Raw genomic sequence first — 288,358 nt, forward strand, 5'->3', positions numbered from 1 at the left:
ACATGAACATTATCCAGGGTTGTCACAAGTTCTGAAAATCAGGAAATTTGATACATGTCAGGTAAATCAGGGAAATATCAGTGAAATTTGAAGGAAAAAAAGAAAGCTAGAAAAATCTCACTTTTGTGTCAGTAGATGAAATGGTTTGTTTACTGAGATGTCATGCATTGTCACTGACTGTGCGCAGCAGAGTACTGCTTCCCTGCTCCCTCATTCTTACTGCTTCTCCCCTTGCTACCATTCCCCTCAGCTTGTAGTCAGCACTGTCACTGCTTCTTGAGTGGTTTGTTTGGATCTGATTCTCAGAGACTATTGACGAAGTGGGCAGCAACAGCAATCATGTGTGCATGAGTTGTGTCTGAGTGATTATGTGAAAGTGTGTGCGGTCTAGTTTTCTGGCAAAGACTACAGCAGAAAATTTAGTTGTGAGAGTGTGATATTCTTTTCTACGTGCCTCTCTGTGGTTCATCGATCATCTTCATGGTGAGTTGCTACCTATCCTCATTAGCATTGATTCTCAGAGTATTTGTGCAAGTTATCTGTTGCTTGGATTGATCATTGCAGTCTCATTTCATCAACATGGTATCTGTGATATGTGAATAGCTGGCCACATGAGTGGACTTCCACAATGGACCAAAACCACAGGCCATTTCTGTGGGTATCTCTGATGGATTGGGCCTACCAATCTGAAGTCTTTCATTTCCCACTAATTTGCAGGCCCTGCCCATCAGATCTAGTAGCACCAATCTGCCTGGAGGCTGGGTCTGTTTGTGTATGGCAGATTTTCGTCATATACCCTGTACTCTGGTGTTCCTCGGCAGGACAGAGGCCATGGGTGACAGATTTCAAGAACTGCGACTGTCTTACCGCACGTACATTGTAAAAATTTCTCAAAAGAAAAATCACACAGTGCCTGTAAAGTGAAATGATTGTGTGGCATTTATAGCCGGGATGCCCTATCCAGGGAAGTTTGGCCACCGGCTTGCAAGTCTTCATTCACGTGACACCACATTGGCGACTTGCATGTCGGTGATCGTGAACTAAGGATGAGGACAAAACAACACCCAGTCCATGAGAGGAGAAAATCTCCAACCCGACGGGAATTGAATCAGGGCCCGCTGCATGGTAGGCAAACAAGTTACCACTCAGCTAAGTAGGTGGATACACAAGACCACAAAAATAATAGACATAACACAATATGTAATAAATGAAGATAATGAACGTAGTAGGACCAACATTTTATTGGCGACCACCTATACTGTTGGTTTACACAACTGTTCCTCGCCTTATACTCTTCTTTATTCACCCTTCAGATCTCAAAGTTTGTCAGGGAAAAATGCTAAAACTTATCTGTAAATCAGTGAATTTCACTTGAGGAAACTTGTGGCAAACCTGTTATCGTTAAGTAAATTTACCTCCTTCAGTCCAGATATTCAGATAAATTACTGAAGGAATGACTATAAAGACATTCTTTTTCTTTTTAATTTATGAGAATTTCCAACTGTCTGCCTTATGTCTACTGACGATCAAAGATATTTGCACTAGAATATAAAATTATCTTCCTGAGCACAATAGTCCTTAGTCCGTGATTGTTCTAAGTGGGCTTGATGCAGCTGCTTCATGCCTATGCCACACCCATCACATAACACAATTTTGTTTGTTTCTTCAGTAAAAACTCGTTGTTACCAAATCAGTAGGCAGCTGTTGCCCACTAACTGAAGACCTGGTCAGAGTGCCGGCATTGTCTTATCTAAAAGTGAGAAATGAAGAGGATGCAGTAAGTGCACACTCCATTATTCCTGCACGTCGATTAAAATAACTCTTGATCGACAACGTATGAAAAGGATAGATTGCTGCTCACCATGTAGAGGAGGCACTGAGTTGCAGCCAGGCACAATGAAAAGACTGCTTTCAGAAAAAAGTCCTAGATATCTGTGGTGGTGAGTGGAGTTGCCAGCTCAAACACAGTATGCCATATGGTCAAGCAATCAGTCATTGTGCATACACAAAATAGTACATTGTTTCTATATGGCATGCTTTGTCTGGCAAGATTCTGTTGCTTACGCCAGCAGACAGGCAACCTATTGAGCACATGGAACCCAAGAAACATCTGCCATTGGCTGATGCCCAGCCTGTATCACTGACTTGCAAAAACATCAATCATAAAGTTATTTTAATTGAAGATATAAATGCAGCACTGCCGTACACTATGTGTCTGTCTGCTGACGCCCTACATATATCGCAATTAAAAACTGATTGGCTTAGCTTGTTTCTTTTTGCACATTTTAAAAGCAAATTCCATAGACAGAAGAATGTTTTTCTATTGCTTTGCTGAACTTGAAACCCAGTCCCATCCAACAGAAGCTGCTAAGTTTTCACAAGTTAGCATTTCCTTTTGTTGTTCATAATATCTCAGAAATTGCTGCCAAATTACATGCAAGTATCTATCCATATCACCATGAGATTTTTATCATGTGCAATTCAATGCTTTTTCTTTGTGATAGATACATTAATTCCACTATCTCAGAATCTTGTCTGTCTTAGTGTAATTTGCACACCACAGACGTACTCAGCTTTTAACATTATACTTACACAATTTGTTGGTTTTTCCATCAGTAAGGGTTGTTGTTCTCCCTTGTCACCACCATGACATTAACAGCAAGTTGTTGCAGCTGACTCAGACATTATACATTATGGCTTTCTCTGTGTGTGCTGCAAGGTAACAACACACATTAGTTTGAACTGGAACTTGGCTGTAGTGGATCATCTTTCGCCTTATGAAATACATGCTGGTATTCATTGTCTGGAAATTTACTTCTATTATTTTGTTTATGAATTTCACAGTTTACTATTAACTGCCTCATATTACGCAGCACAAATATTATTATAAAAATGTGCTGGCTTTTAAGTGTAAGAATATCTGTCCCAGAAAGGTCTTTGGTCAGTTGTTTGCTTCTCAGCTTTATGTAATATTCTTACTGCATTCCTGTACTAATGTCTAGAACGTGGTTTTGTGGTCTACAACTTGGATCCACTAATGTGCTTGAAAATGCTGGAGTCATTACACCATGGAATCATCAGACTGGCCACAGGAGCCTACAGGAGAAGCTCTATACTGAGCTTACATGTAGTGGCAGGTGAGGCCACCATTATGCAGTTGATGGAGGTTATAGTGGCTAAATAAGAATTTAAGCTTTAGTTGTTTTCAATATTACTGGCTTTTCCTGTAACAACTAATATCTGCCTCACCTCGGAATAACTTTACAGAAATAGCCCACAATTATACAATCAAAATAGCACTTAACAGATCTTCTTATTGTTTTTCTTCTTAGTGTGCCTGTCCTCTTCGGACATTGGCAATCATCATGGCTATTCTGTCTTTATCAGTTGCAATGCAGAACAGTTCTTCAGAGCTAATATTAAACCAAGATCTGAGGTTGCCAAGCCAGGAAATTCTTCTTCGCCCCAGAGGTCTCTTTCCCTTGATTTTTCCTTGTAGGATACATTGAAGCAACACTTGATTATGTTGATCAGCTCTGGGCTTTTGTTAACTCGGCATAGAACCTTGACGTTTGTCATTTTTTGAGTCCACAACATTCTCAACATTATTCTGTATAGTCAGAGTTCAAAGGCTTGTAGTCTGGCAGTGGTTGCCTTTGTAAGGATCCATGTTTCCACACTGTATAAGAGAACTGAGAACACCCAGCACCTGAGGAGCCACATTTTTGTGTTCATGGTAAGATCATGACTCTTGAAGGCTGAGCTCATAGAGTTGAAAACACGTCTCGCCTTTCTGATGTGACACTTTATCTCCTGCGAGTTGTCCCATGCTTCGTTAATGATGGTGCCCAGATATGGGTACTGTGAAACTCACTCTGTGCTGGTGCCATTGATATACAGATTCACACCTCGAATGTTCTTCCTGCTGATGATCATAAATTTTGTTTTGTTTGTGTTGATGTCCAAGTTGTATTTCGTGCTTGTCTCAGAAAATTTGTCCCCATTCGCTGAGATTCCTTCTTCCACATCAAGTAAGGCTTCTTTGAATATGTGTTCTGAATACAGGTTAAAGAGTATCGGTGATATTATACAGCCCTGCCTGACGCCAAGTCTTATTCACACTTGTTGTGATTGGTCTTGATCTATTCTCATGTCTGCAGATTGGTTCCAGTATAAATTGGCTATTATTCTTAGATCTTTCCCATCAGTTCCTCTTTCCTTTAGTACTTCTATCATTTGTTCATGCTTCACATGATCAAATGCCTTCTGATAACCAATGAGGCAAGCAAATACATCACAATTGATGTCCCTACATCTTTGGAACAATACTTTTACACTAAATACTGCTTCTCTTGTGCCAACTGCGTGTAGAAACTCGAACTGGTTGGGTGCTATTTGGTCTTCACAAATCTTGTATATCCGCTTGATGATCACTTTAAGAAACAGTTTTAGCAGCTGACTCATTAAACTGATGGTATGGTAGTCCCCACATACTTTGGCATTCGGTTTCTTAGGTAGAGTAATGAACTCTGATGTAAGCCATTTTGGAGGGATTTTGCCTGATGAGTAAATGTGGTTGAATATTTCTGTGATCATTTTTACTTTTTCTTTATTGAGTAGTTTGAGGAATTCTGCTTGTATCCCATCTGGCCCAGTTGCTTTCCCTTCCTTCATTTGATGTACGGCCGCTTCCACTTCACTTACTAGGATATTTGGTCCCTCTGTGTCTAATATCTCTAGTTCTTGCCTCCTCTGGTTATCTTTGAATAACTGTTCTCGATATTTCTCCCACTCTATCTTTTTTTCCTTCCTTATTGATTATGAGGTTGCCACTGTCATCTACTAGCTTCCCACTGTCTGATTTGAGATTTTCCTGTTGCATCTCTGACCGTCTGATGCACATTAAAATAATCATACCTACTCTGATAAAGCTCAATTCCTGTACATAATTCAGTTTTTCCTTCTCTTTGGCTTCTCCGATTTTCTTTCTGATTGTATTCTGTATCGCTTTGTATTCCACCAAATTACCTTTTTTCTTCCTCCGTTCTTCCATGAGGTCCAGAATCTCACTTGTCATCCAAGTTTCCTTCTTCCTAAGGTCCAGTCTCAAATACTCTTCTTTAACTTCTTGTACTTCTTCTGTGTGTGTGTTTTTCATTAGTGTCATCCCCACTGTCTCTCCATTTGTTGTTTAGGGCTGTCTTGACTGTCTGCTCTAAGGTAGCATCTTTCAACTTTCTCAGGTCATATTTTAGTGATATTTTGGAGACAACCTGTTTCATTCTGATTTTGAAATTTCCTATGAGTGGCATATGGTCTGATTGTATGTCTGCTCCCGGATACATTCTGACATCTGTGCAACTATTTCTGTATCTCTTGTTCACTAGCATGAAATCGGTCTGATTCCTCACAATTTGTCCTGGTTTGTCCAATAGTGATTTCCATGTGTATAACTTACGTGGTGGAAATTTAAACCATGTATTCATCACCACTAGTTGATTTGTTTCTGCAGATACTTCCAAGTCATCTCATCGGGTGTTCCTATCCCCTAGACCAAAGGGTCCAACAGAGCTTGATGTTTTTCCTGATCCAAGTTTTGCGTTAAAGTCACCCATGACTATACTCAGGTCTTCTCTTTTTAGCTTGTTCAGAATATGGTCTATGTTATCTCATTTGTCTGCTGTAGGTGCATAGACTTGAATAATGTTAAGTTAACTGGTCTAGCTTTGATTTGAACTAACATAACACATTCTGAGACTGGGATAACGCTGTCAACACATTTTGCGATTCTTTTGTTCAGTATGATTCCAACTCCAAGTTGATGCAATTCATTGTCTGCACCTGAGTGGTAAACTTGGTGATCATCTATGTTGATGTTTCCAGTTCCTGGCCATTGCATTTCACTTATTCCCAATATATCTGTTTTCATTCTTGTCATCTCCTTTATTGCATTGTGAATCTTTCCTCCCTGGCTCATCATCCTGCTATTCCATGTTCCAATTTTGATTTTATCTTGATATTTCAATCTTCCTATTTCTGCACTTGTAACGGCCCCTCCCAGAGATCCAATTGAGTAGCTTACGCTGGATGCTAATTCAGCTGCAAGCGTAGTCATAGTGATTAGTAGGACGTATCCATTCTGGATCTTTAATGAGGTGTGTCCAGTCTGCTTCCTCATTCTTATGCCATTGACCATATTCTGTAGTCCATCCGCCTTCAGAGCCAGTTTCCTGATGTCAGGGCAAAAGAATGCCCTTCTCTTTTTGGTGCATCCATCCGAAGCTGTTGGCCAGCAAGAGTTTTTTGTTCTCTGTTAATTAAACCCCAGCAGAGAGAGTTGGTGTCTCCTCCGCCTCCTTGACTGTTGAGGAGTATTTCCTTTTTTCACTCCTGGAGCCGTTGGACATCTGACGCAGTCACAGCCGCCTCTCTCCTGTCGCTGCTCTCCCGCATTGTGGACTATACTTGGCTTCCCCTCACCTCTTAACAGCCAGCAAGCAAGCTTTCCCGGTTGATTGATTCATTGGGTACTGAGCCCTCCCACCACGTCAAGGTGATAGTTCCAGGGAGATGTAGGTGTGTTTAAGATAAACATACAGAGACAGTTTTGGAGCAAAGCATCACCCTGGTTGTTGATGAATTGTAGGATATTTAGACTTAGCAGAGAGGAATAAACCATTACTCAAGATGATGATTTTGAAGAGAAATTTTGTACCATTGTAAATGATCACAATGATGTTAATGAAGTATGTACTAATGGCTCCAGACATGGAGACACAACTGTCTGTTCAACATCTACATGACTGCTCTGCAATTCACAACTAAGCAACGGTGATAATTCTGAAGTGTTGGCAGAAGAGCCAACACCGTGTTGCTAGAGGAGGCCGAAATGCACGCTTTTAAGATCACGCAGACTGGCGTGAGGTCTGGAACAATTAAAGGAGTTGAGTCTAATAAATAAAGTACGAAGCTCTTTGAATACTTAACTTTAATCCATAATTGGAGAACATCGCTCTTGATGATACATAAATATAATCTCAATATAACTGGTAATGGCGCCTTGCTAGGTCGTAGCAAATGACGTAGCTGAAAGCTATGCTAACTATCGTCTCGGCAAATGAGAGCGTATTTGTCAGTGTAGCATCGCTAGCAAAGTCGGCTGTACAACCGGGGCGAGTGCTAGGAAGTCTCTCTAGACCTGCCGTGTGGCGGCGCTCGGTCTGCAATCACTGACAGTGGCGACACGTGGGTCCGACGTATACTAATGGACTGCGGCCGATTTAAAGGCTACCACCTAGCAAGTGTGGTGTCTGGCGGTGATACCACATTCCTCCCCCGCAAATCGGCGTACGGTTGTGTTATAAGGCTTCCGCCCGCCGTGGGGAGGACCCCATGGTGACGTATGCGACGAGTTGGGGAGCCTAACAACAGGCGAGGCTGTGCCACCTGCACCCTGCCATTCGGTCTGAGGGGATCTAGGAAACGCCTGAAAACCTAGTCCAGGGTGCACGTCAACATGCGGTGCATGCGCCCGTAGAGAGACAGGAGGGGCCGAAGAGTCGACCTCCATCGGGGCGGTGCACCCGACGGGCGAAGACGACATCTGGTCTGGAGCGGGCAAGAGTTCCATGTCGGAGGACAGCTGGTCACGGGAAGCGATCGGCGGCGCGTGACCCAGGGAGGCGCGTGGCGGCTGCAGCAAAGTGTCCACTGCGGGCGTCGCCGGCGGGAGAACAGGCGGCAGCGCATCACCATGGGGCAAAATGGAAGGCAGCGTCGGTAACACTTGGGGATGAGGCGAGCCAGTAGATGGGTCCCCAGGGCGCTGACCAGACGGCACTGTCGCTGAAAGCAGACGGGGAGTGGCAGATCCCGTGCGACTACAGAGGCGCAGCTGATTGAGATGCCGACGCACCTCACCAGAGGCCCCCAAAACCAGATACATAGCGCGGCCGAGGCAGCGAAGAATGCGCCCTGCGAGCCAACGCCGCGAACCTCTATAGTTGCGATAGTATACAACGTCGCCTGGAGCAAAAGCAGATGGCTGCCGCTGCACAGGAACCTGATGCGGCGGATGTAGCAAAGACATCAAGGTTCGATGAGGACGACCGTGGAGCAACTCAGCCGGAGAGGGACCATCTCGGGGCTGAGAGCGATACAAGGACAAAAAGAGCAATAACGCGTCCTCCCGAGAATGCGACTCTTTCAACTTCAACATCTGTGACTTGAAAGTCCGGACCAAACGTTCAGCGGCACCGTTTGACTGAGGCGAAAACGGCGCGGATGTCAGATGTTGAATACCATTAGCCTTGCAGAATGACTGAAATTCTGCGGACATGAATTGTGGGCCATTGTCGGGAACAATAGTCTGTGGAAGACCTTCAATGCAAAACATAGCAGATAACGCTTGGATGGTGGCAGATGACGTCGTGGAAGACATCCGGACAACAAAAGGAAAATGACTGAAAGAATCGACCACAACTAACCATCGAGCATTCCAGACTGGACCGGCAAATCGATGTGCAAGCGTTGCCAAGGGGAAGTGGTTTTTGGCCATGCAAAGAATTTCCGCGGCGGTGCGGATTGTTGTTCGGCACACGCCATGCAAGAAGAGCACATATTCGTAATCGCAGCATTGATTCCGAACCAAGGACAGTGCTGACGAGCAAGTTGTTTCGTTCTCACTATACCCCAATGTCCTTGGTGGAGAAGCCGTAAGACAGAGGACTGTAACGAACGTGGGACCACGACCCTGGACTGATCATTATCAGAACGCAACAACAAAACCACACGTCGAACAAAAAGTCTCTCCTTGTGAGCAAAAAATTGGCAAACCAACGGATCCTCGATCCGTGACTTTGACAAGGGCCATTGAGTTGCAACAAAACGCAGAACGGTAGCAAGGACAGGGTCAGCAGCTGTGGCTGTAGCTACACGACGAAAATCAATCGGAAACGATTCAACCACATCATCGGTTTCCGCATCAATGAACATGCAAGCAAGTTCAGAAGAATCGAATGCTCTGTCCTCAGCAACAGGCAAACGGGACAACGCATCGGCATTGCCGTGCTTAGCAGTGGACCGATACAAGATATCGTAGCGGTACTGCGAGAGGAAAATAGACCAGCGAATGAATTTCTGCGCTGTACGTGGAGGTACAGGCTTGTTCGGATGAAAAAGCGACGTCAAGGGTTTGTGGTCGGTGATGATGGTAAAGTGACGACCATACAAGAAATCATGAAACTTTGTAACACCAAATACGAGAGCCAAAGCTTCTTTCTCGATCTGTGAATAATTTCTTTGCGCAGACGAGAGCAATTTGGACGCAAAGGCAATAGGGCGATCATGTGAACCATCTTCGTGCGCAAGCACAGCACCGATCCCGAAATCCGATGCATCTACCATCAACAAAAGGGGTTTCTGGGGATCGAATGGCGTAAGGCAAGTATTAGAAAGCAACGCCGATTTCAACTGGCGAAAGGCGCATTCGCATTCCGCCGTCCAGACGAACGGAACACCTTTACGGCGTAAGCGATGAAGCGGAGCTGAAATGGAAGAGGCGTGACGCAGATATTTGTTATAGTAATTGATGTTTCCCAGCACACTCTGTAGCTGCTTCAAATTCTGCGGCGAAGGCAAGTCCTGTATGGCACGGAGGTGCTCTGGACTCGGATGTATGCCTTGGGTATTGAGAACATGGCCCAGGTAGGGTAAGTCCCGAGCAAAAAACACACATTTGTCCTTCCGCAAGCGAAGACCAGTTTGTCGCAAGACCTGAAACAATGTTCTGAGATTGGCTAAATGTTCTTCTTCTGTCTTTCTGGAGATCACAATATCGTCCAGATAGTTTGCTGCAGTAGGGACGATGCACAAACAGTTTGCAGATATTGCTGAAACAATGCAGGGGCGGATGCACACCCGAATGGCAGTCTTTTGAACCGATACAAACCAAGATGCGTGTTAACCACCAAGACGCGCTGGGATTCGTCGTCCACCGGTATTTGCAAGTACGCATCTGCTAGGTCCAACTTCGAAAAATATTTACCCGGGTACAGTTTGTCAAAACGATCCAGGCGGGGTAAAGGAAAAGTTGCAATCCCTAGTTGTGGATTAACTGTAGCTTTGAAGTCCACACAAAGTCTCAATCTTCCGGAAGGTTTTGGCAAAATTACTAAGGGTGAGGCCCAGAGAGAAGCCTGCACACGTTCAATTACACCTTGTGATTCCAAATTGTGTAATGTTCTTGCGACCTCATCACGCAATGCGTGGGGAACATTGCGCACCCTGAAAAATTTCGGTTGCGCGTTTACTTTCAGTTCCAAATGTGCTTTATAGTTCTTAGCGCAACCAAGGCCCGGTGCAAAAACGTCTGCAAATTCTTCACATAGGCGAGAAACACTGGCTGAAGGCACAGTTTGGTTCACTGATAGGACCTGATTGACGATAGACAAGTTAAACAACTGAAATAAATCTAAACCAAACAAGTTCACTGCAGAAGAAGAACGAAGTATGTAAAATGACACAAGTTTTGTTTGTCCCTTGTATGTTGCAAGAAGGCTGCACTGTCCTAACACAGGGATATTCTGACCAGAATAACTATTTAACTTAACATTTGCGGCACAAAACGGAGGTGTGCCCAGTTGTTTGTACGTGTCTTTATTGATCAATGAAACTGCAGCTCCGGTATCGAGCTGGAATGGGACCTCGTTGCCATTAATGTCCAAGTCTACAACAAGTTTATTGTCCTGCTGATGACAAGAGCGACTGTATGTGGATGATTTCTGCATTTGGGTTAGTTCCTCCTCGATGGCATCTGCAGAACGGCAGCTCCAGGTGGCTATACGGCGTGCCTCTGCATGGACCCACTCACACGGGTTTCAATTCTCTCCTTTAAAATCGCGGGTGGTCCACTTCTGTCGCCGTACTACGGTCCACCCTGATCCAGAGCTCTATCTCACTGCACAACGATTGCCTGTGGTTCCACAGTTTCGTTTCCTGGGTCTTCTTTTCGACAACAATCTCACTTGGCTGCCCCATATCAGACTCCTGAAGGTAGGATGTTTCCGTAAACTAAATGTCCTTCGCTTCCTTGCCCACTCCTCTTGGGGTGCGGACCGTTCCCTCCTCCTCCGTCTTTATCGTGCTCTAGTTCTGTCTCGTTTGGACTATGGTTGTCAAGTTTATGGTTCAGCTGCTCCTTCCACACTGCACGTGCTGGATCCAGTCCACCATCGTGGTACCTGTTTGGCCACCGGTGCCTTCCCTACTAGCCCTGTTGATAGTCTCCTGTTTGAAGCTGGGATCCCCCCCCTTTCTGTTTGGCGGTTCCAGCTTCTGGTGTCTTATGCCCTCACTATCCGTTCTTATCCCACTTATCCTTCCTATTCTATCCTGTTCCCAGACCATGGACGTCGTCCACCCGACTCCCACCCTCGGGCGGGTTTACCGGTTGGGCTGCACCTTGCGTCTCTTTGCCGTGATTTTCAGCTTCCTTCTTTGTCCTGTCTTCCTCGCTCCCTCCCCTCCACCCCTCCTTGGTTAGTTCCTCGGCCTCGAATTCGGATGGATCTCCGCCGCGGTCCGAAAGATTCCATCCCCCCCGGTGGTGTTCCGTTCCTTTTTCCGCCAAATTTTATGGGAGTTTCGGGATGCTGTTGTTTTTTACACTGATGGCTCTAAATCTGCTGATCATGTTGGGTATGCCTTCACGTCCTCTGTTGGAACGGAAAATCATCTGCTGCCACCTACATGTGGGGTGTTTACTGCAGAATTGATGGCAATTTCCCGGGCCATTACCTTTATTAAACAATCCCAACACAACCGCGTTTTGTTATGTACGGACTCGATGAGTGGCCTTCTTACTATTGACTGGTGTTTTTCGCGCCATCCCTTGGTCTCTGCCATCCATGACCATCTTGCTGATATTCACCGTGCTGCTTGTTCCATTGACTTCCTTTGGGTCCCTGGCCATGTGGGTATCCCGGGTAATGAGCTCGCTGATCGTTTGGCTGGGGGAGCAGTTACTTACCCCCCGTTTTCTGTAACCCCTCCTGCAGCGGATTTACGGCTTCACATCAAATCCCACTTCGCATAGTCATGGGCCAATTCTTGGGAGGCTACTCCACTGTCTAATAAACTTCGTGCAATTAAGGTGACACCAGGCCCATGGCGTTCTTCCTTTCGCCTCTCCCGAAAGGACTCGACCACACTGTGTCGTCGCCGCATTGGCCATACCAGGCTGACCCATGGTTTTCTTTTGCGTGATGAACCACCCCCGCTATGTGGTTGTGGAGCCTTCCAGTCAGTGGCCCACATTTTGGTTGAATGCCCCCTTCTTTTGGCTCTGCGTGTTAAGTACAGACACCCCCACACTTAACCTTTGATGTTGGCTGACGATTCCCGGATGGTCTCTCTGGTTCTCGGTTTCCTCCGGTTTTTAATCTCTCTCTGGTGTTGGGGCAGGGCGGTGAGTGTTTAGGTGTCTCCCACTGTAGGCAGTGTTCAGAGATTCCCGATTCACCTCCCTGACCGGAATTTATTTTTTCTTCCCCTTTTACTCTGTTTTTACCCCCCCTTTTTTTAAAGGCTTGGTTAGTCTTTCTATTCCCATACGTACTTTGTGCATTATAGCAGTTGTACCTTTTAAGTCACAGGTGGTCTTGCCTATGCTACTTCAGCATAGTGTTGGGTTCGTTTCTCTTGCCAACTTCCCTCATTTGTTTTTTACCAATGACAACGTGACTGCCCTTTTACGTTTTTCCCTTTTTCCGTTTTATTATTCTGACTTTTCTGAGATGTCCCGTTAGCAGAATGGAGTATATTTGAAACAAGGGACTGATGACCTTGCTGTTTGGTCCCTTACACCTCAAACAACCAACCAACCAACTTCCTACTGCTTCTGAGGTTTTGGCTCCAGTGCCACCTCAGACCAAAAAACCTAAGCCAAAGCCAAAGGTAAAGACTCGCCTGCTGAAGGAGACTGAGGTTATACAGTCTGCTGATGTCGATCTTATTCTCTCTGACGTCTCTCTTGACTCCTCTTCAGAGGCGATGGAGGTTGATGTCAGACTGAGGCAATCTTCTCGCCCCAAAACTGAGCCTCCACCTGTTGTGGGCTCTCCTCCCCAACAGAAAGTGAGAATGAAGGTACTCGCACTCTGATAGATGGCTCCCATTATACAGTGGAATATGAATGGATTCCGGGCACATGTGGAGGAACTGAACCTCCTAGCACAGCAACGCCCCCTGTGCTTGTGTTTACAGGAAACGCATTTCAAACCATCTGATGCTCCTGTACTAAAGGGCTATACGTTATATCGCAAAGATGACCTGACTGGAGAAAGGGCCAAAGGCGGAGTTGCCGTGTTTGTCAATAATGACGACCACCACCCCTCTGCTCTCCCCCTGGATACTGATCTGCAAGCAGTTGCAGTTGAAATTCATTCACGTCAGCGACTTACCATTTGCTCCCTTTATTTACCTCCTCTGGATGCAGTGAACTTAGAGGCTCTCACAGATCTTATCGCACAACTCCCCCGTCCATTTCTCCTCCTGGGCGACTTCAATGCCCATCATGTCCTGTGGGGCTCCATTTCTCTTTGCGCTCGAGGTCGAGTTTTGGAGAGCCTCCTAACGTCTCAAGTGTTGTGCATCCTCAACACTGGTACTCCGACTCATTTCTCTGCTGCTACTGGGTCATTCTCAGCCATTGACCTATCTTTCTGCTCTCCAACCCTCACCGACTCTGTTCACTGGGAGGTCATTGACGACCTTCATTCCAGCGATCACTTCCCCATCCGCATTCATCTCATGGATGGTGTATTGCTGGAGCAGAGGCCGCCATCTTGGATGATTGGTAGGGCTAACTGGCCACTGTTCAGTCAGTTGGCTGTGTTTGAATGCCACAACAGCGTACAGGAATGGGTGGATCACATCACACTTGTGATCCATCATGCTGCTGTCCTGTCCATGCCACAGTCTTCTGGCCCTCTTAAGCGGCGCCTTGTGCCTTGGTGGACAGAAGAGTGCCATTCAGCCATCCGGGACAGGCGTGCGGCTCTTCGACGATTTAAATGCCGCCCAAAAGCAGTCAATCTTACCGCCTTTCGAATCGCGAGAGCCAGGGCACGCCGTGTCATTAAGGAGAGCAAGAAAAGGTCATGGCAGGAGTTCCTGGACTCCATCAACCGTTCCACTTGTTCCACAAAAGCATGGGAAGCCATCCGGAGGATTTCCGGTCAACGCAGTCGTTTACCAATAGCTGCAGTCCTGAACCAGGGATGCCTCCAAACGACACCCAGAGCCATTGCTCAGATGCTGGCAGAGCATTTTGCACAAAGTACTGCCACTGCAAATCAGGATCCAGCGTTTCGTCGCTACCGTGCGACTGTCGAGAGATTAAACTTGGACTTTCGGTCGAACAGTTCTGAGGCCTACAACTCCCCTTTTCCCCTGTGGGAACTTGAATCGGCTGTTACTGAGACTTCTGATACTGCACCAGGTCACGACCACATCCGGTACTCCATGCTTTGTCATCTGCCAGCGGCGTCAAAGGAAATCCTCCTTGAATGTTTTAATCTCATATGACAGACAGGAGTGTTCCCCACCTCATGGAGGGAGGCAATCCTCATCCGTCTCCTCAAACCAAGAAAGGACCGCACATGTCCCAGTAGTTATCGTGGTATCGCCTTGACGAGCTGTGTCGGAAAGACCCTGGAACGGATGGTTAACCAACGTCTGGTCTGGCTGTTAGAAACCAGGCAACTCCTTAGCCGCTCTCAGTTTGGATTCCGAAAATTTCGGTCCACGGTCGACAACCTGACCCTCCTAGAGGCGGCTATTCAGCAGGCTTTCCTCCGTCAGCATCACTGTACCGGTATCTTCTTTGATATCAGTAAGGCATATGATACTGCTTGGAGACACTGTATTCTTGCACAACTGCATCAGTGGGGCTTTCGTGGCCGCCTCCCCATTTTCATTCGGTCTTTACTGTCTCAGCGTTTTTTTGGGACCTGACTGTCTGATCGCTTTGAGCAAGAGAACGGTGTCCCCCAGGGCAGTGTTTTAAGCATTACCCTCTTTGCCATAGCCATCAACACCATAACGTCTACAGTGAGGAGTCCAGTACAGTGCTCCTTATTTGTGGACGACTTTGCTGTTTTCTGTTCCTCCTCCAGTGTTGCAACCGTGAGCTGTCAGTTGCAGCTAACAGTGCGGCGGTTATCGGAGTGGGCTGCAAAGACGGGTTTTCAGTTTTCTGCCGATAAGTGTGTTTGTGTTCATTTTAATCGTTCTCGTCGTCTTTTTACTTTGCCTGCTTTGCATATGGGGGATACTGTCCTACATTTTAGAGACACAGTGCGGTTTCTGGGCCTAATTTTTGACTCCAGGTTGTCATGGCTGCCACACCTACGCGACTTGAAAGCCAGAACCCTGAAGGCACTGAACATCCTCAAGTGCCTCAGCCACAGGTCTTGGGGAGCGGACAGGGTGCGTCTCCTTCAGTTTTATCGAGCTTTTGTACGTTCACGCCTGGACTATGGGTGCACAGTGTATGGGTCAGCGAGGCCGTCTTATTTGCAGATCCTTGACACTGTCCACCATGCTGGGATTCGACTGGCCACGGGTGCTTTTCGGACGAGCCCCATACCCAGCCTCTGTGCTGAGGCTGGGGAACTGCCACTTACCATCCGGCGGCAGCTCCTGTTGGTGCGCCAGGCTTGTAAGTTTCTTGCAGCTCCCACCTCGCCTGCTCACCATCTTGTTGCTCATCCACCCCTGGACCGCCTTTTTTCCCACCGTTCCCAGGCTACGTTGCCGTTTGGGATCCGAGTGCAACGTGTGCTAAAGTCCCTTGGTGTGGAGTCTGTTCAACCCCAAATCCTGGGTTTTAACTGCCTGCCACCCTGGTTACTGAAGAGGCCCGGAGTGATTTTAAATTTATTGCAGTACAAGAGAGATTGCACTCTGCCATCGTTTTTAATGCAGCATTTTTTGCCATTTTATCTGAGCACCACGACTATGTAGCCGTTTTTACGGATGGGTCGAAACAAGGGGATTCCGTTGGTTGCTCTGTTGTTTTTCCGGAGCGTGTCCTCAAGGTCCGACTGCCTAAGACTTTTACTGTCTTTGATGCAGAATTGTCTGCGATCTTGCGGGCACTGGAGCAGATGAGACATTCTTCCTGCCTTAAATCTCTTGTCTGTTCTGATTCACTAAGTGCCCTTCACTCATTGCAACGTTTGTATCCAGCAGATAAAATAGTCCAGACCATCCAGGATGCCCTCCTCCAACTACAGCGATTGGGGAAAGTGGTAGCTTTCTGCTGGGTTCCGGAGTATGTCGGCATTGCTGGGAATGAAAGGGCAGATCTCGCAGCCATGGAGGCGTGTCTCGATCCACAAGTATCTCAGTGTGCAATACCCCTGCACGCACTTACCTCGCTGTTGAGCTCACGAGTCATGCGTGAGTGGGAGGATGAGTGGCTGGAAGTGACTGACAATAAGCTCCGTATAGTCAAGCCCACAACCTGTGTGTGGTGTACTTCCTATCAGCTCCGTTGACGGGACGAGGTTTTCCTCACTCGGCTTCGGATAGGCCACAGCCCTAAGAGGCATGGCTTCCTGCTCCGGCGGGAGGACCCTCCAATGTGTGGTGCTTGTGGCGTTCAGGTCACTGTGCGCCACGTTTTATTGGATTGCGTTTTATTTTCTGACCAGCGGGCCACGGCTGACTTGCCAGCAGACCTGCCATCTCTTTTAGGCAACACTCAGATGAATGTGGTTAAAGTTTTCAAGTTCTGTGCCATGTCAAATGTTTTTACAAAGATTTTAGGGAGAGGATCTTAATTTGCTGTGTGACAAGCCCGCCCATATTTTATGTAAGTGGCCAGCCAATGACAATTTCCTGTGGCATTCTTGTTGCTATGTTTTCCCTTTCCTTACGTTTTACTTTCTTATGTAGCATTTACCTTCTTTTCCTGCTTTCTTTGCGTGTGTGCTTCAGTTTTATTAGGTCTGTCCACATTCGTTCCTTTTAATGTGTGTCAGGGCACTGATGACCTCGACGTTGAATGCCCATAAGCCCCAACACACACACACACACACACACACACACACACACACACAGTGGTGTGTGTGTGTGCCATCTATTTTTTTTGACAAAGGCCTTACTGGCCAAAAGCTTTATTTGTGACAGTCTTTTGTTGTGCCTATCTGCAACTCAGCATCTCCGCTATATGGTGAGTAGCAACTTTCCTTTTCATAATATTGTTACATTCCATCCCGGATTTTCCATTTTTTTTATTTAAGGATTATGATGAGGTACTCAATAAAATATAGCCCATCCCCCACACCACGAATGCGAATGACATACAAATGTTTCTGGGTAAGGTCAAACCTAGTAGAACTTTCTTACTCTCTGAACCAGTTGCAGCACCTAGGTGCACATTTTGAATGGTCACTTGGATGTCAACATGCTTTCAAGGCTTTAAAAGATTGCCTTAAGTGGGCACCATGTTTAATTATGTATACACCTGGCTTAAAAGACTGCCTTAAGTGGGCACCATGTTTAATTACGTATACCCCTGGTTTGCCTCTGGTAGTAGCAACCGAAGTATCCACCCCTGATGCTAGTGCAGTACTATCCCATTATTATTATTATTATTTCTTTCCTTTCTCAGACGTTATGTCTGGTTAAAAATGGAAAGTGACGCGGACCTTGATCAAGCGTGACTTCATTTTAACTGTACGGTATATGTTACATTGCATTTAGGAACTTTCGGGTAATTGAACATGTATCAATAATTACAGATTTCTGTAGTTGTATATATAAGTTTGGATGTAGCTGTATTGCACTGATGTACTAGTGGATATTGTGTGGTATGTCTCCTGTAGTTGATAGTACAATTGGTATATTGTCAACTTTATCCTCATGCCACATGTCCTTGACTTCCTCAGCCAGTTGGATGTATTTTTCAACTTTTTCTCCTGTTTTCTTCTGTATATTTGTTGTATTGGGTATGGATATTTCGATTAGTTGTGTTAATTTCTTCTTTTTGTTGGTGAGTATGATGTCAGGTTTGTTATGTAGTGGTGTTTTATCTGTTATAATGGTTCTGTTCCAATATAATTTGTATTCATCATTCTCCAGTACATTTTGTGGTGCATACTTGTATGTGGGAACATGTTGTTTTATTAGTTTATGTTGTATGGCAAGTTGTTGATGTATTATTTTTGCTACATTGTCATGTCTTCTGGTGTATTCTGTATTTGCTAGTATTGTACATACGCTTTTGATGTGGTCTACAGTTTCTATTTGTTGTTTGCAAAGTCTGCATTTATCTGTTGTGGTATTGGGATCTTTAATAATATGCTTCCTGTAATATCTGGTGTTTATTGTTTGATCCTGTATTGCAATCATGAATCCTTCCGTCTCACTGTATATATTGCCTTTTCTTAGCCATGTGTTGGATGCGTCTTGATCGATGTGTGGCCGTGTTAGATGATACGGGTACTTGCCATGTAGCGTTTTCTTTTTCCAATTTACTTTCTTCATATCTGTTGATGTTATGTGATCTAAAGGGTTGCAGAAGTGGTTATGAAATTGCAATGGTGTAGCCGGTGTATTTATATGAGTGATTGCTTTGTGTATTTTGCTAGTTTTTGCTCGTTCTATAAGGAATTTTCTTAAATTGTCTACCTGCCCTTAATGTAGGTTTTTTTATGTCGATAAATCCCCTTCCTCCTTCCTTTCTGCTTAATGTGAATCTTTCTGTTGCTGAATGTATGTGATGTATTCTATATTTGTGGCATTGTGATCGTGTAAGTGTATTGAGTGCTTCTAGGTCTGTGTTACTCCATTTCACTACTCCAAATGAGTAGGTCAATATTGGTATAGCATAAGTATTTATATCTTTTGTCTTGTTTCTTGCTGTCAATTCTGTTTTCAGTATTTTTGTTAGTCTTTGTCCATATTTTTCTTTTAGTTCTTCCTTAATATTTGTATTATCTATTCCTATTTTTTGTCTGTATCCTAGATATTTATAGGCATCTGTTTTTCACATCGCTTCTATGTAGTCGCTGTGGTTATCCAATATGTAATCTTCTTGTTTAGTGTGTTTTCCCTTGACTATGCTATTTTTCTTACATTTGTCTGTTCCAAAAGCCATATTTATATCATTGCTTAATACTTCTGTTATCTTTAGTAATTGGTTGAGTTGTTGATTTGTTGCTGCCAGTAGTTTTAGATCATCCATGTATAGCAAATGTGTGATTTTGTGTTGGTATGTTCCAGTAATATTGTATCCATAATTTGTATTATTTAGCATGTTGGATAGTGGGTTCAGAGCAAGGCAGAACCAGAAAGGACTTAATGAGTCTCCTTGGTATATTCCACGCTTAATGTGTACTGGCTGTGGTGTGATATTATTTGAATTTGTTTGGATATTAAGTGTGGTTTTCCAATTTTCCATTACTATGTTTAGGAACTGTATCAATTTAGGATCTACTTTGTATATTTCCAATATTTGTAGTTACCATGAGTGGGGTACACTATCAAAAGTTTTTTGGTAATCATTGTATGCGTAGTGCAGCAACCTTTGTTTAGTTTTAGCTTGATATGTCACCTCTGCATCTATTATCAGTTGCTCTTTACATCCTCGTGCTCCTTTGCGACAGCCTTTTTGTTCTTCATTTATAATTTTGTTCTGTATTGTATGTGTCATTAATTTCTGTGTAATGACTGAAGTTAATATTTTGTATATTGTTGGTAGGCATGTTATGGGGTGAGATTATTATTATTGTTGTTGTTGTTGTTGTTGTTGTTGTTGTTGTTACCATTACCATTATTATTATTATTATTATTATTATTATTACATCCATTGTAGAGCAGCAATATAACATGCAAACACAGACTTGCTGTCCCGATTCCCCATGGACTCTGACCTGGCCTTCGACCAACATGAATCAGTGTGCTTCCAGCTAGAATTAGATCTGTATTTGGACACTTCTACTTTCCCTTAACATCACACCATGTAGTGGCTGCCACTTATTCACTTTATACAAAGCAGGTGGTCTGACTCGCCTCCCGGGTGCAAATTTTGTCTCTATTGGCTACAACGGCATTAACCATACCTAAATCAATTGCTTCAGCAGTGAGTGCTGCACCTCCTGCACGTTCCCCATTAGAGCATGTTCTGCATGATAAGTTTGATACGACATAATGTGTTCTGGCCAAATACTGGCTCTGACATCATGACCTGGGCCACCAATGTTCCGCCTGTTAGGTACATCAACACTGCATCTCTCCAGCAGTACTCTCCCTGGCGAGATGATGCAGAACCATTCAAGCATATCCACTTAGATTTCACTGGCTCAGTTTTGATCTCCATGTGGTTGGTCATGATTTATTACTTTCCTTACTCCCTCCTTATGGTTCGCATGTCCAGGTCACTACTGCCACTATCACTGTGGTCTTGGAACAAGTGTTTGCCCTTGAAGACAATCCATGCACTTTGGATTCTCATAATGGGGCAGTGTTTATCTACATCTACATACGTAATCCACAAGCCATGGTATGGTATATGGCAAAGGGTATCTTGTACTACTAATAGTCATTTCCTTTCCTGTTCCACTCGCAAATGGAGTGAGGGGAAAATGATTGCCTAAGTGCCTCTGAACAAGTACTAACTTCTCTTATCTTCGTAGTACCTTAAAAAAATTTGTGTTCTGCCGTACGGCAGGTCTTGTCATGGGTGAAGCCTCATCAGAGAGGTCCACTGCATGAGCGTCTTGGGAAGTGATTCCAGTGGTGGTTTCCCGTTGCCTTCCATTGATGATGAAATGATAATGAGAACAACACAACATCCAGTCCCTGGGTGGAGAAATCTCTGACCCAGCTGGGAATCGAACCCGGGACCCTTGGCGTGACAGACTACCACGCTGACCACTCACTTATCGGGGACTTGTACAAAAAGTATGTTGTCAGCAATAGACTCTTTCTGCAGTCTTATCTTCATGGTACTTATATGAAAACTGTTTGCACCAGCAGAATCTTTGTGCAGTCAGCTTCAAATGCTGGTCCTCTAAATTTTCTCAGTAGTGTTTCAAGGAAAAAATATTGCCTTCCCTCCAGGGATTCCTGTGTGATTTCATGAAGAATATTTGCATGTCTCTGAATTGCTTTGATGTCTTTCTTTAACCCAATGTGGTGGGGATGCCAAACATTTGAGCAGTACTCATGAATGGGTTGCACTAGTGATCTGTATGTGGTCTCATTTGTAAATGATCTTAACTTTCATAAAATACTCACAATAAACTGAAGTCAAGCTTTTGACTTCCTTACTTTTGTCCTTAGGTGCTCATTCCTTTTCATATCACTTCGCAATGTTATGTCAACATATTTGATCCAAGCGACTGTGTCAAGTAGCAAACTAATAACGCGGTATTTGTATATTATAGAATTGCTTTTCTTTTCATCTGCATTCATTAACACTTTTCTACATTTAGATTAAGCTGTCATTCATCACACCAAATAGAAATTTAGTCCAAGTCATCCTGCATCCTCCTACATTCACTAAACAATGGCACCTTGCCGTGCACCACAAACAAGAAAAAAACCCTGGATATTGCTGCCCAGTGTTTGTCAAATCATTTAAATAGGTAGAGAACAAGAAAGATCCTATCACACTTCCTTTGTCTCAGATAAACACTTGTTATCAAGTGCAAAGCATTGGGTTCCATTATATAAGAAGTCTTCGAGCAACTCATACCTGGGAACCTAATCTGTACACTCACACCTTTGTTAACTGTCTGCAGCAGGGCACTGTGTTTCCCCAAGTCTATAAATATGTAATCTGTCTGTTGCCCTTCATTCATGGCTCACATGATTTTGTGTGAGAAAATGGGAAGGTGAATTTCACATGAGTGATGCTTTCTAAATCTGCGCTGATTTGTGAACAGAAGTGCAGCTGAACTGAACAGATTTTACTAAGTGCTCTGTTCAGGAAAGAACTTATTCATTCGCATAAAAATTCTAAGAACTTTGTCGGTGGGATCTTTACTCCATTTCCTATGTGTCTGCAGATCTAGTAAGTCATTAATCTACTACGATAATCGGTTGCATTCAGAACTACCATTGCATTTTCCTTGTCAGCGGGAAGAATGATAGTAATATTGTCATCATTCAAGTGTTTTATGGCATTCCTCTCATCGACAGTTAAATAACTTTTCATGAACAGTTAAACAACTTTTTGGAGGCTTTGTTCAAGCTGATACTCTTACAGCTTCTACACAGGATTCTTTGGCTTTAACCCTGTCCGCACTGGATGTCTGCTTCTACACTGGCTACTTTTCCACCCCTGGCAAGCACAAATCTCTTGCCATCAGATGGTGAAGTTTGAATAATTTGATAACCATGCTGGAAGTGGCTAAGTGGTAGTTCATCAGATTGGGTTGCAACTTATCAAATTTAAGAAGCAGGCATTTGTAGTATGGACACAGTTACAGCTAAAGAAATCCATGTAGAAGCTATAAGAATATTGTTGCATGCAAAGCGTCCAGAAATTAATTTAACTATGAGTAAGAGGAATGCCATATAACATCTGTATGGTGGTGATGGTATTGTCGTACTCCCCGCTAACAAGGGAAATGCAGTAGTGGTTTGAATCTTACCAATTATAATAGTAATATTAACAACTTATTAGATCTGCAGACATGTAGGAAACAGAGTAGAGACCCAGCTGACAAAATTCTTAGAACTGTTACATGATTGATAAAAAATCTGACTTTCACTAAGGATGTTACTGACTGCATACGAAAAAATCTTGAAAAAATGAAACAGCAGATGATAGCAGCCAACAACAGCCACTTGCACTCGGGTATTCAAAGCATGTGATTTCATATCACTGCAGGGGAACATGCATGTACGGAATTTTGCTGCAGTCAGTAGCACGCCAGGGTGTGAATCAGACACTCAAAGTTGTGATATCCCCTGAAAATGTTCTTCGCAGGTGGCGACGAAATTTGGGTTTTTAATGTGAAACCCATTCAACCATGACATAATAGTGTGGGATATTTTATTAATTGTTACATTTCCAGACCATGAAAGTTTACATTTATCCATACACACTGTATGCACCTGAAGTTCCTCCCCATCCTTTGCTGCCATTTCACTGTAGGGTAAATTTATTCACTGTACGTTTGACCTGCCAATGATTAATAGACCCCTACCCTTTTCCGTTTCCCTCCCATTGACACAGGACATGTATGTTTCCCAGCAGATGAAGTGAGACTCACTGACTCAGCTTCAGTGGAAGCCACCGCCTCAAACTTATTGTGCACAGAGGCATTTAAGCAGTCATTCTTTCCACTCCCTGCACATAAAAGAAATGGGAAGAAACTGTAAGGCGCAGCGTGATGGGACATACCTACTGACATACACCTCATAGTGGTTTTCCGGTGTAATGTAACACATGTTGTTCATTTTTAGAAATGGATTTTGCAGAAACTTCATCAGTTGAAGTGATTATTGACTGACTAAACATTACTCTGGTAATGTTGGCTTGTGTGTTAATCAATATTCAACAAGGTGAAAGATACTTAACTTTTAAGAACTGAGAACTAAAATTCATCCTACGTGCCAGTGCAAACCATTATTGTGTGTACAATAATTATCTGGTTATGTGCATATAGTATTGCTTTATTTCTGTGTACAGGGTGGTATTCTACGTATTTATTGTTTTTCTTTACTGCTTATAGAAATTAGATGAAGCAACGAGTTTACTGGGAGCAACTTGTGATACGTTCATCAGAACGCTAGAAGACTGCATGAAACTCTCGAATGCAAATTTTACATATGAGCTTCCACATCAGCATTTGACTGACACTGCTCTTCCTCCTGTCTCCAACCAGACAAAAAGCAAGGTGTGTATGCTGTACTACTGTGTTTTAGAGCATTGTTTTTTTCTTCCATTTCTGAAACTGGGTAACTCCACTATATTCAAAATTGATCAGCATATTATCAGTGTGTGGACAAGGATTTTGGTAGTCTGATATAGATAAAGTATGTTCTGCATCAGAAAAGAAAAGCTTCTCTCCAGAAACTTCCATAGACTCAGGATGCTTCCTTCATGTTAACCACAGCACCATCAATATATCATAGTTTACATCATAGGTGCAAGTGATCAGATCAACTCAAATCGCTCCCTCTCTGAATTTACATTGAAGAATTCTCAACAGATTGACACTAATAACTTATCTTGGATGGTGAGTCGTCATTAGAAAAAAATGTTATGTCAGCTATCTCCCAACCTCCTCCCCAACAACACTAATTATGATGCAGTTCCTTAGGTATGTGCATAAGTAGGAGAACAAAAGTGTTGAAATCGAACAATGGAAATTGTTTTTGAAAATATAGGGATGTTACTGACCACATAGGAAAAAATCTGAATCGCAGTAATCTACAAATCCCTCTGAAGATAGAGGATCACCTTATATTTATTGAATAAAGTAAATTGTTTGGCTTTTATTAAAACATTAATCGCAGACCTGGCCAGTGGACTCAGAATAAACTAAATGCATAATTGGAATAGTTCTGGAAAGGTACTGCCTTTCATGTAGTAAGTACCATGTAACTTTATTGTGACCTGTTAGTGACAGTGTCATTTGGTATCCTATCAATTAACACAAAGAAATTAGGCACGGTAGTAATGAATGAATCCAGATACATAATATTAGTATTTTTAATCTGTTTTGAAATGTATAATTGAAGACATTGCATCTTTGGGAAACCACGGCCACTGTTAGTATAATGAAACGAAGAATGTCTAGGTTACACACCCGTTTTTGATATTGTGCACACATCATCTTCAGATCTAAAACTAGTGCTGCAACATGCAGTTTCTCTGGCAGGGTGAGGATGTCACAGTAGACCATTCACCATAATGTCCTTGCTCTGTTGGACAGCTTTTTACTGTAGGGTTTTGAAACTGCTAACTGAGGAAAGAGTTACTTACTTAAAAGTACATGCAAAGTAGCTTATTTTCGTTGTATAATGCCTTTCTTGGAATATACAGAAGCATTAACCTGTTCCAGATCATAAAACCAGCCATGCCTGTCATTCGATCAAACTCCAGTGACAAGTAAGTCACCATTGCTTTGATCATATATTGTTTCAACCATTTACATTCACGCAGAAACTAACATATTTTTTTGTTGCAGAAAAGTGTAGCTGTTTGTCTACCAATATTTAGAGAATACTGTGGCTTTGAAAAAGACGTCCTAATCTTTTGAATGTATTTACTCAGGACTTTAAAAAATTTAAATATCAATTTATATGAAAATGTGTAACTGAAATGTCTTTCAGTGATGTAAATAAAGTTATGTTGTTATGTATAAGTTAGTTAAGGAACAATTTATATATTTTCATGTTGACAAATAGTTTACTGCAGCCTGTGTTTTCTTCAGTTCATGCAGTTTACATATTTTAATATATATAAAAAAATAATTTATTTTCACATTGTAAGAAAGTGTTTTCCAAACTGAGATGCCAAAGTAGTCTACATTTTGGAATCTATTTACTGAATGGATCGCACTTATGTTTTTAATAAGAAATTTTACAATAAAGGCATTAAATTTGATTAGTGTGTGTGTTTAGATTCATGTACCCTATTTATACTCCTTAGTTTTGGTGTTTTTGTATATTCATAACCAGAAAAAGTAAATTTGACAACCATAAATTTCTACAGACTTATCATTAATTGGTAATAATTCAGTACTTTTCTTCTTTTAAACTGGCACTTATATTGGAAGCATCACTATTCACGTATTTGGTAAGTAAAGGGGAGTGTTTAGCAGTTGTGGCAATTGTGTATTAGCAGAATCCTTTTATACAGTTTTCATAATATGCTTTGAAATTCCATTAACTTCTGTGTCGGTGGGACATTAAAGTGAACTGTAAAGAAATGTATGGAAAGTTCTGGTTGAAAATTAATTTATTTAAGGATAAAGGAGACGACTCACTGAAATGCAGAAGCGTTGCCTCGACAATAGACACACAAACATGAGATATGGAGCTTGCCTAGGTTTTGGAATGCACTCTTTTTTTTTAAAAAAAAAAAAAAAGGAAAAATATGCACACACACGCTTGCCTCCCTACATTGTGCTCAGTCGACTGCCAGGTCTTTATTCAAAGAGTAAAGAGCAGGCATTTGACTGAGCACAATGTAGGGAGACAGGCATGTGGATGTGAGTGAGGGTGTGTGCATATTTTTGCTACAGCTAGCCGAAAGCTAGCCAAGCTCCATACCTTTTGTTTCTGTGCCTATCAACAATGCAATGCTTCTGACTTTCAGTGAGTCGTCTCCTTTATTCCTACACAATTAATAAAGAAATACCATTGTTTTGTGCTAATGTGAAATGAAAAATAAATGCCTCTAAATGATTGTTAGAAGTACACCAACAGTTCTAGGAACAATTATAGTATTAGATGACACCATTGCTTCTGCGGTTTTTCTCTAAGTTTAAAGCTTAATCGTGAAAAACATATAAAAACTCTACATCACTGGCCAATAATTTCTATTGTCTTTTGGGCAGCATATGAATCCTCCAGCTGAAGAACTGAGCATATTTTGAAGAGACCACTGAATCACTTCACTTATAGCGCTTGTTCATATGACTGGAGGCGCTGGTCAGCCAGGACATGTGCCATTGATAAAAAAAGGTGGTAGTCAGACAGAGCAATGTCTCGAAGATGGCAGGTGGGGTAGAACTTCCCAATTCAACATTTCCAATTATCTTTTGACGGGTTTTGTGATATGGATTGATGACTGTCATGCTGCAAAATAATCTTTTCTTGTCTATCGTTGTACTGTGGCTGCTTCTCCTGTGACTGTTTCCGTCAGTTTTAGTAGCTTCAAAAATCTTCTCTTCCTCCACCATAATGTTCTTCGACATCAAAATCACCATTCTTGGAGCACTGAAGTTATTCTCTCCACATTCTGTCCTCACTGTTGGTCTTACACAGAATTTTATGAGCCTCAGGTGCAGATTTCTTGATATTAAAATGGAAAATTAAAACTCCCACAACTGACGAGAAATGGGCTTGTAAGTTGACATATTCATTCAAGAATAACTTTATGATGCAATCACAAATTGACTAATACTTTGATGGTATTATGTTTACAGATGCTTAAGTTTCTAGTAAGACGCTAACAACCATCCACCCGCATCACCAATTGCCATATATTGCAAAATGGTGGAAACAAAGTTTTAGACATAATAATGTTTATGATTCATACATCTAACAGAATTATAATGAGGTTGTGTTATGAATTGCTGCATTGGATGTGGGGTGTCAACTACCGGTATGTGTTATTACCAGCAGTTCAGGAATGATGTATATGTTCAGTATTTTGGTTGCGAGCAGCAGTGGCATATAGATTCATGCCTGTACTGCAGTATCGCAGAAGTAGTCGGTGTTGGTTAGCTGGCAACCACAGCACAAATTAGATCAAACATTGTACCCAGTATAATGACAACCTAATTCTGTTGTATGTTGAACAGTACTGTATGCATTCAGTCCACTCTGCTATTGAGCCTACTATGTCAGGGAGATGTGCTCCTTCAGTAGGACAATTCTTGTGTACACACAGTTCACACTAGCTAACATACTGTTCAACATATTCAATTTAGTCGATGTTGTAACATCGCATAAGGGTGTTCATTGTGTTCTTGCACCAAGTGTACTAACAAAATTATCCTCAAATGAAAACTATGAGATACTGAAAAACAAAATTTTAAAGTGTTAGTTGCTTAAATTGTCAATTGTAATTCTTTATTAGTATTATTTAAGGGGAGAGTTTATGACTGCCTGCATACAATGCATAGATGGCATTTGATAAACTTAGAGGTTTTCTACTCAGAAATTTGAGAAATGGTAATGACATGGTTTCTAATTATATTTTGTTTTCGGTTTACATGCTACAAGAACAAGGCAGAAAGATTGATTTGTGGGATATAACTGACTTTCTTAGGCATACTTTATGATTTTTGAAAATCAGTTTTGAACACATTGCAAAAGTTCTCTCTCTGCCAAGTTGTTCCTCAGTAACTACTGACGTTTCACACAAGAGGTATTTTATTATGTCAACAATGTAGGAAATGACACAGAAGCAAGCACATCTTGTGCACACACGGCCGCCAACTTCAGCATCTCGACCCGAGGTGCTGGAGTTGACTGTTGTGTGCATGAGATGTGCTTGCTTGTGTGTATGAATGGTGTGTGTTTCTGTTTTCCTAATGTAGGTTGTGGAATCCAGGAGAGAACTCTATAAGTTTTTGTAAGGAGAAATGAGTCAAAATCACACTAATCACTATATCCCTTGGAATAGTTGTTGGAGCATGTTTTGGTAAACTGCATTTGTTCACATTAATACCACATGCACATTGTTTCAAACAATGGAAAATCCAGGATGGAGTGTAACAATATTATGAAAAGGAAAGTTGCTACCCACTATACAGGGTGCCCATGAAATAAGTATCCATTTTGTGGAAAATGTACACATGGATTATTTCTGTTACAGGTACCGTGAAGAGACATCACAGTGTTAACAATTGCCGAAAGAATCACAATTCTGCAACATTGTTTACATGGCAAAACTTATGCTGAGAAAGTATCGGAAGGATGCCCCTAGAAGACTTTCCATTCGGAAGCTTGTCAACAAATTCCCGTGTACAGGATCTGTAACTGAATAGAGACGCACTGGGCGACCACCGGTCAGCCCACAATCTGTACAATTTGTGAGGGAAGCTATCAAAAGAAGTCCAAAGGCATCTACCCACCGGCTGAGTCATGAACTATCTATGCCAAAATCGAGTGTGGAAAGTGCTTCACTATACCCTTAAGAAGGAGGCATATCATATCCAGGTGCTTCACCAGGTAGAGGATGAAGACCATGCGGCACGAGCAGCTATGTGTCGTGGCCTGTTGGAGGCTGTAGCCAAGGAGGACCTGATGAATTATGTTATATTCAGCAATGAGGTGACATTTTGTGTCTGCTGCATTGTCAACAAACACAATTGCCAGATCTGGGCAGAGGAGGAACCCCATGAATGCACTGGGTGGCAAAGGGACTCTCCCAAAGTCAGTGTTTGGCTCCCAAACTCAGTGTGTGGCTTGGTCTCATGAACGATGTTTACTGAAAAGACAATTGCTGGAGCAACCTACTTGGACTTGCTGCAGTTGTTCTTGGAGCCACAGTTGCAACAGGGTGATATCCTGTTGCCACATTTGAATGAACTGAAACGGCGAATACGAGAGGCATGCTTGTTAATAACCCCTCATATGTTTAAGCGCGTGTTCCACGCAACCACAGGGCGATGGGAACAGTGTGTAGCCAATGAAGGTGGACATGTTGAACAGTATTAGCAACTCTCTCTAAATATAATATTTATTTTGCTGTAGCACATCTGGAAAATGAAAATGGATACTTACTTTATGAGCACTCTGTATGTCTGAGATGCTGAGTCACAGATAGGCATAACAAAAAACTGTCACAATATAAGCTTTCAGCCAACAAGGCCTTTGTCGAAAATAGATTACAGATACCCAGACACAGACGCACGCACGCACACACACACACACACACACACACACAGATGTTCCGCACACACAGGACTGCAGCCGCTGAAGCCAAAATCTGTACATTTTTTGTTGTATATCACATTAAAAGTGTACAGTATTAGCATGTTTTGCTGCAGCATGGAACAGATTTTACCTCTAAAAGTGCAAAATAAAAACCTTTTTTACATGAACATTATCCAGGGTTGTCACAAGTTCTGAAAATCAGGAAATTTGATACATGTCAGGTAAATCAGGGAAATATCAGTGAAATTTGAAGGAAAAAAAGAAAGCTAGAAAAATCTCACTTTTGTGTCAGTAGATGAAATGGTTTGTTTACTGAGATGTCATGCATTGTCACTGACTGTGCGCAGCAGAGTACTGCTTCCCTGCTCCCTCATTCTTACTGCTTCTCCCCTTGCTACCATTCCCCTCAGCTTGTAGTCAGCACTGTCACTGCTTCTTGAGTGGTTTGTTTGGATCTGATTCTCAGAGACTATTGACGAAGTGGGCAGCAACAGCAATCATGTGTGCATGAGTTGTGTCTGAGTGATTATGTGAAAGTGTGTGCGGTCTAGTTTTCTGGCAAAGACTACAGCAGAAAATTTAGTTGTGAGAGTGTGATATTCTTTTCTACGTGCCTCTCTGTGGTTCATCGATCATCTTCATGGTGAGTTGCTACCTATCCTCATTAGCATTGATTCTCAGAGTATTTGTGCAAGTTATCTGTTGCTTGGATTGATCATTGCAGTCTCATTTCATCAACATGGTATCTGTGATATGTGAATAGCTGGCCACATGAGTGGACTTCCACAATGGACCAAAACCACAGGCCATTTCTGTGGGTATCTCTGATGGATTGGGCCTACCAATCTGAAGTCTTTCATTTCCCACTAATTTGCAGGCCCTGCCCATCAGATCTAGTAGCACCAATCTGCCTGGAGGCTGGGTCTGTTTGTGTATGGCAGATTTTCGTCATATACCCTGTACTCTGGTGTTCCTCGGCAGGACAGAGGCCATGGGTGACAGATTTCAAGAACTGCGACTGTCTTACCGCACGTACATTGTAAAAATTTCTCAAAAGAAAAATCACACAGTGCCTGTAAAGTGAAATGATTGTGTGGCATTTATAGCCGGGATGCCCTATCCAGGGAAGTTTGGCCACCGGCTTGCAAGTCTTCATTCACGTGACACCACATTGGCGACTTGCATGTCGGTGATCGTGAACTAAGGATGAGGACAAAACAACACCCAGTCCATGAGAGGAGAAAATCTCCAACCCGACGGGAATTGAATCAGGGCCCGCTGCATGGTAGGCAAACAAGTTACCACTCAGCTAAGTAGGTGGATACACAAGACCACAAAAATAATAGACATAACACAATATGTAATAAATGAAGATAATGAACGTAGTAGGACCAACATTTTATTGGCGACCACCTATACTGTTGGTTTACACAACTGTTCCTCGCCTTATACTCTTCTTTATTCACCCTTCAGATCTCAAAGTTTGTCAGGGAAAAATGCTAAAACTTATCTGTAAATCAGTGAATTTCACTTGAGGAAACTTGTGGCAAACCTGTTATCGTTAAGTAAATTTACCTCCTTCAGTCCAGATATTCAGATAAATTACTGAAGGAATGACTATAAAGACATTCTTTTTCTTTTTAATTTATGAGAATTTCCAACTGTCTGCCTTATGTCTACTGACGATCAAAGATATTTGCACTAGAATATAAAATTATCTTCCTGAGCACAATAGTCCTTAGTCCGTGATTGTTCTAAGTGGGCTTGATGCAGCTGCTTCATGCCTATGCCACACCCATCACATAACACAATTTTGTTTGTTTCTTCAGTAAAAACTCGTTGTTACCAAATCAGTAGGCAGCTGTTGCCCACTAACTGAAGACCTGGTCAGAGTGCCGGCATTGTCTTATCTAAAAGTGAGAAATGAAGAGGATGCAGTAAGTGCACACTCCATTATTCCTGCACGTCGATTAAAATAACTCTTGATCGACAACGTATGAAAAGGATAGATTGCTGCTCACCATGTAGAGGAGGCACTGAGTTGCAGCCAGGCACAATGAAAAGACTGCTTTCAGAAAAAAGTCCTAGATATCTGTGGTGGTGAGTGGAGTTGCCAGCTCAAACACAGTATGCCATATGGTCAAGCAATCAGTCATTGTGCATACACAAAATAGTACATTGTTTCTATATGGCATGCTTTGTCTGGCAAGATTCTGTTGCTTACGCCAGCAGACAGGCAACCTATTGAGCACATGGAACCCAAGAAACATCTGCCATTGGCTGATGCCCAGCCTGTATCACTGACTTGCAAAAACATCAATCATAAAGTTATTTTAATTGAAGATATAAATGCAGCACTGCCGTACACTATGTGTCTGTCTGCTGACGCCCTACATATATCGCAATTAAAAACTGATTGGCTTAGCTTGTTTCTTTTTGCACATTTTAAAAGCAAATTCCATAGACAGAAGAATGTTTTTCTATTGCTTTGCTGAACTTGAAACCCAGTCCCATCCAACAGAAGCTGCTAAGTTTTCACAAGTTAGCATTTCCTTTTGTTGTTCATAATATCTCAGAAATTGCTGCCAAATTACATGCAAGTATCTATCCATATCACCATGAGATTTTTATCATGTGCAATTCAATGCTTTTTCTTTGTGATAGATACATTAATTCCACTATCTCAGAATCTTGTCTGTCTTAGTGTAATTTGCACACCACAGACGTACTCAGCTTTTAACATTATACTTACACAATTTGTTGGTTTTTCCATCAGTAAGGGTTGTTGTTCTCCCTTGTCACCACCATGACATTAACAGCAAGTTGTTGCAGCTGACTCAGACATTATACATTATGGCTTTCTCTGTGTGTGCTGCAAGGTAACAACACACATTAGTTTGAACTGGAACTTGGCTGTAGTGGATCATCTTTCGCCTTATGAAATACATGCTGGTATTCATTGTCTGGAAATTTACTTCTATTATTTTGTTTATGAATTTCACAGTTTACTATTAACTGCCTCATATTACGCAGCACAAATATTATTATAAAAATGTGCTGGCTTTTAAGTGTAAGAATATCTGTCCCAGAAAGGTCTTTGGTCAGTTGTTTGCTTCTCAGCTTTATGTAATATTCTTACTGCATTCCTGTACTAATGTCTAGAACGTGGTTTTGTGGTCTACAACTTGGATCCACTAATGTGCTTGAAAATGCTGGAGTCATTACACCATGGAATCATCAGACTGGCCACAGGAGCCTACAGGAGAAGCTCTATACTGAGCTTACATGTAGTGGCAGGTGAGGCCACCATTATGCAGTTGATGGAGGTTATAGTGGCTAAATAAGAATTTAAGCTTTAGTTGTTTTCAATATTACTGGCTTTTCCTGTAACAACTAATATCTGCCTCACCTCGGAATAACTTTACAGAAATAGCCCACAATTATACAATCAAAATAGCACTTAACAGATCTTCTTATTGTTTTTCTTCTTAGTGTGCCTGTCCTCTTCGGACATTGGCAATCATCATGGCTATTCTGTCTTTATCAGTTGCAATGCAGAACAGTTCTTCAGAGCTAATATTAAACCAAGATCTGAGGTTGCCAAGCCAGGAAATTCTTCTTCGCCCCAGACGTCTCTTTCCCTTGATTTTTCCTTGTAGGATACATTGAAGCAACACTTGATTATGTTGATCAGCTCTGGGCTTTTGTTAACTCGGCATAGAACCTTGACGTTTGTCATTTTTTGAGTCCACAACATTCTCAACATTATTCTGTATAGTCAGAGTTCAAAGGCTTGTAGTCTGGCAGTGGTTGCCTTTGTAAGGATCCATGTTTCCACACTGTATAAGAGAACTGAGAACACCCAGCACCTGAGGAGCCGCATTTTTGTGTTCATGGTAAGATCATGACTCTTGAAGGCTGAGCTCATAGAGTTGAAAACACGTCTCGCCTTTCTGATGTGACACTTTATCTCCTGCGAGTTGTCCCATGCTTCGTTAATGATGGTGCCCAGATATGGGTACTGTGAAACTCACTCTGTGCTGGTGCCATTGATATACAGATTCACACCTCGAATGTTCTTCCTGCTGATGATCATAAATTTTGTTTTGTTTGTGTTGATGTCCAAGTTGTATTTCGTGCTTGTCTCAGAAAATTTGTCCCCATTCGCTGAGATTCCTTCTTCCACATCAAGTAAGGCTTCTTTGAATATGTGTTCTGAATACAGGTTAAAGAGTATCGGTGATATTATACAGCCCTGCCTGACGCCAAGTCTTATTCACACTTGTTGTGATTGGTCTTGATCTATTCTCATGTCTGCAGATTGGTTCCAGTATAAATTGGCTATTATTCTTAGATCTTTCCCATCAGTTCCTCTTTCCTTTAGTACTTCTATCATTTGTTCATGCTTCACATGATCAAATGCCTTCTGATAACCAATGAGGCAAGCAAATACATCACAATTGATGTCCCTACATCTTTGGAACAATACTTTTACACTAAATACTGCTTCTCTTGTGCCAACTGCGTGTAGAAACTCGAACTGGTTGGGTGCTATTTGGTCTTCACAAATCTTGTATATCCGCTTGATGATCACTTTAAGAAACAGTTTTAGCAGCTGACTCATTAAACTGATGGTATGGTAGTCCCCACATACTTTGGCATTCGGTTTCTTAGGTAGAGTAATGAACTCTGATGTAAGCCATTTTGGAGGGATTTTGCCTGATGAGTAAATGTGGTTGAATATTTCTGTGATCATTTTTACTTTTTCTTTATTGAGTAGTTTGAGGAATTCTGCTTGTATCCCATCTGGCCCAGTTGCTTTCCCTTCCTTCATTTGATGTACGGCCGCTTCCACTTCACTTACTAGGATATTTGGTCCCTCTGTGTCTAATATCTCTAGTTCTTGCCTCCTCTGGTTATCTTTGAATAACTGTTCTCGATATTTCTCCCACTCTATCTTTTTTTCCTTCCTTATTGATTATGAGGTTGCCACTGTCATCTACTAGCTTCCCACTGTCTGATTTGAGATTTTCCTGTTGCATCTCTGACCGTCTGATGCACATTAAAATAATCATACCTACTCTGATAAAGCTCAATTCCTGTACATAATTCAGTTTTTCCTTCTCTTTGGCTTCTCCGATTTTCTTTCTGATTGTATTCTGTATCGCTTTGTATTCCACCAAATTACCTTTTTTCTTCCTCCGTTCTTCCATGAGGTCCAGAATCTCACTTGTCATCCAAGTTTCCTTCTTCCTAAGGTCCAGTCTCAAATACTCTTCTTTAACTTCTTGTACTTCTTCTGTGTGTGTGTTTTTCATTAGTGTCATCCCCACTGTCTCTCCATTTGTTGTTTAGGGCTGTCTTGACTGTCTGCTCTAAGGTAGCATCTTTCAACTTTCTCAGGTCATATTTTAGTGATATTTTGGAGACAACCTGTTTCATTCTGATTTTGAAATTTCCTATGAGTGGCATATGGTCTGATTGTATGTCTGCTCCCGGATACATTCTGACATCTGTGCAACTATTTCTGTATCTCTTGTTCACTAGCATGAAATCGGTCTGATTCCTCACAATTTGTCCTGGTTTGTCCAATAGTGATTTCCATGTGTATAACTTACGTGGTGGAAATTTAAACCATGTATTCATCACCACTAGTTGATTTGTTTCTGCAGATACTTCCAAGTCATCTCATCGGGTGTTCCTATCCCCTAGACCAAAGGGTCCAACAGAGCTTGATGTTTTTCCTGATCCAAGTTTTGCGTTAAAGTCACCCATGACTATACTCAGGTCTTCTCTTTTTAGCTTGTTCAGAATATGGTCTATGTTATCTCATTTGTCTGCTGTAGGTGCATAGACTTGAATAATGTTAAGTTAACTGGTCTAGCTTTGATTTGAACTAACATAACACATTCTGAGACTGGGATAACGCTGTCAACACATTTTGCGATTCTTTTGTTCAGTATGATTCCAACTCCAAGTTGATGCAATTCATTGTCTGCACCTGAGTGGTAAACTTGGTGATCATCTATGTTGATGTTTCCAGTTCCTGGCCATTGCATTTCACTTATTCCCAATATATCTGTTTTCATTCTTGTCATCTCCTTTATTGCATTGTGAATCTTTCCTCCCTGGCTCATCATCCTGCTATTCCATGTTCCAATTTTGATTTTATCTTGATATTTCAATCTTCCTATTTCTGCACTTGTAACGGCCCCTCCCAGAGATCCAATTGAGTAGCTTACGCTGGATGCTAATTCAGCTGCAAGCGTAGTCATAGTGATTAGTAGGACGTATCCATTCTGGATCTTTAATGAGGTGTGTCCAGTCTGCTTCCTCATTCTTATGCCATTGACCATATTCTGTAGTCCATCCGCCTTCAGAGCCAGTTTCCTGATGTCAGGGCAAAAGAATGCCCTTCTCTTTTTGGTGCATCCATCCGAAGCTGTTGGCCAGCAAGAGTTTTTTGTTCTCTGTTAATTAAACCCCAGCAGAGAGAGTTGGTGTCTCCTCCGCCTCCTTGACTGTTGAGGAGTATTTCCTTTTTTCACTCCTGGAGCCGTTGGACATCTGACGCAGTCACAGCCGCCTCTCTCCTGTCGCTGCTCTCCCGCATTGTGGACTATACTTGGCTTCCCCTCACCTCTTAACAGCCAGCAAGCAAGCTTTCCCGGTTGATTGATTCATTGGGTACTGAGCCCTCCCACCACGTCAAGGTGATAGTTCCAGGGAGATGTAGGTGTGTTTAAGATAAACATACAGAGACAGTTTTGGAGCAAAGCATCACCCTGGTTGTTGATGAATTGTAGGATATTTAGACTTAGCAGAGAGGAATAAACCATTACTCAAGATGATGATTTTGAAGAGAAATTTTGTACCATTGTAAATGATCACAATGATGTTAATGAAGTATGTACTAATGGCTCCAGACATGGAGACACAACTGTCTGTTCAACATCTACATGACTGCTCTGCAATTCACAACTAAGCAACGGTGATAATTCTGAAGTGTTGGCAGAAGAGCCAACACCGTGTTGCTAGAGGAGGCCGAAATGCACGCTTTTAAGATCACGCAGACTGGCGTGAGGTCTGGAACAATTAAAGGAGTTGAGTCTAATAAATAAAGTACGAAGCTCTTTGAATACTTAACTTTAATCCATAATTGGAGAACATCGCTCTTGATGATACATAAATATAATCTCAATATAACTGGTAATGGCGCCTTGCTAGGTCGTAGCAAATGACGTAGCTGAAAGCTATGCTAACTATCGTCTCGGCAAATGAGAGCGTATTTGTCAGTGTAGCATCGCTAGCAAAGTCGGCTGTACAACCGGGGCGAGTGCTAGGAAGTCTCTCTAGACCTGCCGTGTGGCGGCGCTCGGTCTGCAATCACTGACAGTGGCGACACGTGGGTCCGACGTATACTAATGGACTGCGGCCGATTTAAAGGCTACCACCTAGCAAGTGTGGTGTCTGGCGGTGATACCACATTCCTCCCCCGCAAATCGGCGTACGGTTGTGTTATAAGGCTTCCGCCCGCCGTGGGGAGGACCCCATGGTGACGTATGCGACGAGTTGGGGAGCCTAACAACAGGCGAGGCTGTGCCACCTGCACCCTGCCATTCGGTCTGAGGGGATCTAGGAAACGCCTGAAAACCTAGTCCAGGGTGCACGTCAACATGCGGTGTATGCGCCCGTAGAGAGACAGGAGGGGCCGAAGAGTCGACCTCCATCGGGGCGGTGCACCCGACGGGCGAAGACGACATCTGGTCTGGAGCGGGCAAGAGTTCCATGTCGGAGGACAGCTGGTCACGGGAAGCGATCGGCGGCGCGTGACCCAGGGAGGCGCGTGGCGGCTGCAGCAAAGTGTCCACTGCGGGCGTCGCCGGCGGGAGAACAGGCGGCAGCGCATCACCATGGGGCAAAATGGAAGGCAGCGTCGGTAACACTTGGGGATGAGGCGAGCCAGTAGATGGGTCCCCAGGGCGCTGACCAGACGGCACTGTCGCTGAAAGCAGACGGGGAGTGGCAGATCCCGTGCGACTACAGAGGCGCAGCTGATTGAGATGCCGACGCACCTCACCAGAGGCCCCCAAAACCAGATACATAGCGCGGCCGAGGCAGCGAAGAATGCGCCCTGCGAGCCAACGCCGCGAACCTCTATAGTTGCGATAGTATACAACGTCGCCTGGAGCAAAAGCAGATGGCTGCCGCTGCACAGGAACCTGATGCGGCGGATGTAGCAAAGACATCAAGGTTCGATGAGGACGACCGTGGAGCAACTCAGCCGGAGAGGGACCATCTCGGGGCTGAGAGCGATACAAGGACAAAAAGAGCAATAACGCGTCCTCCCGAGAATGCGACTCTTTCAACTTCAACATCTGTGACTTGAAAGTCCGGACCAAACGTTCAGCGGCACCGTTTGACTGAGGCGAAAACGGCGCGGATGTCAGATGTTGAATACCATTAGCCTTGCAGAATGACTGAAATTCTGCGGACATGAATTGTGGGCCATTGTCGGGAACAATAGTCTGTGGAAGACCTTCAATGCAAAACATAGCAGATAACGCTTGGATGGTGGCAGATGACGTCGTGGAAGACATCCGGACAACAAAAGGAAAATGACTGAAAGAATCGACCACAACTAACCATCGAGCATTCCAGACTGGACCGGCAAATCGATGTGCAAGCGTTGCCAAGGGGAAGTGGCTTTTGGCCATGCAAAGAATTTCCGCGGCGGTGCGGATTGTTGTTCGGCACACGCCATGCAAGAAGAGCACATATTCGTAATCGCAGCATTGATTCCGAACCAAGGACAGTGCTGACGAGCAAGTTGTTTCGTTCTCACTATACCCCAATGTCCTTGGTGGAGAAGCCGTAAGACAGAGGACTGTAACGAACGTGGGACCACGACCCTGGACTGATCATTATCAGAACGCAACAACAAAACCACACGTCGAACAAAAAGTCTCTCCTTGTGAGCAAAAAATTGGCAAACCAACGGATCCTCGATCCGTGACTTTGACAAGGGCCATTGAGTTGCAACAAAACGCAGAACGGTAGCAAGGACAGGGTCAGCAGCTGTGGCTGTAGCTACACGACGAAAATCAATCGGAAACGATTCAACCACATCATCGGTTTCCGCATCAATGAACATGCAAGCAAGTTCAGAAGAATCGAATGCTCTGTCCTCAGCAACAGGCAAACGGGACAACGCATCGGCATTGCCGTGCTTAGCAGTGGACCGATACAAGATATCGTAGCGGTACTGCGAGAGGAAAATAGACCAGCGAATGAATTTCTGCGCTGTACGTGGAGGTACAGGCTTGTTCGGATGAAAAAGCGACGTCAAGGGTTTGTGGTCGGTGATGATGGTAAAGTGACGACCATACAAGAAATCATGAAACTTTGTAACACCAAATACGAGAGCCAAAGCTTCTTTCTCGATCTGTGAATAATTTCTTTGCGCAGACGAGAGCAATTTGGACGCAAAGGCAATAGGGCGATCATGTGAACCATCTTCGTGCGCAAGCACAGCACCGATCCCGAAATCCGATGCATCTACCATCAACAAAAGGGGTTTCTGGGGATCGAATGGCGTAAGGCAAGTATTAGAAAGCAACGCCGATTTCAACTGGCGAAAGGCGCATTCGCATTCCGCCGTCCAGACGAACGGAACACCTTTACGGCGTAAGCGATGAAGCGGAGCTGAAATGGAAGAGGCGTGACGCAGATATTTGTTATAGTAATTGATGTTTCCCAGCACACTCTGTAGCTGCTTCAAATTCTGCGGCGAAGGCAAGTCCTGTATGGCACGGAGGTGCTCTGGACTCGGATGTATGCCTTGGGTATTGAGTACATGGCCCAGGTAGGGTAAGTCCCGAGCAAAAAACACACATTTGTCCTTCCGCAAGCGAAGACCAGTTTGTCGCAAGACCTGAAACAATGTTCTGAGATTGGCTAAATGTTCTTCTTCTGTCTTTCTGGAGATCACAATATCGTCCAGATAGTTTGCTGCAGTAGGGACGATGCACAAACAGTTTGCAGATATTGCTGAAACAATGCAGGGGCGGATGCACACCCGAATGGCAGTCTTTTGAACCGATACAAACCAAGATGCGTGTTAACCACCAAGACGCGCTGGGATTCGTCGTCCACCGGTATTTGCAAGTACGCATCTGCTAGGTCCAACTTCGAAAAATATTTACCCGGGTACAGTTTGTCAAAACGATCCAGGCGGGGTAAAGGAAAAGTTGCAATCCCTAGTTGTGGATTAACTGTAGCTTTGAAGTCCACACAAAGTCTCAATCTTCCGGAAGGTTTTGGCAAAATTACTAAGGGTGAGGCCCAGAGAGAAGCCTGCACACGTTCAATTACACCTTGTGATTCCAAATTGTGTAATGTTCTTGCGACCTCATCACGCAATGCGTGGGGAACATTGCGCACCCTGAAAAATTTCGGTTGCGCGTTTACTTTCAGTTCCAAATGTGCTTTATAGTTCTTAGCGCAACCAAGGCCCGGTGCAAAAACGTCTGCAAATTCTTCACATAGGCGAGAAACACTGGCTGAAGGCACAGTTTGGTTCACTGATAGGACCTGATTGACGATAGACAAGTTAAACAACTGAAATAAATCTAAACCAAACAAGTTCACTGCAGAAGAAGAACGAAGTATGTAAAATGACACAAGTTTTGTTTGTCCCTTGTATGTTGCAAGAAGGCTGCACTGTCCTAACACAGGGATATTCTGACCAGAATAACTATTTAACTTAACATTTGCGGCACAAAACGGAGGTGTGCCCAGTTGTTTGTACGTGTCTTTATTGATCAATGAAACTGCAGCTCCGGTATCGAGCTGGAATGGGACCTCGTTGCCATTAATGTCCAAGTCTACAACAAGTTTATTGTCCTGCTGATGACAAGAGCGACTGCCTCGTGCAACATGAACAGACACTGGTACAGAAGCACTTGCGACTTGACGGGATTTCCTGCGATGTCGACGCACACTATTTGTGGGACGAACACAGTCACTGTTAGAAAGAGTGGCTCTGGGCGGAGTGGAATTAACTACATGAATTTCCATGGGCGAAGGTTCACGAGCCTGAGTATTCTTGGTTCGATTCCGGCGCGAAGCAAAGGGCCTGGAATGGTTGTGAGTGTCTGATCTAAGCTTTTTCTGGCAAACACTCTGAACATGTCCTTTTTTATTACGGAAAAAGAAAATAGCTTGGCATGACGGGCAATTGTCACGCGAATGTCTAGTTGCACACCGCGGGCATGACTTTAGCACTGCATTTGCTTGCTTGCGCGGCACACGTAGCGGAGAGCTTGGCGGCAGCGCGGACGGGCGCAAGGGCTGTTTACTGTTCCGTGCCGCTCGCCCGGCGGGCCGGTTAACATGACACACGGCTGGTGAAGGTGCAAATGATTCCTGAGCAAAGTCAAGTGTGTCCTGCCTATCCAATATGTCCATCACTTGTTGAAGGGAGGTATTGACTAGTTTCAAAATCTGTTCCCTTATACGAACATCAGAAATGTTCTATGCAATTGCATCACGTACCATAGTATCTGAATAAGGGAGAGCTATAATGCTTCCTTGGGGAACACTAGATATCACACTCAAAAGCACAATCCCTAGTAAGGCCTTGCAAAGTTGCAACCCAGTCCCTATTAGTTTGACCGGCTGTACGTTTTGTACGAAAGAACGTATACCTTTTTGCAACGACATTGACTGATTCTTTGAAATATGCATCTAAGGCCGACAAAATTTCGTCGTAGGACAGAGTTGCTACGTCGCGTCGGGGAAATAATTTCACTATCACACGGTACGTGGACACTCTGACGCATGCCAACAAAAAGGCTGCCGCTCGTTACCTTGAATTCTGTAGGCGGTGAGATGGAATCCAAATTGGCGTGACCACTCTGTGCAGCTTTCCAGTGCCGCATCAAAAGGACAAAAAGGTGGTGCAACTGCGTGTTGTGGCTGCGGTAGCGGTGGAGCGACGGCTGCTGCATCGGTTTGCATCGCACGTTGACCCTGGACGAGCTGGCCAAGGGCTTCCAATAAGGCCTGCGTCTGCTGATTCTGCAAGCGATAAAATTCGGACAGTACATCTGGAGATTGTGGCGAAGCCATGACACAAGTAAATTAGTGCAATATAAAGAAGAAGACCGTTTTTATCCCATCCTCGTCGCCATATGAAGTGTTGGCAGAAGAGCCAACACCGTGTTGCTAGAGGAGGCCGAAATGCACGCTTTTAAGCTCACGCAGACTGGCGTGAGGTCTGGAACAATTAAAGAAGTTGAGTCTAATAAATAAAGTACGAAGCTCTTTGAATACTTAACTTTAATCCATAATTGGAGAACATCGCTCTTGATGATACATAAATATAATCTCAATATAACTGGTAATGGCGCCTTGCTAGGTCGTAGCAAATGACGTAGCTGAAGGCTATGCTGACTATCGTCTCGGCAAATGAGAGCGTATTTGTCAGTGTAGCATCGCTAGCAAAGTCGGCTGTACAACTGGGACGAGTGCTAGGAAGTCTCTCTAGACCTGCCGTGTGGCGGCGCTCGGTCTGCAATCACTGACAGTGGCGACATGCGGGTCCGACGTATACTAATGGACCGCGGCCGATTTAAAGGCTACCACCTAGCAAGTGTGGTGTCTGGCGGTGACACCACAAATTCCAATTTAAGTTGTTCATGATTGTTATCCCTCTGAATTTAATTTAATTGACAGGTTTTATGTTTGTGTGCTCTTATTTTGTAACCAAAATTTAGCTGACTGATTTTAGAACTCATGTGGATGACCTCACACTTTTCATTATTTAGAGTTAACTGCCACATTTTGCACCATACAGATATCTTGTTTAAATCATTTTGCAATTGGTTTTGATCTTCTGATGACTGTGCTAGATTGTAAATGATGCCATCACCTGCAAACACTCTATGAGGACTCCTCACATTGTCTCCTAAATCATTTGTATAGAGCAGGAACAGCAGAGAGCTATAATGCTTCCTTGGGGAACACTAGATATCACTTCCATTTTACTCAATGACTTTTTGTCAGTTGCTACAAACTATGACCTTTCTGACAGGGAATCAGAAATCCAGTCACACAGTTCAGATGGTAATCCATAGACGCAGTTTGATTAGTATCCTCTTGTAGGGAACAGAATCAAAACCCTTATGGAAATCTAGAAATACTGAATTAGTTTGAGAACACCTGTCAATAGCACCCAGTACTAAATGAGAATAAAGAGCTAGTTGTGTTGCAAAAGAACAATATTTTCTGATCCCGTGCTGTGCTGAGTGCGTGTCAGTAGTTTTCTTCCAGATAGTTCATAATGTTCAAACATAGTCCATGTTCAAAAATTCAGCTGTAAATTGATGTCAGTGATGTGGGTCTACAATTAAGTGGATTACTTCTATTTTCTTTCTTGAGTGTTGGTGTGACTAGTGCAACTTTCCAGTCTGTAGATATGGGTCTTTCGTTAAGTGAGTGGTTGTATATAACTGTTAGGTATGGAACTATTACGAGGTATGGAACTTAAATAGTGGCAACTATTTATTCACAACCAACACAAAATAGTTACATGCTTGCACCTGTTACTGTCCTTCAAAGTAGTCACCAGCGTTGTGTAGAATCCGTTGCAAGCAATGTGGAAGATATAGTATACCATTAACAGAGCCTGTTCTGTTGATGGTGTGAATGGAGCGATTTGTTGCCTGTCGAATCTCTGGAACAGTTCTGCAGTGAATGCCACGGAGTGGTTCCATCATCTTCAGAATCAAACCAAAGTCACAAGGACTTAAGTGTTGTCATTGTTCTGTGGCAGGTATCTCTTCCAGGTCTTCATGAAGAAAAACCTGAAAAGTGCAGTATACTTATACAAAAGCTCACAGACTCTAAAACCAGATATTTTCTTAGCATGGAGCCGTATGCAGGGAAGAAAAATGATAGTCTACAACAATCAAATTCAGCTGCAGCTATAGTGAAATGCCTGGTTGTTGTTGTTGTTGTTGTTGTTGTTATCTTCAGTCCTGAGACTGGTTTGATGCAGCTCTCCATGCTACTCTATCCTGTGCAAGCTTCTTCATCTCCCAGTACCTACTGCAACCTACATCCTTCTGAATCTGCTTAGTGTATTCATCTCTTGGTCTCCCTCTATGATTTTTACCCTCCACACTGCCCTCCAATGCTAAATTTGTGATCCCTTGATGCCTCAGGACATGTCCTACCAACCGGTCCCTTCTTCTTGTCAAGTTGTGCCACAAACTCCTCTTCTCCCCAATTCTATTCAATACCTCCTCATTAGTTATGTGATCTACCCATCTAATCTTCAGCATTCTTCTGTAGCACCACATTTCAAAAGCTTCTATTCTCTTCTTGTCCAAACTATTTATCGTCCATGTTTCACTTCCATACATGGCTACACTCCATACAAATACTTTCAGAAACGACTTCTTGACACTTAAATCTATACTCGATGTTAACAAATTTCTCTTCTTCAGAAACGCTTTCCTTGCCATTGCCAGTCTACATTTTATATCCTCTCTACTTCGAACATCATCAGTTATTTTGCCCCCCCCCCCCCCCCCCAATAGCAAAACTCCTTTACTACTTTAAGTGTCTCATTTCCTAATCTATTCCCTCAGCATCACCCGACTTAATTCGACTACATTCCATTATCCTCGCTTTGCTTTTGTTGATGTTCATCTTATATCCTCCTTTCAAGACACTGTCCATTCCGTTCAACTGCTCTTCCAAGTCCTTTGCTGTCTCTGACAGAATTACAATGTCATCGGCAAACCTCAACGTTTTTATTTCTTCTCCATGGACTTTAATACCTACTCCGAATTTTTCTTTTGTTTCCTTTACTGCTTGCTCAATATAGAGATTGAATAACATTGGGGACAGGCTACAACCCTGTCTCACTCCCTTCCCAACCGCTGCTTCCCTTTCATGCCCCTCGACTCTTATAACTGCCATCTGGTTTCTGTACAAATTGTAAATAGCCTTTCGCTCCCTGTATTTTACCCCTTCCACCTTTAGAATTTGAAAGAGAGTATTCCAGTCAACATTGTCAAAAGCTTTCTCTAAGTCCACAAATGCTAGAAATGTAGGTTTGCCTTTCCTTAATCTATTTTCTAAGATAAGTCGTAGGGTCAGTATTGCCTCACGTGTTCCAACATTTCTGCGGAATCCAAACTGATCTTCGCCGAGGTCGGCTTCTACTAGTTTTTCCATTCGTCTGTAAAGAATTCGCGTTAGTATTTTGCAGCTGTGACTTACTAAACTGATAGTTCGGTAATTTTCACATCTGTCAACACCTGCTTTCTTTGGGATTGGAATTATTATATTCTTCTTTAAGTCTGAGGGTGTTTCACCTGCCTCATACATCTTGCTCACCAGATGGTAGAGTTTTGTCAGGACTGTCTGTCCCAAGCCCGTCAGTAGTTCCAATGGAATGTTGTCTACTCCCGGGGCCTTGTTTCGACTTAGGTCTTTCAGTGCTCTGTCAAACTCTTCACACAGTATCGTATCTCCCTTTTCATCTTTGTCTACATCCTCTTCCATTTCCATAATATTGTCCTCAAGTACATCACCCTTGTATAGACCCTCTATATACTCCTTCCACCTTTCTGCTTTCCCTTCTTTGCTTAGAACTGGGTTTCCATCTGAGCTCTTGATATTCATACAAGTGGCTCTCTTTTCTCCAAAGGTCTCTTTAATTTTCCTGTAGGCAGTATCTATCTTACCCCTAGTGAGATAAGCCTCTACATCCTTACATTTGTCCTCTAGCCATCCCTGCTGTCGATCTCATTTTTGAGACGTTTGTATTCCTTTTTTCCTGCTTCATTTACTGCGTTTTTATATTTCCTCCTTTCATCAATTAAATTCAATATTTCTTCTGTTACCCAAGGATTTCTACTAGCCCTCGTCTTTTTACCTACTTGATCCTCTGCTGCCTTCACTACTTCATCCCTCAGAGCTACCCATTCTTCTTCTACTGTATTTCTTTTCCCCATTCCTGTCAATTGTTCCCTTATGCTCTCCCTGAAACTCTGTACAACCTCTGGATTAGTCAGTTTATCCAGGTCCCATCTCCTTAAATTCCCACCTTTTTGCAGTTTCTTCAGTTTTAATCTACAGTTCATAACCAATAGATTGTGGTCAGAGTCCACATCTGCCCCTGGAAATATCTTACGATTTAAAACCTGGTTCCTAAATCTCTGTCTTACCATTATGTAATCTATCTGATACCTTCTAGTATTTCCAGGATTCTTCCATGTAGACAACCTTCTTTTATGATTCTTGAACCAAGTGTTAGCTATGATTGTTGTTGTTGTTGTGGTCTTCAGTCCTGAGACTGGTTTGATGCAGCTCTCCATGCTACTCTATCCTGTGCAAGCTTTTTCATCTCCCAGTACCTACTGCAACCTACATCCTTCTGAATCTGCTTAGTGTATTCATCTCTTGGTCTCCCTCTACGATTTTTACCCTCCACGCTGCCCTCCAATACTAAATTGGTGATCCCTTGATGCCTCAGAACATGTCCTACCAACCGATCCCTTCTTCTGGTCAAGTTGTGCCACAAACTTCTCTTCTCCCCAATCCTATTCAATACTTCCTCATTAGTTATGTGATCTACCCATCTAATCTTCAGCATTCTTCTGTAGCACCACATTTCGAAAGCTTCTATTCTCTTCTTGTCCAAACGATTTATCGTCAATGTTTCACTTCCATACATGGCTACACTCCATACGAATACTTTCAGAAATGACTTCCTGACACTTAAATCAATACTCGATGTTAACAAATTTCTCTTCTTCAGAAACGCTTTCCTTGCCATTGCCAGCCTACATTTTATATCCTCTCTACTTCGACCATCATCAGTTATTTTGCTCCCCAAATAGCAAAACTCCTTTACTACTTTAAGTGCCTCATTTCCTAATCTAATTCCCTCAGCATCACCCGACTTAAATAGACTACATTCCATTATCCTTGTTTTGCTTTTGTTGATGTTCATCTTATATCCTCCTTTCAAGACACTGTCCATTCCATTCAACTGCTCTTCCAAGTCCTTTGCTGTCTCTGACAGAATTACAATGTCATCGGCGAACCTCAAAGTTTTTATTTCTTCTCCATGAATTTTAATACCTACTCCGAATTTTTCTTTTGTTTCCTTTACTGCTTGCTCAATATACAGATTGAACAACATCGGGGAGAGGCTACAACCCTGTCTTACTCCCTTCCCAACCACTGCTTCCCTTTCATGTCCCTCGACTCTTATAACTGCCATCTGGTTTCTGTACAAATTGTAAATAGCCTTTCGCTCCCTGTATTTTACCCCTGCCACCTTTACAATTTGAAAGAGAGTATTCCAGTCAACATTGTCAAAAGCTTTCTCTAAGTCTATAAATGCTAGAAACGTAGGTTTGCCTTTCCTTAATCTTTCTTCTAAGATAAGTCGTAAGGTCAGTATTGCCTCACGTGTTCCAGTGTTTCTACGGAATCCAAACTGATCTTCCCCGAGGTTGGCTTCTACTAGTTTTTCCATTCGTCTGTAAAGAATTCGTGTTAGTATTTTGCAGCTGTGACTTATTAAGCTGATAGTTCGGTAATTTTCACATCTGTCAACAACTGCTTTCTTTGGGATTGGAATTATTATATTCTTCTTGAAGTCTGAGGGTATTTCGCCTGTTTCATACATCTTGCTCACCAGATGGTAGAGTTTTGTCAGGACTGGCTCTCCCACGGCCGTCAGTAGTTCCAATGGAATATTGTCTACTCCGGGGGCCTTGTTTCGACTCAGGTCTTTCAGTGCTCTGTCAAACTCTTCACGCAGTATCATATCTCCCATTTCATCTTCATCTACATCCTCTTCCATTTCCATAATATTGTCCTCAAGTACATCACCCTTGTATAGACCCTCTATATACTCCTTCCACCTTTCTGCTTTCCCTTCTTTGTTTAGAACTATGATTAAGTTATGCTTTGTGTAAAATTCTAGCAGACGGCTTCCTCTTTCAATTCTCTCCCCCAATCCATATTCACCCACTATGTTTCCTTCTCTCCCTTTTCCTACTCTCGAATTCCAGGCACCCATGACTATTAAATTTTCGTCTCCCTTCACTACCTGAATAATTTCTTTTATCTCATCATACATTTCATCAATTTCTTCATCATCTGCAGAGCTAGTTGGCATATAAACTTGTACTACTGTAGAAGGCATGGGCTTTGTGTCTATCTTGGCCACAATAATGCGTTCACTATGCTGTTGCTAGTAGCTTAACCGCACTCCTATTTTTTTATTCATTATTAAACCTACGCCTGCGTTACCCCTATTGGATTTTGTATTTATAACCCTGTATTCACCTGACCAAAAGTCTTGTTCCTCCTGTCACCGAACTTCACTAATTCCCACTATATCTAACTTCAACCTATCCATTTCCCTTTTTAAATTTTCTAACCTACCTGCCCGATTAAGGGATCTGACATTCCACGTTCCGATCCGTAGAACGCCAGTTTTCTTTCTCCTGATAACGACATCCTCCTGAGTAGTCCCCGCCCAGAGATCTGAGTGGGGGACTATATTACCCTCGTAAAATTTTACCCAAGAGGACGCCATCATCATTTAACCATACAGTAAAGCTGCATGCCCTCGGGAAAAATTACGGCTGTAGTTTCCCCTTGCTTTCAGCCGTTCGCAGTACCAGCACAGCAAGGCCGTTTTGGTTAGTGTTGCAAGGCCAGATCAGTCAATCATCCAGGCTGTTGCCCCTGCAACTACTGAAAAGGCTGCTGCCCCTCTTTAGGAACCACACGTTTGTCTGGCCTCTCAACAGAGACCCCTCCGTTGTGGTTGCACCTACGGTACGGCCATCTGTATTGCTGAGGCATGCAAGCCTCCCCACCAATGGCAAGGTCCATGGTTCTGGTTGTTACCATATGCAATTCAGGTTGCAATGTCACCAAAGATAAATATTAAACTTCAGTTGATTTGGCAAAAGATTTGTGGAGGAATCACAAGCTAACTTTTGTGGGAACATTACAAGCTAATAGGAAGCATATACCTCAAGAACTGAAAGACATCTCCAGAAGAGAATTATATTTCAGTAAATTTGCTTTCAGTGATTCTAAAGCTGGAAATATCCCAGTCACAATTGTTTCTTATAACCCCCATGACCCCCCCCCCCAATCCAATAAAAAAACAACAACAACAACAACAACAACTTCTGTTGCTGTCAACTCAACATTATGATGCTGCAATTGGTTCACCTACTCACACTAAGAAAAAACAGTCATAAATTTGTATTATAATGCGGCAAAAAGTGGCATTGACAAAGTGATCAAATGGTGAGGAAATTTTCAACTAAGATGGCTACAAGAAGTTGTCCACTATCTATTTTGTGTACTCATGTGAACGTAGCAGTGTTAAATGGTTGTACATTGTTTCTGCTCAGCTTCCCAGAGTGGAATAAGATAAAATGTAATAGCAACGGCTTTACTTCAAGAGTTGGGACTACAGCCCACGAAACCATACACTGAAAAAAGAATCAAGAATATTGCAGCGCTCCAGAAATATGTGGTTTCAGTCATTGGAGGTATTCTCACAAGGAATATCAAACAGAAGTTCACTGCAAAGGAAGCTGAAGGAGGAAGGGGAAGATGTCATTTGTGCTGTCATGAGAGGCAGTCAAAAGCAGTGAAGCACAATAAAGTGAACAAAACAACAGTGATCCATAACAACTGTAAGAGATACACATGCAGTAAACACAGCAAGAAAACTGTTATATGTTCCAAGTGTGAAGACGTTTCCAAAGAAAGTGATCCCAGAAACTATGTAATATATATGTCTGTATTTAATGTGTTCTTCAATAACTCTGTAATAACTTTTACTATCAATGTAAAGACACATTGCTCAAGAAAAATAATACTTTCTTTCTTTCTTTCTTTCGCTTTCGCTTTCGCCTTGTCCCACAGCTTTCACAGGGTCAGCATTGTTACAACGGATTTGGCATGGTTAATGGAAATGGGTGACCGGATGCCCTTTCTGCCGCCACCCCATACCCCCCCATATGGAATCGGTGTACCCCTGCTGTCTGCGTCTAGTGTAAGTCAGGAAAGAGTGCAAACATTTGCAAATGTCTGTGAGTCATGTAATTGAGGTGGAACTTCGGGACCAGAGCGATATTCACCTATCAGGATGTGGAAAACCACCTAAAAACCACATCCAGGCTGGCCGACATACCAGCCCTCGTCGTTAATCCACCGGGCGGATTCGATCCGGGTCCGGCGCGCCTACCCAAGTCCAGGAAGCAGCGCATTAGTGCTCTCGGCTACCCTGGCGGGTCCTCAAGAGAAATAAGACTAAATAAACTTAAGTGATGAAACAAGTGAAAAATACTAAATGCATTTTTGTAGAGTGCTAGAAGAAATTTGCAGTTTCTGGACCTTTATTACACATCATTAGCTCTTCATACAATATTTTGTTAATATAGATCAATAAAAATTAAAGAAATTTGAATAACAGAATTTTTTTTGTGGTGGGCACAAAGTAACCCTCCCCCCTCCTCTCCCTTCTTGCTACTGCGCGTTATGAAAAATACTTTGGTACTTTAATGGTTAAAGCCTTAAACCAATATTGTGTGTTTAGACGACATAATTGTTTCTTCAACAGATATACCAGAGCATCTGGGAAAGCTGGAGGATGTGATTAGGATATTACAGTCAGCACATTTTACATTGAGCATGGACAAGTGCCATTTTGCTCAAACTTGAGTTAACTGTCTGAGACATATAATTAGTGAATGTGGTGTGCAGACTGATCCTTGTTTTACACAAGCAATTTAAAATTTTCCGGCATCACGAACAACCAAACAGATACGTAAGTAACTGTGCAAAAATAGGCGAACCTTTGAAAAAATTTCTCAAAAAGAATATAAAGTTTCAATGGGCACAGGGGTGTCAGCTAGCATTTGAGAAACTGAAGGAGATATTGATTTTGAAAAAGAGTTCATCCTCTCATTTGTTGCTTCTAGTGAAGCAGTTGGCTAGATTTTGGGTCAGATGGTTAATAACAGGAACATCCAGTAAGATATGCTTTGAGGAAATTGAGAAAAGCAGAGAGTAACTACTTGACAACTGAGAAGGAAATGTTAGCAGTCATATATGGTATTATGTATTTCCAGTGTTACTTATATGGAAGAAGATTTATGGTTGTGACTGATCACATATCATTGAAACGGTTGCTTAGTCTAAAAGACCCCCTTAGTCATCTGACATATTGGGTTCTCATGCTTAGTGAATTTTATTGTGAGGTCATCCATAAGCCAGGTAGAAAATACATGAATACAGACATATTAAGTGGTAAAGTTGCCATATCGAGTAATTTGGGCAAGAGTGTGTTGGAAAAGCAGCAAGCACAGGCTGAGTGTTTTAAGTCATAACTGCACTTTATCATACATGAAGATTTTTTGTGCAGTCATGAAATGTGGACCATGTGTCATGGTCCCGGCAGTTTTTCAAAAGGATGTGTTACAACAGGCTCTTGACCATGTGGTTTCAGTTCTTGGTGAGTGACAAGCAACAGTTAGGCATGTTGCAGAATGGTTTTGGTGTAAGAATGTGGAGCACAACATGGAGCAGTATGTCATAGATTGTGTACCATGCATGCAAAAAGTGGATATTTCATATCAGATAATCGCTTTGCAGAGGTTATCAGGGGTGTCAAAGCCATTTCAAATACTTGGGCCTGACATTTATGGACCATACAATAAAACACCTGCACGGAATAGGTATGTGCTTATGATCACTGACCATCTTTTGTGGTTTCTAGAAATGGTAGCAATTCCAGACCGATAGGCCAGTACTGTGACAAAGGCATTAGTTAACAGTTGGATATTGAAGTTTGTAGTGTCTGATACCTTAGTCGTGGATCAGAATATGAGCATTGTTTCAGAAATTATGAAACAAGTATCCCATGTGTTACATATTTGGATGTTACGAACATGCCTGTTCCACCCTTAAACCAACTATAGGATGGAGCTTATCCATAAAACCATATTGAAGACTCTAAGCTTCTCTGTGAATGCTAGACACAATTATTGGGATATCAATCTTCTATGTGTGATTTATGCATACAACTCATATGGGAACAGATGTAACGCCATTTGAGGTGGTGAACAGGATGAAGATGACATCCTCCTTTAATGAAAATCCTAAATTGGGACCAGATTGTGAATCAGTAAAGAAGTTTGCAAGAAGAATGTGGGAAATAAGGAGAGATATATAAAAGGCAAACACAAAGGCTTTGGAATGCCAAGAACAGCCAAACAGGCAGATGGGTAAACTACCAAACTATCATTTAGGGCTGTGAGTATTGGTCAATGATACCTATACACTGAAGGGAAAGACAAAGGAGATCTTGACCAAATATCATGGATGTTATCAGGTCATGGAGATAACCTCACATGTTAAAGTAAGGATACAGTTTCCTACCAAAATATCTATTGCTCATTCAGTAGGGGTAAAATAGTTTAACAGAATGATGGATGGGACGCCACAGTTATCTGCAACTGACCTGGCATGTAAAGGTACAGCAGGTAGAAAGAAGGAATATTTAGCAGTTAGTGCTAGGCAGATGACATGCATTTTACTTGGAGGTAACATAATTAGTTATTTGATTCTTTGCAATGTTTTGGTGTTGTTAAATATATTCTTGATATTTTAGTTTATGGATATATTTTACATTGTTTGTGTCTGGATAGATTTAGTGTTTTCATGTCATTGCCACATGTATTTTTCTTTAATTGTAGTAGGATAGTTTTCTGGTTTCTTTGGTGTTGTTTCTTGTTTTCTACTTGTTGATAGTTATTTGTTTCAAAAGGAGGAGGGTACGATGTACCTTTCCTCAGGTGGTGATTTCGTGAGGACATCCTGGGTGCTAGGAAAATAGATACATATAAGGATGGAGGAGGGGCTGTTGATTTCAAATAGTAGGGAAGCTTGTGTAGCTATGTTGTTAGCAGATTTGGAGAAGTGCACTCAAGGGAGTATTGTTGTCTGCCCAAATGGACTGATACAGACTGATATGTAGGCATGTGAGGCACATATGTTTTTGGTGAAACTGAATGAGACAAGTTGCTTAAAGGGAATCTTGCCCACATCGTCCTACTTCCAAATGATGTGGATGCACTGGCTGTACTTGATCTTCTTGCCAGAAACTGTGTTGACTAGTCGCTATGAAAAAAGCAAATCTGTGGGGTTGAGGGAATTAGAGATGCAGGGAAGCACTAGGGCTTGTGAGGTGGTTGGGAAGGATTTCCAACTCCCAGCTACACTCACTGGTATGACTGTCATGGCACTGACGCAGAATCATTGTATTGGCATGAAGGGTCACTAAGGGTATTATTAACCCAAAATTTAACTTACCTTAATGCCATGCTCCGCTCTGAACTTGTGTATTGACTATACAAATCTATCGTGTCACAGCAGGGGAAAATTTCAGTGGAGCAAATGTTACAACATGTTCAAAATTTTAAAGAAAATCATCAGTACAAGAGTACATGAATAAGCATTTCACCTACCAGTTGTGACATGTTTCTACTAGGTATTTACATATTTTATTTCTGTAATAAATGCAGATGTGCACAGTCTATGGATCCACTGACGCATCAGTTGCCACTCGAGTGGTTAGCCGGCATGGTCTGAGGGAACAGTTTGTAATATTACCCTTCCACACATCACTATTAAAATTCTCTTGGTCTCCTCACTATTTTCAAAAGCTTTGAGAGGCATAAGATACACAAAAGAAAAACTTTTCACTTATCTTCATTATCTCATTGTTGTTGGCTCCAAGTCTTGTGTCTACGAGTAGGGTGACCAGATGCAATTGTTTAAAAAAGAGGACAAACAGCTTCAAAAAGGAGAACAAAGGAATAAAAAAGAGGACACATCAAACAGGTCAACTGCAGATGAGGATACCACCCGTCAGCTTCGGACAAGTCACATGACTGCCGGGAATTACTGGTAAAACTAGTAGTTAATTGTTACTGGTGGTCAGGTGGTGATTCCCAGAGCAATATTTTTTTTATTTTAAATTAAAAACATTGATTGTGGTGGCAGTGTGGCATCAGTTGTTTTTATATTTACGCGTAGTTTTAAGATTTAACAAAGACGACTGCTTAAACGCCACTCCACATTGGCTACTTTCACGTGACTTGTCCAAAGCTGACGGGTGGTATCCTCATCTGCAGTATTCCCTATCAAACATACGTCCAGTTTTAATAAATGAGTTTATTATTTATAGACATAACATACATACATTCCTTAACAATTATTGACACTTTAAGAAAAGAGCAATAGAACGAGACAAATTGTAAATTTAACTGTTCAAATTTGCGAAAAAGCCGGACACTGTAAAAATCCGCCCGGACCCTGGACGAAGAGCTAAAAAGGAGGACATGTCCAGATTAATCCGGACGTCTGGTCACCCTATCTAGGGGTACATTCTTGTGGCAGAAATTTCGGCTTAGTGGGTTCCTAATAATTGAATAACTGATGAAGATTTGCCTATTGCTATGAATATCTTTTTATTTAATCCCATTCTTCTAAATCACACCAACTTTACAATTTTCACTTCTGTCACACAACCAATTACATTGTTGTTGACAACCTTAGAAAACCGTCTACTTCCATCTGAGGCATGCCCACCACTCCTACATTTAGTGGTCCTCACAATGTTCCAAAAAGTTTACAAAACAAGCGAGCTTACAAACTTTCTGGTCAAAAGAAGAATCACCACCAAGATATAACATTATTTTACAAATGAATCTAGAAATAAATTTGATAATTATCATCAGATTGTGCAATTAATGAAAGGAATTTTTAAGTATACCAGAAATTTTGTAATTTCACATATTTTTAAAAGAAGAGTAATTTTAACTGTACATACAAAGTACTACCAAATTAATTTCTTTTTATACATTGTAGCCTGAAATATAATACATTGTATACAAAAACAAAGATGAGGTGACTTACCGAACGAAAGCGCTGGCAGGTCGATAGACACACAAACAAACACAAACATACACACAAAATTCAAGCTTTCGCAACAAACTGTTGCCTCATCAGGAAAGAGGGAAGGAGAGGGGAAGACGAAAGGAAGTGGGTTTTAAGGGAGAGGGTACGGAGTCATTCCAATCCCGGGAGCGGAAAGACTTACCTTAGGGGGAAAAAAGGACAGGTATACACTCGCACACACGCACATATCCATCCACACATACAGACACAAGCAGACGTCTTTGTCTTTAAATATGTCTGCTTGTGTCTGTATGTGTGGATGGATATGTGCGTGTGTGCGAGTGTATACCTGTCCTTTTTTCCCCCTAAGGTAAGTCTTTTCGCTCCCGGGATTGGAATGACTCCTTACCCTCTCCCTTAAAACCCACTTCCTTTCGTCTTCCCCTCTCCTTCCCTCTTTCCTGATGAGGCAACAGTTTGTTGCGAAAGCTTGAATTTTGTGTGTATGTTTGTGTTTGTTTGTGTGTCTATCGACCTGCCAGCGCTTTCGTTCGGTAAGTCACCTCATCTTTGTTTTTATATATAATTTTTCCCACGTGGAATGTTTCCTTCTATTATATTGATACATTGTATACAAAATCATATGAAGTTCATTCAGTTAAACAGCTGATATAACGTTCACCTATACAAGAATCGATAGTATACATGGTATCAGTTATTTCTATAAAAAAATAGTAATGTTAGAAAACGGTGTCTCATTACAAGTTGTTGGAAGTAAAACCACTGTATTTAAGTAGTGTAATCACTACATTAAGGGTTATTGTAATAAGATTCTGGAAATGGCACTTTAAAAGTAAGCTCATTTGGTAGAGAATACAAGAGAAACCCATGTGGGACTGATAATGGCTGAAGCTGGACATTGCCATCAGCATGGTACAAAGTTCTCTTGGTTAAGAGTAATTTTAAGGGAATATTAATTGTGGATGATTTGAGATGACACTTTCAAAAGAGGGTAGGCAGGATATGCCCCAAAAACGTTCAGTGCAGACTATGTACCAAAAAACTTCAGTGCATGAGTTCTAAATCTAATTCCAGCCATGGCAAGGCATTAGAAGGCAGCTAAGGTGATGTGCTAATCAAGTAAGCCACTGGGCAGTATTGTTGTCGTTATGTCAAAACATTCCAGCCAGACAAGTGCTGCAACACAGTGTGACTATGAGTGTAGTAATACTTTGTAGATCAGAGCACTTGCATCCTACTGAGAAACTTACATATTGCAGATATAACGAGGCCCAGTGACCCATACTGGGGGCAGAGTGAGCAGGGAAAACTCATCGGGTTCCAGCATGGGTCACCATACTGTGGTATGGCAGCTGTGGGGCTTGGAGAAATTTCACCAATGTGGGGAGCTGGTGTTGGACCAGCTTTCACCGTTCGAGGGATATTGGCCAATGGTCTGCAGGCTGTCTATGATCTGAGTGGGGAAAGCATGTGCAGCCTCCTAGCCACCAAGATGTCATCAGCCACCTTCCTAGTTTAGACCTGTAGCCCTAGGGTCCTAGCTGGTACATCTCAGGAGGGCCTGGGTGGGCCATGCTAATTGTCACCTGCTGGTGACCCATACAGCACAATGGCAACTGCCACCCATGGCCCAGGACAATGGACATCATCAGTGTAATTGGGGCATTCTGCAATCAGGTGCCAGAGTGCTGTATGAGGCTGCTTGAATAAACACCTGCCAATACTACCACTATTTGGCTGCATGCACTGGCGTGACTCTGCCTCTCCCTCAGTATTTTTCTCACCCATCCTGATACATAGTGACCTGGAATAGGCCATATCATTGCAATACTTGTAAGAAGCGTACAATATGTGGTATTCCTCACACACTGTGCTAAGTATCTTTTTCTTCGCAGCTTGCTGATGGATTTCTATGAAGACTTCATCCAGCCTCGAAACCTCATTTCTTAATGCTCACTCAATGTATATTATCTTTATTGGAATGCAACATCTGCAATGCTGGCAGCAGCCAACTGGAATGGCCTTGCATAGCTCTGTTGCAGAAATAGGGAGCAGCAAGTGCTGTCAGCAGTTCTGGAGGCACCAAACAAGATTCAGCATGGCCCGAGTCAAACCTAGGATATCCATAGAAGATGGAGTGCTAGGTTCTGGCATGCACTGAACGACCCCCCCCCTCCCCCCACGGAGTGGACAAGTTCATTGCCAAAGAGCATCATGGTGGCAGGTGCTAGCAGGTTCATGACTGCATCTAGAAGCCAGTGCCAACTGAAGAGACAGCTGGCTGGTGCTGAGACAGCATCACTGGTGAGCCTGGAGCTGAAGCCAGGACTGAATCTGAAGCACAGCACAGCATCAATGGTAGTCCCATCAGAAGTCCAGCCTGACAGGCCTAATGTCCTAATGTGGGACAGGACAGGCCTAAAGCCGGGTCATGAGAGACATGCCCAGAGTGCAAGTGACCTTCAGCTGGGCTGCAGGTCTAGGTATACTCCTCTGATTGGCATTCAGCTGGGCTGCAGGTCTAGGTATACTCCTCTGATTGGCATTGTTGTGACAAGAAGCCCAGCTTGTGACACATACCTGAAAAGTGCTGCCCCATGTGTTGGTGTGAAGCATTGTGGCCCATTGTAAGGCAACTTGTGGATTACGGGAAGCTGAGGTGCAACATTACGGTACCTGCCATTGGAATTTTATAATTGGTGGCCTACTTGCCTGCGTATCATGTCCAGCTTGAGCCAATGCCAAAAGAATTACCAAGAACTATTCAATCCTGTTACTTATTTGGTTTGATATTTTTAAGCATGTTTTTTTCTATTGATCAGTTGGCAATGTGGAACTGTGTTGAACATTTTCCGCAAGTCAAGGAACTGACACCAACTGGGACTCCTTTCCTCTACACCTTTCTGAGCCTCATAAACCAAAACCATGATGAACCACCATTACATTTACAGAACTGTCTGATCTACCAAAATGTCACCATATGTGAGCCCATGTCATGTCCCATAGCTTTGCAACATGTTAGTGCTTTAGGTCTGTAATTTTGCGCATCTCTCCCATGACTATCCTCAAAAACCTGGGATGACGTAGGTGTTCTTCTGATCACGTGGAAAACTCCTTGGCTTCAAAGATCTACAATAAACTGCTATTAGAAAATAGCCATTTCTTATGTATGCTCAATGTGAATTCTAACACGTCATGTAAAATGGTCTTCCCTCTATAGAGCAACTTCCATTAGTTCCCAATTTTGATATTTTCCCACTATATCTGTCATCACTGTGTACATGAAATTGTCCATATTATCACCAGTAGCTTCCTTGTCATGCCCATTAAGTACAAAAATATTCTTAGATTTCTTTCTACTACAGGAATCCGCGATGCTACAACAGTATCATGGTCACTTGTTTCTTCCTTTACATTTGATTTATCAAAAATTCACACCCTGTTTATTGTCAGCGATATCTCTCACTGCCACCCATGCTGAAAAATCTGTGCCTCCCAGTTTATTTCTGCCAGATTGAAATCTCCTTCTATTACTATACCTATACGGAGGGAATTAATGCACAGGTCATTTTGTTCGAGATAACACATCATGTTAGATCCCTGAATGTATCCTAACATTAATCAGCAAATGGATGTAAAAGATATTGTCTGGTAGTTTTGTGCATCACCTACAGCATTCGTCTTATAAAGTAGTTGATATGCACTTTCTTCCAACCACTCGGCACAGTTTTTTATTTCAAGGTATCTGCAAGGTATGACAGTTAGGAGAGTGGGTTAACTCAGTGGCAAATTCTGTATAGGAATTGAAAGGGATTACATTGGACTTCCCGGTCAGCCATAACAATTTCTACTGTGTCTCACTGTCATTGACAATAATCTCTATATCATTCATCTTCATGGTGGTATGAGAATTAAATTGGGGCAGCATTTGTGCATCTTCCTTCGCAAACGAACATTTAAAAATCAAGTTCACTGTTTTTGCATTTGCCTTCCTGCCCTCATACCCTCACTTGTGGTTACTGTGTAATCCATGAGAGTATTGGCACTACTTTTGATGCCACTGACAACTGTTACACATTAACACAATTTCTTTGGATTTTGTCAGACTTCTTTTGATAATATTCTGATGTGCTAGCTACTGAAGGCTTCACATATAGCCCTTTTGACAGCCAAATGCATTTCATTTAGCATCTATCTACAGCCCTATTCTTTGCACTAGTCTCTTTTTCTTTAGAAATTTCTTTACAGAGACTGTGTACCATGGATCCACTATCACTTACTGTTGTAATAGGTACGTACCATAATCCCAATGTCGATATATTCAAAGAGGTCAGATGTATTTGTTGTCATTAGATGTTACATATTTCTGTCATGACTGAGCTTCCAAACATCAGTTCTGGGTGGTATTCAGAGAAGGCATTTAGTAATGCCACTTCGACAGCTGCCACCCGTTCCATACCAAGAAGTCCCTTCCATACAGCCTAGCCACCCGTGGTCATCACATATGCAGTGATGAGCAGTCCCTCTGGAAATATACCGAGGGTCTCACTGAAGCCTTCATTGACCATAATTATCCTCCCGACCTTGTACAAAAACAAATCTCCCATGCCTTATCTTTCCAGTCTCCCACCACCTCCCAAAGCCCCACCGTCCAGCCACAGAGAAGCGTTCCCTTCATAACTGAGTACCACCCGGGACTGGAATAACTGAATTACATTCTCTGTCAGGGTTTTGATTACCTATCATCATGCCCTGAAATGAGAAATGTCCTGCTCACTATCCTTCCCACCCCTCCCACAGTGGTATTCCGCTGTCCACTGTACCTACACAACACACTCGTCCATCCTTACACAACACTGCTCCCAATCACTTACCTCATGGCTCATGCCCCTGTAATGGACCTAGATGCGAGACCTGTCCCATACATCCTCCCACCACCACCTGCTCCTGTATGGTCACTAACATCATCTATCCCATCAAAGGCAGGGCTACCTGTGAAACCAGTCATGTGGTCTACAAGCTAAGCTGCAACCACTGTGCTGCATTCTATGTAGGCATGACAATCAACAAGCTGTCTGTCCGCATTAATGGCCACTGACAAACTGTGGCCAAGAAACAAGTGGACCACCTGTTGCTGAACACGCTGCCAAACGTGATATCCTTATTTCAATGACTGCTTCACAGCCTGTGCCATATGGATCCTTACCACCAACACCAGCTTTTCTGAATTGTGTAGGTGGAAACTTTCCCTGCAATACATCCTTCATTCCCATAACCGTCCTGGCCTCAACACTCGTTAGTCGCTGTCTTCACTCCTCATCCAGCCCCTTTCCTATTCCCATTCCAGCACTACACAGCTGTCATTCCACCACCACTCCCAGTCTTTTTATTTCTCTCCTATTCCACTACTCCCCCCCTCCCTCCCCACCTCTCCCCTGCCCTCTGTCTAAGCTGCAGCACTTCAATGACTGCCACCCCCACCATACTATCCCTCCCCCTTCCCGTCACAGCCTCCTCCTTACCTGCACCCAGTCACCACTCCCATCATGCACTAGTGCTGCTGCTCACAGTATGGTTCCAGTTGCCCTGAGACTGCAGTCGTGTGTGTGTGTGTGTGTGTGTGTGTGTGTGTGTGTGTGTGTGTCTCCACTATATGGTGATTAGCAACTTTCCTTCTCATAATATTTTTACATTTAGTAATGTAGTCATTTAGTAATGTTTGAACATGCTACTGGCAATAAAATTCCGGAAACAGTGAAAACCATATGATACCAATGAGTAATCCACTGGAACCAGAGTAGTGCAGAGCGGCCCTCTGCCCAGCACTCTGAGACCGCAGACTTCTCTGTCCCAGTCCACTATATCCAACATGACCACCTGCCAGCTCGTGACTCTCGGTTGCCAGGGCAACACTAAGTGGAAGTACCGCACTAGTGAGTATCCCCATGAGACTCGCAACATGCCAGGTGTTACTTTGCAGCATGCACACTGTCACCTGCCCTTACTGGAAGATTTTTTCATTGCAGATGTCTTGCTTGAATTTGTTAAGATGTCTGGAAATGCATCATTCCAATGTTAGATGGTGATGACAAATGGAAGTTCATCTGACCAAATGCCATGTGTCCCTTGTGTGTTTTGTGGGCTGTGTGATTGATGCAGCATACTGTAAGCAGCAGAACGGTGCAGTATTCATGTCAGGAGCAAGCTGAGATGGTGTTTGTGTGTGGCCAAACACATGGATATGGTCAAGAGGCAGCTTGGTTATATCAAAATAAGTACCATCACAGACATCAACCGCATCACACAACATTTCGAACGCTTTTTGGGCATTTGGATGATCGCGGTTCCTTTCAGACAGACGAACTTATATGGAGGCAGTGGTTTTCTCTAAAATGGTATATTTTTTTAAATACTAAATTTTAAAAATGATATGTTGAGGCTTAAATAAAGCTGCACAATGATAATTTGGAAATAAACTGAACTTTATTTCATTTCAAAAATTCACCGAGCGAGGTGGCGCAGTGGTTAGCACACTGGACTCGCATTCGGAAGGACGACGGTTCAATCCCGTCTCCCGCCATCCTGATTTAGGTTTTCCGTGATTTCCCTAAATTGTTTCAGGCAAATGCCAGGATGGTTCCTTTGAAAGGGCACGGCCGATTTCCTTCCCAATCCTTCCCTAACCCGAGCTTGCGCTCCGTCTCTAATGACCTCGTTGTCGACGGGACGTTAAACAATAACCACCACCACCATCATTTCAAAAATTCAAAACTGATTTAAATAGCAGTGTATGTAAATCACACATAAGCAACAAAATGTGCAAGGAACAAAAATTTTCCACCACTACAAATGGCATAAAACAAAACTTAATGTCCAAAAAGAGTTTCAGCATTATTTTTTATTTGGAGAGATACTGTCAATGAAAAGAAGAGCATCAACATGCTCTGGGTGTAAAAGTGACACAATTAAAATTTTGTTTCAGAAGCTGAGCTAGATGCTGGTGTGCACAATATTTTTCTGCGATCTTCTGAAGAGTCAGAAAATTTTGCCTGCTCGTTTTCCAATAAGAAGCCAAATTTTCTCCCAATTTGCAACTTTGATTTTAATATCTCTCCAACTTACTTATCAAAGTGTATCTACCCACAAAGTAAACTTCCTTGCTTTCTCTGGCAGAGGAGTTTTATGGAATTTGATGAAAGAATTTTCTCTTTGTGGCTCACATGTGCCTCTTTCAACATAATGTTTTTTCCCTGAATGGCGAAATACAAAAGTTCTTTAATACCTAGATTTGCAAATCTGTGACAGTGTGGATCCAACTCTGAATATGAAAGTATATTGAAAACAAAAGTATTCACATATATTCATTTCTCTTTGGACCTGGCCACTTAGGAGCTATTAACATAACAATAAACAGATTGTACATTTTACTTCTGTCATGACTTTGTGCCTCTTATCTTCAAATCTCATTTTTAAATGATGAAATGGTGGCAAAAGGGAAGTTGCTACATCTGGACAATTAACTTTTTTCCAAGTATAATTTGACGCATTCACATAAAAACTCTATTTTAGAGGCTTCTCTGTCCTCAGGTGCCTGACTCAAATATTGTTGACTGTCAGAAGGTGCAGTGGATGTGATTTCTCTAGCTCTCATTTGTTGGAAGCCTCCTTCAAGAGCTGCAAAAACTTTGTGTTTTAAAAATATAAAATAAACTGTAGTGCTTAACAATTACAGTAATACAATAGCATACATACCGTGAGAAAAGAAATTAGTTTGTTCATCATCATGATGTTAATTCCTTCAATTTGAGCTATTTCTCCCTTCTCTGAGAGCTTTCCACACAAAGCTCAGTTATGACTTTCTTCTGATTCTAACAACACCAACTGTGTACCCAACGAGTATTGCTGGACTGTTCCAGTGACCTGTCAAGAGCATTAAGAAGACCACTTTTCTTTGTGAGACTGATGAGTTCTTTCACAGTCAAAAGACCATGAATTTGTTGACAGATAACACATATATACTCTGCATTAAAAGTATTTTGTAGCACTGTACAAGGTCTGTTCATAAAATTCCAGAACATTCGTAATTTTGCACCAGTAGTGTGTTGGAGTGAAATGTGGTTGGTACCCTGCGCACGCCTGTGTTTTTGTAACTGCCAGAAGATTCGCTGTCGTATGTCTGTTAGTTATTGTTCAGTGCTGCACTGAATAGAATGTTGTCACACAGTTTGCAAATTTTGAGATGGCAGAGTTAGAGGAGCAATGCATCTGCATTAAATTTTGCGTGAAATCCAAGAAAACATGTACACGGACACACCATATGATGCAGGAAATCTACAGCGATGAGTGCTTAAGAATGATTCATATGGTTTAAAAATGGCTGGATAGAGGTTAAAGATGACCCTCATTCAGGACGCTCATGTCAGGAACGTTAACGAATTGTGCATGCCAATCGAAGAATGCCAGTCCGAGTGACTGCAGAAGACTGTGACATTTCAGTTGGATCATGTCATGAAATCCTTAAACAGCATCTTGGAATGCATCATGTTGCCACCAAGTTTGTCCCACGGCTCATGAGTCAAGACCAGGAAGACCTTTGCCTCGCAGTCAGTGAAGAGCTTTTGGATCGAGCAAATGAGAATGAGATGTTCCTTAAGAGAATCATAACTGGTGACAAGACATAGATCTATGGTTATGATCTCGAAACCAAGGTTCAGTCTCCACAATGGGTCAGGAAAACTTCTCAAAGACCAAAAACAAGCTCGACAGGTCAGGTCAAATGTCACAGCTATGCTGATAGTTTTATTTGACTTTGAAGGATTAATTCATCATGAACTCATGCCACAGAGACAAATTCTTAATCAATGGATATGTTGTGATGCCTGCACGAAAATGTGAGAAGGAAATGGCCTGGAATGTGTTGAAACAATTCACGGCTCTTGAATCACAATATCACTCCTGCACCTTTATCCCTGTTGGTGCATGACAATTGCCAGAAAACAAGATCACTGTGGCTGCTTCATCCTCTGTACTCTCCAGTCCTGCCCCCTGCAGACTATTTTTATTACCACAGTTGAAAACTCCATTGAAAGGATGAAGATTTGCAATGATAGAAGAAATAAAAGAAAATTCGCAGGCAGCACTTCGTATGATCCAGCTAGAGGTATACCAAGATTGCTTCCAGAAGTCAAAAAGGCACTGGGAGCATTGTATCAATTATAGAGGTGAGTATTTCGGAGGGGACCATTCACAATAAGTAAAAGATAAGTGTAGAAAAAAAAGTGTGGACAAAGTTTTGGAATTCTTTGAACAGACCTCTTATTTATTATATGGCAGGAACAATTCAATACTAAATAATAGTGCAGTGCAGTGACGATGTTGGCACCTCGATCAGTAGTAAAGCGCACATCTTTCAAAGCAGTCATTGATGCCAAAAGAAATAAATCTTCTCAACAAACATTACCCCTTGTTTTTGGTTCATCTAGAAACTGGGTTGTAAACAAAACATGAGACCTGAGAGTCCAGTCAACAAACACACACAGTAAATGTCATATAATAGTTTCTCCTCGTGCTACATGTCTGCAGTTGCTGAGCATTCTCATCCACACAATACCCTTGTTCATTAAACATGCACAGATGGCGAAAAATGTGTGAAGTGCCAGTTGACTCTTTAGCATGAGCATAAATTTTACTGCACAGCGAACAGCAAAGAAAATTAATGTCTTTCCCATTGCCATCCACTATAGGCTTAAGTACCATCCAAACTGAATTTTTAAGATTTATATGAGGCTGTACTGACCACGGATTAGTTTTTCTTTTATTTCCCTTTTTCTTGAGATGCTCTCCTTCGTCTGCTGACCAAGTTTTGTTTCTGCACTCATTTTATGTGTTCAGAAAAAATAGAACAGAGAAGTTGCACTGCTCGCGGACCTTGTCTGCATTCACAGTATACAACAGTCATCAGACGCTGTCACCAAAGGCAGCCCAATAGCATCAGCCGACAGCTTGGTCATTGTGCGTCCGATCTCATTTGTCGGTTTTAGATAGGGTCAAGGCAGTTAGCTTAGGTTAGAACCTATTCTATGTATAGTGTAGGTTAGATTTTAACCTCAAAGGACAGAATGGATACCATGATGCCTCTGTACTTGGAGACAAGTGCTGCCTGCAGAGAGGCATTTGGTATTAAAAAGATACCTAATGCATGTAAATAACCTATATCTATCTCAAAAAGAACTTGGTGAGTACCATACACTCTGTCACCAGTTACTGGAATTACACAAGTTTTATGAATATGAGATGAAGGGAGAAACGCCATGCTACAAAAGTTGAAAATGCTTTAACTTTGAGACGTTTTCCTTTGCCCACCAAAGATTAGCGTGAGGAGGATCCGCTACCTTTGAATCTAAAACACCGTTCTTCATGCATTACTGAGCGAGGTGGCGCAGTGGTCAGCACATTGGACTCACATTCAGGAGGACGACGGTTCAAACCCATCCTGATTTAGGTTTTCCGTGATTTCTCTAAATCACGTCGGGCACATGCCAGGATGGTTCCTTTGAAAGGGTACGGCCAACTTCCTTGCCCATCCTCCCCTAATCTGACAGGACCAATGACCTCACTGTTTGGTACCCTCCCCCAAACCAACCAACCAACCAACAAATCTTCATGTGTTCCACATTTGCATGTGCATACTAAGAGAATATGTAGTTTCAATGATACACCGCATTAAGGCTCTCTCTCAAACAGAGGCGGCTCATGGGTATACATTCCGAGTATTCACAAATTTTTAAAATCAGATAAATATCAGAGTGTGAAATTAATAGCATATGCTGTATAACAATTATCCTTATCAACATATCTATACAACTTCAGCTGCTGTCAGTAATAATAATAATAATAATAATAATAATAATAATAATAATGGTAATAATAATAATAATAAACCCGGTGGAGGCCCGGGAAAAGAATAGGCCTCCGGTACGTTCTGCCAGTCGTAAAAGGCGACGAAAAGAACAAACGACTAATAGGGCTAACCCCCCTTTTAGTGTGATTAGTTGGTTCAGGACAGAACTAATGAAGCCTTGACAAGTGCTGTCATGGTCGGGGACGATGCTTGAACCCTATGCCCGTCCACAATGGTAACGGCACTGCTACCCACACGGAAAATGATTTAAATCCAAATAGAGGTGTTTTGCAGGATATGCTTCCTGCAACCACTCTAGAAGGAAAACAAAGACAGAGGATGAGATGGTCAGATGAAGTTAACTGACACCTCATGTTCTGTTATTACCAAGCAACAAACTTAGGAACCAACACAACTGGATACAGATCACAAGTATACACAACATTTATTATCAGATACCCAGAATTAAACTTTTTAACAGAACGACGACTAACTAATCAGATCCGTGTAATAATCAAAAATAATAGGATACCCCAGTCAGAATTAGAAAACATCAAACAATAAGTACAACAAATACTGGAACAAAATAATATGCAATCAGAAGAAGAAGAAAATACAGTAACGGACTCAAACATCCCAGAGCAAACAAACAAAGAACACCACGCATCATTTAAACAATCAGAGGAAAACGAAATATTAAGACAGCCACCAGAACAAGCACAAATAGAACACGAAGTGACACACATGTTAGATATAGAAGAAAAATTTCAGCTGACATATGTAGAATACAAAGACACAAATACAGACATTAGACCATTATTGCATAGACCCCCAAATAACCCACAAGTTGAAACAACAATAACAACTATCAACACAATCATACACAACAAAATAAATGAAAATACAACTATGGAAGAGTTACAACTACTGGTTTATATAGGAGCACTCACTACACTAAATATACACACTAGGCAGAGATCAGAACCAACCAACACACAGAAGAAACCCACAAAACCAGCATGGCAACACAGGCTACAGATCAGAACAGAAAAACTGAGAAAAGACATCAGACAGCTAACACAATTTATAAGAAATGAAATATCAGACAAAAAATGAAAAAGGTTAGGTAAAATATCACATCAAGAAGCGATAGAGCAATTAGATGAAAAGAAGCAGAAATTACAAGCATTGGCCAAACGACTTAGAAGATACAAAAAAAGTGAAAATAGAAGGAAACAAAACCAAACATTCAATACAAACCAAAAGAAATTTTATCAGACAGTAGATAACACACACATTAAAATAGACAATCCACCAAACATAACAGACATGGAACACTTCTGGAGCAACACATGGTCAAACCCGGTACAACGTAACAGGCATGCACGGTGGATACAAGCAGAAACAGACACATACAAGATGATACCACAAATGCCTGAAGTGATAATTTTGCAACATGAAGTCACCCGAGCAATTAATAATGCGCACAATTGGAAAGCCCCTGGAAAAGATAAAATAGCAAATTTCTGGCTAAAGAAGTGCACCTCAACACATTCACATCTAACTAAATTATTTAACATTAATATAATAGAGGGTGTAATGTATTAAAAGGAGTATTTAACAGTTACATTGCAGACCCATACACAGTCCCTGATACACTTACACAAGGAATAACTTATCTGAAACCTAAAGACCAAGCAGACACTGCAAACCCAGCAAAATATCGCCCCATAACATGCCTACCAACAATATACAAAATATTGACGTCAGTCATTACACAGAAATTAATGACACATACAACACAGAACAAAATTATAAATGAAGAACAGAAAGGCTGCTGCAAAGGAGCACGAGGATGTAAAGAGCAACTGATAATAGATACAGAGGTGACATATCAAGCTAAAACTAAACAAAGGTCGCTACACTACGCATACATTGATTACCAAAAAGCTTTTGATAGTGTACCCCACTCATGGTTACTACAGATATTGGAAATATACAAAGTAGATCCTAAATTGATACAGTTCCTAAACATAGCAATGGAAAATTTGAAAACCACACTTAATATCCAAATAAATTCAAATAATATCACATCACAGCCAATACACATTAAGCGTGGAATATACCAAGGAGACTCATTAAGTCCTTTCTGGTTCTGCCTTGCTCTGAACCCACTATCCAACATGCTAAATAATACAAATTATGGATATAATATTACTGGAACATACCGACACAAAATCACACATTTGCTATACATGGATGATCTAACTACTGGCAGCAACAAATCAACAACTCAACCAATTACTAAAGATAACAGAAGTATTCAGCAATGATATAAATATGGCTTTTGGTACAGACAAATGTAAGAAAAATAGCATGGTCAAGGGAAAACACACTAAACAAGAAGATTACTTATTGGATAACCACAGTGACTGCATAGAAGCGATGGAAAAAACAGATGCCTATAAATATTTAGGATACAGGCAAAAATAGGAATAGATAATACAAATATTAAAGAAGAACTAAAAGAAAAATATAGACAAAGACTAGCAAAAATACTGAAAACAGAATTGACAGCAAGAAACAAGACAAAAGCTATAAATACTTATGCTATACCAATATTGACCTATTCATTTGGAGTAGTGAAATGGAGTAACACAGAAGTAGAAGCACTCAATACACTTACACGATCACAATGCCACAAATATAGAATACATCACATACATTCAGCAACAGAAAGATTCACATTAAGCAGAAAGGAAAGACGAAGGGAATTTATCGACATAAAAAACCTACATTATGGACAGGTAGATAATTTAAGAAAATTCTTTATAGAACGAGCAGAAACTAGCAAAATACACAAAGCAATCACTCATATAAATACATCGGCTACACCATTGCAATTTCATAACCACTTCTACAGCCCATTAGATCACATAACATCAACAGATACAAAGAAAGTAAATTGGAAAAAGAAAACACTACATGGCAAGCACCCATATCATCTAACACAGCCACACATCGATCAAGACGCATCCAACACGTGGCTAAGAAAAGGCAATATATACAGTGAGGCGGAACGAGTCATGATTGCAATACAGGATCAAAAAATAAACACCAGATATTACAGCAAGCATATTATTAAAGATTCCAATACCACAACAGATAAATGCAGACTTTGCAAACAACAAATAGAAACAGTAGATGTACAATACTAGCAAATACAGAATACACCAGAAGACATGACAATGTAGCAAAAATAATACATCAACAACTTGCCATACAACATAAACTAATAAAACAACATGTTCCCACATGCAAGTATGCACCACAAAATGTACTGGAGAATGATTAATACAAATTATACTGGAACAGAACCACTATAACAGATAAAACACCACCACATAACAAACCTGACATCATACTCACCAATAAAAAGAAGAAATTAACACAACTAATCAAAATATCCATACCCAATACAACAAATATACAGAAGAAAACAGGAGAAACAACTGAAAAATACATCCAACTGGCTGAGGAAGTCAAAGACATGTGACATCAGGATAAAGTTGACATTATACCAATTATACTATCAACTACTGGAGTCATACCACACAATATCCACCAGTACATCAATGCAATACAGCTACATCCAAACGTATATATACAACTACAGAAATCTGTAATTATTGATAGAATAGAATAGAATAGAATATTTTTATTAGCCTTTCAGTATTTTTCATACAATTGGCTTCGTCAAAGTTTACAGACGGTTTTAGTTTCAGTACGATATTCAAATAGTTACAGAAAGGGGAGAAAAGGAACTAAAGACCTTTTCTTCAGCAATATGTAAAACAATATTTTATACAGTAATTAAATACACACATAAGAAAAGAATCACAGTAAATAACTAGCTTATATAATATCAAAACATTTTCTTCATAACTTAGGTAAAACATATATTTTGATGATTAGTTTCTAAGAATTCTTCAGTTGTATAGAATTCGTTGTTTTTTAGCCAGGTTTGCAATGTATTCTTATATTTATTTAGTGGTACTGTACGAGCTGAGAATGGTAACTTACTGAAAAATTTTATGCTTAAGTACTTATAGTTATTATGAACTACAGCAAGTCTTGTGCATGCACATCACATCTCATGTTCAATTTTTTCAGATTTTCTCTGGCATATATTAAACAGTTATATATGTACATGCTTGGCACTGTCATTATGCCAAGAGATTGAAAATAATTTCTGCAGGACATCCTTGGGTGCTAACCCTTCCATGCACCTGATTGCTTTCTTCTGCCATCTGAAAATACATTCAGCCCCTGGGGAGTTACCCCCAACATGTAAATGAATATCAGAGAAACGAGTGAGACAGCTTTTCGCGAATGTTCATATATAGTACAATGTGGGCCTACAGTTCAGGTAAACCTGACCCACCATAAGATCAACAGATGTTAGAAGCATGAATCAATGCTACAGTCTCACAATGTGCTTTATGGTTCTCAACACATCAATTGGATTACCATATGATAAAATCCAAAACTTAATGTACTACATCTCATGCAGAACCCCTCAAAACAGGTTTTTCTATCAGTATAACTATAACATACACTGATGACCAATCTGATTTTACTATATAGTGAGTGAATTGGCATGTCTGTGAAGTGTGCTACCGCCTAGTGGGATTTGTGCCAAGTGAACGTGGATAAAAGTTTGCTACAGTGTGCTACCACCTGGTGGCATTGATGTTAACTTGTAGTTGAGTGGTAAGGGTTAGTAGTGCTCACCATAAACTGTGCACATTCTTTATCAAATCTGTATGTATTTGGCCCATAAGGCAGTTATGTAATGCCAGTTGCCCATGTGCAGAAGCTCCTTAAAATGGGCATGGAGGTATGCTCACGACCCTGATGCCAAGTTTCATCAAGTCTAGAGGAGCAATGTAGCACAGAACAGTAGACTTAGTGCTGTATATTTCAGATTACTGCATCTACATTACGTTTAGCAGCATTCAAAGAAAAATAACCAATAAACCTGTAAGGTGTCAAAAGTTAGGGTGTTCAAAGCTCTTGCTCTCTTACACAACAGCTGCCACTGCTCCCAAACACATTGTTCTTAGTATAGTTTATTATGCAACAGTGGTAGGATGTGTGACTTCTGTGTAGACAGGTTTTGCCAATCACGTTATGAGCACATGATGGTTAAGTTATGTGATGAAAGCAGGTGCAGTTTCTATTATGTGATACACGGACAAAATTTGTGTGAGACTAAGGAAGAATTATATAATTAATGAAAGATAGATTTGTGGTTTCACAGCAGCTCACCTTATTCCAAAAATGGTGGAAATTAATGCAAAGTTGGTACAGTATTCACCCGCTTGCTCAGTGGATCTGAGAAAGGAAGTAACAAGGGCAGTATTATTTCAGATTGAGTGTAGCTTTTAATAAAGAAAATCATCTATAACTTACCACTGTGTCTTTTTAGTGCATTTGCACAAAGCACAGCTTCAAAATTTGTTATAGAGTAAATTTAACATTTTGTAGTATTTTGGGTTCAAGAGTGAAGACATTAGATTTTAAATTTGTCTTTAGGACATTTTAAATAGCATCCAACACATCAAACAAAAACTTTGAAATTGTACTTTACAGAACGTGGTATAGGCTTGAATGTTGAAGAGATGTAATTGCCAGATATCAAATACTGAAGTGTCATGACTTTGCTTGTGCCAGAGCTGCATCTTTAATGTATCGGATTTTTTAACAGAGCTCGAATCACGCCTCTACAAGTACTCGAAATTAGCTTTTGTTATCCAAAAGTGTTTCACGTACGAATCTTCAGCTTTACATACTCAAGACGATTAGTGATGATCTTGAAAAGCAAGATTACAAACACTATGTTTTGCTGAATTTATTTTAAGTTGAACAGGGATACATTAATTAATGTTTAATGACTATCATTTAACATACCTGTGAAAGATAAACAAAGCTTAGAATAAGATACTCCCAACACCTAAAGCACTGAAAAGTGGACGCACGTAACACCACATTTGCAAACCACTTTATGTAACAGACTCACACCCCATGGCATAAAAACGTCAGTAAGCAGTAATAATAATTTGTAGACAGCTAATGTACCTCTACCACAACTCAAAAAAGATCCACTACAGTTAAGCATAAGATATGCCATCCTTCTACTTTGAACAAATTATTTTTTTAGGTTATAATTCACATCTAAAATTTGTGATACGATTTTGCCTACGTGTGGTTTCCAATAAACCTGTGATATCAATAGACAGACTCCGAACTATATTCCAATTATGATATTTTTATCCTCAAGATGCCACAAACTCATTCTTTCTTGGATTAACCATCAGTTTCTCACAGCTCATATGTGAGAACATCAGTCAATATGACCAAAGAAAACAAACTGTTTTTTTTAATTTCACCGATTGTCTTCCAATGTCTATACATTCGGGCCATGAGATCGACTACAGTGTGACTGCACTCATAGTGGTGTAATGACTTGAAAAGATCGACTGCCTTCAGCCGATGTTGGTCATCAGTGGAATTCACCAAAATCGGTACCGCTATGACCGCAGCCTATCTCGCAACTGCACTCAGTGCTGTCACTGACCCATAGGCCACAGCACACGAGAGCTTGCTCATGGCACTGGCCGGCCCATTGAGGCTCATGGTCAGCCACGCGACCCATGCAGTGATGTCATGGGCTCTCTCAGTGCAGTTGTGGCCCACAGGTTGCACCTCTACACGTAACTCTGCTGAGCCCTGTGCTTGCTGACAGCACTGGTCGGCCCATACGGTGGCATCACAGGCACGCTTCATCCGAGACTGTTGTAGTGCAGTGTAACCTGCAAGTGGGGCCTCTGTGCACAGCTGTGAGTGGAACCACCAAAAGTGGAATGACTACTTAAAATTAATGTTTGGAAAAGATGAGGATAGGCGGAGATTCATTGAAAGAATGTTACAGAAACAGTTCACTCACAAAATAAGTGTCTTACAAAACATTCCTGACACCAATTTATTAATATTGCTCATCAGTGCACAGAGTGAGGAGCAATGATGGCACTTGAAAAAGGCGATAAAATATTTTAGAAAAGTGATTATATGGTGACAAATTATTTCAATAAACAGTTACGGCAAAATGAATTGTTTTCATTTTTGAGAATCCCCTAGCAAAAAGGCCAGTTTAAGACCATAATAAATTTCTCTATTATGGTCCTGGATGAGGCATTGCCATCTTCTCTTCATATAAATTTATTAATATACACATCAATATAATGGAAGGAAACATTCCACGTGGGAAAAATTATATATAAAAACAAAGATGAGGTGACTTACCGAACAAAAGCGCTGGCAGGTCGATAGACACACAAACAAACACAAACATACACACAAAATTCAAGCTTTCGCAACAAAATGTTGCCTCATCAGGAAAGAGGGAAGGAGAGGGGAAGACGAAAGGAAGTGGGTTTTAAGGGAGAGGGTAAGGAGTCATTCCAATCCCGGGAGCGAAAAGACTTACCTTAGGGGGAAAAAAGGACAGGTATACACTCGCACACACGCACATATCCATCCACACATACAGACACAAGCAGACATATTTAAAGACAAAGACGTCTGCTTGTGTCTGTATGTGTGGATGGATATGTGCGTGTGTGCGAGTGTATACCTGTCCTTTTTTCCCCCTAAGGTAAGTCTTTCCGCTCCCGGGATTGGAATGACTCCTTACCCTCTCCCTTAAAACCCACTTCCTTTCGTCTTCCCCTCTCCTTCCCTCTTTCCTGATGAGGCAACAGTTTGTTGCGAAAGCTTGAATTTTGTGTGTATGTTTGTGTTTGTTTGTGTGTCTATCGACCTGCCAGCGCTTTTGTTCGGTAAGTCACCTCATCTTTGTTTTTATATATAATATTAATATACACACGTACATTGGTAATTTGGTACTGGTTTTCGTAACTCACAAATAAAATCTAGATCACATTTTTAAAACTAATGTCATTCTACACTACAGTACTGGAAAAATGATCAACAAAATATTTTTGGATTACTGTTTCTTGAGAACCACAGCAAAATCTGAAGTAAACCCACTGGATTTTCTTTACTTCAGATTTTTCTGAATGTTTTCCACCTCTCTTTCTTCTACTTTCATGATTTGTGCACCTTCCAGCATGCCCTGGGCCAACTTAGCTGCCTTTAAACATTTTTTTCAAAGTGCTTTTTTCAGTTTAGCTAGCTTGAGAGAGAAGTTTTTATCGTGCCTCCTTCAATAGTTGCTCTTTTTTCTTTTCTTTCAGAGCAGCTCTTTCACAGTCAATTGATTTTTTTTTTTTTTTTCATGTTATTCACTTTTTTTGTCTCCTCTTCAAGATGCTTTTGTTCCTCTTTTTGCTTTTCTTCTAATTCATGTTTTTTTTCCTTTCATGTTCTTAATTATAAGCAGTATAATTTGAATGTGCTTGTGCCATACCTAATGAGCTGCGAGTCAATGGACAATGGGGTTATGTCCCAAAGACACCTCACAGTCAAAGCATTGTTTAAAAGCCTTTCGGTCATTGAAGCTTTGTCTTCTCCCAGTATCTGTGTCGAAATGGAATGTCTTCTCTCTTTGTCCACATTTCCAAGGGGCAATGTAAGAGAAGCCTTAATGAGCTTTGAAATAGTTGGGTATTTTAACTCTGTGGCTGATAAGTCTCTTTTTGAGCTGTGCTGCTGCCAGTAATTGTCAAAAACTTTGTTATGTAAAGCTGGGTCATCTTTTTCAAGCAGTAGAACCTCCCACTCATCTAATAAGCAATATTGTTGGACATCAAACAGCGTCATTTTTGCAACTTTTGAGATGTCACTGAATCTTCTGCTCTTTATTCTTTCATTGGGGCCTAAAAATCTAAAACTCTTCAGCAGTGTATAACCAATTCTTTTCCATCACATTTCCAAGCTGTGATGTAACGTTTTTGGACATTCTTTAGAAACCACAACTTGTGACATTCTGCCAGTTTACTAAGTTCTTCAGTTACTTGCCCACTAAAAAGGGGAAGCAGATTATCCATTTTAAAGAGTTCATAATGACGAACTTCATAAATACCGGTACTCTCAATTTTTCTCAAAGCAGAAACTTCCAAAACACGAGCCAATAAGATTTAAAGCATGTTTCCTATTTCTGTATGCAACTTGAGGATCAAAGGGGTTTGGTTTTGAAAGTGTTAAGTGGACTTACTCAATAGTTCTGTAGATGAAATTATGGAAGGAAGATCTGCTTCCATATAAGGGACCTTCTTTTTTTATTACTATGAAAGAATTCGTAGTGGCATTGTAGGATTTGGACTGAATAGTACCAGAATTATTTTTTTTGAGGTACATGCTTAAGACAGTAATACTGAATAGCATCCCACTGTTCCAAAATCCTTTTGGCTGAAAGTTCTAAAGTAAGCCACCTTGTGGTTGCATGTCTCATAAACTTGTGATATGGAATCTTTAACTTAGACTGAATTTTGTTACATTCTTCCCAGCAAAAAAGCCAACCATCAAAATAATGGTAAATATTGACCAGGAATTTGGAGCCTTCTTCACCTAAACACACCAAAGCCTTTACAAAGGCATTATGCATCGTATGACTGTTGCAAGCTTCAATGTTTATATGTTGTCTGCCTTGGGTCTCCTGGACATCACTGTCTAAAAGTGTAAAGCCTTAACACATTTTTATTAGTGTTCTCATCCCAGAACAAGTTACCTTCAGAAAGTGCTTCATGTAATGTCAAAAGTACTGTTTCGCCATCTGCTTTGCCAATGAAGAAAGGTCTTAGGTGGTTTGTTGTTATGCAACACTTGCTCTGTGACCAAAATATATTGGATGTTTGTAATTCCTTTTTAACATTGTATTGTATTGTATGTTAACCGGGGCCCTAGAAACGACGGAGATGCTCCATCCCCGCCGAAGCCGCAATGGTCCACACCCCACGACGACTATCACAGTCCACTTCACCCCTCCGCCGCCCCACACCGAACCCAGGGTTATTGTGCGGTTCGGCCCCCCAGGGAACGTCTCACACCAGACGAGTGCAACCCCTATGTTTGCGTGGTAGAGTAATGGTGGTGTACGTGTACGTGGAGAACTTGTTTATGCAGCAATCGCCGACATAGTGTAACTGAGGCAGAATAAGGGGAAACAGCTCGCTTTCGCCGAGGCAGGTGGAAAACCGCCTAAAAACCATCCACAGACTGGCCGGTTTGCTGAACCTCAACACAAATCCGCCAGGCGGATTCATGCCGGGGACCAGGCGCTCCTTCCTGCCCGGGAAGCCATGCGTTAGACCGCACAGCCAACTGGGTGGGCTTTTTAACATTAGTAGTCTCATCGAAACTCTGTGTGTTATGCTTCTTCTAATATATGTTCACAGAAATACTGTGCCAGTCAATTAGTTATTTCATTTTCTTGCAAAAAAGTGTTCAGGAACACTATCGGGGATCATCATCTTAAAAAAGTTATATCATCATTTGATGAATCCATAGAGTAATTGGAAATCAATGACATCATCATGCAAATCAATTCAGCTGCAATGGCAGTGTCCTTTGTACTTAACAACTGTATTGTTGGCACGGATAACGAACTTTAAGGTTGCATCTGATCTGAAAGTTCTAACTTTAACTGATGTGGTCCACATTTAATTTCGAAGTTGCACTTATGTTTTGTTGAAAGTGAGTGGTTAAAAAGCTGCCTGAAAACTTTTGTTTCAAAATTAATAGAACAAGAACATATTGCAAAATAGTTCGCTTTCACTAACTTTTTCCTCCCATGCAGAGACTCTACGTTTCAAACTGTCTGTCTTTTCAACCCAGTAATTACAGAATCTGCAGTTTCTCATTTGAAAATTGAATAGAGTATCACAGCTGCAGTTCTGTTACTACACCAAAATTAGAGCCCCGAACAAAAGTAGATGCAATTGTAACAAAGGAACATTTGATTCTAATAACAGTTGCACAATATATAAAAACCGTAGAAGTGCGAGTAGGGCCCGTGCTTTCAGGATTTGGTACAAACTTAATAACGTTTATACATAAAGTCACCTGTAGGTTTTGATGAGTGATTTTGCAATTATCAAAATACGTGTCATCAATTACCATAGCTTTTGATTGCATTGACTTAGAAGCTTAACTGTATTTTTACACCACCAAGGGAATGAAGACCTTAGTATTTGACATAAATTTCAACTTGATATCTCTAACCATTCTTCAGAAAAAAGATATCTTAACAGACAGACTAAAAAGTTATTCTGTAAAGGTTCCATTTTTGCAAGTTAAGATACAGAACCATAAAAAACACAAAAAAATCAAAATTGATCAAACTATCTCATATTTCAGAACTTTTCAAGTTCTATTTTTCTACTTTCATCACTGGAATATTTCAAAAGCACTTTTTTTGTCATCAGTCTACTGACTGGTTTGATGTGGCCTACCACAAATTCCTCTCCTGTGCCAATCACATCATCTCAGAATAGCAGTTGCAACCTATGTTCTAAATTACTTTCTGGATGTATTCAAATCTCTGTCTTCCTCTACAGTTTTTGTCCTCCACAGCTCCCTCTAGTACCATGGAAGTCATTCCCCAATGTCTTTAACAGATGTCCTATCATCCTGTCCCTTCTCCTTCTCAATGTTTTCCGATTATTCCTTTCCTCTCCGATTCTGTGCAGAACCTCCTCTTTCCTTACTTTATCGGTCCACCCAATTTTCAACATTCATCTGGAGCACCACATCTCAAATGCTTCGATTCTCTTTGTTCCAATTTTCCCACAGACCATGTTTTACTACCATACAATGCGCGTGCTCCAAATGTACATTCTCAGGAATTTCTTCCTCAAATTTAGGCCTAAGCTACCAGTAGCCAGGAATGCCTTTTTTTGCCAGTGCTAGTCTGCTTTTTATGTCCTCCTTGCTGCATCTGTCATTGGTTATTTTGCTGCCTAGGTAGCAGAATTCCTGAAATTCATATACTTCATGACCATCAATCCTGAAGTTAAGTTTCTCACTGTTCTCATTTCTGATACTTCTCATTACTTTCACCTTTCTTCAATTTACTCTCAGTCCATATTCCACACTCATTAGACTGTTCATTCCATTGAGCAGATCATGCAATTCTCCTTCACTTTCACTCAGGATAGCAATGTCATTACGAACCGTATCCCCGATATACTTTCACCTTTAATTTTAATTCCACTCCCAAATATTTCTTTTATTTCTACCATTGCTTCTTTGATGTACAGATTGAACAGTAGGCACAAAGACTACACCCCTGTCTTATACCCCTTTTAAGCTGAGCGCTTTGTTCCTGGTCAACCACTTATTATTACTTCTTGGTGCTTGTACATATTGTATATTACCCATCACTACTAATAGCTTACCCCTATTTTTCTCAGAATTTCGAACTCTTTAAGGCATACAAAAATATATGCAAAATCATGTTTCTTAACTCATTAAAACCAGCTCTCCTACAGAGCTAAACTTCTACAGCAGTTTCATCTGCAGCATTCTTTTAAGAACTGAAAACCAAGAGCAACTTGTGTGTCTTGGTTTTGTTATCTAGAACACCAACTATCCCCTCTTTTAACCTTCAGTGCAAACAGAGAGGTGTTATAGGTTTAATGTGTGTATCTGTCTGTGGCATCGTAGCTCTCAAACAAAAGGTCCGATTATACTGCTTAAAAAAAAAAAAAAAAAATAAATCAGGATGGTTCTTAGCTATGTTCCTTAAAGTCTGTTCAGCTGTTTAAATTTCACCAGCTACATTAATTAAACAAAGTTTTTTGCAGCCACGCTCTTTTTATATACACTACATAATACGCAAAGAGCTACGTCAAGTTACTTAGTACTAAATAAAAGTCCACAAGGACAAATGTTTATCTTTTATAGTTTATGAACAATGATGATTTCTGTCTTTTGAAGTCACAAGTTTCATTACCTACAAAGCAGAAAAAGGGTGATGGTGACTCAACTGTAAAAGAAACATATGCTCTCAAAGATTTTTTTGTAGTTCTTTATGAAATCTACAATTCAATATTAAATCAAATGATTTTGCCCTAATAGTGCAATGGCAGCACACTTTTTTCTAACTTTATTTGGAATTATCACCCCTGCTTATTGTTTATGTTGCCTAAATTAGCTAATTGTATACTAAAACATAGTCAATAAATATATGTGTGAACTAAAAAAAAGAAAAGCATGAATTGCATAAGTGACAGTGATAATATACAATCATAACCTCTTCCACTTTACGTGTTATGGACGAACCCATTCTTGAATTAACCACTGTTATTGACAACGATAGTTGTATTCAATTGCAAGTTCATCAGCTGTGTAGAAAAATTATCCAGCTGTACAAATTATGTGGAAAGATGAGCAGAAGACTTGTCTTGGTTTCAAGTGTTCCTTCATGGCAGAAATGGATCACAGGAAAATCGGTCTCATCTGTTTACACTATTAGATTGTCGATCATATAGTGTCCACAAATAAAATATAAACTTTAAAAAGCATGAAACAAAGCTTAAATTAAAGAAAATAAAACAAAGAAATCTTCTAAAAGGTAAAAAATAGTATGTACTGCCCCTTTAAGCTCAAGACAAGTGTAGTATCTTGATGCAGGTGTCGTTGCATCAGGGCCCACCAAGTATATAAAATAAAAATGGAATACATCTAAAAATGATGAACTATGAATTTTAAATGCAGGTAAACTACCTAGGCAACATAGGTAAATATCAAAACAACATCTAATCACTGAGTCTAAGTCTTAATTAATTTACTCCAAAAAATTCGCAATATAGACAACAGTCAATGACACCTGCCCTCATGCGACTGCTCAATCAGGTCACCGCACTTGATCACGCCCCGCACGCTGTGTACGACACACTGCACGACTCGCAGTTTTAACGAGGCATGATTTGGTATGCTATCATCAAACCACTGCAGGAGATAGGCCTCATAAGATAGATCAACTAAGTTCGTATGTAATTATGTAGAATATAAAATAAATTGGTAATTAAAGATGGATTGGTTTTTATACTTTAGATAAATAGTTATAACTTAACTAGCTATTTTGAGGTGTGGCTGCAGGACTGGAAGATATGACGCCAAACAGAAGAGGTTTATAATAATTAAAGTATACTGTTATACAAAGGATAGCTGTTGTTAACTTCTTTTTATTTACTTGACGGTCCCACGATGTTATGATGGTTGGATCAGAATATTACTACTTATGTTAAACTGAAAGAGTCAATACGACACTTCTACAATAAGTAAATCTGAACACTTTTTTGATGGACTGGAATAACCAGGAATGTGAATAAAGTTCCTGTGTATATTTTGTGGCAAAGTTGACAATGGTGTGTAAAATAAAACACCTAGAATGCTTTTCTTATATTTATTTTGAGAAGTTATCACAAAGTGGGTAGTACACAATACAAAAGACACATGTGCTTCCAAATACAGCTACAATATGGCATCAAAATGCATAACAATCACATAAAAGTATAGTATTACAAAATAATGTAGTAAGTACATTCATTCATGTAATTTTTTGTGAATTAAATTTTTAAAAAGTAACAGAAGGATTTATTTAATGATACCACTGGAACAAGGCAAAGTTTTCAGATGTCATATCTAAGCAAACTAACGAGTACCCTGTAAAGATGAATCTTTGATTAAATTGTCAGAATGGCACACAGTCAGCAATTAAAATTGGCTATTTATGACACAATAATGTTCCATGTCATGATGACCATGGAATGTCTAACAGGAAAATATATATAAAAATTTAAAAAAAAAAGAATAAGGCCATTATAAATGCAATGACTGCAGAGAAATACTGTGTTCTGCACTGAAATTAACTAAAGCCAGATCAGTGACATTCAGTCTTTAATATACTATAACAATGCCCACTTACTGGAACAATATATTATGTAAACATCTACACTGCAACCGATTGTATTGTTACCTTCTTTACCAATTTCACTTATCTGCTCAGGCCTTTCATAAACTATGTGGTTAACATCACCAATACTTCCCACAGACTAAAATTTACTGTAGCAATTAGCCTGTACAGATCATCTTTTTAAAAAATTATATTTCAGTAGACATCATTGGAAAAAACTCAACAAGTCTCTTCAAATTTTGATTAAGTTATTAGACAATATTCTCGAAAAATGAAAGCAGAACAGAACTGGCAAGAGTTATACATTTATAAATAAAGCTTATCTGAAACAAAGTAAATTTAAAATTATTTTGTATACGAAAATGCATAAAAGAGAGCTTTTTAATTTGGGCACATTCCATCACAGACTGAATGCTACAATAAGAATACAAGTGTGAATCTCTTCAATCGCTTCAAATATATTTAGATGTCTATTTAAGAACAAGTTTATATATTATGTTGAATATTTCAACGACTCCTTTATAAACTTTTAACACTTAGTCAAATTCCTTTCAACATGTTATAAACTGCATCATACAAGCAAACATTATAAACAACACAAAAGACAACACACACTGCCAAAGCAAAAATAGCTATCCATGTAAGGATATATAACAGTTCAAATGAGGACAAATGTATTTTAATCAGATAACTAACTTGGCATACATATATTTTCATGCAATAACACAAGTTTCCATTAATGCAGAGATATCACTGATATAGTACACAAAAATACATCAAAGGAATTTCACAATATTACAGAGGTAATGGCAAAAGACACAATATAAAACAGTCACCTGTATTTAGACATCTGGAATTGAATGGTCCATTGAGCCCTTCAGCAAACTTGTTGACATCCTGGAAAACAAAAACAGGAAACTCAAAAATGTTCATTTGAAAATGAGAGACCTCACTGCCTTCAATATACTTTCACTACACCATGTAGACAGAAAACACTGATACAACAAAATGACTTTTCATCACAAAAATGATTAAAATGATATTATACTAGCTGTCTCCATACAAGACAACCATATGCAGAACAATGTGCGAATATGATGTACAGCATAAGCCAAAGGCTGTAGGGAAAATATACACAGAACATTATCCACAAAGAACAATAAATTTGATATACAAATTTGTGATTATTCATTTAATAATAAGATTTATCAGATTCTCCCACAGTATTTCATGACAAAATAGTTCAAAGGTAAATGGCTGGATGTCAGTGTCCAATGGGCACAATATTTCAGGAATCACGTTGCCACCATCAGGTGTGTTGATGTACTGACCAATGGCCAGTGCAACACTTTTATCTCCTCCCCCGTCCTTCAGCATACAACATCTCCTCTCCCACTCCTCCTGCCAATACAGTCCTCCGTTCCAGATTTGTACCCAGGTATACATTCTGCCAACACCTCTGCTGTTCCTCCACCTGCCCCCAAAGTCAGTTCCTTGTGGGGTATCTCCATCTTCTTCTTAATCATAGTAACTGCAGCCTCACAGATATTAATATGGATTTAGCCACTGTCATGACTTATCAGTGTTTCCCTCACTCGAATCTCAATAAATTCTTTAATAACACAGTCCTAAAACTTTGAGGCCTGTATCAGAACCTTAGTATGGTTGTAATTCATGACCGCTGATCTGTGACGACTGCTGCAGTCGGTATATTGCTGGTGTTCTTGACAGCGATCTTCGAGGACACGCACCATCTGACATATATGTCTTGCTGCATTGGCATGGTATCTGAAGGACCCAGTTTTCCATAGTCAGACGTCGTCTTTTGACACAACAAAGCAGTATCCATGTGCTTGTTGATAGATGGAAAACATCTTCACTTTATGTTTCTAGAGTTCATCATATCTTTCCAGGTAGTATATCACAAAAAGGAATAAATGCAATGGCTACATCCTCCAGAGATTCCTGTTATGTTTCCATTACTTGTAAAACAGGTGTGGGACACACGGCTCTCCGAATCTGCCAAACCTTGCAGCCATTCTTCCGGACACCATACTCAGTTCTTGGTTGAGACTTTCATTGTCAGTGAGGGCGCAAGCCCTATGTACCAATGTTTTGAGCACACCATTCCTCTGCAATGGGTGGTGGCAGTTGTCCTCATGTAAGTATATGTTGATGTGCGTGTCTTCTTACGGAAGGGGGACCACTACATCTACTTTTGACTTCCATGCTAAAACTGATGTTCTGATGTATGGAACAGAGATGAATGAGAAAGTCATTCAGGTTGTATCATTCATTTTGCTATCTGACAAAGACACCCTGTACTTAGTGCAAGAAACTTGTACATTTCCAGTGTGCTGATTCCAGGGCTTCTTCCTCAAAATGTTCGACATACATGCTGGCGATAAATGGTGAAAGTCGACTCCCCGTTGCTACTACTCCTGTCTGGTCACAACAGCCACCATCAAAAAGAAAGTACGTTGACATCAATACATGCCCAAAAAGGTTTGTCACCTCTATATCAAATTTCTGGCCAATAAGTTCTAATTATCGTCGTAAAGGTAGTCTACAGAAAAAGAGAGACACCATCTGAGCTTGCATGGATACTGATATCCTTCAGCTTAAAAGCATCCCACAGAGTTGCGAGTGTGACGTGAATGCTTCCCACATATGGACTAAGCAAATACTTCAGGCAAGTGAGTATCTCAAGGCACCAGAGTTCTAACAATGGGGCTTAGGCAGCCCATCTTTGTGAACTTTGTGCAGTCCATAAAGTCTCAGTGGAACTGGTGTTTTCTGTTGCAGTTTCTTAACAACCTCGGTGGCAAGCCGGCTTCTTTAAGAACCCACTAAGCATTTTCTCAATGTAATCCTGGTGAGACAGGATGACAGTTTTTTGCCATTGATTGACTGACTGATTAATTGAGGGAGGTTATTGGACTAAAAAATGAGGTCATCAGTCCCATGATTCCAAAGATACATGCGGAAGAGAATGTGTCTGCTAAAAGTGGATGGGTCCAGTCAGAGGAGTCAAACTATAAAACGAGGATGTTAAAACACCCACAGTAGAAGGTATATAAGTTGTTGTTGTTGTTGTGGTCTTCAGTCCTGAGACTGGTTTGATGCAGCTCTCCATGCTACTCTATCCTGTGCAAGCTTTTTCATCTCCCAGTACCTACTGCAACCTACATCCTTCTGAATCTGCTTAGTGTATTCATCTCTTGGTCTCCCTCTACGATTTTTACCCTCCACGCTGCCCTCCAATACTAAATTGGTGATCCCTTGATGCCTCAGAACATGTCCTACCAACCGATCCCTTCTTCTGGTCAAGTTGTGCCACAAACTTCTCTTCTCCCCAATCCTATTCAATACTTCCTCATTAGTTATGTGATCTACCCATCTAATCTTCAGCATTCTTCTGTAGCACCACATTTCGAAAGCTTCTATTCTCTTCTTGTCCAAACTATTTATCGTCCATGTTTCACTTCCATACATGGCTACACTCCATACGAATACTTTCAGAAATGACTTCCTGACACTTAAATCAATACTCGATGTTAACAAATTTCTCTTCTTCAGAAACGCTTTCCTTGCCATTGCCAGCCTACATTTTATATCCTCTCTACTTCGACCATCATCAGTTATTTTGCTCCCCAAATAGCAAAACTCCTTTACTACTTTAAGTGTCTCATTTCCTAATCTAATTCCCTCAGCATCACCTGACTTAATTAGACTACATTCCATTATCCTTGTTTTGCTTTTGTTGATGTTCATCTTATATCCTCCTTTCAAGACACTGTCCATTCCATTCAACTGCTCTTCCAAGTCCTTTGCTGTCTCTGACAGAATTACAATGTTATCGGCGAACCTCAAAGTTATTATTTCTTCTCCATGAATTTTAATACCTACTCCGAATTTTTCTTTTGTTTCCTTTACTGCTTGCTCAATATACAGATTGAACAACATCGGGGAGAGGCTACAACCCTGTCTTACTCCCCTCCCAACCACTGCTTCCCTTTCATGTCCCTCGACTCTTATAACTGCCATCTGGTTTCTGTACAAACTGTAAATAGCCTTTCGCTCCCTGTATTTTACCCCTGCCACCTTTACAATTTGAAAGAGAGTATTCCAGTCAACATTGTCAAAAGCTTTCTCTAAGTCTATAAATGCTAGAAACGTAGGTTTGCCTTTCCTTAATCTTTCTTCTAAGATAAGTCGTAAGGTCAGTATTGCCTCACGTGTTCCAGTGTTTCTACGGAATCCAAACTGATCTTCCCCGAGGTTGGCTTCTACTAGTTTTTCCATTCGTCTGTAAAGAATTCGTGTTAGTATTTTGCAGCTGTGACTTATTAAACTGATAGTTCGGTAATTTTCACATCTGTCAACACCTGTTTTCTTTGGGATTGGAATTATTATATTCTTCTTGAAGTCTGAGGGTATTTCACCTGTTTCATACATCTTGCTCACCAGATGGTAGAGTTTTGTCAGGACTGGCTCTCCTAAGGCCGTCAGTAGTTCCAATGGAATGTTGTCTACTCCGGGGGCCTTGTTTCGACTCAGGTCTTTCAGTGCTCTGTCAAACTCTTCACCCAGTATCATATCTCCCATTTCATCTTCATCTACATCCTCTTCCATTTCCATAATATTGTCCTCAAGTACATCGCCCTTGTATAGACCCTCTATATACTCCTTCCACCTTTCTGCTTTCCCTTCTTTGCTTAGAACTGGGTTTCCATCTGAGCTCTTGATATTCATGAAAGTCGTTCTCTTATCTCCAAAGGTCTCTCTAATTTTCCTGTAGGCAGTATCTATCTTACCCCTAGTGAGATAGGCCTCGACATCCTTACATTTGTCCTCTAGCCATCCCTGCTTAGCCATTTTGCACTTCCTGTCGATCTCATTTTTGAGACGTTTGTATTCCTTTTGGCATGTTTCACTTACTGCATTTTTATATTTTCTCCTTTCATCAATTAAATTCAATATTTCTTCTGTTACCCAAGGATTTCTACTAGCCCTCGTCTTTTTACCTACTTGATCCTCTGCTGCCTTCGCTACTTCATCCCTCAAAGCTACCCATTCTTCTTCTACTGTATTTCTTTCCCCCATTCCTGTCAATTGTTCCCTTATGCTCTCCCTGAAACTCTGTACAACCTCTGGTTCTTTCAGTTTATCCAGGTCCCATCTCCTTAAATTCCCACCTTTTTGCAGTTTCTTCAGTTTTAATCTACAGGTCATAACCAATAGATTGTGGTCAGAGTCCACATCTGCCCCTGGAAATGTCTTACAATTTAAAACCTGGTTCCTAAATCTCTGTCTTACCATTATATAATCTATCTGATACCTTTTAGTATCTCCAGGGTTCTTCCATGTATACAACCTTCTTTCATGATTCTTAAACCACGTGTTAGTTATTATGTTGTGCTCTGTGCAAAATTCTACCAGGCGGCTTCCTCTTTCATTTCTTAGCCCCAATCCATATTCACCTACTATGTTTCCTTCTCTCCCTTTTCCTACACTCGAATTCCAGTCACCCACGACTATTAAATTTTCGTGTCCCTTCACAATCTGAATAATTTCTTTTATTTCATCATACATTTCTTCAATTTCTTCGTCATCTGCAGAGCTAGTTGGCATATAAACTTGTACTACTGTAGTAGGTGTGGGCTTCGTATCTATCTTGGCCACAATAATGCGTTCACTATGCTGTTTGTAGTAGCTTACCCCCATTCCTATTTTCCTATTCATTATTAAACCTACTCCTGCATTACCCCTATTTGATTTTGTGTTTATAACCCTGTAGTCACCTGACCAGAAGTCTTGTTCCTCCTGCCACCGAACTTCACTAATTCCCACTATATCTAACTTCAACCTATCCATTTCCCTTTTTAAATTTTCTAACCTACCTGCCCGATTAAGGGATCTGACATTCCATGCTCCGATCCGTAGAACGCCAGGTATATAAGGGTAGTCCAAATCTAAAAACAGGGAAAACCGAGGGATAAAATAGTGGTCTTTGCAAAGGGGAGTGGTCATGGGACTTTTTTTGCCTTTGTTGATTGATAAGACCATGATATATTAGTTCCTGTATGACTGTCGTCTCCCAGCCAGAGGAGTTCAGTTTCACAGGTTTTGTTCGCATAAGAGCAAGACAGGTTTTGTGATGAACTACTTCAGCGGACACCGCTGTCTTACTTCTGGGACTGTGTCATTAAAGAATCAATCTAGATTGAGCAAGGGAAGCATTTATCAATCGTGGTAGTGGCTATATCATTGCGAAGGCCTTGGAACCTGTAATTACATGTTCCAGTCACATTAACTTGACCACCGCCTATTTTTAGGTTGACATATAATAGTTACTCACAGATGACATGTGGCAGCACTAGCAATGGAGGGTATATAATGTGTGTCGTGGGACATGGAAAACAGTGAAGTCCTCATCATAATGCAGAAAAGGAGAGATTCATCCGATGTCCAAAAGGATATGATGATAAGCTTTCCGGTCAAGGGTGGAAGCATTACCACGGGCCATTCATGACAGGGGAGAGCAATGGCTGTGGAGATGTGTACAGGGGAACAGATTTGCAACTTTCAAACAACTGACCACCCAGATGAACCAAGGGGCAACCAACTGTGTCTCCTACACGACTGTTCAGCAAATGTTGCTGTGTATGGGCCTCTGTAGCAGGCGCCTTGTTCATGCGTGCTTGCTGACTGCTATTCATAAAGGATGAAGTCTGGATGTCCACTGAATGGCAACAAGTGGCCTTTTCAGATGAAGCACATTTTATACTGCATCAAACAGGTGGCTGTTAGCATGCATGGTGCGAAACATTAAGGCAAACCTCCTGCAACCAAGAGGGAGCGTTATGGTCTGGGGAATGTTTTTTTGTGGCATCCCTTGGTGATCCCACAATTCTGAAAGGCACAATGAATCAACAGAAGTATTGTACATTCTTGGGTAAAATGTAGTGGCCTAATGCCTCCTTTGAAACTCTGCAGTAAGTAGTTCTTATCAATTTATAATCTGCTTACGGCTTGTTTTCTGTAATTAACTTGTGTAAAGTGCCGCAGAAGCAAAATCAATGAAAAATAAGTTGCAAAAGAAAATATGAAGAGAAGATTCTCACACTAGTCAAAGAAAATGACTTAAGCGAGTTTGTCTGCATGGTCATCTTCCACAGCAAGCACAGAAATATTTGTTTTGTAAATAAAAACCATTTCTCCCAGATGCATTATGCCTTTGTTTACTTTAAGGCGTCTTCAGTGGGTTTTGACACGTGTTATTTATAAATTACAAAATGTTCACGTCTTGTTTTTTTATGTAAATAAGTAATTACTTACAGTTCTTCTCATTTTTCTTTGGTATCTGTGTTTCCTCTTGTCTGGTCACAAGCTGGACATTGCACTACAACTTCTTTTGTGAAACAAATGTATGTTTTCAAGTTACGAACTTTTTTCTTCAAAATGTTCATATTCTTTGCCCTTGTTGTTATGGCGCAATATTAGTCTTTGTAACTAGTGGTAGATATTTGATCAAAAATTGTGATTTAATGACATAACTACTGTGAGTTCACTATAGGTCTCATCCCATTTGGTTTGTTTACATACATGTTGCCAACCTACCAAAGTATAAGCTAAAAACTACTATTCATTTCTGTTATGTTTACAGCTGTGTGTGTGTGTGTGTGTGTGTGTGTGTGTGTGTGTGTGTGTGTGTGTGGGGAGGGGGGGGGGGAGGGGGATGTTAGTAGTCATTCAATGTGCGTTTTAGAATGCTGAATATGAATGTAATAGTTGTCAGAGGGGGGTTGAAAGCTAATACCACACAACCTCTTACCACTCATTTGTCCATGAATCCCACCACAAGACATTTAAACCAAAACTCAAATCAGCTGAACATCAAAACTTTCAAACACTCTCTGACAGGTATAACATTCATATTCAACATTCTACAGCTCGCACTAAATACTCCCCCTCCCCCCCCCTAAAAGCACACAAAACATATATACTCTCTCTCTCTCTCTCTCTCTCTCTCTCTCTCTCTCTCTCTCTCTCTCTCTCACACACACACACACACACACACACACACACACACACACAAATGAATGAATGGACAGTAGTTTTAAGCATATATTTTCTTTATTTCCATTAGGTTGGCAACATGTCCATATAAAAACCAAACAGGATGGTAAAAATAGTGAACTCAACAGTAATTACGTCTTTAAATCACAGTTTTCAATCAAATACCTCTGGCTAGTGACAGAAGACCAATAGAGTGCCACAACAACCAGGGCTAACAATACGAAAGTCACGAAGAAAGAAGTTTGAAACCTTAACGCCTATGTATCTTTCATAAATGAAGTGGTAGTGCGACCTCCAGCTTGTGACCAGAAGAGAGGAAACATAGATGACAACTAAAAATGGGAAGAACAGTAGATAATGAAAAACGAGGCATGAACTGTTTCATAATCTACAAATAATCATATCAAAACGAAACTGTAACATTCTAGATCCCACTGAAGATTAAGACCACCACCAACAACAATTTACAGTGTTTCTTTAAATTTTCTTGTTGACAAAGACCCAACAGTAACTAACTAAAGGAGGACACCCTCTTATGTGTTATTTTCCAAGTTCAAGGAGAGCCTGGAAATTGAAGTCGGAAAAAATTAAACGTCAACCTGTCAAAAAGTGCTGGGCAAACACATCAGATTTCCTACACACGAGACGAAGTGAATCTTCATATTGTAAAATTGCCTTTCTAAACTATTTTTGTTCTTCGATGAGAATTTCATGGGTGAAAAATGCACATTTCATTCAGTCAATAAAATTTTATTGACTATGTTGTATTCAATGACAGAAAGCTGGGGGGGGGGGGGGGGGGGGGGGAGAGAGAGAGAGAGAGAGAGAGAGAGAGAGAGAGACTGTCAAACAAGGAATTTCATAAAATAATTATGCTGTAGGAGCGGACTATTTAATTCACAAAGCAACTGGGCATCTGGAAAACAGGTTTTATGTAGTGGGCCTCATACAAGCAGCATGCTCCTGAGGACGGACAAGTGAAAAGGTTAACACTGAGGCATAAAATTATGAGACCACCACTGTTACAGGAGGTTGACTGGGAGGGGCACAGAACAAAATAACTTTTACCAATGGTGGCCTTTTAGGTCAACAGGCCTTAAACCATGTTATTTTTACCTATGGGTAGGAAGTAAAACTACTTTGTTTGTCCCACTAGAGCCTGTTGCTCTTCAAGAGCAAAGACTTCAAGCTGTTGAGACTGTGAATTCAATAACTAGGGATAAGCAAAGTTGTGTGAGGTGAGAAACAAGTTCCACGTGGAGCTCATCTTAAGTGCATGGTTCTTTGAACCTACTGCAATTTAGTAACAATGGAAATATGTTTCTATCTACATCACTATAAAAGAATAATAATAATAATAATAATAATAATAATAATAATAATAATAACAACAACAATAATGTAATGAATATAATAGAGGGAAACATTCCCAACAATTACGTTTGTTATTGTCACTGTTGCATTTCGAAATCTTTTCTGTCGTCTTATTTTCTCTTTCTGTTTTTGCCAGTAGTTTCACATTGTATTCACCTTCTCCTTTTTACCGTAATCTACTATACAATTTTATCCCGCCTATATATACTCAATAATACGTAACCCACTTCCAAACCATAACAAAAAAAAAAAAATTCCGCTTTCAACACTACCGCTGCTATAAAATCCACCGTTTCTAGTTCACAAACAGTTCCTTTCACCTATTAAACAACCATTTCGGCTAGTTCTAATAACTTTCGCTTTATTTCCATTTCCGTTTTTCCCACATCACTGATAATTTTTAGCCGCTTCCCACAGGTTTTAACGTCATTATTTCTTCGTCAGACAATTGTTAGCCTCATTTTCATAATCTGCCACCACAAAACCCCTCCTTTTAATACATTTACACGCAGTTTTTTTCGAAATTTTCCTGAATTTCTTCACCCTTTAACGTGTTTTGGCGGCAACACAACCACCTAACCTTTGTGCACATCGTTGTCTACCAACCCAAGTTCACCACAGGATCAACATAGCCCAGCTTTAACCAACACTTTTTCGCCTTTTTCACACCAGATCTCCAGTTGCTTTCTAGTTCACCTTTATCTCTCCCCATATATATTTTTATTTTCATTTTCATTTCAGCCTCATGTTACACTTTCCACCTTCTAATACCATGTCACCCTCACAACACCCCCACAACGACCCCATTAAGTTTTATTTACATTCCCTCCACAAACATGCCTTCGCCCTAGCCAGATTACGCTCCCATATTTTATTTTCTCAGGCTTGTCTGACATTTGGCATTACCCCCAAATGCCTCACACTTAAAGTTCCCATCTCTGGCTGCAACTCTTCTTTCCATCAGTCCCTATACCAGTTCCAAACTGAACACTCCATTGCCCTCACCCACCTAATCCTTCACCTACACATCAACTCAGCCAATGAACACACCTGTCAACTCCTATCCTTAATAAAAGTCCTCAATCTTCCCTCTCCCACATCCACACTGGCTGTTCAGAGCATCCTCCTAGAGGCCAACCGCAAATTAGAACAGCATGCCACCCTCCACCTCAAAAAACTATCCAATCTCCTGGTTTCCCATCTCCGGAAAGGCAACTCACTCACCCTTCACAACCTTTCCAGCAAACCTCAACCTCCTCTCATTGCACACAAACCCAGTCTCTCCCATCTACTCAAATCTCCCGCTTCCAGCTCCACTCCCTCCAAAACCTCAAAATTCCAATCAACACAATCTGGAACCACAACACCCTAATTCAGTAGTTAACCTTTCCTCCAAACCTCTCTCCCAATCCGAAACCTCTGTTCTATCCAAAGGCCTCACCTTCAGCCCCACTCTCAGATTCAACCAAACAGCCCTCGTCAAAGACTTACTGTCCTACACTCGTACTCTCTGCTGGAAATATCACTTTGCCACAAAGAAAAATGATCCTAATCCTACTCCTAATGATCCAATTCCCCAAGACACTATCCAAATTGAACCCTGCCTGGAACAGTTCCGTCCTCCTTCACAGCGGGACCCACCTCCTCTTCCTCAAAATCACCCTCTCCAAACCTTCCAGGAATTTCTGACTTCCAGTCTTGCCTCTCAATCCTCCTTAAAAAACCTTAATCCTACTCCCAACATCACCACTGCTGAAGCCCAGGCTATCCGTGATCTGAAGGCTGACCGATCCATCGTCATTCTTCCAGCGGACAAGGGTTCCACGACCGTGGTACTTGATCGTCTGGAGTATGTGGCTGAGGGACTGCGTCAGCTTTCAGACAACACCACATACACAGTTTGCCAAGGTAATCCCATTCCTGATGTCCAGGCAGAGCTTCAAGGAATCCTCAGAACCTTAGGCCCCCTACAAAACCTTTCACCTGACTCCATCAACCTCCTGACCCCACCGACACCCCGCACCCCTACCTTCTACCTTCTTCCTAAAATTCACAAACCCAATCATCCCGGCCGCCCCATTGTAGCTGGTTACCAAGCCCCCACAGAACGTATCTCTGCCTACGTAGATCAACACCTTCAACCCATTACATGCAGTGTCCCATCCTTCATCGAAGACACCAACCACTTTCTCGAACGCCTGGAATTCTTACCCAATCTGTTACCCCCGGAAACCATACTTGTAACCATTGATGCCACTTCCTTATACACAAATATTCCGCACGTCCAGGGCCTCGCTGTGATGGAGCACTTCCTTTCACGCCGATCACCTGCCACCCTACCTAAAACCTCTTTCCTCATTACCTTAGCCAGCTTCATCCTGACCCACAACTTCTTCACTTTTGAAGGCCAGACATACAAACAATTAAAGGGAACAGCCATGGGTACCAGGATGGCCCCCCTCGTACGCCAACCTATTCATGGGTCGCTCAGCGGAAGCCTTCTTGGTTACCCAGGCCTGCCAACCCAAAGTTTGGTACAGATTTATTGATGATATCTTCATGATCTGGACTCACAGTGAAGAAGAACTCCAGAATTTCCTCTCCAACCTCAACTCCTTTGGTTCCATCAGATTCACCTGGTCCTACTCCAAATCCCATGCCACTTTCCTTGATGTTGACCTCCATCTGTCCAATGGCCAACTTCACACGTCTGTCCATCAAACCCACCAACAAGCAACAGTATCTCCATTATGACAGCTGCCACCCATCCCACATCAAACGGCCCCTTCCCTACAGCCTAGCTCTTCATGGCAAATGAATCTGTTCCAGTCCGGAATCCCTGAACCATTACACCAACAACCTCATAACAGCTTTCGCATCCCGCAACTACCCTCCCGATGTGGTACAGAAGCAAATAACCAGAACCACTTCCTCATCCCCTCAAACCCAGAACCTCCCACAGAAGAAACACAAAAGTGCCCCACTTGTGACAGGATACTTTCCGGGACTGGATCAGACTATGAATGTGGCTCTCCAGCAGGGATACGACTTCCTCAAATTCTGCCCTGAAATGAGATCCATCCTTCATCAAATCCTCCCCACTCCACCAAGAGTGCCTTTCCGCCGTCCACCTAACCTTCGTAACCTCTTAGATCATCCCTATGAAATCCCCAAACCACCTTCCCTACCCTCTGGCTCCTACCCTTGTAACCACCACCGGTGTAAAACCTGTCCCATGCACCCTCCCACCACCACCTACTCCAGTCCTGTAACCCGGAAGGTGTACACGATCAAAGGCAGAGCCACGTGTGAAAGCACCCACGTGATTTACCAAATGACCTGCCTACAATGTGACGCATTCTATGTGGGAATGACCAGCAACAAACTGTCCATTCGCATGAGTGGACACAGGCAGACAGTAATGAGGATCACCCTGTGGCTAAACATGCCTTGGTGCACGGCCAGCACATCTTGGCACAGTGTTACACCGTCCGGGTTATCTGGATACTTCCCACTAACACCAACCTATCCGAACTCCGGAGATGGGAACTTGCCCTTCAATATATCCTCTCTTCCCGTTATCCATCAGGCCTCAATCTCCGCTAATTTCAAGTTGCCACCACTCATACCTCACCTGTCATTCAACAACATCTTTGCCTCTGCACTTCCGCCTCGACTGACATCTCTGCCCAAACTCTTTGCCTTTGAATATGTCTGCTTGTGTCTGTATATATATATATATACAGAGAGAGAGTGTATACCCGTCCTTTTTTCCCCCAAGGTAAGTCTTTCCGCTCCCGGGACTGGAATGACTCCTTAACCTCTCCCTTAAAACCCACATCCTTTCGTCTTTCCCTCTCCTTCCCTCTTTCCTGACGAAGCAACCGTTGGTTGCGAAAGCTTGAATTTTGTGTGTATGTTTGTGTGTCTATCGACCTGCCAGCACTTTCATTTGGTAAGTCACATAATCTTTGTTTTTAGATATAACAATAATGTAAATATGACATCAAAACAACAAATAGTAAATGCAGAAAAGTTACTCTTTAACATACTCACTTCTTCACCATGTGCTCATATACAAAGGCTGGCATTATTGTAACAGTAACAACTTGGCCACCTTCTTCAATTAAGTTAGTTATTTCTTTATCTTTTAGCCCAACAACGTTCTGTCCATTGACTTCCAGTAGATAATGTTCTATAAGCAGTCCATTGCGTGCAGCAGATGAATCTTTCACAATGGCGATGATCTTTCCATTTTTAAACTGAAATCCAATTCGACCAACACTGTCCTTGTGCAAAGTAACTGTTCGCTCAAATGGCCTGTAAACAATATTATTACAATACATTATTTTTTTATGCAGGCAGTACACTGGAAGGACAGAAGACTAATAAAGTAACTGTACATAACAATGCGTATGTTCCAAAATTCTTTTACCAAAAAAAGATGAAGTACATATTCCAGAACTTGAATCAAGAACAACTGCCAACAAGAGTAACAGGTGCCGATATCCTCGGTATAGCAAAGCAGATTAAATGACGTAATAGAGGAAAGACCACCAGCCCAGATTGTATACAAGATAGGTTCCTTTCAGAGTATATGATACAACAGCTCCATACTTTGCAGCCATATACAACCACTTGCTCATTGAAACATCTGTACCTAAATACTGGAAAGTCGCACAGGTACCACCAGTGATCAAGAAAGGAAATAGGCATAATCCTCTAAATTACAGCCTCATGTCACAAATCACTGACAACTATCAGCAATAGGATTTTGAAACATATTGTGTGGAAGCAAGCAAGAGCTAAGAGGCATGTGAAGTATTCATTTTCCTCATTGCTAGGCCAACATTAAGACAACATATGTCTTGAGCAGCTAACAAAGAGACTGTGCCATACACTTATATAAAATTAGAGGTTTAAATACTGTTTCAAAACTTTTTCAGATAATGTTTGCATTTTTTTTTAAATTTTAAAATTGCATAATATTAAGTACAGATACTTCTCCTTCTGCAATTAGGTTCAGTTTATCATAAAATGTATGGTAGAAGTATTCATGAAGCTACTTCTTTTACTTTGTACTTAAATTTTGTAGAATGAATTTGATTAATTGATCTTTATTATTAAGCTACAAAGCCAAGATACTAGCACAATATTGATTACATGTAGTAATTAAGCTTGGAGTATGGCACTCAATTTATTAAAATCTCACCGACCATCACATCCGTCCTCAGAGTTGGAAAATGCTGACGGAATTTGCATTTTACAGTGTCGGTGAAGCAAAAGACCATCAAAGGGCACCATGGATGTCGGGAATCGAACTCTGCTGTAACTAGGGGGTGTGATACCAGCAACATCTCATAGTCTGATTGGAATCCAGTCAGCAAGTACACACAATACCAGAAGTCACAGCACATGAAGTTGGCTGGGTTGGTCATCAAAATATAGTGCAGAAAATGGAAACTACAACTATACTGAACACATGGAAGCTCACTTTTAAGTGGCACCAAGTTTGAAGATAATATGGTAATTTTACGAAGGTACAGAAATTAAAAAGAGATGGTTCAGAGGTAACAACTACCCTCGGTTCAAAATTTGAGAGTTACCTGGTTAAGGATTTTATACAACATAATGAAGTTAGCCCTCAACAACTAACAATGAAATAAATAATAGTGTAGACATAAAGGGTGCCGGCTGAGTGTTGCTGCTGACGGTGGAAGGAGTTTTGGAGTAAATGTTTCCTTCACTGTTCACATCAAGCATATATAAAGAACAAAGTGTCTGCACCTGGGAGATTATTCTATTATATTTTGACTAAAGTTCAGTTTTGATCACACCATTTATGTTTCAATGATATAGGTAATCTGTTTCGGTTATTTTTACATAACCATAATCAGACCCAGACGAAGTTAACTTCGTAGCAGCTGAGGAGAGCTCTGCCTACCATCCTAAGGGAGCCATGGGTCTGATGATGGTTATGTAAAAATAACTGAAACCGGTTACCTATATCATTGAAACATAAATGGTGTGATCAAGACTGAACTTTAGTAAAAATATAATAATCTATTGATCACCGTTTTCCAAAAATGTTTACTAAGATTATTCTATTGTTTTCAGTCACACGGAAATATGCCAAGTTCCCCTACAGATTTTGCTGTGATTTTGTATGCCACTTAAGCCCCAAATTCTGTTAAAGATGACTTGCATTTTTGTGTTTCGGTCAAATGCTATAGTGCTTCTAGCTTCTGAAATTGTGTAAAAGTAAACTTAATTCAATTAATAATTTATTTGGAAAGCCCAAGTTTCATTCTTTGTGTATTGATTTGTGTGCTACCTGCTGTAATATAGAAAACCACGTGACAGGCATCTGAGATTATTCTCTACTTTTAAGGTGAGCAATTACCTTTACGTAATTACTGACACAGCACAGAAATCATCTCTAAAATGTGTCAAGTGCTCTGGGTGACAAGAAATTATTCAAAACGGATACTTGTGAATGTGAAATTTAGACACAAATATACTGATCTGACACAAATATATTTATCAGTTAAACGGCAGCACATTTTTATTTATTGTCAAAGTTCCAGACTTCTTTGCATTATTCAGAGTTAGAACATTTTATCTCAGTTTCAGTGAGCTTAGTAGTGGACCTTCAGGAACAGCACCTTCTCCATCACTATCTGGCTGTTCACAAGAAAAGTTTTTCAGCCCTTGTAAAAGGCTGTGGTATCCAAAAACTGCATAAGACTAACAACCAATAACTACATTTCAACTTAAAAACTAAATAACCGAACTGAATAATTCCTACCCGCCACTGCACAATATACTGTGTTCGAACATTATGAATTACCTTAATGAAAACGATTTATTGGCAAATAGCCAACGTGGATTCAGGAAAAATCATTCTTGTGAAACACAACTAACTATTTAATCTCATGAAGAAATGAGTGCCATGAACAGGGTATGTCAAATTGATTCCACATTTTTAAATTTCCAGAAGACTTCTAACACCATTCCTGACAAGCGACTTATAATCAAATTGTGTGCCTATGTATCGTCTCAGTCTGAGACTGGATTTGCGAGTTCCCATCAGAAACGTCACAGCAGTAAATGATGGAAAGTCACCGAGTAAAACAGAAGTAATATCTGACATTCACCAAGGAAGTGTTATGGGCCTCTGCATTCCTGATCTACATAAACAATTTAGGAGATAATCTGAGCAGCCTTCTTCGACTGTTTGCAGGTGATGCTGTCATTTATCATCTTATAAAGTTACCAGATAATTAAAACCAATTGCAAAATGATTTAGACAAGTTATCCGAATGGTGTGAAAAGAGGCAACTGACTCTAAATAACAAAAATTGTGAAGTTATCCACATGAATACTAAAAGAAATCCGCTACATTTCTGTTACAAGATAGATCACACAATTCTGAAGGACGTGAATTCAACTAAATACTTAGGGATTGCAATTATGAGTAACTTAACTTGGAATGGTAACATAAATAATATTATGGACAAAGAGAACCAAAGACTGATTTATTGTCAGAACACTTGGAAAATGCAATAAGTCTACTAAAGGGACTGCCTACGCTATGCTTATCCAGGGTGTATAGGTGAACAAGGAAAAAAAAATTTCCGGGTCTCCCGGTTAAAAATACACTTTCTCCCAGGCGAAAATACACTTTTTCCGTGTTAAGTGACAGTATACTTTCCCTCAGAACTGCAAAATCTGTCAATCACTTGAATGGTTATGGTTTTATACATCGGCTTATAATTTCCCGGCACTTTAGAAAACACAACATAGGTGAAGAAAAAAAAAAAAAGTTTTGGAATGTTCTTTGATATGCAGCAACATGTACGCTGCATATTTTCAAATTACAAAAGTATAAATTCGCATTCCACCGAACTCCGCATGTTACTTTCCGAAGCATTGAAATCAAGACTGCGATCCGCTTTTGAAAGCCAGTCATAGCTCATGTCACGATATCTCGCCAGCCGGTAACAGCAGATATTCAGAGCATAGGACAAGTGATGTAGTCAGTCAATAGCAACTGTTGAGTAGCACAAACATACAAATAGGAAAAGTCCATGGTTTAAATTAACATACATAGTGTTGCTACAAGAAAGCAAAGCTTTCATATATAATATTTGTCTCTAAGATTAATAAGCTACAAGAGAAGCTAAGCTTTCACATATAATGTTGAGCTTTTTTGCGTGTTTTACACTTTAAGATACATCACACAAATGTGCCAGTAAAATATTTAATACTGACATAAATCTCTGATCTTCTGGGTTCGAAATTCTTCTGAATGGTTTGTCATCAAAGAGTTGGCTTTTAAATGAGAGTAAAATGCTCTGCAATTTAAGAAATTCATCGTACATTCTCGCATATAGTTCATCTCATGTAAAAGGAAATTTACTTCAAAAATAACACTTTTCAAACCACAATTTGCAATATTTTCCCACAATCTGTTAGAAATAGATTTGTTCCATCAGTTGCCAGAGAGCGCAAGATAATAGGCACCACCGTGCTTGCGCAGCTACAATGACGTAGGAAGCCCATATGTTCCTATGTGTAAAATATTAAAATATCTCAAGTTATGTCATAAAAGAAATAAGACATCAGAGGATACTCCAAGAGCATAGGAATTTCATGACCCATACTGAAATAAATAATTCGCCTTTAAGTGCATATTCGTGTATCCAGATCCCCAACGAAGTAGACCTTGACAGATATTAAGCTTTTCAGTGTGGTTCTCAGGATGTAAATTTTCTTGGAGTACCAGTTCTGTATTATCTCATGTTTGGTTCTTTATTATGGCATAATTCCATATGTGCTAAAAGATGAAAACGTGCACTTTAAATGCACTGAACAGTTGAGACTAGCCAATAGTGTGGAATTAAACACTTCATTTCAAATAAAGTGGCTGCCTCAGCAGAAAAGATAAATAAAAGTCGAATTCCTTTAGCAAAGGGACAAAAATAACTTCATTGTTCTGCAAGGTGATTAATGCTTGATTGTCAGAAAGGTGTAAATAAAATAAAATCTGAAACTAATAACATATTTTAGCCATCTGTAATTATGTGAATGTATTTTAATTCATCTCAATAGCTCCCAGTCACAGAAATCACTTTTTTTTTTTCAATTGACATGAGCAGTAAACGAAGAGGGAACAGAAAAATCAATAATGTAAACACGGATCATGTGGAGACTATCCCCTCCCCCCCCACTATAACTCAGACCACTCTGCGCAACAGTCCCTGATCTATTTCAACCAGGGCAATACTAGATGAAGGGCGTCCGACCCCTCCGTCCGCGTCCCTAGAGCGTTTAGGATAGGAGGTCAAAAATTATAAAAGAAGAAAAAACGACTTTTCAAAAATATGTTCATTTTGTAGCACATATCTTTCTGAAGAGTCTGATGCATAAAACATATAACTGAGGATGTGTAAGAAGTTTTATTTGGTCTTAAGTGTGCCAAAGTGCAGTGCCACGCCTCTTCACACAGCATTCTTCTACCACGTCACTGTATTTCGCACTGTGGAACTCAAATGTGTATATTTTCTAATGGATACCATCAAACTATATTCAGGATAGCGGAAATTAAAAAGCCCTGTGGCGTCTCTCCTGCTCCCAGTTGGCCGGTTTGACATCCTACCCCTCTTATTTTTTAGAAAATCCCTTGCAATTAATACCGGATGGGGTTATTTGTAACCAGAAGAGCAAGAACGCTTCAGAAAATTTGGACTCTTTATTGCCTATTAGCTAATAACTTCCTGTTTTGTGTGACATAAAATTAAACATAAAACCAGACAATGGAAAATCCAGCATGGAATGTAACAATACGATAGAAGGAAAGTTGCTACTCAACATATAGCGGAGATGCTGAGTCGCAATAGGCACTATAAAAAGATTCACACAATCATAGCTTTCGGCCATTAAGGCCACACACACACACACACACACACACACACACACACACACACGTGCAACTTGCACACACGTCTGCAGTCTCTGAGAGCTGCAACTACACTGCAAGCAGCAGCACCAGTGCATGATGGGAGTGGCGACCGGGTGGGGGTAAGGTGGAGGCTGGAGAGGGGAGGGGGGAGGGATAGTATGGTGGGAGTGGCGGACAGTGAAGTGTTGCAGTTTACACGGAGGGCAGGAGAGAAGGTGTGGAGCGGGGAGGGGGTAAGTAGCAGAAAGGAGAGAAATAAAAATAAAAAGAAATTAAAAGATTGGGTGTGGCAGTGAAATGACGGCTGTGTAGTGATGGAATGGGAACAGGGAGGGGGCTGGATGGGTGAGGACAGTGACTAACGAAGGTTGAGGCCAGAAGGGTTACAGGAATGTAGGATATATTGCAGGGAAAGTTCCCACCTGCGCATTTCAGAAAAGCTGGTGTTGGTGGGAAGGATCCATATGGCACAGGCTGTGAAGCAATCATTGAGATGAGGGGTATCATGTCTGGCAGCGTGTTCAGCAACAGGGTGGTCCACTTGTTTTTTGGCCACAGTTTGTCGGTGGCCATTCATGCGGACAGAGAGCTTGTTGGTTGTCATGCCTACATAGAATGCAGCACAGTGGTTGTAGCTCAGCTTGTAAATCACATGGCTGGTTTCAGAGGTAGCCCTACCTTTGATGGGATAAATGATGTTAGTGACCGGACTGGAGTGGGTGGTGGTAGGAGGATGTATGGGACAGGTCTTGCATCTATGTCTATTACAGGGGTATGAACCATGAGGTAAGGGATTGGGAGCAGGGGTTGTGTAAGAATGGACGAGTATATTGTGTAGGTTCGGTGGACGGTGGAATACCACAGTAGGAGGGGTGGGAAGGATAGTGGGTAGGATATTTCTCATTTTAGGGCACGACGAGAGGTAATCAAAACCCTGGCGGAGAATGTAATTCAGTTGCTCCAGTCCCTGATGGTACTGAGTTACAAGGGGAATGCTCCTCTGTGGTCAGACTGTGGAACTTTGGCAGGTGGTGGGAAACTGGAAAGATAAAGCATGGGAGATTTGTTTTTGTATATGGATGGGAGGATAATTACGGTCAGTGAAGGCTTCAGTGAGACCCTCGGTATATTTAGAGAAGGACTGCTCATCACTGCAGATGCGATGACCATGGGTGACTAGGCTGTATGGACGGGACTTCTTGGTATGGAACGGGTGGCAGCTGTCGAAGTGGAGGTATTGCTGGTAGTTAGTAGGTTTGATATGGACGGAGGTATTTATGTAGCCTTCTCTGAGGTGGAGGTCAACATCTAGGAAGGTGGCTTGTTGGGTTGAGTAGGACCAGGTGAAGCAAATGGAGGAGAAGTTGTTGAGGTTCTGGAGGAATGTGAATAACATGTCCTCACCTTCAATCCAGATAGCAAAGATGTCATCAATGAATCTGAACCAGGTGAGGGGTTTAGGATCCTGGGTTTTTAGGAAGGATTGCTCTAGATGGCCCATGAATAGGTTAGCATTGGATGGTGCCATGCAGGTGCCCACAGCTGTACCAAGGATTTGTTTGTAGGTAATGCCTTCAAAGGAGAAGTAATTGTGGGTGAGGATATAGTTGGTCATGGGGACTAGGAAGGAGGTTGTTGGTCTGGAATACATAGGGCGTCTGGAAAGGTAGAGTTCGATAGCAGTAAGGCCATGGGCATTAGGAATGTTAGTTTACAGGGAGGTGCCATAAATAGTGACGAGCAGGGCACCGTGTGCTAAAGGGAAAGGAACTGTGGAGAGTCAGTCGAGGAAATGGTTGGTATCTTTTATATAGGAGGATAGGTTCCGGGTAATAGGTCAAAGGTGTTGGTCTACGAGAGCAGAGATTCTCTCAGTGGGGGCACAGTAACCAGCCACAATGGGGCATCCTGGGTGGTTGGGTTTATGGACTTCAGGAAGCAAGTAGAAGGTGGGAGTGAGGGGAGTGGTAGGGGTAAGTAGAGAGATGGACTCTGGGGAGAGGTTCTGGGACGGGCCTAAGGATTTGAGTAGTGACTGGAGATCCTGCTGGATTGCTGGAATGGGATCACTGTGGCATGGTTTGCAGGTGGAAGTTTCTGACAGCTGACGGAGTCGTCCTGCCACGTAATCCTTGCGGTTCCAAACAACAGTGGTGGAGCCTTTGTCTGTAGGTAGGATTATAAGATGGGGATCAGTTTTTAGATGGTGGACTGCGGTTTTTCTGGGGATGTAAGGTTAGTATGCATGTTGAGGGATTTGGGAAATCATGGTGAGGTAAGGTTCAAGAATAAGAAATTCTGGAAAGTTAATAGGGGTTGGTTTGGAGGCAGTGGGAGTGGATCACGGTTGGATGGAGGAGTGAACTGATTTAGGCAAGGTTCAATATTGGTCTTTGGTTGAGTCTGATTGGTAGGATTGGTCACGAAAAAGTGTTTCCACCATAGGGACCTGGAGAAGGAGAGAAGGTCTTTAACTAGTCCTGCATGGTTGAATTTGGGAGTTGCTGACAGCTGACACCCGTTCCATCCAAGATGACCCTTCCATACAGCCTAGACACCCATGGTCATCACATCTGCAGTGACGAGCAGTCTTCTAAATATGCACTGGTGCTGCTGCTCGCAGTGTAGTTGCAGCTCTCTGAGACTGCAGACGTGTGTGCAAGTTGCGTTTGCGTGAGCGTGTGTGTGTGTGTGTGTGTGTGTGTGTGTGTGTGTGTGTGTGTGTGTGTGTGTGTGTTTGTGTGTGTGTGTACTGCTGACAAAGGTCTTAATGGCCGAAAGCTATGATTGTGTGAATCTTTTTATTGTGCCTACTGCGACTCAGCATCTCCGCTATATGGTGACTAGCAACTTTCCTTCTCTCGTATTGATACATAAAACCAGTATAGACAAAAGACAAGCAACACATTTATTCAGTCCTTAGCTCCTGGCATTTTTTCTGATCTTGCTATCGCTTTACATGGCGTGCTTTCCATGCTACGAAAGAATCTATTACCTCATCAAAATTCATCTAATGTTTTGCTACACGAAAAATCGAAATGTCGTTCACTAATACTGTAAAAGCTGTTAATACAAGTAGTACCCAAGACTGGTGTGGTTTCTCAATTTGATTACGTCTATTTTGTCACTGTCTACTAGATAAAAGAAAATAGGCCTTTCTAATATTGCAGCAATTGTAACCCACACCAAATAAGTGAGACTGCTTTGGTAATAATGGTCATTTTTATAATACGATAGGATATAATTCGCGAAGTACCAATATGAAATGCCTATTTGGCCTATTACAAGCAAAAAGGTTTATGTTAGGAAATAGTTTCACATTTCATTCATATGCTCCAGTTTCTCAAGCATGAGATTGAAAAGTAGTAGTATGAAATTTTTGTATAAATGTGGAATCGTCATATTCTTCCATAATTTGAGTGATATCCCCGTTTCTTCTCCTTCCTTGTTCTAACAAACCATCTTCTCATCACTAATTCTGTAACTATTCCTATCACAGACAAAACTCATTCTCAGGTTAACTCTACTAACCCTGACAGAATGGGACCAATGACTGTCGCAGTCTGGTCCCTTCAATCCCACAAACCAACCAACCTGACAGAATCACCGATTTAGTTATCCAGCAATTATTCTCCAGTTAGAAGTTGTTATGTGTTCATACTACGCGTTTTCCGTGCTACTCCCAGAATAGAACTTAAGTGGCTGCTAGCCAGGGACTGTACAACTTGCCCTTTCTCGATAGCGATCTGGTCAAAAATTTTCTGTCAAAATTTCATTTTCTTCCATACACCGGGAAGATAATACGTGATCTTTCTTCCCCGTTATTCCTGTTGTCGTTTATTTCCACTCTGGTAGTCTGAATCTATGGACTTAGCTATTAATTATAACAACACTGACCATTCGTATACCCAATCAATCACATAAACAAACAGCAGTTGGCATTCACCCATTCGGCTTTCTTCCGCTCTGGTTGTATAGCCCCGCCCCCTTTTGTCTGCAGGAAAGTTTGTTTCTAGACGCATTTCTCTGGCAGAGACATCACGTACACTATGCTCGCATTCAAATATCAATTTATAATTCATTCAGAAATCAACTTGGAATGTGTTCAAAAACCAATAGGGATGCATTTCGAAACCATCTAAATAATCGAAAGACCAACATGCACTAGATGCTAGGCACTATATTTTTCCTCAAGTATATGAATTGCCCCCCCCCCCCCCCCCCCTCGAAATTGCCGCCCAGTTCAGATTCAGATACCTGGTTTGCTGCTTACACAGTCAACAGAGGCATTTCTGTAGCCAGAAGCGGGAGAAGGTACTACTCATATGCGACTCAACTGCACATGCGCATGAGCCCGCTCGTAACGGCTGAAATGAATCACTCGTAACTGCTCAAATGAATCTAATGCAAACAGTTGTGTGACATCACGCTCATCAGAGGTAATTTGTTGTTAAGGAGCATTGCATAGTCTTCCTAAAGCCTTTCACACATTTTGCTGTTGGCGGATGCTTGTATGAGCTCTGTGTGTATTTATGTGGCGCACTTACTTTGCAAATTAAGTTTTATTCTCTCATTCATCTTTTGTTGCTGCAGTATTATTCTGCAGTAGCGGGATACAGAAATAGACATTGTTAGAGTATTCGTTCTTACCAGTCAAATTTATAAAAAATTAACTGAAAACTAAAACAATGAAAAATTCCCAGAATTCTAAAAAATTACCATGTTTCTCCCGGTTTTCTCCCAGATGAAAAAATTCCCAGGTCTTTCCTGTATCTCCCAGTTGTCCCGGGTCATATACACCCTATTATCCAATCTCTAATGGAATACTCTTGCATGGTGCGGCATCCGCATCAGATAGGATTGACAGGGCAAGTCAAAAAAGTTCTGAGAAGGGCAGCTCATTTTTTGTATTGCAAAATGGGGGAGAGAGTGCCACAGATATTATACTTGAATTGGGGTGGAAATCATTAAAACATTGGCATTTTTCATTGTGGTATGCTCTTCTCATGAAATTTCAATTTTCAACTTTCTCCTCCAAATGTGAAAATATTTTGTTGGCAGCCACCTACATACACAGAAATAATAATCATAACAAAGAGAAATCAGAGCACACAGGCAAAAATTTAAGTGTTTGTTTTTCCCGCACACTATTCGAGAGGGGTGGTTGTTGTTGTGGTCTTCAGTCCCGAGACTGGTTTGATGCAGCTCTCCATGCTACTCTATCCTGCGCAAGCTTCTTCATCTCCCAGTACCTACTGCAACCTACATCCTTCTGAATCTGCTTAGTGTATTCATCTCTTGGTCTCCCTCTACGATTTTTACCCTCCACGCTGCCCTCCAATACTAAATTGGTGATCCCTTGATGCCTCAGAACATGTCCTACCAACTGATCCCTTCTTCTGGTCAAGTTGTGCCACAAACTTCTCTTCTCCCCAATCCTATTCAATACTTCCTCATTAGTTATGTGGTCTACCCATCTAATCTTCAGCATTCTTCTGTAGCACCACATTTCAAAAGCTTCTATTCTCTTCTTGTCCAAACTATTTATTGTCCATGTTTCACTTCCATACATGGCTACACTCCATACAAATACTTTCAGAAATGACTTCCTCACTCTTAAATCTATACTCGATGTTAACAAATTTCTCTTCTTCACAAACACTTTCCTTGCAATTGCCAGTCTACATTTTATATCCTCTCTACTTCGACCATCATCAGTTATTTTGCTCCCCAAACAGCAAAACTCCTTTACTACTTTAAGTGTCTCATTTCCTAATCTAATTCCCTCAGCATCACCCAAGTTAACTCGACTACATTCCATTATCCACGTTTTGCTTTTGTTGATGTTCATCTTATATCCTCCTTTCAAGACACTGTCCATTCCAATCAACTGCTCTTCCAAGTCCTTTGCTGTCAATGTCAGAATTACAATATCATCGGCGAACCTCAACGTTTTTATTTCTTCTCCATGGATTTTAATACCTACTCCAAATTTTTCTTTTGTTTCCTTTACTGCTTGCTCAATATACAGATTGAATAACATCGGGGAGAGACTACAACCCTGTCTTACTCCCTTCCCAACCACAGCTTCCCTTTCATGTTCCTCGACTCTTATAACTGCCATCTGGTTTCTGTACAAATTGTAAATAGCCTTTTGCTCCCTGTACTTTACCCCTGCCGCCTTCAGAATTTGAAAGAGCGTATTCCAGTCAACATTGTCAAAAGCTTTCTCTAAGTCTACAAATGCTAGAAATGTAGGTTTGCCTTTCCTTAATCTTTCTTCTAAGATAAGTCGTAAGGTCAGTATTGCCTCACGTGTTCCAGTGTTTCTACGGAATCCAAACTGATGCTCCCCGAGGTTGGCTTCTACTAGTTTTTCCATTCGTCTGTAAAGAATTCGTGTTAGTATTTTGCAGCTGTGGCTTATTAAACTGATTGTTCAGTAATTTTCACATCTGTCAACACCTGCTTTCTTTGGGATTGGAATTATTATATTCTTCTTGAAGTCTGAGGGTATTTCGCCTGTTTCATACATCTTGCTCACCAGATGGTAGAGTTTTGTCAGGACTGGCTCTCCCAAGGCCGTCAGTAGTTCCAACGGAATGTTGTCTACTCCCGGGGCCTTGTTTCGACTCATGTCTTTCAGAGCTCTGTCAAACTCTTCACGCAGTATCGTATCTCCCATTTCATCTTCATCTACATCCTGTTCCATTTCAATAATATTGTCCTCAAGTACATCGCCCTTGTATAGACCCTCTATATACTCCTTCCACCTTTCTGCTTTCCCTTCTTTGCTTAGAACTGGGTTTCCATCTGAGCTTTTGATATTCATACATGTGGTTCTCTTTTCTCTGAAGGTCTCTTTAATTTTCCTGTAGGCAGTATCTATCTTACCCCTAGTGAAATAAGTCTCTACATCCTTACATTTGTCTGCTAGCCATTTTGCACTTCCTGTCGATCTCATTTTTGAGACGTTTGTATTCCTTTTTGCCTGCTTCATTTACTGCATTTTTATATTTTCTCCTTTCATCAATTAAATTCAATATTTCTTCTGTTACCCAAGGATTTCTACTAGGCCTCGTCTTTTTACCTACTTGATCCTCTGCTGCCTTCACTACTTCATCCCTCAAAGCTACCCATTCTTCTTCTACTGTATTTCTTTCCCCCATTCCTGTCAATTGTTCCCTTATACTCTCCCTGAAACTCTGTACAACCTCTGGTTCTTTCAGTTTATCCAGGTCCCATCTCCTTAAATACCCACCTTTTTTCAGTTTCTTCAGTTTTAATCTACAGGTCATAACCAATAGATTGTGGTCAGAGTCCACATCTGCCCCTGGAAATGTCTTACAATTTAAAACCTGGTTCCTAAATCTCTGTCTTACCATTATATAATCTATCTGATACCTTTTAGTATCTCCAGGGTTCTTCCATGTATACAACCTTCTTTCATGGTTCTTAAACTACGTGTTAGCTATGATTATGTTGTGCTCTGTGCAAAATTCTACCAGGCGGCTTCCTCTTTCATTTCTTAGCCCCAATCCATATTCACCTACTACGTTTCCTTCTCTCCCTTTTCCTACACTCTAATTCCAGTCACCCATGACTATTAAATTTTCATCTCCCTTCACTATCTGAATAATTTCTTTTATTTCATCATACATTTCTTCAATGTCTTCGTCATCTGCAGAGTTAGTTGGCATATAAACTTGTACTACTGTAGTAGGTGTGGGCTTCGTATCTATCTTGGCCACAATAATGCGTTCACTATGCTGTTTTTAGTAGCTTACCTGCATTCCTATTTTCCTATTCATTATTAAACCTACTCCTGCATTACCCCTATTTGATTTTGTGTTTATAACCCTGTAGTCACCTGACCAGAAGTCTTGTTCCTCCTGTCACCGAACTTCACTAATTCCCACTATATCTAACTTTAACCTATCCATTTCCCTTTTTAAATTTTCTAACCTACCTGCCCGATTAAGGGATCTGACATTCCACGCTCCAATCCGTAGAAAGCCAGTTTTCTTTCTCCTGATAACGACATCCTCTTGAGTAGTCCCCGCCCGGAGATCCGAATGGGGGACTATTTTACCTCCGGAATATTTTACCCAAGAGGACGCCATCATCATTTAATCATACAGTAAAGCTGCATGCCCTCGGGAAAAATTATGGCTGTAGTTTCCCCTTGCTTTCAGCCGTTCGCAGTACCAGCACAGCAAGGCCGTTTTGGTTATTGTTACAAGGCCAGATCAGTCAATCATCCAGACTGTTGCCCTTGCAACTACTGAAAAGGCTGCTGAGAGGGGAATGGTAGAGAAATAGCTTTCAGGTTGTGCAATGAACCCTCTGCTAGACACTTAATTGTGAATTGCAAAGAAATCGTACAAATGTGGATGTAAGTGCAACAGTTCTGTACACTTATCACAAGGAAAGGAGACCGCAAGAAATAGTGTGCAAATAGGATTGACGGAGGCATGACAGTAAAAGGAGGAAGGATAAAGATAATTAAGCATGCAGACGATCAAGCAATATTGGCTAAAAGCAAGAAATACAATTTATGATGGAGAGGATCATAAAAATGGGAAAAAAGGAGTGTGGAATGAGGACAAGTGTAGAACAGCCGGCAGCAAACAGAATTCTGAGGGAATTAAGGGATAAACTTCATCCCATGTTTTGCTTGGAGTGTAGTATTCTATAGCAGCAAACTAAAAAATAAAAAGGAAAAAATGTGAATGGTTTTGATATGTGGTCTTACACAAAAAATTCTAAAACTTGAATGGAGTGACAATGACAAATTAAGGACTTCTAATAATAAGAGAGAAACAAAAACCAGTGAAAATTATTAGACTGAGGAAATCTAGACTGGTAAGAAATTGTCAGCAAGAGGATAAGTTTGTACAGGAGAGAGGAGCAGGAAGAAGATGAGTTGTAATGCTGCACAACATGAAAATGGAAAAGGATTAATGGAGATGCTCAGAACACACTAAAGTGGAGACAGTCCTGCTGATACATGTCAAAAGACAGTATACATTAAAGAAGAATACTTTTTGTAAAATAACGCATTACACACTTACCTATCTCTTACAACAACAGATATGCCATTAACTGGGCTTTTGCGGAACAGATCATGGACTTGATCCATTGAAAATCCTGCAACAATTGTACCATTTATCTGCAAAATCTGATCACCAAATCTAAGTCCAGCAAGTGCTGCAGGAGAGCCTTTTGTTACTAGGCACACAAAAACTCCTTTATCAATTGCTTTGACACGGACTCCCACTTTTCCTGCTGAATCCTTGCACAATGTAAGCTGTAGGATAGAAAAAGAAAATCTAGAATCTGCTGCACAAAATAAAATTAAAGCTAGACACAATGAGATTAAGTATTGCACTTTACATTTTGGAATCTTATTTAATCAAACAATGGAAAATCCAGGATGGAATGTAACAATATAATGAAAAGAATAGTTGTTACTCGCCATATTGTGGAGATGCTGAGTTGCAGAAAGGCAGAACAAAAAGACTGTTGGAACATTAGCTTTTGGCCAAGTACGCCTTTGTCAAAAATAGACACACACACACACACACACACACACACACACACACACACACACACACACACACACACACACACACGAGCTGCCAGAGACTGTGGTCATGTGTGTACGGAGTGAGTGAGAGAGAGAGAGAGAGAGAGAGAGAGAGAGAGAGAGCGGGGGGGGGGGGGGGGGTAGTCTATTTTTGAAAAAAGGCCTTGTTGGCCGAAAGCTAACATTCTGACAGTATTTTTGTTGTGCCTTTCTGCGACTCAGCATCTCCACTATCTGGTGAGTAGGAATCTTACTTAAAGGTCTCATATTAAAAGGATGCAATTAATAGTGACTGGTGACACTCATTGTATGTTTTAATACAGTTTACAATGCACAGAACGACATTCATCTTAAACTTGAAAGTCTGAAAAACAAAGCTTTATGTCTGGTTTGAGAAAAATGAAGTTTTATATTCTTGAAATATAATCAATGCCGCTTATAGCTGCACGTAATGACAGAAAAAATTATTAAAATACAATTAGAAATTACAAGAACATAGACTGCCTGGCACTAATCACCTTCAGAAAGCATCATTTCTAATATGTACTATCAACAGAAACCAAGTATGAAATACCCATCCCAGTTTTTGGAATCTATTACGTTCATTCTTCAGGGGAAAAAGAAGTTTTGGTTGGGTGTTGAGGGTGTTATAGGAGAATTCACTCAGATTCTAGGTTTCGGGGAACAACAAGGAGAGGCTAAGATGATGGGTAAGATGCCAGAGTGAGGTAGTAGGGAACACTAATAAGCACTGTGCTAGCTTTAGTTCAAGATGAGAGAAGCGACAGAATGAATACAAAAATAAATAAATAATTGAATAAATAACGAAATTCTGCCAGGGGGATTGTTTAATGAAGGTTTAGTCAAGGAGAGTATCAAGACAGGAGGATATGTTAGAGAGCAAGATTCTGTCTCTGGTGTTTAGGGAAACTAACCAGTGCTTGGTGGCAGAATCCAAATTGGACTACAAAGTATAGCAGACATTCAAGTTTCTTAATGCAAGATGTAAAGCATACTCAGCTAACATATTCTAGGTGTCCTCGAGGTGGACAGTTCTGTTTGATTGTTCATGTGTTCAGATCCCATTTAAACTCAAAATTAGTCAAGACAATATCAAACATTTACACATATATTTGAGGACAATATGTTGGTCTGAGGTAATGTTCAACAACTGTGTGTTCTGGAGCTTAAAATAAATGCAATATCTGAATAATTACCACTTCCTCCGATTCAGTGACACCAACATATTACAGTCACAATAAAAGTTCTCTTTTCTTCACATGCTATCCTTTACTAGCAGCTCAAATAATTACAATCCAAAATTTAAACGACAATCCAATATGGGACAAGAATATTCAAAAAGCTGTTAATGATTTAAGGCAACTGAAGAAGAAAACGATCATTTATACATTGTGTGCCTCATGTTGTACACAAGCATACATATTACAATCAGAAAAGATAAAAATTGTTGTTACATACCTCCCTAACTCCATGGGTGACCTGTGCTCTTTTTAAACCCAACGACTGACCTGACAGTGGTGCAATCATACCAGAAAGAGGACCTCCTGTTGCAGATGGAACAGCTACTTCTCTCTTTAAAAAAAAAAGGGGGGGGGGGGGGGGGGGGGGTAAATAAGCACATAATATTCCGAGTGGTCACATATTATGTGTTACAGTCAATACAACAAGATAAATTTTAATTACCGGTGGAGGTACAGCAATAGCATATTCAGGCATATTTTGTGCAATTACTTCTTGAGACAATTCCAATCCCATGAATTCATTTAGTGTTGGATACAGTGTGGTGCCGAAAGAAGCAGGTGCAGATGGGGACACACTGTATGGCAAGGGCATAGTGGTAGCTGGTGGCGGTGGAGCGTATTCTGTTACGGCTTGATACTGGGCCTGAAACAAACCGTTTGAAGCAAAAATAAATACATTTAACACTTCTGTCTGTACAAGTATGTACTAGCTAAACTGCTAATATTAACATATTTTCAGTGTCACTCACCCTTGCCATCTGATCGACTTTCATATCCTCAAGTGATGGATACAAAGACATTTTGGGCACCCTGGAAAAGTGAGAGTCATGTTGATTACTCTTATATCATAGAACTAGTTTCACAAAATGCAAAAATATCCATCAGACATCATGGGCATCACATACTACAGTGGTCTAATGAACCCTTATACTGACATAAAAATAGATAAAGCTGTCCTCACTCTGAAGGTTGGTTTAAATGCCACTGTGCTTTACAAGGCAAAGGCCTATTGTAGGCAGTATGCCTTTCCCTTCCTTGAAATTCTGAACTGATTTCTCAATGCAGTTGTAAGGGAACCTACAGTTAAACATGCACTCTGTAATACAATGCATTGTAGCATTCCTCACACTAACAAATCATTGTTTGTTTGTTTTGTTTTAGGGCACAAAAACAACTGGGGTCATATGCACCCACGTCAAAGCTATAGAACACAAAAACAGAGAGGAGTTAAAAAAATTACTAAACATCAATCCCAATTGACATAAGAGAAGACAGCTAAAAACAGGGATATGGAGAAAGGGTTACTAAAGGCACCATACAGAAACAGAGGTCCAAAACCAAAAATTAAATCGTCTTCACCTTTGCCATATTGCTTTGACGGTTAAAGTAAAATGTGGTCAACAGCCCGCGCTTCATTTGCTAAAACGGCCGGTAACTCAGCCGGCAAACCCAAGCGGGAGAGGCAAAGATGATGGGTAAGATGCCAATTAACGGTAAAAAAAAAGAAATGGACGTTCCATCAGGAAGCGGCGGCCAGTTAAAACTTGGGCACAATGTGTACAAAGTGGTGGGGGAGCGCCACTTATCAAACGTAGATGGCTAAAAGGGCAGTGCCCAATACGCAACCGAGTTAAAACGACTTCTTCCCGGCAGGAGGGTCGAGAGGAAGTTGTCCTAGATGCTGGGAGAGGCTTAATAATCCTGAACTCTTTCCCTTGAAGAAAGGACCAATGGTGATGCCAATGGGATACCACCTCCTGACAGACAGCAACACAGAGATCATTGGAGGGAATTTTTAAACTAGTTGGCTGAGGTACGAGGGCTGCAGCTTTGTTTCCTGGCACAGTGGCTCCACCAAGAGTGAGCAAGTGACAGTTTTCCTGGACCCATTGCACTAAGCGATGGACAGTGTACAGTGCACATGGAATTTGAAGGGTGCTGAGAGAGTCTGATTAGAGGACACAATTGAAAAGTGTGTGTTGCCAAACGTACTCCGTGGCCTGATACAGGGCAAAGAGCTCGGCTGTGAATACTGAGCACTGAGACGAAAGCCAATATCTAAAGACATGGGTGCCAATGACGAAGGCACACCAGACACCACGGTCAGTCCAAGAACCATCAGTGTACAAAAAGGTACTTCCGCAAAATTCCGTGTGAAGGTCGTGAAACTGAAGGCAGCTACAGTAGTGTCCTTAGGACGTGAATGAAGGCCAAGGGTAACACGGGCCACTTCACGAAGCCAAGGCGGTGAAGTTTCAGGTAGTGTGAAGTTAAACTGCCGTAGCAAGGGCTGAAAGTGGACTCCAGGAGGTAACAGAGAAGAGGGCGCCCCCATACTAGCGCTCAAAGTAATCATTGAAGCAGGAGGCATAGGATGGGTGGCAACACGTGTCAGACAAACGGCATGCATACCTGCTGAGGAGAAAGTCATGGAGGAGGGTAGTGGTAGTTCAGCAGTTGCAGCATACAGACTGTCAACTGGGCTAGTGTAAAAGACACCAGTGGCCAAACAGATGCCACGATGGTGGATAGTATTGTGATGACTTAAGAGATATGGATGTGCAGACGCATAAAGAGAGCACCCATAGTCGAGTTTTGAACCGACAATAGACCAACACAAATGGAGGAGGGTGGTTCGATCGGCACCCCAGGAAGTACCACTGAGGGTACAGGACATTGAGGGACTGCGTACAGTGGGCTGCCAGTTAAGACACATGGGAGGACCAAGAGTGTTTCCTATTAAGCATGAGCCCCAGGAACTTCATAGTTTTAACAAATGGAAGGGCAACAGGCCCAAGATGTAAAGATGCTCGGAGGAACCATTTGCGCCACCAGAAATTCATAGAGACGGATTTGGCAGTGGAAAAACGAATGCCACTGTTGATGCTCCAGGAGTAAAGACAATCAAGACATCGCTGAAGATGCCGCTCAGTGAGACATGTCCATGTAGAACAGCAATAAATGGCAAAATCGTCAACAAAAAGGGAGCCGGAGATGCCCGGCAGGAGACAGGCCATTATAGGGCTAATGGCGACAGCAAAGAGAATGACGCTCAGGATGGAACCCTGAGGCACATAGTTATCCTGGATACAGGTGTCCGACAAGGCAGGACCCATACACATATTGAAAGCTCGTGTCTTTTAAAATTTCCTGAAGGAAAAAGGGCAGGCGGCCATGGAAGCCCCGCGTGTAAGTCGCACGTAAGGTGTCGTAGGCCCTTTCCAAATTGAAAAACACAGCCACAGTCTGGGATTTCCATAGAAAACCATTCAAGGCACGGATGGACAAAGTAACGAGATGGTCAACTGCAGAACACTGCACTCTAAATCCACACTATGTAGTCGTCGTTAGTAACTTGCAAGACTCGAGCCACCATACCAGCTGGGCACGAATCATAGGTTCCATCACCTCACAAATGCAACTGGTGAGAGAGATGGGGTGGTAGCTAGAAGGAAGGTTTTTGTACTTACCGGGCTTAGGTATGGGCATGACGGTGGCTTCACACCAACATCCGGGAAATGTGCCCTCTGCCCAGATGCGGTTGTATGTGTTAAGTAGAAAGTGCTTGCCCACAAGAGAGAGGTGCTGCAACATCTGAATGTGGATGGCGTCTGGCCCTGGGGCGGAGGATTAGGATGAACTGAGAGAATGATCTAGCTCCCTCATAGTAAAGGTGCCATTGTAGCACTCACGATTCTGAGAAAAGGGTATCACCCGAGCCTCCTCCACTCGCTTCTGATGGAGGAAGGCAGGGTGATAGTGGGAAGAGCTCGAACTCTCCACAAATCGGTGGCCCAAAGTGTTGGAGATAGCAATAGCATCCACGATAATATCACCTGCTACTTTCAGGCCGGAAATTGGCGAATGGATCTTGGTCCCAGACAGCTGTCAGAAGTTGGTCCACACGACAGAGAAAGGGGATGAACTGTTAAAAGGACTAGTGAATGAAATCCAGCAAGCTTTTTTGCTTTCCCAAAGAACATGACGACATTTCGCATGCATCTGTTTACAATGAATGCAGTCTGCCGCCATAGGATGATGGTTAAAGTTGCAGAGAGCATGCCTCCGTACGCGAACTGCATCACGGCATGCCTCAGTCTACCAAGGAACTGGGACAAAGTGTGGTATAAAGACAAAGTGCGAGGAATGGAATGTTCTGCAGCATAAGGATAACATTTGTGAGGTATTCCACATGGTCGTCATAACTGGGGAAATCCTGTTCTTTGAAGGTTGTCAAGAGGGAGTAAAGCCGCCAGTCAGCCTTAGTAAGCTGCCATTTGGGTGTGCATGCAGGTGGGGTAGGAGTCAGCAAATGGATAGCACATGGGAAATGGTCGCTCGAGTATGTGTCAGAAAGAACAGACCACTCAAGACAATGGGCAAGCTTGGCAGTGCAGAAGGATAGATCCAAATGGGAATAGGTGTGTGAAGAGTCAGAAAGGAATATGGGTGCTCCAGTGTTAAGGCAGAAGAGGTTGAGTTAATTAAGAATATCAGCCAAGAGGGCACCTCTCTGATAGGTTCTGGGAGAACCCCAAAGGGGATGATGCACATTAAAGTCACCGAGTAGCAGAAATGGGGGAAGTAGCTGCCCAATAAGCTGAAGGAAGTCTGCCCTGGTAACATCAAATGACGGAAGGACATAAATGGTACAGAGGGAAGAAGTCAGGTGAGGAAGAAAATGGGGAACTGCAAAAGCTTGAAGATGGGTAGTCTGGGAGATGGGTTGACTATGAACGTCATCCCGTATCAGCTGCATGATGACCCCATAAGATGGAATGCTGACCTCAAGGGGAAGGTCAAAATGAACCGGGAAGAAATGTGAAAGCTCAAAGCAGTCGTGAGGTGGCAATTTTGTTTGCTCAAGGCAGAGTACAAGAGAACACTGCCATGCTAAAAGCAACCATAAATCCTCTTTGTGGGATCGAAGGCCATGAACGGTCCATTGGAGGAGAGTCACGATCAGGAAGAGATGAAGGGGTGTCACCTCAGCAGCTGCTAAAGGGCACAGAAGCAGGAGGATCCTGCTTCATGGGGTCCACAGAAGCATCGGCTTGCTTGTGCTGTCGGTCTGTGGAGTCCAATGCAGAAAAACGGTTGGAGGTGTGCACCAGCAACACAGAGGCTGGCCAGGCTAAGGTATTACGTGGCAACACCATCTTTGAGCCTTTCCTGTTAGAGGAAGACTTCAGGTGGTTTTTGGCTGAAGGGACACATGAAGTCTTCATGGGAGCACTCCTTCTGTCCTTTCCGGCAGGGTTTGCGACCAGACAATAACTTGTGAGCGACTGGGTAAAGCACTTTTTCTTTTACCCAGATCTCCTCGACAGCCCACTCATCAAGATACATGGGACAATCCCGAGAGGAGGCGGCGTGGCCGCCATTGCAGTTGATACAGCGGGGAGGAGGCGGCGAACAATTGCCCTCGTGTGCATCCCTACCAGAGGTTACACATTTGGCTGGGTGTCAACAAGAGATCCTATTGTGGTTGAATCGATGACACTGGTAGCAGCACACTGGGTTCAGAATGTATGTCGGACTGTGATAATTTCATAGCCTGCTTTCATCTTGGACGGAAGCACCACTGTATCAAAGGTAAGAAAAAGAGTGCGGGTGGGCACTAAGGAGGGATCTACCTTTCTCATCATCCGATGTATGGCAATGACACTCTGATCAGAGAGGTAAGACTGGATTTCGGCCCCAGTCAGACCGTTGAGCAGCCTAATGTAAATAACACCATGGGAAGAATTCAGAGTTCTATGGCCCCAGATACGAACAGGATAGCCATGGAGAAGCAAGGTGGCAAGCAGTTGTGCTTGAGAATCAGAAGTAGTCTTCAAAAGCAAAGTGCCATGCCATACATGAGAGCAGGATTTCACAGGCCCGGCAACTGCATCAACACCTTTCTGAATAATAAATGGATTTACTGTGGCGAAGGACTGACTGTCTTCAGTACGTGACACCAGAAGTAAACATGGTGCAGCTGGAAGTGTCTTTGAATTGTTAGCCTCATTCTGTTTATGTTTCGTAGACGCTGATTGTGAAGATGATTGGCTCATTGCAAGAAAATCCCCATAATTGCTAGTATCTCTGATGGCACGCTCTGTCCAACTGGGAGGCTCTCTTCACAAGGGGGCACACCCGCCTTAGGTGATTGTTCACACCTCCTGAACACCTGACAAGAGGGACCGATCGGCAATTTGGGAAGGTTGTAGCTAAGGCAATCACCCCTCCCTGGGCCTGGCCTGTACCAGGAGATACGTGCGAACACTACCTGTTGACCAGGGGCTGGGAATTACGCGTTACCCAGTCATCCATTACGTGTCAGACGTGTGGGCCGGCCTTCAAGAGTGCACAGGAAGGAAGAAGAAGAAGAAGAAAAAGAGGAACCTCAAATGCCAAAGTGGAGGTCTGAACAAATCATTGCCAGGAGTGAAAGAAAGTACGGTATGTGAATCCTAACTAAGGATAAAAGCAAATTCAGATCAGAGTTACATTTTGAGTGAGACTCCAGACTGTGGAAGCTGCTGTGCAGGAAAAATCTGGGTAAGTGCGATAGGCTCACAATAACTATTTTGGCAGAAAGCAAGATGTCCAATGCATGCCTACACGCAAGGCTTTTGATTGGTCATGGCTTGAAATCTGTAATGCTGTGGGACATATTTTCTGCCTTCTTTCCCATGCCACATCATTATCGTTTAACCATGACAAAATCTCTAAGAGTATGAAATTGTGTATAAAAATTATTATTAATCAGAATGTGCAATGTCTGTTGCAGTTACCCAGTGAGATTCTGATGCTGGTAGAACCAGCTAAGTGTCATAGAGGAATGTCAGAGAAAATTTGTTGCACGGACATTGAAGGAGACACTTGTGGCAGAGATATCGAAGAATAGACTTGCTTCAGGCACGCGGTCGACAATGCCCTTCACTTTAAGCAGCCTTAGAAGATATCTGCAGAGATAGGTGTCTCCAACTTAGAGACAAGTACAGAGGCCAAGCTGGACTAAGAAATTCCATCTGCTACTACTGCAGCTGTCAATGCGGCCACCAAGGCGAGTGGGAAGCAAAGCTACTTAATTTTCATCAGAGTTTCAATGCCCAAATTTTACATTCACAGCCAGCTAGTTGCACTCATCAAGCACTTAAGCAAAAGAAATGGTGTTCATTCTTGCTTTTCCAGGGATACTTCTGTAAATCAATAGCCTTTTCGCAGTCACTGGCTGTATATGTAATATAGTTTCATTGAGTCCACCCACCTGTGCCAAAGCAATAATTCGTATTTGCTATCCATTGTCCACTTTTTAAATGTTTATATGCTTGATATTAGTATGTAAATCATTTTGTTTGATGTCTTACTGGCAATGAACCAAAGTGTTGTTATGACTGGTAGTTTCCTTTTGTTAGTTTGAAGAATCCCTTCCTTGGGCCACCCCTAGTAAGTTTCGTTTAATAAGATGTTATCCATTGGTGTACTGTTGCACTCAACTCATTTGGAAGGCAGAGAAATGGTGAAACTGAAGTGTGTCGAACTGACACACACACACACACACACACACACACACACACACACACACACACACACACACACGAAGAGAGAGAGAGAACATGTATGGTCTACTTGGCTGAAGTCTAGACCCAAGCCAGCAGCAGTCATAGTGGTGTTTCTCTACTGCTCATAGGTCACAACGCATCAGTTTTGCGTAGCCACTAGTATGATATATTCATCTAGCCAATGAGAAGTGAGGAAAGAAGCAATGGATATCCAGCCTGAAAGAGACACCATTCTCTTTTTCACCGTTGTCACAAATATTTGACCTTTTCTGAATATGTCATCAATTACGAATGTGTGGTTACCTTGGGACTTAAAAGCAGCGCATGTGAAATGATCAAAATTTATATTCATAATTTGCATTGTTACAAATATTTGATTTTTTTCTGAGTGCATCATGAATTACTAGGTTGTGGTTAGGGTGGAATATGACAGCTTGGTCGTGAGTACCTGGTTGTGGTGATATACTGATATGTAGCTTAACCCACGGCTTGGGTCAGGTTGCATTACAACAGTTGTAGTCACATGTGCTTCTTCCGAATAGGTCACAATGAGGTCGTGGGTAGGATGGGACCCTACAGCACAGCTCAAAATTACATTAATAATCTTGGTTGTCAAAATACTCTTATTTGCTTATGTTTTCTGAATGTGTTAAGATTTATGAGATTGTGATATATTGACATGGGGACATGACAGTATTCCTTCGAAACACTGTCTGTCCGCTGCCATTGTCTGTCCGCTGCTTTCACAATGGCGGCATAGGCTCCTTCCCTTTATACCTCATGGCTAGTGCTGGCAATAATGCAGCATGAAACATGTAAGTACGCCACTGGCCACGATCTAGACTTTTACCTGTCTACTCTATTCTATGGAGTTAAAGCCTCAACATTAAAAGAAGAGTTTGTAAAATTTCTGAGGGCTGATTTCATAGATAAATTCTTAGACTTTCATGAACAAAACATGCTAGCCAATTAGAAGCATTGTTACAGGTATACCGCACAAGCTAGCTGCTCAATATTAAATAAAAGAATGCACACTAATCGTGGATTGAAAAATTCTAACTTCTACGCCCTATTTTGAAGCATAAAATAGGAAAATCATCATAACAATATCTAAGACTGGGCTATCACCTAAAACAACAAATGATTCTACCAGGCTGGAAAGTGATGAGTACTGAACACACAAACGAAACAACAAGGAATATCATTACTTCACAATAAAGGAAACAGAATATGTACAGATCTGTACACTATAATAACAAAGTTCCCAGGATTAACATAAACGTGGTGGCGGTGGTGATCACTAATGTAAATAAATAGGCCTAGTGAATTTCTTGGGTTGGCCATGTACCTTATGGTGGTTTGCAGAGTATAAATGTAGATGCATATGTTGGCATCAGTATCACAGAAGGTGTGCTGTTTCTGGGGAGTACCATACATCTTAGTCAAGTATACAGTGAACATCTAATGTTAATTAGCATCTACTGAACAAAGTGTGACTACTTGACTGTATTAACGACATCATCATCATCATCTTCTCATAATTTGTATATTGATAAAAACTTGTGGAAACAGAACAATGAAAAACATTACAAGCACTTAAATGACAGACTTATCATTGCCTCAACACTGCTGTCACACAGTTTAATTTCAACAGCTCCCCTAATTATAAGGTCACAGCAGTTTGAAGTGAGAGTCACAATCCTTGTCTGTTCAAACACTATCTTGGGTTTGAAGCCAAAGCAGAGTCTTATGAATAAACATATCCCTAAAATTGGACACAAAACAACTGACTGATATGCGGTTTATTCATTTAATTTGGTACAATTTTGAAATCATTTGATTTGTTATATAAGGGACATGTCGAGATTTACAGTAGAAAATTTTGAGAGAAATACAAAAATGTTATACTATTTTATACACATTACTGTGATACAACAGCTGTACAATACTTACTACTGATAAATAAAAATAAACTTTCGTTGTTCATAGATCGTGTGTTGTGTATTGATGGTGGCAATTCTGACTTTGGTTATAGCCAATTCAATGATAGTATATGGTAGCCAGTGATCTCTTTCAGAATAAGATGCAAATTGATTACACTTGTTTTTAACACAAACGAGAAAAAAACCTAGTTGTTTTGTCAGACTGACTTGTAGCAAAGCCCAAGGCCTAGGTTAGGTTGGTATGTGACAATCTCGCTGTAAGTTAAAGAGGCCAGCGAATGTGAATGGAAGGAAGCTGGACATACTGACCTGAAGCATAGCTCGAGATCTAGGCTAGGTTAGAATGTGACAATTTGCTAGTAAGCTGACAAAAGTCATAGAATCTCAACAGGAAAATATGGCTGCTGTAATAGACTGACGTGTAGCGTAGCCCGAGATATATGTTCACCATTGCAGTAACCTACTTGTATGTCTTATTTCAGATTTTACCGAAAATTCCAATGAAGTGGTTAAATTCTAACCTAATAGAACAAAGTACCAGTAAACTTTATTTACTATCCACAGAAAATTATGAATGAGCATTCTAACTGGCTACCAACAACTGACTTATGATTCAAACTATGGAAAATCCTTTACAGAATAATAGCAATATTATGAAAATGAGAGACTGCTACTCACCATATAGCAGAAATGCTGAGTCGCAGACAGGCACAACAAAAAGTTTAGCATTCTTTTTACAGTGTCTGTCAGTGACTCAACATTTCCACTAAATGATGAGTAGCAAAAATCTCCCTTTTCGTAACACTGACTTGTGATTCAGCAAATTCTGCTACCACTTTTTATTACACAAGTAGATTAGATTAGATTAGATTAATACTTGTTCCATAGATCATGAATACAACACTTTGTAATGATGTGGAACGTGTCAGGTTAATAAAAGATGTCTGCACAAGATATTACATTACACAAAATATTGCATGACACTAATGTTTAAGTTGTTTTTTTTTCCCCTCCCTTAATTTATATCTAAAAATTCAGCCAATGAGTAGAAGGAGTTGTCATCTAGAAATTCTTTTAATTTATTTTTAAATGTTGGTTGGCTATCTGTCCGGCTTTTGATGCTGTTTGGTAGGTGACCAAAGACTTTTGTGGCAGCATAATTTACCCCTTTCTGTGCCAAAGTCAGATTTAACCCTGCATAGGTATTTCCAATACCGGCATGCAATGCAACAAGGGCACTTCTGCAAGTAATCTCTTCGGTGAACCAAGACTTGTTTAACAACAAGATACCTGTTGGCAATGCACATGTTTGTAACTATTTTCTTTGGAATTCTAGGAGCCTCACAACATTTATGAATTCCTCCAGAACATTATAGCAAAAATCCAATTCAAAGTAACAGGTCGGATAAATTATTTTTCTTGTGTACATGTTTGTGGCATCTGATAAAATTTACTTTACAAATGCTATGCTATTTAATTTACTTTCTAAGCAGTCTAAATGTAACTTCAAATTTAAATTTTTGTCAAGATTTAGACTTAAGATCTTGACATTTCCTGAGCTTTGAAATTTACTTTTGATTTAATTTCAAATTGCATTACCTAGTTACATTCAGTTTTTGTCCATTTTGATGGAACCAGGAATCGAGATTTTCGAAAGTATATTCATCACTTCTCCTCATTTTTTCAGACATTTGCTGTATGACATCTCTCCTTACGCACTGGCAATTAATGCCTAGAAATTAAGTTAGTCAGTACAACATTACTAGAAATGAACATCCATTCCATTCCATTCAACTGGACCTGATTTTGAGTAAGGATAAAAATTGCCAGGACAATTTCTGCAAATTAAGAGGACCTGGTAGAAATTGACAGTCTCAGACATTTTGGTAAAAAGTTTGTCAGACACTTTGGTAAAAAGTTTGTCATACAGTTTAAAAAAACTGTAGATGCACTGGCAAAAAAGTGTGAATGCATAAGAGGAGTAATATGCAAGATAGGTATTTTATAATGCTGCAATAAAAATGCCATCAATGAATCTGAACTTGGTGAGGTGTTTGGGATTCTGGGAGGCTACATAGGGTTGCTCTAGACGGCCCAGAAAAAAGTTGGAAAGAATGATGCCATGCAGGTGCCCCAGCTGTGCTGCACATTTGGTTGTAGGTGATGTCTTGAAAGGAGAAGTAATTGTGGGTGAGGATATAGTTAGTCATGGTGATCAGGAAGGTTGTTACAGGTATGGTGTGAGCGAAGAGTTGGGAAATATAGTGTCCAGTGGTGGCAAGGCCATTGGTATTGGGGATGCTTGTGTAGAATGAGGTGGCTTTGACAGAAACAAGCAGCATGGTGGCTGGTAAAAGAGTTGTGACTGTTGAGTGTTGGTGGAGAATATTTGATTTGTGTGAGACAGTGTTTTGTTTGTGTCAAGCATAATAAAAATTAAACTTTTGGAATCTACGAAAAAACGAAACCTGACTCAACTCCTCTGGAGTTGCGAAGCAAGGTGGCTCTGTGGTTTTTTTGAGAAAGAGGGTTCAAATTCTCTTCCAGATTTAGGTTTCCCATGGTGTCATTTGTTAAGACTCTGACAGATTCCTTTCAGTGAAATATGGCAATTTCCTTTCCTACTGTGTCCAATCCGAACTTGTGCGCTGTCTCTGATGATCCTCATTGATGGGATGTTAAAAACAATTATTTCTAATGATTAATACTGTTATTCTCTCTTTCTTCCTTCCATTTTTTGTAGAATGTAAATCCAGGGCCTTATGTAATGCACCATTTCACTTAATTTTAAGTGGGACTGTACAAAATAAAACTCACAGAAAGGAAGGGAACACCCATATATTAGAGCATTTTTGCTATGAGTTAACATTAGTTATTCCTGTGTTAAAACTGTCCATATAGTAAAGGTAGGGGTCAACAGAATGGTATAGAGTGAAGTACATATTCGTCTACAAAACAAGTCAGACATATTATGTGATGTTCATCTACCTGACTTTGATGAAATTTAGATGGTTAGAACATAATTAGTTGGAGCAAATTTATTTTAACGCTGTTGTTGTTGTTGTCTTCAGTCCTGAGACTGGTTTGCTGCAGCTCTCCATGCTACTCTATCCTGTGCAAGCTTCTTCATCTCCCAGTACCTACTGCAGCCTACATCCTTCTGAATCTGCTTAGTGTATTCATCTCTTGGTCTCCCTCAACGATTTTTACCCTCCACGCTGCCCTCCAATACTAAATTGGTGATCCCTTGATGCCTCAGGACATGTCCTACCAACCGATCCCTTCTTCTAGTCAAGTTGTGCCACAAACTTCTCTTCTCCCCAATCCAATTCAATACTTCCTCATTAGTTATGTGATCTACCCGTCTAATCTACAGCATTCTTCTGTAGCACCACATTTCAAAAGCTTCTATTCTCTTCTTGTCCAAACTATTTATCGTCCATGTTTCACTTCCATACATGGCTACACTCCATACAAATACTTTCAGAAATGATTTCCTGACACTTAAATCTATACTCGATGTTAACAAATTTCTCTTCTTCGACCATCATCAGTTATTTTGCTCCCCAAATAGCAAAATTCCTTTACTACTTTAAGTGTCTCATTTCCTAATCTATTCCCTCAGCATCACCCGACTTAATTCGACTACATTCCATTATCCTCTCTTTGCTTTTGTTGATGTTCATCTTATATCCTCCTTTCAAGACACTGTCCATTCCAATCAACTGCTCTTCCAAGTCCTTTGCTGTCTCTGGCAGAATTACAATGTCATCGGCGAACCTCAAAGTTTTTATTTCTTCTCCATGGATTTTAATACCTACTCCAAATTTTTCTTTTGTTTCCTTCACGGCTTGCTCAATATACAGATTGAATAACATCGGGGAGAGATTACAATGCTGTCTCGCTCCCTTCCCAACCACTGCCTCCCCTTCATGCCCCTTGACTCCTATAACTGCCATCTGGTTTCTGTACAAATTGTAAATAGCCTTTTGCTCCCTGTATTTTACCCCTGCCACCTTCAGAATTTGAAAGAGCGTATTCCAGTCAACATTGTCAAAAGCTTTATCTAAGTCCGCAAATGCTAGAAACGTAGGTTTGCCTTTCCTTAATCTAGCTTCTAAGATAAGTTGTAGGGTCAGTATTGCCTCACGTGTCCCAACATTTCTATGGAATCCAAACTGATCTTCCCCGAGGTCGGCTTCTACTAGTTTTTCCATTCATCTGTAAAGAGTCCGCGTTAGTATTTTGCAGTCGTAACTTATTAAACTGATAGTTCGGTAATTTTCACATTTGTCAACACCTGCTTTCTTTGGGATTGGAATTATTATATTCTTCTTGAAGTCTGAGGGTATTTCGCCTGTTTCATACATCTTGCTCACCAGATGGTAGAGTTTTGTCAGGACTGGCTCTCCCAAGGCTGTCAGTAGTTCTAATGGAATGTGGTCTACTCCCGGGGCCTTGTTTCGACTCAGGTCTTTCAGTGCTCTGTCAAACTCTTCACGCAGTATTATATCTCCCATTTCATCTACATCCTCTTCCATTTCCATAATATTGTCCTCAAGTACATCGCCCTTGTATAGACCCTCTATATACTCCTTCCACCTTTCTGCTTTCCCTTCTTTGCTTAGAACTGGGTTTCCATCTGAGCTTTTGATATTCATACATGTGGTTCTCTTTTCTCTGAAGGTCTCTTTAATTTTCCTGTAGGCAGTATCTATCTTACCCCTAGTGAGATAAGTCTCTACATCCTTACATTTGTCTGCTAGCCATTTTGCACTTCCTGTCGATCTCATTTTTGAGACGTTTGTATTCCTTTTTGCCTGCTTCATTTACTGCGTTTTTATATTTCCTCCTTTCATCAATTAAATTCAATACTTCTTCTGTTACCCAAGGATTTCTACTGGCCCTCGTCTTTTTACCTACTTGATCCTCTGCTGCCTTCACTACTTCATCCCTCAGAGCTACCCATTCTTCTTCTACTGTATTTCTTTTCCCCATTCCTGTCAATTGTTCCCTTATGCTCTCCCTGAAACTCTGTACAACTTCTGGTTTAGTCAGTTTATCCGGGTCCCATCTCCTTAAATTCCCACCTTTTTGCAGTTTCTTCAGTTTTAATCTACAGGTCATAACCAATAAATTGTGGTCCGAATCCACATCTGCCCCTGGAAATGTCTTACAATTTAAAACCTGGTTCCTAAATCTCTGTTTTACCATTATATAATCTATCTGAAACCTGTCAGTATCTCCAGGCTTCTTCCATGTATACAACCTTCTTTCATGATTCTTGAACCACGTGTTAGCTATGATTTTAACGCTAACACATATAAAACATGAAGCCTCCTTTCTAACATTAAACATGTATGTTGTTCTTTGATGACATGGCTTTTCTGTTGTGATGATCCACTGTTCATTCTACTAAACTCAAGATTGCATTGTGCTCAGAGATTGAATGAACATGTAAGTAACTGTGTAACTCCAATGCTACAGATATTAATCATAAAATGGAATCTAATTTCCAAAATGGCAAAGTTCCAATCAAGACTTGCTAAGTTTGCTCAGGGAGCATTTTAAAAATAATTGTGAGAATTGAAACATGGGGTCTAGTGTAGCAGGGGATACAACCCGTCGGCTTTGGACAATGACGTCACAAGTCGCCCGAGAGCAGTTTACCATTTTCGCTTTTGCTGTTATGTTTCAGTTTTGTTTTTTTACTGATTGCTTAATAAAGTGGATCTGTTTATTCTGTCTCGTGAGATTTTTTTTTAAAAAGCCAAAAAACACTTATCAGCTACTGAAGGGAGCTACAACACTAAGAAGAATCGCTTCTCGTTTGGCGACTTGTGACGTCATTGTCCAAAGCCGACGGGTAGTATCCCCTGCTACACTAGTCCCGAAACATGTGATGTGGACAGCACAATCACCCAACTTTAACATTATTCAGCAGCTCATATCCTTTTCTGACCAAATGATCCAGTGCAAATTTCCTCCCTCGGAGCTATTCATGAAAAAATGCTGCATTGCCTATAGCATTAGCTTGTAAGGAATTAACAAGTGCCAAACCCCTACTCTTCAATGAAATGCAGCTCTAAGATGGCTTAAATGATACAGTGCCTTAATCTCATTCATTTAGATGTTCCTTTCACAGAGCAAATTAATGTTTGTCAGATTGTGTACTCATGGAAGGGCAGTGCTTCTACCTGGTATACGAACCTAAATATTTTCTATTTGCATTTGGTTACACTTACATCAGATTGATAGGAACAGTAAGAAATTTCATAAAATGCGATCAGTACTTTACGTATGATGGTTACCTATTTACAACCAAGTAGCAACATTGTCCATCTCAACATGACACACACATTGTTTATAGTTGTAATGAGATCTCACAGGACAGCTAGACATTAACATGGAGGGCCAACAGGAAGAGTGTGTGCAATATATGAACAATTTGGCACAATATATATTTCATTTCATACATAAGTTACATCTACTTTCTTAAAATTCAATTGTCAGCCCAAGCAGGGCATCAATATTAAGGGACATCCAAAACACAAAACTGACAACACCAACAACTCATTTTGATTGCTTGAAGCTGAAAAACGGAAGAGATTTCAATAATCTGGCAATTTTTCCATCACCATCCATAGCAAAAGAATTTACAACTAATCAAATATGACAAACTTAACATTGCTAATTGTTTTGTATTTAGTGTATTGACGATGCAACTGTGGACAGTGACATATTTAGCTCCATTCTTAGTTAGGGTACTCTGAAATAAGTCTTAAGGATAGGAGAATGCCTGATCAATGACACCTACCAGACAGCAAGTGGCTCTGCTTCCATGCATAGTGTTTTGTTTTCTTTTATTTATTTCATGTTCTGATGATCCATAGTATGAACATATCATAGAATGTGGAACATGTCAGTTTTACCAGTTTGTTGTATATTGTATGGTATTATGCAAATAGTAAAACTATTTTATACTAGGATAACTACAAGCTAGGTTATATTACACAAAAATATAAGCCTATTTAAATGTGTTTACACTTATGAAAGTAACATGTACACAAATAAGGATCTGGGAATGTATCCATGTGTTTGTACTACAGACATTGTGGCTCACGGAACCGTACACTAGTGTAAAATGACCCTAAAGAGCTCATCATCCACTAAACAATTTGAGGTGAAAGGGCATTAATACTCTTACAGCCACTGAAACTGACCTCATCCTGTGCCATACCCATGTCTGTATTCCCATAGTGTATAATCCTTTCTCCTAATATTGTGATTATGATGTGCACTATCTGATTTCAAATGAGCCTTTTTTCTTGTGAAAAACATCATGAAGAATATAAATTGTGCAGTGAATGCAAGGCTTTTGTGTTCCTTAATAAGACTTCTGCATAAGACTTTGGAGTGGACTCTGCTCATAATTCTTATGCCTCTTTTCTGTGCATAAAGCACTTCTTCAACCAGGAGCTAATTTCTTCAAAACATGATTTCATATGTCATAATCGTATGAAAATAACCACAACAAGCTAATTTGATATTTTCCAGGGTGTGGTTTCACTGTTTTAGATTGCTATCCACATTTCAGCACAGGAGTTTTGAAATATCAATCCTAGATGTCTGCTCCTGTTTCCTTCATCTTTAGAGGTCACAGACCTATAAAACTAAATCAAACATGTTTTACTATACTTAACAGAAAGAGCATTTATGTTAAACATGTTCACAATTTCCCTCTAAAAACTTTATTAACTTACAGCTCAGGTTTGTCTAATGAATTATAAATATGTACCGTCGTGTCAAGAGCAAAGACAGCGAATTTACAATATTCTGTACAAAGACGTATGTCGTTAACAAAAATAAGAGGTACGGGGTCCAGAACTGATCCATGGGGCACTCCTGTGTGAAGGCGCTCTACTCTGATGATGCTGAGCTTAGTGACAGTTTTCTGCAAATTTCACTGTGCTATTAAAAGTACACTCTACTACTACACATCAGATCAGAAATAAGAACTGTCTGTAACCAGCAACAGACATTCATAACGCACAATCAATGGGAGATGATTTCACAACAATGCAACAATAATAGCCTGATCAATGTATTGATACGCTTTTTTTTTCTCTAGCGAACTTCGAACCGGATCGCTTCCATTAACATTTCTAATCTCTCTTATTGTATCTCTATATACGAGTGGGTAGTGATTTACCAGGGAATGTCCCACCAAGTATCGCAAGCCCGTAAAACACGACAGAATCTGGTGGAACTACAAGCTGGTATCCAGAACAACTTCAAATATTTCAAGAGACTTTTCCGACAATAATTCGAGTATCTCCTACTTGACAATGACCTTCCTCATTCTTGCTAATTATAGTCTAATTAAAAGACTAATTTCCTCATGTCACGCCTAGGCACTTATTGGTGAGACGATACAACGGTAAACAACAGCCACGATATAAAACTCAATCTTGACGTACAATGATCTGGAATGACCCAAAACTGTAGACCATACACTTATGTAACATACGCAATAAATTAATATTACTACGAACAAAAGTCCTAGTTACACTCAAGATTCAAAGAAAGAGTGGTGACACAGCGACTTTCGCTATTCCCTTCATTATCGAGAAATAAACACAAATCTCCGATGTCAATTCAGAAATTGTATTCTATAGGCGAGTGCAATTAACAACAAAGTGATAAGTAACGAACAACGACAACTTTTTCTGATCTTGAATAACAATAAAGGATGAATACTCATAAGCATAACTTACCTTAATCCTAATTAGAGATGTAAGAATGTACTTTCCACGACAGTTTATTTAAAGCTTAACTTCGTTGAGCTCTTGACAGCTATTCAGCAGCACTCAACACAATATTCGCTGTTTGCTGCCAACAGCAGGAAGTAGCTCCAAACGCGTGACGCACCGTCATATGATAACAAGGAAGGATGTACTATGAATCACAAAAAGAGCAAGAATTTTTACTGAGAAATACATAGCTGCTTGTACAACATAATATTCACACGTAATTTAAGTGATGGGCTAAATAGAAACATGCAGAGTTTTATTAATACTCTGTGACCAATCGTGAACTGTTCGCTGAACTCTAATACAGATATTCTGCCATGCGCAATTTGGCAATTTACATATTTATGGAGAGTTCTTCACTCTGTTGTGTTAGCTGGTTTAATAATTACAGAGCATTATGATTACTACGATGCATTTCCGCACTACTCATATAACGAGTGGTTTAGGTGTTGGCGACAATGTTGAAAAACCGAAGTTATGGAGGTAGTTAAAGTAAGTCGCCTCTGAGAGTGTTGTAATTCATCTTGTAAGTTATTAACATGTTTGTCTGTTGACGCTCTACGCAGGGAGATCCATTCCTCGATTTTTCCTGTAGAAGTGCCTGCTTTGGAATTGAAGTTAGTGGTTTCCTGTTTTAACTGATTGATTTGTTTACTTCGTTTTACCTGTTGGGGGTGCAAGGAAGTGTTTACGAGTTCTAGAGCAGCCACTACTTTCATAAAGTTTTGCAATTACATAGTGTCACGTTTTCCGCCACAGTAAACTCATATCAATAGTTGCCACGGGACAATTGCTTGTCACGTCCAAGCAAATCTTGCGTGATGCATGAAACTACTACCTGTAAATTATGAGTTTAATGTGACTGGTTTATTTATGCATGTTATTACTTGGAAGGACTGGTAACACGACATATCTTGTCATTATATTCTGAGATCGCAGTCCATATTACTAAAGTAACGAAATCAGTCTTTAATGACGGGAATGTACATTAATTGCAAGTTCTACTGTATCCCTGTCAGAATAATTTAGGCCTAGCCCTAATCACAAACAAAATTAACATTTCTGTGTTTATTTATTTATTTTTTTTAATTTTATACTGAATTCACGGGATGTCCATTAGTATAACAATGGAACTGAAGCAAGCAGTAGTATACCTTAAACACAGTCAAATATGTTAACAAACTGCAAGAATTTCTATATAACCACATTATTATAGGTACCGGTGCAAGTTTAACAACTGATGAAGCTGACTGTCAAAAGATCCAATGAATTATGTATTTAAGAACAGTCACGTCTAGGTTTTGTAGAATTCACAAGTGTCATTTATGTGAGGTGATTCAAATATTATGATAATCATAAAAAATCTCATCATGCTTATGTAAACAACTGAACTATAGGATTCCATGGAAACATTTTCTGTCGCACAGGTTTGTTATCAGACTGTAAAATGCTGTATGCGAATGATGAGCCAAATGTACAGTCCGGCAATAACATCGTTTCCTCCTTTCCTGGAGTTCTTCAACTATTTTTATATGTGTATGTAGTTTGTAAATACCATGTTTTTAGTATGGATGCTATGTTAGTATAGTATTTGACATTGCAGTTGCCTGACGGGTACATATTGTGCATCAATCTTGCTGTAGTATCTGCCCATTCTCAGAACAACTACTAACTTATCCAATTATGCCGAGAACCCATGGTGAAGTGCCTGCTGTAGGCCTAAGTAATTGTTGTGTGCCCCATCCTCAACTTTTTGTTTCATAATTAACCACATCTTCCAATCCAAACGATAGTCCAGGTACAAACAATACTTCCCTGCATTATTTCTACTCGGGTATATCTTGTTTACTACTCCTCAGAAATGAAATGACTTCATAAAATTTAAATTAGTCACACTAACTCTACATATAATTTCATAATCTGCAAACCACTGTGAAGTGTGTGGCGAAGGGTTCTTCAAACAGAAGCATCTGTTAGAGTTCCCACCTGTTTGATTTGTGATGGAAGCACATGTAGAATGACTGCTTAGATGGGTGTGTGCAGAGTGTAAGTAATCTAGTCTTGTCTTTGTAGCTCCATGTCAGGGCGGCATCTGCCAAGGCCGCTCTACCACTGATAATCTTGTGTCCCTCAAGTCTGCCATTTGAACAGCCTTTTCCAGATGCCAACATCTGGTTGCTGTCTTTTGCTTTGCATACGACATGAACTGGCGACATCATATCCTTGCCACATTGTCTGTGGGGCCTGCTCCCAATTTTTATCCGAAACTTCCTGTTGCTCCATACTTTCCGTGTCCAAGTTGGTGCCTCCCATAGTACCCCCCCCCCCCCCCTCGTATTCAGGAGAATGACATTCTGCAGTGTTCTGTATTGAGTGTATCTCTATTTTTAGTGTCCATCTACGGCCTAGTAGCAGCTGTAGGGCCGTTGATCTCCCCTTCTCTGTATGCAGGTGACTTATGCATTTCGTATTGCTCCTCCAGTACTGGTGCTGCCAAACTGCGCCTACGGGGAGCCATTCACAAGGCACAATCATGAGCTCGAGCCCACATATTCCAGTTTTCAGCCACAAAGTCGTGTGTCGTGCACTTATGTTGGCATCATACTGTTCATCTGGAACCTGAACTTTATCTTAATGACAATCCACTCACTGTAGTGGGGACGTTTTGATTCTTAGGACTGGTTTTCGATGCCTGATTGACTTGGCTGCCTCACCTTCATCAGCTTACGCGAGAATGCTGGCAGCACTGCAATGCTCTCTGCTGTATGAACAACACCAACTAGGGTGCAGATTGCTGTACACTGCTGCCGCTGTACAGAGCCCTTGTTCATTCCCACCTTGTCCCCCTGCGGGTTCGGGGGTTAGAATAGGCCCGCGGTATTCCTGCCTGTCGTAAGAGGCGACTAAAAGGAGTCTCAAACGTTTCGGCCTTCTGTGATGGTCCCCTCTTGGGTTTGACCTCCTTTTATTTCCAAATTTCCGTTGTTAGTGCGTGCCATTTGGGGAAGGACACCTTACGTGGTGTTTTTCTATTGGTCCCTCATGCTCCACCATCTTGCATGTTACCTATTGTCGTGTGTGTGGGGGGGGGGGGGGGGGGGGGACTACGCCCAACATCTTCTGGGTTGTCTCCTTCTCGCCTTGTGCGCACTCTTCTTCTTAGCGCCTACGACAACTGTGGACCCTTTCAACACCTAAAATCCAGCACGGTAGCCAGTCCGTTGTGGTGGGGTCGTCATGTACCCTCTTGGTGGTAGCCCCCTGACCACGCAGGGATCGCACTACAGATGCCAGAGCTGTTTCCTCCCCATGCATGCCAAGGAGTATGTGCCCATCTTGTCTGGGGCACGGGGACTCCGGGCAACGGGATATCGGCCAGGTACCCGTTGCTTTGGCTGGGTGGCGCCCTTGGGGAGAGCCCTCGTTCAGAGTAGGTGGCATCTGGGCGGATGCGGCGCAATGAAGCGCAATAAATCACACCAAGCTGGTGGTCGCTCGGCCACCAGCGTCTCTAAGCGTGGTAGAGTCGACTTTGATGCTGCACAATATGACCCTCAGTCGTTCCCCTCGTTGGCTGCGCCATGGGAGGGACGCCGATCTAGTGCCAAGCGGGAGCCTTATGTACCGCAATACCTTGTCTGCAGCAGGACTGATGGTGACTCCTTTCTTATGACAAAGCCTCTGTTTTTTGTGGAACACCTGGAGGATAAGTTTGGGGAAGTGGCGGGGTTGTCTAAAATGAGGAATGGGTCCATCCTCCTCAAGACGTCCTCCCCAGCCCAGTCACGAGCGTTGCTCTTGTGCGATAAGCTGGGTGACGTCCCTGTTACCGTCACTCCCCACAGTAGCTTAAATATGGTCCAGGGGATTATTTACCATCGTGACCTCTTGTTACAATCCGATGACGAGCTGAGAGCCGACTTGGAACGACGTGGCGTCCATTTTGTCCGTCGTGTGCATAGAGGGCCCAAGGCTAACAGGGTGGCCACCGGTGCCTTTATCTTGGCCTTCGAGGGTGATGTCTTGCCCGAGAAGGTCAAGGTAATGGTTTACCGTTGCGACGTGAAGCCATACGTCCCTCCCCCGATGCGGTGCTTCCAGTGCTGGAAGTTTGGGCATATGTCCTCCCATTGCCCATCCAGCGCTACATGTCGAGATTGCGGACGCCCCTCTCATCCCGATTCTCCATGTGCGCCTCCGCCTGTATGTGTCAACTGTGGGGAGCACCACTCTCCATGCTCGCCAGATTGCCCCGTTCTTCATAAGGAGTGGAAGATCATGGAATTTAAGACCCTGGACCGGCTTACTTATCGAGAGGCAAAACTGAAATATGAAAGGTTGTATCCTGCTTCCCTTCGACCATCTTATGCTGCAGCCACGTTTTCGTCGCCCACGCGAGCGACGGTTGTCGCCTCATCTGTGCCGCCTTCAGTGGGCCCTCAGGGCCGTGTATCTCTGTCTGCCCCCCTCGTGTCTGGGGGCAAGCCTTCCTCTGTTGCCCCCTTAGCAGTTGGGGGCAAACCCTCTTCTGTCGCTCCCCCCAAGCTTACTTCGGGAGTGACATCTGCTCCACAACTGGGAGGCTCGATTCCTCCCCCTCCTTCTCCGCCGGCGTTGCCTCCGCCGGTTCCTCTCTCACGGAAGGGGTCCCTCGGGGCTCTCCCTTCCTCCGTTTCTTCTCCTTCCCAGCCAGATGTCAGCCAGTGGCTGAAGGTTCCGCCACCTGTTGGTCGTAGGGCTTCTGCGTCGTCGTCAGCCTCTGACGCTCCTTCAGAGAAGCTCTCCCAGCCCTCTCACCCTAAGGGCCGACGTGAGAAGAAGGAACGACATGTGTCCAAGAAGGACGTTCCGGCGGTTTCAGCACCGCCTGCAGTACATAGTCCTGGCTCCGGGGATGAGGTGGAGATCCTCGCCTCTGCCACGGATCTCGCCCTCACGGAACCCTTGGGGGCCTCTCCTATGGACTCAGCTGACTCTCCCCCAGTGGCGGCAGTTGGCTCTGAAGCGCTGTCTGCCTCTTAGTCGCATTCACACCCTCCCAGTCCCTTCTTGCTTCCATTCTCCAATGGAACTGCGGCAGTTATTTCCGCCACCTGCCTGAGCTCCGGATGCTTCTGAGTGATTCCCCTGTTCTCTGCATTGCTCTGCAGGAAACTTGGTTTCCTGCACTGCGGACCCCCGCCCTTCGCGGTTATCGGGGATACTATAAGAACCGTGCTGCCTGTCAACGAGCGTCAGGTGGGGTTTGCCTCTTTGTTCACCACTCTGTCTGTAGTTTGCCAGTACCCCTTCAGACGCCTTTAGAGGCAGTTGCTGCCAGGGTTGAGCTCTCGCCGGCTATTACTATTTGCTCTGTTTACATTCCTCCGGATGGGGAGCTCCCCCGACATGTCTTGGCTGCGCTGCTGGCTCAACTCCCGCCACCATTGCTGCTTCTGGGCGATTTCAATGCCCACAACCCTCTATGGGGTGGGACTGTCTCTGATGACCGCGGTCGGGCCGTGGAGCATTTGTTGGCTCAGCTCGACCTTAGCCTCTTGAACACCGGTACTCCCACGCATTTCAGTGTTGCCCATGGCTCGTTCTCGGCCATCGATCTCTCTCTTTGCAGCCCCGGACTTGTCCCATCCCTCCACTGGAGGGTGCACCCTGACCTGCGCTGTAGTGACCATTTTCCCATCTGTTTGTCACTACCCCAGAGTCGTTCTTCTGGGCGCCTGCCCCACTGGGCTCTCCACAGGGCAGACTGGCCGGCTTTTACTTTTGCTGCAGCCATTGAGTCTCCCCCACAGGGTGACATTGACGAGGTGGTCCGTGTTCTAACCACGTCCATCATTTCAGCGGCCGAGGCTGCTATCCCCCGATCTTCTGGCCTCCCTCGGAGGAAGGCTGTACCCTGGTGGTCGCCGGAGATTGCTGAGGCTATTCGCGACCGTCGGCGGGCTCTCCAGCATCATAGGCGGCACCCGTCTCTCGAGACCCTCATCGCCTTTAAGAGGCTCCGTGCCTTCGCCCGTCGTCTTATTGCACGGCGTAAGCAGGAGTGCTGGGAGAGGTATGTCTCATCCTTGGGCTCCCATGTCTCCCCCTCACTCGTGTGGTCCCGTATCCGGCGGATTTATGGATACCAGACCCCTATGGGTGTCCCTGGGCTCTCCTTGGATGGCGCTGTCTGCACGGACGCTGCCGCCATTGCTGAACGGCTTGCCGCGCACTTTGCTCAGAGCTCTGCGACTGCATCCTATCCCCGCGCCTTTCGCTCTCTAAAGGAGCGAGCCGAGCGGACGCCGTTCTCATTCCACACGCGTCGTTCTGAAACATACAATGCTCCTTTCAGCGAGAGGGAATTCCTCGCTGCCCTCGCCGATTGCCCTGATACAGCACCAGGCCCAGACTGCATCCACGCGCAGATGCTGAAGCATCTCTCCAGGGACTGCCAGAGACACATTCTCGCGATATTTAATCGCATTTGGAGCGAAGACGTGTTCCCGTCGCAATGGCGAGAGGGTGTTATTGTCCCCATCTTGAAGCCCGGTGCGGACCCACTGGCGGTGGACAGCTATCGTCCCATTACCCTCACCAACGTTTTGTGCAAATTGCTCGAACGTATGGTGGGGCGGCGTTTGTGTTGGGTCCTTGAGTCGCGCGGTCTCCTCGCTCCATCCCAGGGTGGCTTCCGTCGGGGCCGGTCTGCAGTGGACAATTTGGTGCGGCTGGAATCTGCTGTCCGTACGGCTTTTGCCCGACGTCAGCATCTCGTTGCTGTATTTTTCGATCTGCGGAAGGCGTATGACACCACATGGAGGCATCACATCCTCGCCACGTTGTATGAGTGGGGTCTTCGTGGTCGGCTCCCGGCTTTTCTTCAAAGCTTTTTATTGCGCCGCTCTTTCCGGGTGCAAGTCGGTGCCACCTCTAGTTCCTCTTATACACAGGAAAATGGGGTCCCGCAGGGCTCGGTGTTGAGCGTCTCCTTATTTTTAGTGGCCATTAATGGTCTGGCTGCAGCTGTGGGGTCGTCGGTGTCTCCTTCTTTGTATGCCGACGACTTCTGCATCTCATTTAGCTCCACGACTACGGGAGTCGCCGAACGCAGGCTGCAAGTCGCCGTTCGCAAGGCAGCATCATGGGCTCTGACTCATGGTTTTCAGTTCTCTGCTGCCAAGACTCGAGTTATGCACTTCTGCAGGCGTCGTATGGTCCACCCTCATCCTGCACTTTACCTCGACGGCCACCTGCTTGAAGTGGTGGACACTTGCCGCTTTTTGGGACTCGTGTTTGATGCCCAGCTCACATGGGTTCCCCATGTTACTCAGCTGAAGCAAAAATGCTGGCGGCACCTCAACGCCCTCCGCTGCCTTAGCCACACGTCTTGGGGTGCCAGTCGCTGCACGCTGCTGCGGTTGTACAGAGCCCTTGTGCAGTCCCGGCTTGATTATGGGAGCCTGGCCTATGGGTCTGCGTCCCCCTCAGTGTTGAAGTTGTTAGACCCCATACACCACTGTGGGGTTCGGCTTGCAACTGGCGCTTTTCGCACCAGCCCCGTGGATAGTCTACTGGTGGAGGCCGGGGTTCCCCCGCTGCGGATTCGCCGCCATCGTCTGCTCGCCGACTATGCTGTCCACGTTCATTGCTCGCCCGACCATCCCAATCGTCGCCTGCTTTTCCCTGCTATGGTCCTCCATCTGCCCGAACGGCGACCTCGGTCTGGGCTTTCCATAGCTGTCCGTGTCCAGTCCCTGCTGTCAGAACTGGGGTCATTCCCTCTTCTGCCTCCCTTCCGGGTCCATACACCTACGCCTCCCTGGTGTTTTTCCTGGCCGTCCGTCCGTCTGGATTTGGCACAGGGACCTAAGGACTCGGTTCCGCCTGTGGCCCTCCGTCGCCATTTTCTTGCGCTCCTCGCCTCATTTCCGGGCTGTGAGCCTGTCTACACTGATGGTTCCCTGGTTGATGGTCGCACTGCCTACGCTTTTGCTCACGCTGCCCATGTTGAACAGCGCTCCTTGCCAGCTGGCTGTAGTGTTTTTACTGCAGAGCTGGTGGCCATCTTGCGCGCTCTTGAGCATATGCGTTCCTGCTCAGGTGCGTCCATCGTCATCTGCAGTGACTCCCTGAGCAGCATCCAGGCCATCGACTGCTGCTATCCCTCTTCTCCTCTGGTGTCCTCTATTCGGGAGTCTGTTTCCACCATTACCCACTCTGGTCATTCGGTGGTTTTTGTTTGGACGCCAGGTCACGTTGGCATCCCGGGGAACGAACGTGTTTACAGGCTGGCCAAAGGGGCGATAGACGCCCCAGCTTTGGAGATCGGCCTTACGGCTCGCGACCAGCAGCTGGTGTTACGCCGTAAGGTGCTTGGGATGTGGGCAGCTGAGTGGCGTGGCATGACAGCCTCGAATAAACTGCGGGCTGTCAAGGAGACGACCGCTGTGTGGCATTCCTCCCTGCGGGCTTCTCGCAGGGACTCAGTGGTCCTGTGTCGGCTGCGCATCGGCCATACGTACCTGACGCACGGCCATCTGTTGCGTCAGGAGGATCCCCCCCTGTGTCAGCGTGGGTCCCGGCTGACGGTCGGCCACATTTTGCTGGAGTGTCCTTGACTGCGCACACTCCGGCAATCTCTTAATCTCCCGGGCACTTTGGCTTTGGTTTTATCCGACGATGCCTCCATGGCTGACAATGTTTTACATTTTATCCGTAGTAGTCCTTTTTATGGTTCGATTTAGGGAAGTCCTGCGCCTTTCCCTTTCTGTGTCTTTTGTCCTTGTGTCTGTTGCTGTTCTGGTGTGCCGTCAGATGGTTGACTCTTTCCCTTTTTTTTTTTTTCGTGGTCAGTCAACCAGTCTCCGGCCATCCTCCTTTCGTCTGTTTCTTTCTGTCTGGTGTTCCTCTGTCCTGTTCTTGTCTGTAGTGTTTGTTGCTGCATTTGTGTTCTTTTAGCGCCTGGGGGGACGTCTCCTCCCCCTTTGGTTTTTACCTGCTCCGTAGATTTTTCGGCTCGCCTGATTTTGGAATGGGGGACTGATGACCTTCGCTGTTTAGTCCCCCTTAAACATCCCAACAACCACCACCATTCCCACCTTGACTATTGGAGTCTGGTTTACGATTCTGCGGCGCCCTCAGCATTGTGTTTCCTCGACCCAGTACACCTCTGTCACGTTCGCCTAGCCACGGGAGCTTTTAGAACAAGTCCGGTGACCAGTGTCCTGATGGAGGCCGGAGTCCCTCCACTGCAGATCTGACATGCACAACTGCTCGCCAGTTACATTGCACACATTCGTAGTTCTCCTGAGCATGCAAATTACTGTCTCCTTTTCCCACCTGCAGCAGTTCAACTCCTGCATCGGCAGCTCAGGTCAGGGCTCACGATTGTGGTTGGTGTGCAATCCCTTCTCTCCAAACTGGAGTCCTTCCCTTTACCACCCATACTTGAGATCCATACACGTACACAGCCGTGGTGTACACCTAGGCCGAAGCTTTGCCTGGACCTTTCACATGGTCCTAAGGACTCAGTTAACCCCGCGGCTGTCTGCTGTCACTTTTTGACATGTACCGGGACCATGAAGTGGTTTACACTGATGGCTCGATGGCTGATGGTCATGTTGGCTTCATGTATGTTCGTGGAGGACATATTGAACAGCACTCCTTGCCAGATGGCTGCAGTGTTTTCATTGCAGAGCTGGTGACCATTTCTCGTGCTCTTGAGTGCATCCGCTCATGCCCTGGTGAGTCGTTTCTCCTCTGTACTGACTCCTTAAGCAGCCTACAAGCTACCAACCATTGCTACCCCCGCCATCCTTTGGTAGCAACCATCCAGGAGTCCATCTATGCCCAGGAATGGTCCAGTTGTTCCGTGGTGTTTGTGTGGACCCCAGGCCACATCGGAATCCCAGGAAATGAACTTGCCGACAGGCTGGCCAAACAGGCTATATGGAAACCTCTTCTGGAGATCGGCATCCCTGTAACTGACCTGCGATAGTTATTATGCTACAAGGTTTTTCAGCTTTGGGAGACAGAATGGCATAATCTCAGTACAAACAACAAACTGCGTGCCCTTAAGGAGACTACGAATGTGTGGAAGACTTCCATGCAGGCCTCTCGCAGGGACTCTGTGGTTCTCTGCCATCTCCACACTGGCCATACGTGGCTAACACATGGCTACCTCCTCCTTCATGAGGACCCACCTCAGTGTCACTGTGGCTCACATATGACTGTCGTCCACTTTGTACTGGATTGCCCACTTTTAGCCGCTCTGCGGCGGACTTTTAACCTTCCCTGCACCCTACCATCAGTGTTGGTTGACAATGCCTCAACAGCAGATTTAGTTTGAATATGTTTTTTTACATACCATCTAAGGGTGGGCATTTAGTCTTCTCTCCGAGGCCATCAACCTCTCTACATTTTAACTCTGTCGCACTTTCTTTGCATTTGTTTGTCTTGGTGGTCATCTTTTCCCTACTTGTGTTCACCTCACCTTGTCTTTTTGGGGTGGATATTTTAATGAGTTGCAGAGTGGCTGGCTCGTCCTCTTTTATTATTGTGATCAGCCAGCCCAGACCATCTGCTCTATGGTTTTAATACCTTCTCCTACTTTTCCTTGTAGAGTATGTTTTCCCCATTTTTGTTCATTCCATTCGTTTTCTTTTTTGGTGTGGTGTTGGGTGTTTTTGTACCTTGAGCCTTGCTTTTGTCAGGAAAAAGGGACTGATGACCCTGTAGTTTGGGCCCTTTATACCACAAACCAACCAAACAACCTACTTATCGTAGTTCAGGAGATAAGACCTCATAAACTATTAGATGTGTGAAAAACTGTCACATCACACTTGGAAGTTTTAATACATGTATTCTGTACTACTAAGACACTCGTACAGTCAGTTCAACTTAAGGAAATCCCTGATGCCTGTCAGCGTTTTTGACAGCTTTCAACTGGGAAGTGCAAACAGGTGCAGGGGAAAACAATAGCTTTGTTTAAAGGTATGAAAAGGCATTGCCATAGAGACGTTTACAAAATTGAATTGTAGACATGCAAAACGGCTGTAGTTATACATTTGTACATTATTTATATTTCTTTGTACAACTATTTTACAATTTGAAAGATGTTTTCTTGAATACATGGAAATGGAAATTTTTTGGGTATTACAGTACAAACACAGTTTATTTCTTGTTCTAATAGAAAACTGGTAAAATTAATACCTGGGCAATAGCAGGTTTGTCAGATATTTCACTTATACAAGTTAATGTTGCTTACTCGTGCTTCCTGTCATCTACCCATCTGCTCTTAGGTTGTGTTCTTGCTCTTTACTTATTTCTTGACACCTAGCAAAGAAATTCCTTAGTGTATCTACCATACTTTCCACCCACTTCCATTTCATTTTATTTATAATCTATTATGTCATTCAACTATGTTGTTATCAGAACCATTAAATTACAGTTCTGTAAGAGGTAAGTGTGACAAGACCTCTGGCGAAGTAGTTCAGAAGCCTACTCATGATGGAAATAAACTAAATCAAATGGCAACAAATAGTCCTGATCTCTTTGAAGATATTCACTTTGAAAGCGGTATCATTTACCTCGGAACAGCTGTAGCAACAGTGATAACCAGCCTACAAAGGGAAACTAAAACAAGTAATTGTGTTGTATCTCAATGAAGAATGGAAAAATGTAGATGCTTTATTATTCAGAAGAATAATTGATCTATCATTGGATAGATAAAAAAAGGCATAAAGACACACTGAATTGTGTACAAGAGATGTAAAACAAAACATAGGATTGTAGATAGAGAGATGTTAAGGAAAATGTATTTGGCTGTCAAAAGGGCACTGCATGAAGCTTTCAGTGCCAACTGTAGCAGTATCTTATCAAAACATCTCTCATAAAACCCAAAGAAATTTGTGACAGGAGGGGTTGGGGGGTGGGGGAGATCTGTGGAGGAGACCAAACTGCAAGGTCATCGGTCTCATCGGATTAGGGAAGGAAATCGGCCGCGCCCTTTCAAAGGAACCATACCGGCATTTGCCTGAAGCGATTTAGGGAAATCACAGAAAACCTAAATCAGGATTGCTGGACGCAAGATTGAACCTTCGTCCTCCCGAACGTGAATCCGGATTGCTAACCACTGCACCACCTCGCTCAGTAAGATATTCTGGTGATGTGTAAAGGTTATCAATGGCAGCAAAGTTAGTGTCCTGACACTCGTAGAAAATACATGAGCTGGAATTGACTGTAACAAAGAAAAAGCAGAAATTCTGCACTCAGTTTTCAAATGTTCCTTTACAAAGGAAACTCCCGGAGTACTGTCCAGTTCTTGTACTATTGCAAGGATGAATGATATAGATATTAGTTAACGTCAGTGGCATTAAGGAAGAGCTGAAATCACTAAAACTGAACAAAATCCCAGGACCCATTGAATCCCTATTATATTCTATACAGAATTTTCATCTGAGTTAGCTACTCTTCTAATGAGAATATACTTCAGAGATCTTGAACAAAGAACTTGGCTCAGTAGTTGAAAGGAAGCACATGTCACCTCCTATCTACGAGACGTGTGGAAGAAGTAAGGTACAATGTGTTTGGTGGAAATCTGTTGTAGACTCATGTAACATACTCTGTGGTCAGATGTAATGAGATGTCTCGAACAGAGTGACCACCTCCGTGCCAACCACCAAGTTTCAGCCATGTGAAACCAATCTCTTGCTTTCCTCATATAATATCCTAAAAGTGATGGATCAAGGCTGTCAGATGGAGGCAGTATTTCTTAAATTCTGAAAAGCTCTTGATTCAGCCCCACACCTATGCATATTAATGAAACAACAAACTTTGTGATTGGATTGAGAATTTCCTGTTATTGATGACACAGCTAGTTGTTATCTGACAGATGTAGTAGCAATAACAGGCTTGACCTGGAGAAGTGTGTTGGGATTATTGCTCTTCATGTGGTGTCTTAATGACTCGGCAGGCAGTGTTAGTAGTAACCTGATACTATTCACAAATGAAGCAGTTATCTATAATGATGTACAATCTGAAAAAGGCTGCTCAGGTATTCAATCAGATCTTGATACGTTAGTTATTAGCTAATTAATTTACATCTGTTTCTACATACGTACTTTGCAAGCCACTGTATGGAGAATGACAAAGGGTACCCTGTACCACTTCTAGTCATTTCCTTTCCTGCAAATGGAGTGAGGGAAAAATGACTGACTGTATTCCTCCATACAAGCTCTAATTTCTTTTATCTTTGTGGTCTGTATATGTTGGCAGCACTAGAATCATTCTGCAATCGGCTTCAAATACTAATTCTCTACATTTTCTCAATAGTGATCCTTGAAATGAAATCGCCTTCCCTCAAGGATTTCCATTTGAGTTCCCAAAGCATTCCCATAGTACTTGCATGCTGTTTGAACCTACCAGTAACAAATCTAGCAGCCTGCCTCTGATTTGCTTTCATGTCTTCCTTCAGTCTTACCTGATGTGGATCCCAAACACTCGGGCAGTACTCAAGAACAGGTCGCACTAGTGTTCTATATGTGATCACCTGTAAAGATGAACCACACTTCCCTAAAATTTTTCCAGTAAACTGAAGCTGACCATTCTCCTTCCATACCACAATCCTCACATGCTCATTCCATTTCATATTGTTCCGCAACACTATGCTTAGATAGTTAATCATCGTGACCGTCAAGCAGCACACTTCTAATGCTGTATTTGAACATTACAGGTTTGTTTTTCCTACTCATCTGCAATAACGTGCATTTTCACTTTTAGAGCTAGCTGCCATTCGCCACACCAACTACAAATTTTATCTACTTTTCTTGTACCCTCCTAAAGTCACTCAACTTTCACACCTTCCTGTACACCACAGCATCATCATCAAACAACCGCAGATTGCTGTCCACCCTGTTGATCATATAATTTATGCATACAGAGAATAAGACTGGTCCTATCACACTTCCCTAGGCACTCCTGAAGATACTCTTGTCTCTGATGAACATATCCTCAGGGGCTCAACATTGATTTGCTGGGTACGGGCTTGGTGACCCTGGGGTTCCTGAGCTGGGGACTGGTAAGCGCCGCCGATCCCCTGCCACCGTAAACCCTGGGCATGCTTCAGCAACCACTGTGTTGTGCGGCAGTGGAACATTGTGTGTCTCAGGGAACAGGGATCTTGGCTTGACCAGCTGGATTGTGAGGACGGGATAAACCTCTATAAAAAAAACCCTCAATCTCAAGGTGTGCTGTGTGTTGATGGGATGCATGGCTGTTGAGGTGGAACAGTCATTAGCAGGCACCCTCTGAGGAACCTGCTGCACCTCAATTGTATAGGGCTTACTCAGGGTTATGGGGCTCTGTCTGAGTAGACTCTTATTTCCCTAGCTGCTCGTGGGGCCGAGGTGGAACTCTCGAAATCATCATCTTCTCCTCCCAGTGGGAAGGGTGTACCACCTGAGAGTATTCACACCCATTCGCCCGAAAGAATGAGAGAGGCTAGTCGTCCTGATAGGAAGAATACTTTGGACTGCAGTAATAGGGCTCATGGAGTCATGAATAACAATGTGTTTGTAGTGATCAAGAGGAAGGAGGGGAACATTTGAAAAAATGTCCCCCTTTTATATCAATAAGATCTTGCTGGAACATTAAAATCTGTAAAACGATTGCGTAATGGCTTAATGTTGGTCGAAACTAACAGGTCAAAGCAGGTAGACCTTCTTAACAAATTGCAGAAACTGGATTACTATGATATCATTATTGAGATGCACACCTCTCTCAACTCCAGTGAGAGCGTTGTCACATGCCGAGATATCGTGGACATGGACATAGCAGAACTGAAGCAAGAACAGGCACCCCAGGAAATAGTCGATGTGAAGCAATGAACATGCAGGAATAATGGAGCAATTGAAAAGACTGCCACTTTCATTGTCACATTCAATTCTTCGACACTACCCGAATATCTTATGGCGGAGCTCGTTCTACTTAATGTTCGGCCTTACATTTCTAATCCTATGCAGTGCTATAAATGCCAGTGTTTCTGCCATACAACCATGAGTTGTGGAGGTGAAGTGATGTGTGGGAACTGTGGTAAAGCTGCTCATGAAGCTGAGACCGACTGCCTGTCTCTGGCAATCTGCATCAATTGCTTTGGGAACCACCCAGTCTGGAGCCGACTCTGCCCTGTTTTCGCGGATCACCTATGCCGAAGCCAAAAAAGAATATAAGGCCATGAAACCCCCTGTCTTTGCCACCTCATATTCTTCCATGGCACAGAGACCTGTTCTCAAGGCGGACGCTTCTACACAGACAACGCCTAGTGTGCTTATATCCACCACAAGCACTTGTACTTGCACGTGCACATATCAAGGGAAAAAGAGTAAGAACAAAGTAATCCAGGCAGCTGCACAATGAAAGACCAACAACAGTTCTGCAGCAAGCATCCATAAGGTACAAGAAAAGCAGAGTGTCTCTCAGTGCCCTCTTTCCCCTTATCCTCAAAGGTACAGGGTGCAGGGAAAGGCTCACAACGTTCGGGTCAAAAACTGTCCCAAGTGCCATCAGACATCATTCTTTCCCATCTGACTGATGAGGAGGATATCATGGAGTTAGATGCCTTGGATCCAGGCAGCCCCTCCACTCACCCTTGCTCTTAAAGTGCTTCACCTCCCCGGTCCAAGGATAGGGGTAAATTAAAACCGCACCAATGACATGGCTTCCATGCTACAGTGGAACATGAATGGTTTCAGGACTCATGTGGAGGAACTGAAACTCCTAGCACAGGCACATCCCTTGTGCTTTTGTTTACAAGAAACGCATTTTAAAGATGTCCCTGAGCTACAGGGATATACGCTATACCGAAAGGATGACCAAAACGGCCAAGAGAGGTGCCACAGTGTTTGTCACTAACACTCCTCTGCCCTCCCCTTGGCTACTGACCTGCAAGCAGTTGCAGTTCAAATTCATGTGTGTTGGAGGATCACTGTTTGCTCACTGTATTTACCTCCACAAGATGCACTAGGCTCTGAGGCTCTCACGGATCTTATTGCACAACTCCTGTGACCATTCCTTCTCCTGGGAGACTTCAATGCTCATCATGTCCTGTGGGTCTCGACCAATACTTGCCCTCGGTGTCGGGTTTTGGAGGGCCTCTTGAGGTCACACGAGTTATGCATCCTCAACACGGGCACTCGCACACATTTCTGTACTGCTACTGGGTCATTCTCAGCCATCAACCTCTCTTTCTATTCTCCCACCCTCGCCGGCTCTGATCAGTGGGAGGTCATTTACAACCGTCATTCCAGTGACCATTTCCCAGTCCACCTTCACCTACTAAATGGCTCACCACCTGCAGTTGAGCCCCCAAAATTGATGGTCAGCAGGGCTAACTGGATGTGTTTCAGCCAGCTGGCTGTGTTCGAACACTGTGACAGCATCCAAGGATGGGTGGACAACATCACACAAGTGATCCATCGTGCTGCTGACATCTCCATCTCACAGTCCTCAGATCATCTTAGAAGGTTATGAGTAGCTGAGTGGACAGAGGAGTGCCGTTCTGCAATCTGGGAGAGGTGTGCAGATCTTAGACATTTTAAATGCCAACTGACTGCAGACAACTGTAGGGCCTTTAGAGTCACTAGGGCCAAGGCTCGATGTGTCATTAGGGAGAAAGAAAAGGTCATGGCAAGTATTCCTGGACTCTATCAATCGCCCCACTTCTTCTATAAAAGTATGGGAAGCCATCCAGAGGATTTCCGGTAAACGCAGCCGTTTACCGATAGCAGTAGTGCCTCCAAACACCACCCAGAGACATTGCTCAGGCACTGGATGAACATTTTGCACAAACTACTGCCACTGTAAGCCAGGATCCAGTGTTTCGTCACTATTGTGCGACTGTAGAGAGGAAAAAGTTGGACTTCAGGTCCAACAGTTCTGAAGCCTACAACTCCCCTTTCTCCATGTGGGAGCTCGAATTGACACTGACTGAGATTTGTGACACTGCACCCGATCACAACCAAATCCGGTACTGCATGCTTCGACATTTGTCAGCAGTATCGAAGGAAATCCTCCTCGAATGTTTTAATTTAACATGGCATACAGGCAACTTCCCCAACTTGTGGAGGGAGACAATTCTTAACCCTCTCCTCAAACCAGGAAAGGACTGCACATATCCAAGTGTCTCCTTAACGAGCTGTGTAGGGAAGATCCTGGAGTAATTGGTTAACCATGGTTAGGTCTGGTTGTTAGAGACCAGACAAATCCTTAGCCACTCTCAGTGTGGACGCCGAAGATTTCAATCCATTGTCGACAATCTGACCCTTCTAGTGGCAGCTATTCAGCAGGCTTTCCTCTGTGAGCATCACTGTATTGGCATATTCTTCAATATAAGTAAGGCATACAATACTACATGGAGATTGTATTCTCGCACAACTGCATCAATGGGGCTTTCATAGCCATCTCCCCATCTTCATGTGGTCTTTCCTGTGTCAGCAGATTTTTAGGACCTGAGTTGGTGACACACTGTCTGATCGATTTGACAAGGAGAATGGTGTTCCTGAGGGCAGTGTTTTAAGTGTTACCTTCTTTGCCATGGCCATCAACAGCACCACATCTATTGTCTTTTTAATTTGCCCGCCTTGAATATGGGGGACACCATCATACATTTTAGAAACATAGCGTGGTTTCTGGGCCTCCCAATGCCATGGTTACTACACCTGAGAGAACTGGAAATCCAGAACCCTGCAGGCAATGAACATCATCAAGTGCCTTAGCCACAGGCCTTGGGAGTGGACAGGGCACATCCCCTTCAGTTTTATTGAGCTTTTGTGCATTCGCGGCTGGACTATGGTTGCACGGTGTGTGGGCCAACGAGGCCCTATTACTTGTGGATCATTGACGCTGTCCATTATGAGAGGATTCGGCTGGCCACGGATGCTTATCGAAACCTATCCCATACCTAGCATCAGCATCTGTGCTGAGGTGGGGGAGCTGCCACTTACCATTCGGCGCCAACTCCTCATGGTGCATCAGGCATGTAAGTTCCTTGCAACTCCAACTTTACTCGCACACCGTACTGTTGCTTGTCCACCTCTCGAACGCCTGTTTTCCAACCATCCACGAGCCACGATGCCATTTGGGATCCATGTGAAGCGTGTGCTGGAGTCACTCTGTGTGGAGCCAATGCGACCCCAGATCCAGGGGTACATCTCGAATCGGGTGTTCAAGGATGCAACAGATTGAAAAAATTAACAAAGCATAGTGCCGCACTGCCTGCTGGGCGCTTAGCCTGTTGGTTACGCAACCCACTTGGCTCGGCGCCAGGCCGGCGCATACCTAGAACACCCAGTATGCACGTCCGGGATAACACTCGCCTGCTGGTGCCTGCGGAGTCTAAGTCCCTTATCGGAGCGCTTACGTAACCAAGGTCGTTCGCTTGCTATATAAGCGGGCAGTGCAGGCCAGCGGAATCATTCCGCTGTGAGCTCCATCTGCAACAGCATTGAAGCACTATGCCTCGTCGACGTATGTATCGTCAACGCCGCCACCGCATGCCTGGCTACAAACACATAATAAGCCTTGAAAATAAACTTGGTACAAATGGAACCACACAAACTGTTATATTGAATGGACCCATATTTTTCCGAGGATGTCGAGTGAATTTCAGTTTGGATGATGGCACAGGGAATACTGGAAGTGGATGGTTCACACTAGCTATCGTCCGATGTGAGAACGCTTCGCTACCTGGATTGGAATCGTTTGCCAATCGTGATGTCATCGGAGAGGTTACTCGAGAGGCCCAGAGTGATTTTAGATTGTGTGCTTCCATTTTTAATGTGATAATCTCTGATATTTTATCTGAGTACCATGACCAAGTAGCTGTTTTTACAGATGGGGTCTAATTAGGGGAACACTCTTGGTTGCTCTGTCGTTTTCCCAGATTGTTTCGTCAGGTCAGACTGCTTCCAGAATTATATGCGATCTTGCTAGCACTGGAGCAGATGAGTTGTTCTCCCGGTGTTAGACTTCTCGTCTGCTAAGATTCTGTGAGCACTCTTCACTCTCTCCAACATTTGTACCCCCTGGGCACATTAGAATTGTGGGAAATGAAAGGGCGAATCAAGCAGCCAAGGAGACGTGTCATGATCCTCTGGTATTTCAGTGTTCTATCCCCCTCATGCTATCTGATTGCTGTTGAGGTACCAAGTCATGTCTTGATGGGAAGGCGAGTGACTGGCAATGACCGATAACAAACTCCATGTCATCAAGCCCACAACTCGACCATGGAGTACTTCCTTCCAGCCACATCAAGACGAGGTCCTTCTTACTCGTCTTCGCATAGGCCACAGCCCTATGACACATGGATTCTTACTCTGGCGAGAGGACCCTCCATTGTGTTGTACTTGTGGCGGGCAGATCACGGTGTGCCACATATTATTGGAATGCATTTTATTTATCGACCAGCGGACTGTGGCGGATTTGCCAGTGGATCTGCCACCTATTTTATGTAATGGTCAAACAAATGTAGTTAGGGTTTTAAAGTTTTGTGATTTGTCCAATGTTTTTAACAAGATTTAGGGAGATGTTATTAATGTGTCAAGGGGTGGCTGGCTCACCCTAGTTTTTTGTAAGTAATCAGCCAGTCACATTTTCCTGTGCTTTTCTTTTAGTTCTTCTGTGTTTTGTTTTCTCTGTGCTTTAATTTATTGATTAGCTCTCTTCCCTCCTAATAAGTTTTAGTGTATATGGGAGTGCATGTGATACAGAGTGACTGTGTGGTCATTTTGAGTGCATGCATGTACCTGTACAACACGTTTAGTTCATCTCCACATTCGTTTGTTTTCATAAGTGTAAGGGTGCCGATGACGTCACTGTTAGGCACCCATCAGATCCAGACATACACTCTCTGATGAACACTCACCATCATGGACAACATACTGGGTTCTGTTACTTAAGACGTCTTTCAGTCACTCATATATCTGGGAACGTATTCAATATACTTGTACCTTCGGCAAAAGTCTACAGTGGGGCATATACCAAATGCTTTTCAAAAATCCAGGAATATGGAAATTTCCAGTGCCCTTCATCCATAGTTTGCGTGATATTGTGTGACAATAGGGCAATCTAGGTTTCGCAGAAACTGTGCTTTCTAAAACCATGTTGTACCATTGACAGAAGCTTTTCTATCTCGAGTAAATTTATTATATTTGAACAGAGAACAGGTTCAAGAATTCTGCAGTAGACTGATGTTAAGGATATTAGTCTGTAATTTGGTGGGTCCATTCTTTTACTTTTATGTACAGGAGTCACTTGCATTTTTTTCCAGTTGCTTGGAACTTTGCGCTGGGTGAGAGATCACGACAAATGCAGGCTGAGTAAGGGGCCAATATTGTAAGTACTCTTTGTAAAACAAATTGGGATTCCATCGAGACCTGGTGACTTATTTTCTTTCAACTATTTCAGTTGTTTTCTATACCAGGGGTGGCTATTACTAAGGCCCCCGTTACTAGAGTCTGTATGATGGTCAAACGAAAGTACGTTTGTACTATTCTCCTGCATGAATGATTTGTTAAATGTGAAGTTAAAAACTGCCACGTCAGACTAGTCAATGGGTGACTGGATTGAAGGGTTAGACTCACTTAGCAATTTTACATAGTTTTAGATTTTTTTTGGGACCACAGAAAAATATTTTGCCGAGATATAGTTATGTGCTTCGCACATAGACCTTTTCACAGACGCGATTAGTTAGTAGTATGTTAGTCAGTTAATTAATTCCATTTTCCATAGTGCAAAGATTGGCAACTTGCCATAAATGTTCAGAAATGTAAAATTTTGAGCTCATGACATGCAGGAATGTAGTATCCTTGGATTACAATATCAGTGAGTCACAAACAAATATATTGCTGTAACAATATGTAGTGTTTCGAAATGGAAAGACAACATAGGTTAGGTAAAGTAGGTGGTAGATTTTGCTTTACTGGTAAGATACTGAGAAAAATGTAGTAGTCCACAAAGGAGACACACGTGAAACACTCGTGTCACCCTAGAATATTACTCAAGTGCAGGGAATCCTCATCATAGAGAACGAAAAGGGGTATTGGGGCATGTACAGAGAAGGATTGCGCAAATGATTATGTATTTACTTGATCTACAGGAGAGATTTACTGTGGTGCTGAAAACCTGAACTGAAGACACTTGAAAATAGATGCTAACAATCCTTTGAATGCCTTTTTACAGGGTTTCAAGAAACAATATTAATTGAGGAATCTAGGAATATATTACAACTACTGTGCATGTTGTTCCCATACAGGCCGCAAAGGCAAGATCATGCCAATTACAGTGTGCACAAAGGCACTTAAGTAATAATTCTTCCTGTGCTTAATATGTGAATGAAATGGGGAAGAAACCTTAATACAAGCCACATTAGGAAGTACCCTCTGTCACAAACTTAAGTGATTTGTAGAATACAGAGGTAAAAGTCTGTTTTCCTGTCTCTCATGGTAATTTCCAAAATGCATGTTTCCCATGTTTGCCAACCACTCCTCTGTTTTTGAATGATTTTTCTGTGAAAAGTCCATGTCTCATTAGTGCAAGACAAAATTTATAAACACACTGATTGTAAACTTTCTATTTAAAGCTCTTCAGAACCTTGATTTGGAAATAACTGTTGAGTATGCCAGTAGCATTTCATGCCATTTTTACTCTTCTATTTTTCTTTTCCTGTCCATCCAGTTGCTGCCTTCAGTTGTCCTACGTACAAAAAAACTCATCAACGAGTACTGTGACTTTGTTTGTAGTTTCTACTATTGTTATGAGGAGTATTCAATAAGTAATGCAATAAATTTTTACCCTGAAAGCAGGTTGGTTTTATTCAGGATTCCAATACTCCATGTTATTCCCTATCCTTTTGGCTACAAAACCCTATTTTTCAAGGCCACATGGTACTACTCTACTGGTCGACATTGTAGGCAACATCTTGCTTCATCAGTAACCTGCCCATAATACATGTACTGCTTCTCATGGAGTGTATCCTTCATTGGGCCAAGCCAATGGAAGTCAGAAGACGAGGAGCACACTCGGTTGATGAGTGTGTCTGCACTCCAACAGAAACGTCCCACTGAATAACGAGACGTTTGTAATCTGTCAGTCGCCTCAGACGAGAGTGTCCATATGTTCCAGCATTGCAAGAGTCACAGCTGTGTTTGGCCAGCCAGCACATGGTAGGTAGGACAGGTTTGCGTGACCTTGTTGCAATGATGCAGATGCTTCGCCCAATTACTCACTGTGCTTTTGTTTACTGCCCAGTCTCAGTAGACATTCTGCAAGCACCTATGAAAATCTGCGAGATTTTGGTTTTCCACCTAAAGAAACTCAATGACAGCTCTCGGTGTGGAACACATCTCCATTACAGACAACATTTTGAAGGCTACTTTTATGGCCATCAGTTATAATCGTGAAACTACATGGTCTGAAGCAGACATATTTCAAGATGTGTCCTAACAAATTCCTCATTTTTTCAACTGAAATTGACCAAGAAAAAGAAGTGAGTTGCATCAGTTATTGAACACCCCTCGTATTTACTTATGTGTTGACAGTACAATATTTTAATTGTGTTATAATTGTTTTTCATTCCTACTTTCAGACATTCTCTACTAAAGTTCTTAGTTGTTGAAGTTTATGAGCACTAGTGTGGACAGTACAATGTCATCAGCAAAACTCAGATATATTTCATTAACAGTAATTTCTTCTTTGTTTTACCACTTTCAGGATCTGAAAACTTCCTTTATGAGTGCTGGGAAAAGTTATGATACAGTATCTCCTTACTTGTTGACACTACAGCTTAAACTTGAATTTAACCCCTGCTCTATTCCCATTTGATCTTATTCAGCTCCTTTTTCCGACTCCACTAATCAGTCTTAGAATCCCACAGTTGTGCAATTTGCCAGCCATAAATGTAAAGTAGGATGTAAAGTAGGTTTTTTTTTCTTTTTTTTTAAGTAGGCCCTAAGTCTATTTAGGCAGTCTGTGTGTATAAAAGCGTTGGCATACCATGTGCCCACCCCCCTGCGGGTTCAGGGTTAAGAATAGGCCCGCGGTATTCCTGCCTGTCGTAAGAGGTGACTAAAAGGAGTCTCAAAAGTTTTGGCCCTTATGTGATGGTCCCCTGTCTGGTTTGACCTCCATATCTCAAAATTCTTCTAAAGAGCGAGCCGATTGGGGAAGGGCGCCTTACTTGGTGCATTGTGTCCATCTTGCGTTGAGACCTTTTGCCAGCTTATTCTTGGTTGCATTGCAGTCCTGCCCGCTCTCCACCTCTTGGGCATGGATACGTTCCTGCGTGCATTTTCCACCATGCCATGTGCAGTGCCGCTTTCTGCACTGACGACGACCATGGACTACATGTCACCAAATATCCAGCACGGCAGCCAGTCCATTGTGGTGGGGCCGCCATGTACCCTGTTGGTTGTAGCCCCCTGACAACACAGGGATCCCTCTGCTGATGCCTGCACCGTTAACTCCCCACGTATGCCAAGGAGTAGATGCCTATCCTCCCGGGGTATCTGGACTCCCAGCAATTGCCATCCTGCCAGGTGGCTCTTGCTGAGGCTGGGTGGCGCCCGTGGGGAGGGCCCTTGGTCGGAGTTGGTGGCATCAGGGCGGATGACCCACAATGAAGCGTGGTACATCATCTCTCGCTGGTGGCCAGCCACCAGCAGTCTCAAAGCGTTCTCGCACTCAATTTAACACACAGAAGTATGATTTGAAAACGTTCCCCTCCCTGGCCACACCGTAGGAGGAGCGTAAGTCTCAGGATGGCAGTAACAGTTATTCGCCCCGGTTCCTAGTTTGTACGGGAGCTGATTGGGAGTCTTTCATGCCCACAAAGCCTCAGTTTTTTGTAGAGCATTTAGAGGACAAATTTGGGGAGGTGGAGGGCTTGTCCAAAATGCACTCTGGGTCGGTACTGATAAAAACAGCATCCTCTGCTCAGTCACAACAGTTACTTGCTTGTGACAAGTTGTGGAATGTTGCCGTTACGATCACGCCCCATAAGAGCTTAAATATAGTCCAGGGTATTATTTACCGTAGGGACCTTCTTTTGGAGTCTGATGACGAGCTGCGCACCAACTTTGAGCACCAAGGTGTACATTTTGTTCAGCGCGTTCATCGGGGTCCAAAGGATAATCAGATTGCTACCGGTGCCTTCATCTTGGCCTTCGAGGGTGATACATTACTGGAGAAGGTCAAGGTGATGGTCTACCGTTGTGACGTCAAGCCCTATATCCCTCCCCTGATGCGGTGCTTTAAGTGCTGGAAGTTCGGCCATATGTCTTCCCACTGTACTTCCAGCCTCACTTGTCAAGATTGCGGATGCCCATCACATCCCAATACTCCATGTGCCCCACCTCCCATCTGTGTCAACTGCGGAGAGCATCATTCACCTTGCTCACCAGACTGCAGGATCTTACAGAAGGAGCGCAAAATCATGGAATATAAGACCCTGGACCGACTGACCTATACTGAGGCTAAGAGGAAATGGGAACGACTACATCCTGTGCGAATGACTTCCTCCTATGCCGTTGCAACGACAACAGTGTTAGCCCCATCAGTTCAGCATATTCCAGCCAAATCACGGAGCCCTACAACTCCACATGCCCCCTTGCCCACGGGGGGCACTATCCCCCCTGTTGCTCCTGCACCACCTACCTCGGGAGCAACACCCCCCCCCCCCCCACCACCACCACTACCACCACCACCAATTGGGGACGTCCGTCCCCCTTCTAAGCCAGAGAACCGTCCAACATCTTTGGCTACTCTTGCTCGCAAGGGGTCCCTTGGCTCCCTCCATTCCCAGGTTTCCCTATTCGGGAAGGATGACGCCCGACAATGGCATAAGTGCCCACAAGCAGCTGGTCGTAGGGCTTTGCGATCCTCCTCCGTCCCAGAGACTGAATCGGTGAAGCCCTCCCAGCCGGTGAAACCCAAGACGCAGCGAGAGAAGTCCAAGAGGAAGACCTCCAAGGCCAAGGAATTTGCGGTGGCACCCACCCTACCGCAACCTTCGAGCTCTACGTCTGAGGATGAGGTGGAGATCCTGACGTCCGCTGAGGACCTGGATCTCGCCAGTCCCTCAGACACAATGGATAGCACTTGCACAGGTGCTCAGTCAGTGGCAGCAGGTGACCCAGTGGCGTAATCTGCCTCCCCAGTCCCTTCACGCCTTTCTCAGCCATGGACAATATCATCCTCCAGTGGAACTGCAGCGGTTTCTTCCACCATCTTGCTGACCTCAGACAACTTCTCAGCCTTCACCCTTTCCTCTGCATTGCTCTTCAAGAAACTTGGTTTCCAGCAATGCGAACCCCTGCCCTCTGTGGCTATCGGGGTTATTATAGGAACCAGGCAGTTTATGAAAGGGTATCTGGTGGCGTCTGCATCTACGTCCTTCACTCCCTTCACAGCGAGTCTGTCCCTCTACAAACACCTTTAGAGGCTGTCGCTGTTTGGGTGTGGATGCCACAGGCTGTTACTGTCTGCAGTCTGTACCTTCCACCTGATGGTGATGTTCCACAGCATGTCCTGACTGTGCTGATAGCCCAATTGCCACCCCTTTTTCTGTTACTGGGCGACTTCAATGCCCATAACCCTCTGTGGGGTGGATCAGTGGCAACAGGCCGAGGCGCCACCGTTGAACATGTAGTGGCACAGCTCGACCTTTCCCTTTTAAATGATGGTGCCTTCACACATTTCAGTGTGGCGCATGGCATGTACTCAGCAATCGACCTTTCGATCTGCAGCCTTAGCCTCTTACCGTCTGTCCAATGGAGGGTGTACGATGACTTGTACGGTAGTGACCACTTTCCGATCTTTCTGTCACTGCCCCAGCGTAACTCTTCTGGGTGCACCTGCAGATGGGCTATGAATAAGGCTGACTGGGACTTGTTCTCCTCCGTTGTCTCTTTTGAGCCTCTTTCTAATGCCGGCATTGCTGCTGTGGTTCACTCCGTCACCACCGGCATCATTACTGCCACAGAATGTGCCATTCCCCGTTCTTCTGGGTCCCCTCGGCGGATGTCTGTGCCTTGGTGGCCGCCTGCGATCGCCAAGGCAATTAAAGATTGCAGGCGGGCACTCCAGCGACACAAGCGACATCCCTCATTAGAAAACCTCATCGCCTTTAAACGGCTCCGTGTGCGGGCCCGCCACATCATTCGCCAACGCAAGCAGGCGTGCTGGGAACGGTATGTCTCCACCATTGGCCTCCATATCTCTCCATCGCAGGTTTGCGCCAAGATTAGGCGCCTCTATGGATATCGGACCCATGTCAGCATCCCTGTGCTCTCACTGCATGGAGCAGTTTGTACTGACTCTGATGTAATTGCAAACTGCTTGGCAGAGCATTTTGCTCTGAGTTCCACTTTTGTGAATTACCAACAGGCCTTCCACTCCATTAAAGAGCAGTTGGAACGTCGGAGCCTTTCATTTCACACCCGCCATCCTGAGTACTACAATGTTCCATTCAGTGAGTGGGAATTCCACAGTGCCCTAGCCGCTTGCCCTGATACAGCTCCTGGGCCAGATCGCATCCACTGTCAGATGCTGAAACATTTTACAGTGGACTGCCAGCGACGCCTCCTCGACCTTTACAACCATATCTGGGTCGAGGGTGAGTTCCCGTCGCAATGGCGGGAAAGCATTGTTATCCCCATTTTGAAACCTGGCAAGACCCCAGGTGGACAGCTACCGCCCCATTAGCCTCACCAATGTTTTTTGCAAGTTGCTCGAATGCATGGTGAGCCGGCGATTGAGTTCGGTACTCGAATCTTGGGGCCTTCTGGCTCCTTCTCAGGGTGGGTTCCGTAAAGGCCGCTCTGCCGCCGACAATCTGGTGATCCTGGAGTCAGCCATCCGCACAGCCTTTGCCCGCCATCAGCACATCATCGCTGTCTTTTTTGACATGTGGAAGGCGTACGATATGACGTGGCACCATCACATCCTCTCTCCACTTCATGGTTGGGGTCTTCAGGGTTCGCTGCCGATTTTCATACGAAATTTTCTGTCGTGTCGTATCTTCCGCATGGAAGTCGCAGCCTCCCATAGTTCCCCCAGAGTTCAGGAGAATGGGGTACCACAGGGATCTGTCTTAAGTGTCTGCCTGTTTTTAATTGCAATTAATGGGCTCACTGCGGTGGTGGGAATGTCTGTCTCAGCTTCCTTGTATGCTGACGACTTCTGCCTCTACTATAACTCAGTTGGCATTGCAGCAGCTGAACGTCAGTTGCAGGGCGCTATCTGCAAGGCGCAGTCTTGGGCTGTAGTGCATGGCTTCCAGTTTTCGGCTGCCAAGGCCTGTGTTATGCATTTCGGCCGGCGATGAACAGTTCACCCAGAGCCGTGGCTTTATCTTGCCAGCGAACTTCTTGCTATGGTGGAGACACATCGGTTTTTGGGTGTGGTTTTTGATGCCCGATTGACTTGGCTCCCACATATTCAGCAGCTTAAACAGATGTGTTGACGGCATCTTAATACTCTGCAATGCTTGAGCCACACCAGCTGCAGCACCGACCAATCTACCCTCTTGTGGCTCTACTAGGCATTAATACAGTCTTGTCTGGATTATGGGAGCCTGGCTTATGGTTCAGCATCCCCATCTGCGTTGCGGGTGCTGGACCCAATCCTTCACAGCGGGATCTGAGTTGCCATTGGAGCTTTCCAGACTAGCCTTGTGGACAGCATACTTGTGGAGGCAGGTGTCCCTCCACTGCAGTTATGGTGCCAACGTTTACTGGCCGCTTATGCTACACATGTTTGTAGCTTGCCTGGACATCCTAATTATCGTCTCCTGTTCCCTCAGTTGGTCGTCCATCTCCCAGAACGTCGGCCCCGGTCGGTTGTATGATCGCGGTCCGCGTCACAGAGCTTCTCTTGGGGTTTTCCCTCTTCCACCTCCTTTCCGGGCCCCTCTGCGTACACCCCTGTGGTGTGTGCCCTGCGCTTGCCTTCGGCTCGAATTGGCACAGGGCCCGAAGGACTCAGTCCCTCCGAAGGCGTTCCGCCACTGCTTTCTTTCCATCCTTGCCACGTATCAGGGCTCTGACGGTTCGATGGTTGCTGGTCATGTCTGTTATGCTCTCACTCTAGGGGACCATTACAAACAACATTCATTGCTGGCTGGCTGCAGCGTTTTCACTGTCGAGCTGGTCGCCATCTTTCGTGCCCTAGAGTATATCCGCTCCAGCTCAGGTGAGTCCTTCGTTATCTGTAGTGACTCCCTGAGCGGTTTATGAGCTATCGACCAGTGTTTCCCTCGCTCTCGTCTGGTGATGGCTATCCAGGAGTCCCTCCATACTCTTGCCCGTTGCGGCCCCTCTGTGGTGTTTGTGTGGAGCCTGGCCATGTTGGGATACCAGGCAATGAACATGTTGACCGCCTGACCAAACAGGCCACCAGTAAATCATCTCTGGACCTTGGCCTCCCGGAGACTGATTTGCGAGCTGTCTTACGCTGCAAAGTTTTTGAGCTTTGGGACACTGAATGGCGCGCCCTGCCTTCACCAAACAAACTTCGGGCCATCAAGGAGGCTACCGGTGTGTGGCGCTCCTCCTTTCGGTTGTCTCGCAAGGAGTCTGTTGTCCTCTGCCGGCTGCGCATTGGGCACACACGGATGATGCACGGCCACTTATTGCGCCGTGAGGACCCACCTCTATGTCTCTGCGGATCCGTTTTGACGGTGGTCCACATTTTGTTGGAGAGTCCCCTTTTAGCTGTGCGCAGGCAGACGTTCGCACTGCCTGACACGCTCCCTGCCCTTTTAACAAATGACACTGCCATGGCAGGCTTAGTTTTACGTTTTATTCGGGCAGGGGTTTTTTATCACTTAATCTGAGTGTTTGTTATGTTTTTTTGTTTTGAGTCTTGTCTTTGGCCTATGATTTTAGACTGAGTTTTAGTGTGTTTCTCGGTGGTTGGCTTTTCCTTTTTTGTCTCTATGGTCGGCCAACCACTGTCACACTCTGTGTGATTTTAATTCGTTTTTTCTGATCTCTGTCTGAGTCTTTCTTGTCCTGTGTCATCTGTTGTCGTCTTTATTATTCGTTTTTATTCTATGTGTGTGTGTTTGCATTTCTGGAAAAAGTGACCGATGACCATCACAGTCTGGTCTCTTCAATCTCACAAACCAACCATACCATGTGCCCATGATCTATGCACGAGTTTTTTGATTCTTGGATGGCTAATATTTTTCTCGGAGTCCAGAATATTGTTGTCCTAGAGTCTCACACATGTCAGCAAGGACTGTGATTACACTACCCTTGGTACACCGGACTCCAAGGTCCCAGAGAGTTTCATGATGCAAGTTAAGTGCTAAGTTTTGACCATAGTGGTGGTAAATATCGAAGCCTGTGACAACACAAGTCACTTACATGCTGATCACATGGTAGTAGGGACATTCCGTTCTGGACTTTTCAGAAGCTTGTATATGAAATACTTTGTACCAAAAGTATTCCATACATCAATATTGTTTAATACTAATTCAGCCTTTGGTTACTTCATAATATATTTAGTCTAGAGGGTAACATACAGTTGCCTTCTCACATTGCTGACTGACGAGCAGCCATTGATATTTGTCCTCGTAAACTAATCAGTCTGGATTTTTATTTTATGAGTATTTAACAGGAACAAAACCTGAATGTCTTGATTGGATATTGGGATGCATCCTGCTCAGTTTCATTGATTCTCATTAAAACCAATTTTGTTTACACTTATAGGAATTGAAAGGCAATGCCCAGACATCAGTGTCCTAAAGTAGTATGATGCACTGTGCAAAAATACTCTAATAAATCAGCTTTGAAGATTCCGAAGTACATTTTAAGTATAAAATATTCTGAGTGTTTTAACAGGGCCATTCATAGCTGCATTGTAGACTTGTAATTGTGAGATTGTTGATTCAATTTTTGCCAGGTTCAGCTTCTTCTATACAGGGTGTACATAAAGCCCGGAAACAATTTCAATTATTTATTGCACAAGAACTAAACATTGTACAGATCTCATACATACTGCATTTTGAAGAGAAACTCTGAAAGTTTATAAACCGTACTTGGTTCTAAACATCCATTGAACAGCTGTAGCACATTTGTTTTTGTCAAACTTCAAAACACAGAAAGCTCACTCTGCACCTGAACTCTCCATGTTTGTGACTAGCGCTGACTATCGGCAAGTTACCAAACCACGCTGTGGCGGTATATGTGTGGGGGGAAGGAGGGGGGGGGGGGGGCGAACCCTCAGGGTTTCTCTTCAAAATGACATATGTATGATATCTGTACAATGTTCGGTTCTTGTGCAATAAATAATTGAAAATGTTCCCGGACTTTATGCCCACCGTGTATTTATTTGCATTCTTTATTTATAAGCAAATTGAAATGTTAACAAATATTGAATTAGTTTTAATAAAAATAATATATTTCTGTTTTTAATTATTAATCACAGTAAAATATGAGTATTCATAGTAAATTAAAATTTGTTTTGAAAGAGAGAGAGAGAGAGAGAGAGAGAGAGAGAGAGAGAGAGAGAGAGAGAGAGAGATCCCCAACCACCATTCATCTGCACTTGATTGTATACCTCTACTCAATTTTGTTCATTATTTCTATCCTAGCATTTCCATTACTATAGCATTAACATTACTTATGTTTATTGCCAAACTTTTCCAAACTATCATATTAATTTATACACAGAAAATCTGCATTTTCAACCTTGACAAAAGAAAATAATAATAATGAAGATTAATAATAATGATAAGTTTTGCTTTGTAAGAAGATTTCAGTATTATTTTTGTAAAAAGATCGTATTCCCTTCAGTAGTAATACATATTTAGTTACATAACTTTTAGAAATATTGACACACATGCTTTGCATTGGATATATTTTTAATGTCTGAGAGTGTGTTAATAATTTCTGCAAGACACATTTACCCTGGTGCAAACAGGTGCACAAAGACAAAGAAAATACAGTTCTCTTTCATATTTGATAATCATCTTGTTGGTTCCATTTAAACTTTTCATTTATGTAGATGGAGAATGTATTCATTGTTCATTCAATGGCATTTCACAACCAATGAATTGTGGGGACTCGTGTATTTAAATATGCTGTTCATTATAATAGTTACTTAAATCTGTTGGTATTAATTACTAATACTGTCATTCTTCTTTTTAAATTAGTGCATCATTTAGTTCTGTTACATATCAGGACAGAATCTTGGTGTATGCTCATGATGATATAATTTTTTCAGATGCAATCTGTATTATGCTTGAAGACACTAGATTTTGAAAGCTGCTGGAATCCTACAGACAATCGTATTGGTGTGGCTATGAATGGTGGTATTTACCATGAGAAACAGGTAGGTGTTTCATGAAATCTCCTTCAGCTAATGCAGTAGTTCCATTATGGGCTGCAGCCTGTCCTCCAATTGCACTACTGATAGGATTCATTGACGTTTGAAAACCTAGCTGACCTATCATATAGGCTTTGTTATAAGAATATGTAGGAAAGTTCTGGCAGAATGTTAATATTTAGGAGTAAAGGAGATCACTCACAGAATAGCAGAGGCATTGAGATGTCAGGAGGCTAGAGACAACACTAAAAAGAATGAAAACTTTGCTAGCTTTTGGAGTAAATTCTGTGATGAGTGAGAGGAACACACACACACACACACACACACACACACACACACACACACACACACACACACCACACACAGGTGTGCGTGCACACCTCTCGGGTCTTCAAAGGATTTCTTTCGAAAGCTAGCAGTTTTGATTCTCTTTCATGTATGCCTCTTGACGACTCAACACCTCCTTTACTCCTAAATATTATCACACACAAGAGCTATTTCAGTAGATGTCGAGGTGGCCGTTGTATCAATTAAATGTTATTCCCCGCCTGGGCTTATCTGTAAAAATGACTCCCGTGGAGCTACAATTGAACAGTTCCTACTGAAAAAATGTACAAAATATGTTGTAATTTGGCAAGACACATTCTTTACTTAATTCCTGGGAGGAACAATGAATTTGAACATAAACTGCAGGCGGTTCAATGTAGAGTGGACACGATGTCATATGTGAAGTTAGTGTTGGTATAATTGTTGAGAGTCACACTGCTGGATGCCCAGCTAGGTTGGTTATCCAGTTCTTCTGCACACTATTTAATTAAGACACTTTGTTAGGTACTGTGAGTGTATGCTTGAGAACTTTCTTTTCCCACAGTTGGAGACAGATTCGAACGACTTCATTTACCAACAGGATGGGGCACCCCCACACTGGCACCTGGAAGTGTGTGACTTTTTAAATCGAAGGATTATTGAATGATGTACCAGTTGAACTGCATCAGATGATGCAGCCTTACATTATGGCCCTCAAGGTCATAGGACCTGACTGTACATGATTATTTCTTTTGGGGTTTATAAAAGGCTCTGTTTATATGCCTCCATTACCAATAACAATGAATGAACTGAGACATAGCATAACAGCAGCTGTGGAAGCTTTAACTCAAGACATGCTTGCTGCAGTGTGGGCACAATCTGAATACCGCATTGACGTGCCATGCGTCTCAAGGGGGACATATTTAACACCTGCGAAAAGATGTGGGGGAAAAAAAAAACTTTTTGAGTTTCCCGTTCATCAAGAAACAAAATTCATTGTATATGTTATTAGTTTCAGAAATATAGATGTGCCAATCAGAAGCCTCTTTTTGATACGCCCTGTACTTTCATCAGTTATAATATCTCAGAAATTATCCAAGGCACATTTTCAGCCAGTCAAGAATGTCACAAGGAACTTTCCAGTTCCTTTTAATATTATAGAATCATAAACAGTTAAAGATGAGAAGATTTGATCCTACTGTAGTGCCCCGTGGTGCAGGGTCGGGTGGCAGTGAGCCAGGATGGTGCAAGCAGGTGGTGGAGGTGAGGTCAGAGCCCATGTGGCTTCAGAGGACAGCTGCAAATGTAATAAGTTCTTTTATTGACACCTCTGCACTGCTTGACACTGTGTTAGGAGCCGATTGGTCACTGAATTCTGCTGGGCATGCTGTCTGCACACTCTTCGTTACTGACACAGAATGACACCATGCCGGCAGTCTCGTTACATTAGCTGACTGTGGGGACCCCGTACCAGTGGGGTGTGAACTTGACAGTACTCTGGCTGTTACAGCCATGGTGCCATCTGGTGGCATCACAGCAGGGGATGTCCACCTTGCTGAGACACGTTTCCGGCAGTGATGGATGGTGTGTGGTGTGCATGGAAAGTTACTCACTGTCCCCTGGGCAGGAGTAAGTTGTGCTGTTGGAGATAAGCTGGTGTGGCCAACCACGCCATGGCACTAAGTCTGGGGAGGGTCTCAGTGGACAGAGCTGTTGCCCTGCTGTGGCCTCGGACCTGTGACCTCTGCTGGTAGGTTTCTATGGCAATATGGTGTCCTCATTCAGTGAAGCCACTACTATTCACATATCTTATGACACTACAGCTACTGTCAGATTGAAAATCTGCCTTGGCACTTGCTGCACTAGTCCATGCAGTACCGTTGAGTTCACTGTTTCAACAAGATAACCTGCCTCACAACATTGCCTTGCTGGAATTATTACAGTGACGACAAACCACAATCATTCACTGTCAGCACTGCTTCAATACGCTACTCAGGCTTACACTAATATGCCCGTATATGGTCGTTACTCTACAGTATCTTATCTGTGAACAAGACCTCGTAGCTTGGGTCAACTTTGAAACCAGTTTCATATCAAGCTGCATGTTCGTACAGAATACAGAGAAATTTTATAGCTAAACAAATGCAACTTCCCCTTATGAGTTAGATAAGGCATCCAGTTTTATTTACTATGCTGCTTATTGCTACATGTCATATTTGTTTTGCACTTCTTGCAATCCAACCTTCATGGCTTGTCCTGTTGTTTCCTTCCCTCTTAGCTCTGAATTTACATCTATTCTGCATTCACCTCTCTCTCTCTCTCTCTTGCTCTAGGGATCCACTCCACTGGAACCCGGGCCATAAGTGGTTTATGCTGATGATCAGCCCTCCAACTTAAAAGAATAAAAGCTATAACTATGCGAGTTAAAGTTACGCATTGTCCTTCTCTGAACTGCTGTACATGCTGCATTAACAGCTCAGCTGAAATACATCGTTCCTACAAAGCAGTGAACCAATGCTGAAAATGGGTTAGGTCGGGTTTTAGAGTTTGATTTATAAGTTTTCTATTTGGCGTTGGCAATAACTCCAAAGGTACTTCTGGCCAATACAACTGTGGTTTTGAGATGTTCACTTGCTTGATACCCCTAATCATGGCTGGCAGATGGAAAGTTAGCCCCATGAGCTTCCCCAACTTTTTACAAAGTCATCATATTGAAAGAAATCCAAAGAAAACCTGCTTGCTGGAAACAAGTCTGGTTCCCATGGTATTCCTTGGTCAATCTAGCCCCTTCTGTCTGGCTAAGAACAGTTGTGGAGCATTTGTTCAAAATAAATACTCAGTTGCCCAAAATTTAGATTTTTGTGGTTGCAAATCAAGCTTGTTGCCATGCATGAACTGTTGAAATGATTTAGTCAAAAGCTGATATTTGCTGTTGTTACAGGGTGTTGAAAATAAGAGTTTTTGCAAAACTCAATATTTACTCTTAGCTGGTTAAAGCAAAAGTTGATAAATGCAAATTGTGCTTTGCTTCTGAGAGACCTGAAGGGAGAACAATAGTGTGGGATGTCATTTAGGGTAGGCCAAATGTAGGAAGCGGGTAGGAGCAGGTGAGGTAGGAATCTCTCGGTACTGCTCTTAGAAATGTGGTTTTACTATATCACAACACAATAACTTGAATACATGAATTGTAACTTATCTTTGGCTGAGATGAGCCTGTAGGTGCGAAGCTGTACGTCAATCAATTCTAACGTCGGCTAGAAGTTACAAAGGCAAAATCTGTAGTGGCTTGCCCACTGTGAAATAGAAACATTGTTGCTTGGTCGTCTACTCGGAATCGAATGGGTAGAATCTGGAGTGGCACTCGTAGAGCTGCACAGTGCCGGCTAGAGGGCACTGTCATCCGTGTTGGTATCGTGGTGCCAACCTAAGAACTTGTACCTATGCCGTGGCATCGTAGCTATCGATACCACAGTCATTGTCAATGATAATGTGAGAGAGTTTTCTGTGAAAAAAAAAATCACACCTAACTGATGGCAAGCCAAATGCTTGCACTTCACCCATCAAATTCACTATCTGTTTAGTGTGCCATTCATCTGATAACTTACTTCCCTCCACCATTTTTTATTTTTTTACTGCTATGACTCGTATTCCTTCCATTTTGTCCTTGAAATATTGCAACCTGAGAACAGGGGCAAATATTTCATGTTGACTAATGAAGTAGTCTCCTCCACCTGATAAGGTCCTTCATATCTTATGATGAACTACGTCGGCTTCCCTTTTGGTGTGTAAGGACTGGATAACATCACCCATTGCCTTATCTCATACTGCGAGAAACTTGCAAACATCTCACTGATTCGTTCTGCTTCTGCGATGCCTTCATATTCGCATTCTGTATTCATTTCCGTATTTCTGGTACTATTTGTGCAAACTTGTGTACTGACTTTACAGCTTCCCCTCCTTCACCTTTATTAAGTCGAATGGTGATGGAGTTTTTTGACCAAACTCATCATCATATGGGGACAACCCATTATTTATGTGTACTTTTGAATTCTATGCTGACTTGACATTCCTGAGATACACTGATTAGCAAAAACATTATGACCTCTGACCTACTATTGATACAAACCCATCCAAGCGATAGCAGCCTCACCTGTCGAAGAATGACTGTTGGTCAGACACACACACAGTGCATGTGGTATCAGTGTGCATGCTGTCTGTGTGTAGAATGGGAAAGTGGCACTATCTATCTGCATTTGACCAAGGGCGGATTATTGTGGCCCGGATGCTTGGCACGAGCATTTTGGAAGCTACACAACTTGTCAGATGTTCAAGGAATGCTGTGGTGAATGTTTTCAACACAGGATGAAACCAAGGTGAAATCGTGTTCAGACGTCATTGGGTAGGGCGACCACCCCACATCACAGGTGTCGGCGTCATAGGCTGGACAGACTCTGTAATACAGGACAGATGGTGAACTGTGGCAGAACTAAATCGGTCTTTAATGCTGGGCGTAGTAAAAGGGTGTCTGAAAACACAACGTACCAATGTTGGGCAGCGTAAAAGGGTGTCTGAAAACACAACATACCAAACATTCGTAACGATGGGACCCCCACGCCTGGCAACCTGTGCATGTGCCAATGTTAGCATCATGACATCGGCAACTACTAATGAAATGGGCACATGACCATCAGCACTGGACATTGCTGCAGTGGCACAGCATTTCATGGTGTGATGAATGCTGATACCTTTTTCACCTTGCTGATGGGAAGACATGAATCCATTGTCTTCCAGGGGAACAGCTCCTTGACACCTGTACTGCGAGATGGAGACAGGCTGGTGGCAGCTCCATTATGCTCTGGCGAACATTCATGTGAGCATCTATGGGTCCAGTAGGGCTCGTGCTAGGCACCATAATGGCCAAGGAGTATCGTACATGTGGTGCAGACCATATACACCCATTCAGGACGATCATGTTTCCCAACAGCAGTGCCATTTTTTCAGTAAGATAATGTGCCATGTCACAAGGCGAAGAGTGTGATGGAGAGATTCAAGGAACACAGTGGTGGGTTCCAGATGATGTACTGGCCCCTAACTCAACAGATTTGAACCCAGTCAAACACCTCTTTCCCCCCCCCCCCCTCAACAGATTTGAACCCAGTCAAACACCTCCTTCCCCCCCCCCCCCCCCCCCCCTCAGAATTAGGTGACTAGTGTGTGCAGATGTGGTGGCAACTTCCTTCAGCGACCTACTGGGGCCTCATTGCTTCCATGCCGTGACATGTTGCTGCTGCTATCCATGCCAAAGGTGGATATAATGGCTATTAGGTAGATGGTCATAATGTTCTGGCTGATCTGTGTTATGTATCCCAATTCATATGGTGTCCATTCACATAGTAACTTAACATTTACTCAGTGGTTCTGTGCATTTGTTCTGTGTTCTGTTCTTAACACGCAGTAACCAACAAAGCTCCTTCAATAAGTGTGATATGAAATTTTACCCTGGTCTGTAATTATCACGCCTGGCCCACCAAACTTCAACATCCAATTGTTAACTATTACTTGTGCAACTGTCACTGCCTGCTTTGGCATAGTAACCATCTGCATGTACTGAGAAAAAATGGTCTAATATTGTTAATATGAATTGGTTTCCTTCTGGTGTATAATTGAACAATGCTAATACACCAGACCTGAGCATTTCAAATTGTTTTGATACTTGTGGTAGCTTCTGCAACAGTACTCGCTTGTGACTTAAGTCAGCTCTCTGTGCACACTGTTTGCAATTCCTCGTGTATTGCTCCATGTCTGCTTTCCTTCCTCTCCAACACTATCTCTCCTCTATTCTCAGGTTTGTTGTTCTGCAACCTCCATGACCAGATAACACATGATTATGGGCTTCCTTCAAAATCTCCTCCTTAACCTTTGCTAATACTACTATCCATGAGCCTAACTTCATTCCCTTGCGCAACAGTCCATCATTTTGCTAAACTGTGGTTACGTCTTGTTTTGTTTAGGCACCTTCAGCACTTTGCGCTGCCCGCTATTCCACAAGACCATGACTCAGAATTTTCACCACTGCTACGTTCTTGCTTAATGCGTCTGAATTTCTGTGCTTCTTCCCTGGATTGTGTACTACTTTGTAGTCAAATTTTTTAAGTCTCAGGGCCCACCTAGCCAGCTTGCTAGATGGGTCCTGTAGTCCCAACAACCACTTCAAAGCAGTGTGGGCACTACTATCTGAAATTTTTACTCATAAAAATATTGTCTAAAATATGTGAGACCATGAGGGAGGCTCAAATGTCTCCTTCTTTAAATAGTTCTTTGCTGCCACATTCAGCTGTCTCAATGCGTAGGCTGCAAGATGCTCCTCACTGTTAATCTTTTGGCTTAAAACACATGATTAGATGTGTTACATGAAGGAATAAACTCCTTTTGGAAGTCTGCAAATATTAGACCTGGTGTGGTTGTGAATGAAGTCTTAGTGCAATTGGTCACAGTTCAACTGATTTGCCCAATATGCTGGACGCCCCTCATGGCAGTTCTACACTAGCAATAGCAATAGCTTCCCCTAACTGGAATGTCATTCAGTTAAGTTCTGATGTCAATTTTAGCACAATGTTGATATAAAAATCTAACCCCTAGATTATGCTGTAGTCCTCAATCACATGAGATACTCCCTCTGCACACTGCTTGAATCTCACAGTCCCTATAAGAAAATATGCATCTGCCAACCCCAACAGTTTCACATCATTATTTCCGACTCCACTTAGCCTATAGCATGGCGGGTTCCGTTGCCTTTGACCCACTTTGTCTTTACCGGCAACTGACACATGCAACCCTGTGTCCAACAAAAACTTGTGCTCTTTATCTCCTATAACACCTCTTACTGCACACTCTACCTCTGCATACATATATGTTGCATCTAATTTTAATGGGAATGTGTTGTGGACTTTGGATTTCCTATTGCGTTTAATGTTTCTTACCACCTCTTCATCTATACTGTATGTCCAGTACCAAAATTCTCCTGCTGATATCTTCCATTCCCTGTATTTCCCTGTATCTGGCTACACTACCACCATAAATGCCCTTTCTGCTGACACCCGTAACACTTAATTTTCACAGAAAATCTATCTCACATCCCTTGTTGACATATCAATTTCTTCACACTCCATCGCTAAACTAACAGCAGATTACAGATCGCTTGGTGCACCTATAAGCATCCTCCTTGACATGTCCGATAGCAATCTCCTCAGAAAAGCCTCGAGTTCACTTTGTTCAGCTTCTTGCAACAAAACTAATTTTGCTGCGTCACTCTGGCCTAAGTTATATGTGTGTTTATTACATTTCCTTATCGTATCTGCAAAATTTTCTACAATTTCCTCACACCTCTTCACAGTGTTCAGTTTTACCTAAAAATAAATCACACTGTTCTGTTTCTGACACCTTTGTAAAATCCCTTCCACTTCTCAAATTGTTCAAAGCTTGTTGCATTCTTTAATGCTTCCAAACACCTCATGTATGTTTCTCTCTCTCCCACTAGTTGCAACTTCGTTCTCCACAACAATTGACTGTCAGTCCAACCACACATCTTTGCCAGTGTTTTAAGGTCCTCTAAGAATGACCTTACATCTTAAGATGATTTTCCAGAAAAGGGAACAGTCAATCCTGCGGTAGCTGGATGCATCTCATGCCATTGTGGCTGAAACAGTGCTAACTGTTTGTCTTTAACTGCCAACTGCCGATGTAGCTGCATATTATCTGCTGTCAGCTGCACTACTTTTTCTAACAATGTCTGTACTACTTCCAGCTCAGGTGTAACTTTCATCTCTAACTCGGTCATTGCGAGACTTTTACTCTCCATTACACTCAATAATACAGCAACAAAACAAAATAAAATTAATTGCAGTTCCTAAAGATCTCTACAAATTAATCTTAACATTGTATCATGAGCCATCTAGACACTCTACAATGCCTTGCAATATGAATATATCAATGATATGTATAACAGGTTAAAGCCACTGACTGCGCACACATCAGAGAGTGCCGAAGTACTTTACACTGCATACACCTTAAAGGCTCCAAATGCTGCTCTCTACCATTAAATTTAAACTCGGGTAAGTCAGTTGGCTCCTCCGGCCTAAACAAGGTAACCTTAAAATTAAAATGACAGTCATGCCTCTCTTCCATAACAAAATAATTGATCATTTATTTTACCATACTGACACCATGGATCATGGTCTAGATGCCATGCTGTGTGAAGATGATGCACCAAATTCTGCTGCCAGACTATAGTGCTTCCTGGTGCAGGGTGGGGCATCTGTGAGCCAGGATGTTATGAGTGGGTGCTGGAGGCGAGGTGGGGGTTCAGGAGGCTCCAGAGAATGGCAGCTGCAAATGTAACAAGTTCTTTTATTGATGCATCTGTGCTGCTTGATACACTGGCTCGGTGGCTGACTGGCCGCTGAATTCTGCTAGGCTGGCTGCCCGCACACTCCATGTTGCTGACATGGTACGACACCACGCCGGTGGTCTTGTTTTACTGTGCCAGTGGCCTTTTATGTAAGCTGACTGTGTGGAATCTGTGCCAGTGGTATGCAAACTCGATGCTGCTGTAGCCACAGTGGCCACTGGCATTGTCCCATGGCATCACGGTGGGTGATGTCCACTATCCTGAGACATTTGTCAGCCAGTGGCAGATGGCAACTGATGTGTACAGGATGCAACCCACCACTCCCTGGGTATGAGTCGGCCGCTCTGCTGTATATGACCTATTGCGGCCAGTGCTAAGTCTGGGGAGGGACTCGTGCGCAGAGCTGTTGTCCTGCCCTGGCTTTGAACCTGTGATCTCTGCTGGCAGGTCCATGTGGTGATGTGGCGTCCTCATCCAGCACAGGCTGTTTGTCCTGGTTTGGCTGCAAGACTCAGAATAATTCTGTTACAAAAATTGCCAGTATTTATAGTCGGCAGTGCCACACTTGTTGTGCATATGTGCCATTACTAGTCTCATATCTTAAAATACTACTGGCACTGCCAGTGTGGAAATGTGCCTTGCCCCTTACTGTACTAGTCGACAGTACCACTGGATTCACTGTTTCTAGAAGCTAACCTGCTTCGCAACATTGCACTGGCCTTGTTGAATTATTACAGTGACAACATCTTGCGCTCATCTGCCATCAGCGGTGCTGCAGTACACTGACCACACTCACACTAATATGCCCATATCTGATCATTACATTGCACTACGTTATTGACGTAACTTCAGAGAAAGAGCAATTCATAGGCCTCCTCACTCTGAGCTAATATTTCATTAGCTTTCCTCTGCATCTACTATCTACTTCATGTACTAAAACTGCCGCTTGTAGATTTTTGTGCTGATGTTGTATTAAACAAAACAAAAAAAAACAAAAAAACTATAAAATAGATGAAACAGAAACTAATTTCCAAAAGTTATCACATCTAATCATATCCATTGAGAAGTACTTGTGGTGACGTGTGTGCCTTAGGTCTGATAGCTGTGCATGCAAAAATGGCTGAAGTAAGAGCCTGTTCAAAGTCGTCACTTTTTGTTCTCACTCTGGAAAGTGCCTTATAAGGTCATAACCAACATTACTTTCTGTGTATGATGGTTTCATTGACAGTATACTTGGAAAATGGAACCTGGAAAATGCAGTCAGTCTGCAGAGGAAATTGCCTAGAGAACAACCATGTGACCCATCCTAGAGTATTGCTCAAGTGTGTGGGATCTTTACCAAATAGGAGTATCAGCAGATATTGAATGTATACAAAGAAGAGCAGTACCAATGATCACATGTTTCGTATGTGAAAGGAATGGAAAAAAGCTCTAATAACTAGTTCAGTGCAAAGTACCCTCTGCCGTCCTCTTCACAATGGTTTGCAGAGTATGGATGTTGGCAGAGATGTAGATGTATGGTGTGGAAGAATCCACATTAACAGTGTGCAGTTATATAAAAAAATGATACTGCCAGTGAAGTAGCCTACCACTGCTCAAGTTTCAGGACTAGCGGCAATGGTCACACCTGGAAACATTAATCACTTTGATCATTTTGTCTGATGAGGATAGTAGCAAACAGTGTAACATCAGTTGTTGGTACAGGTTAAATACGCCAATAAGACTCGGTGGGTTTGATTCATCACTGGTCCATGCCAGCAAGCAGCGAGTTTGGGGCATAAACACACCATAAGGTTTTGTTGACCATGTGGACTCTGTGTACAGTGTTTTATTATTGATACTGTCCACATCCCTGTTGTGTTTATTCGATTCTTTCCACCAGTATTCCATAAGACATTTGTTCTAATGAGGTAACTCTTCACTCCATCTGTACAATTGTGTAAGGTACATGTACCTTCTGTGTGCCATCAGCAACCCTGGGGCATTGTGCCATAGAGTTGTGTAAAAATTTGTGTCACATTTTTGGGCATGGTAGGCACAAGAAGCAGCTGTACCAAACCAACTTCCACTGTTAGGGTTCATCTTTCACTGTATGGGCTATTGAAGTTTCAATCTTGGTGATTGAGTTCAGTTTTTTGAGAATTTTGGATCTAGAGCCAGGGGCTGGTGTGTAAGCTTTGGACATGTTAGTGACCAGTATGCAGTGTGATGGCGAAGCATTGTGTGTCCACAGAATAGGCATATCAGCTTAATACCCAACACATCACAATCCTCTGATAAAAGAAAGTGGGCAACCTCTGGGCCCACCTGCCACACGCCAGTTCTATTAAGCTGGTAGAGCTACCCAGCGACCTGCTGGAACTGATGTGCATTTCGTTATCGTCTTGTAGTAATTCTATGGAACACAGTGATCAACCTTCATACACTCTTTACAGCTTGTATGAATTTTAAGGGTTATTACCTCACAACGTACCAAGAGAGACTCCAATAAAATAAAACCAAATAATTGTTAGAGGGCACAATTGTACTGCAATCAGTTTATCACAGATAGAGAAGTAGTTACCTTACAGAAGATCTCTCCCCTTCCTTTTTTACATTCGGAGAGCTTCATGACTAGTGGATACCTTGAAAGCTGTGAAAACGTATTTACCAAATCTAATGAGGCATTTTAAATTCTAGAGATTTGTGTACACTGTTCATTGTATGGTAGACTTTCCTGCAGTAAATGTGGATTATAAGAATGAGATGAATTTTCCATACACGTCAACACCAAAATGTGTTAACTGTCTGGATGAGTAGTCCATTTAGAATACTGGATGGAAAGTGCAACAACAAAAACAATCAGTTTTTGACAAAATACACTACTGGTCATTAAAATTGCTACACTACGAAGATGATGCGCTACAGACATGAAATTTGACAGACAGGAAGAAGATGCTGTGATATGCAAATGATGAGGTTTTCAGAGCATTTACACTAGGTTGGCGCCGGTGGCAACACCTACAACGTGCTGACATGAGGAAAGTTTCCAACCAATTTCTCATACACAAACAGCAGGCAGTTGACCGGCGTTGCCTGGTGAAACGTTGTTGTGATGCCTCATGTAAGGAGGAGAAATGCGTACCATCACGTTTCCGACTTTGATAAAGGTCGGATTGTAGCCTATCACGATTGCGGTTTATCGTATTGCGACATTGCTGCTTGCATTGGTCGAGATCCAATGACCATTAGCAGTATATAGAATCGGTGGGTTCAGGAGGGTAATACGGAACGCCGTGCTGGATCCCAACGGCCAGTCAAGATGACAGGCATCTTATCCGCATGCCTGTAACAGATCGTGCAGCCACATCTCAATGTTTGCAAGACAAAAACCATCTGCACAAACAGTTCAACAACGTTTGCAGCAGCATGGACTATCAGCTTGGAGACCATGGCTGCGGTTACCCTTGACACTGCATCGCGGACAGGAGTGCCTGCGATGGTGTACTTAACGACGAACCTGGGTGCACAAGTGGCAAAACGTCATTTTTTCAGATAATTCCAGGTTCTGTTTACAGCATCATGATGGTAACATCCCTGTTTGGTGACATCGCACTGAACACACATTGGAAGTGTGTATTCGTCATCGCCATACTGGAATATCACCCGGCGTGATGGTATGGGGTGCCATTGGTTACACGTCTCGGTCACCTCTTGTTTGCATTGACGGCACTTTGAACAGTGGACATTACATTTAAGATGTGTTACGATCCGTGGCTCTACCCTTCATTCGATCCCTGCAAAACCCAACATTTCAGCAGGATAATGCACGACCGCATGTTGCCAGTCCTGTACAGGCCTTTCTGGATACAGAAAATGTTAGACTGCTGCCCTGGCCAGTACGTTCTCCAGATCTCTCACCAATTGAAAGCGTCTGTTCAATGGTGGCCGAGCAACTGGCTCGTCACAATACGCCAGTCACTACTGTTGATGAACTGTGGTATCATGTTGAAGCTGCATGGGCAGCTGTACCTGTACACGCCATCCAAGCTCTGTTTGACTCGATGCCCAGGCGTATCAAGGCCATTGTTACGGCCAGAGGTGGTTGTTCTGGATACTGATTTCTCAGGATCTATCCACTCAAATTGCGTGAAAATGTAATCACACGTCAGTTCTAGTATAATATATTTGTCCAATGAATACCGGTGTATCATCTGCATTTCTTCTTGGTGTAGCAATTTTAATGGCCAGTACTGTAATTTAATTAAATAGATAAAAAATCTTCCCACCAAGCAGCAGCAAAACATACACATAAAAGAAGTTTATAATTAGGCAAGCTTTTGGAGCCAGTGGCTCCTTTTTTAAGGCAGAAGAGTTGAAGGGGAAGGAAGAGGGATGAAGGAAAAGGACTGGAGAGGTATAGGAACAGGGGTCTTTCCTTCTTATCCCGTCCAGTAAGTCTACCCTGACTTGTGGTTCTGGGTGACTTTCCTAAAATCTGCCCCTTTTCCTAGACCTCTCCAGTCCTTTTCCTTCACCACTCTTCCTTCCCCTTCAACCCTTCTGCCTGAAGAAGGAGCAACTGGCTCCAAAAGTTTGCCTAATTATGTAAGTGCCTAATTGTGTGTGTTCTGCCGCTACTTGGTGAGTTGATTTTTTATCTGTCTAATTAAATTGAATGAAAAGTGTATAACACACAGAATAAAATTCAGGCACTTCTGCCAGAAAAATCTCTTGCAGCAAAGCAAAATGAATGTTAAAACCTATGCAGCATCCCATATGTATGGCCTCATTTGTCACGGCTTTGACAAAACTGGTATCCAAGGTTAATGTTGCTACACAGCTGAATACTTCAAAGACTAGCACAGATACCTGCACCTGCTAATGTACTAACAAGATAGTACATGTTACATTATCCACGCTTAAAGCTAAATTTACCTCTGGTTCAACAGGAAGGCAACAAGATATTGCTCTAACATTAGAAGAACATAGCACAAAAGCACCCCCTTCCTCACAGACAACACGTCATAAAAGTACAGAGATACCTGCAGGAAATTGTAGGTAAAAACAAAGACAGCCGCTAATATCCTGCTACTCCAGCAATATGGAAACGTATGAGGAGAGGGCAGCAATATTATTTTTATGGCACATAGTTTAGCTTTAGACTGCCATGACCGCAGTAGTCACGGCAGACATACCACATGGAGATGTAGTGTAACGTGGCAATCTAAGGAGTATCCTTTTCCACTATGAGCCTTTGGGACAGCTTAAGGTGATCATGATGTCTAATAACTTACTAAGTAGTAAGTAAGTGAGATGGATCCACTGTGCATGCTCTGATCTGTGGTTTGTGCAGATGGCACATGAACAGTAGCAGCAAAGGACAGTGGCAAGCCATGACATGAGGTAGGAGAAGACACTTGCTATATGGGCCCATTTATGCTTTGGGGCAAAGACTTAATGATATCCTGAACTCCTAGGAGAAAGAAGGTCACTGACAATGTCAACGGGCATGCCAAGCAAATGGAGGACATGATTACGGACTTCTTTTATACATGAGTTGAGAGTCAGATGTACATGTTATGTAGATGATGATTTAAAAAGCTTTTTGTGAGCTACCTGATTTGGGTTTTTGTCTATTACTGAGTTGAAGAGTTAAAATACAGAAGAGTTTGTATGAAATAGTCTAATTCGTTTAGTAGCTTGGAACAGTTAATACTTCCTTACAGCATCATTCTGCCAGGGAATGAAGTCCATAAGAAGCAGTAGTTTGTGCATGGATGTGGGACGGATTAGTTGGACCACAAGAACTACCAAGAAAGGTGACCGTATATTTGCAAGATTTATTGAAGGTAACATTCATTGAGAGAGTGACAGATCCAATGTGACTGTGACGTATCACACATACCTGTATAAGTTGCATTACATTATAATACCCATTTGCCCTGTACAGGAAATAATGATCCATTCTGGTGGGAGATTTGATTCTAGAATACAATGATTTTTTTCTGGACCGGGACTGGGACTTTGACTTTTCTTTGACTTTCCCTCCATTTCCACATCCAGATGTGGTGAGGGTGATAGTGTACCTTCAGTGAGTTGGGCAGCAGAATGAACATGAACATCAGCAATATTATTAGCCTTGTAAAATAACAAAAGTTGTTGGAGTACTTGTGGTTTCATTTGAACTGTCAGATGCCGAAATAGTAGGTGCTGACAATGCTGATTTATGGATCAGCAGTGTTGATGCTATGGACAGTCCATTATGCTGTAGGGGTATCCACTTCCACAGGCCATTCAACCCTTTCTACAACAAATCACACACTCTGAATTTCCTGTCACAGTATCAGCATCTGCTGCCACAATTCAATGAATTTCATGTCCATGATGTGTTAATAACATGTAAAGATTTGAATTCCTCATTACTGTTTTGTCATAGTCTGACACAAATTATGTAGGTCAATGCTGTGATACCAAGTCGATGGGTAAAACACAGTAGAAAGTGAACATTATGTCTAAAAGTTACATGAACTCAAATCCATATCAATGAACAAAGCCAGAATTATCCTAAACAGCCACACACAATAACACTTACTTACAAGTCAAAATCCAGGTCTAGGAACTCATGTATTTAAGAATCTGTTCATAGAGGTTTCAAAGATGCGATACCAATTGTTGATCCACCCACCAGGGTGAAAATGTATTGCTACAAGCAATACATTTTTTGTGTGTATCTGTGACTCTGCATCTCTGCTATATGGTGACTAACAATACAACAATACAAGGATGAGTGGCCATCACATTTAATGTGTTACTGTGATGCCCAGTGTCATGCTAGCTGGAAGCAGAACTATGTACCACACAAAAAATATTGTCAACATTCTGACGAGTCTGACACCATACTGCTGCAACGACAGACTATTAGAAAACTCATTAAAAACATCAGATTTCAGAGTACTCATGCTTTCACAATGAAACATGTATAGATCAAACCTTACTTGAATAAACTGAAAAACTTCTGTACTTCTTTCCACAAGGTTTGATGTTGTTCAGCAAGGCAGAGAGGAAGGGGGTAAGCAAATCCCCACCAATGTCATAAGTGCAAAATCAACAAATTCAGAGCTCACACAGATGACATAAAAGCACAGGAAAAATCATAAGACACATTCCTACAGGAAACGCCTTTCCAAGATTCTGTCAGTTTTACAGGAAGATTGAACTTGGCAGTGAAAGTGCAAAATGCACCACTCCAGCCCCAGCAATGTCACCACTGACTTACAAGCTATTCATATGTTGCTAGGATCATCGTACAGTTGATGTATCTACCAACATTTGCCCTTTGTGATCATTTGCTTACCTCTGTTTCTGGTTTTAATGTATACTGTGAACTATGTAAATTTCTACTTAAGATGACAAGAAAAAATGCTATAGTTACATAATAATGAAGCAGCCCACACATCGCAAACATCACACCTGAGAAATCTCATAATATATGAGAAACACACTTGATAATATGAATTATTTCCCAAAATATTTCATGCAGAAAATAAAGACAAAATGTGACTGACAGCAGTGAATGTTATTTTATAATGAACAAAACCCAAGATTGTAACAAACAAAATTTAACGAATAATAAGAGAAGTTGCACTTAATGCTACTAAAACACGCTTGCAGCAAAGAAACCGTAGGATGGATCTCATGAATGAATTGTATTTAAAATATTTGAGGATTATTTTACTTGATATAATGGTACACATACATGGATTTTCAAATTAAAAAAGAAAAGAAAATCCTGTTTCTGCCATATTTTAGCTTACGAATATGCTTACAGTAGATGACACAACCCCTTGTTGATCCAGAGATATTATTAAATGAAACTGTATTCACAAGCGAGTCACTCCCCACTTCATACTTTTTCAAAGTAAACAGATATATCTGAAACGGTACCTATTGACCTCCCATATCTGTGTGTGTGTGTGTGTGTGTGTGTGTGTGTGTGTGTGTGTGTGTCCTTTGTCTAATTTCGAAAAAAGGCCTTGTTGGCAGAAAGCTCACTTTCAGACAGTCCTGTTTGTTGTGTGTATCTGTGACTCTGCATCTCCGCTATATGGTGACTAACAACTATCCTTTTCATTAAATTAGTATAGTTTTTAGAAATAGCGTGCATCTAATATATTAAACTTATTGTTGTGAAAAGATGATTCTTTATTCCAGGTTAAAGAAATGTGTGCTTTACATGCCCTCAACAATCTCTTCCAAGAATGTAATGCATTCAGCAAAGCTGAATTAGACACTATTTGTTACTCTTTGTCTCCTAATGACTGGATAAATCCTCACAAGTCATTCCTTGGACTTGGGAATTATGACATAAATGTAATAATGGCAGCACTTCAAAAGAAAGGCTGTGAAGCAATCTGGTTTGACAAGAGGAAGTAAGTAATTTAAACTGAATAATGATTCATTACAATTAATAGAATGAAATGTAAAATAGTCATTTTTTTATGAGGATAACTCTTTACTACTAAACTGTTTGCCATTAGTATGTATGTGTTCAGAAACTATTATGACCTTCTTATAACTAAATACTTCACTTTCTGACATTTCCATTAGATTTTCGACAACTTGGTTTTGCTGCATCTCCAACCTTCACTTTTTCAAGAGAGAGACTTTTGAGAAAATTGGCTACTGTAGAATACTGACACATTTTTTACAGTATTGCTTTTCACAATTTGGCTGTCAGAAAAGATTCTTCACAAATAAAGTCCTTGGAGAACGAGATAACAAATATTATTGTGCTGACATGTTGTGTTGTCCTGCTAACAACACCTTTGATTGTGTGGAGCATGAAAATGACTTCAAAAACGAAAATGTCATGGCATTAGTAGCATTCCTCTTCAAGGGGTGGGATTTGTTTACACTGATGGCGCAAGCATACCGGTCTAGAGCCCAAATGCAATGGTTCCAGACACAGCAAGGTGATAGTGAGCAGTCCTGTGACTAGTTCAGAGCAAGCAGTTTAAGACTTAAAACTCAGAAAGATTTGTGTTGTGCTATTTCAAACAAATAAGTGACCTATTTATGCCAGAAAGATTCATTGGCAGTCACATACTAAGTGAAACATGGTGTGCAAAATTCCTTGAGGTTTAGTTGGATAGCAATATGAAATTATTTCAATATATGGACAAACTAATAAAGTTCAGTTTACCATGTTTCATACTTAAAAGTAGCTTTAAGCATTAATTTGATGACAAGGTTGCCTGTTGATTGTGCATACTTCAACTCTGTTTTCTCCTAGAAAGTTCTTCTCTGTGGTAATGCAACTAAAATAATATAACTATTCATTCATATTGAAAAATATCTTGGAATTCTTACACACACTATTCTGTGGCATTTGTTGCTAGTAATAGTGATCTTGGAATTCTTACACACACTATTCTGTGGCATTTGTTGCTAGTAATAGTGATCATTTTCATCTGGACTGTGATTCACCCAACCACAGTACGGGGCACTAGAATACTCCCATGCAGACTTTATAAGCTTGTTTAGGTTTTAGTGTGTTTCCTACATTTTGGTGTGAAGTTTTTAAATGTGCCCTCACCAGACAGAAATAAGAAAGCCCATATAACAAACAAGAAAACTAGGAACAAACCTTATTAAACTCTCTGACAAATGGTCAGGCTATACACTCGAGGATTGAGTGTGGGCATGGAGATGGATTTCAATTTCAATCTCTCTTTCTCTTTCCTTTTATCATCTCTGGATGAAAGCTAGTGCTTACCAATATACTTTGCTTGACCTTCTACTCCCTAAGGCAGGATCCCTTTTATTGTTCCCCTTCATCCTTGCAACAGGTGGTGCCCTTCTCATCTTGGAGTACGAGTGATCCACCTCTCCTTTCAAATATTATCCAGCCTATTTGTCTTTCCCCCTTGAAGAAGAAAATAATAATTCCAAAAGTTAAGATTACATTTTTCACTTTTGGATGTGTCTATTGCCAGAACTAGATGTAAAATACTGGCCACTGTCTGTGTAGATAGAAGCAGCCACTACAGGCAGCTTATGTAAAGTATACTAACAATCAGTTATAGTTATGGTAGCGTAGGACTAGCTTGCAATGATAAAATTTGGACAGTTACTCAGAAGTGAAGAGATTCAGATCTCAGTGTTTCCATCCTTGTTTACTTTCTCTGTAGTTTCCATAATCCTCTCTTCTGAGAGTTATAATTGGTACTCAACCTCATCCAGCTAAGATAGTTAGCATCCCCAAATTACTTGTGAGTTCTGTGATATATCCTTACGGAAAGGAAGTGAAGTGAAGTGAAGTGAAGTGAAGTGAAGTGAAGAAATTAGGACGTTTTAAAAAGCAAGGCTATCTTTGTAATTCTCACTTTAAACTGTGTCGGGGGGAATTAATTCATCAGTCAGATTTTCTTGTTGGTAAATGGCAACAGTACCATGATCAAACACACTCACAAAAATTTGCTTTTGGAAATAGAAGTACATTTATGCGATGAAAGAGGAAAGGAAAATAACTAAGTTTCTCATGGTGACAACATTATACAGGGTGTTACAAAAGGGTATGGCCAAACTTTCAGGAAACATTCCTCACACACAAAGAAAGAAAATATGTTATGTGGACATGTGTCCGGAAACGTTTACTTTCCCTTTTTAGAGCTCATTTTATTACTTCTCTTCAAATCACATTAATCATGGAATGGAAACACACAGCAACAGAACGTACCAGCATGACTTCAAACACTTTGTTACAGGAAATGTTCAAAATGTCCTCCGTTAGCGAGGATACATGCGTCCACCCTGCGTCGCATGGAATTCCTGATGCGCTTATGCAGCCCTGGAGAATGGCGTATTGTATCACAGCCGTCCACAATACGAGCACGAAGAGTCTCTACATTTCGTACCGAGGTTGCGTAGACAAGAGCTTTCAAATGCCCCCATAAATGAAAGTCAAGAGGGTTGGGGTCATGAGAGCGTGGAGGCCATGGAATTGGTCCGTCTCTACCAATCCATCAGTCACCGAATCTGTTGTTGAAAAGCGTACGAACACTTCGACTGAAATGTGCAGGAGCTGCACTGTGCATGAACCACATGTTGTGTCGTACTTGTAAAGGCACATGTTCTAGCAGCACAGGTAGAGTATCCCATATGAAATCATGATAACGTGCTCCATTGAGCATAGGTGGAAGAACATGGGGCCCAATCAAGACATCACCAACAATGCCTGCCCAAACGTTCACAGAAAATCTGTGTTGATGACGTGATTGCACAATTGCGTGCGGATTCTCATCAGCCCACACATGTTGGTTGTGAAAATTTACAATTTTACCTCGTCCATTGCAGGTGTCCTCGTCGTTCTAGGTCTTCAACAGTCGCGAGTCATAGGCTGGAATGTTCCGTGCTCCCTAAGACGCCGATCAATTGCTTTGAACGTCTTCCTGTCGGGACATCTTCATTCTGGAAATCTGTCTCGATACAAACGTATTGCGCCACGGCTGTTGCCCCGTGCTAATCCATACATCAAATGGGCATCTGCCAATTCCGCATTTGTAAACATTGCACTGACTGCAAAACCATGTTCGTGATGAACACTAACCTGTTGATGCTACGTACTGATGTGCTTGATGCTAGTACTGTAGAGCAATGAGTCGCATGTCAACACAAGCACCGAAGTCAACATTACCTTCTTTCAATTGGGCCAACTGGCGGTGAATCGAGGAAGTACAGTACATACTGACGAAACTTAAATGAGCTCTAACATGGAAATTAAGTGTTTCCGGACACATGTCCACATAACATCTTTTCTTTATTTGTGTGTGAGGAATGTTTCCTGAAAGTTTAGCCGTACCGTTTTGTAACACCCTGTATAAAGTGTTGCTGTTCTTTGTGGCATTTCAAATTGGAAATTGGAGGTAATCATCAAAAACTATATTTTACTTTAATTTGACAAAGCCAGAAGACTGAAAAATTTTAAACAAGATAGGATGAGGGAGAAACAACAAAATCTGCTCAATAATATGCATTGTGTTTACTGCCCATTCAGCATGGAAGTAGCCAATTTTTATCTGTCTCTCGTGAGCTCTTTCCCCATCTCTCCCGCCCCCTCTCCCCCCCCTCCCCACCTCCTCACTCCTCTCCGCAATCCCATCTCCCCCCCCCTCCTCCCCTCTCCCATCTCATCTCTCTTCCCACCACCCCACATCCTCCACCCCTCCACCATCTCATCTCTCTCCCCCATCGCTTCCCTCTCTCCACCATCCCATCTCCCTTCCCATCGCTTCCCACTCTCTGCCTTCCCAAATCCCCTCCCCATCGCTTCCCCCTGCCTCCCTTCCCATCTCCCCCCATCACTTCCCCTTGTCGCCCTTCCCATCTCCCCCCATCGCTTCCCCTTGTCGCCCTTCCCATCTCCCCCCATCGCTTCCCCCCCGTCTCCCATCGCTTCCCCCCCGTCTCCCATCGCTTCCCCCCCGTCTCCCATCGCTTCCCCCCCGTCTCCCATCGCTTCCCCCCCCGTCTCCCACCGCTTCCCCCCCCCCCGTCTCCCACCGCTTCCACCCCCCCGTCTCCCACCGCTTCCCCCCCCCGTCTCCCACCGCTTCCCCCCCCCCCCCGTCTCCCGCCGCTTCGCCCCCCCCCCGTCTCCCACCGCTTCGCCCCCCCCCCATCTCCCACCGCTTCGCCCCCCCCCCCGTCTCCCACCGCTTCGCCCCCCCCCCCGTCTCCCACCGCTTCGGCCCCCCCCCGTCTCCCACCGCTTCGGCCCCCCCCGTCTCCCACCGCTTCGCCCCCCCCCCCCGTCTCCCACCGCTTCGCCCCCCCCCCCGTCTCCCACCGCTTCGCCCCCCCCCCCGTCTCCCACCGCTTCGCCCCCCCGTCTCCCACCGCTTCGCCCCCCCCCCGTCTCCCACCGCTTCGCCCCCCCCCCCCGTCTCCCACCGCTTCGCCCCCCCCCGTCTCCCACCGCTTCGCCCCCCCCCGTCTCCCACCGCTTCGCCCCCCCCCGTCTCCCACCGCTTCGCCCCCCCCGTCTCCCACCGCTTCGCCACCCCCCCCCCCCCCCGTCTCCCACCGCTTCGCCACGCCCCCCCGTCTCCCACCGCTTCGCCCCCCCCCCGTCTCCCACCGCCTCGACCCCCCCCGTCTCCCACCGCTTCGCCCCCCCCCGTCACCACCGCTTCGCCCCCCCCCCCCCCCGTCTCCCACCGCTTCGCCCCCCCGCCCGTCTCCCACCGCTTCGCCCCCCCGCCCGTCTCCCACCGCTTCGCCCCCCCGCCCGTCTCCCACCGCTTCGCCCCCCCGCCCGTCTCCCACCGCTTCACCCCCCGCCCGTCTCCCACCGCTTCGCCCCCCCGCCCGTCTCCCACCGCTTCGCCACCCCCCCCCCGTCTCCCACCGCTTCGCCCCCCCCCCCCGTCTCCCACCGCTTCGCCCCCCCCCCCCGTCTCCCACCGCCTCGACCCCCCCCGTCTCCCACCGCTTCGCCCCCCCCCCCCGTCTCCCACCGCTTCGCCCCCCCCCCCGTCTACCACCGCTTCGCCCCCCCCCCGTCTCCCACCGCTTCGCCCCCCCCCCCGTCACCCACCGCCTCGACCCCCCCCCCCCCCGTCTCCCACCGCTTCGCCCCCCCCCCCCGTCTACCACCGCTTCGCCCCCCCCCCGTCTCCCACCGCTTCGCCCCCCCCCCCCCCCCGTCACCCACCGCTTCGCCACTCCCCCCATCTCCCACCGCTTCGCCCCCCCCCGTCTCCCACCGCTTCGCCCCCCCCCGTCTCCCACCGCTTCGCCCCCCCCCCCGTCACCCACCGCTTCGCCCCCCCCCCCCCCCCGTCTCCCACCGCTTCGACCCCCCCCCCCGTCTCCCACCGCTTGGCCCCCCCCCCCCCGTCTCCCACCGCTTCGCCCTCTCTCCCTTCCCACCCACCCCCCCCCATTGCTTCCCCCTCTCTCACTTCCCACCCCCCCCCCATTGCTTCCCCCTCTCTCACTTCCCACCCCCACCCCCCCCATTGCTTCCCCCTCTCTCCCTTCCCACCCACCCCCCCCATTGCTTTCCCCTCTCCACCTCCCCTTTTCCCTCCCCTCCCATCTCTCTCTTCTCCCGCCTTCTCTTAACCCCTCCCCATTCCCGTCTCGCACTCCTCCCCCCTATGCCTGTCTCGCAATGGGCCCATTTCTGACTGTTTGAAAGAGAATTTTTACTGGCATGAGTTGTTTCCAGAGTTAATAAATTAAGGGATGTCTGAGTAGAAATGAAAGAAAAGGGTGGGGGGAGGTAGAAAGTGGTACTATTGCATAAAGTATCATTTAGCTCCAGTGAATTATTCAGTCTGTTGAACGTGGAGGTGGGAATAGCAGTTATTTACAGGTACTGCAACCTATGCTCCAAACATTAAAGAAAACATGTATAGAAAACCCTATACTGAGTATGTACAAAGTAAGTGAATGCAGGGGAAAAAGAGAAATCAACACGAAGTGTCCATCATTAGGCATCTACTATAAAGATACTGTTTCATACTATTCAATCTTTTCAGCATTGTTGTTTTTGCCTTAGGGAAATGAGGAAAAATTGATAAAAATAAACTGAAGTGCTCACAAGGTTAAGTTGTTTCATCCAGCAGGTATGAAAGAAACATACATATAAAATGTTCTGTATTCATGTACGGAATTGATACATATTCCTTTAAAAAAGAGGTGGCAGTCTTTCACCTACATACATTGCCATGTTTGATATGGTGTCCTGCCCACTTGTGTCTTACAGGGTGCCTAGGATGATGCTTTCTCGGATAACTAAACAACTATTCAAGCAGATCATATTAATGTTTTTATTACAATAAGGTAGAGTTACAATACCTAACTTTTTGGGTGGCAAGCAATTGGTAACATGCAAATAATTAATGTCCCTTGCTATATACAAAATTTCATGCACTTTAATCACAAAAGGTCATATGGATCACAAATCACGGCTCTTCTAGTGCACGTCTTCCAGTACAGATCTGCTATCCATTCTTCCACTGTCTGACCGAGGCTGGCAGGAGCAGTGCTTATATTCTCTTCGGATTCAGGCTGCTCCTGTCGTGGTGCGGCCCTTGTTAGCATACTATTAGTTGATGTCATGTCACAACCTTCTCTTGTGTTTCGTTCTTGATCTTTGTGCCAGCGCTTGTCGTTACGCCAGAACATTGAAGTCTGATTTCAGTCCCTTTTCATGTATCTGTCCGGAATTTGATTAAAAATGAAATAAAGTGAACATCACTATTGTTGACGGTGTTGATAAAGAAAGGAACTATCATTTTCATAAAGTTTAATGGTGATACGCTATAATGTCAAGTAAAAATAAGTATTTACTGCTGTCATCTGCATAACACAAATGTGCAAAACTGTATGGATAGTGGCTGGCCTGAGTGGCCGAGCGGTTCTAGGCGCTACAGTCTGGAACCGCGCGACCGCTACGGTCGCAGGTTCGAATCCTGCCTCGGGCATGGATGTGTGTGATGTCCTTAGGTTAGTTAGGTTTAAGTAGTTCTAAGTTCTAGGGAACTGATGACCTCAGCAGTTACGTCCCATAGTGCTCAGAGCTTTTTTTTTTTTTTTTTTTTTTTCATGGACAGTGTAATGGGTATTTAGAGAAGTATCATTATGTGACAATTTTCTTTTTTTCCCAGGGATCCTAAGTGTTTAAATCTTCATAACATTCTTGGTTTTATACTAAATGTGCCAAGTGACTACAAACTGGGATTTGTGTTACTCCCACTCCGTCGCCGTCACTGGGTGGCTATAAGAGAGATACAAGGAAGCTACTACAACTTGGATTCTAAACTTGAGTGTCCTCAGCTTATTGGAAAGGTATTAAGAAAATAGAAATCACCTATTACATGCCTCCTAGTCCTTTTTTGCAGTCAGTACATATTTGCAAAGTGTTTTTTTCCCTGCTCACTTTACAGTTGTATCATAAAGAAAAGCTTGTATCCATTCATCTTCTTTACAACCAATGTTTCTTTTCCACCAGAGAATTCCAAATGGTGCCACATTTTTGTTTAAATCTTAATTATTCTGCTGTATATTGACTATCAAAACCGAGACCTCTAAGTACAATGCGAACAAGAATTTATTGTTCTGTTCCTGTAATACACTGATAATTTTGCCCAGCCTTACAAATTTTCATGAATTGTGTCAGAGCTCCCTTTCCATATGAGGTCATTTCTGTATTAAAGACATTAAATTCATTTACAGTTTTTATTAGTCTTCTGATGTTTAATACCAGTAATACATTTCATAGCCAAGTGTCATTTGATGACAAGAGTATGGTAGATAAATTTACACTTTTTGCTTTCATTGAGGTTGTTGATTTGGTTCTTTCAGTAAGAGTTTTAAAATTGTTAGCTGCTTGCACACTGAAAGATCAATGTATCTTTTTGTAATACACTTACATACTATATGAAAATTTATTTATCCAGCCTACTGTAGTTGAAGTTTCATAAGCCGGACTTGGAGTGGAGAGCCAACAGTAAGAACCTTCTGCAAGACGTGATCAGAAAAGAATTATCGCTAGTCACATTATATTGGCTGCCATTAATTATGCAACCAAGCAATCTCTTCCGTTATATCTCCTCCCCCCCCCCCCCCCCCTCCCAGTGGCCTTGAGTAAGCTGTATTTACTACTGTATTTTGGAAATTTATTGAAATACACTCATTAGCAAATCTGGAAACTATCCAAATGGAAGCTCAAGTCATACAGTTCCAACCCACAAAACATTATGGATTTTCAGTAGCTGAGACATTGATGTCAGAGTCATGATTTGTCTCTCTGGATTTAGATTTTCCTTTCTCAAGCTGTAGGAGAAACATGCCTCAAACACACATATATAAACACGCTCATTCGACTGCCAGCTCTTCCTTGGCCCACTGTGAGTGGCGTATGCATGTGAGTGAGTGTGTGTACACTCGCTGACCATGAAAGAGCTGGCAGTCAAATGAGCACAATACAGGGAGACAGGTGTGCAGGTGTGTGTGTGTGTGTGTGTGTGTGTGTGTGTGTGTGTGTGTGTGTTTTCTCAGCTCAAGAAGGGAATTTCATTCTGAAAGCTAGCAACGCAAAGCTCTGTACATTTTGTTCTTGCATCTGTCGATAGTGCAGTGCTTCTGTCTTTTGGTGAGTTGTTTCTTTATTCCTAAAATAATTCGTTATTCTCAACCAGAACTTTTTGTGCATTATTAAAGACTTAGATTTTATTTGAGTTCCTCTAAACGAACTGAGATAATTGCCAATACTGTTGCTTCAGTACAGCCACAATCCATCACTTCTTCTTAAAACACCCTATAGGGTAAAGATTTTTTTTCCTTCATAATATTGATTTGTTGGAGGATATAGTACAAAGAACGCATAAGCAAATTTATCAGTGTGACTGTGAGGTGTAGCTTTCAGTTTTTATTTCTCACCTGTTTTCAGTTGAAAATTACTACTTTTCCCCCCTCCTTCAACATGTATTTTGCTTTGTTCTTTTCTGCAACCTTTTGAATCAAATCTTATTTAAGATGTTCTCATTTGTGTTTGTAACAGGCACCAGAAATATTGCTGTACTTGCAGCAACAGCTGGAGTGTAAAGAAAAGGAACTCTTTGTGGTGGTTGTTGCAGAAGTGGAACAAAATCAGAGTTGGCAAGTGAACAATGACAATAGTCAGGCAAACAGTTCAGTTTGTGAAAATGGTGTTGGCACATCAGCAAGTGATGAAAGTGCAAACTGTGTGTTGAGAACTTCAGAAATGCACACTGTTAAATCTTCACAACTGAGATAGCATTAAGACTGGTTCTTAATTGATGTTCATTGAGAGTAGAGATAAATATATATTTACTGTTGTTCTCATGTTCAGAAGTGTAACATTACACAATTTTTCTCATGAAAGTGCTGGTTGAGTAAACATAGTACAATTTGGTCAAATGTGTTTTATCTTTTTATTACTGGGTGTTGTAGAAAGGTGTTAAAAGTATGTGGGATATGGTATTAAGTTTGTTTTAGCAGTTACAACATGCCTCAGATTTATATTGAAACTTCAGGGCATCACAGTATTAACATGTTGAATTTTGTTAAAGTTATATTTATTTTGTTTTTCTAAGTTTTGTTTGTGAATAGTTTATTTTGTGAGACTGCAGAAATTTTTATATGAGTTGAAATAGTTTATCAGAAAAAGTGCCATTAATTTAATTAATAAATCAGTAAAAAGATATTTATTGAATCACTTCTAGTAATCTTGTAATTTATATCATTAAACTGATGAGATTACTAAATTGCATTTTCTGTGTTTAAATACCCAAGTTCCAAACTACAAGAGGAAACTGATGGTGCAGGTCTTTTGATGATAATTTCTATTACCTTATTCGCCGCTTGCTGTTGTGGGTTTTAAAACCAGTCTGGAATTTCATTTAATGGAATGTGTGTCCTTAACTAGAAACTCAAATGGCGCATTGTTGAAGCATGCTGACGTGTGAAGTTTTATGTTTTGTCTGTCAGGCACACAGTGATAGTGCACGTGATAGAATGTTAGCTAGGTAAGGTAGATGTTAAAAGTTGTCCTAGTGTTCACACAGTTGTAATGTACCAGGAGAGCTGTGATGATAGAGGTTATCGTATTTTGTGAGATTATAGATACCTTCCTTGTATTAAATTAAAACAAAAAGTTATTAAAACAATTAATTATTAATCAAAACAAGAAAACTAATATTAATACAGGTAATTTGAATGCAGTATGCAAACACAGGCATTTCTTCACACCAATAATCTTGCAACTTTCTCCCATTCTGCAGCATACACAAATACAGTTCCTACTGTTGACTTTAACTCCGTATTTGGATTCATTTTCTCAGGTTTTACGAGGCTTTTTGAGCAAAATCAACTTGTTATTGGAACAAGTCACTGCAAATATATTCCTCATATTTTTAGTAGACCTTTCATTGAACTGCTCAAAAAAGGTTTTTTCCTGTCTGTATCCTTCAAACATGTGTGAGCTTAAATACAGGGAAAAAAAGAAATAAAAGGATAAACATTACAGAACTAAAAGACTAACAATACTATGAAACGAAAACACACACTAACTTAAATAGAGGCATTCTTTTTGAAAGTGCTGATCTGTGAAATTAAAATCTGCTGCTGAGTTACATTTAATACCATGTTGCTCCCTCTCATGCCTTGAATGAATGTGCTTGGATCTTCCATCCTATTCTTCAAAGACAGCCCTCTTGAGGTTATCCAGTGAGTGAGATGGTTTCCTATATCAACCAATGCAGCTTTTAACTAGTCATGAGTATGTTCAGTCAAATTAATATCAGCAGTTACCACAAGCCATTCCATTAAGTTGATTTGTGCTTGCTGGGGGAAGGTATTCACTTGCTGGGGGAAGGTATTCACTTGCTGGATGTATAATGGTATAACAACCTGGCGTCACGGTGTTCTCAAGCCCAAGTGTATTAGGGTTGCGATCATGCCACGGCTTCGTGTCCGTGCACCACAGCATGTGGTGCGTGTGGGCACAGGCCTGCGCATGGCGTGCGTCCTGTGTGCGTCAGTGCATCTGCACGTGCGTGCATTTTCGCCTTGGAAGACTGACCAGTTGCTTAAATGGTGCCTTGAGAGCTGACAATAAGTTAGAATATCCCATCCATATACTTCACAGCCCTCAAATTAGCCTCTGTAGCGATGAGAGGCATCTGACATTCATACATGATACCAGCCCAAAACATGACTGTCTGACATCACTGCTTGATCCTTGCCTAGGACATGCATTGGCACCTGGTCACTTTCACAGTCTTGTATAACAATCGTCTGGTTATGTATAATCCTCCATCGATTGGTACAAAGAGCCTGATACTATCGATGCAGAGTGCGTTCCAGGTGGTCCTTTGCTCACCGTCTACATACACCAGACTATTGGAGTGTTTGTACTGTTGTTCGTACTGGATGCCTATGTGTCAAATTCACCTTGTAGTAGCGATTATGGACTATCGTCTATATCGACAAGGCCTTCCTAGGTGCTTCCAAAAGGCCATACTTAGTTCTGTTGTATATTCCATGTGGAACATATGAGGCATAATTTTGTCATCAGCTGATGAGGTTGACCACAATAGACCAGGGTAGCCACTTAAATATATATATATATATATATATATATATATATATATATATATATATATATATATATATATATATATTTTTTTTGCCCCAGAACTTTTCCAGAATTTTATTATATTTTGCCCAAATAGTCCTTTTAGGGATTGAAACTGAATGTTGAGCATGCTTTAAATATTCGGTATTTTCTTTTTCTTTTCTTTTTAATGATTACTGATTTTGTATGTTAATGCATAACTGAAAATACCTAACATACTTGGGCAGACTGATATTTCGTTGTACCACCAAATGATGAAATGAACTTCAGTACACTGAATAAAGCATAACTTATGAGACAAGGAATGTTCCAGATATGAAGCACTCACATTTTAAATCAGTACCTAAAATAAGATTAAATTAACTGGTTTGAAAATCAGAAATTGTGATAAAAATTGAAAATATCACTTTTTTATTCATTGTGTGCAAATGGTGAGATAATGATTTACATATAAATTTTAAGTTTAACTAATGACGTATTACTGGCAAAATACCTACAATTTAATGCAAATCCAGAATTTACTCACTTTCTGGAAGTTTTGTTGTGAACTAGTATTTAACAAATTGATTCATTTGGTGATATGGAAAGTGTAGTTTCTTATATTTTACTGTTACTCAAACAAATATTCAATGGAGCAATATACTAGTCACATTAACACACATATAACTATATTATGTGTATACAATCTTCTCAGCTTAAAGAAAAACTTGAATTCTATTTTGAAATTACAAAAAATTCTGCAAAGTCTGAAATATACAAAACTCTAAGGAAGAAAGTTTTACATAACACTGCTTTTTAAGATCTTGTATTTTTTCTTCAATAAGTCTCTCTTCCCTTTTAGTTTCTGCTAATAATTTTAACTTTTCCATTGTAAGAAGTTTAATTTCTTCAGCAGATCTCTTTTTGATGCTCTATATTTTCCTATTGTTCTCTTTTTTTTCTCCTTTTCCCATGAATCCATATATCGAGAATGAGCAGTTTTTCACTGCCTGTATCAATTGTTTCATCATTTAAACATTTTGTATCCCTCCAGAAGAAATAATAGCAATGTGCCTTTGATCAATTAGTATTTTTCTTTCTAATGTTGCGTGGTGCAGTCTGATTCACAGAAAACACCTGTTGCAATAATGTGTTCCCATGAGGAGGTATGGAAGTAAATCAAACCAAAGGAAACTCCTCTTACCCAGATGAGCTTAAAAGTGTGATTCAGTGAAGATCCAGTCCACTTTTCTTTAGTTTGTTCATGGACATTTCTTCTTGTATTCTGGTTAGTGAAAAAAAACTCCTTAAATTTATGCGTAACATTATCAGCCTGAATTCCAGAAAGTTATTAGTTCCCAACCAGAAGCTGAAGGCATAAGTGTAAATGAGTGGTTGCTTTTGCTTATTTAAATGCCACCAAATTTGGATCGAAAAATTAAATTTCCTTTGGCAAAGGAAATTTTAATGATTTCAAGTGGTTGCAAGGCTCACATGTACAGAATATTTTCATCTGCTACTCAGTAAAACCTGTCTTAGTGAGCCGTGTAATGTGAACCCCATTTCTAACACTTGCTCCTAGTAGTGCAGTTCAATCATTTTAGTGCCTTTCATATGAGATCTGTATATCATAACAAGTGCATAGTTTTTAAAGCTGTGAACTAAAATTTCAGCAATTGAGAAAAAAAACCTTGATTTTTTTTTTTCCTGGGACTTTACAGTTCCCTGATATTTCCAGGTTTTTGTAGTTTTCAGGTTGTGTGGCCATGCTGTAGCTGCTTAATGTTTTCTGGCTCACAACATGGTTTGAATGCTAGAATTATTCACTGGTGTATGCAGTTCCTGTGCTGACAACCCCTTTTTGCTGTAAAGTGACAATTTGCACACTGCCTAAGCTTTAAATTGCCCTTCATGGCATGTTGGTAGAACATATCTTGCTCATGTTATATGAATAGTGTTACTACTTCACCATATTGGTGTGTAAACTAGTGACAAAGACCTCTACAAAATAATTTTTATTTTCGTGAGATGCCTTTAAACTAGAATTTGAAAACCTGCAGTTTATCGCTTATATTTTTGTGGACAGCAAATGGGCCTCCTTCTTTCATCATTAGTCAGGGAATCAGTAAAAAATTGAAATCTCCTTTCCAATGAGGCATATTGCAAGATAGTTGAAGCTTTTGTGGCCACTTGTTGACATTCTGCTTCTTGACTTTTTTCTGGGAATCTTTGCCTGACACTTGGTCAATGATTTTTCTGAGTGCTCATGATCTTGAATGGTTGTTACTGTGCTTCAGACGTAAGCTGCAACACCTGGAGTGTATTCTGGGGAGCAGTGGGTGATCTACCAGTTGCATAAGGAGTGTCATGAAACCCATAATTGACAAAGTTGACATGTCAGAAGAAGAAATGTTGTACACATCCTTCTTGCCATAAATCTTCAGGACCGTGGACAGAATCAGCCTTATATTGTGCAAACATGACATAAAACCAGTTTACAGACTGTACAAGGAGGTCAGAGAATGTCTCAGATCAGCAAAGAACAAGAGGCTCTTATAATTTCAGGGATCTGCATACAAATGGAAAAATCCAGTTGGATTGAACAGCAATCCATCAGTATCAGGATCATCAAACATACACAGTATTTCAGTCTGGCACAGGGGGAAGAATCAGCCATGGCCGAGCATGTGCTGTGTGAGACTGAAGACACAATAACATTCTCAGACATGCAGGTTCGTGCTGTGTAGTAGAGCTTATTCGGGGAAAACATAAAAATTCACAAACATGATGATAATTAAAAAAAAGGTGGGGGGGCTCAAGTTAAATGGATCCTGGATTTCTGTGTTGCAGCAAACAACAACTGCAGGTAAGAAGGAGAGAACCACAAAGGTATTGACGAGGGAGCTAGTGGTTTTAAAGCCTGTTATTAGGGTGCGACCTACACTACTAATAAGATTTTCTTCAGTGTTGCCAGAGTTGGCCATACACCAGTGCTCTAAAACTCTTGCATTTATTAGAGAACTCTCCTCTAGATCATTATAAATTAATAGGCAGTTTAGCAAAATAATTTAAAAATAAGTATACTGCATGGATCAATCCCATGGAATTAATAATGTTGTCAAAACAAGATAATTGTAGGTTAAATCAAGTAAATGTTTATTGAAAATAAATTGCATATTTGAGAATGGTGGCCTTACACAATTGTACATTCAAATGAAAGAAAAGATAAATAACTATTAATGAGTGCAGCAGAGAAACATAAATGGAACTCATGTGCAAAATTTGTTTAGTAGTACATTAATCACAAAATTGGAAAGCATATACTGGAAGTCCAAAATCACGATTTCCCTCTGCTAATTCACACACACACACACACACACACACACACACACACACACACACACACACTCTCTCTCTCTCTCTCTCTCTCTCTCTCTCTCTCTCTCTCTATCTATCTTATGTAAGGCCAGTGAAAATTTAAAGTAGGAGTCTGCTCTAATCTAAAACTATTCTAAATCAAATTAAAAGTTAGTGTTTAATTAGCACAACTTATTCATGGCCCAGAGTATTTAGACTGACACCAACAAATCAACTGATACAATACCGCTTGCAAAATATTAAAAGCCTCTAATGATAAGTCTATGGACCAAAGAGTGCATGTGTTCTACTGATAAACCTTGAATACTTTGTGATGATTGATTCAGTGAATCATTGTTAAATATAGAAACAATGGCCACACGATTCATAACTCAAGGATGTTTGCACATACAGGGCTTGGAAAAAGTATGGAAACACCAAGAGAAATGTATGCTTTAACATAAATGCAAGTGCTAGCAATTCTGCAAGTTCCACTGTTGTATTTGACCACAAACGACATCTGTGTAACGTCCTCAATGTGTTGAAAGTATCAGTTGTAGTCACAACAGTGTTCTGTGTAGTTGTGAGTGCATTATATGAGAACCAACTGAGTTTGAATGTGGGAAAATTACTGGTGCTTGTATGGTGGATGCATCAGTAACCTAGATGGCAGAACTGTTTGGTGTTTTAAAATTCATGGCACTGAAGATTTATGCTGCTTACAGGGAAAGCAGTGTTGCAGCACTAACGTTTGGGATAGGAAAAGTCAGTTTTGGTGCAATATTTCTGAGTGTGCAAGTTACAGCCAGGTGTGGGCCTGTTTACAGTGAGAAGTAAAATAGAGGCCACAGGGGTGTAGAACCGCCAGGAAAAGTACACGCAGTGGTTTGCGTGGCGCAAGTCACAGGCAGAAGGGGCCCACTGGTCAACCTAAGTGTTATGAGTACGTGACACAGAGTGGTGCGTTTAGCAAAACAGAGGTGCACAGCACATAAAAATAGGTGCCGGTACACTAACAAAGCATTCAAGTGTGGCATCTCTTGTGAACAGTGGAGCGTGTCACACCACTGGCTATGCACAGCAGCAGATGGGGCGCCAACGTTCCAGTCCACGGCGGGGCACTGGTTCGATCCTCTGAAGCTGACGCGGGGTCCGTAGCCAGCCAGCGGTGGGCCACTCCACTGCACGCTACCGCGGGTAGCCGTCTTGGCTCCCAACATGCACTGGAGACATCCAGGGCGAGGGCCACAGATACAGCTGCTGGATCGTGGGTGCTTGTTGTTGCCGCGATCTTAGCCAGGCCAGCGAGGGAGCATGCCGCTGGGCTGCCATACAGCTTCCCGGTAAGTGGTGCTCAGGCGGCAGGGACAAAGACCACTGAGTCGGCTGCAGGCGCATCCTGACGTCACCGCAACTCCGATGCCGTACAAGGCTGTGACACAGCAGTGCGCTGCATGGGTCACTGAAGCAGCCATTCTGCACCAAGCCATTTCGCAGACAGCGAAATGGTGTCCTCAGCATTTTTGTACTTAATTGTTTTGTTTTGGGATTAACGGGGAACGAAAGCAACTCAATGACAGAGTCAGGAACATGATGTGTGTCAGAACCAGAAGCAATATGGATTTTTGTTGGAAAAGGTAGCACAATTGACAGTGGACAATATGCAATTGAGGAGTGAATTAACATCTAGGAGTGAGCGGGAAACCCGCATCTGATCAGTCGTTGTTGCCTAAGGTGCCGCAGCAGGAGATTGATCCAGCTGCCCCAAGTTTGATTATTCCATTTTCTGGCAAGGCATCTGAGGATGTGCATTTGTTTGTGGAGGACACGGAAACTTCAGCTGTGATGAATGGTTGGTCTGATGAACAGTTGTTACGTGTAGCCAAGATTAGATTAACAGATGAAGCGAAGACATGTGTAAGGTTTTCTGAGGCCTTAAGGAAGGTGGGACAGTTTAAACAGTTGAAGGAGGGGCTTTTACAAAGGTACAAGAAAGAGAATAGCACTCAGTACTTTAGGGAGAGTTTGAGTACAATGACGAGGAGATAGGGGGAGATGGTAGAGAAATTTGTGGACAGGATAGGAGGAGGAGGAGGATATTAGTGTTTAACGTCCCATCGACAACGAGGTCATTAGAGACAGAGCGCAAGCTCGGGTGAGGGAAGGATGGGGAAGGAAATCGGCCGTGCCCTTTCAAAGGAACCATTCCGGCATTTGCCTGAAGCGATTTAGGGAAATCACGGAAAACCTAAATCAGGATGGCCAGAGACGGGATTGAACCGTCGTCCTCCCAAATGCGAGTCCAGTGTGCTAACCACTGCGCCACCTCGCTCGGTGTGTGGACAGGATAAGAGAAATTAACGAGTACATTTATGAGTTGGGTCATAGCGATGAAGCGAATGGTGTTCTGTTGCAGGAGGCCGAGCAAAGGGCACTTGACGTATTTTTGAGGGGGTTACCGGCACATATACCATGGAAAGTGCTTGAAGGGGCTCCGAAAGATTTGTATTCGGCCATTCAGCTGGCAACCAATGTGAGGAAATAGATGTAGTAACAGGGGTATGTGATAGACAAACAGCGTTTACAGCGGGTATAAAATGTTATATGTGTGGTCATACGGGACATGTGCAGAGGCAATGTACCCAGTCACTGAGGAATAGACGATGGGGTGGAAATCAGTAGCGTAGAGGAGGATGGAGGAGTGGAGTTAGTAGAGGTGGACAATCATTAAATGGCAGAGGGGGCACAAGACTCACCTAAGGGAGAGTTCCCGTTTAATTTCAATTTTACAAATATGTTTGCAGAGGAGGAATGTTCAGTGGTAGGATCCATAGGAACTAAAACTTGTAAGATTTTGTTGGACACAGGGGCGCAAGTGTCAGTAGCTACTAAGAGTTTAATGGGATGAAGGAAGTTAGACCCACCACGTTATAGGTTGCGTGAAGTGGGGGATAAGGAGGTCACACCTTTGAGGTCAGTGACAGTTGACTTTCACTTAGGGATAGTCCGATTTGATGCATGCATGGAGGTAGTACCATGGGTAAGCGAGGGCTATGACATGATCCTAGCAGGAGATTTCTTGCATCAACATCATGCCAAAATTGACCTTGGACAATGAACTGTGGAACTTTATGGAATGTTATTTCAGCTAGGGGAAACTGTTGTCGATGCAGAGCTGTCGTGGGGGGCATTCAACATAATGAATAAAGCAACTGATCCACATACATTAGCATTAAGGCTTAATTCGCACGAGTGTGTGTCTGGTGGCACCGGGAAGTCGCTTTGGGTAAGTGTGGAGTCGAATCTACCTGTGGGTACAATGTGTGTTATTGAACCATTGGAGGACAATGAAGTTTTGGCTCGATTGGGTTGTTTTGTGAAATGTAGTATTGTACGCATACAGGAGGGGAATGACGGACAAGTAGTTCCCGTGAACGTGGATAATTTTAGCACTGTAGATGCAAGTTTGAGAAAAGGAGTTTTAGTAGCAAATTTGGATGTACCAGATGACGAAGACTGGTGTTCGAGAGGTAGGCAAAGCAATCAACCACTAACTGCTGATAGAACTGTATTGCATCACAAAATTAGGCATTTGAAAGGGGGAGAAAGAGAGCATATGGAAGAATTATTGTGGGAATTTAAGGATTTGTTTTTTCGGAAGGGCCGTTGTCAGTAACTCCATTAGTTCAATATAGGATATCAATAGAGAATAAAGCACCTGGTTACCATAAACCATACAGAATACCAAGATATTTGCAGCCGATTGTGGAGGATTTCATTGATTAGCACTTGCGGACGGTATTATAGAGCGTAGTAATAGTTGCCGGGGAGTGGGCATTGTCATTGTGCCTAAAAATCTATGGATGGAACTAAGAAATACAGGTTCTGTTGTGACTACTAATACCTCAATAATAAGACAGTAATGGACCCATTCCCCTCATCCAAACATATCGGAGACTTTGGATACTTAAGACAGTGCCAGTAGGTTTCTACGATGGATTTGACATGTGGTTATCATCAGTTAGAGGTGGCTCCAGAGGATCACCCAAAAACTGTGTTCTCTACTCCTGGAGGCCATTACCAGTACTTCAGAATGCCATTCGGTTTGAAAAACACTCCGGCAATATTTCAGAGGTTGCTAGACAGTGTCTTGAGAGGTTTGAAACCACGGCAGTGTCCTGTCTGTTTGGATGACATTATAGTGTTTTCAAGTAGTATGGAGTAATATAGGCAGTGGATAAGGGAAGTCTTTATGTGGTTAAGAGCAACTCGTTTGACATTGAGCCTGGAGAAGTGTCATTTTGCATTAGAAGTAGTAAAATATTTGGCTCATATTGTCAGTAAGGGTGTAGTGCGTACAGATCCGAGGTTGGTTCAGGCAGTAAGGGATTTTCGGGAACCGAAAACAGTTAAGGAAGTGCTGTCATTCATCGGAATTTGCAATTTCTATTGAAAGTTCCTGAGGGGTTTTGTAGATTTAGCACAGCCATTGATACAATTGTTACGGAAGGGTGTGAAATTTGAGTGGACAGAAGAGTGTCGGAAAGCGTTTGACAAATTGAAAGAAGTGTTAACATCAAGCCTGGTTCTTGTGTTTGCAGATTTTGAAAAGGAGTTTATAATAGCATGTGATGCATCGAATCAAGCTTTAGGGTGTGTTCTTAGTCAGGAAATTGATGGGAAAGAACATCCTGTAGCCTATGCGTCTAGGCAGTTGAATGCAGCAGAAAGGAATTACTCAACAACAGAGAGGGAGATACTTACTGTAATCTATGGAATCACATATTTTAAATGTTATTTATATGAGAGAAGATTTTGGGTAGTGACAGATCATGCTGCATTGAAGTGATTGTTGGGGTTGAAGGATCTGTCCACTAGACTCCCTAGAGGGCTGTGAGGCTTAGTGAATTTGACTTCAAGGTGGTGCACAAGCCTGGGAAGAAGCACGGTAATGCGGATGCACTAAGTAGGAAGGTGGAAAAAGTAGGAGTCATAGGCTATGACCTAGCAGTATGGCAAGAATTACAGGACGCAGACAATGATTGTAAATTGTATTGACACAGCCACAATTTATTATGTATGACGGTCTTCTGTGTAGGGAAATGGAGTTAGGACCAATGGTATTACCGGTAGTGCCAGCAAAGCTGAGGGATGAGGTTTTAAAGGAAGCACATGATCACATGTTATCTGGTCATGGAGGGTGTAGAGCGACGAGTAGGAGAGTGGTGGAGAAGTATTGGTGGAGAGGTAGGAAAGCAGAAGTGGATCAGTATGTCAAGAATTTTATACCATGTGCACAGAGAGCAGATTTAAGTCAGAAACAGATAAAGCTACAATGATTGCCAGAAGCAACATGTCCATTCTCCATGTTGGTGATTGATATCTTATGACCTTTTGAGCGAACACCATTGGGGAACAGATTCATTCTGACAATAATAGACCATTTTTTGAGGTATGTGGAGATGATGGCTACGCCAAATCAACAAGCAGCAATGGTCGTGCAAGCATTAGTAAACAACTGGATTTTGAAGTTTGGTGTAACGGAGACAATACTTACTGACCAAGGGACCAACTTCATGTTGGATTTAATGAAGGAACTGTGTAAATTGTTGAATGTAAAGAAGTTGAGGACGATCACGTTGCATCCACAGGCCAACGGAAGGACAGAATGGTTACACAGAACAATCGGGAAGACGGTGAGTTTTCGTGTGGGTTCTCATCACTATCAGTGGGACGAGTATTTGAAGCATATTGTATGCGCATATAACGCAAAAATCCGTGCAAATACCGGTTTGTCTCCATATGAAGTAGTGTACGGGTAAAAAATTTTGTCACCGTTTGATTTAGTGAAGCTACAGAAAAGATGGACCGGTGAATCTGTATGTCAATTCGCGAGAACAATTTGGGATGTTTGGAAATGGGTACAAAATGTGAATATGAAGGCTTTCAAAAGGCAGGAAGATGCAGTGAAGCAGAAAGGAAGTTTACCGCAGTATAGAGTAGGGCAATGGGTAATTCCATCCAGCCCCTATACGCCGAAAGGGAAAACGAAGAAGTTCCTTACGTGGTATCGAGCCATACCAAGTTGTTGAAGCCACATCCCCGGTTAATGTTAAGCTTCAGCTGCCAACTAGGACAACAATAGTATGCATTGGGTGATTGCAGCCATTTAAGTGTTGTCCGAATGTGATTCCAGACATGTCACAAGAAGGGAAGAGGAAGAAAGAGAGATTGAAGAGACTTGCTAAGCACAGAGAAAACCAGGAAGGTAAAGTACAGCATGAAGTACTGTATGCTTTGCGATCCAGGAAGTAGTAGAGCATTTGCAGTTTTTTTTGTTTTCTTGTTATGTATCATTGGGTTTGCATAGATTAATTAGGCACTGTATTTTCGTATATGTATAATTGATATAGCCTGTGGACAACAGTCGTTTGGAAGAGGGAGGAAGGGTGATGGTGATCCCTGTCCTCAGGTCACTGAAAGGAGGAGCATTGGTGGTGATTCATCTCTTCATCATCAGGGTGGACGCCTTACATGTGCAGCACCTGGGTGGGGGTGTGCTGTACTCGAGGCAGGAAGATGTGGTGTTGTCGAGTCACCAGTGGGCATTAGGGTTGGTATAGAATATATGGGAAATGCGGAATGAAGTAAGGAGACTTGAGGAAGTGTTCGAAGAGCTTAGGCAATGTGTAGAGGACAAGGGAACACTGAAGGAAGTTGCAGGGGAGTATAAGAAATTGCATGAGGCTTATGAGATGCTATGGAGGCAGGTAGGACGGATGAAGGAAGTGGTGCCACAGGTAAGACGGAACCGAGGATGGCTGAATGCAGCCAGTATGGTAGGCACCAATCTGGACATGTGCACAGTGCAGTTATTTTTAGCTAGAGGAAAAGAAATAGACTGTCCAAGGGACATCGTGGAGCCAAAATTGAGCTTGCAACGGGTTGGGATGCATTGGATCTTCTCCACCTACAAGAATTTGGTAGTAGTAGTAGTAGTAGTAATAGTAATAGTAGTAGTAGTAGTAGTAGTAGTACGTTGTTTTGAGCAGGGAGTATTTGCTGAAGTGAAACGTATAGAGCTTGAGGGAGTGGAATTTTAATCAATGGAACTGCGTGTAACATAATAGGACCAACCTTCTACCTGCCAGCATCAACTAAAGGAGTTGCGCAATTAAATGTTACGCAGCCACAGCTGTACTGACCAGAAGCCACTTTAGAGTTTTTGCCAAGGCAGAATCTGACCTTGTTAAAGCAAACTCTGGAGCCAGGTCTGATGAGATCCGTAAACCAGTTCATTTCAGAGCAAAAGGGCCGCATATCAGCCAAACAGCTTGTGCAACATGTTGCTCAGTATAGGAAAGGCAATGGCAAATAACGATCATTTTGAGCACCTCTGTGCCAAGTGTCTTCACAGCCTTAATTTCGAGATGTGTTGTTTTCATTCTGATCAGCCGGAGAGCCAATTCCAAGAAGGAACCAAGGATAGTCCAAGTCCTAGTGGATTGGATACTGAGGGCATGAGACAAGAAGGTAAGGGGTTGATCGAGCAGTGGTCGTCCAGTAAGGAATATTTACGTTTTGTTTCATGTCATGTGTTTTAAGGGCCACTAGACCACATTTGTAGTTGTTGTTGTGGTCTTCAGTCCTGAGACTAGTTCGATGCAGCTATCCATGCTACTCTAGCCTGTGCAAGCTGCTTCACCTCCCAGTATGTACTGCAGCTTACATCCTTCTGAATCTGCTTAGTGCATTCATCTCTTTGTCTCCCCTTATGATTTTTACCATCCACGCTGCCCTCCAATACTAAATTAGTGACCCCTTGATGCCTCAACACATGTCCTACCAACTGATAGTCAAGTTGTACCACAAAGTCCTCTTCCCGCCAGTTCTGTTCAATACATTCTCATTAGTTATGTGATCTACCCATCTAATCTTCAGCATTCTTCTGTAGCACCACATTTCAAAAGCTTCTATTATCTTCTTGTCCAAACTATTTATCGTCCATGTTTCACTTCCATACATGGCTACACTCCATACAAATACTTTTAGAAACAACTTCCTAACACTTAAATCCATCCTCGATGTTAACAAAGTTCTATTCTTCAGAAACGCTTTCCTTGCCATTGCCAGTCTACATTTTATATCCTCTCTACTTCGACCATTGTCAGTTATTTTGCTCCCCAAATAGCAAAACTCCTTTACTACTTTAAGTGTCTCATTTCCTAATCTAATTCCCTCAGCATCACCCGAGTTAACTCAACTGCATTCCATCATCCTCATTTTGCTTTTGTTGATGTTCATCTTATATCCTCCTTTCAAGATACTGTTCATTGCGTTCAATTGCTCTTCCAAGTCCTTTGCTGTCTCTGACAGAATTACAATGTCATTGGCGAACCTCAATGTTTTTATTTCTTCTCCATGGATTTTAATACCTACTCCGAATTTTTATTTTGTTTCCTTCACTGCTTGCTCAATATACAGATTGAATAACATCGGGGTTAGGCTACAAACCTGTCTCACCCCCTTCCAAACCACTGCTTCCCTTTCATGTCCCTCAACTCTTATAACTGCCATCTGGTTTCTGTACAAATTGTAAATAGCCTTTCGCTCCCTGTATTTTACCCCTGCCACCTTCAGAATTTAAAAGAGAGTATTCCAGTCAACATTGTCAAAAGCTTTCTCTAAGTCTACAAATGCTAGAAACCCAGGTTTGTCTTTTCTTAATCTAGCTTCTGAGATGAGTCGTAGGGTCAGTATTGCCTCACGTGTTCCAATATTTCTACGGTATCCAAACTGATCTTCCCTGAGGTTGGCTTCTACCAGTTTTTCCATTTGTCTGTAAAGAATTCACATTAGTATTTTGCAGCCGTGACTTATTAAACTGATAGTTTGGTAATTTTCACATCTGTCAACACCTGCTTTCTTTGGGATTGGAATTATTATATTCTTCTTGAAGTCTGAGGGTATTTCTCCTGTCCCATACATTTTACTCACCAGATGGTAGAGTTTTGTCAGGACTGGCTTTCCCAAGGTTGTCAGTAGTTCGAATGGAATTTTGTCTACTCCTGGGGCTTTGTTTCGACTTAGGTCTTTCAGTGCTCTGTCAAACTCTTCACGCAGTATCATATCTCCCATTTCATCTTCATCTATATCCTCTTCCATTTACATAATATTGCCCTTAAATACATCGCCCTTCTATAGACCCTCTAGATACTCCTTCCACCTTTCTGCTTTCCCTTCTTTGCTTAGAACTGGGTTTCCATTTGAGCTCTTGATATTCATACAAGTGGCTCTCTTTTCTCCAAAGGTCTCTTTAATTTTCCTGTAGGCAGTATCTATCCTACCCCTAGTGAAATAAGCCTCTACATCCTTGCATTTGTCCTCTAGCCAATCCTGCTTAGTCATTTTGCACTTCCTGTCAATCTCATTTTTGAGACGTTTGTATTCCTTTTTGCCTGCTTCATTTACTGCATTTTTATATTTTCTCCTTTCATCACTTAAATTCAATATTTCTTGTGTTACCCAAGGATTTCTACTAGTCCTCGTCTTTTTGCTTACTTGATCCTCTGCTGCCTTCACTACTTCATCCCTCAAAGCTACCCATTCATCTTCTACTGTATTTCTTTCCCCCATTCCTGTCAATTGTTCCCTTATGCTCTCCCTGAAACTCTGTACAACCTCTGGTTTAGTCAGTTTATCCAGGTCCCATCTCCTTAAATTCCCACCTTTTTGCAGTTTCTTCAGTTTTAATCTACAGTTCATAACCAACAGATTGTGGTCAGAGTCCACATCTGCCCCTGGAAATGTCTTACAATTTAAAACCTGGTTCCTAAATCTCTGTCTTACCATTATATAATCTATCTGAAACCTGTCAGTATTTCCAGGCTTCTTCCAAGTATACAACCTTCTTTTATGATCCTTGAACCAAATGTTAGCTATGATTAAGTTACGTTCTGTGCAAAATTCTACCATCATATCAATGTAGGTCTGTGCTGTGCACGCAAAACAACAAGGGGTGCAAGCCCCCTCTATGAAAAACAGGACCACACCATAACATCACCACCTTCTAATTTTACTGTTGGTACTACACACGCTGGCAGATGACGTTCACCAGGCATTCGCCATACCCACACCCTGCCATTGGATCGCCACGATGTGTACCGTTTCATATAGCAGACAATGACAAAAAACGTCGTAATCGAATCAAGAAAACACACCACACTAGGGTACTATGCGTTCTAACACCATTTTCAGTATTAGACAGCGACATTTTGATTTTTCATGTAGCACAACGTTTGGCTAACTTTGATGAAATAATAGATTCTTTCACAGGAACGATACCACACTGTGTAAATCTGTAGCAGGAACAGAGAGAAAAAAAATTCTAGAAGCTAAGGATTGAGGAAATGTGTACTGTCCTATTTGTCTGTTGTCTTTATCGGTTTTATGTTTCCTATATTTAATTTTATGTCACACAGAAGAGAAAGTTAGCAACTAATAGGCAATAAAGAGTGTAAAGGTTCTGAAGAGATCTTACTTTCCTGTCACAAATAGTCCCACCCGGTATTAATTGCAAGTATCATTCTTAAGGTGGGTAGGATATCAAAACGAGCGACCGGGAGCAGGAAAAGTATCACAGGACATTTTAGTTCCCACTGTCCTGTATAAAGGTTTGATGGCTACCAATACAAAATATACATGTTTGAGATCCACCCTCTGAAATGAAGTGACGTGCGATAGAAGAATATCGTGTGAAGAGGCGTGGCACTGCACATTGGCACACTTAAGACCAAACAACGTGTCTTACATTTCCTCGAAATACACGTTTTATGTATCAAAGTGTTCAGAAAGACGTGCGCTGGGAAATGAAGATATTTTTGAGAAGTCGATGTTTTTAAAAAAAAATTTGACGTCCTATCTCAAATGCTAGGGCGTCACTACAAGTTTTGCGAACAGTGAGTGATTTTTACGATCATTGCGGGATATACTCAAATAGTTGGCTAGAGTGCGTCTTCTTTCGCAAGCGTAATACGCAAAGTGTAAGTCTGTATCATGTGAATGGCCGTGCCAATAACTTCTGCGGTGTAACAGAGTAGTGCAGACCTGCTCAGTACTCAGAGCCCTCGGTCTCCACCGTCCAGGCTCGCCGCATTTGACGCGGCCGCCCATCCGGCCAGCCCGTCGCTCTGGGCTGCTTCAGCCTGCCGCGCTAGGCGCGGGCAACGCTAGGCGGTCATAAACCGCAGGAACACTTGCGCATGTCACTGGACAGACAAAATTTCAAAGTTTTGTGTTCGCACAGACATTCCACCACACACTCAAAAATGGCTCTGAGCACTGTGGGACTTAACTGCTGAGGTCATCAGTCCCCTAGAACTTAGAACCACTTAAACCTTAAGGACATCACACACATCCATGCCCGAGGCAGGATTCGAACCTGCGACCGTAGCAGTCGCACACACTCAACATGTGCACCAAGTGTTGCTCGCGAAACATCGAAACGGTAGTCCATTTCATGCCACACGTGAATCAGCAGTTTCTTGTTTGTTAAAGTGACAGCTTCAATAATTCGATTTCTCAGCCCTTGAAGAGTAAATGTCATATGTGGGGCAAGGACAGGGTCTTTTATCTATCCCCACAAAAAGAACATCTCAAGTTGTGAGGTCTGATGACTTGGGAGGCTAAAAGCAATGAACGAGATCTTGTTGTCCACGCTTTGTTAAGATAAAGCCACACCCCAAGGTGAGAGTGAAGCGGAACGCTGTGCGTCAAAAGAAAATCATTGGAACGTTTGAAGTTGAGAAAACAATCAGTTTTACAGTATGTCCAGGTATAACATACCTGTCACAGTTTCCTCCGCAAAACAGCAAGGTCGATAAACTTTGTGAACAGAAACGGCACTAAACACATTTATTTCCGGTGAGTCTCTTTCATGTTCGACGACGACGCGAGGATTTGTGACCCCCAAATCATTACATTGTGGCACTTTATTTTATCACAAACACGAAACGTCGATTCGTCTGAAAAGAGGAGCCCTTCAGGAAAAGTGTTCTCTGCCGCATCCTACCTACCTTCTGTTATGGTCACCAGGACGCGTTTGCTCTCGTAACTGCAACTTGTAAGGCTTCATACGCAGGAGTTGTTTCATAACGCGCCATACCGTAGTTTGAGGAAGTTACAGTTACTGACCTAACCGTCTTGCGGACTTCGAGGGCTCCGTGTGAACGCGTCTCGGATACCTTCGATATCTTCATCAGACGTGCGTGTCCGACTAATGTTTTCCCCTTTGAATATACAACCGGCATCCAGTATGCCAGTCATAAATATGCTTGCGCACAGGTGGCTTCTTGTCGAGTGCAGCGCAGAGTAGCCACGCGGTCTAAGGCTTCCTGTTACGGTCCGGGTGGCTCCCCCCGTTGGAGGTTCGAGCCCTCTGTGTGTGTTGTCCTTAGCGTAAGCTAGTTTAAGTTAAATTAAATAGTGCGTAAGCTTAGGGATCGATGACTTGAGCAGTTTGGTCTCATAAGGCCTGACCACAAATTTCCAAATATTTTCAGGCTGAATCGACAACAAAACGCACGTTGCACTTGATCAATGGATTGTCTCCATGCAAATTCCAACACAGAAAATATTTCTCCTGCGGTGTAGACACCAAGTTGCTACGAACGAACAACTGCGCAGCTGTGCCGAACTTTGAACATTCCTCTATCCAATGACATGCGCATTCTATATTTCATAGTTTGTCTGTAATAAACCACTGAAATACGTTTTTTCTTTCTGAATCACCAGTGGGGTAGTGCTCCTACTCGCATCTTTTCTAAATATGTTCTGTTGTAAACGTAGAAGTTGTAAAATTATTGTCTTCGCTGTAACCAAGCAAAAACTGTTCTTATTTTGTATTTCTTTCCTTTAGCACATTTGCTGGTAAGAACGCAATTCGGTAGTTTGTACTCACTCACTTGTAACGCAATACGCTAATTTTTTGCTGTAGAGTACTTTGTAATATATCAGCGGAGTCAGCGAGACCTGTAAATGAAATAATAAATATTACCTCATAGCAAACACATATTGTGTAACCAAGCATAAAAGCACGTCTCACCACACGCAAGATTCGAATCCACAGGCTCGCGCTCCATAGCCGTGCAAGTGGGCTTGGAGTCACACCGACGTGAATACTTGACTTGGAGTGATGTGCAGCACCACCTCCTACGGACGAGGGTGAGATCGACAAGCACAACAGCTGCGTGTGGGAAGAGGTACGTCATCTGCTGAGCTTGCTTGTTCAACATTTGTCGTCAACTTAGTTTGTACCTACCGACATTTGCAGCGCAATGTGTCTTACGTTAAATTACATGTCTCATCGTCACCTACTTCCCTTCGAAGGTTTTTAAACGTTAATAAAAATCGCTAATATACACGATCGACACACTTGTGAATAAAATTATGTTTTTCTAAACACTAAATTTATAACACGATAAGCTGAGGCTGAAATAATGCTGCCAATATTGGCTCTGCTGCTCAGTTATAATTTGAAAGTAAACTGTATTTTATTTTGTTTAAAAAATCGGAAACGAATTTGAAAAATATTGTACGTAAATCAAAGATATGCAACAAAATGTGAAATAAACGAAAACTTTCCGAACACTGAAAACAATGCAAAACGGAATTTAAGTGTCCAAAAAGAGTTTCAGCATCTTCGTTTGTCTCGTATTGAGTTACTATGAGTAAAAAGAAGACAATCAACATTGTCTGAATGTAAGCCTGATCGTCTTGCATTGAGATTAAAGCCGGTAGAACTAGAATTTCGTTCAGAAGCACACCATAGTTTTCTGGCAATCTTCTGAAGAGTCGGGCAATGTTGCCGCTCGTTTTGCAATAAGAAGCGATATTTTCTCCATTTTGCAGTTTTGATTTAAATATCTCTCCAACTCCTCTAGTAAGACTGGCATCGACACCTGCCCACGACACAGACTTCTTTACTTTCTCTGGTTTGATGAAAGTATTCCGTCTTCGTGGCTTGTACATGTCTTTTTCCACATAATATTTTTTACCTAATTGGAAAAGTAAAAAAGCTCTTTAATACATCATTTTGCAAATCTGCGCCAATGTGAGCCCAAGTCTGAATATGAAAATTAATTGAAAATAAAACTAAACGTTTTGTTGTTGAAGGTTTTTTGAACTACTTCATTCAGTGTCAGGGCTATGTCGCTCAGAACTTCGATCGGGCGGTCAAATAAAGTGTTGTCATATATTCGGCTAGCCTTTAAGCGAAAGATCCCCCATCCACTCTGAGCCTGTCAAGCTTATACTCGATTGTGTGAGCAATCTTGTTTTCGATTGAAGGCCGTCACTGCCTTTTGGAACTGGTCACTGGGGAGCTATCAACATAGCATGGATTCTATGTCTTACCTCCGCCCACGCCTCTTATCTTCAGATATCGTTTCCAAATGACGAAACGGTGGCCAGAGAAAATGTGCTGTCTCATGGCACCTCTGGACAGTTAACTTTTCCGCTGCTGAGTATAATTTGAGGAGATTACGTGAAACTCCTATTTCAGAGACTTCTCTGTCCTGGGACGCCTGTCTCAAATGCTATATAATACTGTCATATTCCTTGTCAACGGTAGGTGCAGTGTAGGTGATTTCTCCAGTTCTAATTCCTTGGACCCCTCTTTTAAGTGCTAAAAAACTCCATGTTTTAAAAGCTACAAAATAAACGATAACGTATAACAATTACAGTAATAGAATAACATACATACCGTGAGAAGAGGAATTAATTTTTTCATCAGCGTGATATCAATTCCTTCAATAGATGAATATCGGCTTTCTACCGATTCTAACATTCTCTGCCGCGTATTTCAGCGAATATCGCTCGATTGTTTCAGCGATCTATCAAGAACATTAACAAAGCCATTTTTCTTTCCATAAGTGACGGGTTCTTTCGGTGCAGTCAGAAGACTTTGAACTTGTAGACAGTTGACGCATATATACTCCTATTAAAAGCATTTCGTAGCACTATATTTAGCATGTGGCAGAAACAATTCAATTGTGAAGAACCGCGCAGTTCAGCGACAATGTTGGCAACCTGACCAGTCGTAATGCTTGTGTTTCAAAGAAGAGTCGTGGCTACCAAGGCAGTACATGTCAGATAATGGTTACTTCTTTCGCTGCATGTCCACAAGTTTGTAGTTGCTCAGCATTTACCATATGAGAAATTACTCCAGGCAAAATTATATTTCTTAGGCTTTTACCAGTTCTAGGCATGTGCCGCGAGACGGTTGTGGGATGAGGTATGACAGCCTTGCGGATACTTTTCCGTAAATCGCTCCGGTGCTGATTAACGTCTGAACGAGATCGAAAAAAAAAAGGCTTCACATCCTGTATTTCCGTAAGACCTTAGGCGTCGCGCACACATAGCCATGCATCATCGACAATTTTCTCCTGAGCAGGTTTATGGAGACGTTTCTGGTCCACACAATACCCTTGTTTATTAAACACGTGTGGATGACGAGAAATGTACGAGTGCCACTTGTTCCTTTGGCAGTAGTGCAAATGCATTCTGCACAGCGAACAGCAAAAACAAATTTAATGTTTTCCCATCGCGAACCACTATAGGCTTAAATACCGTCCAAACTGAACTCCAGAATCGTTTTATGCCTTTTGGTTGTGTACTTACAACTGTCTAGTTTTTCTTTTGGCTCTGAGCACTATGGGACTTAACATCTATGGTCATCAGTCCCCTAGAACTTAGAACTACTTAAACCTAACTAACCTAAGGACATCACACAACACCCAGTCATCACGAGGCAGAAAATCCCTGACCCCGCCGGGAATCGAACCCGGGAACCCGAGCGCGGGAATTTTTCTTTTACTTCTCTTTTTCCTGACATACGCTCCTTCCTCTGCAAACCGCGTTTAGTTGGCGCTCTAATTTTCTGTTATGAAAAAAAAATGTAAAAATTACACCACTACGCTAAGCACTGCTCTACTGGCCGCTCGTAGACCGTAGCTCGCAACTACTCTCAGTGCTACCCCAGCCCGTAAGCTCGGGGCACACCATCGTCTGCACACGTTACCGGGTGGGACATGCAGTGACGTCACGGGCTCGCTTGGAGCTCCTGTGATACAGGCTGAATCGTCCGCCATGTCTTCCCCATCTCTGAGGATTCAGCAATGTTTACCTTGTGGGTGGTTAACCTATTAGCGCAACTTTTTACACTATTTCTTATAAAATGTTTGAATTTGTAGACATGAAGTGAACCAATCAGTAATTAATATTTATAGAGACATTTAGAATGCCCTTTTAATACAACAGAAGAACTGAAATGTGATATTAAATGGCTATAGAAATTTAGGCTCAAAACTTCCTAGGTAGTTTGTAAATATTAATGTAATGAGTTAAGAATTCGGTAGCAGTGTCTTCAAATACGGCTGTTATGCAGTGACAGTCTGTGACTGTTTATTAGTTTTGATTGTATATAGCCACTTGTAAAGGAGGTGTTTATTTCTCTATTCAAAAGGAGGTACTTTAAGAAATGCCGCGTTTTTATCGTACAGTCAAGTCCTTCCAGTTAAACGAATTTTTATTTTCAGTTTCATCAATTATTTAACCAGCATTAATTTTATGGTCTTCAGGTAGGTTTGTCGCTTGTTGAGCTGTTGTAAAAACTTTATTCTTTCAAGGTTATATTACTTGTGCTGGTTCCCTCACAATGACCAATCCGCCCTAAAGCCGCGCCGAGTACCCACGCGGTCTGAGGCCCATTGCCACGGTTCCAGTGGCTCACCCCCATCGGAGGTTCGAGTCCTCCCTCGGACATGGGTGTGTGTGTTTGTTGCCCTTAGCGTAAATTAGTTTCAGTAGCGTGTAAGCCTAGGGATCGATGACCTCAGCAGTTTGGTCCCATAGGAACTTACCACAAATTTCCAATTTCCACTCTAAAAATACCTGAATTATCTCTCGTTCTACCGTATCTTTATAAGAAATAGGTTTAAGTTTTATTCAGTTTGTATATGTATGTTATGATAAGACGTATAAATACATCAAAAATATATAAATACATCGGTAGGTGCAAACTAAGTTGACGACAAATGTTGAACAAGTAAGCTCAGCAGATGACGTACCTCTTCCCACACGCAGCTGTTGTGCTTGTCGATCTCACCCTCGTCCGTAGGAGGTGGTGCTGCACATCACTCCAAGTCAAGTATTCACGTCGGTGTGACTCCAAGCCCACTTGCACGGCTATGGAGCGCGAGCCTGTGGATTCGAATCTTGCGTGTGGTGAGACGTGCTTTTATGCTTGGTTACACAATATGTGTTTGCTATGAGGTAATATTTATTATTTCATTTACAGGTCTCGCTGACTCCGCTGGTATATTACAAAGTACTCTACAGCAAAAAATTAGCGTATTGCGTTACAAGTGAGTGAGTACAAACTACCGAATTGCGTTCTTACCAGCAAATGTGCTAAAGGAAAGAAATACAAAATAAGAACAGTTTTTGCTTGGTTACAGCGAAGACAATAATTTTACAACTTCTACGTTTACAACAGAACATATTTAGAAAAGATGCGAGTAGGAGCACTACCCCACTGGTGATTCAGAAAGAAAAAACGTATTTCAGTGGTTTATTACAGACAAACTATGAAATATAGAATGCGCATGTCATTGGATAGAGGAATGTTCAAAGTTCGGCACAGCTGTGCAGTTGTTGGTTACATCTACATCTACATCTACATGATTACTCTGCAATTCACATTTAAGTGCTTGGCAGAGGGATCATCGAACCACAATCAACCTATCTCTCTACCATTCCACTCCCGAACAGCGCGCGGGAAAAGCGAACACCTAAACCTTTCTGTTCGAGCTCTGATTTCTCTTATTTTATTTTGATGATCATTCCTACCTATGTAGGTTGGGCTCAACAAAATATTTTCGCATTCAGAAGAGAAAGTTGGTGACTGAAATTTCGTAAATAGATCTCGCCGCGACGAAAAACGTCTTTGCTTTAATGACTTCCATCCCAACTCGTGTACCATATCTGCCACACTCTCTCCCCTATTACGTGATAATACAAAACGAACTGTCCTTTTTTGCATCCTTTCGATGTCCTCCGTCAATCCCACCTGGTAAGGATCCCACACTGTGCAGCAGTATTCTAACAGAGGACGAACGAGTGTAGTGTAAGCTGTCTCTTTAGTGGACTTGTTGCATCTTCTAAGTGTCCTGCTAATGAAACGCTCGTCTTACCCACAATATTATCTATTTGGTCTTTCCAACTGAAGTTGTTCGTAATTTTAACACCCAGGTACTTAGTTGAATTGACAGCCTTGAGAATTCTACTATTTATCGAGTAATCGAATTCCAACGGATTTCTTTTGGAACTCATGTGGATCACCTCACACTTTTCGTTATTTAGCGTCAACTGCCACCTGCCACACCATACAGCAATCTTTTCTAAATCGCTTTGCAACTGATACTGGTCTTCGGATGACCTTACTAGACAGTAAATTACAGCATCATCTGCGAACAACCTAAGAGAACTGCTCAGATTGTCACCCAGGCCACTTATATAGATCAGGAACAGCAGAGGTCGCAGGACGCTTCCCTGGGGAACACCTGATATCACTTCAGTTTTACTCGATGATGTGCCGTCTATTACTACGAACTGCGACCTTCCTGGCAGGAAATCACGAATCCAGTCGCACAACTGAGACGATACCCCATAGGCCCGCAGCCTGATTAGAAGTCGCTTGTGAGAAACGGTGTCAAAAGCTTTCCGGAAATCTAGAAATACGGAATCAACCTGAGATCCCCTGTCGATAGCGGCCATTACTTCGTGCTAATAAAGAGCTAGCTGCATTGCACAAGAACGATGTTTTCTGAAACCATGCTGATTACGTATCAATAGATCGTTCCCTTCGAGGTGATTCATAATGTTTGAATACAGTATATGCTCCAAAACTCTACTGCAAACCGACGTCAATGATATAGGTCTGTAGTTCGATGGATTACTCCTACTACCTTTCTTAAACACTGGTGCGACCAGCGCAATTTTCCAATCTGTAGGTACAGATCTATCGGTGAGCGAGCGGTTGTATATGATTGCTAAGTAGGGAGCTATTGTATCAGCGTGATCTGAAAGAAACCTAATCGGTATACAATCTGGACCTGAAGACTTGCCCGTATCAAGCGATTCGAGTTGCTTCGCAACCCCTAAGGTATCTACTTCTAAGAAATTCATGCTAGCAGCTGTTCGTGTTTCAAATTCTGGAATTTCTTCCCTGGTGAAGGAATTTCGGAAAACTGCGTTCAATAACTCCGCTTTAGCGGCACAGTCGTCGGTAACAGTACCATCGGCACTGCGCAGCGAAGGTATTGACTGCGTCTTGCCACTTGTGTACTTTACATACGACCAGAATTTCTTCGGATTTTCTACCAAATATCGAGACAATGTTTCGTTGTGGAACCTATTAAAGGCATCTCGCACAGAAGTCCGTGCCAAATTTCGCGCGTCTGTAAATTTTAGCCAATCTTCGGGATTTCGCGTTCTTCTGAACTTCGCATGCTTTTTCCGTTGCCTGTGCAACAGCTTTCGGACCTGTTTTGTGTACCATGGGGGATCAGTTCCATCTCTTACCAATTTATGAGGTATGAATCTCTCAATTGCTGTTGCTACTATAGCTTTGAATTTGAGCCACATCTCGTCTACATTTGCATAGTCAGTTCGGTAGGAATGGAGATTGTCTCTTAGGAAGGCTTCTAGTGACACTTTATCCGCCTTTTTAAATAAAATTATTTTGCGTTTGTTTCTGGTGGATTTGGAAGAAACGGTATTGAGCCTAGCTACAACGTCCTTGTGATCACTTATCCCTGTATCAGTCGTGATGCTCTCTATTAGCTCTGGATTGCTTGTGGCTAAGAGGTAAAGTGTGTTTTCGCAACCATTTACAATTCGCGTGGGTTCGTGGACTAACTGCTCGAAATAATTTTCGGAGAAAGCATTTAGGACAATCTCGCAAGATGTTTTCAGCCTACCACCAGTTTTGAACAAGTATTTTAGCTAACATATCGAGGGAAGGTTGAAGTCTCCACCAACTATAACCGTATGAGTGGGGTATTTATTTGTTACGAGACTCAAATTTTCTCTGAACTGTTCAGCAACTATATCATCGGAGTCTGGGGGTCGGTAGAAGGAGCCAATTATTAACTTAGTTCAACTGTTAAGTAAACCTCCACTCATACCAATTCGCATGGAGTATCTACTTCGACTTCACTACTAGATAAACCACTACTGACAGACACAAACACTCCACCACCAATTCTGCCTAATCTATCTTTCCTGAACACCGTCTAAGACTTCGTAAAAATTTCTGCAGAACTTATTTCAGGCTTTAGCCAGCTTTCTGTACCTATTACGATTTCAGCTTCTGTGCTTTCTACGTATTAGCGCTTGAAGCTCAGGGACTTTCCCAGCACAACTACAACAATTTACAACTACAATTCCGACTGTTCCTTTATCCAAGCAAGTCCTATATTTGCCATGCACCCTTTGAGATTGCAGCCCACCCCGTACTTTCCCGAGGCCTTCTAACCTAAAAAAACCGCCCAGTCCACGCCACACAGCCTCCGCTACCCGTGTAGCCGCGAGCTGAGTGTAGTGAACTCCTGACCTATCCAGCGGAACCCGAAACCCCACCACCCTATGGCGCAAGTCAAGGAATCTGCAGCCAACACGGTCGCAAAACCGTCTGAGCCTCTGATTCAGACCCTCCACCCGGCTCTGCACCAAAGGTCCTCAGTCGGTTCTGTCAACGATGCTGCAGATGGTGAGCTCTGCCTTCATCTCGTAAGCAAGACCGACAGCCTTCACCAAATCAGATAGCCGCTGGAATCCAGAGAGAATTTCCTCAGATCCAAAGCGACACACGTCATTAGTGCCGACATGTGCCACCACCTGCAGCTGGCTGCACCCTGTGCTCTTCATGGCATCCGGAAGGACACTTTCCACATCAGGAATGACTCCCCCCGGAATGCACACGGGGTGCACACTGGATTTCTTCCCCTCCTTAGCCGCCATATCCCCAAGGGGCCCCGTTACGCGCCTAACATTGGAGCTCCTAACTACCAATAAGCCCACCCATAGTAGCAACTTGGTGTCTACAGCGAAGGACACATCATTTTGTGTGTTGGAATTGGCGCGAAGTCAATCCGTTGATCAAGTGCAACTAGCGTTTCGTCGTCGATTCAACCTGAAAATTTTTGGAAATTTGTGGTCAGGTCTTAGGGGACCAAACTGCTCAGGTTATCGGACCCTAAGCGTACACACTACTTAATCTAATTTAAACTAACTTACGCTAAGGAGAACACACATACTGATGCCCGAAGGAGGACTTGAACCTCCGACGAGGGGGGGGGGGGGGGGGGGGGGGAGCCGCCTGGAGCGTAACAAGACGCCTTAGACTGCGCGGCACTCAACAAGAAGCCACCTGTGCGCAAGCATATTTATGACTGGCATACTGGATGCCAGTTGTATGTCCAAAGGGGAAAACATTAGTCGGACACGCACGTCTGATGAAGTTATCGAAGGTATCCGAGACGCGTTCACACGGAGCCCTTGAAGTCCACAAGACGCGTAGTCTGGGAACTGTAACTTCCTCAAACTACGGTATGGCGTGTTCTGGAACAACTCTTGCATATTCAGCCTTACAAGTCGCAGTTACGCCAGCAATTGCGTCCTGGCGACCATAACAGAACGTAGGAAGTTTGCATTTCAGTCCTCCAGAATACGTCAGAGAACACTTATCCTGAAAGGCTCCTCCTTCCACACGTTCCGACGTGTTTGTGATAAAACAAACTGCCACAGTGTAAAAATTTGGGGGGGGTCACAAATCCTGTCGTCGTCGTCGAACATGAAAGAGACTCACCGAGAATGAATGTGTGTGGTGCCGTTTCTGTTCACAAAATTTATCGACCTTTCTTTTCTGCGGAGGAAACAATGACAGGAATGTTATACCAGGACATGCTGTAAAACTGGTTGTTTTTTCAACTTCAAACATTCCAATGATTTCCTGTTGACGCACACAGCGTTCCGCCTCACTCTCACCTTGGGGTGTGGCTTTATCTTAACAATGCGTGGACAACAAGATCTCGTTCATTGCTTTAAGTCTCCCATGTCATCAGACCTCACAACTTGAGATGTTCTTTTTGTGAGAAGAGATAAAAGACCCTGTCCTTGTCCCACATATGACATTTACTCTTCAACGGCTGAGAAATCGAATTATTGAAGTTGTCACTTTAACGAACAAGGAACTGCTGATTCGCGTGTGGGATGAAATGGACTACCATTTCGATGTTTCGCGAGCAACACTTGGTGCACATGTTGAGTGTGTGCGACTGCTACGGTCGCAGGTTCGAATCCTGCCTCGGGCATGGATGTGTGTGATGTCCTTAAGGTTTAAGTGGTTCTAAGTTCTAGGGGACTGATGACCTCAGCAGTTAAGTCCCACAGTGCTCAGAGCCATTTTTGAGTGTGTGGTGGAATGTCTGTGCGAACACAAAACTTTGAAATTTTGTCTGTCCAGTGACATGCGCAAGTGTTCCTGCGGTTTATGGCCGCCTAGCGTTGCCCGCGCCTAGCGCGGCAGGCTGAAGCAGCCCAGAGCGACGGGCTGGCCGGATGGGCGGCCGCGTCAAATGCGGCGAGCCTGGACGGTGGAGACCGAGGGCTCTGAGTACTGAGCAGGTCTGCACTACTCTGTTACACCGCAGAAGTTATTGGCACGGCCATTCACATGATACAGACTTACACTTTGCGTATTACGCTTGCGAAAGAAGACGCACTCTAGCCAACTATTTGAGTATATCCCGCAATGACCGTAAAAATCGCTCACTGTTCGCAAAAGCTTGTAGTGACGCCCTAGCATTTGAGATAGGACGTCAAAATTTTTTTAAAACATCGATTACTCAAAAATATCTTCATTTCGCAGCGCTCATCTTTCTGAACACCTTCATATACAGGGTGTTAAAAAACGTACAGCCAAACTTTCAGGAAACATTCCTCACACACAAAGAAAGAAAATATGTTATGTGGACATGTGTCCGGAAACGTTTACTCTCCATGTTAGAGCTCATTTTATTACTTCTCTTCAAATCACATTAATCATGGAATGGAAACACACAGCAACAGAACGTACCAGCGGGACTTCAAACACTTTGTTACAGGAAATGTTCAAAATGTCCTCCGTTAGCGAGGATACATGCATCCACCCTCCGTCGCATGGAATCCCTGATCCGCTGATGCAGCCCTGGAGAATGGCGTATTGTATCACAGCCGTCCACAATACGAGCACGAAAAGTCTCTACATTTGGTACTGGGGTTGCGTAGACAAGAGCTTTCAAATGCCCCCATAAATGAAAGTCAAGAGGGTTGAGGTCAGGAGAGCGTGGAGGCCATGGAATTGGTCCGCCTCTACCAATCCATCGGTCACCGAATCTGTTGTTGAGAAGCGTACGAACACTTCGACTGAAATGTGCAGGAGCTCCATCGTGCATGAACCACATGTTGTGTCGTACTTGTAAAGGCACATGTTCTAGCAACACAGGTAGAGTATCCCGTATGAAATCATGATAACGTGCTCCGTTGAGCGTAGGTGGAAGAACATGGGGCCCAATCAAGACATCACCAACAATGCCTGCCCAAACGTTCACAGAAAATCTGTGTTGATGACGTGATTGCACAATTGCGTGCGGATTCTCGTCAGCCCACACATGTTGATTGTGAAAATTTACAATTTGATCACGTTGGAACGAAGCCTCATCCGTAAAGACAACATTTGCACTGACGTGAGGATTGACACATTGTTGGATGAACCATTCGCAGAAGTCTACCCGTAGAGGCCAATCAGCTGCTGATAGTGCCTGCACACGCTGTACATGGTAAGGAAACAACTAGTTCTCCCGTAGCACTCTCCATACAGTGACGTGGTCAACGTTACCTTGTACAGCTACTTCTCTGACGCTGACATTGGGGTTATCCTCAACTGCACGAAGAATTGCCTCGTCCATTGCAGGTGTCCTCGTCGTTCTAGGTCTTCAACAGTCGCGAGTCATAGGCTGGAATGTTCCGTGCTCCCTAAGACGCCAATCAATTGCTTCGAACGTCTTCCTGTCGGGACACCTTCGTTCTGGAAATCTGTCTCGATACAAACGTACTGCGCCACGGCTGTTGCCCCGTGCTAATCCATACATCAAATGGGCATCTGCCAACTCCGCATTTGTAAACATTGCTCCCACTGCAAAACCACGTTCGTGATGAACACTAACCTTTTGATGCTACGTGCTGATGTGCTTGATGCTAGTACTGTAGAACAATGAGTCGCATGTCAACACAAGCACCGAAGTCAACATTACCTTCCTTCAATTGGACCAACTGGCGGTGAATCGAGGAAGTACAGTAGATACTGACGAAACTAAAATGAGCTCTAACATGGAAATTAAGCGTTTCCGGACACATCTTTTCTTTATTTGTGTGTGAGGAATGTTTCCTGAAAGTTTGGCCGTACCTTTTTGTAACACCGTGTATAAAATGTGTATGTTCGAGGAAATGTAATACACTATTTGGTCTTAAGCGTACCGAAGTGCAGTGCCACGCCTCTCCACACAGTATTTTTCTATCGCTATTCACTATTTCACAGCGAGGAACCGGAACGCGTATATTTTGTATTGGTAAACAACAAACCTACATTCAGGACAGTGGAAATTAAAATGACCTGTGGTACCTCTCCTGCTCCCTGTCGCTCGTTTTGGCATCCTACCGCCTTAAAAAAGAAACTTGCAATTAATACTAGGTGGGATTATTTGTGACGGAGAAAGAAAGAGCTCTTCAGAAACTTTGCACTCGCCTATGAGCTACTAACTTTCTCTTCTGTGTGACATAAAATTAAGTTGTTGTTGCTGTGGTCTTCAGTCCTGAGACTGGTTTGAGGCAGCTCTCCATGCTACTCTATCCTGTGCAAGCTGCTTCATCTCCCAGTAACTACTGCAACCTAAATCCTTCTGAATCTGCTTAGTGTATTCATATCTTGGTCTCCCTCTACGATTTTTACCCTCCACGCTGCCCTCCAATACTAAATTGGTGATCCTTTGATGCCTCAGAACATGTCCTACCAACCGATCCCTTCTACTAGTCAAGTTGTGCCACAAATTTCTCTTCTCCCCAATCCTATCCAATACCTCCTCATTAGTTATGTGATCTACCCATCTAATCTTCAGCATTCTTCGGTAGCACCACATTTCAAAAGCTTCTATTCTCTTCTTGTCCAAACTATTTATCGTCCATGTTTCACTTCCATACATGGCTACACTCCATACAAATACTTTCAGAAACTACTTCCTGACATTTAAATCTATACTCGATGTTAACAAATTTCTCTTCTTCAGAAACGCTTTACTTGCCATTGCCAGTCTACATTTTATATCCTCTCTACTTCGACCATCATCAGTTATTTTGCTCCCCAAATAGCAAAACTCCTTTACTACTTTAAGTGTCTCATCTTCTAATCTAATTCCCTCAGCATCACCCGACTTAATTCGACTACATTCCATTATCCTCGTTTTACTTTTGTTGATGTTCATCTTATATCCTCCTTTCAAGACACTATCCATTCCGTTCAACTGCTCTTCCAAGTCCTTTGCTGTCGCTGACAGAATTACAATGTCATCGGCACACCTCAAAGTTTTTATTTCTTCTCCACGGATTTTAATACCTACTCCGAATTTTTCTTTTGTTTCCTTCACTGCTTGCTCAATATACAGATTGAATAACATCGGGGAGAGGCTACAACCCTGTCTCACTCCTTTCCCAATCACTGCTTCCCTTTCATGTCCCTCGACTCATAACTGCCATCTGGTTTCTGTACAAGTTGTAAATAGCCTTTCGCTCCCTGATTTTACCCCTGCCACCTTCAGAATTTGAGAGAGAGTATTCCAGTCAAAATTGTCAAAAGCTTTCTCTAAGTCCACAAATGCTAGAAACGTAGGTTTGCCTTTCCTTAATCAAGCTTCTAAGATACGAGGTGCATTCAAGTTCTAAGGCCTCCGATTTCTTTTCTAATTAACTACTCACCCGAAAGCGATGAAACTGGCGTTACGTCTCGACGTAATCGCCCTGCAGATGTACACATTTATCACAACCCTGACGCCATGATTCCATGGCAGCGGTGAAGGCTTCTTTAGGAGTCTGTTTTGACCACTGGAAAATCGCTGAGGCAATCGCAGCACGGCTGGTGAATGTGCGGCCACGGAGAGTTGTCTTTCAATGTAGGAAAAAGCCAAAAGTCACTAGGAGCCAGGTCAGGTGAGTAGGGAGCATGAGGAATCACTTCAAAGTTGTTATCACGAAGAAACTGTTGCGTAACGTTAGCTCGATGTGTGGGTGCGTTGTCTTGGTGAAACAGCACACGCGCAGCCCTTCCTGGACGTTTTTGTTGCAGTGCAGGAAGGAATTTTTTCTTCAAAACATTTTCGTAGGATGCACCTGTTACCGAAGTGCCCTTTGGATCGCAATGGGTAAGGATTACGCCCTCGCTGTCCCAGAACATGGACACCATCATTTTTTCAGCACTGACGGTTACGCAAAATTTTTTTGGTGGCGGTGAATCTGTGTGCTTCCATTGAGCTGACTGGCGCTTTGTTTCTGGATTGAGAAGTGGCATCCACATCTCATCCATTGTCACAACCGACGAAAAGAAAGTTCCATTCATGCTGTCGTTGCGCGTCAAACATTGCTTGGCAACATGCCACACGGGCAGCCACGTGGTCGTCTGTCAGCATTCGTGGCACCCACCTGGATGACACTTTTCGCATTTTCAGGTCGTCATGCAGGATTGTGTGCACAGAACCCACAGAAATGCCAACTCTGGAGGCGATCTGTTCAACAGTCATTCGGCGATCCCCCAAAACAATTCTCTCCACTTTCTCGATCATGTCGTCAGACCGGCTTGAGCGAGCCCGAGGTTGTTTCGGTTTGTTGTCACACGATGTTCTGCCTTTATTAAACTGTCGCACCCATGAACGCACTTTCGACACATCCATAACTCCATCACCACATGTCTCCCTCAACTGTCGATGAATTTCAATTGGTTTCACACCACGCAGATTCAGAAAATTAATGATTGCACGCTGTTCATGTAAGGGAAACGTCGCCATTTTAAGTATTTAAAACAGTTCTCATTCTCGCCGCTGCCGGTAAAATTGTATCTGCCATACGGTGCTGCCATCTCTGGGACGTATTGACAATGAACGCGGCCTCATTTTAAAACAATGCGCATGTTTCTATCTCTTTCTGGTCCAGAGAAAAAAAATCGGAGGCCTTAGAACTTGAATACACCTCGTAAGTCGTAGGGTCAATATTGCCTCACGTGCTCCTATATTTCTACGGAATCCAAGCTGATCTTCCCCAAGGTCGGCTACTACTAGTTTTTCCATTTGTCTGTAAAGAATTCGTGTTAGTATTTTGCAGCGGTGACTTATTAAACTGATAGTTCGGTAATTTTCACTTCTGTCAACATCTGCTTTCTTTGGAATTGGAATTATTATATTCTTCTTGAAGTCTGAGGGTATTTCACCTGTCTCATATATCTTGCTCACCAGATGGTAGAGTTTTGTCAGGACTGGCCCTCCCAAGGCTGTCAGTAGTTCTAATGGAATGTTGTCTACTCCCGGGGCCTTGTTTCGACTCAGGTCTCTCAGTGCTCTGTCAAACTCTTCACGCAGTATCGTATCTCCCATTTCATCTTCATCTACATCCTCTTCCATTTCCATAATATTGCCCTCAAGTACATCGCCCTTGTATAGACCCTCTATATACTCCCTCCACCTTTCTGCTTTCCCTTCTTTGCTTAGAACTTCCATCTGAGCTCTTGATATTCATACAAGTGGTTCTCTTTTCTCCAAAGGTCTCTTTACTTTTCCCGTAGGCAGTATCTATCTTACCCCTGATGAGGCAAGCCTCTACATCCTTACATTTGTCCTCTATCCATCCCTGCTTAGCCATTTTGCACTTTCTGTCGATCTCATTTTTGAGACGTTTGTATTCCTTCTTGCCTGCTTCATTTACTGCATTTTTATATTTTCTCCTTTGATCAATTAATTTCAATATTTGTTCTGTTACCCAAGGATTTCTACTAGCCCTCGCCTTTTTACCTACTTTATCCTCTGCTGCCTTCACTACTTCATCCCTCAAAGCTACCCATTCTTCTTCTACTGTATTTCTTTCCCCATTCCTGTCAATTGTTCCCCTATGCTCTCCTTGAAACTCTGTACAACATCTGGTTCTTTCAGTTTATCCAGGTCCCATCTCCTTAAATTCCCACCTTTTTGTAGTTTCTTCAGTTTTAATCTACAGTTCATAACCAATAGATTGTGGTCAGAGTCCACATCTGCCCCTGGAAACGTCTTACAATTTAATACCTGATTCCTAAATCTCTGTCTTACCATTATATAAACCTGTCAGTATCTCCAGGCTTCTTCCATGTATACAACTTTCTTTTATGATTCTTGAACCAAGTGTTAGCTATAATTAAGTTATGCTCTGTGCAAAATTCTACCAGACGGCTTCCTTTTTCATTTCTTCCCGCCAATCCATATTCACCTACTACGTTTCCTTCTCTTCCTTTTCCTACTACCGAATTCCAGTCACCCATGACTATTAAATTTTCGTCTCCCTTCACTATCTGCATAATTTCTTTTATTTCATCATACACTTCTTCAGTTTCTTCGTCATCTGCAGAGTTAGTTGGCATATAAACTTGTACTACTGTGGTAGGCGTGGGCTTCGTGTCTATCTTGGCTACAATAATGCGTTCACTATGCTGTTTGTAGTAGCTTACCCACACTCCTATTTTTTATTTATTATTTAACCTACTCCTGAATTCCCCCGTTTTGATTTTGTATTTATAACCCTGTATTCGCCTGACCAAAAGTCTTGTTCCTCCTGCCACCGAACTTCACTAATTCCCTCTATATCTAACTTTTACCTATCCATTTCCCTTTTTAAATTTTCTATCCTACCTGCCCGATTAAGGGATCTGACATTCCACGCTCCAATCCGTAGAACGCCAGTTTTCTTTCTCCTGATAACGACGTCCTCCTGAGTAGTCCCCACCCGGAGATCCGAATGGGGGACTATTTTACCTCCGGAATATTTTACCCAAGAGGACGCCATCATCATTTAACCATACAGTAAAGCTGCATGCCCTCGGGAAAAATTACGGCTGTAGTTTCCCCTTGCTTTCAGCCGTTCACAGTACCAGCACAGCAAGGCCGTTTTGGTTAGTGTTGCAAGGCCAGATCAGTCAATAATCCAGACTGTTGCCCCTGCAACTTCTGAAAAGGCTGCTGCCCCTCTTCAGGAACCACACGTTTGTCTGGCCTCTCAACAGATACCCCTCCGTTGTGGTTGCACGTACGGTACGGCTATCTGTATCGCTGAGGCACGCAAGCCTCCCCACCAACGGCAAGGTCCATGGTTCATGGGGGGGGGGGGGGGGAAATAAGTATAGGCAACATATAAGTGATAAAGACAAGAGAAAAATAGGATAATACACATTTCATCAATCCTTAGCTTCCAGCATTTTTTTCTTTCTAATCTTGCTGCTGCTTTACACGGTGTGGTTTCGTTTCTATGAAAGAATCTATTATTTAATCAAAGTTCGTCAAAAGTTGTGCTACATGAAAAATCAAAATGTCGTTGTCTAATACTGAAAAAGGCGTTAGTTCGATTAGTTCCCTAGAGTGGTGTGTTTTCTTGATTTGATTACGTCTTTTTTGTCATTGTCTACTATATGAAACGAAATACACTATGTGATCAAAAGTTTCCGGACACCCCCAAAAACACACGTTTTTCATAATAGGTGCATTTTGCTGCCGCCTACTGCCAGGTACCTCATATCAGCGACCTCAGTACTCATTTGACATCGTGAGAGAGCAGAATGGGGCGCTCCGCGAAACTCACGGCCTTCGAACGTGTTCAGGTGATTGGGTGTCACTTGTGTCGTATGTCTGTACGCGAGATTTCCACACTATGAAACATCCTTAGAGCCACTGTTTCCGACTTGATAGTGAAGTGAAAACGTAAAGGGACACGTACAGCACAAAAGCGTACAGGCCAACCTCGTCTGTTGACTGACATAGGCTGCCGACAGTTGAAGAGGGGCGTAATGTGTAATAGGCAGACATATATCCAGACCATCACACAAGAATTCCAAACTGCATCAGAATGCCCTGCAATCACTAGGAGAGTTAGGTGGTAGGTGAGAAAACTTGGATTTCATGGTCGAGCTGCTCCTCATAAGCCATACATCACACCGGCAAATGCTAAATGACGCCTCGCTTGGTGTAAGGAGCGTAAACATTGGACTACTTAACAGTGGAAAAACGTTGTGTGGAGTGATAAATCACAGTACACAGTGTCGCGATTGCAGGGTGAGGGTACGGCGAATGCCCGGTGAACATCATCTGCCAGCTTGTGTAGTGGCAACAGTAAAATTCGGAGGCGGTGGTGTTATGATGTGTTCGTGTTTTTCATGGAGGGGGCTTGCTCCCCTCGTTGTTTTGCGTGGCACTATCACAGCACAGACCTACATTTATATTTGAAGCACCTTCCTGCTTCCCACTGTTGAAGAGCAATTCAGGGACGGCGATTGCATCTTGCAACACGATCGAGCACCTGTTCATAATGCACCGTCTGTGGTGGAGTGGTTACACGACAATAACATCCCTGTAATGGACTGACCTGTGCGGAGTCCTTACCTGAATGCTGTACAACACCTTTGGGATGTTTTGGAACGCCGGCTTCGTGCCAGGCCTCACCGACTGACATCGATACCTCTCCTCATTGCAGCACGCCGCGAAGAATGGGCTGCCATTCCCCATGAAACCTTCCAGTACCTGATAGAACGTAGGCCTGCGAAAGTCGAAGCTGTCGCCAAGGCTAAGGGTGGGCCAACACCATACTGAATTCCAGCATTACCGATGGAGGTCGCCAGGAAATTGTAAGTAATTTTCGCCAAATACGCGGGACTGTTTTGGCACAAATCGTTCTTATGTGGCCCTTTTACATAAATAACATGATAGAATACTGTTCACGTTGTACCAAGATCAAGGGGCTATTAGGCCTACTGCAAGCAAGAAGTATTATATTAGGAAAAACGCTCCAGTATCTGAAGGGCGATATCGAGAAGTTGTAATACGAATTCTTATGTAAATTTGGAATCGTCACATCCTCCATATAATTTGTATGTTGTCCTCATTTCTTCTCATTCCTAGTTCTAAAAATCAATCTCGTCGTCAGTAATTCTGTAATTATTACTGCCACTGTCATAACCTATTCTCCAGTTAACTTCACTAACCCTGCCTGAATCACCATGTTAGTTATCCAAAGTTTATTCTCCAGTTACGCGTTGTTATACGTTGGTACATTTTCCGCGCTATTCCGAGAACAGAACTTAAGCAGCTGCTGATCAGTGGCTACCGGTATACAACTGGCCCTTAATAGTGTAGTGATCTGTCGAAAATTTTCTGTCAAAATTTCATTTACTTGGAAACGCCGAGAAGATTAATATGTAATTTTTTTACCTGTTATTCCTGTTAGTCGTTTACTTCCACTCTGGTAGTCTGAATCTATGGGTTTCGCTAATAGTTATAACAACCCTGATCATTCGCACACCCAAACGATCACGTAAACAAACAGCGACTGGTGTTCACCCGTTCGGGTTTATTCGGCTCGGGTCGTACAGCCTCATCCCCTTTTGTCTGCAGGACGTCTAAATGCGACGAGGATTCCCACGGAAGAGACATCGCTTATACTATGAACACATTATAAATCAATTTATGTTTCGTTAAGAAATCAAGTTAGTATGTGTTCAAAAACCAACAGGTATGCATTTCAAAACCATATGAATAATCGATAGATCAACATGCCCTGCATGCTAAGCGCTTTCTGAAGCAAGGTTTTTTTCTTAAAGAATATGAATTTGGCGACCCCGTAAATAGCTGCTCAGGGCGGACACCCCGGTTGCACCCAGCCCCCCCCCCCCCCCCCCCCCCACCTTTTCCCTATGTCCGGGCCCGGGCTTGGGATCGAGTTAATGAATGCACAACATCCAGAAAATTGTATAATTAAGCTTCCATTATACTGAGTTAGTGTACGCAATTCATTGTGTTTCAGAGCACCGTTCATTGACAACTATAGCACGCACAAAGACGGGTGATCAATCAAAGGATAGATACACTCGCCAAAATTAAAAAGTCAGCCTCATGCTATTTGCCCACTAGGTGACACGACTGTGACGGCTGTCTACAAGACGGCGGCGCTGCAGGAGAAGAGTTTTTGTGTGTTTACAATATGCAACGTATTTGTTGGTTATGACCTTTCAGCGTGCATTCTTACGCAATAAAAAGGTATCAGATTGTCACCAGAGCATTTTACGTTGGTTTCGCCGGTATCGTGCTGGTTGTCTGTGTAACGGAAAAGCACGGGACGACCGCGTGTCTCAGAGCAAATAGTGGAGCGAAGCGTACAGAAATCAGCTGGTCGTGCAAGCCGTGAAGTCGACCTTCCGCATACCAGAAAACAGTGTGGGATGTTTTGCGGTGGCGTGGGCATTTCAAGCCCTACCGTTTGCAACTGTTACAATGCCTGACTCCAGATGATTATGCCTGACGATTAGAGATTTATGCGCGAGTGCATGACGACTTTGCAGGGACATTAACTTTTTTGGAAATTTGTGGTAAGATTGTATGGGACCAAACTGCTAAGTCATCGGTCCTTACTTAATCTACTTACTTAATCTAACTTAAACTAGCTTACCCTAAGGACTACGTACAACCCCATGCCCGAGGGAGGACTCGAACCTCCGACGGGGGAAGCTGCACGAACCGTGACAGGACGCCCAAGACTACACGGCTACCCCGCGCGACGGACATTAACATTCAGCGATGATGACAGTTCTCTTCTGTCGGGAAATGTGTATCGTCACAAACTGAGAGTTTGGCGAACTGAATTGTCGCATTCGCATGTGGAGTTGGGAAGAGATTCGCCGAAAGTGAGTGTCTTCTGCGCTACATTCAAGACGAAGTTGTTTATGGTGCCATTTCATTTCATACCAGGAAATCTTTCGTTGTCGCGGCAGCTTACAGCACAGCACTATGTCGACGACATTCTACACCCTGTTTTGTTGCCCTTCATGGCAAGCTACCCTGGACTTACATTTCAGCAAGATAATGCCTACCCGTACATGGTGAGAGGTTTTGCTGCTTGCCTTCGTGCTTACGAAAGGCTACCTATGTCAGCAAGGTTGCCAGATTGTAATGTTGTTGCTTAATTTGTGGTGTAAGCGGTGCTGATATTCAAGACCATAAAAGTGGGTTAAAATCGCATTAAGAATTGCACAATCTGGGAAACCCATTTCCGAAGGGGAGTTTCTGAAAGGGTGTCTGATTGATGCTGCAGAACTTGTGTGTCCCACGGACATTAGCGGGTTTCAAGAAATCAGTCTATCCAAACAAACAGTGAGAAGACGTATCAGTGCTATGGCCGCCGATCTGCACAGGCAGCTAATAAATAAGGCTAAATACTTTGTTGCTTTCTCTGTTGCGCTCGTTGAAGCAACAGATCTTACAGATACAGCCTAGGTTGTGATATACATACGAGGTGTCGATAACGCACTTTGTGTAACAGAGGAGCGACATCTGTGCGTAGAACATGCACTACATGAACGCTGACGCCTGCGCCGTGCACGCTGTGACCCGGATGTTGCACATGTGCAGGAGCACCGTACGCGTGCAGAATTTCTGGCCGGCCCTGTATAAAAGGATCCCGACGGATAATTTTCAATCTTGGTTCATACTAGGCTAATGAAGTCGCGGGCAGAAACCAGTAAAAAATAAACAATGAAGAAGTGTTACTCAGCCACGGAAACGCGGCCATTAACCGCGAAGTACACTGGGAACAGTCAAGTGAGAATTTACGAGCCCGCAGTGGCACAGAGGTGCGGGGAGTCGGTCTGTTGTCAATGCCGGCAACACTCTGGCTAAACTACTGCGCTGCGTGCTCAGTGCGCCGTACCGATCAGGCCGATTTCGCTTAGAAATACGATTTCCGACCGGTAACTGTCGCAAGCGTCGGAGGCAGGACCATGTTTTCATGGCTGTAGTAGTTCATAGTTAGTAATATAGATAGATAATGAAACAAAGTATCAATTTTATTTTAACAATTCATTTCACATACTTTTTCTGGCTTTAGTTTTTCCAAATCATCAATAAGTACTGTTAAATCCAGACTTCATGTGGCCTTGTTTTCGACTGCTATGAGTTCCAAATGTCAGAGTCGAGCTTGACCCATACTATGTATTAAAGAAATTTTGATTATTTTTAATTTGCTGAAAAAATGGCACACATGGCTCTAAGCACTATGGGACTTAACATCTGAGGTCATCAGTCCCCTAGACTTAGAAGTACTTAAACCTAACTAACCTAAGGACATCACACACATCCATGCCCGAGGCAGGATTCGACCCTGCGACCGTAGCAGCAGCGCGATTCCGGACTGAAGCGCCTAGAACCGTTCGGCCACAACGACCGGCAATTTGCGGAAAGATCTTTCGGCTGTTGCAGACGTGGCAGGTATTGTATAAAATAATAAAACTGCGGTAAACACTTCCGTAATGTCGCATTCTAGCACTGCATATTTAGTTATAATTTCCTTACATAATCGGTGAGCAGTCCATGTCGGAGTCAATTGCGGTAGGACAAGGTGATACGTATAAATTAGGGCATATTATATCAAAATGGACTTTATCACATTTTTGTAATAAAGCAAAAATAATGGTGTGAAATTAAATATTTGACAGACTGCACTCATGACAGTAAACTGTGTGTTTAACTGAGCTGTTATTGTGTCTAGCAAATTTTTGAAAATATTAGCTTTAAGTATTTCTTCCCAGTTACGAAAGCCGTGGTCAAAAGCTGGCTCTTCAATTTTTTTAAATTTCCTTTTGCCCTTTTCGTGATAGCTGGATCTACGTCATATTTTTTAGGTTTTTCACTGTCCTTGCACTTGAATAATTCGAAATAGTTTCTATAAAATGTCAATATTTTGTTTTAACATCTGCTAAATCTCTTCTTGGCTCGCCCAAATCGATATCACGTTATTGTAAAATTTTGGTCGCAGAATTGGTGTCACTCAATATTTGGTGCATGAATTCACAAAGGAATTATAGAAGATATTGTGTTAACTCCACTAGACTGTCCTGTCGGATATAATTTTAGTAATGTGGTTTCTGATTTGCCAGTGAATTTCGACTCTAGATCCCAACGCTTAATGCTGTTTCCTAAGAAATTGTTGAAGTCTTGCATCGTTGCGAAAAAATCTGTACTTCCACACAATTGGTAACGGCATCATTTACCTCTAAATTCAAACTATGACTGGCGCAACGTACATACTCCGGATTTGGTTGAGTATTCTTAATCTGTACTTATACACCATTATAAACACCACTCATCACACTGGCCTCATCATAACCTTAACCTACAATATTTTTGTCAATAAAAATTAATTTAGTCACCTGCTTGACTAAATCTGCTGCGCCATGTTTAATGATTACATAAAAGCCTAGAAATAATTCTTTTACTTCTACATCAACTGGCTGTCCATTTTCCGATCTGCTTATTACTGCATATCTCAGAACAGTGCTTAGTTGACTACCTTCGATAAATGCTGTGTTGCGTTCATTATAATGTTCTAGCTGCTTAGGTTCAAGTTTGTTCCCTAATCACTCAATCATTTCATTTTGAACTGTTGGACTCAGATACCTTGTATATCCTAAAAACAAAAAGGCGAGAATTTAAAAACGTTTTCGAAGAAAAGCAATTGAAGAAAATAAAGAGAAAATAAAATGCTAAAAAAATTTCTTAGAAGTGAAAATTATTACCTTTCGGCACACACAAAACTTGCCGCAAAATGTGATCATAACGGGCGGCAAGCTCTACAATGGACAGAAAATTGCCGTGGGATCGTTCCTCCTGACTTAAGTTCTCTCGATGTCCTCTGAAAGCCATGGAATTTTTTGTTGGAGTAAGTATGATATCGAATACGCTTGTAAGAACCATTTTCCAAAATGACAGTTCTTTACAAATTTGATTGTCAACTTCCTTGTCAATAGTATCATTCTTTTTCCAAAGTGCGTACACAGCCCATGCTTCCGTATGACCACTCGAGAAACTGTGTTCTTTAATATTTTCTGATAAGTGCTTGCAGTCCCGATTACCCGCACACCATACAATATTACTTTGCGAAGCAAACAATCAGCAAGATCGCCAATAGGCAGCAGCCAGAAATCATTAACTGGTCCATGTATAGAAACTGAAACATAGTACGATGTTGAAAAACACCTATTGTTCTGGTGGGGATCTTTATACAATGGTTCTGAAAGCTGTAACGGTCCCATATGAAGATTTAGACGCTTTCCTTTGCCACTCAATGTATTGTTCGTGAAGTTTCCCAAGTCATAGGAAGTTTTTTTTACCTTTTCGAAGGGTGTGTAGGTCGATGGTTCTTACCCTTTTTCGTATGCCATACAGATGTAGTCGACATAAAACCTTAGTCGCCAGCGACTGCAAGAAGAAAGTAACCACTGTCAATTAGCTACTTCTGAAGCAATCAATTCTTGAACAAAGATCAATCTGCCGATCTTCTATCTGCTCCAAAGTCAGTGAACATAAGTCTGTGGTGGGAACCACATATGGCCAGCAAAAATATCGATAAAATGTTTTTATTGTTCCAGTGAAGCGACCTACAGTTAGTTGCGCTAATGATACGTACATGCTTACCATTTGAACCCACGCCACAGTTGGGTAAACTGACTGCCCTTTCAGTAAACCTGTATAACTATTCTTTTCGAGAAATAGTGGCATCCAGGATTTCCTTTTGAATTACCACTTTTTGGTACCGTTATTCAGTAAGAGAAGTAAAATACAGGCATCATCCTCATCAGTCTTCGCTGACGGAACCGAAACACGGCAACGTGTCTTCAGCGGCAGATCAACGTGACGACAAAGGAGCCGCTTCTAATTCAAGTAGCGCCGCGCCGCGCAGGGCTGTGTGAGGGCTCGGACGCTGTAGAGGAGCGCTTCGCGGTGGCCACTGCAGATTGATCTTTGACCTGGGTAAAGGAGGAAAACGATTCGAATATCATTAAGTCCGATTTCGAAAACAATCCATCAGTGTTGCAACATCGCGAAAGACTCCTCCCGACTGGTCGATTTTAAAAATTGTGCACTTTTCCTTGCCATTTTAATTTTTGCTCAGTTTTCTTTTTAAGTGTAGAGGCACATTATCCTCGGGAGCATTGCCCCGATCGTTCCAACCTAATTACGGCCCTACCATTATCGCTGAGTAGCTTCCTTAATCGCAAGATACTTATTTTCCGCGTATCCTTTTAGGGTAAATGATTTAGCACTATGTGACTGACGTTGTTCACTACAGTGGAGGGATCTCTGCAGCGGCCCACGCCGTTGCCTAGCATTAGTCTGAGACGAGGCAACCGCTGAGCAACATGACTGTATCCGTCCTGAGTCAGCAAAATCTTCCGAAAACTGTGAAATGCAGTAAGAACACCAATCAACGACAGTAATCAGAAAGTAAGCTACCAACAAACATCTGAGTTCCGCTGATCCGTGGCATGCGAACGATGGCGTCAAATACACTGTGCCTTTCTGCGGCTGTGTTAACATAAATTCTCGAACATATTTAATGAATATGGTGATCTTCGACTCTACAGTAATATTCAGGGCAATCTGATCTTGCAAACCTGTCATCCAGACTGTTCATCAAGGTTTGTCTGAGGCAGTTTGTGTTGGCGGCGCATGAATTTCATAAATTTTGTAATTACAGGAAACTAGGAATACAAGTTATAGTTCTCCTACGAAGGTTCCATGCCACGTGTTCACTCGTTTAAACATAGTTCGGTAAGTCGATTGCGTCACTGTAGCGTTTTCAAGCACACCTTTTCCTTTGACCTACCATTAAAGTTGTACCTTTTTATGACTTTCTAAAGATTGCAAATGAATTTTAAACATTAAGCTGTATTTCTGACAGAAAACTAATTTTTCTTCGAAGTCATAGGTGTCTTGTAAACGGAATTAAATAAAATTTGAAATTGTTGTTTGTGCTTACGTTTAATTAATTAAGGTGGGTCAGCTTCCATTTTTATGCCAGTGCAGTTCTATCCTGAGTCCCAGAACAGTGTTCTCACACGTTTTTGGCTTCTCTTCTCTCTAGTACGGAATCGATGGAGGTCGTCGGAATTAGAGTTGTTAATACGTTGATTCTTCTCGCTGCCTAATTTGGCAATAATGGTACTGTGTGCAACAGGCCTGAATTGTCATTATTTAATGCTGTGTCTTATCCTTCAATATTGTGTCTTAGCTTTCAGTATTGAGAGCGATGAGTACCTTCAGTAAACGTACAAACAAATTTAAACCATTTCAAATTCAGTTACATATAACATTTCTATGATCCTTAATTTCGCGAGTTATGTCTGCTTTCGTTTACGAGCGTATAGAGGCACTAAGCACAGCATCATGTGCTGGTTAAAACTAACTAATTATTCGAATATCTTTATGCCGGAATGCATTCCAAAACCAATTTTGATTATTTAATTCAGGGAAAGAGTTCTCGTGACTAAACGATTTTAGTAACTTTTATCATTTTAATTTTCCTTTTTTTTTTTGTTTGCTCTACATCTATATGTAAAGCCACATGACGATCTATGGTGGAATGTACCTCTGGTACCACTAACTGATCACCCCTTCCCTGTTCCAATCGCGAATGGTGCATAGGAAGAATGATTGTCGGTAAGCCATTGTCTTTGTTCTAGTTTCAGGAATTTTTTCTTTGAGGTCATTTTGAGAGGTGTATGTGGAAGTAAGTATTTTGTTGTACGGCTCTCGGAATTTCAGTTGTAACCCTGTCCGAGATGCATAACACCTCTCTTGTAGCGTCTGCAACTGGAGTTTCATCATCTCTGTCACGCTCTCGCGGCTACAAAACCCGTGACAAAATGCACCGCTTTTCGTCGTATCCTCTCCATCTCCTGCATTAATCTTCCCCGGTAAGAGTCACAGACTGATGACTAATACTCAAAAATATGTCGAACATGCGTTTTGTAAGTCACGTCTTTCGTGGATGAATTACATTTCTTTAAGATTCTTGCTATGAATCTGCCTGTCATCGGAATGGTTACTCCTAAATATTTTAAGGTAGATACCGTTTCCAGTGATTTATTTACAATAGTGTAGTTGCACTGTAGTGGATTTCTTCTTAGACGGCCGCTGTGGCTGAGCGGTTCTAGGCGCTCCAGTCTGGAACCGCGCGACCACTACGGTCGCAGGTTCGAACCCTGCCTCGGGCATGGACATGTGTGATGTCCTTAGGTTAGTTAGGCTTAACTAGTCCTAAGTTCTAGTGGACTGGTGACCACAGATGTTAAGTTCCATAGTGGTCAGAGCCATTTTTTTTATTCTCCTTAGTATGCGCTATATATTGCAGTTCCGGTATCATTCATCAGTTCCTTGCAGGTCCTCGAGCAAATTGCCACAGTCTTTTGGCGTGTGTACTTTCTTATAGATAACTGCATCATCTGCGAACAATCATATGAGGTTGCGACGTTTTCTACTTCATTATTTATATACAGTCAGTTCCACAAGAAAGTGTACTCCATCATTTTAGATGTAAAGTCCGCAGCGACATCTGTGATAGTGGTCTCGAATCCGTAATCAATGCGCTTTTGTACAGTGTATAGATAAACAGTATGAGAGTTGAATGTTTTGATTTGTCGGTTGCAGTTTAACACGACTACAAAATACCTGAAGCTTCACGAGGCAGTGTTCCTTCTAAATCATCCGAAGAGTCCAAAGCTTTCATATGGAGCTACTGCTAAAATTCTTACAAAGTCAAAGGTGAGTCAAACGATATTTAGAAGTTGGAAACGTGGATGATTTACCGGAGAGAGGGCTAAGGAGCCAAGCCATAATCGATAATGGAGACGAGTGGATTAACTATTAGGTAATCGTGCAATTAGTAGTAACATGTATTTTCACGTAAACATGTATTTATGATAGTGTCTTTCTTTCATACACATGATGAGGTACACTTTCTTGTGGAACTGACTGTATATTGAAAACAGTGAGGCCTGTTTCACACGTATGAGGTTCAATTCGGTTCGGTTCGTTTTCGGTTCTTATTCAGTCGCTGCCGACGAGTGTGAAACTGTTCTTTGGTTTCTATTCGGTACCTAATAAAAATAGTAGAGCGCCGAATACTCCCTCGACACGAACAGATTCAAAAAGGTTTCTATCAGGTGCGAATTTGTATCCAGCGAACAGAAAGCAATCAAGGCGTTCACATAAACACTGTTCTGTTCCTGCTTTAACCCGATACCGTGTGGGCCTGTTTAAAAACTACCTCATTATTATTATTATTATTACTGTTATTTTAAATTATCGCAGTTTTTCCGAAAAAAGAACGATTTACCAGATGTTTATGTGGATCGGCTGATTTCTGGAGTGCGATCTAAACCAGTGTAGTGGGATAAAACTTGCGAAAAATTTAAGAATAAATTTAAGACGCAGGAAGCAAGAATAGGCGTCTGTGTTGAAATTTTCGACAACTTTGATGAATTTGACGCCACTAAGGAAATGGAATTGGCTAAGTATTGAAAAATTCATTTTTGTCGAATTAAAGACGCAGTACGTTAGGACAACTAGTAAACTCACCGCAATTTTGAGGAAATAATTTGAAAATCAAGGAATAACCAATGACGTTTATTTAAAATACATATTAGTTTCTTATTTGTGATAATAAACTGAATTTTGGAAAATTGGCAACTCACTGAACCCACTTCAGTCATAAAGTAATATTTCACCACTTCTCTTACATTTTTGGCCTGATTTCTCCTCGTTTAAACATAGATAGCAGCTTCAAAACCCCGAGGTGGACAACGTGTTTTCCATTTCGAAACCATCTCCGTATTGTACGAAATTATGCAAAACTACACAAGCTTTCACTGTATCGGTTTCGCAGTCAGGATCCAAGTTAATTGTGCAATGGAAGAATCTCCATTTGTTGCTAAGTATTCCAAAAGTACATTCCACGAACCTGCAACCTCTGCACAGACGATAGTTGTAGATCCTTGTCTTCACTGTCAAACTGTGTCCACTGTACGGTTGGAGGAGATGCTTATATAAGCCAAAAGCATCATCTACATTGAGGTAGTAAGGCATTTTGGGGTTCTGTGTGCCTGGAAGACAGTTGTCCTCAGGTAGATCCATGTTGCCGTTAATGATAGATTTTCACAGTTGACAGTTAGAATCGCAGTCTCTCCTATACACTCCAACATTAGCGTAAACAAATCGGTATTCTGCATCAACTACTGCTGTCAGAGCTATAAGGCGAATATCCTTTGTAGGTGATATGCATCGAGTTTAGCCGATGGACGATCCTTATATGTTTCCCATCAACGACGCCCAAGCACTTCGCGAAATGCCGTGTGGCTTGGGGCTCCCGTTGCGTAGACCGTTCGCCTGGTGCAAGTCTTTCGAGTTGACGCCACTTCGGCGACTTGAGTGTCGATGCGGATGAAATGATGATGATAAGGACAACACAACACCCAGTCCCTGAGCGGAGAAAATCTCCGACCCATCCGGGAATCGAATCCGGACCGTTAGGTATGACACGCCGTCGCGCTGACCACTCAGCTACCAGGGGCGGACGCTTTGGTAAATTAGTGATAGTTTAAAATTTCTGGGCAGTTGATTTCCATTTCTTCTTAATCTGGAGCAGGAATGAATTCCAATCCTAATAACCTGGATATTGCTCAAGAAACGTCTCTGACGATACTGCTTGCGGTCGAAATCTCGAGGAGATGCACATCTGAGACAGTACAAACTCTCAACAAATATCTAAAGCGGAAAAGCAAAACTGCTTGATTAAAATATTGTGATACAAGTTGTCACAGAAAACAACAAATGAAAGGTTGATAGTTCTTGTGATTAATGAAATAAATATTTTCTTTCAGGTAAAAACGTTCTGAAGAAGTGAACGCAAGTGAGAGACGAGTTATGTAAACTAAAACAAGGCGAAATCGGGAGAAGGGGCGTTAAAAGCAAAAGCCTACGTTTTTGCTCTTCAGCTGCAGTTCCTGGACAAAATATTAGACGAAAGAGAAACAGAGAACACACTCTCACAAAATACTGATTATAATGATGGTTATGCAGTCCAGTTCTACGAGGACGCACGCAACCTTGGACTGAGCTGTCTCCATAGTTCTTCTTCCGATGAGAGCTTAGAATATGCTTTCCATAATGTGTAGAACATCATTTTATTTCACTTTTCTATGCATTTTCTCTGACATATTATTTGTAAACCCGTGTTCCTTCAATTTTTTATTAAAATCTAAGTAAAAAAGATACTCCTGTTGATTGTACTGTCTTACCTTCGAGTTACGGCCAAAGTCCGAAACAGTTGGATACATATTGTATTCAATGGATCTTGGCGTTGAAGACGCTCCTGAACTTCGCCTTTAATTTACCAAATGATTTCGTTGTCATCCTGAAGCAATTAAAAAATTTATCTTCTGGCTCTCGTAGCTTCGGGAAAATGGCGGTGAATGCCCCAAATTCCTGCCGTAAAATGATGAGAGGTTGTTCCCAATTAATTCTAATACTCCTCCTCCGTGTTTTATTCTTCTTTAGAAAACAACACGGCAACAACTTAACTTCTCATCATGGTCACTACTGACAAGGGAACCTCCCCATCGCACCCCCCTCAGATTTAGTTATAAGTTGGCACAGTGGATAGGCCTTGAAAAACTGAACACAGATCAATCGAGAAAACAGGAAGAAGTTGTGTGGAACTATGAAAAAAATAAGCAAAATATACAAACTGAGTAGTTGTGCAAGATAGGCAACATCAAGGAGAGTCTGAGCTCAGGAGCGCCGTGGTCTCGTGGTTAGCGTGAGCAGCTGCGGAACGGGAGGTCCTAGGTTCAAAGCGTGTTCGGTCAGAGGGGTAGCTACCCTCTTTAATAAAAAAACTGAGTAAATCGATCAACAACGAACTTAAAAGGATGTCTTACGACGTCCGCCCCGAGCAGATGCAACGAATAAAAGCGAACAAAATGAGTTAAAAAAAAAAACAACCTTCCCTGGAGTGAAAAGTTTAATTTTTTATTTTCAGTTATCAAAGTTGAGGCACTCACACATAATCAACTTCGCTCTCCAAAATTCCAGGACATGTTCCGATTTGCTTGGACATATGCGGGATTTGACGGTCTACACACGGAAAAATTTGAAAACGTTAAAAACATATGTTTTGACAGAGCACAGGGAAAACTGTGCGACTGTGAAACTGTTGCATTCATTTGTTGCAGTTCATGTGACAAACTCTTATGTTTTCGTCACTTTTTTGGGAGTGATTTTCACATCCACAAGAAAACCTAAATCGGGCAAGGTAGAAGAATCTTTTTACCCATTCGCCAAGTGTACAAGTTAGGTGGGTCGACAACATATTCCTGTCATGTGACGCACATGCCGTCACCAGTGTCGTATAGAATATATCAGACGTGTTTTCCTGTGGAGGAATCGGTTGACCTATGACCTTGCGATCAAATGTTTTCGGTTCCCATTGGAGAGGCACGTCCTTTCGTCTACTAATCGCACGGTTTTGCGGTGCGGTCGCAAAACACAGACACTAAACTTATTACAGTGAACAGAGACGTCAATGAACGAACGGACAGATCATAACTTTGCGAAAATAAAGAAAGTAAACTTTTCAGTCGAGGGAAGACTTAAACCAAGGACCTCTCGTTCCGCAGCTGCTCACGCTAACCACGGGACCACGGCGCTCCTGAGCTCACATTCTCCTTGATGTTGCCTATCTTGCACATAGACTATTCAGTTTGTATATTTTGCTTATTTTTTTCATAGTTCCACACAACTTCTTCCTGTTTTCTCGACTGACCTGTGTTCAGTTTTTCAAGGCCTATCCACTGTGCCAACTTATAACTAAATCTGAGGGGGGTGCGACGGGGAGGTTCCCTTGTGAGCAGTAAGCAGAAGAAAACACAAAAACCTAATATGAACCGTGGGACTGTGAAAGTGCTTCATTCGTTATCGATTGCAACCAAAATCGAACCGAATCGAATGGAACAGCATATGTGTGAAACAGTTCTGACAGTCCTATGACACATTCTTGGGGCGTCCTGAAACTACAGTTACATTTGTAGATTTTGTTCCGTTAATTCGACGTGTTGAGTACTATCTACAAGTAGGTATTGTATCCAGTCGCAAATGTGGTCCGATACTCGGTAAGCTCGAGATTTTTTTGCCACTAAACGTTAGTAGGGGACTATGTCAAATGCGTTCCTGAAGTCAAGGAACATGCCATCAACCTGAGCGCCGATGTCTACAGCGCTGTGGATCTCATGGAAGAACAGAGTTCAACGAGTTTCGCGAGATCTCTGTTTGCGTAATCCATGTTGGTTTTTATAGAGGACATTTTCGTTCTCCAATTACGTCATAATACATGACCATAAAACTTTTGCATGATTCTGACACAGATTGACGTCAGCGATACAAGCCCATAATTATATGCATCTGTCCTACGACAGGTTCAAATGCCTGCTCTCTAAATTTTCTCAATAGTGTTTCTCGAAAAGAACGTCGCCGTCCATCCAGGGACCCCCATTAAGCTCCCAAAGTGTCTCCGTACAATTTACATTTTCTTTGAACCTACCAGTTACATATCTAGCATCCCGCCCCTGAGCTGCTTCGGTGTCTTCCTTCACTCCAACTTTTTACGGATTCCAAACTCTCGAGCAGTACTCAAGAATAGGTCGCACCAGCGTCCTATATGTGGTCTCCTTTACAGGTGAACCTCTCTTTCCTAAAACTCTCACAGTAAACAGGTGACAACCATTTGCCTCCCCTACCGAAGTCCTTACATGTTCGTTCCACTTCATATGGCTCTGCAAAGTTACGCCCAGATTGTCAAGTAGGACACTAGTATTGATGTATCTGAACATATAGGTTTTGCTTCCTACTCATCCCCATTAACTTACATTTTTTCTCATTTAGGGCTAGCTGACATTCATCATACCAACTAGGAATTTTGTCTAGGTTGTCTTGTATGTGCCTACAGTCACTGAACTTCGACACCTCACCGTACAGCACAGCATCATTAGCAAACAACCGCAGACTGCGGCCCATCCTGTCCGCCAAATCATTTACATACGTAGAGAACAACGGTGGCCCTTTCACGCTTCCTTGGGGCACTTCTGACAATACCCTTGTCCCTGATGAATACTCGCCATATTGGACAACATAGTAGGTCCTGTTAATTAAGAAGTCTTCCAGCCATTCACATATTTGTGAAATTATTCCATACGCTCGTTCCTTCGTTTACAGCCTGCAGTCGGACATCATGTGAAATGCTTTCTGGAAATCTAGAAATATGGAATTTGCCTGTTGCCCTTAATCCATATTTCGCGGTGTATCAAGTGAGAAAAGAACAAGTTGAGTTTCGCACGAGGGATCTTTCTGGAACCCTGTTGATTCGTGGACATAATATCCTTAGTCTCTACGAACTGAGAATATGTTCAAGGACTCTGTAGCAAACCGAAGTTAGGGATATTGGTCTGTAATTATGCGGGTCCATTCTTTTACCCATCTTATACATCGGAGTCACCTGCACTTTTTTCTAGTCACTTGGGACTTTGTGCTGGTAGAGAGATTCATGAAAATGTTTCATATGGCTCTAAGCACTATGGGACTTAACATTTGAGGTCATCAGTCCCCTAGACGTAGAACTACCTAAACCTAACTAACCTAAGGACTCACACGCATCCATGCCCGAGGCAGGATTCGAACTTGCGACCGTAGCAGCCGCGTTGTTCCGGCGTGAAGCGCCTAGAACCGCTCGACCACATCGGCCGGCACAGACTCACAATAAATGCATGCTAGGTAACGGCCCAGTGCAATAGAACACATTTCGTAAAACCGAACTGGGATTCCATCCGGACCTGTGATATTCTTTCCCTACGCCAGGGATGCTTATTACTGTGTTGTTCATACAGGAGTCTGTCCGATGGTCAAATGACGTTATGTTTGCACGATTCTCATAAGTGAACGATTTCTTGAAAGTGAAATTTAAAACTTTGGGTTTTGTTTTGCTGTATTCAACTGGCATACCAGATTGGCTAACAATGGCTCGAGTGGAAGCCTTAGACTCGCTTAGCAACTTTACATAAGACCAGAATTTTCTCGGTTTCCCTGCAAGACGTTTTGCTAAGTGTGACGGTGATAGTTGTATGCTTCGCCCATAGATCTTTTCACAGACACGGGAATCTCTACTTACCTTCGCTTGTCGTCATTTGTGCGTTCTCTTTTGAACCAAGAGTGCAACGTCTTTTGCCACCTCAGCACCTTCCGAATTTCGTTATTAAACCACAGTGGATCTTTCCCATCCTTTAACAACTTACTAGACACATAACTCACCAGACCACGATCTACAATCTACTTAAACTTTCCCCATAACCCCCCTACATCCATCTTACTGGAGCTAAGTGATGTCAATTCACTGTCTAAGTGAGATGCTAACCACTGCTTATCTGCTCTATCTAGCAGAAACACTCTCCTAGCCTTCTTGACTGATTTATTATTCCGTAATCATAGCTGCTATGATGGCACAATGATCGCTAATCGCCGTTTCTATACTGACAGTGCCAATAAGGTTCGGCCTGTTTGTAGCTACAAGGTATAAGATATTTCCACTGCATGTGAGCTGTTAAAGACAGTTTTCAGAAAATGTGCTCAAACGTGTTTCGCATGACTGTCTATCTGCACCCCCCGCAGTGAATTCATAGACATTGTAGTCTATACTCGGCAGGTTGAAGTCGCCTCCAACTAGTATTGCAGGAGGAGATGAAGAGACAGAGTAACAGAGTGAGAGGGGGAGAGGAGATAGACAGATAGAGGTGGGAGGATGCAGTAGATAGAGAAACAAATGGAGGAAAAGATGGATAGAGAGTGAGGAGCAAAAGATGGATAGGAAGAGTGAGAAGGAGGAGGAGATGGATACGGGGAGGATTGGCAGCAGGAGATGGACAGAGAGAAAGGGGGAAGGAGTACATGGACAGAGAGGGGGAGGAGGATATGAAGAGACAGAGAGAGTGGGGAGGAGGAGATGGGCAGATAGAGGTGAGAGGATGAGGTAAACAGGCAGATGAGGCGAGGAAGAGGGGACACAGAGAGGTGTGTGGGATAGACGTTCGCAATATATAGGATGTTACAAAAAGGTATGGCCAAACTTTCAGGAAGCATTCCTCACACACAAATAAAGAAAAGATGTTATGTGGACATGTGTCCGGAAACGCTTAATTTCCATGTTAGAGCTCATTTTAGTTTCGTCAGTATGTACTGTACTTCTTCGATTCACCGCCAGTTGGCCCAATTGAAGGAAGGTAATGTTGACTTCGGTGCTTGTGCTGACATGCGACTCATTGCTCTACAGTACTAGCATCAAGCACATCAGTACGTAGCATCAACAGGTTAGTGTTCATCACGAACGTGGTTTCGCAGTCAGTGCAATGTTTACAAATGCGGAGTTGGCAGATGCCCATTTGATGTATGGATTAGCACGGGGCAATAGCCGTGGCGCGGTACGTTTGTATCGAGACGGATTTCCAGAACGAAGGTGTCCCGACAGGAAGACGTTCGAAGCAATTGATTGGCGTCTTAGGGAGCACGGAACATTCCAGCCTATGACTCGCGACTGGGGAAGACCTAGAACGACGAGGACACCTGCAATGGACGAGGCAATTCTTCGTGCAGTTGACGATAACCCCAATGTCAGCGTCAGAGAAGTTGCTGTACAAGGTAACGTTGACCACGTCACTGTATGGAGAGTGCTACGGGAGAACTAGTTGTTTCCGTACCATGTACAGCGTGTGCAGGCACTATCAGCAGCTGATTGGCCTCCACGGGTACACTTCTGCGAATGGTTCATCCAACAATGTGTCAATCCTCATTTCAGTGCAAATGTTCTCTTTATGGATGAGGCTTCATTCCAACGTGATCAAATTGTAATTTTCGCGATCAACATGTGTGGGCTGACGAGAATCCGCACGCAATTGTGCAATCACGTCATCAACACAGATTTTCTGTGAACGTTTGGGCAGGCATTGTTGGTGTTCGTACGCTCCTCAACAACAGATTCGGTGACTGTTGGATTGGTAGAGGCGGACCAATTCCATGGCCTCCACGCCCTCCTGACCTCAACCCTCTTGACTTTCATTTATGGGGGCATTTGAAAGCTCTTGTCTACGCAACCCCGGGACCAAATGTAGAGACTCTTCGTGCTCATATTGTGGACGGCTGTGATACAATACGCCATTCTCCAGGGCTGCATCAACGCATCAGGGATTCCATGCGACGGAGGGTGGATGCATGTATCCTCGCTAACGGAGGACATTTTGAACATTTCCTGTAACAAAGTGTTTGAAGTCCCGCTGGTACGTTCTGTTGCTGTGTGTTTCCATTCCATGATTAACGTGATTTGAACAGAAGTAATAAAATGAGCTCTAACATGGAAAGTAAGCGTTTCCGGACACATGTCCACACAACATATTTTCTTTCTTTGTGTGTGAGGAATGTTTCCTGAAAGTTTGGCCGTACCTTTTTGTAACTCCCTGTATATGTGTGTCACTTTGCTCATCCCAGACCGAAGTAGGAGGAAACATAGCTACAAACCGATTCTATAGATGTATTCACTCAACACTGAAGCATCCTGTGTTAAACTGAATCGGACTAAAGGTGCGTAACATTTTGTGATAATTCTAGTTAGGAGTGTTTAATCGTGGTCTTGCTGGGTGCTGGTGTATTAGTCATTTGCAACGGTGCAATGAACTCTTATTATGCCTTCATTGTGTACAGTGAGCTGAGAGTATTGGATTTGGTTATCTTAGACAGTTACAGTAGGACGTAGTTTGTCTTTCACTAAAGCGTTTGAAACTTATGAACATTTGTGAGAACCGTCTTAACATATCAGTTTATTCAAATGGTAGGCAGTTAAGTTAGGACCTTTTCAGATCCTGTGAATATGACTTATAATTTCGCAAAGCAGTCTGGTCGTACCATTACCTTCCATCGGCAGGAGACTAAGTCTTTGTCAGGTGAGCTTATAAGTGTAGAGAACACAAAAAGGGCCCTTGTGAAACAGATACCATAGAAACAGTACCAGCTGACACTATCTGACAACTAGATCCAAGATTGAAGGTTAAAAAGAAGAAATCGAAAGTGATATACGAGATACTCGTGAAAAAAGAAGACAAGCGTTGCAAAACCGCAGGAGTAGTAAGTTATAGAAAGGGAAAAACTAAGATGCATATCATTTTGCTACACATAACAATGTATGGAAGGTAAAATGTGCCGCATTTAAAGAGATTGATCGACAGAGATGAAGGAAATGAGAAGTAAAATGAATAAAGGGAACCGACATTGGTACGTTTTCTAAACAATTCTTGTTTTATGACTATGTTATGTCATTGAATTGCATTCAGTTTAAAACAATGCTCATGTTGATTGGAGAAGGAAGTAAGTCCTCTGTGGTCTCACCGCTTGTTGTTCTCAAAACGCATGCAGTGGACCGCCAAGGTCATGACCAGACAGAGTCAACAGACAGCAGAAGAGCACCTGACCTCTGGGGATATCGCGCTTAGCTCCAGGAGAGACTTCAGGGTCGAGCTGATGACCCACTGGATCGCACCCTACCTGACTGGTAAGCACGTTACTTATTACTGAACTGTTCAAATGGCTCTGAGCACTATGGGACTTAACATCTGAGGTCATCAGTCCCCTAAAACTTAGAACCTGATTAACCTAAGGACATCACACACATGCATGCCCAAGGCAGGATTCGAACCTGCGACCCTAGCGGTCGAGCGGTTCCAGACTGAAGCGCCTAGAACCGCTCGGCCACACCGGCCGGCACTTATTACTGACATCGGCCATGTATGGCGGGTCCGAGTTGATTTTCGTTGAAGGATGCTCTAGAGAGCGGTCCAGACTTTATCTTGAGACAACTGAGGAGCCGCTTGAACAAATAAGCAATGACAGTAACAAGAAGGCCGTTGCAGTGAAGTCAAGTTGAAAAGCTCACTTTTTTTTTTGTATACATGTACAAAATTTCAGAGATTTGTCACAAATATTTCCTGAGTATTTACGTGTAAGGGTCTCTGGTGTTTCATTATAGAATATTAGCATTTCGTTTGATTTCTTACCGCCGTTTACCTTTATATTTGTACTGCACTGAAAATAATTGCTAGTGTCAACGGTATGCTCTGTATGTAGCGTTATGAAATTTCCACTTTGCCCCCGCCCTCATGCTTGTATTCAGGACAGCTGGGATGTATATCGGTTTTCCGTTTGTGTTACCTGTACGGTAACAGTGATACACAGCAGCTTGGTTAGGTTCACTGATGAAGAGTTGACTGACATTCACCTCACGTATGGGTTCGCTGAATGCGATGGAAATACGGCACAACGACGCTATGCTGAGAAGTTCCCGTAGCGACAGCAATGACACAATGTCACTTCTGTGTTTGTCTGAGAGCTGTTGAGTTATTGAGTGTTTTGTGTTGAACTTCACGGACCCTGTGGTGTGCTTTGGAATTTGAGTTGATCGTTATTTCGCAGTCTCATTTAAGGTGCACCGTTACCCCTTATTCCTTAACAAGCAAATCATAAGATAATTTCACTGAGATTTAAAGCAGAATATGTAGGAATAATGTTGGAGGGGAGGAAATGCTTAACAATTGAAGTCGTGAGGAATAGAACGTTAGGAACACAGAACTACCTCGCACTGGACAAGGATTTGAATACACTCTTTGAAATACGGAAGGTAGCAGGGGTAAAATACAGGGAGCGAAAAGTTATCTATAACTTGTACAAAAAAACAGACCATTTACTATAAAGAGACATAAGGCCTTTATAATAAACCTTCCCTGCATTCGTCTGATGTGCCGAAGCCTAAATAAGGGCAGTTAATCTGCGATTTGAACTTTTCACTTCCCGGATTTTAGTTCACCGTCTTTATCTACGGGTCGCCATGCTCAGCAACAGGCGAGAAGGGTACTGGAATCACCCACAACCCAGAAGTTTCTGTGCGAAGCGTCTGAAGGTAAGCGACTATACAAATGCCGGCCGCTGTGGCCGAGCGGTTCTAGGGGCTTCAGTCCGGAACCGCGCTGCTGCTCCGGTCGCAGGTTCGTATCCTGCCTCGGGCATGGATGTGTGTGCTGTCCTTACGTTAGTTAGGTTTAAGTAGTTCTAAGTCTAGGGGAGTGATGACCACAGATGTTAAGTCCCATAGTGCTTAGAGCCATTTGAACCATTTTTAACTATACAAATCTAGCCGCGGGGAAGGTAGATGATCGAATGATTCATTGGAAAAATCGCGAAGAAATGAAGTCACGCATGAAAAGGGTTTCTTCCAAGATCCACGTTCAACCAATGCTCGAATCATTTTCGTCAGTCTGGAATCATTACAAAGTTTTAAAGACGTAGAATAACTGTAGGATTCGTCATGAGCTTGTTTAATCGGCATTGGGAAATGTAGGGACACGTGAGGCCGCACTAAGCCTAAGACATCTTGGGTGAAAGAGTGAAGAAAGGCAAATCTACGTTTATAGTGCTTTTAGATTTAGAGAAAAACGTTGACAATGTTGACCAGAATATGAAGGGCTTATTTCAATAGTGGTTCAAGTCCATTACCTCCACTTTTAAGCCTATAATGCTTCTGCAATAAATGATACAAACAAACATAAACAAAGGTTCATCTCTAGCAAGAAGGCATTTGCCTGAATATTTCTGGTATCTCAACTGCAGATTTTTCAGCGCTCATTTAACTTTAGGACTCCGTATCTCACAATGAACAAAAAAAGGACTTGTACCACTATTGAAATAAGCCCTTCATATACTCTCTGAAATAATGAAGGTAGCATGGTAAAATTAAGGGACTGAAAAGTTATCTATAACGCGTGCAAAAACCAGACGATAATTATATAGAGTAGAAGGGCATGAAAGGTAAGCAGTAGTTGAGAAGGGAGTGAGAGAGGGTTGTAGCCTCTCGCGGTGTTATTGAATCTGTACACTGAGCAGGGATTAAAGAAAATCAAGGCTGTATTTGGAAGGGGAATTAAAAGTTCAGCTGTTTGCTGACGACACAGTAATTCTGCCAGAGACAACAAAAGGCTTGCAAGAGCAGTTGAACGGCGTGAATAGGGCTTGAAAAGTAAGTATAAGATGGATATCAATGACAGTAAAACAAGAATAATGGAACAGAATCGCATTAACACTTTTAGACCCTCTAGCTACAATTGTGTACATTAGCTTTTAATTTCTCTTAGCTCCAAAAGAAGTATTTTTTCCCAGTGGAAGCCTGAGGTACACATTTATGAATATTCAGCCTTCTCAACTCGCGCAAGTGCTGCCAACTGTTGGGCATCACTATGAAAATATCAGCAAGTCAATGGAGCAGTGCGCAGCAGCTCGTGACTTCCACAGTACGTGGATGTTCAAAAATGGTTCAAATGGCTCTGAGCACTATGGGACTTCACATCTGAGGTCATCAGTCCCCTAGAACTTAGAACTACTGAAACCTAACTAACCTAAGGACATCACACCCATCCATGCCCGAGGCAGGAGTCGAACCTGCGACCGTAGCAGTCGCGCGGTTCCGGACTGCGCGTTTTGAAGTGTAGGGCTACAGAAGAATGTTGAAAATTAGATGGACAGATCGCAGAAATTTGTGCCACGACGTGAAGGGATCGCTTCATAGGCCACACCCCGAGGCAGCAAGTATTCGTCAGTTTTGTAATGGAAGAAAAGGTCAGTGGTAAAAATAGCAGAAGAAGGCCAGGGCTTGAATACAGTAAGCTGGTTCAGATGGCTGCAGGTTGCGGTAGTTATGCCGAGATGAAGAGGCTTACTCAGGATGGACTATCATTGATAGCACCGTCAGACCAGTATTCGGACTGAAGACGACAACGATAACAACAACAACAGAACGGTGATAGCCAACAAACTGCTGTGGTCGATGTTACAAGAGAGAAGATGTGCAATATAGAAATCCTTACAAACTTCCAAGGTACAATTTTTACAATGAGCCAGCGAACATGCTACATTGCTGGCGATTAAAATTGTAACACCATGAAGGCAGCCTGCAACAAATGTCAAATTAGCAGGAAGAGTATTACATGGATAAGCAGTTGATCGGCATTTCGGCACAACTACTGAGAGCAGGCAGAAGGAACACCCTCTAGGTCCTGTGTATGAGGAAAGATTACGAAACGGGTTCCTCATTTAGAATTCATATTTTAATGCTGGTTGTCGTTGAGAAGTTCGTGATATGTATCGTGTAAGAGCCGGAAACGTCTATTATAACTCTTAAAAAAATAATGTAACTATTTATTTAGAGGAAACTCTCTCCTAGTAAATTTGTTTGTCCTTTGATTTATCGTGATCTGTTACTGATTTTTAGTGAAGTTAGTTTTTACGTTTACCTTACAAAAAAAATACAAAAGAGATATAATAAGCAAAATAATGAATTTCGTAGGTTGCCAATTACGTATTGTATCTGGTTTTACCGAGCGCCAGGCTCCCTACAAATTACTGTAAATGCAATAGCGTAGTATTACTCAACTCTGAAATTATTACTATCACAGAAAATAGACAAGTTTTAATAAAGTTATTTCACTGGATTCCTTCAATTAATCTCACTGAATATTTTAACATAATTTCTTCCGCTCCGGCTATCAGACATTGTGCTGTGAAAAAATATTTTTAAATGTACCGCGTAATGGCTGCTAATTGTTAACAGTCAGAGATCACTGTGTAACACTACGCTACTGCGCACGATACTTATTAAAGCCTGTACTATGGTAAGTTGACGGGCTTCACCTTATAAGAAAGGATTTTGGTATATATGTTGACCGCATGTACCTGAATGGAGGCAAAATCAGACTTCCACCCACTCAGTAACAACAATGATACGTCAAGCAAGTCTGAAGTGCAACTACACGTTAGGACGGACAAGAAACGACACAGCAGATGCTACCAAAATGTTAATAATACGGTCGCCAGCCTAATTAGGCATTAACTGAGTTTCTTCCCAGTACAAGTTGATGTACGTTCATACAAAACAACACGTAATAGCACTGCATAATATGGTAAAATTTAGAACCAGAAAATCTACTGAACTAATAATTTCACTTTCTGTACTAATATGGACAAGCCAAAAATACACAACAATACACTATAATGTTTACTACGAACTTCGTACTGTCTATTGATCTGATTAAAATCGGGCATAGGTTACCCTAGAAATAGCACTTTCGAAACACACATACAATGTCAATTTTGAAAAAGGTAAAACACTAATAAATTTTGGTTTTATGTTGACTTTAACTTTGCTGGTCAAATCAGTTCAGTACACTTCAGAATTTAAATGAATAGAAAAGAAAAAAAGGGGGGGGGGAGGGAACCCTGAAATTGTTATGATCACTGTGCTGAAAATTTTGATTATGGAATCGTTAAGCACTCAAGATTTCCGGTATATGAGTTACAACTCTTTTTGTCTTATTTCTTGCTCATTTAACTACCATTAATTTTGTCTCAAATTAATTAAACTTTATTACTAAACCAATTTCAACATTATCTTCCAACTTTGTCAGACCTATATTATTTGCCTATATATTCATTAACAACAAAGTTCTTTAAACATCATTCTAACATAGATAGGTCTGCAGGTAATTATTATTAACATAAATTTAAATCTTCATCTCGGGACGCTAGGATTGCACAACATGTGGAAAGGACCCTGTCTAGGTTAGTGATTAGGATAATTAAATGATAGGACTGTTCTGGTAAAAGTTAAGTTGTTATTGAACAGTAAGGAACAAACGTAACACTGGTCCACACGAGTACAGTACTAATAGTTTCAACCTGTCCGTATCGATGTGGCGGTTGGCGGGCGGCGAGATGGCGAGGCGCAGAGCACACATACAATCACAGCTATGGCTCTTGATGTATCGGCACTTTACTTCTTCATAGCGTCGCAATATTTTTCCATTTAGTGCCTATGGAATATTGCCATGCTGTATAGGCTTCGGAAACGGCACATCCGAGGCTCAACGAAATCAGGTTTTCCAGGAGAGCCTCCTCGATCCAGAGCATGTTTCTCAGACCGATGCCCAACTCCGACTACTATTGCTGAGCCCGTTATGCCGTGCCGCGCCCGCGTGCATTTTCCCGCGCTCGCCTGCCATCCACCTTTTACCGCTCCCCTACAGACAGGGTATTCACCAAAGGTTTTGCACTCCACATAGCCTAATACATTGCCTACGTATGGACCAGGCGCACAATTACAACTTTAACATCTTACAACAGTTTCAACATTTCTTACATTTCCATTTTGTTATAATATTGCTTGTAATTTGACATAAACATTAATATTCACATCGAAAATTGTTTACAGTTTCCTTAACATAATGGCATGAAACAAAAAAGAAATGAAATCATAACATCGATTACACCAATCTATCGAAATTCAGAAGAAAAAATTATTATATGTACAATAGCACAGCGTTGTTGTTGTTACAACTGTTACTCGCTCCGCAGCAACTGGAAACATGCTAAATAATTTTCATTAAATATTCTTTTCATAAGATAAATGTGGCGTAGGTTCTTGAAATAACATACGGATCACTTTATACTAATATATTCTTACTAGAACACAGTTTACACCATTAAATATTTGCAATTACGTTACGACAGAAACAAATGCTAGCGCAGCACAATAGCTTGCGTACCTTATTCCAGCTAACACCAGAACGAACAGAACAAAACAGACTAGACAGAAGAATGAGCATTGCATTGTATTTTATACTCTTACAAAGATAATAACACTTCTTTTAATTACTTACACATTATAATCTCATACACTAAAAATAATGTCTTTTCTACATCTATCGATCTATATTGGATATTTTTACAGTTAGTGTTATTACCTTTCGCAGATAAATCGATGTTTGCAGCTCATTTTGAGTCACATACAGCCATTTTTATTTATGTTTCACCTCGATAAGGGTGAATATTGCAAAAGGGACACTACACTTCTACAAGCAGATGTCGGTTTTCAACTGCGGTACGATCGCTGACTATCGTAGCTGCGATTTACCGTTCTGCGTTGGTCGGAGTCTCGTAACTGTCTTGCGAATATGGAATATATGGGTTCAAGATAGCCATTCTCAATTATATGCAGGATATCAACAGTCCCACGAGACTAGCACTCGACAGGATGGACATATTGTTCACTTGGCCGTGTAGCATCGTACAGGCACGTCACGTACCATGAATCAGAAGCTAGCCCTGTTCGCAGCATCCACACAAACGGTGTGACGCCGCCTGGAGTGGCAAGGATTGTCAACGGGGAGACCATTGTTGAGGCTTCCCTTGACGCAACAGCATAGAGACGAGTCGACAGCGATGCGTCAAACAACACTGAACTCGGCAGTTGCACAACATCGTCGCCTAAAATGAGCCCCAGTTCTACATACAGCATCACAATGGACGCATGCATTTGCGGATGCTCCAGCGAGAACGACCCTTGCCAAACTGCATTAGTCATCGTCATACCGGTCGAACACCAGGCATGAAGGCATGGGGTTCCATTGGGTAAACGACATGATCACCTCAGGCATGCATAGCCTGCAGTTTGGACAGTACCCGCCACATTTCTGGGACGATGAGACCAGTGACGATGTCCTATCTTCGAGGGCTCCTTGACGTTTATATGAGGGACGTGCTGATAAATCCTTGACTTTACAAAGGAAGAAATACTGCTATGGATTTGGAAAAAATTATTTACTCAGCATATTGCCCGTTGAGCTCAAAATGTTTAAACAACTTTGTTCCAGCTTCCTTAACCTACCTAAAAAAAGGAAAAAAGAAAAAAAGACAAGATTTCGATTGTGCTGCAAACCAATCATCCGCAGCCTTTCTGGCTTTCTGGGTGTTTAGAAATTGCCTTTCTTTAAGATGTTTCTTGAAGTTTGGGAACAGATGATAGCTGAAGGGACCAAGTCAGTTGAATAGGGTGGATGTTTGATAATTTCAAAGTGAAGATCTGCCAACTTTTACAGCATGATGGCCACCTTGTGAGGAGGACTAAAATGGACTGTGAAGCAACCACTTGTTCACACTTTTGACCTGCACTGAGACAATTAGTGACCTGATCGAGTGAGAGCTGTCTCATGACAAAAATATTATGGATAACATGATCCATACATTCTCGTGATATGCCCCGGGTCTCTGCTTCCTTTTTAGCAGTTATACTCCGATCATCCAGGATCATGGAACGTACACCATCTACGGATTCCGGAACTGTGACTTAAGCTGGTCTTACGAGACGCTCTTCATCTACAGTACTGAAATGCCCTGTCTTAAATGCAGTAACTCAATTCTTGATAGTACAGTATGAAGGATAGTTACCACCCAATGTAGCAGACTTCTAATCATACGTTTGTTTGGACATGTTCCCTATATACTTCATCAAAGCATGGCTCTCATCGTGAATTCTGTATTTTCTTGCAGCATGTTCGCTTCAGACCAGCACAGGAAAATAAAATCCAATGTTACTGCTACGCAATTATTTGGCTGGTGTATAGGTTCGTCGTGTATTTGTTTTGCACGTTGAAATTCCGGTTGCTATGGGTTTATTTATCGAGTGTCATTTTTTATTTGTAGTTCACTGTTGCTATGTGAGTTTACATGTTGTCATTTTGTCATTAGGAGATAGCGAGTGCAACTGTGAACGCTAGTAAATGGAGGGCCAAGTGAAGAAATCGTGACCTTTCCGACGTATTCTTCTGTTGGAGTTCAATAGAGGGCTGACAGCAGCGGAGGCAACCAAAAACATTTGCATCGCTTGTGAGGATGATGGCACTGGACAGATCGCAACAAGAAAATGGTTTTCTGGTTGTAAAGCGATCGTTTTGTGAATTAGTGACTCTCCACGTTCATGGGGACATTTGGGGTATGATGTAGATCATTTAAAATCATTAATCCACAATTATCCACGTCAGTATATTCGAGAACTGACAAATGTGATTAACTGTGATCGTTTCACCATTGTGCGACATCTGCATGGATTGGAGAAACTTCCAAAATCGGATGTACGGGTATCGCATGCCCTAAGCCAAAATCACGACCGAGCGAGGTGGAGCAGTGGCTAGCACACTGGACTCGCATTCGGGAGGACGACGGTTCAATCCCGCGTCCGGCCATCCTGATTTAGGTTTTCCGTGATTTCCCTAAATCGCTCCAGGCAAATGCCGGGGTGGTTCCTTCGCTAATCCAATGAGACCGAGGACCTAGCTGTCTGCTCTCTTCCCCCAACCAACCCAACCCAAAATCACGAAAATCAGCGGCGGCATCTCTGCTTGCTCGTCAGCAATTGACTCGTGAGCAACACCGACCATTTCTATCCTGCATCGTTACTGGTGACGCGAAATCCCTCTACAAAGACGTGTGCGTATCCACAAAAGATAATGTTATGCATCTGGTGGAATAGCGACGGTCTGGTGTACAACGAATTGCTTCCTCAAAGTGTAACTGCCACACTGCTGACATATATTATCAGCAACGGAGACGACTTGCAGACGCAGTCCAAGAACAACGACCAGCGGGCCTGCGTAAAGTGATAGTACTCTCTGATAACTCACGCCCGTATTCAGCTAGACTGACAAAAAATATATACAGGAGTTAAGTTGGGAAGTCATTCCGCAGCTACAGTATTCACCTGATTTAGCCTCCCAGATTTTCACATTTTCCGCTCTCTGTCGAACAACGTTCAAGGAACTTCCTTTTTGAATGAAAATGCGCTCCGGACATGACGAGTTCTTCGCCACAAAATCACGTGATTTCTACAGTTTCAGAATTGGCAGACTGTTGTAAACAGTGAGGAGAATATATTATTGATGGCTAGAGCCTGTTATGAGTATTTGTTGTGTTTATTAAACTCTTGAAAACTCTGCGAACCTATATGCCAACCCAGTACTAAACACATAATGTAAAGAATAAGGTTTAATGTCAAAACATCGGAATTAATCTATAACATTCTTAACTAGGAAAAGCCAAGGACTTCTCAGCAACACCTCGTTTGTTTTTCAGCCAGATAACGAAAGATCGCATGTTGCCGGTACTGTCCCGACATACTTCCATACAGAAGGTGCTAGGCTGTAGCCCTGACCAACACGTTGCCCGAGATGTCTCATCTTTGAAAACGTTTAGTCACGGGTTACAGATCGGCACGCCCTCACTAGCCAGAATGGAATGACGTACCCGTACCTGTCATCCAAATTCAAAAATGGTTCAAATGGCTCTGAGCATTATGGGACTTAACATCTGAGGTCATCAGTCCCCTAGAACTTAGAACTACTGAAACCTAACTAACCTAAGGACATTACACAGACCCATGCCCAAGGCAAGATTCGAACCTGCGTCCGTAGCGGTCGTGCGGTTCCAGACTGAAGCACCTAGAACCGCTCGGCCATAAAGCCGGCACCATCCAAGCTCAATTCGACTCAATGCCTATCTTGTTACAGCCGCTGTAGCTGCTCAATGTACTAGTTTTCGCGCCCTTTGTACCCCCAAATCACCTACAGATTTGATTGTGTGTCCTTTCTACTGTATTGCAAATGCACAGTACTCGTAAGTAAAGTATTGTTATTTGCTCTCCTCCCTAATGTTGCCATTTTAATGGCTAGCAGCGTAATACATCCTACATACCTCTCATGTGAAGACCACGAAGCTAAAATTAGAGACATCCGGGCTCGCATGGTGGGGATCTGACAGTCTTTCCTTCCGCTTATTATCCATGAATGGAATAGCAAGGAGGGGGAAAAGGAGGGGCGGAAAGAAACTGGTTTACTGTGTGCCCTCCGTTACACACCGCAGAGACTTGCACGGTACAGACGTTAGTAATTTGGGCGAGAAGAAATGATATTAATTAGAGAGATGGCGTTGAAAATTATTTTAGCTATTAAAACTACTTGCAAGGCATGTGCAGTTCAGTGCATAATTTCAGTAATCAGTCGTTACTGGAAATGTCTTTGGGGTCTCACAACAGATCCACACACAGCAAGTAAGCGTTTCGAAAACCCTTCCCAACATTGATTTAGAGCCGAGATAGTACGTTTAAGGGATGTACCCGTGAGCCTGTAGTCCCTGAGATACCAGCGACGAAAGGACAGTCTTACAAAAGGACAGTCTTACACGCTACCGACTCTGGAGGAAAGCGGGCGCGCCTGGAGCCCTGAGGTCGAGGCCAATCCTGGCTGATGCAACATTTCTGCTTGTGTCGCGAGACGCAGAACCCGTTCCAGCCAGCGCCAGCCGCCGTAAACAGGCCGTAGAGCGAAGCAATGGTAAAATTTACATCTCTTGTCGCCCTCTGTGTGCGCTATTTTTAGCTCTGCGTGTATTGTAGGACAAATAGTGAATAATAAGGTCAGAAAAGCAAGCGCATAACATCAGGCATAGTTGTGCGTAATCAGTTAGGTATGACCCTAGTGCAACAACACGGTAAGTTCATCAAAGACCAACTTATAGTACGTCTCTATTCACAGTGTTGTGGAAGGTGGTACAGTTGTAACATCAACAGTCTGCTGTTGATACTCGTAACGTTTATTCAGGTGGCTTAGTATAACCTTTTTCATAACTTTGTATAATGCATAGAAATTGAATAGTACAGATCATCTAGCACTTATAACCGTGCTTCGTCCACTTAAGATCATTTGAGTATTCTGGCGGCGTCGTGTTTCTGTTTCAAGCACTGTGTTTCAGTCCTTCTGCCAGGTTCTTCCTCAGGAGCCTCGGGATGACTGAACCATGAGACACTTCTACATCGGTACCCCGTCATCACCGCTATCCCGAGAGCCACTGTATATCCTTAAATAACATACCTGATGAGTGTAAGATTCACCAACAGTTCATTCATACTGAATCAAGGTTACTGAGTTCCCATTTTGTAAATGTGATGGCACGTCGACTGGAGATCTGAACCATGTTCTTTTTCCTTTTCCGGATGGTACAACAGTCACCATAAAGATCTAATGGCCCTTTTTGTTTAATCCGTTCGATGTCTAGCGACTGCTATTGACTATTTGCTATCAACGAACGATATGAACGTGTGTAAACTATGAGCTACTTTGTTGTGACAGCAATGAACAATAAAATGTAATATATTTGTGTTATGAAATCTTGTAACACATCATTGGCTGAATGGTCAATATAGCAATAAATAAATAACATATTTTGGTGAACCGTATTTGCTATGCTAGTTACTTAGTATTGTAAGTGAGATTACTCTTGCTTACACTTGGCAGCGCCACGGTTCAGTAGATGTGTATCATGAGGTCGCTATTTACTTTGCGAAAGACGTAGAAAATTTAAATATTGTGTACTTATTTTCATTGCGTCTGACCAACATATTGTTACCTGGTGTTTGGTTTCCAGTAACACCAACTTCCTGTGGAAGGGTTCTACTTAGTATTTTTTTCTTCTTTTTATGTTGTTCTGAGGCTCGGTGGGACCATTGAATAAAAGCTACTGTGTCAAGGAACTTCTCGCTACACGCATAATTCCCAGAACACTGATTTTCTAAACATGATGACAAGATATTTTTGGTAGTTTATTCAACCGAATTGCACAATATAGCGATTACAGGAGAATTATGGCGATCTCTTGTACAAAACGACTGGATATGGTTACGAGAAAACCCTTCAAACGAAATATCCTTATCAAACAAGTGTTACAGTTCTATTACAACCCTACTGAAAATGGAAACTGCGGACTAGCATATGCCTTACAACACAATAGTGAAGGAACTGCACTACAAGTGCAAACTGTTTTCTTCTGTGCGATGTTCACTGAGGGAAAGCTGCAGTTTAGGTGCATATTATTTACCAGACATTGTATATAGTGGGCAGTGACACAGAAGAAGAAATAATGGAAGACGTCTTACAGTACCAGAAAGCTGATCGCTGTCTTACATAACGCGCTTCGGGTTGATATGGACGATACCTTTGTTATCAGAATTTAGAGGTGCAGCAGGAGTATCAGTGACGCTGGAATAAACCTCCACTGAAAAAGAACGAAAGGTCACACGAAGGCATTGTCACTGAAGATGGGCAAAACAAATAATTCCAATATATTCCGTGTTTGTGGCTGGGCATCCAGGAACGAACAGATAAAATGTGTTTGTGTAGGTGTCTAGGAGTCAGTGACGATTCAAGTGTGACAAATAAGGGGTGTGATAATTCACAACTTCACTGGACAATCCTGTGAGTGATTCAGAAACTTTGAGTTGTGTTGTCGGACATAATATTTACCCTAAGAGGCAACGGAGATAGGGAATAAAATTGATATTTTTCTCAGTCAATCTCCGAGAAAGATTTTGATTACATTTGCATAGTGAAACTATAAAAATAGCATTATGTTTTTTGTCAATCTTAGGACGTCGTACGATACACAACAGGGATAGAGTTTTAGTATGACAGTTCACTGCAATTATCATCATTGACGAAAGCTATCTGTCCAGAACCGGACCGAAGACATATTTGTTTAGCAGTAAGCGATAAGAAAGCAAATAAAACCAGAATATTGCTGACATCCAAGAAATGAAATAACTAATTTTGTAAACTTACAAACGTAAAGGAAAGCCTTACAAATTGGCATTTTGCAAGATCAATTGCAGTGGCGCCGACTGAGAACACCGCACCATCGAAAGACGATTTCGAAGAAAAGAAAGAAGACCTATCAACACGCCCTGACGCACTACTCGGTAACTGTTCTGTTCGTATCGAATAAGCCATACAATATACCACAGAGTCCTTTTCAGGAGACTTTCACACCGATACTATTTACCTTGTGTCCTGAAGGTTAACAAGAGAAATTTCTCTCCGTGGTCAGGCTAATTGAGAGTGGAAGCAGAGTGCTAGTGAAGCATTGTACAAAGGGCCAGGGCAGCCGAGTCACATCAGAAGGACTAGCTGACACGAAGTATAAGTAGGGGCTGGTAGGAGACTTCGCTGACAGAAGTCTCCAGAGAGGCAGCAGCTTCGGTCCCAGAGGGGCTGGCCCTGGTAACAGAGCGAGGTATGCTACACGCTGATTATTTACACTGGATCATGGCTCAAGGCATAGCTCGAAACTGCTATAACCAATAACCTATAGAGAAAGACTTACTTTGGCGAATTCACTTTACACTGATATGCTAGTCCCTCTGGGTGTAAATTCCGGACACAATGCCATCACCTTTTTGTGAAAGATACAAAAATAATGAAGGTGATAGCACAGTGGTCGAGGTACGGCACTTGCATTAAGTTCAAGTGTTCGTCTACCTAAATTTGTGCGGCAAATAACTCCACTTGAATGTTGTGATGTTTCCTCTGAATAAACCACACACAATTTCCTTCTCATCCTTGTCCAGATGAGCAAGTGGGATTACTGGATCTATAGTACATAGTAATAATCATACTGTACAGATAAGGTGGATGAGTGTAAGACGAAAGTAAAATAGAAATATATTTTAATGAATAAGAGTGTCATGAACATGTCATAAAGCCGGCCGCTATGATCGAGCTGTTCTAGGCGCTTCAGTCTAGCACCACGCGGCTGCTACGGTCCCAGGTTCGAATCCTGCCTCGGGCATGGATGTGTGTGATGTCCTTAGGTTAGTTAGGTTTAAGTAGTTCTAAGTCTAGGAGACTGATTACCTCAGATGTTAAGTCCCACAGTGCTTAGAGCCATTTGAACCATTTGAACATACTTGTTTCTGAGGTAATGTAGAGAATAGACGCGAAAAAAGTAAATCTTTGCCCCGTTATAGAAACGTGTAACTCAAGATTATAGCGCAAACTTCTTGACACATTAAAACAATGTATCCGACCACGAATCGACCCATATCTCTGCATGCTGCAATAGCTCTAGCACATGAACATTCGTCTGAAAGTTCAATCGGTCTCTATAAATTTCCACAAGATTTAGAAACTTCAGAAATAATTTTAAGCATGTGAAAATGTTCAAAACTAACGTTACTAGAGGGAAGAACATATGGGAGAAGAGCTTGGTCAAACAAGAGATTGTATCGAGAACGATATCCCTCTCTGGATTGTTCCGAACGCATAGACCCATAGCCGTTTATATCAACGTACCTCACCTTGCCGATCTCTCGTAGAGCTCTACTTCTTGAGATATTTAAGTAGAACTCGAACACTGACTGAAATCTTCCACCAGACTCTTCTCCTGTCGTACTTCTGTTCAGGCCCTACAATAAAAATATTGCTAATTTTTGCAGTGTTAACACGAACGAGAAACAACATGTGTAGAGTTGCTCTCCCGCCCTCCCCCCCCCCCACTGGTAATGCACATTCGGATTCTATTCGCGGCCTATTTTTTATCCATTTTGCTGGTTCTTTGTAGCACCCACTTCGCTCATGAGTGATAGAAGTCATTTGGAAAACAAAGTTGTGTTAGTCACTGATGAAAAGGTTTCAAATGGTAGGCGTCACAGACGATTTATATTTTTCTCTTGTATGGAGAACTAATTAACTAATTAACCATAATCAGGCGGATGTGATCTTCCTTCCATTAGACGCACACTAGTCGCGTGACTACTGTTGGTAGATATTCTGACGTGGAAAGGAACAGTCACATCGTGTGGCGATATTAGAAGACAACGAGGGCTTGTTCAGCTGACTAATCGGAAAGATTTTCCTTAATCTCTGCACATTGGACCTTAGTGAGAGTGTTGTACCCTGTGTGAAACTGTTTGATTTCAGTGTCCGAGTGCACATTGAGTTGTATCATAGTCTGATTGTTGATGTTGGGAGATAGAAAAAGTAGTGGACATCTCCATCCGAAGGCCGGAGCGTGATCAGTAGTCCCGTGGCCTATATTTTGAGGAAGGCAACTGGTGGACACGTATTGGTGGAGGTGTTTTTGGGTACTTGCATTGTTTAATTCATAAATTTCGGGCGTATTATAGTATTTGAGAGTTGTAGCATCGCGCTTTAGTACCTGAATTGTGTAAAATCACGTAGTCTCCTTCCGCCGCCGAGCAGTGTGTCAGCAGTGAGCAAGTAGCAGCATTACTGCATTTACTAGGCAACCTTGTATTTTAATATGTGTCGAATTGTTTGTGCTCTCTGTAGATTAGTTCAGACGTTCTTTGCACAACAGTTTTTAGCATGGATAGGGACTGTGACTGCTGTGTTCGGATGCGGGCTGAGTTGGCATCCCTTCGCTCCCTGCTTCAGGCAGTGTTGGCTTCAGTCACGCAGCTTGAAGCTGTTGCCAATGGGCATCTCTGTGGGAATCCGGATGGGGGTTTGTCGGGGACGGCCAGCTCGTCCCACGCATCGCCCGATCGGACTACCTCTGTGGCTGCCTGGGATACTGTTCACGTTGAGGCCGACCCCTCACCCGCGGTAGAGTGGGAGGTCTTCTCGAGTTGTGGCACGGGGCGAAAGCCATTCCGGAGGGCTGAACGGAAGGCCTCTCCAGTTTGTCTGACGAATCGGTTTCAGGCTCTGTCTCCGGCTGATACTGATCTTCGGCCGGACATGGCTGCTTGTCCTGTTCCAGAAGTTGCCTCTCAGTCTGCAGTCGCCCCTTAGGGATATGGCAGCAAGAGAGGGGAAGAAAACCAATGTGCACTCCGTGTGCATACCGGGGGGGGGGGGGGGGGGAGTCATTCCAGATGTGGAAAGGGTCCTTCCGGATGCCATGAAGGGTACAGGGTGCACCCATCTGCAGGTGGTCGCTCATGTCGGCACCAACGATGTGTGTCGCTATGGATCGGAGGAAATCCTCTCTGGCTTGCGGCGGCTATCTGATTTGGTGAACACTGCCAGTCTCGCTAGCGGGATGAAAGCAGAGCTCACCATCTGCAGCATCGTCGACAGGACTGACTGCGGACCTTTGGTACAGAGCCGAGTGGAGGGTCTGAATCAGAGACTGAGACTGTTCTGCACATTCCTCGACTTACGCCATAGGGTGGTGGGGTTTCAGGTTCCGCTGGATAGGTCAGGAGTCCACTACACACAGCAGGCGGCTACACGGGTAGCAGGGGTTGTGTGGCGTGGACTGGGCGGTTTTTTTAGCTTAGATGGCCTCGGGCAAGTACAGAAAGGGCAACAGCCTCAAAGGGTGCGGGGCAAAGTCAGGACATGCGGGGACCAAGCAGCAATCGATATTGTAATTGTAAATTGTCGAAGCTGCATTGGTAAAGTACCGGAACTTCAAGCGCTGAGAGAAAGCACCGAAGCTGAAATTGTTATACGTACGGAAGGCTGGGTGAAGTCAGAGATAAATTCTGCCGAAATTTTTACAAAGGCACAGATGGTGTTTAGAAAGGATAGACTGCATGTAACCGGTGGTGGCGTGTTTGTCGCTGTTAGTAGGCGTTTATCCTGTAGTGAAATAGAAGTGGATAGTTCCTGTGAATTATTATGGGTGGAGGTTACACTCAACAACCGAGCTAGGTTAATAATTGGCTCCTTTTACCGACCTCCCGACTCAGCAGCATTAGTGGCAGAACAACTGAGAGAAAACCTGGAATACATTTCACATAAATTTTCTCAGCATGTTATAGTCTTCGGTGGAGATTTCAATTTACCAGTTATAGACTGGGACACACACAGATGTTTAGGACGGGTGGTAGGGACAGAACATCGAGTGACATTATACTGAGTGCACTATCCGAAAATTACCTCTAGCAATTAAACAGAGAACCGACTCGTGGAGATAACATCTTGGACCTACTGATAACAAACAGACCCGAACTTATCGACCCTGTAAGCGCAGAACAGGGAATCAGTGATCATAAGGCCGTTGCAGCATCCGTGAATATGGAAGTAAATAGGAATATAAAAAAAGGGAGAAAGATTTATCTGTTTAGCAAGAGTAATAGAAGGCAGATTTCAGACTACCTAACAGATCAAAACGAAAATTTCTGTTCCGACACTGACAATGTTGAGTGTTTATGAAAAAAATTCAAGGCAATCGTAAAATGCGTTTTAAACAGGTACGTGCCGAGTAAAACTGTGAGGGACGGGAAAAAACCACCGTGGTTCAACAACAAAGTTAGGAAACCGCTGCGAAAGCAAAGAGAGCTTCACTGCAAGTTTAAACGCAGCCAAAACCTCTCAGCCAAACAGAAGCTAAACGATGTCAAAGTTAGCGTAAGGAGGGCTATGCGTGAAGCGTTCAGTGAATTCGAAAGTAAAATTTTATGTACCGGCTTGACAGAATATCCTAGGAAGTTCTGGTCTTAAGTTAAATCAGTAAGTGGCTCGAAACAGCATATCCAGACACTCCGGGATGATGATGGCATTGAAACAGAGGATGACACGCGTAAAGCTGAAATACTAAACACCTTTTTCCAAAGCTGTTTCACAGAGGAAGACCGCACTGCAGTTCCTTCTCTAAATCCTCGCACTAACGAAAAAATGGCTGACATCGAAATAAGTGTCCAAGGAACAGAAAAGCAACTGGAATCACTCAACAGAGGAAAGTCCACTGGATCTGACGGGATACCAATTAGATTGTACACAGAGTACGCGAAAGAGCTTGCCCCCCTTCTAACAGCCGTGTACCGCAAGTCTCTAGAGGAACGGAAGGTTCCAAATGATTGAAAAAGAGCACAGGTAGTCCCAGTCTTCAAGAAGGGTCGTCGAGCAGATGCGCAAAACTATAGACCTATATCTCTGACGTCGATCTGTTGTAGAATTTTAGAACATGTTTTTTGCTCGCGTATCATGTCGTTTCTGGAAACCCAGAATCTACTCTGTAGAAATCAACATGGATTCCGGAAACAGCGATCGTGTGAGACCCAACTCGCTTTATTTGTTCATGAGACCCAGAAAATATTAGATACGGGCTCCCAGGTAGATGCCATATTCCTTGGCTTCCGGAAGGCGTTCGATACAGCACCGCACTGTCGCCTGATAAACAAAGTAAGAGCCTACGGAATATCAGACCAGCTGTGTGGCTGCATTGAAGAGTTTTTAGCAAACAGAACACAGCATGTTGTTTTCAATGGAGAGGCGTCTACAGACGTTAAAGTAACCTCTGGCGTGCCACAGGGGAGTGTTATGGGACCATTGCTTTTACAATATATATAAATGACCTAGTAGATAGTGTCGGAAGTTCCATGCGGCTTTTCACGGATGATGCTGTAGTATACTGAGAAGTTGCAGCATTAGAAAATTGTAGCGAAATGCAGGAAGATCTGCAGCGGATAGGCACTTGGTGCAGGGAGTGGCAACTGACCCTTAACATAGACAAATGTAATGTATTGCGAATACATAGAAAGAAGGATCCTTTATTGTATGATTATATGATAGTGGAACAAACACTGGTAGCAGTTACTTCTGTAAAATATCTGGGAGTATGCGTGCGGAACGATTTGAAGTGGAATGATCATATAAAATTAATTGTTGGTAAGGCGGGTACCAGATTGAGATTCATTGGGAGAGTCCTTAGAAAATGTCGGGTTGACAGAGGAGATAGAGAAGATCCAAAGAAGAGCGGCGCGTTTCGTCACAGGGTTATTTGGTAAGCGTGATAGCGTTACGGAGATGTTTAGCAAACTCAAGTGGCAGACTCTGCAAGAAAGGCGCTCTGCATCGCGGTGTAGCTTGTTGTCCAGATTTCGAGAGGGTGCGTTTCTGGATGAGGTATGGAATATATTGCTTCCCCCTACTTATACCTCCCGAGGAAATCACGAATGTAAAATTACAGAGATTCGAGCGCGCACGGAAGCTTTCCGGCAGTCGTTCTTCCCGCGAACCATATGCGACTGAAACAGGAAACGGAGGTAATGACAGTGGCACGTAAAGTGCCCTCCGCCACACACCTTGGGTGGCTTGTGGAGTATAAATGTAGATGCAGATGTAGATGTACGTGCAAGATTCGTATCGATAACCTCTTGGTGAAGTGCCACTGCATCATTTTGTGTTAGAGATCTCTGCCTACGTGAGGGACACATTCCATAAGACGACGGACTGGTTTTCATGGATGGGTCAAGCTCAGACCCGACTGGCCATCTAAGTCTTTCTAAATCATAGAGCCAAAAGCCAATATGGTTCCTGCAACAAGTTCAGCGCAGATTTCCTTATCCATCTTTCTCCAACTGAGCTAATGCTTTGTTTACAGTGAGCTCTACGTTGATGGGTCCTTTCCTTACAAGTAACTCCGAGCTTATCAAAGACGTACCAACAAAAGAGGCTGGATAGAGATTGGATGATTGAGTCTTATTTGACAATACTACACCGCCATTATACGAGGGTTGGAACTTAAATAGTGGCTACTATTTATTCACAACCCATACAAAAGAGTTACATGTTTGTACCTGTTACTATCCTTCCAAGTAGTCACCTGCGTTTTGTAGAACCGTTGCCAGGGATGTGGAAGGCGTAGTGTACCGTTAGCAGATCCTGTACTGTTGATGGTGCGAATGGAGCGGTCTACTGTCTGTCGAATCTCTGGAACAGTTCTGAAGCGAATGCCACGAAGTTGTTCCTTCATCTTCGAAATCAAATAAAAGTCACAATGACTTAAGTCCGGGGAGTATGGTGGATGGTACAGTACTTCCCAGTCCCATCGAATAGAGCAGCCACAGCTTGCGCTGTATGTGCCCACGCATTGTCGTGCAAAATGATGGGTGGGTTGCGCAGAAAGTGTCACCGCTTCTTTCGCAAAGCTGGTCGCAGGTGATGCTCTAAAAACGGACAGTAATACGACCTAAGACCTTGTGACTTTGATTTGATTCAGAAGATGAAGGAACCACTTCGTGGGATTGGCTTCAGAACTGTTCCAGAGATTCGACAGGCAGTGACCGTTCCATTCGTACCATCAACAGAACAGGCTCTGCTAACGGTATACTACGCCTTCTACATCGCTGGCAACGGGTTCTACACAACGCTGGTGACTACTTTGAAGGACAGTAACAGGTGCAAACATGTAACCCTTTTGTATCGTTTGTGAATAAATAGGAGCTACTCTTTAAGTTACAACCCTCGTAACACACGTATATCACAACCAATCTCACCGGAAAGATAATGGTAAGTCGCTTAAGAAATTGGAGGCAAGCAATGAAGTATTCCCAAGCTAATTAAACTTCTATTAGTGATGGATTAAAGCGCTCATGGCGTCTAAGATAACGAATTGAGCTGAAAGTACCTGAGTACCTGGAAGATCTCTGAAGCACGATGTAGAAAGAAAATAAAAATGAAGAAAAATGGTACGCTGAAACCAATCGCTATCAGATAGTGTACTTTGACAACCATGGATCAGACTCGTATCCTTTGGACGACAGTTGGATCCACTGACCGCTTAGCTGTGAAGGCAGACTTCCACTTTCTACCCTCAGTTTCCCATGCCAGTTTCAGTTTTCTGGTCTGTCTAGAAGATCTGCAATTATACTTTTTACTGCCTTGAAACTTGTCGAGCGTCGGTGTCGCCGGAACTGGAGCCCTAAAATAGAGGGTCACCCTCAGACGTGCGCCCGTTACGTCTCGGCGACGACTACTGAAGACGGAGAGAGCGGAGGTGGCAACTCAGAGCCTCTCCCGAAGTAGGCGACTCCACAGTGGCCGTGTGAGAGCGCACGTTTGCAGCCTGTGCTGACGTCATTACCGACGCCAGAATTTCGGAACCGGTATTCTCGCAGAGCCCGAACCTCTGCGGCCGTTGCTAACCTCCACAGCTGTAGCCCGTAGGCCGAGGAAATCTAGTCGCGCTGTTACGACACGCGGAGTGAGTCGTTCGGACTGCGTGTGTCCGACCGACGTCAGGGCAAACACGGGTGAATAACTCCTGGCCCGGAACGGCCCAAGGCTTACGTGGAACACGGGACGCAGTGCCCGTCTGCAGTTTTACCTGCAGCAGAAAACCTATGCAGTTGGAGAAACTGGTCGACTCTGTTGTCGAACGGGAATTTATATCTGTTACGGCACTTAGATTCTCGATGTTGCCTCTGATTACAGTATACCTCTACAATACATACGTATTTCATTGTCAGCAGGGAAGTTTAAAGTGCTAAATGATTCTCTAATATCTGTGACACCAACATATAGATTGAAAATAACAAAACTCAGTTTCTCTCTCTAATAGTTCAACAACTATTTGCACATATGTGCCGAAATACATCATTTCTGTTTTGAATTGATGACACTCTGTGAGCCGGCCGGTGTGGCCGAGCGGTTCTAGCAACAGTCTGGTACCGCGCGACAGCTACGGTCGCAGGCTCGAATCCTGCTTTGGGCATGGGTGTGTGTGACGTCCTTAGGTTAGTTAGGTTTAAGTGGTTCTAAGTTCTAGGCGACTGATGGCCTCAGATGTTAAGTCCCATAGTGCTCAGAGTCATTTGAACCATTTGAACATTCTGTGAATACTAAAATGGGAAACTTCCCATCGCACCCCCCCCCCCCCTCAGATTTAGTGGTAAGTTGGCCCATTGGATACGCCCTTCCTATATTTTCTAAACAGGTACCACACGTTATGTCTCTTACGTTCCGTTTTGGAAGTTTTGACTCTTGAATTCCTTCGTTGTAACACATTTCACATTCGTTTATTTTTCTTTTCATTTCCGTGAGAAGTCTATGCGGCATCTCAGTACATCTGGAGATCCTTTCGTTACACGTCGCTGTTGCAGGACGCAGACACAAATTTGAATGCAGCGAACAGACACGCCAATGACCAGACGGACAGGTCGTAATTTTGTGCAAAAAAAAAATGGGGTACGACGGAGGATCTTCCTCTTCTCAGTCTGTCACCACGACCACACAATCACCACACTAAAGTTGCTCGATATTGCACATATTAAATTTGGGCCGTTCACTGTTTCTATTTTACTTCTTTTTTCCACAGTTCATTACATCTACTTCCTGTTTCATGTTTAATCTGTATTCAGTTTTTGACGGGCTATCCAATGGACCAACATACTACTGAATCTGAGAGGGGTTGCGATGGAAATTTCCCCTTGTAAGGACAGAACACCACGTTAAACGCCTTTGTTCTTCAAGAACTAGGTGTCAAGGAAAGACATCCGAAGCGCATTGAAAACCCCCTTTAAGGAATACTGAAGACACATCACCTTAAGAATGATGCGGAGGGAAATTAATTGGGCATTGTCCCGGAAATAGATACCAGCATTAGAACTCATCTCATGAGGTAACTGACCGGGAAATTTATTTAGTTCAAATGGCTCTGAGCCCTATGGGACTTAACATCTGAGGTCATCAGTCCCCTAGAACTTAAAACTAATTAAACCGAACTAACCTAAGGACATCACACGCATCCATGCCCGAGGCAGGATACGAACCTGCGACCGTAGCGGTCGCGCGGTTGCAGACTTTAGCGCCTAGAACCGCTCGTCCACCCCGGCCGGCGAAATTTCTTTAATTAGCAAACTAGCTTGCACTGAATCGAGAAACTTAACAGAAATAGGCAAAAACTAAATGTGGCGTCTCAGTGTATTCTACCAAAGGTACAATGACAGGGAGAAAGTAACGGTAGTGGTTTTATTCATCCGTACATCGCTTTCACGCGAATATTGGACGTGTCATGGTATCACAGTTTCTAACAAAAATAATTCATATATACAGGCATTTACACACTTACTGGTATAGTTTGATAAGGATGGGGAGGTAGTCGACCTTGACCTTATAGTAGGAAGCATACCGCCATTTGGCTGAAGTAATTAAGGGAAACCGCGGAAAAAGTAAATCACGTTGACTGGATGAAGATTGGAACCGCCATCCTCCTAAATACAAGGCCAGTCTATTTAAACCTAATTCGGTTTTTGCTTATGTATAGAATAATGTTTTGAGAAGAAGTTATCTAATAATGTAAAATGTTAGTGCTGCACTGTTCATTCATTTCTCAGTACTGATCATAGTATATATTACACTTACTATATAGACATTATTTATAATGTAACACGACACAGTAATGGAACAGTGGTGACGGTACTAGGTTTCGATTTCGTTACCGAAACTTCCGACTTGCTTGCTTGAAAAATTGAGTCAGCGTCGATTAGAGAGCTGTTGAGCTTAGCAACAATAAGGCCTTCCAGAAAGAAATCGTTGTACGAAAGTGAGGTATGAAATGACAGAAATGTTTTATTATTATGGTTCAAATGGCTCTGAGCACTATGGCACTTAACATCTGAGGTCATCAGTCCCCTAGAACTTAGAACTACTTAAACCTAACCAATCTAAGGACATCAGACACATCAACGCCCGAGGCAGGATTCGAACCTGCGACCGCAGTGGTCGCGCGGTTCCAGACTGAAGCGCCTAGAACCGCTCGGCCACAACGGCCGGCTTTTGTTATTATTTACTTGTATTAAATTTTTTGCCGAATCCCTGCTCTGTGCTTCATAAGAAATACCCCTCTGTATAATAAGCATTGCTTAACAGCTACTTTTTTTCTGCGTTTTGAACATGTTTGTTTTAGTAATCTCTTTAATCTCATTGACTATAGTTTTATTCCATGTCAGCCAATCCTGTTTTGAATTTTATGTTTATTCTTTCTTAGCAAAAGGAAATTCAGTAGTGATCCTGTTCATGTCAGCTGTAGAGCTGTTTGTGTACTATTATCAACATTACTTTTAATGTACATAACTGAATAGTAAACAAACCTTATATCCCTTTTCTGCTGTTTGATATCTATGTTCATATTTTATCAAATTGTTCCCCTGGAAAGAATTCCATAGCTAAGAAATGAGTGTAGATATGAATAGTATGCATCTAAAAGACACTAGCTGTTACACATTCATGACAAGACTCTGTGGGCAATAAATGCTGTGACTTCATGCTTACAAGTATCTTTGTGTGTTCACACTACTTCAACGGGAAATCAATATTCGTTTCTAGAACATCTGCGTTGGTTACGCAGTCTGTAGATGTACCATCCACATTTAATTCAACAGTATCTTGTCCGTTTTCAGACTAAAATTCTCGGCCTTTTGGGGTTCCGTACTTCAGTCGGACCGGAACCCTTTCAGGAACACTTTGTTGTCCGTCTGTCTGTCTCTCCAACTGTTAAGAACTGTTTTTCAGGAGCAGATGGATGTGTCAAGTTGAAATTTATGACGTGTATTAAGGTCAATGGTCCCTTGGCGATGTGAAAAATTTAAGCGTTTACATCAATGCAGTCAAAAGATACGGTCATTTATGTAACATGCTTTGATACAAACTCATTCATCAAAACCTGTAGGGTACTTCCCTTTGACGTAGGATCAAGAAATTTGGCGGGAAGTAAAGTTCCACAGTACACGTAAAGGGAAAAATCCAAAAAAATTTAATTTGTAATTATATCACATGAATTTTTTTTGTCATTTGTTATCCGACTTTGTGTCTGTCCGTCTGTTAGGATCCCTTATTCTCAGGATTGGGTAGATGTATAAAGTTGACATTTATGTCGTGTGCTAAAGTACACAGTCTCTTTGCGGTGTAAAACATTTAAGCTTCTAACTCAATGCAGTCAAAAGACATGGCCATTTATATTCCTTCCTCTGATACTCGCAAACACACTCATCAAAACCTATAGGGTACTTGCCGTCGACATGGAATTATGAAATTTAGTAATAAACAAGACTTCACACTAAAAGTACAGGAAAAAATCCTAAAACTGTTAATCTGCAATTACATCGCACAAAAATATTTGTTTATCATTTGTTATCTGTCTCAGGAACGGGTAAATGTATCAAGTTGAAATTAATGTCAAATAAGAAGGTCTACGATCCCTTGACGACGTAAAAATTTCAAGCACCGAAGCCAGTGAAATCAAAAGATAGGCCATTTATGCCACATATTTTGATACTCACAAATTCACTCATCAAAGCCTCTAGGGTACTTGACGTTGACCTGGAATCGTAGAAAAGATTTTACAATTCGAGTAAAAGAAAAAATCCTAAAAGTGTTAATTTGTAATTGTGTCGCACGAAAAAGATATTTTTTTCATATTATCCGACTGTCTGTCTGTCCGTTTGTTAAGACTCATTTTTCTCAGGAACGGGCAGAAGTTTCAAGCTGAAATTTATGTTATATACTAAGTTCTATGGTCCCTTGGCGTTGTACAAAATTTAAGCTTCTAAGTCAATGTAACCAAAAGACACGGCCATTTATGTCACATATCTTGATGTCTTGTCAGTATTGCTATCGAAGCCAGGCAAAAATCGTAGAAATTCTCGGTTCCTGGGGTGCATGAACTGTCTAGATACATAATAAAGTATGCACGGAACCCTCGGTACACGATGCCTATGCGCACTTACCCGGATATTTTATGCGATCTACAACTTTATCGCATATTTACCAATTGTAACCTTTCTTGAGAGTTTCATTTACTTTGTCTGCAAGGAGTTCTCTTGGTTTTTCAGTGGTTATAATACTGACCAGCTGTAAACTTCTTTGAGCGTTTCATTTGCTTTGCCTGCTTAGTTGATGTTTTTCGGGAACCATAATGATCCTATTACGCTACCATCAGGAACTCCAATAACTTATTGTATTTTTTGTTCACATAAGTTTTCCACTAAAAGCTTAGCCTTGTTTGAGGTTTGTGTTATCTCTACTCTTTGTACCCTATCTGCTAGATATATCCGAACTAGTCATTAGGTGCAACCCTAATTCCTGATGCATCAACAGCCTTAGAAAGATCTAAGAAAATGCCTGTAACACACTCGTCTTTATCGAAATTTTGTGGATTTCATTATGGCTGATTCTACACATCTTCAACTTCAGAACCCAAAATCTAATTCACTAGGAAGGTTGTATTTATTGAAGTAATTTATTAATCTGTACTTCATAACTGATTATATTATTTTCTAAAATGACGACAGCAGGGAATATAGTCTGTAGTTTTTTGTTAACCTGTGCTTCACAACAAATTCTATTATTTTTGAAAATGATTGCAGCAGATAAACTGGTCTGGAGTTCTCTATTAATCTGTGCTTCACAATTGACTTTATTGTTTTTGAAAATGACGACAACAGGGAGACTGGCCTGTAGTTTTCTATGTCTTCTGCATCAACTTTCTTTAACAGAGGCACAACTCTTCCCTGTTTAAAATTCTCTGTGCAGTTCCCTGATGCGAGTGACTTACTTAATGTAGTTGTTGCTCTGTGTGCATTGCCATAGTTACTATGACGCTGCCAGTATTCAGGACGGCATACATCATTTCATTCTAGTTTATTTTATTAACTGGACGGATGATGTGGAAGAACATTTCAAGAAGATGCGGTTGTAAGGAAAGTGACCACGAAATTTTAGAATTTTCGTATTGATCACGTTTAGAGATTCTTGTACAATAATTCTGAAGATGAAGGGTTGACCTTGGAAAAGCGTCACTTTTAGTTTTTTTCACTGTGAAATGAAGGTTGAGCCGACATTTTGACACTGTAACAATCATGACCTTGCGTCTATAATGGATAAAAATCAAACGCAAATTAATACTTCATCTAAGCCCAATGACTTTTAATTTTTTTGGGTTTTGTACAGTTTTACTACTCTGTCTTTGATAACAATATAACTGTACTTAAAGCATAAAAATTTGCAAATGATACATTAGTTTTTGGAAATTTTTAGTTGTAATTCTATGCAAAACCTGAAAAATGCTCATTCACAACGTTTATTAAAAGGCACATCATTTATTACTTTATCCCCTTATAACATCTGCATGTCCGCCCCCGGCAGCTGAGTGGTCTGCGCGACAGAACGTCAATCTTAAGGGCCCGGGTTCGATTCCCGGTTGGGTCGGAGATTTTCTCCGATCAGGGACTGGGTGTTGTGTTGTCCTAATCATCATCATTTAATCCCCATCGAAGCGCAAGTCGCTGAAATGGCGTCAAATCGGAAGACTTGGAACCGTACGTTGAATTCTGGTAAGTTCTATAAGTACGTTGTTATAACAATCCATAGTAATCACACTTAGGCATAAGTGGATGATATTGTGAAAGTCTGTGGCTCTCGCAAGATTTTACCGTCGTGAGGACTACACATACAGCGCTCATGATTCTCGAGGAAGGGCACCTGGCACCTTAAAAGCTGTTGTTGCTACAGATGTATCTTCTGTCTCGGTGAATCCACAGAGCGACAGATGTATGGCATCCTTTCTCTCACTTCTGCCCACTGCGTCGTTTGCTGAATGCAGCACTACTGATAGGACTGCACGTGGTGTGTAACGCTCCGGTCATGAAACTGTCCAGAGATCCATGATGCGACGGAGATCACAGTAAGGCTCTCAGACTGCAGCACAGGACGCATATAGCTCTCTCTCAGATCCTGGAGCGAACTCTTCAGAACTCGTACTAATTTTTTGTGGCCTATGTACAGAAAAAGACACCTGTGTTCGTCTAGTGTCTTCCGAGGGATCTCCCAGGAAATAACTTAAACAGTACTTAATTCCTGATTGCCTTTTAGGAATTCTTGGCATGGGTAAATCTCCGACTTTCGTCCTTTAAGTCACTTCGATTTTACCCTCTAGACGCAGTTAGAACCACCACGTGTCTTGCTCCTTGATGGGATTATGTTTTATGACCCCCACAGTGCTCTTTGAGGTGGAAAACCTACTACACTCTGCTCACAAGAAATGATCCAAAATCAGATTCAGACCAGAACTGTGTGGCTGCTAGAGTCGCTACGATGTTGGTTTCAGCGAAGGCACCACTTCCATTTTCGCCTGTCACTAGGAAACCAATTAAGCCAACCAGTTCTCGAAGAATAACGAGTAAAGATTGGAAGGGACAGGATATGTACTACAAAGCCTCACTTTCGGCGATGTGCTGTCAGCCAAGCCGAGAAGCCAATGGTCCGTAAGGGTCTATCTCAGTTACTGAAGACTGACATAAGCAATATTTCCAACATTTCTAACACCTTGCTTAAAGTTTGAATACCAACTGGAGACAGTACATCAAAACCGGCTCAGCTACTTATTGGGATAATTATAGTTTGACACAAGCTTCTAACCACAATGAAACCAATTATTTTTTGTCCCTCGAGGATGCTGTGCTCCGCTAACGCCGACTTGCTTATGTAGCCGAGTTAGACGTCCCTTGCGTGTTCTGTACATTTTTGTGAAATGCAGCGTCGCGTCTGGACTACATATTGACTGTCACACACTCAAACGTGGTGCCGTTCACACGAGGTGTCCATAGTCCTAAAGGATGTTTCATAGAACTAAGCATGCCCCAAAATTTTTTGTGCAGGGTCGAAAACCGTCTCCACATCATACTTGTCCAAGATCCTCACGATCTTGGCTGTTGGTAGTGCAAGCGGTGGCTTGTTTTATCATAAATATATGTCGAAGTGCTACTAAATGTTATTATCTTTACGTGAAGAAAAAGTATTATCTTCTCAACAATCTTAAAAACGTGAGCTACACCCTTAATTTTTGTTTACGATATTAGGGAATTTACTCATTGCACTTTTGTTGCCTTCGTCTCCGGTCACTTTCAGAACTAAATTTAAGTACGATTTCACTCTGAATTGCTGGTGTATCCAGGTATCACCGCAGTAAAATAAAAACAGTGAATGGCTGGACGAGTATGAATGAGAACAGTGGCGTATTTAAGTTTGCAAAAATAATGACAAGCTTTTGTTAATCCTTTTATAATTACAGTTGAGCTTATAAATCTTACCAAAAAAAAAGAAAAAAATAAATCAGGAAACGAATGGTACTCGACTGGCAAAGCATTCATTGGGGTGGACGCTACAGAAGTTCTCCCCTGAATTAATCCCTTTTAGAAAGAAATCAGACTTCGTTTACACGAATCCACTATGATGCCAACTTCCAGAAAATGGACTCGACTACGACCAGGTACACGACAAACCATGATTCACGGAGAACAGGGAGCTGCGAATATCATTTAACAACCCTACGCCAGTGCAGCAATACTTCACCCTTTCACCTTGATTCAGGCGGCAGCAGAAAACGGCACGTTGTGGGCGAGGGGCGGAGTTTGGCGGCAGCTGCAATGTTCTGATGTGTCCACGAAAACTTGCGAAGTACGCGAACCGACGTTCTAATTATTGGAACGCGGGAAACTTCCATATCAGAGCACTGAAATCCCGACAGGTTTCAGTGTGAGGTGCACCCGTCCACCACAAGATACAGACCACAAGTCTCACCCACTAGGGAGACATCTGGAGTTCTCCACCAGAGGCGGACCAGAAGACGAAGAAAGGCAAAGAATGACTCTCCTTTTCCACCAAGCCTCGTACAGGAGCCAAATTAACATAAAAAATCACCTTCACAGTGTACAAACCAACTGAACTATCCTCCACTCATTGAATCTCCCCTCTTGACAGTTCTGCTGGTCTGGTAGCCAACCCAGACAAAAAACAGGGGTTCCCACGCTGGGGGAGCAAGTCTCTGCTTTGCATATCCTGAGAGGAGACTATCAGCTACTCAGAATCTCTCTCGTCTGAAAAAAGAAGATTTTAGACCAGGGAGGCGTCGTTCTCACGGTAAGATTGGCCATGTTTCGGCAAAAAAGTCTATGTAGATTGGGCCACAATCCCTCAATCACAAAGAGATCTGATCTCCCCATGCCGACCATTTCCAATTTCTGAAAGAAGGCTGTTGAACTTCACAAACAGTCGTGCCTGTGAAATATATGTTTCTTTCCCTCGCTAAAAGAAACTGGTGATTTGCCTCCACTAAACACGTGGACCTGCCGTTCTGATCGTATCATCCCAGCTTCTAACATTAGAATGCTTATAGTTTTATGACCTGCCCACTTTTTGCACAAAAGCTTAGATTACAGCAGTGCCTCCTAAATGGCTTCCCCGGCGCACTTTTCGCCATCTGGTTGCCTTCGCGACAGACTGTCATCTGATCCAGATAGTGTTTAGCGAGCTGTCGGCCTCCTGGTCCAACCCTAAGTGGGAAGAGCGGAGTGTCATGGCCTGAGGTCTCTCTGCAGATACAGTTTACAGAGCGCTGCTTTCCCAAATCACTCGCACAGCCAGGTCGCTAGACACACCAAATATGGTCCACAATCCATCTTTCCCGTTGTTCTCTGTCGTCTCCACTACGACCCCTCGGGTACAAGTTCTCTACAGGCTACACATGCAGCTATAAGAACATTCTGCTCACAATATCTTCATGTTAATAAGTCATAAACCATACATACCAAATGTAGTATAGCGAGCACGGAGGTCATGACCTAAAATATGAATATTAATCTGACCGACAGAGTAGTTACATTGAGAGAGTGGCTTGCCATCTTTCAGTAGTGCAGTGTAAGGTAGGGACATAATGTCCTTTATAACATGTTCCGTCTTTTTCTCCTATGCTGAGCTGACCTGTGAGCGTGTTTTACTTGCGCCTTCCAGCAGCCCTTCCTGCTGAATGCTTCACGCGAATGTTATAGCTCAGAAGGCAGACTTTGTTCGTCGCACATGATTTGGGCTCAGTCTCTGTGAACAATACTGATGAACACCAACAGACACAGCGCTGGATTGTGGAAAGTTACAGCGTTTAGGTGCACGTCCGAATGCGACTTCTTGTGATACACAGAGTGTCCGAGCGTACCGTCCAGTTTCTTCTCTAATAAAATGTCTAAGAAAGGTAAGCAACAATTTTTCTCTATTTTCAAGCCGGACTTTATGCTTTCGTGCATGCTATGGAAGTCTGAAACGAACTCCAACAGGTTTCTTTCCACACGAAAGTGTCGTCCACATATCTATAGAATGGTTTGAGACAAGTGATTTTAATCGTTATTTGCTCGAAGTGGTTTACATGTAAGTTGGCTGCTACTGCAGCTAGTGGAGAGTCCTCCGCTACCCTACGATTTCTTAGAACTTACACAACTTTAAGTTGTGGCATGGTGAGCGCGTGTCAAAACGTGTTTGCTTTGTCCTTATCACAGTACTTTTTCAGCAGTCTTCTCGTAGCAATCGCGTGATGAGCGACTTGACGTTAAAGCTCAACAGCAGATCACCCTTGTCCATGTGCATACTTCGGAGCACAGACGCAAACCCTGTTGAGGTCTTGACGCGTTGAGGATAGTGTCTCACGAGTAGATTCAGTGAAGCATGTGCTGAAGGATTTCCAGAAGGCTTTTGACACTGTAGCACACAAGCGGCTTGTAGTGAAATTGCGTGCTTATGGAATATCGTCTCAGCAATGTGACTGGATTCGTGATGATGGAAAGTCATCGAGTAAAACAGAAGTGATTTCTGGCATTCCCCAATGTAGTGTTATAGGCCCTCTGCTCATCCTTATCTATAAAAACGCTTTGGGAGACAATCTGAGCAGCCGTCTTAGGTTGTCTGCAGATGACGCTGTCATTTATCGATTAGTAAAGTCATCAGAAGATCAAAACAAATTGCAAAACGATTTAGAAAAAATATATGTATGGTGCGAAAGTTGATAACTGACGCTAAATATCGAAAAGTGTGAGGTCATCCACATGAGTGCTAAAAGGAATCCGATAGACTTGGGTTACACTCTAAATTAGTCAAATCTAAAGGCCGTAAATTCGACTAAATACCTAGGAATTACAATTACGAACAACTTAAATTGGAAGGAACACATAGAAAATGTTGCGGGGGAAGGCTAACCAAAGACTTCTTGTTATTGGCAGGACACTTAGAAAATGTAACAGGTCTAGCAAGGAGATTGCCTACACTACGCTTGTCCGTCTTCCTTTAGAATACTGATTCGCGGTGTGGGATCCTTACCGGATAGGACTGACGGAGTACATCGAAAAAGTTCAAAGAAGGCAGCACGTTTTGCGTTATCGCGAAATATGGGAGAGAGGGTCACTGAAATGATACAGGATTTGGGATGGTCATTACCAAAACAAAGGCGTTTTTAGTTGTGTCGGAATCTTCTCACGAAATTCCAATCACCAGCTTTCTCCTCGGAATGCGAAAATATTTTGTCGACGCCGACCTACATAGGGAGAAATGATCACTATGCTAAAATAAGGGAAATCAGAGCTTTCACGGAAGTACAGTGTTCGTTCTTTCCGCGCGCTATACGTGATTGGAACAATAGAGAATTGTGATGGTGGTTCGATAAGTCCTCTGCCAGGCACTTAAATGTGATTTGCAGAGTATCCGTGTAGATGCAGATGTAGATGAATATCGGTCGTTGCGGCATTCCCCCTTTGCGTATTTTCGGATTTTCGGGAGACTACAGAGACGAAGCGGCTTGAGTGCTCTGAGGCACAGTGCTTTAGCAATCTCCTCATACAAGCCTGATTCTTGAGGAGTGAGATGGTCTTCTGTGTTAGTCTTCGTGTTGCACCCGCTCAAGTGCCTGTATGCTGGATTTTGTAGTAAGATCCTAATTTTCGGCCAGCATTCTCGTGCTGTTCAAAATACAGACTTTGTCTTCTGCTGTATTTGTCATTCCTGCATTTTAATACAGATTTTTCCCATTTAGGCCTGGTCGATTACATGGCAGGTATTCTTCCTGAGTTCCTCAGCGGCCTCTGAAGAGAGACCACGGATCGTCTGTCCGATCGCCTGCCCGCTGCCACTGATGACTTCTCGTTTAGAGAGCGCTCTCGGAACTGTGTGTGTCTTCAAATGTGTGTGAATTTCTAAGGGATCAAACTGCTGAGGTCATCGGTCCCTAGACTTACACACTACTTAAACTAACTTAACGCTAAGAACAACACACATAGCCATGCCCGAGGGAGGACTCGAACCTCCGGCGGGAGGGGCTGCGCAATCCATGACATGGCGCCTCAAACCGCGCGGCCACTCCGCGCGACCTCTCGGAACTGATGCAAAGTTTAGTCGTTTGGCGAGTGCAGATGTGGCTGCCTCTTGAAGACTTTAAGATTCTCATACAGACTAAAAGGATTCAAAATGTTGCAGTTTCACTGCTGTCGCGAATTTCGCAGCAAGTTTAGGAGCTCATGAACTGCAACAGCATTTCGATGTACACGGGAAAATATGTTCTTATGACTAATTATACGTGCACGAACACGTCAGTGGAGTCAATGTTGTTAACATGGCGCATCATTTAGCTCAGTCTCATTGCACTTGCTCCGAAGGGGGAACAAAGTATAAATGGAACATATCACACGGATTCGTGTTACTGTCAAACAATGCAGACGAAGACAGAAACTGAAGTAATGTCTGACTCACTGGGGCCCCATTGGTCGTAGAGTTTACGCATTCCTTCCAGGAACTGTGGAAGAGCATTTAAGTCCATCGATAGGTCTGTTACAACTAATTACGGGTCACGTATCATGTTCCATGTGTTTATGCAAGATAAGGAGAGTGACGGTAGCTGTAATGAGAGTGTGGAGAACAACAGGCACCTGAACATATTCCGAAGTGTGCAGCAAATAAAGATTTGTGGAATGACATTGAGGAAACAGACATATTAAGTGAACTTAAAAGAGATGAAAACAAATCGATGCATTTGAAGTGTTATTCTTCACGCCAATGCATGCGAGAGTTCATGGCTGAAATACGGAGTGAGCTGTGACATCGATTAGTATGTAGTGTGGGTCGGCAAACTGTTCGCTTTGCAACACTGAGTCAACGTACGCGAATTGAAAGTGTCAGCGCTGTGATGTATCACTGTTCCAGAACGATAGGGCCGAAGCTTCTTCGAATCGCGTCTGCATTCTGATTATTTATGTAACCCACTGGCAATCAGAATAAAGTGTGCGCATGGACTGTACCTGCATAACGCTTAGATTGTTCAGCAATGTGTAAAACTTATAATTTTCAAGGCGGAGACAAAGCTGTGTAATTCATGATTTGGTCGCGCTGGCGCTTTACAGAACGTTTCGGGTATGGTGAAGGGTGAGTGTTCCATATTTCGCTAAGAAACCCAACAAGTTCACCACACTGTTAAGTACAGTACAAAAAGGGCTCAACTTGGCTGTAGAATATGTATCGGCTGTCTAGAGAGTGATGCTCCTAGTTATATAAGTTCGGTTGTGCATTCAGTGCTTCAGTAACAGCGTGGATCTGTGTAATTAAATCCTCACCCAAGAGTGAGATCTAGCCATGGAAAACGTTTCCCTATACCAACACATCGATTTGGACTTGTGATGCCCAGATCAAAATGAGTTGGAGCTCCGTTGTTTTGCAGCCAAATTTTCTGGCAAGCCTGAAGTGGCCACCTCACCCAATAGTGAGGGGAAACATGTCTGAAGTAGTTACTTCTAATCACTTAAGCACGTGTGTTTTTGTCTGCGCAAGTATGAGTGTTGCTCATCTTCCCAGTATCTTCTAAAGTGTGTATTCATACAGCGTCACATAGCACCAAAGTCGGGAACTGTGGTTGGGGTATACAGCGCTACAGATACCATTGTGCAAACTGTACGCGTGGGTAGTCCTCCGCTAATGTTGTTTGGATTTTCTGCAAGTGATATGGCTCAAATGGCTCTGAGCACTATGGGACTTAACATCTATGGTCATCAGTCCACTAGAACTTAGAACTACTTAAACCTAACTAACCTAAGAACATCACACAACACCCAGTCATCACGAGGCAGAGAAAATCCCTGACCCCGCCGGGAATCGAACCCGGGAACCCGGGCGTGGGAAGCGAGAACGCTACCGCACGACCACGAGCTGCGGACTGCAAGTGATATGGATGTAGGTCTTGTGGACCGACAACTTTGCGCATTAGCATCAGATATGCGCAACGACTGCGCCACATTGCGAGTGCTGGTGGACGGTTCCTCTACGAAATGTCCCAAAAGCCCTCTTCAAAGAGAACCTTTCGCACCGGGCGTGTACGCCCGGCAATCTTCTATGACACTTGCTGAACAGAAATGCAGAATAACTGATACAGTATTCAGAAGACCTGCCATAAGTACGCAAATTACTAGTGTACAGGAAACGGTAGCAAATACAGAAAACAAACTTTTCTGCACGAACACACTACAATTTTGGATGGACTTCAGTCGAAAAATACGGTATCTACTTGGAACTTTCGACTCTTTCGAATCTACCCTCACTGCTGCGAGCGGCGACCGCTACGGTCGCAGGTTCGAATCCTGGCTCGGACATGGATGTGTGTGATGTTCTTAGGTTAGTTAGGTTTAAGTAGTTCTAAGTTCTAGGGAACTGATGACCTCAGGTGTTAAGTCCCATAGTGCTCACAGCCATTTGAACCATTATATATATATATATATATATATATATATATATATATATATATATATATATATATTTTCTTTTTTTTTTTTTTTTCTCTGAGCGTCGAATTCTGTTTAACATGTACGCTTTCCATCGTGCAGTAGCTTTAATGTTGCCGTCAGCTTTCCTGTATGTAAGTGATGTATCGATCATTTCTCTACTTGCATACTTACTGACACAGCGTCGTAATGCTTGCTGTTAACAACGTTACTGCATTGTTTCACCATTATCAATTATCATGACAGTAAAGGACCATGGGAAGCCACAACGCATTAACAGGAATGCAGTTAGGCGGAGTACGTGAATCCATCTTAACACGATGACTAGTGGTTTGCATATTTGCTATACGAAAATACACTAGTTGGACAAAAATATGGAAACACCCCCAGAAATAATCATCATCGTTTTATCAGCCTTTTCCCACGTCATGTGGGGTCGGTGTTGCTTTGCTGGGTCCTCCTCTTCCATAAATGCCTATCCAGTGCTTCTTCTCTAAGCCATCCTTTCTCTCGTAGGTACCCTGCTATCTTGTCTTTCCATTTCAGTTTCGGTATTCCTCTTCTCCTTAATCCTTCGATTTCTAGGTCTTCAACTCTTCTCCCTACGTAGTACTCCTCTCTTCTCTGCACATGTCCATACCATCTCAGCCTACTTTCCTGGATCTTCTTCCCTATGGGCCTCACTTTCGCTGTTCCCCTGCTGTACTCATTCCTTAGTCTATCCTTTCGTGTCACCCCACTCATCCACCTTAACATTCTCATTTCTGCCACTTCCATCTTTTTCTCTTGCGCTTTTGTAATTGGCCTAGTTTCTGCGCTATACAGTATCGCAGGCCTCACCACAGACTTGTAAAGCTTTCCTTTCATTCTGCGCCGGCCAGGGTGGCCGAGCGGTTCTAGGCGCTACAGCCTGGAACCGCGCTGCTGCTACGGTCTCAGGTTCGAATCCTGCCTCGGGCATGGGTGTGTGTGATGTCCTTAGGTTAGTTCTAGGGGACTGATGACCTCAGAAGTTAAATCCCATAGTGCTCCGAGACATTTCATTCTGCAGCTAACCTTCTTATCACACAGTTCTCCGCTCAGTTTCCTCCAGTTCATTCATTCATTGTTTATCCTGCGGTGTATTTCGGCCTCCAGTCCTCCATCACTTTGGATGTAAGAGCCTAGGTATTTAAATTTCTTGATCAGCGTCAGTTGTTCTTCTTGCAGGTTAATGTATAGATCTTTGGCATCCTTTATACACATATACTCTTTTTTCACCCTGCTAATTCTCATTCCCCTTCCTCTAGAGCTTTTCTCCACTGTTCAAGCTTGTCTTGAAGTGCCTCCTGGTGGTTTCACAGATTACAACGTCATCATAACACCGCCAGAAATGTATGGTTGAAAATAAATGCAGATGCTAGCCAAGCGTGCAAGTTGCGCTGTTGTACCGTATTTGACCACGAACGGCATTTGTGCAATGTCCTCAACACGTTGGAAGTGTCAGTGGTGGTGGGAGCAGCGTTCTGTGCACTAGTGAGTGCATCATGTCGAAGCTAAGTGAATTCGCGTGTGGGCAAATCGTCGGTGCTCGTATGATACGTGCTTCCGTTAATAAATTAGCCGAAGTGTTGGGTGTTTCAAGATGCACCGTATCGAACATTTAAACCGTATGCAGGAAAAGAGGAGTAACATCATCCGCTCAGCCACAACGTGGACGAAAGCGTATGTTGAGTTATCCTTACAGACGGTCATTGAAGAGGACTGTGAAGAAAAATAAAGGGACGACAGCTGCAAGAGTCACTGCAGAACTGAAAATCGCACTCACGTAGCCTGTCAGTACCAGAACAACACGAAGGGAACTTCATAAGCAGGTAACTGCTGAGTGAGCTGCAATTCCAGAACCACTCATCGGTGATGCAATTGCTCGTAACAGGAAAACGTGGTGTGGAAGCCATAAATTCTAGACTATGGAGCAAAGGAAGAAAGTAGGTCGCATGAGTCTTGTTTCACATTGTACCTAACTTTTGGCCGAGTTTGATTGCATTCGCGGAAGACATCAAGCATGAAGGGATGCAGGAGGTCCGCAACAATTTTCATCCAGTCCAAATCTTACATGGCGCCTTCGTTTACCAACACAGGTCCTATGGGAGCCCAAATGAAGGTCCCCCAGAGCATAATTCTGCTCTCGCCTGTTTGCGTCCGTAGCGCAGTGCATGTTTCGAACAGCCGTTCGCCTGAATGGTAGCATATGCGGACACGACCACTGACCTGTTGTGACAAGAAGCGTCATTCATCTGACCAGTCGACGAATATCGATTGATCCAGAGTCAGGTCGCGCTGATCCTCTGCCCGCTGCAATCGCAGTTGACGACGTCGTTGGGTCAGCGTGGGTACACGCAGAAGTCATCGTGCTGCGCACCGTGATGTTCAACAATATAAGCTGATTGGTGTGCTCCGAAACACTTGTGGGTGCTCCCGCATTGTGCTCTGTCCCCAGATGTGCCTCAGACCGCCGCCTGTCTTGCTTTACAGAGTTAGTGGGCCTCCGAAGACCGCAGTCTGTAGTGTGGCGTCGACATCCTAAGCCCTGTCGGCTAATCTAGTTTTGCCGTCCTTCAACGGCTTTTCAGAAATGCTCGTTCCCAGGCGCCGATCCATTATAGTGTGCCCTTCGTCAAAATCGCTTAGGGCAGTGAATTTTTCCATTTGCGTCCCGTATCGTCGCCACAATGATTCCCCATTCGTCTATGCGCCGCTTATATTAAGCACTTTCCTCACATATGCAGCTACATCTAGATCATACTCGTCAAGCCACCTAATGTGAAACTTCCCCTTTGAAAGTTAAGAATGATTGTGCTGGTAAAACTCTTACATTATTTGATTTTCAAACAGCTGAGCAAAACTGAACGTACTCAGACATTTCTCTCTTTACTCATTCTGATCATCACTAAACTGACACAATATTTTTTAGCGCAACGCAATCTGACTTTCAATAATCCCTACAAAAGAATGGCTCTGACTAACAATAGCCTATACCTTTCATGAATGACTTACAAAAATCTTCGTTACTCGAACTACTGCAATACAGCAAGCGCCAATAATGCCAACTAAATAAAAGATCCTAACTACTGAAGGCACTAACTACTGTTAGGCATAGTTAGCAAATGAGAGATTTTAATAGAGAACAAACAATGTATTTACCTTAATAGTGTTCAAAAGTCATAATATACATATCAGTTCATGGCATCCAGTCTTATAATTTCGTTTTTCTGACGGACACACGTCCAGATCGTCCGCTCTCAAAACTCTGGCATCTCTCATCCCAAATCCACCACTACTAGCGGCTCACCTCCAACTGCCCAACGCTTCACGCTGTTCTCATTCATCTGCTCAACTCTAAACTAGCGAATATTCCAACAATGAGTCCAAACAGCCACAGACTGCACACAGCGCAGTCAGCGATTTTCATACACAGCTCTACGTGACATTACCAACATAAAAACCTAAACAGCCTACTTACAAATGGTGTGTGACGGGTGGTACTTCTGGTACCACGGAAACAGCTCTCTCGAAATTTCAGCAGTAAACCTCTGCATGATGCACAACGCCTCTCTTGTAAAGACTGCCAATGAAGTTTGTCGAGTATCTCGGTAGTGCTCTCGCGTCGACTAAACAATCCTGTGACGAAACTCACCGCTCTTCGTTGTATCTTCTCTATATCTCCTATCAGTCCTACCTGCTAAGGATCCCATATCAATGAACAGTGCTCAAGCATCGGCCGAACAAGCCCCTGATAAGCCACCTCCTTCGTGGATGAGTTACATTTCCTTAATATTCTTCCCGTGAATCTCAGTCTGGCATCAGCTTTTCCTACTATTTGTTTTATGGGGTCATTCCTCCTAATGTCGCTCTAGGTAATTAGGTGAAGTCCTAGGTATTTTACGGTAGATTGTCGCTCTAGGTAATTAGGTGAAGTCCTAGGTAAGCTCATCTGTTTTTCACAAAAGGCAGTGCAGGACGCTGTCAAATATCCTCCTGAAGTCAAGGAACACGGCACCAATTCGCCGTTGCCTCCAGCGCTATGAATATCATAGAGTAACAGGAATTGAGTTTCGCAGGATCTATATTTGCGGAATCCAGGCTATTTTTGTAGAGGAGATTTTCGTTCTCCATAAACCTCGTAATTCTTGAGCATAAAACATGTTCCATAATTCCACACAGCGTCGTTTTACCGTACCGGCATCACTTGGAAATGTTATTGGTGTAACTGTCATTGCTATTATTTTTTCGATTGTGATGTCCAAGGATTTTGTATACCTGTAGTTTGAATTGTTCGGAGGACAAACTTGAACGTGATTTCTGCTTCTCGTGTCTGACAATACATACTTTGAATTTTAAACATAATTTAGAAACCATTAGGCTATCATTGCACGGTATTGGATTCAGAGATACATTGTAAGGCTGCACAACATAATGCATAGTAAAACATTCAAGAACATCACAGCTAGTAATGGTGCCTTTTTAATCGGAATTCCTAAGTGATTTTCATGTGTGTGTAAAGAAACGCATGATTTAGCTTAGAATATTCTTGAATGTCATAATTTTGATAGAATCGTAGAATGTCTTGGAGTGTGAACTTGCAAATTCTATTCCTACGTGCAGGTCTAAAATAATACATGACGTAAGATTATGGACGCTATTCGTGAATCTCCGATCGTCAAAAACGTCTCAAACTCGCATGTCATAAGTAACACGCAGCAATCAATCAACAAGTAAGAAGCTAGAACACGTTTTACTTAAGTTTTAGGTGGAACTCTTTGTCAGTCCGCCCCCCGTGTAATGCTGTGTGCGATTCCAAGTGAAATACAATGAGGACTTGTCAAAAAAAAAGTTACAAATTACGTTAAAGATTCTTAAAAATGGTTCAAATGGCTCTGAGCACTATGGGACTCAACTGCTGAGGTCATTAGTCCCCTAGAACTTAGAACTACTTAAACCTACCTAACCTAAGGACATCACACACAGTCATGACCGAGGCAGGATTCGAACCTGCGACCGTAACGGTCGCGAGGTTCCAGTCTGAAGCACCTAGAACCGCTCAGCCACTCCGGCCGTCAACAATTGTTAATGCGAAGTTAATCCTGTCATAGAACAAGGTGATGTTTCTTTCTACAGTGTGACGGGTGATGAAACTTTGCTAGCTCTGCACACACCTGACAGTAAACGTGACGGAAAATAACAGACAGCGTGATGATAGACTCTCATCTGCAAGGGGAAACTTGCAAAACTTGACCCTCAGCACTAAGAATCACGACAGCACTTTTTCTGGATTGGAAAGTTTCACTTCTACAGGTATTTTTACCCCAATGCCAGACTATCATCGCTCTTTTGAGATAAGTGAGAGACATTACAAAAATCGTGACAACATATTCAAAAGGAACAAAAGGGGCTGGACGATGAACTGCACAATAATACACTAAGCGTGCCAAATAAATTGCTGTTGCCTTTTTCCTGAAGTTTAGGTGCACCCATCTGTTGACAAATGTTTCTCATTTGTTTAGAGAGTTAAAAGGAGACCTGAATGGAAAGAAAAATTCAGGTGACTATGAGATTCAAGTGATGATGGCAATGTGAAAGAGGCGGTGGAACACTTTTATGAAACAGGCATAGAAGAGCTCGTACACAGGCTCACAAAATGTACACACATTTCTGTCGATTGCATGAAAAGTAATAAGAATATGTTTTAGGCACTTATTGAGTTCTCCGTGTGTATTTTCTCGCTTTGTGATTTTACTTTAAAGAAATCTTCAAATAAACACATATTTTATCTCCTTGGAAGAGCTATGTGTTCCGTCGGTAAATTACATTACACTCAGAGAAATTTTTCTGCGTCATCTCTATTTGGAAGATTCCGATAGTCGGGGTAGAGCTCGTAGAAATGACGTAGCTGTAATATAATCAGATGTCCATGGGAGAATCCGGTTCGAGACTGACTTAAAATTCTTCGCTTATGTGTCTGGTAATTCTGTCAAATGTTTTCGAGATCAACTGAAGCCTTCACTTATTTAAAACGAGGTTAAAAACACCGAGACTGCCCTTGACAGAGAGACATTAGGTCGTACACACGCGAAAAAGAAATAGAAGAAAAGTGTGAATGGACAACCATTGTGTGTGTGTGTGTGTGTGTGTGTGTGTAAACAGTCTCTCCGACATGCAAAAGAGTCACGTGAATTCATGATGCCTAGACACAGGACGTAATGGTCTCTTCATTCGGCTGACGCAAATGTGCTTCTGCTTAAGTCAGCTGTTTACCACTGTTAGGATGATGTCGAAACATGCAGCTACCGGATAGTAAAAGGTAAAGTTTGCCGCGCGATTGCCATAGTCGAAGATTCTAGGAAATAACGTTAGAAACTACATCATATTCAAGAATCTTCACACTTCTTTCTGTCGCGTCTTTCCATTGCATTGCCAATATCTAGCGTATGATACGAAGAGACAATGTTCCGATAATATTAATGTTTATATCTACATCAGTAATTATGTGTCATGAAAATACCTCTACCGACGCTGCACATGTAGCGAGTCCTGAATAGCTGAACAAGTAACACCTTAACGAACAATCGCCTATGTAGCTTTCACTTTCGTGTTCAGCAGAATTACTGTAATTACTACACTATATCTCACAAGTACCCTCAAAAACATACACATCACCATTTGCTTACAGTTTTCAAAGTATGTGATTTACAAAGGATATACGGATGAAGTTTGCTTTTAGTTTCGTCGAAATATTGAATCTTCTTTGTTTAGATATTGATAGTTTATCTTAACGTTAAGTTAACACGAGTGATTTTGAAACCAACACAGATTCCAAAGCAGAAAAATGCAAGTAACTTCATCTGTAAGGTGTTCGCTTGGACGTTATTCTATGTCAGAATTTTAAAGTTAGAATTCCATTAGATATTATGATTTCATGTGGGAAATATGCCATAATACTTTATGGTATGCATTTTTCGTAAGACTTCGTTTCCTGATAAGTTACATCTTTACCGAGTGATGGCTCATCTATAACAATGACGAGGTAAAAAATAGACGGGTCCCTTGTTAGACGAACTACATCGACATTTTATTGAGGTAAGTAAAAAGAAAAACCTTTTCATCCCGAGTGTGATTTGAAGATTTCATCATTGAACTATTTCTGTCGTTTATTTCACAGAGACAACTTCACTGCATCGGTTTAAGCAACCACAGTTTACCATAAGCTGTTTACTTGCTCGACTTGCAGAAACAAGATGTTTGCTTGGGGTAGACAGTTTTCCTTTGAAATGTTGGCATTTTGACAGTTTATCCTCAGGGTAGCTAATCAAGCCAAGTAACTAATAAAGCATTCGAATTATCCTAGCCGGCCGCAGTGGGAGAGCGGTTCTAGGCGCTTCAGTCCGGAACCGCGCTGCTGCTACGGTCGCAGGTTCGAATCCTGCCTCGGGCATGGATGTGTGTGATGTCCTTAGGTTAGTTAGGTTTACGTAGTTCTAAGTCTAGGGGACTGATGACCTCAGATGTTATGTTCCTTAGTGCTTAGAGCCAGTTGAACCTTTTTTTTATTTAATTATCCAAATTCTCCACAGATCACTTGTTAACGGCATCTAAGTATGGCTTTCCCCATAGACACAGCCTTGCATGAACACGCAAATGTAGCATCACTATTCATCTCAAACTGTGATGGATTATTGATGACGAATTTCATTAGCGAATATATGTGTTATGATGGTGAAGGCAAAATTCCCAACTCCTTCAAGAGGCGCTTACATGACAACTGCGGGTGAACATCACATATTATTCTTACCTTTCACTTTTGTGCAATCAATATCTTCGTTCTAAGTAATAAGGTAATCCAGAAAAATGCGAAATGTAGGAAGATCTGCAACGGATAGGCACTTCGTACAGGAAGTGGCAACTGGCCCTTGACATAGACAAATGTAATGTATTGCGAATACGTAGAAAGAAGGATCCTTTATTGTATGATTATATGATAGCAGAACAAACACTGGTAGCAGTTACTTCTGTAAAATATCTGGGGGTATGCGTACGGAACGATTTGAAGTGGAATGATCATATAAAATTAATTGATGGTAAGGCGGGTGCCAGGTTGAGGTTCATTGAGAGAGTCCTTAGAAAATGTAATCCATCAACAAAACACTCGTTCGACTTATACGTGAGTATTGCTCATCAGTGTGGGATCCGTACCAGGTCCAGTTGACAGAGGAGATAGAGAAGAACCAAAGAAGAGTGTCGCGTTTCGTCAGATGGTTATTTGGTAAGCGTGATAGCGTTACGGAGATGTTTAGCAAACTCAAGTGGCAGACTCTGCAGGAGAGGCGCTCTGCATCGCGGTGTAGCTTGCTGTCCAGGTTTCGAGAGGGTGCGTTTTTGGATGAGGTATCGAATATATTGCTTCCCCTACTTATACCTGCCGAGGAGATCACGAATGTAAATTTAGAGAGATTCGAGCGTGCACGGAGGCGCTCCGGCAGTCGTTCTTCCCGCGAACCATACGCGACTGGAACAGGACAGGGAGGTAATGACAGTGGCACGTAGGGTGCCCTCCACCACACACCATTGGATGGCTTGCGGAGTATAAATGTAGATGTACATGTAAAAATTATTCAGTAAGACATTACTATGTGTAAATATGCAAAATATCTCTGGAGGATGATTAGTTTGTTTCCAAGACCAGCAGTTATACGAAGAGCAATAACTGTTTGAGAAGCTCAGTAATATGTTTCTTCCAGTTCAAATTTTCATCCGTATGTACACCCAAAGATTTGGAACATTGTTCCCTGTTTACTGACTCCTGTTCACGTGCTACAACAGTTGTTGGTATGACTCTATTTGTTGAAGAGAACTGAATACAGTGAGTTTTCTCCAAATTTAGGGTAAACCATTTTCAGAGAATCAATTAATAATCCTTTGTGAAACGTAATTAACAATTTCTTCTGTTGCTTGCTTTCTAATGGGATTTATTGTAACACTAATATCGATTACAAAAACTACCAGTTCCGCTTGAGTATGATGTGGAAGGTAATTCATATGTGAAAGGAACAGTAGTGGGCCCAAAATTCACCTGTGGGACTCCCTTTGTGATTTCTCCCCACTCACTAAAATTATCCGCGTTTCCAATATCGTCTGAATTACTCATCATAATTTTTTTCATTTTGTTTGTAAAGCCTGTTTCAAACTAGTTGCGTGTAAAGCTACCAGTTCCGTAAAACTCGAGTTTTCTTAAGAGTTTTACATGTTCTACGCAATCAAATGACTTGGAACGATCGCGAAAAATACCAACTGGCGATCTTTTAATCTTTGATGGGTGAATGGGTACACAGCATTCTCAGGAGAATAACCTTTCAGGAATCCAAACAGTGATATGTTAAGTAAACTGTTTCCAGTTAATTGTTTCTACTTAATAAAACTAAACTAAGAATGACAGAACATACAACGTGTGGCCCTACAAAGTTCGATATTTGGTTACATCCTTTTCATAATCTACATAAACTATTTTCTAAAGTCTTTAAATGGTATATTGACCTTTTTACCTTTACAACAATAAGTAAACATACAAAGCTCAAAAAAGAAATGAACCAAGCAATAGTTAAACACATAATTTTCTTTAATAGTTATGTGTTTACTTATGTTGCTTTTGGTAATGTTACATAGCCCCCATTTACGGTGATAAACTAATATGTTAGTCTCGTTTTATCACATGTCTGTCACTGTCAATCTTTAAATACTCTAAATTGCAGTTTATTATATTACTCAACAAATTAAAAATAGTGATAATGTTATAGTTTTCTAAACATAAATGAATTTTTAACATCGTACTTCTCGTACATGTAAGCCAAGCGTGATAACGCACACTTTACTATCAAAGGTGTTCCAATTTTTAAGCATGACGCATCACTAGGTATGGGCAGTTGATTTTAAATTATCACAATAGTGCAAGACGACCACTTAAAGTGTTACTTTCGTAAAAAGATACTGAATATTTTTTTCTCTATAGCCTGCGGTTTTTAATATTTTTATTGCTGTTTATGTTTAATAGTAATTTAACATTTTTGTCTTTTGTAGATTTTTCTAGGTCTGATGATGACTTATTAGAGTCGAAACTGCTTAATTGTAATACGGGGTGTTAGAGAGGTAGGTACAAGCGTTGTGATAATCGGTGCCTTAAAATGTATCCACTTCATTGAGTTAGTTGTTTTTTCTCTGCATCTAATGGTCTTCCCGCAAACACGTCACAAAATTTACTCCTGATGTTTTCTGCAAGGTCG

The 288,358-nt window shown here is 42.4% G+C and overlaps 2 protein-coding genes and 1 long non-coding RNA gene across 7 annotated transcripts; 2 read left to right on the forward strand and 1 right to left on the reverse strand.

Moving 5' to 3' along the window:
* The first annotated feature begins 23,737 nt into the window (after positions 1 to 23,737).
* Positions 23,738 to 25,535, forward strand: LOC124799173. The gene is made up of 3 exons (XR_007016982.1): positions 23,738 to 23,921; positions 25,092 to 25,138; positions 25,218 to 25,535. It is a non-coding gene; the product is annotated as an uncharacterized LOC124799173 (long non-coding RNA).
* Positions 25,536 to 81,197: 55,662 nt separating this feature from the next.
* On the reverse strand, positions 81,198 to 129,443 carry LOC124795087 (syntenin-1-like). Its single transcript, XM_047258916.1, has 7 exons — positions 129,079 to 129,443; positions 111,555 to 111,615; positions 111,248 to 111,448; positions 111,023 to 111,136; positions 109,029 to 109,264; positions 94,047 to 94,310; positions 81,198 to 81,431 (listed from the first exon to the last, which is right to left on the reverse strand). The coding sequence occupies exons 2-7, from the start codon at positions 111,603 to 111,605 to the stop codon at positions 81,377 to 81,379; spliced, it is 921 nt and encodes a 306-aa protein (XP_047114872.1). The 5' UTR covers positions 111,606 to 111,615; positions 129,079 to 129,443; the 3' UTR covers positions 81,198 to 81,376.
* Positions 129,231 to 187,402, forward strand: LOC124795093 (josephin-1). Of its 5 annotated transcripts, none has more exons than XM_047258954.1 (6): positions 129,231 to 129,606; positions 149,423 to 149,487; positions 160,381 to 160,488; positions 177,389 to 177,606; positions 184,855 to 185,035; positions 186,750 to 187,402. In XM_047258954.1, exons 3-6 carry the CDS (start codon positions 160,381 to 160,383, stop codon positions 186,984 to 186,986), a joined length of 744 nt encoding a protein of 247 aa, XP_047114910.1. In that variant the 5' UTR covers positions 129,231 to 129,606; positions 149,423 to 149,487; the 3' UTR covers positions 186,987 to 187,402. The 5 variants fall into 5 exon arrangements, with proteins under 5 accessions (XP_047114910.1, XP_047114885.1, XP_047114892.1 ...); XM_047258946.1 differs by lacking the exon at positions 129,231 to 129,606 and adding an exon at positions 129,674 to 129,731; XM_047258929.1 differs by lacking the exon at positions 149,423 to 149,487.
* Positions 187,403 to 288,358: the final 100,956 nt, after the last annotated feature.

This window comes from Schistocerca piceifrons, chromosome 1, assembly GCF_021461385.2.
Source record: "Schistocerca piceifrons isolate TAMUIC-IGC-003096 chromosome 1, iqSchPice1.1, whole genome shotgun sequence".
NCBI classification, from domain to species: Eukaryota; Metazoa; Arthropoda; class Insecta; order Orthoptera; family Acrididae; genus Schistocerca; species Schistocerca piceifrons.

Excerpts from the sequence above, each read along its gene's own strand:
- LOC124795087 (XM_047258916.1), bottom strand. The coding sequence starts at position 111,605 with ATGTCTTTGTATCCATCACTTGAGGATATGAAAGTCGATCAGATGGCA. Across the intron at positions 94,311-109,028 it reads TCTGTTGTTGTAAGAGATAG|GCCATTTGAGCGAACAGTTA; the intron begins GTAAGTGTGTAA and ends TATTGTTTACAG. Across the intron at positions 81,432-94,046 it reads TATGAGCACATGGTGAAGAA|GATGTCAACAAGTTTGCTGA; the intron begins GTGAGTATGTTA and ends TTTGTTTTCCAG.
- LOC124795093 (XM_047258929.1), top strand. Across the intron at positions 160,489-177,388 it reads GTATTTACCATGAGAAACAG|GTTAAAGAAATGTGTGCTTT; the intron begins GTAGGTGTTTCA and ends TCTTTATTCCAG. Across the intron at positions 177,607-184,854 it reads ATCTGGTTTGACAAGAGGAA|GGATCCTAAGTGTTTAAATC; the intron begins GTAAGTAATTTA and ends TTTTTTTCCCAG.